The sequence below is a fragment of the Haliotis rubra genome, unplaced genomic scaffold (assembly GCF_003918875.1).
Source record: "Haliotis rubra isolate DU_JTF1 unplaced genomic scaffold, ASM391887v1 Scf165, whole genome shotgun sequence".
Taxonomy (NCBI): Eukaryota; Metazoa; Mollusca; class Gastropoda; order Lepetellida; family Haliotidae; genus Haliotis; species Haliotis rubra.
Window position 1 is genome coordinate 526,549 of NW_025765614.1, and position 250,891 is coordinate 777,439.

The following is a 250,891-nucleotide window of genomic DNA, read 5'->3' on the forward strand; positions in this document are numbered from 1 at the left end:
TGGACATCCACATCCCATAATAGTTTCTTAAAGTGAAAAATTGTAAAAACATTGTATATTTTGTAAAATTATCATTATTTCTATTTGTCACAAATATAATCACAAGACCATAGATTATTTCCTGTGGATCTACAATTTCAAGTCAACAGAGGAATCAGGTGTAACAGACAACAGCTGTGCTGCTTACCTGGATCTGATACCAAGGCATATGAAATATCTCATAAATTTCAGAACCCAGCTGATTAATTGCATTACAATCCCTTAAACCTAATAAAACCCAGTAACGAAACATTCACCACCAACAAATCAATCACAACTTTATTCCCCCACAACTTTAGCTTCAGACACCAATGTTCTGCACAGCCGTTTCCAAACAGATGCTAATTTCTACAACATGAAAACATCAACACAGCTGATAGATGACTGGATTCCATGTTAGAATGCAGGCCTTTTGTTGGGGCATCTATCAGCTGGCTGGGAGGAGAGGAGGCCAGTGACAATAGATTGGATAACGGGCCACCACTACTGACCCTTTGTAGGAATTCCTGGGGCTTAATTTTCTCCCATGACCAGACAGTGAACGAGATTATGTCAACAGCGCTAGGGCCTCAAAGGGGAGCCATTCCAAACATTCTCATTATCAATTATTTAAAGATGTGTACTATGGAAGGTGAGATAGATACAATCAGAGATACATGTTATTTATCTGGAAAATCATAGGTCACTTACTAAATATATCTTTATCTATCTATATATCATTATCTATATCTCTATATATCTTTACAGTAGTTTACATATTCTGGTAATCAGACTTGACTGATGTATTTTCTGTTTCTATGTTTGGTTCATTACTACTTAAAACAGTATATTTTAATAACACCATGATACGTGAGCTTGCTGTGGGATTGTCTAGCTAGCTCAAAGTGATGCAATTCTGAGATGTTTAGAGGTAAACATATAGTGGATCTTAATGAAGGTGAATATGGGATGTACTGAAAGATTTAGGGATAATACTGACACAATTATGAATAACAACTTTATTTTTTACTTCTTGATATTTGTCAATGAGAGTTACAAAAATATATAAAAGATATCCACCTGGGCAAACATTATGAATAATTGAAGTCATGATTTTTTATCATATTTTGTTGATTTTTTTTATTTAAGATATTCGCTTTAGAAATACACCTCACATCTATTCTTTGAGAATACTGACTGTTCTTATATACTGATTCAAAAAGAAGACATCGATCTGATCATGCCTGTATCACATTTCAATGCCATTCAACAATTGGGTTTCACGTTTTTTTTTACTTATGATGTGAGGCTGAATATTTCTGAATAGTGAAAGAATAGTAAAGAGAGTACTCTCAAATGAGTTTCATTTAATTCAGGAAAATAAACTGAGAAGTCAGCTGAAATAAAACTTAGCTTTCTTAAAACTGTAATTTGTAACATTTAAATACATTTACTAATGGCTAGGTTAACAGTATGCCAAATGACACAAGTAAAGGGAGATAACTCCTTCCTAGATTTATCACCTGAATGCAATCTGTGACAGAAGCTGCCATTTCAACAGTAAATCTCCAACAATAGTCTGCCTGTTGATAATGACCCTTGACTTACAAGTGCATGGGAAGAGTGATGCACCATTGTCCAGGCTTTGTGAGGGATTTCAAAACCACATGCCTCAATAGCAACGATGAAAAAAAAGAAGCCTTAACGGAGAAGATTGCAGGCGACAGGCATGCGTTGATGGGAACATTATAGACGAGATAATTGGCTTGGACACAAAGCCTGACTGCAATTTACCTTTTTCACCTTGAAATACAAGTATTCCAGTTGTCAATATCGGCCATATGTGAAAATAATAGTCAGCTGGGAAACGTAGGAGGAAAGTAAGGTGCGACTGTTCCACAAAAGCAAATGGGGTAATTTAAAATGGTAGATGTATGTTGGGGTTTTTCTGATGGTGTGTTTGACAAAGGAGGAATAAAATGACAATAATGGACCGTATCGGTGCTTTTGTATTTTTTCTTAAGAAATAGGAATTATATTTTCTTTTCATACACTTCTGCACCTGAAATCTTTTCTTTTCTTTAGAAAGTTAATAACCCAGAAAAACTATAGGACCTTAAATCATGACAACACAGGCTAGGAGATTATCAACAGCAATTATATGTAATCACTGGGACGCTCCTGCTCCAAGTGAACAATATGAATAACATATCAATATTTTCTTCTTCTCTGTCCCCATCCTTTAACACACCTACACCATATATTGTAACGAGAGGTAACGATGTAGGATGTGACAAGGTGTGACAAGGTGTGACAAGTCTCCAGTGGAAGATACTGAATGGTGGCAGGGAAATTGATACAAAAACACAAGAACTCTGAGGAAAAATCATAGGATAACTAAAAAGCATTCAAACTGTTTCCACATACACATAACTGAAGTTTTAATAACAAGAATATATTGTACATGTCAATATACTTTTTCAACATTCTATGCTGGAAATAGTTTGATTTATCCTGACATAAATGGTTAAGACTCGTACATAGCTTGCATGAAGTGTATATTCAACTTTTCTTCAGCTTGAATGTGTTTGTAACTTCTGTGTGGACTCCGCTACCATGGGTGAAATCAAGGCGAAACATTTCACTGATCGTAAGATGCATGTAACTTGTAACATATCTCGGTCCCATGTGCGAATAAATAATCATTGTAACTTGTGTATGCATTGGGGGCGGTGGGGTAGCCTAGTGGTTAAAGCGTTGGCTCGTCACGCCGAAGACCCGGGTTCGATTCCCCACATGGGCACAATGTGTTAAGCCCATTTCTGGTGTCCCCCGCCGTGATATTGCTGGAATATTGCTAAAAAGCGGCGTAAAACTAAACTCAGTCAGTCAGTGTGTATGCATTGTATGTACAGTGTGTATGCATTGTATGTAACATGTATGTAACTAGCAGTAGAACCAGTTGCCTAAGAGTGAGTGAGTGAGTGAGTTTAGTTTTATGCCACACTCAGCAATATTCCAGCTATATGGCGGCTGTCTATAAATAATCAAGTCAGGACCAGACAAAGCCAGTGATCAACAGCATGAGCATTGATCTACACAGATGGGATATGATGACATGCTCAACCAAGTCAGCGAGCCTGACAGTTACCTGAGATGATAAATGGGTAGAATGATGTTTGCAATGTGTGTCACATTACTCTAAGTCTTAACTAGTGACTCTTATACAAAAAGCAGCTGCTATTCAAAAACTGAACAATTTTTGTGTTTTGCCAGAAATGTCGCTCTGTTTATTATTAATTCTATTTTTCATCATGCTTTATACATGAAGTAATGTGAATCCATTGCTTTTAGTAAATGGGGAGGTGGGGTAGCCTAGTGGTTAAAGCGTTTGTGAATCATGCCGCAGACCTGGGTTCGATTCCCCACAATGTGTGAAGTCCATTTCTGGTGTCTCCTACTGTGATATTGCTGGAATATTGCTAAAAGCAGCATCCTGCCAACAAACACACCTTCTTGCATCCTTGGAAATTGACAAGGTAAACTCACCCTATTGATCTGATTGGTCTCACCCTCTTGATCTGATTGGTCATACTGCTGCTGAATAATCTGACTGAAATGTACATAGCATACAACCTTGTTGCTGAATATGACTGAAATCCACCAGCTCTTGCCTGAGCTGGTCATTCTTTATACACTGCTGATGATACTTCAGCTGAATACGACTGAAATGTACAACATCTTTATACACAAACGAATCATATTGTTGCTGAATATGACTGAAATGTACAACATCTTTATACACCAGCTGATGATACTGCTGCTGAATACGACTGAAATGTACAACATCTTTATACACCAGCTGATGATACTGCTGCTGAATACGACTGAAATGTACAACTTCTTTATACACCAGCTGGTCATACTTCAGCTGAATACGACTGAAATGTACATCATCTTGATACACCAGCTGATCATATTGCTGCTAGTTATAAAGCTATGATGTATTTGTTTAATAATTACAAAACTTCCTGGCTTAAAAACGTGTGGTGGCATCACTGTAACACTATAACATCCCGACATGACAGCATATTTGTGGTTGGTTAATCTAAGATAAAATTTCCTGACACTTCCGAAATGAAAGACTGTATGCCTATATACGTTCACGTTACTCCAAGAGTGCCATTTGTCTAGAGTTTGTTCTGTATATCGGTAAATATACTGGTAATGATGTTAACTGAAGGTTAATTTGAGTGAATGAGTGAATGAGTGAGTGAGCAAGCAAGAGTTTAAAATTGCAATCAAATGGGTTTTTTATCAACTCTGGACCAGACAAACCAATGATTTGTGACTTGAGAATCAAACTCTGACATGACACACAACAAACAATGTCAGAGACTTAATATCTGATCACATTTAGCTGTCCTCTCCACATAGGGAGGATATAGCAAGATCTGATGAAGGTTATAGCCCATCACTGAAACCAGAAATGCATAAAATACAAGTTTGTTCATATCTTTGCATGTTTTTCTCTTAACATGTTTCTGATATCGAAAGATGCACCTAAATTCCTTTTGCAAATCAAAAGAATTTTGAAATAAACAGCTAAAAAACACACACGTATACAACATGATCCGAGATCCTGACGTAACTATGGCAACTAAAGCCCTGATATTCAATACTGAAATTATTGATGGGATAAAAATACAAACATTGCATGTGAAAGGAACAATCTCGAAAAAAATAAACCCTTTATGATACTTAATCCAGGATTTGAAAAATATTTGAATGAACAGTTTTGAATACAGGAATGGCTTTTCAATCAATCTGATGGGCATGGAAAAAATAGCTCTATGATGAATAACCTCACTTCATCTGACAGGGTCTCAAGATTTTTAAAACTTTACAAGTACAACAATGGGAAAAAACTTTCTAGAGGTTGTTCGTTATTTGGAGCAATGTTAAATAATAATTTTTCAAATGTGCATTTCTTGTAAATGACAGCCTAGAGATGTGGATGTTGTATCACACAAGAAATCAATTTGGGTATGAGAGATGCATCACGCTCCTATGCATCGGCAGGGCTATGACATTTATAGTGTCATAAATTCAGCTGTCAGATTTTGACAGTTCAGTGTTGCCAGGCTCAGTTAACCACTGACATGCTAAGGGCAGTGGACGAGGATTATAAAATGTACATATTTAGATATTTTCTTAGAATTTTTCTACCTTTTCCAAATTGAACAACCAATTTAAAGTATTGTATGGTTTTACGCGACACTGAGATACAGGTTCATTAGGTGCAAATGTATAAACTGGATGCAGAAATAAATCTATATTGGGTCTTGAGGGATGCTCAATAATACACATCATACAAAATTTTTGAAAGAAATCTAAAATTACTGTTATAAAGGAATATTAAAATGTTTCAGCTTCACCAACAGCACAATTTCTTTACTCTACAATATCCTCCTATTTCCAGTACTGACCCCTGAAATTTGTAATTGAGGGTCTCTTGGACCCCAAGTGTCGGTCAAGGTAAAACCTTGGTTCTAGATATATCTTTAGCATTATATCTGTTAAAGGATTTGTAAAAGTAAATAGACAAGTAGGAATATTATTCATGAATGAATTGAGTTTAAAACTAGAACTTTAACACTTACTTGAACGTAATCAGTACAATACAGATAGTGTCATGTGTGAGTGATGTCTCAGTAATGCAAAACATAAATCAATCTGGGGCTATGATGATCATGTGTATCGTGCAGGCAGATGAGGGATTACAATCATCATTAAACTGGGATTCTAACCACGATCAGCAGATCCATGAAAGCTAAGGGATGTAACTCTTCTCACAGAATCTTTTGATTCTAAATCACTGGACCAGTTTCCTTGAATATTTATGTAAGAAATCATTTTCATTTAAAAAAACTAAAAATATCTTTATAGTTTAAAATAAATAAAAACATTAACTTCAGAAAGTTTATTACATGTTTTAGAACTGAGAATGAGGTTGAATATAAAAGTTCATGTGATGTTTCACACAAAAAAAATAATTCAGAGAAAACAATATAAAAGATAAAAGAAAGCAATGACATAAAAAATAACGGAAGTCTTAGCTCAAAATGGGTTAATCTTGCTCAAAATCAATAAGGGTTCAGCGTTTTCGCATCGTGTACTGATAACTGTCTAAGAGCTGCGTAGCAATCAAATTCAGCAGGCACATCAAAGCTTTTGTCTCTTCAAATGTCAGATCAAATTATTGTTATGTAATTAAATGCTAGACAGAGCTGATATTTGAACAAATCTAATTCGACTGGATAATTTCTGGGAAAGAAGCCCACTATATCCCTGACCCAAGTTGACATTTTCTCCCAGCTCATGCTGATTGAATCTCTTGCCAAGACATATGAGCTTAATTTCATCGGAGAGACCAGCAGCCAAGCTCCTGGCTGGCGAAGATAAATATAACAGCATCACCACAAGACTATTTCATGTAATCGCGTTTTTTATGGTTAATAAATCTACTAAGAGATCTAAATAAGATTAATATGTTTGTTTCCAGGAAAAACATCTACGTTACAGCAGTTCGTGAAGTTGATATACTATAGGTTCAAGACAGACATTTATATGTGTCAGTGTCCATGAATCATTTAGAACATCCATCACAAATGTTCTCAAATGTGGGAAATTTGGGATTATTGGTGTATTGCTATTTTGATTTGTTGTAGCTTTTAACCAGACAAATATAAGTACTATTTCATATATCAAATGTAATGCATAGCATTAGCGGTTTATCTTGTAAATGGAATATTAAAAATATTAAAATTTGGAATGGCCTTTAACGTTGCAGTAACGTACTGAACGTTTCATGGACAAACTGGAAATTGCTGGAATTTTGACTTAACCTTTGAGATTTATTTAGCTAAATGGTGAAATTCTACCCAGTCAGTCATTACGGCTTGTAATTCCTAGTTTCATTTTCCACATGAACTGCAACAGAAGAGGTTCTAAGTCTTTCAACTACATTTTGAAGAGGTTTGATCTCTAAAAACTGCCATTTATAAGTCATGTTTAGAAATAATTTTGCACATACTCTTAAAGAAATTGTTAAAAATCACTATTTCAATATATATGTGTTTCAAAATAATTAGATTTAATTTTATACTTCCATAAATTGTGAACAGTGTAGTGCTGCTTATGACAAGAGATTTTATTAGTGCTTCATACATTAATATATCACTGGGCAGTGTTAGACCTAAAAGAGTTACCCCCCTTTATACACTATCCACAGCTGCTCTGACTGGTTTTGTTGTAAAGCATTGAGAAAGTTGCATGTTGAAAGTCAGGTATGAATTATGTAAGTGTTAATATGTAATGTGTTTAATCTGCAATGCGACATGCATTCAGCAACTGTTAAAAGATATATCCTCAAATGGTTTTGTTATAGAATAGTGGGGAAATGAGCAAGTGACAACATCATCACTATCAGGGTTCCAGGTCAGAACATGGTCACCATCAACCTAGACCTGTTGTAATAGGCGAGTATGTGGATCAGGTGGTCTGACTCGATGACTTGGTTGACTGCATGTTGTTGAATCTCAATATGCATGATGCTGATCACAGGATTATTTACAGACATCAGAGTATGAAACTCCCAAACTTTCAGCCAGGCCACAGGGCTTGTTAGATGTCAAACTTGCCAGACCTAACCAAAACCTACATGCCAACAAAATATCTTCATATACATGTCTAAATTTTAACCTGACTGTCGGACAGGTGAATTTGAGAATCTGGCAGTCCGTGTTGAAAATAACCTGTCCCGGACAGTTGGGCAGGCAGTTATTTCGAACGCTGCAGACATGTATATTTATAGCTGAAATACTGAGTGTGGCTTTAAGTAACTAAGAAACAAACCCCCATGTTTGCTAGTCATCCAGATTAATGGGTAGATATTGAAATGTACCAAGAAAAGAAAGATTTGTGATGTTTGTAAAAGAAACTATATCGAAGATGAGTACCACTTCTTGTTTGTATGCAAGGCGTATGTCCATTTACGTGAAGTTTATTCCAAGGAAACACTATGTATTTCCAACATTAGCTAAATTTAATATTTTAATGTCCAATGATAACAGTGATCTTATAAGAAAGTTGGCTATGTATGTTGAGAATTCTATGCAATTGAGAACAAATCTGTTAATGAAGGCAAAAATGATTGTGGCTGCTATACAACTTCTGTGTCATGGGCCAATGGCCTGCGTCTCTTGCTGAATAAACCAATACACATTGTGACCAAACAGATTTCATTTACGGACATTTACTTACCAGATGTTTCTCTTCAACTGGTCAATTTCCTTTCTCTGAAACAGAAACAAAGGTTCAGATACTAGAAAATACAGTGTCAACAGTAGGGAAATGTGTTTTGGAATTAATTATTTTCTGTAAAACTGTTGAAGCAATGTCATCTGTTTAACAGTGTGATGGAATCATTGGAATTTATTTGTGAGTAATTAAACAGTTCTTTTATCTATATCATGAATATTACATCAAAATCATGGCAGATATTTAGAGGTGAATTCAAGCATCACATCACTGTAGATAATGGAACTGTGTTCAGCATCATCACTGAATAATTTAACCACGTTACACCAAACTATTCCAATTTTCATCTAAATCATTTGCAGAAAATCTGTATTTCAAACTCAGGTCTAGTATCTTATCAACAGGAGAAAAATTGTTTCTGTAAATAAATACAAATCATTCTCAGGAAACACACAAGACAAGGTAGCAAGAGTTGTCTCCCTTATATTGAGTCTCTCTTGCAGCCTGACAATACAGTGTTCCATGTTTGTATCCATAAGGAGAGCTGTATTACGGCACCAACAATACTTTCATAGCAGAACTGTCGCAGGAACAATACAAGGCAAGAAGGTAGCAAGAGTTGTCTCCCTTATATTGAGTCGCTCTTGCACCTTGACAATAATTATAGTGTTCCATGTTTGTATCCATAAGGAGAGCTGTATTACGACACCAACAATACTTTCATAGCAGAACTGTCTCAGGAACAATACAAGGCAAGAAGGTAGCAAGAGTTGTCTCCCTTATATTGAGTCGCTCTTCACCTTGACAATAATTATAGTGTTCCATGTTTGTATCCATAAGGAGAGACGACACCAACAATACTTTCATAGCAGAACTGTTTCAGCAAAAATACAAGGCAAGAAGGTAACAAGAGTTGTCTCCCTTATATTGAGTCGCTCTTCACCTTGACAATAATTATAGTGTTCCATGTTTGTATCCATAAGGAGAGCTGTATTATGACACCAACCATACTTTCATAGCAGAACTGTTTTAATACAATACAAGGCAAGAAGGTAGCAAGAGTTATCTCCCTTATATTGAGTCGCTCTTGCACCTTGACAATAATTATAGTGTTATATGTTTGTATTCATAAGCAGAGCTGTATTACGACACCAACAATCAACTTTCATAGCAGAACTGTTTCAGCAAAAATACAAGGCAAGAAGGTAACAAGAGTTGTCTCCCTTATATTGAGTCGCTCTTGCACCTTGACAATAATTATAGTGTTATATGTTTGTATCCATAAGGAGAGCTGTATTACGACACCAACCATACTTTCATAGCAGAACTGTTTCAATACAATACAAGGCAAGAAGGTAGCAAGAGTTATCTCCCTTATATTGAGCCTCTTCCACCCTGCCAATACAGTGTTACATGTTTGTATCCAAAAGAAGAACTGTATTATGACACCAACAACACTTTCATAGTTTCATGTGAGTAAAGAAATCATAAATGTGAATATTAACTCTAATAGGATTCAAATCAGGCTGAAATATAAGCATAAATGTTGCTTTTTCTGTGAGCATAAAGAGTCACCAGACAGAATTAGTAACAGTACATTTAAAGAACTTATATTTAATCATGACTCTAGTTTTAACGTACACACCATAATCCCTGATTAACTATGCATTATATCTAGAAACAGATAATTTCATTTTACATGGCAAATACACAGATAACAATGGACATAACAGTGAGTCTAAATATCACTAAATAACACCATGCAGATATATTATTTAGATAGGTCATTGTCTGTAGAATATTAAGGGAAATAAATTTCGTGAATTCATCAAACATTAATTTTTCAGTGATTAACTGCAAGAACTATTCTCTAGTTTAGCCAGATAAATATATTCCTGACTAATTCAGTCAGTCATAAAATATTGTACAAAATAGATCTTCCCATATGAACATTGTTAATTAAGGAGGTTTACTGAGCCTTGTTCAAACACTATGACATGATAACAATAATGGCTTTGTTAAACATGCCCTAAAGTATTGGGTAGCAATGTAACTGTAAAAATTTACTAATATTGATCTTAATATATGGTCATTATAAGACGGTTTTAATTACTAGTAAGAAATAAATAGAATTATCTGTTTCAAGTGTTTGTCTTAATTGTATTGATGCTCATTTAATAACTGCAAAGACCTCTTAGAGATATACACCTCATTCACAGTGTGTGAGTTTAATGCCACTTTGAACAGTACTCAATTGATATCTGCATGGCAGCTCAATGTGGAAGGAAAGTCCAAGGTGATGCTCATCTCAGATATTTACCACTTTCTGAGCACCTTAGTATTTTGCTGAGAAAACTAGAAACATAATCAACAAGTAACAGGATTAGAACATGATCAAATGTTCTAACTCGGCACAGAGAGTTGCAGCAACTCTGACGACAGGACAGCCCATGAACATGGACCAAGAAACATTATGAGGTATATTGCTTCATGATGTGTGTTATGGGCCCTGCTCCAATTAAGCACTGTGACCACCCCCTGAAAGGTTCCTTGACCAACTTCTGTACCAGTCCGCTGGTACCTCTTGTTTGACAGTCATACAGTGCCCCTGTACTAAGCCTCAAACTTTAAATTACTGTCCAAATTTTCACAACAAACACATCTGTTTAGTAGGGATTCATATTAACACAATGAAGTGCCCTGTAGCAAAGCTTAAACATGTCAATGTGAAGCTCATATATACAGCTCAAAACAAGTTAAAGAAAACACAAAATTGGAAAGCACTAAGACTAATACATAGTCTCTGAATACATAGAATTTTGATAGAAACAAGAAAGGAGCCCCAGTGTGAACCTGAAGAATATCTAGACTTGCTTCACTTAGAGCTTTTGCATTGCAGATAGGGCCGGGCAAAAGGGAAAATAATGTGATTCAGGGTGTGAAACAGACCACCCATCACCCCAACAGACTTTATGAGCATCTGTAAGCTGTGATGATATTTAGTATGCTATTGATCTTATTTTCACAGCTTGGTCAAAACACTTTATTACCTGTCAGCATTTACCAGATGAAATTCAACCCAACATGACATTTTATAACTTCGTGTATATTCTACAGTTGAAGGCCAGGTTGGCTGTCAATAATTCGTGGGAATGAAATCAACATCATTCTGCTATTGTTAATTTCAACTGCAGGAGTATATTTGTGTAAAATGTTGCCTGATAAATAACTCATGCGTTGCTATGAGACTTTGATACACAATGGAATTGAAAATATTTGAAATCAATAATTCTTTTGAAATGGTTTGCAACATCTTAGGGATTATTAGAAAAGGTAGGTCTCAACTCACTTGAGATATGTAATATAAATAGGGTATATATGTCAGTGTGCCATTTCATTATATTCATTGATTAATGTAAGACATTGTACAGGCAACACAGCTGACCCTTGTCTCTCCAACATTTAACATACTCCTACAGTAATACCAGCATCAAATGGTACAAATATGATACATGTGATCTAATAGACATACTAGGTGGTGGTGGTGGAATTGGGTTTAATGTCGTGCTTGAGAATATTTCGCTCATATGACGACGTGCACGCGTGTGTGTATGTATGTGTATGTGCGGCTGCTTGTACTAGCCCAGACTGAAGCTGGGTTTATAGTGCTAGCCCACTGAGATACCATGCCGCAGTGAAGCATGAATACCCCACTCACACACATTATACTGACTCCGAGCCGACCAGTCCTTGTTGTACCCATTAATGCTGAGCGCCAGGCAAGGACTAACAAGTATCATATTTTAACGTCTTTTGGTATGACGCGGCCGGGGATCGAACCCGCGACCTTCCGCTCTCCGGGCGGACGCTCTTAAACCACTACATCACGGAGGTGGTCAGACATACTAGGCATTAAGAACCACATGTATAGTCAGAATAACTAGCTTGAAGAGGAACTAAACTCAGAACAATTAACGAGTCCACTGAATCATTTTGACTTTATCTTTATTTTTGTTTAACACCACACCCAGCAATATTCTTGCTATATGGCAGTGGTCTGTAAATAATCGAGTCTGGACCAGACAATCTAGTAGTCTGACTTTATTATTTGTGTTTACAAATAACAACCAAGTAGTGATGATACATTTCTGCAAAACTGTTAGTGTATCCTGCCCCACCCATCACAAACACATACACAGGCAAGTCAATTGTTCACCTAATAAAAACAGTGAATGAGTGAGTTGGGTTTTACGCCGCTTTTAGCAATATTCCAGCAATATAACGGTGGGAGACACCAGAAATGGGCTTCACAGAGTGTACCCAGGTTGAGAATCGAACCTGGGTCTTCGGCGTGATGAGCGAACGCTTTAACCATTGAGCTACCCCACCTCCCCCCTAATAAAAAGAAGATATGGCACAATTCAAAAAAGGAATTCCATTGATCATTTTCACCACTGATGTGTCAAATCTGGAATGTCTACCATGTGTCTGACATAAAATGGTTTGAAAGCTATGCCAATGCCTTGAATGTACTAACTCTGATAAGAGATATCTTGAGTAAGAGTCAAACAATGCTCTTTGAAATCTTCTTTTTAAAAGCGTTCAAACTCAAACTTTTCAAAGGTAAATACAATAGGATGGAGCTGCTCTCATACATCTCTAGATAAGGAAAAGTTGATTTTGGGTAAGTTAAAAAAATCTGTCTTGTCAAACAGTCTTGAAAATAATTCTGTATTCCTGAATCTTTATACATGGATTTAAATATAAAACAGATGAGGCAGTTTTACTGACCTCCTTAATGCCTAGCTCTGGTGGGAAATCAGTGGAAGGGCACTTACTAAATGGCCTTTACTGAACAATATCAGATAAAGTAAACATCAATTATATACAAGGGAAAGTAATTACGGTATTGCTCAAATTATTTTTTCCTTTTTTTAAATACAATATGAAGCACAGACTTAACATACAGACTTGACAAAATGAAAGGTCGTGTTCACTAAAGCATGATATTACATATTGTGTAGGGACGGAAGAAATGTATTAACTAACATTGTCACCTTTCTCAACAATGATTACATGAAGTGCTTGATTATCCAACAACCCGTAACACTGGGAAAAGTACTTCAGAATCATGTATTTCACTTCGTGTTTCGGGTGCGTAGCTATTCTCTTGTATGTAAGCATTGAAATAGACATTTGTCAATAATCAATACTTGTGAACAAAATGAATGTCTCAAGGTACTAAGGGCTGTTGTTGCTATTAGCTTTAAAAAATTGTAATGACGTGGTTGACGGTCGATATCGACATGTTGTTGTAATGGATTGGAGGCGTGGCTTTCATGGGTCTCTAGTTTGAAGAACGCAATTAAGAAGGAGGGGAAATGAGGACACGATGTTCGTTACAACAAAAGCTGATGTCAGATTGCCAGTGATCTGAATGAAAAACACTACTGCTGTCTAAAATGTTGCCTTCTTGAGATTTGTAACATTAGAAACCTATATTGATGGAGGCAGCAGGAAACAGTAGCAGATCCTGATGTTGTCAAAGGATGTAATTAACAATAATATGTTGACTGACTGACTGAGTTTGGTTTTACGCTGTTTTTAGCAATATTCCAGCAACATCACGGCGGGGGACACCAGAAATGGGCTTCACACATTGTACCCATGTGGGGATTCGAACCCGGGTCTTCGGCGTGACGAGCCAACGCTTTAACCACTAGGCTACCCCACCACTCCAATAATATGTTGACAATGAAATGACATATGTATAAGATAGAAAATATATAGCATTTGTCAAATTATCATGTATAAGAAAACTTAAGTATAAATTCATTTAATCATAATAGTTTGACATGTTTACATTTGTGAATATCTAACAGAAACTACGCCACTGCAATCAACATTGGTCATGTGGACCTGAAATTGAAAGAAAACGTCACTAACAAATTAAACATTAATGGCTATTTACATGCAGCACAATGCACATTTCCTGTCTATTTCCTGACTGACAGCTACCTGCGACAGGTGCGTCATCAAACAGTGTGAAATTACCGCAGTAATGTGCACAATCAATACATTGTCGTTCATTAAATACCTGTTGTTGACGTGAAATGCATCACTGTCTGTAATGGCAAGAATATTATTACTTGAAAAATCACCTGTTGCTATTGGCATGGAATATTACACTACTGTATTTGTTCCTGATTAAGATGAATACCCTTGTAATGGAAGAGTTCTCCTTTGGGATGAAAGTATTGGGACAGGGGTACATACAAACTGTACAAACAGATAGCTGAATCCATCCATTGATACAGACAGTCAAGGAAATGCAAGATCTAGAGTATGGTTTCTTACAAAGAGACTAGAAAATGTTGGATCTTAAGGATATTGGATAAATAGAAAATTGAACATAAGGATGATTGGTAATTGAAAAATTGAAATAAATGGACCTTTAGTAGACAGAGTAAATGCATATATATATATATAAAGTAGAATAGAATAGAATAGAATATATAAACAAATGCTCAAATGGAAGTGAATGAACAAACGAATGGTTGAAATGCTAGACACAATGAATTTTGGTTGATTGGATGAATATTTGGTAGGAAGGATAAAGTGATGTTTTTTAATAAAATGAATGAATGTTTAAATGGCTGATAGTTAAAAAAAATAATGTAGAGTTAATTGAGAGAATGGAAGAATAAATCTGTCTGGAGTATGGACCATTAATGAGTGGATGAACAATGGACATGTAGTATGTAGTATCACTACCACAACAGTAGTCTGTCATACAGACCCTGAAGCAAATATATCCAAGAAAGCCCACGCAAGTCTAGAAAATGTGGCAAGTCTAGATTTCCTCAGCTTCACGAATGAAGAAAGTCTCAGGGCTCCTTTTCATTATATTTTATGTTTGTTTACTATGAATTTTTTTTCAGTAAAATATGTTAATTTCAGAGACTAGTTGTTAGTCTACCACAACAGCTTCACCGTCATTTTCTAAATGAACAGAAGGTAGAGATAATCTGCTCAAATTTCAAAGCTAGTAATATGTTTACGTTCTTCGAGGTGGTCTGTTTATTCATTAATAATTCAAAATCTTTACATCAGCACACACCATGCTACTGGCCATGTGGTTCTCCTTCATTATAATGTTACTGTAAATATGAAGATATTTTATAGGAGACAGACATTAAGATATGGCCTGTAACAGAGGGACCATTTGTTAAAACAAACATAAAATCTCATATCTGTACCCGATTTCAAACACTTTAATCAAATGATCCTTATCACCTTGAGACAAAATTGGTTTTCTGAAGGGGAGTTGGGTTCCGGATTAAACATGTATTGTTTAAAAAATGAGCAAAAAAATATTGGAGTGTTGCCAGATATTTCTTGAATGCAAAGTTAAGTTCCAACAACACGGGGATCCATCACATCCACATGTCAAGCATGGATGTAATATCTACTGTTTTAACCCTATTTCAGTGGATGATTGACAGGTTCATATTTCATCTTGATTTAAATACAGACATTAATGTGTAACACACAGAGGCGCCAGTGCACCCGAACTTAAGGGTTCTTATCTTAATAACTTGAGATAGTTGAAATTAAATACATGGAACAATGAAAGCATTGTAGTTTGATTGACATTTAAAAGCAATGGACACAATATGTCAGATGAAAGCATGTGACAACAATGAAATCTACATGCGTAAATAACAGTTTGTAAAGCTAGATTGTATTCTTACTGGAAATATTGTTATAAGAAATATAGAAAAAGTATTGCACATATATTGTGTTATGCATATGTGTGTGGCTGTTTGTAATAGTCCAGACCACTGCCAGACCACTGAGTGATACTGTGTTTAACATGGATACCCCACTCACACACACACTGACTGGCAGCCAACCAATCCTCATTTATCTCCTTTAAGACCATCATCAGGCAGAGCAACAACAAGCAGCACCATAGACTCTGTTGTGTAAAGCAGTGCATCTGAGCTAGGTTCTTGCACCTTTAACACACCAATAACATGGAGGTTTATAGTTCTAACGCTACCCTCGATTCTGAACCCATAGTATATGTTTTCCATCCATAATAAGCCACCTCATGTAAAAAATATCTTGATAGCTGTAATTATTGTAAATACAGACCCCCATTTCTACCTCTGAGATTCAATCTTCCCGTCTAGCCACATGCAGTGAAAGATAGCATCTTGATGTCTTAAGTTAGTAATGTAATGCCTCACTCGCACCTCATGGGTTTGTGTCATTGTAAACTTGTCTTGGATCTTAAAGTACTGTGTGCCTCACACTAAAATATTCAAACTGTAAATATACATAAATATGTGTAGTATGCCGAGACATGAGATCAACTTCAAACAAGTTTAAGAAAGCACACCAGAACATGACTCTGGTTAAAAGTCATAGAGAACAATTACATCTCTTTTCCTAATATATTTAACTGCTCGGATGATATTGACAACAACCAAACGCAGGTAAAACAATTTCAGACAGCTATCTCCCTACAGTTCAAGGTTTTAAGTCACGGTTAGCAATATCCTTGTCTTACAATGGCTGGGAACACCAAAAGTGTGTTTAAAATTTACACCAATGTCGGGAATTGAACCTTGGTCCTCAACTTCTTACCCCGTACACTCCAGAAAGACAGCTCCGCTCTCAGAATCTGAACCTACTCTCTGTGCCTCGGTTCAAACTGCAAACTTTTGGAAGGAAATCCTTTGTCTGCTCTGCCCCTTTACTCTGGAACTCTCTCCCTATCACCATTAAATCAGCAGTTGACTTTTATTCCTTCAAACAACTTCTCAAGACTCATCTGTTTTCACTGCATTATGACTAGCAACTAGTCCCTTATTGTATATATGTATATTATCCACTCACTTTGTTAGCGCTTTGAGCATGGGCCTTGTGCATGGAAAAGGCGCATTATAAGTTCACATTTATTATTATTATTATTATTATTGATGAACTTGCACCTTGCATATGTTCAAATCATTTATTAATTTTTTCTCATATATGGATAAAAGCAACAAAACCCCTTTCCACATCCAGAAGAAATGACTGCCAACACAGAACTGATTGTATGATTACAGCAATAACATGAGCTTGAGAACCAATGTGAAACAGTGACACACCAAGGTGTAACAACATATGGTTAATGAGTGAAAATGGTCTGCATTTGTTAAGATGCATAGGAGAAGGACAAGTTCACACAGTGTGGAGGGGTAATGTCCTTTCATTGGGAATTAATCCTGTCTATAGTGATAGAAGGGTGTTCTTGAGAACCCGCTTGGAATGTGCCTGGATTACCACCTTTGGCAACCAGGAGTTGCCAATGTGAAGCGGACACCACACCACCATTCCTCAGACAGTTCCTTCAGCATCACAGCAATGATCAATGTAACAGGTATGAAGTCAAGGTGAGATGGATTAACTGGCAATGGAACTAGCATGGAATGTAAGCAGTTGGAGTCAGCTGTTTCCCACACCGTTGTTGTAAGTTGTGACAAGACCATCACATGGCGCTGTATCGATCTCATCCTGGGAATCTTGGTCTATGTGTGATTCACAGAGATGCTGTGAGGTCATGAGTTGTGTGGAATATTCTCGTGTTTACATCCGGTGTCGCTGAACTTGGAATAACTTTACACTTTGTAACCTTGAGAAATTGTTCATCTGGGAAACTTGATGAGCAGAAGAAATGTTTCGTCCTGAGATATTTATTCATATAGGTATTTTAAATGACACACAGTGCAGATTTGATTCAAGATGATGTGATGTTGGAGAATGGACCTATGGCATTAATAGAAATACAATAGAGATATGATGGGTAACTGAAGATGCCTAAATCCTATCCAACTGCTTTTGACTGAGAGAATATTCCTGGCAATTTATGACCAGTCACCACATTACTATCAAATTAAACATGTAAGAGTGTTGACTATAATTCTGACTTGCGTGGATCTATTCCATTTAGTATATCTCCTGATAAATAACACTCAAATGCAAGTAAAAACACTCCTTTTTAAAACAATTCATAAATGTTGTTAATAATTGCAAATAAGAATTGAATTTATGAAGGGATATGTTTCAGTTCACCAAAACATGTGTATATACAGCATCACCTTGAAGTCAAAGTTTTAGTGTGTCTGCATACATATTTACCTTTAACGTAATTATGAAGTAACAAATGACCAGACCACAGACCACCAGACTTGTCTGTCATGATTGATACTCCCCCATTTTTAACCCTGCAATGAGTAGACCACAGACTGGTCTAACATGATTGATAACCTCTTACGTCTACAATAACCAGACCATTGATCAACAGAAAAAACAGACTGGTCCGACATGATTGGTAACCTCTTACTTCTACAATAACCAGACCATTGATCAACAGAAAAAGCAGACTGGTCCGACATGATTGGTAAGATCTCACTCCTGCAAGACCCAGAACATCAGATCATGAGACATGGGTAAGACTTCCGCCCGTATCAACCCTTAAATTTCTTTCTAGTCAAAACATATCACCTGAATATATATTCCTCAGCTGATGGATGAAAATTTTAACATGTTTCTTTAATTGTATCTGAACATAATGAAAGACATATCCAACTTCTAAAAGTGCCACTCAAAGAAATTTTTCCTCATCTTTAGAATTTAGGGGATACGTGCGGAAGTCTTACCGAGACATGTCCTTCACTGTTGCAAAACCCCTTCCTCCTACTATAATATACAAACTCCCAAGATGGTTTGATCAACACCAGACCTAAAGTGTCAGCTGCATCTGACAGAGTGGGATCTCACCTTCTGTATCCCTGGTCCGCTGAGATGCAGACCCAGCTCCCGCTGCAGCACCGCTAACTTCCTCTTCTCCGCCTCCAACAGACGAAATGTCACCTGCAATGATAGAACCCAACCATTAGCATCATACAGTATGTTTACATAGAACACTTTAACAACAACAACAACAACAACAATACAAACACCTAAAAAAACACACACCATCTCCCATCCCATCCCTACCCCCCAAAAAGAAAAGAAAAACCACCAAATTACAATTACCACAAAGAGCAAACTGTTCCCAAGCCCATGAAAGCTCAAACATAATCATGGTCTATATCTTACCACGCTGCAATCACAGAAAGAATCCGGCCACACAACCACTCTTAAAAACATCTTGTTGAAGTAAAAATTCAAAACTCCTTTCACCAAAACAGAAAGGTGTGATTAAAAGTAAAATGTCCAAGAGGTGTAAAAGTAGCCACAGTCCGTCAAGCAACACTCATCCTTGGCATGTTCATCCCTAGAATTGGTTTTGAATTCAAAGTCGATACACGTAACATTTTACCAGGACAAATAATGGTGAGTGATTCAATGTCAGGATAATTACAGCGTTTATTGCAGTCTGTCAGACTTGACTACATAACCAGGAATTCACACAGCTTGGGGATATACAGTCTAGCTTGGGTCGTCATTCATTTCAACCAATTTACTCATTAAGTGTTTCAAATACCAAGCTGAACTTTTAAAGCTGCATGGCTACTTGCTTCGTTGCCATGGAGAAAAATTGCCATTGTCTATTTCATGCCTCTCTTGATGTGTTGTCTTTGAAGATGACCTCGTTGACCCACAGCAATGTAATTTCTAACTGTCCTTTGTATATGTTAGTGGACAACTCTTTGCTTTATTTTTACAACATTTATGGCATGGATTTCCAAATCATGATGCACTGTATGATGCAATTTCCTGTTACACTTTGAGTGTTACTGTGGGTTTTTTCAGATGAACAAAACCCATGCTTTTGCATTGTGTATGAGTGTGTGTTTTTCAGATGAACAATTGAGGCAAGTGAGGCCTGTGTTTTTTTCATGAAACAATTGACATGCCTTTGCAGTGTTTGTCAAGTGAGGCCTGTGTTTTTCAGATAAACAATTGACATGGCTTTGCATGTGTTTATGTCAAGTGAGGGCTGTGGGTTTTTTCAGATAAACAATTGACATGCCTTTGCGAGTGTTTATGTCAAGTGAGGCCTGTGTTTTTTCAGATAAACAATTGACATGTCTTTGCATGTGTTTATGTCAAGTGAGGGCTGTGGGTTTTTTTCAGATAAACAATTGACATGCCTTTGTGAGTGTTTATGTCAAGTGAGGCCTGTGTTTTTTCAGATGAACAATTGACATGTCTTTGCATGTGTTTATGTCCAGTGAGGGCTGTGGTTTTTTTTCAGATGAACAATTGACATGCCTTTGCAAGTGTTTATGTCAAGTGAGGCCTGTGTTTTTTTTTAGATGAACAATTGACATGCCTTTGTGAGTGTTTATGTCAAGTGAGGCCTGTTTTTTCAGATAAACAATTGATATGGCTTTGCATGTGTTTATGTCAAGTGAGGCCTGTGTTTTTTCAGATGAACAATTGACGTCTTTGCGAGTGTTTATGTCAAGTGAGGCCTGTGTTATTTTTCAGGTGAACAATTGACATGCCTTTGTGAGTGTTTATGTCAAGTGAGGCCTGTTTTTTTCCAGATAAACAATTGATATGGCTTTGCATGTGTTTATGTCAAGTGAGGCCTGTTTTTGTTGTCAGATGACAATTGGCATGCCTTTACATGTGTTTATGTCAGGTGAGGCTGGTTACACTCACCATTTCACAAAACTGGTCTCATCACTGTATGATAGAGATTTATAAACACATACTTATGATATAGTCCGACTATAGAATTGTTTTGGTCACTTTAATTCACATCGGCATTATAATTGAATTGAAATATAGCAGAGTGAGAATGTTTCAGTGTTTTGTATGGCTTGTTGACTATATTAATCAGAGGAATTCATTTTTATGTCTATGGACTTGGAGGAAATTTAGGGATATAACTATGCATGCAGTGAATTCAAATGCTGACACTTCAGTGGTGTGAATGCAGATGGTCAGGAATAAATCTGAAAGTTTAATTATTTGTCAGTTTACAGATTTGCATGAGAAGACTCACGGTAAATAGGTTGGAAGTAAACCATCACTTAACAAATACAGTTTAGTTATTTGAAAATATATTGCCAGTGTAGTGTTTATGTGTAAGATTAGTATTTCATGGTTATTTTTAAGTCTGGTGGATCTGTAAACCATTTTCATAAAATGTGGCCTAACAGCTATCACAGACATCCAGTCCTTGACTATTTCCTCCAAGTGTCGTGTATCATGTAAATTTTAACATCAACCAATAACACATGGTATCATTAAACTGTCATTAACATACATCACATGCATGACTGACAAGACCATGCATAAATCTATGTTCAAAGACTTCCAGCTTGTACACTGCAACACACGTCAAAGGCCAATCTATATTCAGATGCTGAAATGTCAAATCTACTCGCAATCTCAAACAGATGAAAACTTGCAATAAGCATATGGCTATCGGTTAATTATTTCATCAAGGGTTGTGAGGGCTATTAGTGGGTTGAAATATACAACCATTAACATAAGCTATATGACTTAAAGATGCTTCCTAATGTTTCCTTTATAGAAACAGGAAAATCCTTTTTCTTTGAAATATCCTGTACTTGGTGAAACACAACTTATTCTGCATAACCGATTAAAGTTTGTAATTATTTGAAGTCTTCTCAAGTAGAGCAAGGTCTAGTCTGGCTTTGTTTACCTGTTTGTAAGAGGTAAAGAAGTCCTTGCTGAGACTGGTGAAGAAGGAAAAAAACCCAGCAGTCTTATGAACTCAAAAGCAGCAACATTATCTACATTATTCAATGCATCATTTACCTTGAATAGTGGGGAAATAGAAACTAAAAGTTTGCTTGTATTTACTTGTCTATTTTGAATTTAAATAGAAAATATAAAACTATTTTCATTTCATAAAATACTCCCACACACAACAGTGTCTGCAGGTAGTCCGTATACTAGACTGACATGTCTCTACTTATGATGGTAGTTTAATTATGACAAGTCAATGAATCTGAGAAACAATAGATCAGTATGTGATTTGGTTGAACATGATCCAACCTCAAAACAGTATATACCACAAACTCAAGGGAGCTTAATGTTGGGGATAGCTCAAAGTGATGCCTTGTGGTTAAAGCTTTGGCTCGTCACGCCGAAGACCCGGGTTCGAATCCCCACATGGGTACAATGTGTGAAGCCCATTTCTGGTGTCCCCCGCCGTGATGTTGCTGGAATATTGCTAAAAGCGGCGTAAAACCATACTCAGTCAGTCAGTCAGTCAAAGTGATGCAGATGCTGAAACCCACAAGTGGAGTGAGTGAGTTAGTTTAGTTTCACTAAGCTTTTAACAATATTCCAGCACTATCATGGTGGGGACACCAGAAATGGGCTTCACACATTGTTCCCATGTGGGAATCAAACCCAGGTCTTCGGCGTGCCGAGTGAACACTTTAACCACTCGGCTACCCCAGTTATGGCGCTGACAAACCCAGAAGAATAATCGGAGTGAATTTGAAATTACTGATTCCCTCGTGCCCCCAAATTCATGATACGAACACCTATGTTTTAAACATGTTGAGGAAAAACTCATGTTGTACATGGGTTTAGCGTACTCTGAACAATACGGCATAAGTTATGCTTGTATGCTTGAACATGGGTCTTAATTAACTAACCCTCAAGAAGATTACAACAGTTGATGTATGTGCTATTACTTATGCATTAAACCACAAAGCATGACTGTTGGTAATTGACTCCCAGCAAGGGTTCTTGTTTGGTGTAGAAGTCCCTATGTCACTCTATATCCCAGCTGTGCTGGGACGTGTGTGTGGCCGCAAGCTTCCACAGTGTGGTTTACCACATCATGCCTGGATTTGGTTACACTGCTTTTTAACTGTTGTTTTTTTGCAATTCATATTACACCTGGAATGACTGTACATAAGCGAGTACGCAGTCAACGTGCATAGTTTGTGAGATGGGTTTACTGTTATGTGACATCTTATATTGCTAAGTTCAAAGATTTATCACTGAAAAACTTGTTGGGTTGGAGAAAAATTACTACTTTCATTTTTGGTTGTCAGACTCAAAGTTTGATGCATTGTAGCTACTATTGTTAGGGGATTTTAAGAGTTAGCATCTAATGAATTTTAAAAAAGAACAAACTTATTCCTTTTTCATTACTATTTGTTTGTTTTGGTTGTTGGCAGACACTAGAAAACATTCAGAAAATGTAATCTTGGAAATCTGAAATTACCTACGATTACCAGAGGTATTGGGGTGGCAGGCCAATGACTGTAATTTGGGGGCCCTGGGCTACCAAAGCAACTGTCATAACTCTTCAAAGCAGTTATTATGGCACAAACAAGGGACACAACTCTGCCCAGAACATTGTGGCATCACTGACTAATGGCCTACTGATACCAAGAATATTCAAATAACGCTTTTTCACCAGCATGGTATTTACCAGGGTGCCGTTCTACAAAGCAACCTTAACGCTAAGGCTACCTTAAGTCTATGTTAAAGTATGGGAGTTACAGTCACCTTAGCGCTAAGACCGTTTTGTACAACGGCACCCAGGTAGCTTCTACAAAGCGATCTTAGCGCTAAGGTGACCATAACTCCCATACCATAACACAGACTTAAGGTAGTCTTAACGCTAAGGTTGTTTTGTACAATGGCACCCTGTTCATGTTATTTCACCAACTAACCTGTCAATGATGTTATCTCCACTCTAGTCATTGTAACAAGTCCTACATGCCATAATACCAGTCCATGACCTAAACAAGGCCTTACTGTAACATTACATACATACATTCATTACCAGTTAACTACTGCAAATATCATACAGGCAGAATAATTGATGGTATTCAAATGTTACTGATGCATAAGGTCAGACTGACATCAAATAGAAATGACATCATAACTGAAGATCGTTGATGTTATTCAGCAACTGTAGTTTTATTAAAGACGGGGCATTTTTCTAAAAGGGTGCTCAAAGGGAATGAGAAATAATGGGTATAAAATAAATTATTACGCTCACATTTTTGTCAGACTGATTTTTATGAAAATGGTGTTAGTATTCATGTGTTACCCTTGCTCCTGCTTAGGAATGGCAAAAATGTCTCACACTGTCTCTTAAAATCAGTGGTAGCTCAGTGGTTAAAGTGTTCGCTCATCACGTCGAACACCTGGGTTCAATTCCCCACATGGGTACATTGTGTGAAGCCCATTTCTGGTGTCCCCTGCCGTGATGTTGCTGGAATGTTGCTAAAAGCGGCATAAGACTAAACTCACTCACTCACTCACTAAAAGTCGTGTAAAACTAAACTCACTCACTTAAAATCAGTAAGACACACATGTTCCTATAATAATCTGTACATAAATCCTTGTTGGAAGAAGGCCAAGGAATCACATGACCTGTAATCGAACACTGACCTTTGTAGTAGACATGTTTGTGTTTATGTGGCCAGGAGAAGGGAACCGATTTCTCCTTTGACATTTGACCCTTCTCTGGACAATGTGAAGGTAGAGTTGATGCATACATACTATAGACCTGTTTTCGTACAAGAGATTATACAAGCTAGCCTTAACAATAGCATTGATCTATTTTCTTCGAGGCGTATTTGTGTTTGATCTCAAGGCATGGAAAGTGTTTACAGATATTATGAAAATACCTTGTTGATAGATATCACAGGTTATAAACAGGTCTGACAAGCAACTCAGGTTGAAGGAGTTTGTTGTAGGGTGGCGCTGTGTGTTGTCAAAATCTCTCCTGACTTAAATATATCAGAGGAAAAGCATTCCAGTCTTGACTATCCCCCAAACAAATTCCTTATTTTGTAATAATATGACACCAGGTGATCGCAAAAATAGTAAGCTTGTCCTGTCCTACTGGTTGCATTAACCATTCACAAAATTTGAGGGGCGGTGGGGTAGCCTCGTGGTTCAAGTGTTCAATCTTCGTGCCGAAGATCCAGGTTTGATTCTCCACATGGGTACAATGTGTGAAGCCCATTTCTGGTGTCCCCTGCCATGATATTGCTGGAATATGGCTAGAAACGATGTAAAACCCAACTCACTCACTCACAAAATTTGCCCAAAAAAGTAAGTATCTATAGCTAAACAATGCTTTTTGCAGAATGCCTTCAGTAATTACTGGTACATCACAAGCTATAATAAATCACCCTCAAACTACCAATATCAGAGAAAACTGAATTAATCAAATGGTCATCCAATTTAAAAAGATGAGACATTGAAGCTTTTATATCAATTATATTAATGTTTTATACAATCTGCATAGTTGATATCTGTGTATTAAATGTCTGACAATCAATGTTGTTTTCCCATCACATGATGGGAGGCGTATCACAGCATGATGGGTATATTAATAACATGATGGGGTGTATCCCATAACATATAACATGATGGGAGTGTATCCCATAACATGATGGGAGTGTATCCCATAACATGATCCATAACATGATGGAGTGTATCCCATAACATGATGGGAGCGTATCCCATAACATGATGAAGATTCAACAGACACAAGGCACCACACTGAGTGATTTACTTCAACTGTAATAAACTGATACGAGATGTTGATGGTTAAATCTGATGATTACTGTATCACAGCCTTAAAGGAGACATTATATTCTAATGCACATAAGGGTGATGGATTGTTGTTAAATTGCAAATATGAAACCAATATCTGTTCTACTGTTCTATCACAAAGTGAATGGCATTGTCCTTTATGAAATGTACAACCTTTGGTGAAATTGATTACTTGTATGAAAGTTACTTGAAAGGAGACGCTGAGAAACAACATTAAGATTGTCATAAATCCTGGGAAGGGCTAGCTCTGATGGTGACACTTTTATTGATATTTCACAGAATGCCATTACTTATGCATTCACAGAATGGCTGGAAATAAACCTGTGATTTTCATCAAACTATGAAGGATAATGGTATACTACTTTTGAGAAAACCCACTTCATTTCATACAAGTATAGTAAACCGTCAAAACATGACACCTGGCAAAAACCCACCATTTTCTCATTTCTGTTCAATCTTTCTATCATAAACTGCCAAACGCAGTCATCAACGTCTTTTATGAAATGTCCACCGTTGATGAAATTGATTAACTGCATACATGAACTGTTCCTTACTCTTTTGCCAGTGGAATGCAAATTTATTGGGGTTATGTGATTTTAACAAATGTATTTCCAGTTTTATCACATAATTAATTATTGTATTCATTTAGATTTGAAATCAAACAAGCAATCGCTGTTTGTGATAACTGGCGTTTGTCGTTTCAGCCTGTGACAGTGTTAGAGGTAGCTATAACTTGTATTGGTCTGCCTTGGCAATGTGATATTTCGATTGTTTCAGTGATTCCAGAAGAGGAAGTTGATAAATAATTCCTTCCAGTTTCTTCCCAGCCACCCACTCAATCAGGATAAACACTCTTGTTATTCAACTCCCTCAATGTCAAAAATAGATTCAGATCATGATTAGTATTCCTATTAGGAGACCCCGATACAAATGAGACTGATGTTGTATGTGGTGAAATTGACGTGGATCAATTGCAGGAAATGTGGAAGCGATGCATTGTTTCAGGACAGTAAATCAATGTATGTAGACATATAGATATCACTTCCTGGTTGGTTGTCATGGTGAGAATGTGATGGAGGCTGGTTCAGACAGAAAACAGCAAGTCTAATACATTCACCTTTTTTTCGAAAATCAATTTGCTGAAGTGGAATATATATTTGTTTTAGAATATTCATATAAATTTTGTACCTACCATTTTGTTTTCAAATGTTGTAAATGAATTAATACAATACAATTCTCACCTTTACACACATCTGACTGCTGTGTTTGTAAATCAAGCTAAATTTAATTAAAACATATATCCTTCAAAATAACATGCAACTCAACATTGAAGCAAGACCACATACAATAAACCGAAATGTTGAAGATGTCTTCACCCCTGCAGAAAATGGGTACCCGGTGGGATAAGTCATGTGACTGTAACCTTCTAGCACCTCACAGCTTGGGTTATCTGGGGTAATAATGTGTTGTGCTTGATTGTTAGTGCTATGAGCATACCCGGTGTGAAGTTTGGTGCTATAAGTTTGGCTATATAAATGGATACATTATTATGTCTTATAAAATACATAAATAAAAAACGATTCTGTAAATTTAGATCCAAGCTATCTCTTTGACCAAATATTAGCCTACTCTAATTTAACTGGAATTCACTGTAAATCTCGGAACATCTAATCCTTAAAAGTCTTTCAGCAGCTAGAGTGTAATGGTGACGAAGTATTCCTCCATGGTATCAGTATGTCCTGTGTTATACCGAACCACCTGTTGTAGGTTTCCCTGTCTATTACAGTGCCGGCTGTCTGCATGTGTTTCAAGTGACAGTGGGACCCACTTCCTGATTCCCTTCACATCAGACACATCAAGGATAATGATTCTGACATTTCCTGTCAGATACAGATAAACAGCACAAACTAAAACTGCTGTTGAAAGGTTCTACCTAGACTAACACTTAGTCTCTGAAAATATATAATGTTCTTAGACACAAAGAATTCCATTTAGATTGAAAACAGGTTCAACTAAGGTGGAAGATTCAAAACCTTGACCTGCTGCGTTTTGGTCCTTTGCATTAAAGTAAGGCCTGAGTAGAATGGAAAATAATATGGTTCATATACTGTGAGCAGGTTTATCTTTGACTTACAATTAGAGGTGAGGTGAAATTGGGTTTTACGTTGTACTTGAGAATATTTCGCTCATATGATGTCGTGCATGCGTGTGTATGTGTATGTGCGGCTGCTTGTACTAGCCCAGACTTAATCCGGTTTTATAGTGCTAGCCCACTGAGATACCATGCCGCAGTGAAGCATGAATACCCCACTCAGACACATTATACTGACTCCGAGCCGACCAGTCCTCGTTGTACCCATTAATGCCGAGCCCAGTCAGGGACCAACAAGTACCATATTTTAACGACTTATGGTATGACGCGGTCAGTGATCAAACCCGCGACCTTCCGCTCTCCGGGCGGACGCTCTAACCACTACACCACGGAGGCGGTACTTACAATTCGAAGTCCTGTGAACCTAAATAATGAATTTCCTCGAGTGAACAACACTACAAACTGATAACTACTCCCCGGCAATGGCTATATACTTCATGCTAAGAATTTTTTAGTACAAATAATAATAGATTTTTTCAGGAGAATACAAGATATTTTGTGTGTGTCCATTTTATGCACTACTGCACGCTGGATGCATATTTCTGTGTTGTGTAAAATTCTGATGATGCTCCAATTATCTTATCCACTCCAACCTGTTTGAGGATGATCTGATATTGATGGTATTGTGTGTGATCCTTGTGTGACTACTGCATCCAATGCCACTCACAGCACCAGGTGAATAACAATGGGACCCCATCATGGGTTGAAACTGAACATGAACTATAAATTAACTCATCCAACACTTTCACATCAAGGCCACCCCAGTGTTCCTGGCAGAGAAAGAATAACACAACCCTGGTCTTATCATTCATGACATCTCCATCATAACATATGGATTATGTTTATGTTGCCATCGAAACCGTTTATAACCAAATTCTGGTACAAGGTATACAAATAGTTAACAAAACCTATCAGGTGGGGATATACGTGACAATGTTCATACCTACACCTAACCTCTGCATCACTACAGGTAAACAGGCACACCTGTACACATATGGTACGAAACAAAACTTCATTTTCATTTATATTTTTAAATAAATATTTTTTTTAATTCATGCAAGGATATTTGATCTATAAACATAAAAATTGAATATGTTGTAAATTAATTGATAAACCTGTACAAACACAATATCTGATCTTTTTAAGGGTAATTTTACTCACATTTCATATGAATTAGTTCTTTATTTAAGAAGAATAGTTTATTCATGATATTGATACATGAAACACCAGTTGACAAATTTACATTGTAAGCGTGCATTGTGAACTTTCCAACAGTACATTTCATGACGTACTTGTGTCGTGCAGGTAGGTAACTTGGTCCATAGCTAGGTCAGTAGTCATCTAATATGCTGCTTAATTAACCTAGTAAATAATTCAAACACCAAAGGTAGGTACTCAAATTAAATGGCAATCGCAAGGACAACAATGAAACGCAAGTCGAAAAATGCTGAGTAATTTGTTACCCAGCAAATCATTACGTCTATCAATATTTCCCCTGTAAGCACTCACAAATGTGCTTTTGTTCTTCAGGTCTTGAATACCTGGCATTTTCTCGAAGCCAGTGCTCCAGACAATATTACAGGGACCACATACTTCAAATATTGACAAGAACAGAGCCAGGTCTCAGGCTATCAGAGATACTTTGGAGTGCACGTTTCTGACAACTAGACTCTCAGTTGGGAGGTGACCTACTGGTGAGGGTGCATTTTAAGAAGAAAAGATGTTTTAACATGACACAGAGCATGTACTAGGTGTTACTCTGGCAGAATAACACAAGTGTGAATTCGTAACTGACAATTCACTAGCAAGATTCTTTTAAAAACTGTCATTTAAGGTGGATGACTAATCTTTTAATATTTTGGTTGAAGCTGCAGTCACACAATACTACGAGAGAGCATCTAAAGTTTCATGGGGGTCTTGTGGATATTGTCTGAATATAGAACAAAAAAATCAGTCATTGAATACCTGGCCCAATTATACTATTGAAAGATGGTACTTTTTGATGCCCTGCCTGTGACAATGCAAATAACTTAGAATCACTATGCTATGTGAACAGGATATTCATATTAAACCTGTGCATGGTACCCCATTGGGTACCTATTGATGCCTTGCCTATCATAATACAAAATAATGGGTAACTTAGAATCGCTATGCTATGTGAGCAGGATATTTATCTTAAACCTGTGCATGGTACCCCATTGGGCTGGCTTTATAAAACCGTCATTACTCCTAGCTAGTACATGTAAAGACAACCTGACCTCCCTGTGAAAAATTTATATCTAAACTTTGACAAAGTGTCAAAACTAAAACATTAAACATAATTAACATTTGGGTAGAATTAATATTAATGATAAAATATTGATACTTCCCCAAAAAGGAAAGTGCTAAGGAATATTTGAAAGATCTGATTCCCAATTCATATTTTAAAATTGTCATTAATTTAAATGTTTATCATCTATGTCAATATTTAGTTCATGAATGTACTGGTGCGAAATGATTCTGGAGTATTTTTAATTTGATGTATTATTTAGTATCCGATGCTCGCAGATAAACATCTGAGAAACCGGTACACACCCATGGTGGGGTGGAGGATTGGGAGCTTGGGACAACAAATTCAATATCTTTTTAAAATAACTTTTTGGACATTGATAATCTTCCTTACTCTCTTCCTTACCAACATCTTTGTTGTCAGATTTTAGTTGGTTGGTTGTTGTTTAAAGCCTCACAGAGCAATATTCCAGCTATATGGTGGCGGTCTGTAAATAATCGAGTCTGGACCAGACAATGCAATGATCAACAGCATGAGCATCGATCTACGCAATTGGTGTCAGATTTTAACTCTCGTTCTATGTAAATATATGACAAGAGGGAGGACATCAACTTTCCAACTATAAACTTTCCCTTTGTCTGGAGCAATATTTCAGCAGCTCCAGCCTCGGGGTATATTTTTCCCAACTTTTGAGGAACAACCGAGCATGCTCTTTCTAAGAAGATTTCAAAGGGCGTCATACGATTCTTGTTTAAAAAGTTGTTTAATCAAGGTTATAACATTCAAAGACTCAGTAAAGCTTCAAAAAGATTTTTGGTAGACATGTGAATGACATTTCCAGATTTGATGCATCCGTGACAAGAATGATGCAATTCCCTACTTTTGACTTGTACCATATGTTCTGGTGTTTATTTCTGGTGAATAATTGCCTTGCCTTTGTATGTGTTTGTGAAAGAAGCATCTGGTGGGGCGGAATGCCTCAGTTCTTTATGAACACATTGTAGCATCACTATTTCATAATTATAATGATATTCATGAATACACACAAATGATAGAAGTGTACAATGGACACTGCTTTTAGTACAGATTTATCATGATTATATAAACAATGTTTTGTCACCTTGTTTTGTTGCCATGGTGCAGGTCGAAAACCAATACAAACATCATGGACTGACAGTTAATTACAACTGTGATGTTTTTAATTTTCCTGAACATGATTATGATTTAAATCTTGAATGTCAGTGACCCTCAGAATTTCAGATGAATCACTGTATGTCAGTTTACTTCAGGAGGAAGGACATGTGGTACATGCTTTTGACATTTAATTAACACTGTGAGACACACATGCAGGGCTGACAAACGAAATGATATATACCACTAAAAAGACACTTTCAACATTAACTATGAATACAAATACATATAATACTGTGATGTTTTCTTCAATTCTTTTGAGTAGTATATATAAAAAATTACTAAATATTTTTAGTGTTCATTGACATATAAACTTAACTGTTCTGCACACTGAGTAATTTGGACAAATTTTATGGATGAATATTTATGTTCAATAATGTACGTCCTAACTTCTAAAATGCTACTCAAAGGAGATACTGAGTAATTTTTCTACACTTATTTATACAATGTGCACAACAATTTTCTCATTTATAAACCTACGTAAACACAATTTGTTTTATTTCAGTCAATTCCTATGAATAATTTATAATAACTCCCAAGACTGCTGATTTAAACATTAACAAGAGTCTGTAGACAACAGTACGACTCACTGACATCAACCAGCAGAATGCAGACAAAGTCATGTCATGACTTCCGTGCATGGAATTTTGACATTTAATGCTGATAGGCTACACAGACTCCCATTATGCTTGAAATATATATTCAAATAAACACATCGGTAAAATAATAGCTTTTTGTAATCAAACAAAGGGCAAGCTCATCTGCAGGATGGAACAATTACATCAGCCTACTTCTGTACCAGGAAACTATACACAGAGGCCCATTCACCCCGACCTTGTTAATCTGGACACCCTGTATTCTGGACTGTTACTGATTTCAGTTGGGTTTAACATCTGTGTCAACAGTATTCCTATTACATCACTGTGTCATAACTGCATGTCAGCTTAATCTGGGAGGAAAGCTTTCAATAGTACAGGTCTTAAGATGCTTACAACTTTAGTAAAACCGAAGAGCAGGGGTACCTTGAAACATAATCGACTGAGCCTGGATTCAAACTCAAATTCCTGCATATTGTGGTGCCTGGGACAACTGAGCCATACATGCATCCCTTACTGCTTCAAACACCTAGAGACATTACTACTTACCAATGATTCGGTAATCATGTTAATTTTGTTAATCCGGATGTTTTTCCCGAACTGTATTGTCCTGATTGACAGGGTTTCACTCTGCTACAAGCTCCTGATTCATGTCCCACATCTAATTCAGTAACCCTACTCCATATACTTGACTAAAACCAGTGTTGAATTAAAGAAATCTTCTCACATCAGTTTGCAACTGTCAATCAAACGTATCAGCTGTTAGTTTCACTGCTGCAATTGACAATGTCATGCACCAAAATAATTACTAATTTACCCAGAAATGTTAATGAGGATTACCCAGCACCTGGTTAAACAAGTATTACTGCTGATTGTCTGACTGTAATCTATTTCAAGCTATGGAGGTTCATTACGAGCCGGAAAAGGCTACCTACATGATGAAATATACATGACAAGATGGGACCTGATATACATTTCTTTTGTCAGGTGTCTATTGCACTGATTGGATGTAAAACAGGTGATTGACAGGAAATATACAAGCTATCAAGTCCAAAAGATTGTTGGTGATACCTGTAGCACTGGGGCTATACAGAAACAGGCTATAAACATAATGAAATATACATGAAATAATGGTGGTCAATAAATTGCTGTAGGTATTTAGATGTCTATAGCAATGATTGGTGGTCGATATTCATCTATTGGAAATCAATACCTATGGAGCATATTTTCCTTTTAGGATGTATTATCAGTGAGCCTATAAGCCAGGAATAAGGTTCCTTAATCGTTGTCATGACATGGTACTGTATGGGATAGAGATGTGAAGTGAAGGTCATGTATGTCTTATTGATGAAAAAAACCTGGTTGTTGGAGTGACCATAGCCTTGCTCCAAGTCTGTCATGTATGCAAGCCCATGCATGTATAGTAAATCTATCATTCAAAGTGGCAAGTCTAGATAAGCAGACAGTACAACCAGTCTGTTAGAGGGACATTAATATTTGTATAAACTATTGATTATCACCTTAAAGACTTGTGCAAGTCTAGAATGACCACTGTCAGCAGTATTGCAGCAAATATTCCAATCATCACCCTACCCAACCATCCAACGGATACTTTGAACAGATGCAGGTGCAAATTTATCCATTAAAAATGAGGTGTTACTTCATTAGATATTTTGGTAGAAATTACTCATAAATTAAAACTTAATCATTAAGAAGAAGAAATTTCGAAGTGAAGTTTTAGTGTGTTTTTTATTCGCAGTATGCTCCCACATTATTCATAACTGGACTCTGATCATTTATTTGCCTCTCTTGACACTGAATCATAGGTGGAATTGCCTCCCTTGGTGTGTAAGGATCTGCTGGTTGTGTGTTTGAATCCTATATTTGTGGTCTGTTAGTACCATACACCTATGCTTTATTAAAGTGGTAAACACCTATACTTTATCTACATGGCTCAGATATATAGGGTAACTGATTGTTACTAAGATCTGATATAGATAGGTGATTGGTTCAGGTTCAAAACTGGGCAAGTGGGGTCGGAGTGGAACTTGGAGGCCAGCGTCATGGGAAAAGGTGATGATCACAAACATACAGAGAATGAAAGTGAAACACATGACTAAATAAAACAGGATATACCCTTTCTAACACTTCCTAAGACTAGGAAATTGTTTCCTTCCTGTACCTTGACTGTTACATCTTCATTGACCCGGTCAGATATAAGTATGAGTCCTCAAGTCCCCCTGAGTGAGTGAGGAGGTGAGGTGAGTGAGGAGTGAGTGAGGTGAGGTGAGGTGAGGTGAGGTGGAGTGAGTGTGGTGAGGTAGGTGAGGTGAGTGGTGAGTGAGGTGAGGAGTGAGTGTGGTGAGTGAGTGGGTGAGGTGAGAGTGTGTGAGTGAGTGAGTGAGTGAGTGAGTGAGTGAGTGAGTGAGTGAGTGAGTGAGGTGAGGAGGTGAGTGAGGTGAGTGAGCTGAGCGAGTGAGCCAGTGAGCAAGCAAGCGAGTGGGGTTTAACAACTCTTTGGACAGTAATTTCCCGGTATGGCAGCCCAATGTGAGAGGAAAACCCTAAGCGATGCAGGGCCCAAACTCAACACTTCCATAATCCCATGAGCTCTCATATGGTGCTGGTAAACCAAGAAACATAATCAGGGTGAACCAAGATTTGAACTCACCATCACAAATTTCTGGAATGCAACTTCAGCGATACAACTCTGATTAGCGACTTATGATGCTTTAGACAACTGGTCACCTCCATAAACTGTAACCAATAACTTGGCCAAATATCATTGCAGAGGATAGACATTTACTGGTCTGCCTAGAATATTGCTAGCCATGGGAAGATAGACCAATATTTTACACTGTTTCTTAACCATCACACCACTGTTGTGAAACCCTGTACAAACTGTAGTAAGCCAGACTTGCTGGATATTATAATTACCACAACTCCTTAATTTGCATATTCAAAGGCCAAAATTGAACCCTTACAAAAATCCCACTTCATCAAATTTTGTCAAAATAATCAGTTTACAAACTTAACACACCAATGTTTAAAAATGTCTAATCCTAATAGCCGCTAATCCATTGGCTGGACAAACAACTTATCCACGTTTTCAATTAAACAAGTGTGCCCTTATTCCTCCAAAGTTTCCCTTCATTCAAACAGTGTTTTGTTTTGCTGAAGTTCGTTCAAATGTCTGTGTTGACATACTCTGGGCAGGCGATTACCAAACTGACTCTGTAAGGAGCTTAGTGCAGTTGTGAACCAATCAGACAATTTCAACTCAATGTGTTTTAGAAGTAAACTGGTCTTCGACATGCAAGCTTAGTTTTCTTCTCAAGTGAAGGGTGAAAAAAATGACAGTTTTTCACCTTTCTGTTTGACACAGACTGAAATGTGATCAAACATTACACATCTAATGGAGATTTCCAAGCTTAGTCACAATCATCACACAACCTTTTCTTGCTTACATGAAAATTGTGACAACAGACAGATTTTGGCTGTTTGATTCAGCAATTATTTTTCCAATAACAAACACAAGGGCAGAAAAAAGACCCCAGTGTTATTTACTTGAGGCATGTGATATCTGTAAACAGCTAAGTCATGTTTTAAAGGAATATCAAGTCTTTCCAAAAAATTATTGTTGCTCCTGTCGATAATATTTTTCAGAAAGATTGTTCCTGTTGGATAATTCTGAACCTTATGTACTAACGTGTAATGTATTTAAAAATATTGAGAGCTAACATTACTTCAAGTTCAATACACCTCAAGGCCAATAAAGACATTAAGCCTTTGAAATTCATATGAGACTCCTTCAGCCAAGACCACTAAATCGAGCTCTGGAAGAGTGAAATTCTAGTGAAGGTAGTTTGCACTTACAAGTACCATTTGAGGGCAATAGTTTGGGACCAGTTTCGACATTGCTAAAAATTGGAACTGAATATAATTGACCGAAAATACAACAATAGTAAACATTTTATTCTTGTTCAAGCAAGACAAGCTACCAACACTGAGGGGTTTGAAGTAGTCAAAATACAAATTTTCAAGACAAGTCTTTAATTTCTGGATAACTGATATTTTTAAACAATTAGAAATGAATGAACATTGTTTTACACTGTAGCCAACAATATTACAGTTAAATTCTGGGGTGTGTTAATGTTCTGGGTCTGAACCTGACAAACCATTGGTTGATATCATGACAGACACTCAGGTTGCAATGACACACAATCAACTAAGTGACACACTATAACCACTACACTCCTGATAGAAATTTTCACCAGCTCATTATCATACACACAAAAACATAACATTCACATTTGCAACAAATGAAAATATACATTTTCTTTTCATATGTAAATATTTCTTACAGGAAAAGACAAGTAATGTTTGAAGATATGACGAGAATATATTGACATTTCCAACATTCTTACCACATAGTTGGAACTTATAAACAAAATTCCTGACACGTTGAACATATATAGTCGACATATATGTCACAACAAGTTTCAAAATTGTTCTTTATTTGTTATTTCTGTTATGCTAACAAGAAATACCTCTTTCATATATCTATTTTTAATTCTCAACAGAGGAAGCAGATCAAAAGTGCAAAGCCATGATGGAAGATTGTGTATATTTATTGTAATCCCCGTGACTTAGAACCAATTTCTACCATTTCCCCTTTAAACAAAAAGAGGTGACCAAGCTTGGATCTTATTTGCAAAGTTCATCTATGTCCACAACAAGGTTGACAGAAATGTCTTATTTCAGCTACGCAGAAATATCCTCAAAACATGACTCCCTGTTTACTTAGTAGGTTGTCTCCCCTTTTGACCCTCCTTGACCCTCCCACCATCCCAGAAGGTCATCTGTTGCTAATCCATGTGTACATCTCATTCATTCATGTTCATCGGTGCTTAAATGTCACAGACCACGATGTCACCTGTTCAAATGACGGCAGTCACTTTGCCGTGTAACGCTAATGAAACGTTGGAAACTGAACACAAACACTGAAATATATTTGGGGCACACTTCAAACTGTACCAATTTAAGAAGCTCAAAATGAACCTACAGGATAATTTGCCTGCTTTGTTTTATCACTGAGGGACATACTTCAAAAACTCATCACCAATGAAAACTGTCTGATACATCTTGTTCTTGCTCAGAAAGAGTCAGAATCTTACAACTGACTTCTTCAGGTTACGGGAAGGTTCTGTTGCTTTTATACAATCACTTTTGAAAGAAAATGACCTCACCGCTTGCATAAAAATATCTGGCCATTTGAACATTAGGCCTGATATGTTAATGAAAGGCAAAGATTTGTTTGGAAGCTGTGACCTCTGCTTGCTTGATTTAATTCCATAGAATCAAATTATGAGTAACTGAAAATAATCTATGGAAATGTATAATCTATTGCCCACACCCTATCCATCTGAAATAAAATATAATATTTCATTGAAAAAAATAATAAGTAGTTGGAGCTTACTTATCTTTAAACAGATGTTTAAATTCAACAGATGTCTGAAGCTATGTTAAAGAGTACCAAAACAGGTTAAGTCAGAATACTGATCTACAAGTTTCCATTCAGGTGATGTCATAATTTAAATGAACTTAAATGAATATTATTTTAAAACAATACCTGCATAATAATTCAGGTGTGTTCTGTCACTTCATAATCTTGCACGAAAACCGAAACATTTGGAGTTGAGATGTATATAGCTAAGGTCCATCCCTTCACTTTCATTTTTCAGAAAAATCTAATGAGGTGTTTTTATCCTGAACAGTGATGCTAAAGTAATAGCACTGAAGGGGGTTGACATTTTATACAAAACCTGCACCCATCTCCCAGAAAAAGACTGTATTTGTCCTGGTTTTTTACCCAGACATCAAAGAGCATTGTCCTGGCATTTAGTTTTAGCAAGGGCAGTATAGACTACAGATTAAGTAATGTAATGTCAATGTAATGTCAATGTAATGTCAATGTAATGTCAATCAATGGTTAATGAGTGCAAACATGGACACATTCTGAAAGAAAGATAACAACAGGAAGTGAACTTAATGTGAAAGGAAGTCTCAAAATCCAGGAACTTTAACATAAAATGTAATTTAAAAAAACATCAGTACATTTCATGTTCCTGCTAAACAGATAGTCCATCCTCCCCAACAGCTTGTCATGTGGAAAACAGCATGACTTCTGAATGAAAATGATTTATCTAGTATTAGTGTCACTCTCTGCGACAAAGTGTCTTCTAAAAAGTAATGTCTGGAAAGAAATTTACTGCAGATAACCTTTTAGAAAGAAGAATTTTTTATGCTAAAAGAACCTAGTGAAGATTAATTCTTTTTGAATGAAAAACCTGTTTATTCAAATAGGCAATTTGGGGAATGGTTCCCTTGACTACTAGAGAGTCTTAACAAGCTCTGGTACATCATTTCGAGCAGTCTGGACACCTGTACATCATTTCGGGGTATCAGTACCATGGACACCTGTACATCATTTCGGGGTACATCATGACAGCTTCCTTCCACCATATGCAATTCTAATGTTCAACTGTAGTATGTAAAATCATTGTCAACAATATAAATTAAACCAATCCATTAAGATACTATTGCCTTCTGTACAACATACATATTTTCATAATGAACTGTCAGAGATAAAGTGCAAAAACTGGAATATATCCAAGATGAAAATGAAGTCTACAAATGAATCACAAATCAATCCAACACAGGAAGAAGACACAAATTTAATAAATATACAATTTTAACATCTACTGGTGTTCCTTCCAGACATTGAGGATGAGTTGTCTAACTACCCACACTGGATCTGTGGAATTCGAAAATATCAGCTTGCAATTTCAAACTGTCAGGTATGTCCTTTAAAAAGAAATAGTAAGCTTTTGCTGAAATACCAGTTTCACAGGTAAATATGAAGTCTTTAACTACTGGACCGCCATTCCTCCTGTTTACCAAATACAGAGTGAGAGTGAGTGAGTGAGTTTAGTTTTATGCTACTTTTAGCAATATTCCAGCAATATCACAGTGGGGGACACCAGAAATGGGCTTTACCCTTGCGGGAATCGAACCTGGGTCGTTGGCATGAAAAGTGAACACTTTAACAACTAGACTACCTCACCTCTCAACAAATACAGAGAGTATGTTCTTTCAAAGTATGAGATACTGACAATACTATTTGATAACATTAGCAAGAAGGAATTCAACATACCGGGTAGTTTGACATTTCTGGAGAAGACAAAGTCAAAGAATCAGTGCTACTTGCAGTCACTGTAGTATGATATGATTAGGACAATGGAGACGATTAGGATTTAATGTGATAACACTACTGAAATGCCAAAAGGAAATGGTTCTTAGATATTAGCAGACTCATCACACTAATTTGAAAAAAAATCAAGGCAAATATTTTTTATACAGCCAATTCAAATCTTAAAACAAGATCCTATCACTGATAAGAACCTAAAGGGAGGAAAATGGGTCTAAGATAAATTATCACGAGGAGTAGCCGTTAAACATGAGGAACTACCTGATAGTCAGTGACAAACTTCACTTTAGCTCACTTAAAATGGCTGACTTCAAGGAAATTTTACAAGACTTTGAGGAAACAACAGTGAGACAAGGGGATATGACACTATAATGTTATCTAAACTGACTGGCCTCACAGGACAAAAAAATAATTCTGACATGCCTAGCCCAAATCACATGTTTGGTGAAATAACGTATTTTTCCTGCTGATAGTGAAAACGTGAACCTGGTGACTCTAAAAAGTTGGATTGTGTTTGGGGCTGTATTCATGACAGTGAATATTTTCTGATAAGTTAACTTTGTGTAAATTCTACATTTTGTGATGTGTTGTGTTTTCTATCTTGAATCTGTTGGATTTAGGGAGAACAAGCTCCTCTTAGTAAAGAAATGTGCCTACTTTCTCGGACAGTGATGTGGTTTTGAAGAAATTTGCTTTTTAAACTCGTAGTTTCTTAACCCGATAAGGACAAACTTTATGGATAAAGAACTTCTTTATTTACGTGGTTCATCTATAAAGTTTGTCTTTATCTGACTCTCCAACTTCTAAAAATGCCACTCAAAGACATTTCTCAACCCAACAATAGGCCTAGACCGAGACATGTCAGAGGAGAGGCAACAATGACAAATTACAGGAATGAAAGTTGACTAGCTTTTTTGTGTGCTTTGTCAGCATAAATGTTTGGATGCACCTGAATACGAACAAAAAATGAAAAGTGAAAAAACATCAGTATATTCTGATCCCATCTCTGGAGGATAGGTTGTCTTCGGTGAAATCAATGGATAGTACCAACCTGCTCCTGTCTAACCTGAAATTCCCCCAAGGTGCTCACATTATTAATATGACACATTAGTATCTGGCCATGCTGCAGTTTGGGGATCAATGAGACGTGTTGTGAGTGTCAAAGGTAGGGTTACCCAATCAATATCATGAAACACTAGGTGCCAGGATTTGCATAAATATGGTGACACATGAGTTTGATAGTTAACAGCTTATAGCACATATGACCAAAACGTATTATTGAATTCACACTAATTGTTTTTTGTTTCGTGGTGTAGTGATTTGTAAAGAGCTTGAATATATTCTGCGATGTGGATCAAGCTTGAATATGTCATCATCATATCATCATCATCATCATCATCATCATCATCACATTGAGAGTTTTTTTACTCATTTTTGATCATTTCATTGTTATCATTATTGTATGCAATACCAGAAATCTGAAAACAAACCTATGACATACATATTCAAGGGACGTGGAGGTAGCCTGGTGGTTAATGCGTTTGCCCGCCATGCTGATGACCTGGGTTCGATTCCCCAAATGGGTATGGTGTCTGAAGCTCATTGCTGGAATATTGCTAAAAGAAGAGTAAAACTAAACTCACTCACTCAAAATAATTCAACATATCCATATGACATTCCAGCCTACTGAATGAAATCCTCATAAACCCATGCGTCACGCTAAATTCATATATACGTGTGAAGAGCTAGGACAAGACAAACAGGAGATCCTGGGCATTACTGGAAAAAAATTCATAGCATTGAAAAAACATTGTTCCTTGATGATCCTCGGATGCCTAGCACCGACCAAACAAACAGACAGTATCTAGGAAGAGCGCTCATCATAACAAACGCTTGTGATTCATGTATTGTGACTCTGATGTTATGTGTTCAGCGTTGTCTGTATTGTTGTTCAGTGTTTGTTGTTGAGCCCTCTCATCGATTCCATATTTGACCGATACACAAGATTCTATCATGTCTGTCTTCATGTCAAATACAGATTGGCTACACAAGGTCAATTCCACACTTTATGGATCACATCATGATGGCTTAAAGAACTTCAGACATTGCGTGATTTCCATTCTTGTGTTCAGAGTGGAAAAGAAAAATCTTGTACATCAATAAAAACTGGGAGATCCTGATAAACTATACACTGGATCATTGACTGATGGTCTTGTCAAGCTGGTGATAAAGACTGCATTAAGAGGTTATGGAATGAGTGTTTAATGCTTGTTATAAAACATCAAGACTAGAAAATAAGCAGTCTCAATTATCCCTAAAAGAGATTCCACTGGATGTAAAATGCAATACAATGTGAAAATTATTTGATTGGTTCACTGAAAATCAGTAACAACACCAGGTGTTTGGGAAAAGGAACATTTTCTTCTCAAGGGCTCATGCTTTAGAAGCATTTTTTATTATGCTTAGCTTTATTGCTATCATTTTTATATTTCTTTTCTGCCTTCCTGTATCTGAACAAATACACAAGACTTTTGATTTATTCATTTTTGGAAACTGATGACCCTCAAAGTAAGAAAAGTGGACATAACAATTTTTGGGGGTATTCTCAGCCCCTACTACTTTCCACCTGTTCAGGAGTTTGATAAAAAGGAGTCATAAACCAAAATTCTCTGACCTTACACATCAATCAAATGGGTGTGAAAACAAATTTCTGGATAAATCCTTATAACTTCATGATGGAGGGTTCATAATTTTCTGATGATGAAGGAATATGGACTTCCCCCAAAACACAGTGTTACCCACACCCCAGGACTGACATACATTCAAACACCAAGCTTTCATCATTTATAGGAGAGTAGTACTTCCCAATACCTGTTTTAATGTAGACAAACTGGCTCATATGAAACAGAATGAGTTGTGTGTAAGAGCACTGAACAGCATTGGTGCATGCAAGCTTAGTGTGGAAGGAAAGACGAGAGTGTTAAAAAAACATAAATACATGTATAAAATAGCAAGGAACGCCCTGATGAAACCCATGACAAGGCATGGTAAAATCCATTAAAAGTGATGGAAAAATCCATGAAAAGATGCATTAAAAGTGATGGAAAAATCCATGAAAAGGCATGGTAAAATTCATTGAAAGTGATGAGAAAAAACAATGAATAGGCATGGAGAAACCCATGAAAAGGCATGGTAAAATCCATTAAAAGTGATGGAGAAACCAATGAATAGGCATAGTGCTAACAAAATAAGAATCATAATCAGGTTTTTCAAACTCCTGCAAACTCATAGATTATTGGAAAACTAAAGCTGCATTAACCAACTCGGCTATCTGTGCTCAAGTGGCCCAAAGAGCACTATTTTCAACGAGAATGGGCTTTAAAAAAGAGATGAGAATCAAGCTTGACTTTACAAAGAGGATCCACCCAGTGTCCAAGGTCAAGCTTGGTTACCATAACAGAAGTTTCCTGCTAATTTGGTGTTGTCAAAAGTTTAATTATGAATCCATATTTAATACAGTTATCCGCACAGTCTGTTGGTGGAAATGAAGGGAAAGTCATTTACAAATATGGCCACTGTTTAAATGTCTTAACAGTTCCCAAACCATCATAGCCAGCTCAACACATTGAGGTTACACCTAGATTGAGTGTCTCAGACAAAGATGGCCATTAATGAAGACAAACACAGAGATCCCTAACAGGCTCAGCCTGGGAGGTGGACATTTAGTCTGATAGCCATGGTTTTATCTTGCTTCTGGAACCATACCTGAAGATTGGTTGAGTATATTGTTCATGAACAATACACCAGAGAACTTGGCACTGCTCCAATACTGTTATTACTTATATAGGTGTTGTGTGTAAAACAGGCTAGAATACCTTAGCACTGAAGGTCACTGAAACACTATGAATATGACATGTCATTTAGGCCATTTGCATATTTGTTAGACAATAGATTGTTTTCTGCCCTAGTCTGATGTTGGAGGAAGATGAAAAAAGTACATGAACCTCAATCCAGTAATACAATGAACAGTACCATAGACATAGCTCAGTGTGTCCGGTTCATGAGTGAGTGAGTTTTATGCCGCTTTTAGCAATATTCCAACAATATCATAGTGGGGGACACCAGAAATGGACTTCAGACATTGTGCCCATGTGGTGAATCCAACCCGGGTCTTCTGGTGACGAGCCAACGTTTTAAACACTAGGCTATCCCCACCGCCCCCGTCAGGTTCATGAGGAGGAAAGCCAAAACAAAGCAAGATTAAACACACATATCACCTTGAAACCAAGAAGTACAGGTATTGCACTGATAAATGAAAACTTTTAATCGGGTGAATCAGGGATTTTGATCTGGGGCTCCTTTCACGAAGCAACCTTTACTAAGGTTAACCTTAACTCCCATTCTTTAACATTGCACTAAGGTTACCTTAGTGACTTACGATCACCTTAGTGCTTTGTGAAAGGAGCCCCTGATGATGATCAGATTCTAGCACACCTCAGTGACACACAGGGGGTGGAGTAGCCTAATGGTGAAAGCATCCGCTCATCACGCTGAAGACCCGGGTTCGATTCCCCACATGGGTACAATGTGTGAAGCCCATTTCTGGTGTCACCTGCCATGAAATTGCTGGAATATTGCGAAAAGCGGCATAATACCATACTCACTCACTCTCTTTAGTGACACATAGAAACACAGAGCAAGTTGTGCCACCTAAGATGACTGAGCAGAACCTGGTGTTACACTAATATAAACTATGCACAGACATCACACATTGTCATTCATTATATGTATTCTGACTGCATACCTAAACATGATAAATATATAAGTAAATTTAAAACAAAACAAAAAACCCACATTTTCAATAATGCTTTATCAGAGTAGATTCCTGCAGCTGATTTACAAAACAGTAGATTATTTACAGAATGTCGTCATATAGCTGGAATATTGCTAAAAACACACACAAAAACCCACAAAACCTAAAAAAAGAAAGTCTCCTCAACATGACTATTCTAGTCTTAGGAGTGAGAGTCACTGGGATGAAATCTCATCACCCAGGAATCTTCTCATCAGCAAAATCACAATCCAGACAAAAACTGTATCCTGTTTTAACACACAATGTAAAAACTCAGAAAACAGACTAGAATATATTCCGAGCCAAAAACCTCAGATCCAAACATCCCAGCTGGTCTGCTTGCTGGGGAAACAATTGGTTCTATATTTGTAACTAACATCCCCAATCCAGTGCATTACTGTAAGAAACAGGGAAAGACATGCAAGAACAGTAAATACATTACATTTCCACAAGAAGAACATTTAGTCCATAAATACCTTTCAGGAAAATTGTTATGTTTATTTTAGCATACAGGAGTTGAAAATAGTATATTGCGAAAATGATGTATCCATTAATAATAAGACATGCAAGAAATGTAAATATATGGCATTTGAATAAGAAGTACATTTGGCCTATATTTTCCATAATACCTTTTTGCGAAAATTGGTTAATTTTAGATTAACATGCTTAGTTGAAAATGATATTTTGCCAAAATGATATATCTATTAATAATAAGATTGGTATGGATGAAAGGTTTTATAATTCCAATATCCTGAATAAACATCTATTTTCAAGATGTTTCATTATATATACATTCAACAAAAGATAACGAGAAAATGAAACATAGGTAATAAATATTTTCTACCTAGTTATTGATTTTGTCATTCCTCCATAACATCCAGTTTTAAAGTATAACAATGTTATTGTGTAACCATGGAAACTACCTGTACATTGTAATCAGTGTCCATGGTAACAGTTAATGAAACTGGAACAACATTTTAATAGGGTATGCCATCTGTTGCAGTGTTACAGCAACTCATGGTCTGTCCTGGAAACGGCTGTAGATTACAACGTGTATTTCAATATGTTGTAGATTTCATTATACAGAATGACAACAGTATTGATCTCCTGACACACCTGTATGACGTCAGTGGTTACAGCCAATCAGCTGTTGCTTTCATCACCTGTCTATCATTCCCGGGGAATGGTATGGCATTAAACCTCAACCATAGGTCATAATGTCTATGTATGAGATAATTTGGGTTATAGTATCTGACATTCGGACAGAAATAACGAGGTGATGTGATGTTGATTATATTTTAATTACGTTCATTGCTGAATGTCTAATACCAGTTTTCAAAGACTTTTGAAAATTTCACCATTGGTCCATTATCATTTTACAATTAGCTGTTTGGGACTTGTTTTCAAGAAGTTTTATAATCTTAGTAATTAGTAACAAAGAAGCATGATATCATGACTTGTTTTCAAGGTTTTAATCTTTAGGATTGAAGGTTCAACAGAAGCATGTTTCCATTATCATTTTACAATTAGCTGTTTGGGACTTGTTTTCAAGAAGTTTTTTTAATCTAAATTAGTAATGATACTGAAGGTTCTTGGTTATCAGAGAAGCATGTCTGGATGCAGAAGAAATGAAGCACTTTACTGCCATGAAACCTTATAACCATGAAACTGGAAGGAGAGTTCCAGACAATGTAATTTGATCTAGGCAGCAGCCATGTTGTCACAATGACATAACATAGTTCACAGTCAACTTGTATCTAAGGGGCTTTTACAATGATTTATACAATTCAAGCCAGAGAGACTCGTGAAGATCCAGGTTAGAACTGATCTTCAGTAACCGATGCTTGTTGTAAGAGGTGACTAACAGGATCTGGTGGTCAGACTCGCTGACTTGGTTGACACATGTCATCATATCCCAATTGTGGAGATCAATGCTCATGCAGTTGATCACTGGATTGTCTGGTCCAGACTCGATTATTTACAGACTGACGCCATACAGCTGGAATATAGCTGAGTGTGGCATAGAACTAAACTCACTGACTCAATCCAGAGAGGTCTGATTGCATTTTAGAACAATACTTAAACATTTTAAAATCATTTCTAAAATAACAAACTTAAATTCAAACATGGAAATGAAACAAATCCATTAACAAAAGGTGCTATGAAGAAATAAGATTCTATTTAGAAATACTGAAAACAGTAAATAATATTTTAGCTTCAATAACTGTAATTTCACATAAAACTGCATATAAGAACAGCTGACACGAAGCTCAGCATGATCTGACATACAGATCTCATTAAATTGTTCATTGTCACACACAGCTGTAAAACATGCTGTGAGTTGATTAATATGCCTCCTAATCAAACAGCTGTTGAAATCCTATTTCATGTGTACTTATTGTACCTTTAGGGTATTGCTTGACATGTCACCTGCTTGTACAGATTACTGTCTGTGACAGAAGAAGAGGATCAGGGATAGAGATAGAATTTTGTAATGAACATGTTATTTATTTGCTATTGACACTGCCGGTGTTCATTACAAAACAATGATTGAAGCTGATTAAAGAAGGATATTATTTTCAGTATACATTATATATTATGAATATTCTTTGTATGGTGTATGCAAATGAAGGATTATATATTGGTGTGTGATAAACGAGGAATTCTGAGACCTGAGGCAATTATTTTATCACAATGAACTGTAACACAGTTGACACCGACGTGATAAATACAAGAGACTAAGTGAGTATGGCTTAACGCTGCTTTTAGATTAAATACAAGAGAAAGAGGGCATTGATGGTGTCTACTTTTAATAATAAATATCCCATTAGTTTATAATAATAATCAGAGGCATGTGTAACCCTCACATATCACATATAGTACTACCTTAAGCATGTGACCTTTTTTTAAATATGCTTGTATTCACTATCAGTGAATGGGTACCTGAAAGAATGAAATAGTAAAGGTTTTTACACTTCCAGTACCTCCCAAGCAGGCTGGAATGTATACTCCCCAGGAAGCTGAGAATTCAAATTTGGTTCACACTTATCCATTGACCATCAGGAAATACTTTAACGCTTGGGACATGCTTAAGGATACAAACTTAGAGCATTATAAACAAGAATATTATTATTATTATTAATGTAGTAGTATGAATCAAAGACTATTTTTGATAGTTGATCTGTCAAAATTATAAATCTGCTGGTATGTTTCATCAAAATGCTGATAATCATATAGTCATTTTGAACACATAATCTTCAATGGCTGCCATTTTGCTCACTGACAACAACGTGTCTCCAAGTCTGTAAATGTAAATCATGCTGTCAAAGCCATGCTCTAATCATATCATACTTCCTCTTAAAATTGATAATATATCAACTTGAGAATAAAGCACTGACAGCTTTCAGATAATTACAAAATATTACATTTTCCAAAGGCAATGTAACATTCCATGGTATCCCCCCAAATTTGACAGCTGACTATTTAGAGGTTCTATTTAAAACGTGGGATTAAAAAGTTCGCAGGCCACTGTCATTAGGGGTCATCTCAGTTTTAGAATCCAGTTTTCTTGAGAGAAACATCTGACAGCATTGTTTTCAACAATGTTCCACTAATCTATTGTAATAAACAGGGCTAGTGAAAGTATTCTCTGAATTTGAAAAATAAACATCATGATGGTAAAATTATTTTTATCGAAACCTAAAAATGTAACATTGCCTTGGACAACAACCCTTCTACAATAAAAGATTAGGCTGAATATGCTGAAAATCCAAGACCCCTCTTTTCTGAAATGTTTAAGAAAGTTTTTTAAATTTAAATTATCAAAAAATCTTGTAAATAATGTCCCCTCAGACTCATCAAGATGAGAAACTTGTCAAAGGACAAAATGACTCCTCGGTACTCGTAAATGGCCATACTTGCCTTCATGGCCTACAGGAATGCCACTGTCTATACCTATATCATCCATGTCAATATACAATCCTCTGTAATCAATAACACTGGAGGTAGTCAAATACCTAGATGTGTCATTGTTCTGGGTAAATAATGGTTTCCAGAATATTCACAAACAGAAACATCACAAGAGCTTAACACCTTCACAGCTGAACTATTCCATACAGATAGTCTGGGATGCTGGATGAATATTTACAGGAATGGATGCTAAATATGAATACTGTTAGGATGGATGCAGATGTTTGGTATACATATATAAAATATCTGTATGATTGAAGGACAATGCTGAAATATTAGGGGCTTAAGAAAAACATTTATTTTTGTTCAAATACTGACTCTGTGGCTTACAAAGAAATCAGAAATCCAGGTAACAAAAAGAAAATTTACAGTGGTAGAACTGATATGGACCGACTGATATTAATATGTCTATTTATTTGTCTGCAATTGTTTCTTTTGAATTTCTCTTTCATTGAAACATTCATGGGACACACTATAGCTCTTTTCTCAGGTTTTATCTTGAAATTCACATCAAAAGAATAAATTGTGAGGTGTTTGCTTTCTCAGCGATCAATAATTGGTCTTTCATTGTAGCCATTATAACTCAATGAAATTATGGAAATATTCTCAAATTGCCACCTGGGTTAAGAGGAACCCTTTCTTTAATGGACAATGACCGCTTTCAGACTAATGCAAATTGTGGGAGGTTAAAGTTCAAATGCCCAAGCCATATTGTCAGACAATATTGGTTTTGAATGGTTGAGTTGAGGAGAATAAAGGACTTGAAAGTCAAATCAACTTGAACTGAAATAATAACATGGTGGAAAATATTCAAATCTTTGAAGTTTTACCTGGTGATTAGCATGATTAAGGGAAGTTCAGGTGTGTTATCTCAACAGCCTGGAAAATCCTAGAGGAACAGTTCAGATGTTTGATGGTGGGTGAGAAACCTAATTCCTTAATTTGGGAGATTTGCAAGTTTTCAAACTGATAAAATCAACTTCTCAGTCTTTAAAACTTGGGGTATACCTGAAAACCAGATCAGAATGAAGAAGCTTTGTTCCACAGTAAAATATTGAACTGTTTCCTCGAGGATTTTTCCTCTTGTGTTTTTTTCCCATTTTATGTGAAACCTTTGGGTGAAAACATTATTTCCCAAATTAAGAACATGAAGTCAGTGACAATTTAACAAGCAGAGGCAGAATTTGAGGATACAATATTTAAATGTGTTTCAAAATGCTCAGTTCAGAATGATATAGGTCTAAAAAGTGTTTAATAACAAAAAAGTGTTTAATAACTCAATCTTTAAGTTGATTTAAATGTCATGGTTATCAGTCAGGAGAGAACTGGTTTAAATGGATTGGACTTTCTTTTGTTTTCTCACTTCAAAAGCAATAATTAAGTTAGAAAGGGGTATCATGAAGATATGTAAGTAATTCCCAACCTAATATTTTAAATGTGTATGTTTAACAATATTATTCAGGTATAATGTAATTTACATTTACATCATTATTTTCTTCATATTCTTTGATTACATAAATCTTGTGGACATTTTCCAAAAAGAGAGTTTGTACAATATAGTATTGTAAACATATTCTGATGTGAGGGAGTGTCATGCATGAGGTGTGGCGTAACACATTGTATGTGAAGAGAGAAAATGTTCTATTTGCTGCTTTCAAACCAGTGATCAGGTGGTAAACTCACAAATTGTGTTGGTTTACGGAAGAGATATATGTAGAAAAGGTATGCTTTAAATATTTCTTGTCAAATAATGTCATAGCACAAAACTGAGGGCCATTGTCTCTTAAAACTACCACATATGACTATTTTATAGTCCATATTAATGTTGTTTAATGTTTTCAGAATATTTAAAATCACATCATGTTTCAAAGTACATTGTTACATTTATGTTAGATCCGGTTTCATCTTCAATCCAGATTGCCAGTTTATTCCCAAATTGTTCATAAGTGAATGCTTGCACAGAGCAGGTGCTGTCTCTGGCTCCTCTGCAATATAAACATGGGTCTTTTCAACATGTCCTGTTTCATGAAAAACATGCTCTGTTGTTCAAGCGGTGACGGAACACACAACAAAATGTAACAATGATTACCAACACTTTAAATGCTGCAATTTCTTTTCACCTGGAAGTTAAGCTTCATTAATCATGTAAATGCAAGTGACATTGATGTAATTCTACAGCTGGGAAAACAAAAAGGGGAAGAGTCCAACACGCAAAATGGTTGGACGCCTCTGGGTTGAAAGTTACGTCTTTGTACATCACCATGACAGGTGGTTAAGCTGGAGTATTTGTGCTTGTTATTGAGGATTGACATCCCGTGACATGTACCTGTCTATACATCAAAGGAAACCATCCAGTGTTTAATGGTCATGTACATTCTTCTTCATCGGGTCTGAAGAAAATGTCATGGTTTGGATTTTAATGATGTTTCATGAGACGGAACAATCTATTGGGGGGATTTTATGATTTATATGTACAGTGTATTTAAAGGGGAAATTATGGATGTCGACTTCTGTAATATGTGGAATTCTTAAAAGTTAGCAGCAGAGAGCTGTATATGTACAGATGAAAACTATAAAAGTAATAAGGGTGAGTGGGTGACTTTAGTTTGACGCTGCACGCTGATTTTAAAAATGTTTAGGTATTGTTCTAAAATGCAATCAGACCTCTCTGGATTGAGTCAATGAGTTTAGTTTTATGCCACACTCAGCAATATTCCAGCTGTATGGCGGTGGTCTATAAATAATGGAGTCTGAACTAGACCATCCAGTGATCAACAGCATGAGCATTGATCTACACAATTGGGAACCAATGACATGTGTCAACCAAGTCAGCGAGCCTGACCACCCGATCCTGTTAGTTGCCTCTTACGTCAAGCATAGGTTACCGAAGATCAATATTCTAACCCAGATCAATATTCTAACCCGGATCTTCATGGATAAGAAGTAATAAAACAACAAAGGTGGACACTTGACCAGAGAAGCAAGTAGCCATTTGGTGCAGACCTTATATTAGTAGTATAAGTTTCATCAATAATAAATGTGAATAATCCATATCTTGGATGAAAGATGGACAGATTCACAAATGATTGGCACCTTATAACCATAAATATTTAACGCCTATGAATCTATTTCAACATTATCAAAATACATTTCCTACGAACATCCAACTAGTGTTTGCCCCATAATTTAAAAGTCTGTAAGATAACTACAAAGTGCCTGCCACACCATGAATAGATGTCAACACGTTTGTACTCAAGAAATGACAGGTGGTAAACTAATTGGTGACATTTGATTGACAACAATGCGCTGAAATTAACATCATTGAACCTGAACGAATCCAGACAGGTAATCCAGGTACTCAGATCGTATCTTCCTGATATCAACAATCCTGAATACAGACATTTACGACCTGAAACATATACCAGGTAAATAAACCCAACTTAACAACCGACTGCTATGAACAACATGAAGATGAAATAGACAACAGTGAACAATATCCACAACTTTTGACCCCAGTAATACCTATATTGTATGTATGTGTCCATGGACCTTGAAGACGATATAAATTAGCTTTGTTCAGCTATGAACAAATAGATTCTAGATAAAACCTGTATTTTACTTTCAGGTGGACATCAGGTCTGACCTGACTGACCTGTCAGTGACAGTTCATGTCATGAACCTGTGCCGTGGTATGCATTTCATTGTATAAACATTAAACATGTGGAACTTGGATCTCCTATATACAACACAGTTTATATTCACTATACTGGTCAAATAATGGATTTGGGGATTGTACTAACATTTTGTAGGGATTTGAATATACGAGTCATAACAATTGTTGTCCATATGGGCTTGTTATCATTATTATCATTAAGACTATAAGCATAATGAGTGAGTGAGTTTGGTTTTACGCTGCTTTTAGCAATATTCCAGCAATGTCACGGCGGGGGACACCAGAAATGGGCTTCACCCATTGCACCCATATGGGGAATCGAACCTGGGTCTTTGGCGTGACAAGCAAACGCTTTAACCACTACGCTACCCCATAGTCCAAGCATAATGAAATTGTTTTTGTAGAAAATCATATATACAACTTATGTGTACATATGTATCAAGTATAGTTAACTCATTGTTGTCATGAACCTTGTATGTACATGTATGTATGTATGTATGTATGTATGTATGTGTGTGTGTATGTGTGTGTGTATGTATGTATGTATGTATGCATGTATGTATGTATGTATGTATGTACTGTATGTATGTATGTATGTATGTATGTATGTATGTATGTATGTATGTATGTATGTATGTATGTATGTCATGTCTGTGTGTGTGCATGCATGTGTGTGTGTGCATGCATGCATTTATGCATGAGACTCCTCACTACAGAAGGTTACTATAATGCTCAATGGTTACATTATTTCCCTGATTTACTGGTCATCTTTCACCTCCATGTAGAATAAACAACTACAATCATAAATCTGCACACAGACATTTTTCCTACATAATATTCACATACATATTTCAACATCACACTATTCACAGCTTACAAACATTATGAAATCAACACCAGCATGATAATATAAACAAAATATGAATATATTACAACACTCACACATATTCTCACATCCAAGTTACTGAGAATACACATCAGAAATGCCTGAAAGCCTAATATACATATAAAAATAATACGCAAAAGCATCCTGAAGTGATAGCCATTCCACAAGTCTCAATAGGGATGCCTACAGCATTGTATGATCCACAGCAGGTAATGACAAGAAGGTGTGACAAGTTATTGACAGCCATATGCTGAAACTGACGCCACTGACCCTGAACAAGACATCATTGTACATCTGTAAGGAACATTATATTTCTCACGATACACAACTATTCACCGACCATTCAATTGTCAAGCTGTTTAAGTAAGTCACTTTGCTATGGGAACTGTACCGTATTCAAATACAGCTGATGCAGTTAGCAATATTTATTCACACCATAGATAAATATTCTTTTGAACAGAGTAATTATGAAATGTGAGAAAATATGGAAGTGCCAGGTCAATTTGTAATCATGGTCAAGACTGAATTGAATAGTATGGCAATTGGAAAGCCACTCATGGAATTTTGAAAATATTCATTCACCCAGTACAAATAATGTTTGACAAATGATATTTGGTTTTCTGTTACCATTGTTACATACCAAAGTAGTTTATGTTGCTCTTGACCTGGTAACATATTTTTGGCTGCATACAAACTAAACATATAATGGCAATGACAGAGATAAACAAGTCTTGATTATCCAAGAAAAAAGTGAGTGAGTGAGTGAGTGAGTTTTAGTTTTACGCCGCTTTTAGCAATATTCTCGTAATATCATGTTGGGGGACACCAGAAATGGGCTTCACACATTGTACCCATGTGGGGAATCGAACCAGGGTCTTTGGCGTGACGAGCGAACGCTTTAACCACTAGGCTACCCCACCGCTCTCAACAAGAAAGATGAATAGGGCAAAAGAGGGAAAACACAAGTTAAACTTTATGTGAAAGGATAACAGAAATTCATCAATGACAACTTGTAAAACACTGCCATCCAATCTGATTTCAATTTGTAAAACTTAAGCAAATGATGACTAGGAATAAGCCATTAATTAATTAAACCAAATTTCATAAATAAAGTTTTCTTAGGAGTAGCATACAACAAAAACAATGTTTTTCATGTTATTAAAAACAAAAAAAATTCAATATAAGATCATGAAAGAAGCAAAGGAACTTTAACTCTACAGTATGAAAAATACATTTATTGAGAATAAAAACGTGGGGGATATCACGAGGAAAGATCTTATCAAAATGTGACATCGCTTTGAAATTTAACCCGCTTAATTTATCTTGCTGCAATAACATGAAATTCAGCTCACAACCATTTCATGTCACGACACCATTATATAGTACACTCCTCAACGAATGGAGCTTTTATTGATGCTGTTAATGGATAAATTCCCACATGGATATAAAATGAATATTAAAGTGTTGAATAACACCCCCGCTATCAATGATTGGCAGGTCAGTCTAACAAACCCGTGTCTAGCTGATATCCGTTTGTGTACTTGCCCTTATACAAGGAAAACTACATTATTATAGAACTGTGATATTCAATTCGTCTTAAACAAACACGACATAAGGGATTGTCAGAAACTCATCCTATGTACTGTTGGGAGATTTAAGAATTTGTTTTGTAATAGGCTAACGTAGCGTCATACACTTTTCACTCACAGAGACCATGAGCCATCTATATACATTAAGTGTTTACACTTGACACCAAGGTCACTGACCTTGCACTTGGTAAATACATACTTGGCTGTTGCACAAGGTACATGTATATATACTTATAACCTTGGGCAAACGAGCTGATAATTTCACTGAATCTTGGAAAGGATTTCATATCTACATAATCAAGTAATAAAGTCTACATGTGAAAGAATGTAAATTTACACGGGTTTACTTTGCCCTACTAAACTAGGGGCCCAATGGACCCCTATATGCTAATTTCAAGGATGCTTACTGGAAGTCTGAGGGTTCTGTAAAGTAATGAAATAGTGTAGTTTACTGTAGGTTAACCCTGCAATATTTACATCCATAACATAAACTTTACATTTCTTGTTGAGAGTTTGGTAGAGTGAACATTAGTGTAAGTCCCTTGATGCAAACAGTATTTTTTGTGTACATTCTATACATGTCTGACAAAGGAAACACTTTTCTGTGTTCTGGATTTAGTTTGGCTGTTTGAGAGAGACAGGTAAGCCTGAAATAGATGTGAGACAAAGAAAGAAAAAGAAAGAAAAAAAAACAGGCCAAAAAAGAGATAGGATGTTTTAAGACACCAAGCTGAGATAATAACACAGACTGATAATTTATGTAAAGGAAACACAGAATAGTCTTGATTCCTGCTTGTTACACAATCTGATAAACTGACAAACAATTTCTCTAACCAGCTGACTCCTCTGGAAGAAACAAAATGGATGTCAATGTATTCGTCCCTGCATAAATCAATACCTTGAGGAGTAGACAATGACGGGGAAGCAGTGTTGCATGTTCAGCCAATCCTTGTTACCAGAGGCAAATCCTGAGTCACTGCGTGCAACACCACACCTGTCTACACCCATGGAGACTAGTCATTCATAATATTGATTTTTTTATAGCTACCTTGTAAACAAACGAGAAAATTTAAGAATTCTGTTCTGCATTGCAGTGGTGTGATTTAAAGGCTCTTGTAAAATAGTTTTGTTAACATGGTTGGGTAGGGTTGAAATGTTTCACTAAAGTAATCACATTATTTTAAAGGAACAAAAAAACAACTTCTAGAACTCCTGATATGTTTTGTTGATGTTAGAAAGTTTGGCAAAACATTCAATTGTCACATTTTCTGAACAAATGTTTGAAAATTTTTAAGCTCTTCACAAAGACACTTCCTCTGTCATTAAACAAAACACATGTTTAAAAATTACGAAGACAAAGGACTGTTTGCACAAAAAATATTCTCACATGTGAAAGAGGAGGTGTTAAAATTATCATCAGGAGGAGGTTGAAAATCCTCGAACAAATTCAAGAAAATGGGTGGATGAAAGGAATTATCTGAATGTCCTAAATCTCATTCAACAAAAAAGCCAAGAAAGAATCCAATAATATCACAATTTTGTATTCAGTGTTGAAATAAGCTAACTTAAAAGGATCCATCTTTCCTCAAAAATGTCCGTCTCGAAAGTGCTAAACATACATGTTGATTTCATGCAAACAGCTGAAAACAAAAACAATAATAAAAATCGCCGGAATCCTGATGATAAACTCTCAACATCAGCAATCATTGATGACAACCGATTTTAAAATGCCAAGCGTTCGCACATTGGGAGAAGCTAAACATCCCTTGACCTTCAACTTGTCTGTATTTCAACATTATCGATTGCTTATGAAAATTCACGGTTTGTTCATGAACAAACATGGCCGCTTGTATCTCTGTTTGTGGCAATGCTCAAAGGATCCAAATCCAGTATTTGTACCGAGGTGTTGGCCATTGTAAGCAACTAGTGGACATAATCCAAAACACTTTTTTAAAAAGATAATCAAACAAATCCTGTCTGTTTCACCTTGACTCTGTTATTTCTTCTTAAATTTTAACTAAAATTGAATTTTTGAAAATCATTGATGTTGTTTTTTAATGAAAATCTTTGAAAGTTTCCATGTTCAGTTTGAAACATATCAAACAGTAGCTTGTCTTATGTACATGCTGGCTACAAGGTCAGGGATGGTTTAAGGACAATTACCAGCACTCTTAAATATATAACAAACAAAACAAAACAAAACAAAACCTAACAGAATGAAGTTAAAACACCATCTTTTGATGAAACAAAAGTTTCAATCCCCCTGCTTAATAATACAAACTTAGTATAGGCTTGTAAAACAATAACCTGGATGTTTAGGCTTCACAAACCATTTTAGAGGAATATTTAATATTTTTGCATTTCTTTGTAACCTTTATATTATTTAACTGAATTACTTAGCGAGTCTCATTATAAGACTTAACATCACTATGTTAGAAAGAATCTCATTATAACACTTAAGCATCACTATGTTAGAAAGAAAAACATTATTTGCATTTTCATTAAAAAAATTCACTTTATGAAAATGAACATCACAACATTTTAAAGAAAACAAAGCAATTTACATTTTCTGTATGAATTTTTACTTTTTCCTCATTTGTTTGGACAGTCTATATATAAGATCACGGTTTTAGAAAGAAACAATATCCTGCATTTTGTCACATCTCTTACCATTTTCATGATCGTTTAAAAGTAAAAAAATCTCTCTTTGCATGACAGACATCTTTGAGATACTGAAGACAGTGAAAAGTCTCCCACCTCATCTTTCAAATGTCAGCTGGCTTAAAGTGCACACCCATCAAGGCAGGCCTAACCTTGTCTTCTCCATCGACCCACAGCTAGTTTATATATACTGCCTATGTCAATTACCACATTGCTACAAATTGGGCTTAAACATATTGACACGGAATAGGTGGTCATACGTGCAAGATCGGTCCAACTGCTCTTGCCCTTTGGTATTTTTATCGCTGCTTCCCTTGCACACCTCTCTTAAGCGTGATTATTCCCTGATTAAACAAAGGAAGGTTATCGTTACCTTATGATGAATCAGTTTACGAAAAGAAAACAGCGTACAGCATATATCAGCTTATCTTTGTCAATCTGCCTTCTTCTCATCTTTAGATATTGGGATCAGGGTGTAAAGTATGCTTGAGGTTAATAGGGCTAAACGTCCCTTTAAGTGTAGGCATTTCCCCTTAAGGGGCATAGTATTACAACCACAAGGGCCATTAAAAACAGCTTCTGTAAGGAGATACATTTAACCGTGTTTACTGTTTGGTGTGAGTTGTGGGAGAGGAGATCAGCAAAGTACTGATGAATTGTACTGAAATCATTAGGTTAGAATATCATTGGGCAACATGTATTTTCCCTTTCACATGTGTGCATCAAAAGGCGTGGGAAGCGTGTTGATTTGTTCAGCTTTAATTACTGATGGTAAGCAAAATGCCATTATTGGAAGAGCCATGAAGTAGATCATCACAGGGGTGGATATAACTTTAAAATTGCTAGTGTACTCCGGTACAGTGGCACATGTAAAATCACTTGCCCTGATAATTTTTCCACTATACCAGCTGTTTTCTTGTTGATTTTTAAATAAACAACATAATTAATATTGGAAAATCAACTGGACACCGGGTACAGTGTGATATACAAATTTGCTTGCCCGACAGAAAAACCACTGGACTCGGGCATCGGGCAATGGGTTATTTCCTACCCTGCATCATCTTTGACTTTGAAAATCAAGATGCAGACTCCCATGTACCTGAGTGAGTGAGTTTAGTTTTATTCCATTTTTAGCAATATTCCAGCAATATCACAGAGTGGAACACCAGAAATGGGCTTTACAAATTGTGCCCATGAGGGCATTGAACCCAAATATTCGTGATGAGAGCTAACGTTTTAACCACCAGGCTACCACCCACCCTGTAACTGAATAGTAAACACAAGGTAGGAAGGGGCTGATATGTGGATTTTCAGAAAATAGGGTATTTACTGCAGAAACAGGGATATTTCATCAGATGTAACCCTCAACCAGGCTCCCAAAGGATCTGTCTCAAGCCTAACAGATCCCTGCTCAGCTAACGCTGTCCTAAAGGCTATGAGGTACAATATGGAACCTTTTCGTACATCTAAATAATTAAAGAAGCGAGCCTTACATGTAGAAACTGTTTGCAGTTATCAGATGTGGGCATTTTAATGAGAATTTCACTTTTGTTATTTTCAACACTTGCATGTTTTGGACTAATAACAGAGGTACAGATAAGATGCATATCTGCGTAAATTATGCAAATATTTATGTGAAAACTCAATTCCTATCAGGTCTATTGCGTAAAAGTACGCTTGATTTTTTGTAACTCAATAAATTTTATCTGGTATGCGTACACACAAAAGTGTCAAATCTTAGCTTGCGTACCGGTGGATAGATAAAATAACAAAGGTATACTGAGAGGCTCTATTTCAGCACATGAACTTGGCAACTTGCAGTCTTTCTTATCGTTTCTCATATTACAGATCAAATATAAATAACAAACACGTAAACGAACATTTAAACTTTATCATAGTTTTACAATTTATGGAATATGGCAAAAACCCAATTGAGTTTAGGTGAGGTGGGTACAATTTACTTGGTTACTCAAAGGAACATTAGGATACCCAATTGAGATGAACACAAGCGAGTACACAACTCAATGACCCAAACAGTTATCTGTAGCTCTGTAATAAGGACACTGAATGTTGAAGAATGGTCAAAATGTGGCTGTGGGGTTTTCAAGAAGCCATTTTCTAATATTTGAACAATGACGAGTCCTTGAACCATGCTAAATTTCTTAGCAGACATAGGTGAAGACAGTACAAACATATTGTGAAAAGTTCATCTACGGTCACACACTTGCTGATAAAGCTATAAAAATCCCTTTGTCGTTCATATTGCTACACAGCATAAATTCAAATAGGTAACAAATAGAAAAAAAGTTGATAATTTTCATGGCAATATTTTTAATGTTTCAGTAACTTCAAATGTTGACATTTTCTGTATAACAGGGTAATGACGACCTACTTTATGCCTGATCCTTTAAAAAAAGCATTATACATAAGTACTCAAATTCACTTCATTCCCAGGTTGGATTTGGCCTCAGAACAGGCCCCCAGTAGCCCATGCTTGTCATGAGAGGTCACTCCAAGCAAGGGTTCAATAACCTACAGGTATGTCCTGCCCATGTGGGGCGGTGAGGTGGCCTAGTGGTTAAAGTGTTCGCTCATCATGCTGAAGTCCCGGGTTCGATTCCCCACATGGATACAATGAGTGAAGCCCATTTCTGGTGTCCCCCTCCGTGATATTGCTGGAATATTGATAAAAATGGTGTAAAACCAAACTCACTCACTCACTCACTCATGAGAGGTGACTCCAAGTGGTTGTGGTCAGACTTACTGATGTGGTTGATGCATGCCATTGTATCCTGATGGTGTGGTACTGTGCTCATAATATCGATCACTTATTTCACTGTTCAAGACTATCATTTACAGGTTGCCATAATCAGAGATAATACAGCTGGAATTTAGCTGGCACTGGTACAAAATGAAGAGAAATACAAACTATGATTTATTATAGGGGATATGAGTTTGAATGACTGACTGAGTTTGGTTTTACGCCGCTTTTAGCAATATTCCAGCAACATCATGGCGGGGGACACCAGAAATGGGCTTCACACATTGTACCCATGTGGGGATTCGAACCGGGGTCTTCGGCGTGACGAGCCAACGCTTTAACCACTAGGATACCCCACTGCCCCGATATGAGTTTGAACATGAACCAAGATCCATGATCCGTGATCATGAGTACACCAAAAACTATGATCCTCCCCTAGTGTAGCTAGCTTTATGTTCAGGTAATAAGGATTAAGTCTGATAAAACCAAATGACAAAATAATATCCCTCCTAAGTCCAGTCTCCGGGCATGATCACAATTCCATCCTCGTTTCTGTTGTTCCTATCATCTCAATATCACATTCCAGTGTCGACATCATTATGTCAAAACAGACAATACCTATCTCCGATGTCTACCTGTTATCATACCTGGTCACCTAACCCAGTGTTCTATGTTGGGGGTAGAACCTGAGACTTGACCCACAGAGTACAACAGAGAGGATTACAACCCTAGAAACTCCCTCCCATACATAGGTGTGTGGTACACCAATGCTAAGGTCAGCTTGATTCTGTTGAACATTATCAGTGATCTTGTGGTGAGTGCTTAATGGTCGTGGTGAAAGAACTTAAGCGATTGTAGATAATGATTTTACTTCTTAAACATCATATGTTTTGTTGTGTGTACAACTTTGGTCCCAATGTTTTTAAAAAAATGACTGCAGCTCTTTTTATCTTGTGACATTGTTGTCATTTCCTCATGCTAAGATTCCAAGCCGGATAATTTTAATAGCGAAAGTGTCGTATGGTGTTAAAGCGGATTAAAATGGGGGTCACTTGACCCAAATCCTTGAGTTAGTTAGTCTGTATTTTGACAGATTTTAACACCGAACTGGGTGGCTACTTGGTTTAACATACTTTAATTTGCTGTTGCATCACTTAGGTATGTCCAAAACCTTGGTTTGAATCCCTAACATGCCCTGCTTGTTGTACTGGGTGCTGTCGTAAGTCTATGTTAACGTATGGGAGCTACGATCACCTTAGCCTCAAGGTCGCTTTGTACAGCGGTGGGGGTAGCCTAATGGTTAAAGCGTCGCCACGTCGCCACATGGGTGAACGTGTGAAGCCCATTTCTGGTGTCCCCCGCCGTGATGTTGCTGGAATATTGCTAAAAGCGGTGTAAAACCAAACTCAGTCAGTCAGTTGTACAACGGCACCCTGGGTGATGCACTCCATCATGAACCATTGAAGACATTTGAATTCATGAAATGCTGATGGATGTGATTCAATAGAAACAGTGTCAGTATGTATTTCACCACAAAAAGCAGCGAGGCATCCCATGATGCACTATTCCATTGTCTCTGAGGCAAGAACGGGACTTAATTAAGTGATGGGGGTGTTTGGTACTGCGGTGGACAGAAATGAAAATGTTTTCTTATGTTAAATGGGACTTTCTCGAATGACATATCCATATATTACACATGTTGAAAAGATTAGCAAATTAGTAGTCTAAACATGAAATACAATGAATGTTATTTATACTACTGACCCGTGTCAAGAACACTCAATCTATTTCTGACATGAGAACTATGGTGACATGACAAAAATAAGATATTCTTTACTTCTTTTGAATAGTATACAACCGCCTCTGTCGTGTAGTGGTTAGAGCGTCCGCCTGGAGAGCGGAAGGTCGCGGGTTCGATCCCCGACCGCGTCATACCAAAAGACGTTAAAATATGGTACTTGTTGGTCCCTCCCTCACGCCCGGCATTAATGGGTACAACAAGTAATGGTCGGCTCGGAGTCAGTATAATGTGTCTGAGTGGGGGTATTCATGCTTCACTGCGGTATGGTATCTCAGTGGGCTAGCACTATAAAACCAGCTTAAGTCTGGGCTAGTACAAGCAGCCGCACATACACATACACACGCATGCACGTCGTCATATGAGCAAAATATTCTCAAGTACAACGTTAAACCCAATTTCACCTCACCTCACCTCACCTTAATTTTAATAGGATTAATTTTAATGATATGGTAATGACAAAAGGATACCAGGAGGCATGGAAAAGGGCATCATATCACCAGTAAACAGTTCATATTCACAAATCTATAAACCAAATTAAACCAGAAGGTGATGAAACATGATAAGAGGCACTACAACTTGCAACGAGCTAAATCATTCACTCTGGTTTGGAATATGAAACACATTTGCACTTAATGACTTTTGTGTTTAAGATCAGTTAGAATGTTGCCAGGATGTGAGTTATGGGCGTCCACTAAAGTGGCCACTCTCACATCCCTACACAGGAGTTATGCTTATTGTAAATTGGAGACCCTGGCCAATCCTGTGAGCTACCTACAATAATGGGACTTCCACTGTCACAGTTGAAATGTATCACTGCTCATGTCAAATGTCACCAAAAGTACATGTGTCTATTTCAAATGCATATATTTCACCATAGTACTTGTATACATATAATGGTAAGAAAAAGGTAAAAGCAGACATGAGCACTATTTAAAATGATTAAACAGAGTAACAATAAATTATTTTGTCAAAAACACAAGTTAATGTTGCAAATATCATTCGTATGTTTCATAGTATTTAATCTCTCTCTGTGCAAAAGAATCTCCCTCCTCCCTCTCTCCTATGTATAGCTCCTCCCATCTCTAGCTCTCTCTCTCTCTCTCTCTCTCTCTCTCTCTCTCTGCAAAGAATGTATCTGAATGTACCAGCCACACTTAAGACTCATCTCAATATACAGCCTTATGGTATGTACCACAACAATACAGATCCATGCCATCACAAAAAAATTACAATACTTCACTAGTGTGTCAAACACATTAGATCTGTGCCATCACAAAATTATAATACTTTACTAGTGTCAAACACACATTACCCCAATTACAGTGTCTTCAGCATAAAAAATATAAGAACAGATTCGACCAACTGAGACAAATTACACAGGTTAATACATCTGCCAGGTATTTGAACTGGGTTAGTGAATCAGGGAGATCGGGACCATGTGTCCACAACAGGGAATCAATCCTTATTGAACAGATGACTCATACATACATCAGCTGTTTGGGAAGTGATTGACAGTATTGTATATTATGATGACATAATGTCAGTATAATATAGTATTTAGAAGAATTATGATTTAGCAGCTTTAAGTTATGACTCATAGTTATGATGATACAACATTCTAATTATACAGAATTTTTATGATTTATCATATCAAGTATTCATGTACTAATCTACAGATCAGATAAAAATGACTAAATAAAAAGGTTAAAAGAGACGTGTTTACAGGTTGGAAAGTATATTTTTTAAGCTTAATTGTTCATTCTAATGTTTTGTTTAGTGTTAAAGTCATCATGTTTTAGAGACATATTGTTACGGCATCATTAGGATAAAATATACAACTGAAATAGAAAAAGTGCACAATGTAAGAAAAATATACAGAGTATGGGAAATTGTTTTCTGAAAACATGGTCATAGTTGAAGAGACTGTCTCTAGTCTGTGTCATATGAAACCTACTTATTTGAGTCACAGAAATTTTACTTACCTCAAGTTGAACTCCAAATAAGTCAGGATTTTTCTCTGGCTCCCGTCGAAGCGTAATCGACGTCTCTGAGGAACTGTCACTCAAACTGCTGCAGGTATCATCAGCCATTGAGGGCATCACAATATTTTAAATACAACTGATCCAATTGCTACATGCACTATATGCACATAGTGTTACATACGCTTATATCACGTACATGTCACAACGCAGTATATATATCCAAGTGTCTCAGACTGTCAAACCAATCTGTATCAGTGTTCTAGGTCAATATCACGTGTTTCCTTTAACAAAGCTTGTCCCAAGGTACGAAATGTACACCTGAAATATACGAGATCAATGTTATGGTCCCAAGTATGAAAGACCTATGCTGAGAGTGAATGAAGTAATTGACGACTAACACATGGTACTCGCCACTGCGGTTGGCTCGATCCAACTAGCTCAGCAGCTCACAGCTGATTACCTGGGCCGGTCCACTCTTACAGGAGGGGAGTAGGGTAAGACAGGTGTAAACACAAAAGCTGCTGCGAGCTATCAGGGATGTTGGTAGTGATAATATGGCTGGAGGCAATACGGATTGTGTCACATATTGCCACCAGGATAAAATACTCACAGTCATAATCTTGATAACATTGACGTAACGACACATCAAACCCTTGGCCGGCTTCAAAGATCTTGCTCAGGAAGAATTACCTGGGCTGTAAACAAACCCTTTTTAAGCCTCTTCTAATTTTGAAAGCTTGCTGGTCTAGACTGCTGTTGCTAAATTTGAATTCTGTTTTTTGATGGTTTTACATTTAGGCTTCAGTGCTTCTTTTGAATTGCTTGGATCAATATTGTGGTTTTGTATGAGAATCTTTATTCCTTATAATTATTTAATGACTGACACAGTGAGCAAGGGGTCTTTGGTTGATTGGCTACAAATTATTAAAATGTTACTTAAAATCATTTATGTTAGGACAGGACAGGTGCAAATCACATTTTCTTAAGTGGTCTTGAATAGTTAATCTTAATATATGAGGCATGAGGTATATATCTTCATAAGCTTGAACAAAAATATATTTTGTCATTGTTTTTGCTTTTATCCATTAATTTCATACAGTAAATATTTTATCCCAAAGAACTGGTTTATACCTTTTCAATGCAACAATGGGAAATAACTAACTTCTCCACCCTTACAGACACTATATAAGCAATGAAGATTCAATGCATGTAGCCAGAGGTTACAGCTCTTTGAGGCATCATATATTTTGTTTATGTTTTTTAAAGATTAGCTTTTTCTATAAGACGGTGATCTCTGTATAGCGTCTGAAAGTATATAAAAAGCTTAACTGTTTGCTAAGTATTCTTTAGAATATGTTTAAATGTGAAACTGAATGGTGTCTTATTAATAATGCTGTAATACAAAGAGACCATATTTTCTGGATGTTTGTTTTGTAAAATAAGATACGATCTAATATCCACACTCCATGGTCTAATATCAACACTACATGGTTTAAAATCCAGACTACATATCTAATATCTACACTCCATGGTCTAAAATCCAGATATGATCTAATATCCACACTATATGGTCTAAAATCCACACTACATGGTCTAAAATCCAGATATGATCTAATATCCATACTCCATGGTCTAAAATCCAGATATGATCTAATATCCACACTACATGGTCTGAAATCCAGATATGATCTAATATCCACACTACATGGTCTAAAATCCAGATATGATCTCATATCCACACTACATGGTCTAAAATCCAGATATGATCTAATATCCACACTACATGGTCTATGGTCTGAAATCCAGATATGATCTAATATCCACACTACATGGTCTAAAATCCAGATATGATCTAATATCCACACTACATGGTCTAAAATCCAGATATGATCTCATATCCACACTATATGGTCTAAAATCCAGACTACATGGTCTAAAATCCAGACTACATGGTCTAAAATTCAGATATAATCTAATATCCACACTCCATGGTCTAAAATCCAGACTACATGGACTAAAATCCAGATATGATCTAATATCCACACTACATGGTCTAAAATCCAGACTACATGGACTAAAATCCACATAACATGGTCCAATATCAACACTTTGGTGAAATATCAGTACTATGGCCTAATGTAGGAAGTCCATGGTCTTAAATATTTAAACTACATGGACTAATATCTGCACTACAGTCTAATGCCCCCATATCGACACTATAGTCAAATTGTTCTATGGTCCAATATCGACACCACAAGATATCACATCAACACCATGGTTAAATATCCTCAATACATGATCTAATATCATCGGTATGGTCTAATATCCTATGGTCTAATATCGACACTACAAGATATCACATCAACACCATGGTTTAATGTCCTCAATACATGATCTAATATCATCAGTATGGTCTAATATCCATCATATATCATCATCAGATCTAACTGCTCTATAGTCTTATATCGACACCACAAGATATCACATCAACACCATGGTTTGATATCCTCAATACATGATCTAATATCATCAGTATGGTCTAATATCCATCATATATGATCTAACTGCTCTATAGTCTTATATCGACACCACAAGATATCACATCAACACCATGGTTTAATATCCTCCGTACATGATCTAATATCATCAGTATGGTCTAATATCCATCACACATGATCTAATATCAGCACCCATGATATTGGCATTATAACCTAATATCAACACTGTGTTCAAATATTTGAACTGCACTGCCTAATATCATCACTAAAGTCGTATATCTATAATGCATGACATATATCAACATTAAGGTCTCATATCAGCAACATATGCTATGTTATCAGCATAACATAACATCAGGCGTTCCACTCAACTGGAACTATAGACAAGTCATTTTGATCAGGGCTCGATTTATGAGATGTTAACCTACTTGCACCAGGTGCAACCTAAAACAAAAAGCTAGTTGCACCAGCTAAATTCCATTTGCACTGCTCTTATTGCAACATGCAATGAAAGAAATATGCTACTGAATTATTTAGATGTTTTATTCAGAAGTTTACCAATTCAAAAAAGTCAGACTAATAACTAGGTTGTACTTTGTAAGATTGGGTTGCACCAGTGCAAGTAAAAGAGCACTAAATCAAGCCCTGTTGATGATCCAGAGAACTTACCATAGTTTAATGAAGATGTTTGTTTTAATAATTTGAAGAGAGAATATATGTTATTTCCTAAACAGACATTTTGTTGTACATTTTACAAGGGGAATATATGTTTATCTACAAAACATTGTATACTCTCAGAATGTTGTCATATATCAACAAAAAAAATACATGCTGAGAGGTAAAAACTCCACCCAGAAGTGATCATGTTTATCATAATCAGTTGTCATGTTTGATCATAATCAGTTGTCATGAATGTAGCATTCGTGACAATAGTTGTACCTTATACTTGCAGCAAGGCTATACTTTGACCAGGAAATACAGATAAGATAACAAAGTATAGCTCCATCACAACAATCAACTCTGTCTGTATCATAAAGTGCATCAAGGCTTATTACAGGGTATGAAACTCACAAATATTTCAGCCAGACCACAGGGCTGGTTAGATGTAAAACTTGCCAGACCTGCCCACAAAAACTTTTGGTTTGACAAGCGACGTAGTTCATCATTGGAATTCATCATTTATATTTACGAGTGAATTAATAATGATTTATTATCCTGAAATATGATGAATATCTTCATATACATGTCTAAATTTTAACCCAACCGTTGGGCAGGTGAATTTGAGAATCTGGCAGTCTGTGCTGAAAATAACCCACCCCGGGCGGTCGGGCTGGCGGGTATATCGAACGCTGCTTGTTATCACTATTTTGTGACAACAAAATTTTAAAGTTAACGTGACAATATTTTATATATTTTGACATTACTGTGAACAGTGAGTATAATTGGTTTTACACTGTTTTGAACACTGTCATGCCATCTTAGCTTGATTTTGGCAGAAAATCCAAAGATGGCTATAGTGCTGACACACCCAGAAACTATCATGGTGAACGAAGATTTAAACCGATGATCACAGGGTTCTGGCATGCCAAGGGGAAGCAACTCTGCATTGCAAATTGGGCCCCTGTAACCTTATATCTTTTTGTTTCATCACCTTCAGCAAGTATACAGAAATGTACCCTAAACAAAGTCAAAATACAGAAACGTACCCGGTACCCTGAACGGGTGAGAAGTCCATATTCAGCAACCTAAAACCAAAACTGTATGTAGTTGCTACCATTCAACTGATAGCGAGTGGTCTTGTGCATAAAAATATATTCGTTATTGTGTATTCGTTTCTTATATAACACATTTTTATATGCATCTAATACAACAGTATGACAGTTCAGATCAAGAAAACAGCAAAATGCGGAATGGACTCGTCGTTGGGTACTTTTCTGTATTTTGATACTGGGGGTACAAATCTGTAGTAACCATGCTGACAAGACCCCTTCTGTCCTATTTATATGACAACAATGAGATTGTCAAATTTACCCTTTTTAAAATACGAACATATACTTGTACACCAAGTTTCGATATGATCAGAAAGGAAATAAATAAAATTTACAATATCGAGAAAACAAATGCCATCTTTTCTTGTAACTTTACCAAATTTGTTGGATTCTGGTCTGATTGCCATCAACTGTTTGATTGATACTAATGTACAACTGATCCTTTGTCCTACAATGTCATATGTTATGATATGCTTGTCAATGTGAGATACCGCCAAACTCAGTATACAAAAGCATGGTTTATATTTGGTTGTGATTTGATATCATGTTTTTGTACCTAAAAAAAAAAGATGAATAATTTTTTTTATTAATAATGATTGTTTACAATCTGCATTCAAATGACCTCATAGGGATTCTGGGTTAGAAATGTCCCCAGTGACCAATTCTGGTCTTCAGAGGCGGGTGAATCGGGTCATCAAGTACCGGTAGGTGTCCTGTTTGATAGTGTTATCATACCCTGATGGCATGGATCATTGTTTGTATTATCTACCACTTGACTGTCTGGTTCAAACAAAATAATATACAGGCCACCATCTTATTACTGAAATATTGCTGAAACTGACCTTAAACAAGAAACAAACAGTTGTATGGCCACCATATTGCGGACTATGCCAGAAAATAGTGCACATGCATGTTAATAGTGCCCACGTTAACAATTACTTTGTTAATATGATCAATCACTTCAGAATGAAATAATTCACAAGCAAAAGATTACTACAATTATGATAATTGTTTTCGCTGACTTTTCAAGAGCAGGTATCAGACTATTTGACAGTAGCTCAAAAAGGCGCTATATAAATGGCCTATTATTATTATTATAAAAACACCTGCTTTTGAATCTTACAATGGAAGGATTTTAACATTTTATTATCAAAAACATTAAACCATATTACTGAGGTTAAACCCCAAAATAACAATCTTCACAACTAAAGCGCCTTAGCTTTCTGCAAAAGTTGCAATGTACAGAAACTGTTCCAAAATAACTTTGATTCCAAATATTTTGTGGTGACAATCTCATGCATACTGACTCCATTTCAGAAAGTGCTCATTCTCGAAAAAAGCCTTAAATACTTCAATACTTTAATGTGAATTTGCACCAGTTAATCCCCCTGAGTATGACTAGGATGCATGAATCTTAATCTGACCTTTGGGGATGCTGAAGAGAATTGATGCAAAATTCAATTGAAACTGAAGAAAAACTGTTGGCAAGAAGGCTGTAAACTTTCTGACCTTTTGCCAATAATCCTGCAAGGCTGTTTAGCTCCCTACATCCCCCGACACTTTGCAGCATGGGGTTGAATACATAGAGTGACAACAGCTGGCACTGTGTCAGAAATGGCATGTTCTGTGTTGAGGGGGAGTGGCAAGCAAGCACTCCACACACATGATCGACTTATGAAAACCTTGAACAAAATCTAAATGTAAGTACTTACAGCACTTATCAAAGGTTAACAAAAGGTGAACAGCAGACATGATCTGAAAATAAATTTAGAAAAATAATTGCAGTTTCTTTTAAAATCAATAGATATTGCAGTATAAAGCTACTAGGTTTCAATCAACAGCAGACATCAGGATCTAAAATTAAATTTGGCATACAAAATGCAGTTTTATAAAAATCAATATTTACTGCAGTGTAAAGCCAGATTTAAACTAAAAATTGCCCATAATGCATCAATGAATAATGACATTGCTTCTGTAAAGTTTTGATAAAGTTAAATACAATATAAGAAATAAGTCTGTAAGAGCTTTGACAGATTTGGTAAGAGAATGTGAATTTGAAACTGAATATATATTTATATGTCATTTTATTGTTAGACAGGGATTTTTAGATAAAACAAATGAGACCAGAAACAGCTGTATATAAACCAGTTGTTATTTTCAGATTGGCCATGATATATTTGTATTATTAAACTAAATTCATGCAGCTCTACTGACAGAATATTGGATTTCATCTTAGATTTATTGCTTCAGAAAATATTGTCTATCCACGAGTTAAACACTAGTGGTAAGCAAGCTGACGGTAACAGCAAACTGATCATTTGTTTTTTTCAGACATTGGGATTCAAAGTTCTGCTACTGAAACAGTTGTGAAGAAATTGTGTATTGTGCCAAAATTCCTAAACCAATGGAGTAAAAAAAGTCAAAATAACTTCATGTAACTATAATTGAAATCCTTATTTTGAATTGTACCATATGTTCCATGTTTATTCAGGTTAAAAGTGACTTGACTTTGCAAGTGTTTATGATGGCTGATACCAGTTGGGTTGGTTACATGCAACTTTACATGGACCACCTGGTGTCATTACTGTCAGGTAGAGACTGATAAACACATGCTTAGGATAAAGTTCAACATGGATACCCCAGCAGACACATTAAACCATCATTGATCCAACCAGTTTCATCTCCTAATACCGGGCACCAATAACAAGTACCATATTTTGGCATCTTTTGAAATCAAACCATTGATTTACCATTCTCCCAGTTCAAGAATTATCCACTAGACCAAGAAGAAGGTCTGAGGTGAGGTGAGGTGAAATTGGGTTTAAAGTCGTGCTTGAGAATATTTCGCTCATATGACGACGTGCATGCGTGTGTATGTGTATGTGCGGCTGCTTGTACTAGCCCAGACTAAAGCTGGTTTATAGTGCTAGCCCACTGAGATACCATGCCGCAGTGAAGCATGAATACCCCACTCAGACACATTATACTGATTCCGAGCCGACCAGTCCTTGTTGTACCCATTAATGCCGAGCGCCAGGCAGGGACCAACAAGTACCATATTTTAAAGTCTTTTGGTATGACGCGGTCGGGGATCGAACCCGCGACCTTCCGCTCTCCAGGCGGGCGCTCTAACCACTACACCACGGAGGCGGTCAAGAAGGTCTGATTGGGCAGTGACCACAATGATAGGCAAGTATCACTTTAAATGCTCATCTTAGAGACAAATCAATACTGTACATACACCCATAACCCTTTTTCAAAGTTCATGATTACAAACTGACAATCAAAACTTCATCAATCAAAGCTTCCCATTTCTCATATGAATGGAAACATATAAAATTCCTGGATACAGTTCAGTAGGACTGGCAAAAAATGATTGATAATAAATATCTTCAATGGGGAGAATTTATTAATGATTATTAATATGAAAATGTGTCATTGATCATATGTGTATCATATAGGTCGCCTCCGTGGTGTAGTGGTTAAAGCGTCCGTCCGGAGCGCGGAAGGTCGCGGGTTCGATCCCCGACCGCGTCATACCAAAAGACGTTAAAATATTGTACTAGTTGGTCCCTGCCTGGCGCTCGGCATTAATGGGTACAACAAGGACTGGTCGGCTCAGAGTCAGTATAATGTGTCTGAGTGGGGTATTCATGCTTCACTGTGGCATGGTATCTCAGTGGGCTAGCACTATAAAACCAGCTTCAGTCTGGGCTAGTACAAGCAGCTGCACATACACATACACACACATGCACGTCGCCATATGAGCGAAATATTCTCAAGCACGACGTTAAACCCAATTTCACCTCACCTCACCTCAAGTGTATCATATATAAATTGTTGCTATGAAATAAAGTTTTAATTTAATCACACAATGCACCAAGTTACACCTCTATTCATGGGCTACTTCTTAACTACATTCAGGATGCTGTTTTGTTTGCAATCATACATAGATCTGTCATGACTCACCAGTGATGTGAAATATGTGGATTTCTTTGACCTTTTTAACATTTTTGCTCAATAATACACTTGCTGAAACTGTCAAATACTCTATACAACTATCGATATACTATGTATATGCACTACATTATCATCCATGTATCTAATGCTATCTTTTCACCTGTTGAAACTGCCAAATACTCTATACAAACATCGATATACTAAGTACATCATTGCAAGTCAAGATAATAGGTACAACATTCTATGATTTGTAAAACACTTCTAAGTGTCATCTGCTGTACATTATCATACCTGTTGAAACTTAGTGCTTAATGTACATCATAACTTAAAATCTCACTAAAATATCATATACTACCATGCCACCAAAAATGATGTTATCCAGATTTATACACATTACTGTATACCTACTTTTGTAATAGATGAAAATGGGAAATAAAAGACTTAAATTATAAAAAAAATATAAAAAAATAATACTATTGTGATATGTATCAATAATCGATCAATATTTGGTAAACTATATCAATGTCTATGATCTCTATCGATAGCCAGCCCTACAGTTCAGCTTCAAGTTCAGGTGAAACACCAGGTGCATCTTCACACATGGCCAACATAATCTTACCACCCCATTAATAAACCATCTATCAACAACACCCCCAGCCATCCAGTACTATATACAAGTGTTCCTGGACCATATTTAGATAAGCATTTAGTCACAAAGACCAACCACAGCGCTGTGTTTGAGAGGTCACATCCTGAATAGACTTATGATGACCACGGCTAGATTTAACTAACCTCTTCCAAACAGTGCGAGTTGAAACGTGAAAATGAGAAATGTTTGGGTTGTAAGTGTGACTTTGAGTGTCTAGCGTATTGCTAAGTAATGTTAAGAATGGTGACAAACATGGCCCCCAGAATGACGGTGATGGTAAATATTGTATCTGTCTCGGTGACCTTTCCTTCTCGTCATTTCCTCCCAATTAGTCCTTGCCAAAATGTCAGGGAAATAACTCTGTTTGAAACAAATCGTTTGACTGAGGCCATATATATTTGATGTGTATTACCGACTTCAGTGTCATATTTGATGTCATGTTCACCTATGTTTTAACCTTATTTGCAGTGCTTAATTGTTTCATGTTTCTTTACATTGTAAAGACATTCCGACAGAAAGCTATCAAGTAACCTTGTAAAAGAATTTTAGAAGATGACAAAATTGTTCCTAAGTCATTAAAATCAGATATTAAAAACTTCAAGCAAATAAGCGTATAAGTGCCATGCAAAAAGAGTACATTCAAGTTTGAAGGTTGCACAAAATGAAACGGACATGAAATGGGTACCAGGTACTTGTCTTTGATGTATTTGATACAGGTATCACAGGCGATGTTGCATGTAATGTATCGATGAGGTCAGTCGAGAAATATTTTGATAACATTTGTATTGTTTTGTCAAATCCAAATTTATAATTTTTAGAATGGTAGCTTATTTTGTAATGAAACACAAAGGAAAGGGGAAAATCTGAAGGCTGACACATAACGCTTACCCATTTTACACCCGTGTAATGTATTCATGAAAATAGGATAGGAGAATTAGCCTCTCAATGCTTAAGACTGTGACTATACTACCCATCAAAAGTTTAGACTCACTTAAAGCACTCACTATACGTTATGTATATATATGTGGTTACATCGAAGATGAATTTCTCCACTAACTTGGGGGAACCAACTGCAAACCCTATTCAGATGAACTGCACGAGGATCATGCATCAAACTGCTGAAAAGCATTTGCAAATATTGTACATGTGAACAGCTGAGGTTTGGTGTAAAGTTTTGTTAAGACTTCACCAATTTTCACTGAGTTTCATCATTTATTGAACTCATGACAATAATCTTTTCAATGTTACGAATTTGCTTTACAATACATCAGTGTAAACAGTTCAAAGTGTTTCAGTATACAAGCCTTCGATCAGAATGTTCTGTTTGTCTGTCATGATTTGACTAAAAACATTAGGAACAAGTCAAAGGTATTTTATGTTGTATGGTTTCACAATAAATAACATCCTGGGCCCTGTTCAGGTTTGTATTATTACATGACTTCCCTTTGAACAATTCAGGGGTATTTCTTTATTACATGACTTCCCTTTGAACAATTCAGGGGTATTTCTTTATTACATGACTTCCCTTTGAACAATTCAGGGGTATTTTGTTATTTCATGACTTTCCTTTGAACAATTCAGGGGTATTTTGTTATTTCATGACTTTCCTTTGAACAATTCAGGGGTATTTTGTTTATTTCATGACTTCCTATATGACTTTCAATGAACAATTCAGGGGGTATTTTGTTATTTCTGACTTTCCTTTGAACAATTCAGGGTATTTTGTTATTTCATGACTTCCCTATTTATTTCATGACTTTCCTTTGAACAATTCAGGGGTATTTTTTATTTCATGACTTCCTTTGAACAATTCAGGGTATTTTTTTATTTCATGACTTTATTTCATGACTTTCCTTTGAACAATTCAGGGGTATTTCTTTTATTTCATGACTTTCCTTTGAACAATTCAGGGGTATTTTTTATTTCATGACTTTCCTTTGAACAATTGAACAATTCAATTCAGGGTATTTCTTTATTTCATGAGTTTCCTTTGAACAATTCAGCTCCCTTTCATTCAGGGTATTTTTTTTATTTCATGACTTTCCTTTGACAATTCAGGGGTATTTTTTTTGATTTCATGAACTTCCCTTTGAACAATTCAGGGTATTTCTTATTTTCTTTATTTCATGACTTCCCTTTGAACAATTCAGGGGTACTTTTTTATTTCATGACTTTCCCTATAAACAATTCAGGGGTACTTTTTATTTCATGACTTCCCTATAAACAATTTCATGACTTCCCTTTGAACAATTCAGGGGGTATTTCTTTATTTCATGACATAGTATTTTTTAAATGATTTCACTATGAACAATTCACAGGTATTTTTTATTCAATATCTCAATGAATAATGTAGAGGTATCTACAACAAAGGATTTCACCTCAAACAAGAGACACAGATTAAGGTATTTTTTATACATCAGGATCAACAACAGTACTGTTATGCCATGATTTCTCAATGAACAAAGAACAAATGGGTATTTTTTATGATTTCAAGAACAAAAGGGGTTCACAACAATCAACCTGCAACCCAAAAATGTATTAGCAATCAAAAACCAGCAATTCCAGACTGCCAATGTTTAAAATGACCAGACCCCTAGCCTTCAACATTGCGCCAAAACCTGATGGAGTACATATAGAACGTCCCTGTTAAATTTACTGATGGTCCCAGCTTAATCCCTGCATACAGGGGCATTCCTGCTACCCCCACCCACAGATTTTTGTTCCCCAAGTTACAAGCTAGGGGCACCTTCTGTTGTCAAAGGTCACAAATGGACTTTACAAGCATCCCGAACCATGTCCAGCATGCCTGTCTCTCAACCAAACCCTTTAATGTTGGGGCACGGGTTGATATGTTTATAGTATCAAGATATAAAGGGTAAACACTAACAAATGCACAACATTTCCGAAGGTTTTGAGATTTTCAGAAACTGTCGATTAAGAGACTGTACAATTGGACTTCCCCCAAAGAATGAATAGAAAGTTGTGTTTTGTTTTAAATGATTTGAAATGAACTTGTTTTCAGCCCAGTAAGTTTATACAGTGTACACCCATGCTCAACCTGTAATTGATCTTACAAGACAATTCATGAGCATGTCAGATGGAATATATCCTTCATTATGGGTGAATAATTGGAAATATTATGTGCTTATGATTTCACCAGTAGAATTTTGTTTACACACTTCCTTAACCCTTATGCTAAATAATATACACGTTTATCAACTGGTGTTACTTTTTTTGGTCAAATGTTACGATGGAACCCTACAATTATTGCTTTGTAAATCAGCAATAGAAAAGTAGCAACAATTTTGACCACACTTGACCAGAATCTTGCAATGTTATAGAAAGCCTGATATTGGCTTAACATCAAAACACATAGATGAAAATGACGTCGTCTCTTGACAACTTGTTGTCTAGCAAGAAAACTTGGAATTTGAATGAAAGGTCAGTTTACAATACACATATTTATCTGTGATCATAAAATCCAGGTAAAAATATATTGTGATCCTTGAATTGAAAGAGTGCTCTGAGTTACCTGTGATCAGTGACTAAAAACCATGTCCCCAATATAACTTTTCATAAATTGTTTACATACAAATAAATTAAGTTGGAAGAACAAGATTACAAAAACAGCTAGGAGAAACAAGATATAATACCTTCTGAAGCTTATCATCTTTCACTCAACAAGTAACCACAAAGGCATAAATGAATACAAGCACTCATTGACATTCTTTTTCACAAAAGAGGCTCATGATGACAACTCCTCTAAAACAAGCTTCAACAATTCCATTAACCATGTGCAAATTCTGACATGTGCACTGAAACAACTTTGCAAAAGCCTATTACCACTGCTGTTGGAAGATAAAGAATTTTTACACCATGTACAACCAAACACTTGAAAACGTGACACAACCCTAAAGTGACACACAGCCATAACTGTCCAAGGGATATTTCCTGATCCGAGCCAGGGAACCCAGCTCGTTATCTATTGTTCTGGTCACATGCCCAGGTGAGAGGGGTTCACCACAACAAGGTGTGAGGTGGCAAATGGGGGAACAGAGGAAGACGCTACTGTCTCTGGTCATCAGTAAACTGCAGCAAAGGTTGTGTCTGACATTCCAGAGAATCGGTCAACACTGAGGACTGGACAACAGCATGTCTGCTGTCTCAAGCTGGAGGAATGTCTTGAGGACTAAAGGTGAATGTGAAAATAAACTACCTGTTGGAAATGAACATTCACGTTTAAGACTAATGGTGGCCCAACTGATTGATAAGACTGAAGATTGATCAAAGGTCCAAATAAAATGCAATTTCTATAATCAACAGGTAAACATTTGCTCCTCTATCATATTCTCAACTACTTGAATAAAATTACTAATGTTAAAAAAGTGTCAAATGAAACAAGTGTTTTAAGTTCCTAGTTTGAATTTTAAACAAATGTTGAGGGAGTTCTATTCTAGAGACTTTTTCACTATCTACACCATTTTTTTTTAAAACTAAAGTGCTGAAATAAGTACATGTATTGAAATTGTTATTGTCAGATTTGATGTGATTTTACTGAATGCAGCATTAAAAGATAGCAGCATAATGATGACTGACTGATTGGTTGTGATGATCAAATCAGCATTCATGACTTTACAATCTCCAACACAAGGTTTCGTTATGTTAGTGAGTGAGTGAGTTTAGTTTTATGCCATTTTAGCAATATTCCAGCTATATCACGGGGGGGACACCAGAAATGGGCTTCACATATTGTACCCATGTGGGGAATCCAACCCAGGTCTTCGACGTGATGAATGAACGCTTTAACCACTACGCTACCCAACCGCCCCTCGCTATGTGAATACTTTTCAGAATGCAGGATTACATTTAAAATTCAACACTCAGTTTCCAATGTTTAAACTTCTTCCTTCTAATAAATACTCTGACATAAATAATTTGAAACTGCATCATTTCAAGTCAATTTTTCAATTTTTTTTATAATTGTCATCACTGGTAGATGAGGTATACACAAATGTAGATGGTTGATATTCATGGTATTTTATATCACACTAAAGTGCTCACAAATTCAGGTTAAGATGTTATGATGTTTCTACATAGTTAAAATGAAACACTGATTTCAGCAATAATTACAAGGCTTACAGAGTAAACATGACGTGTGTAAACATTGCTACCTCACAAAATAGTCATTATATCATTGTCATAAATACAGTCAATATACCTTTGTGAATACTGTATTCATAGAGCTGGGAATATCCAGTGGCAACAGATTCAATCTCTGTGAATATTTGACCTATATATTTACAATTCAATTCCACTGAATACTTAACCATATAGCAATAAAGGTTCTCTTCTTGAAAGCATGAATATACATTAAGGCTGCAGCGAATCCGCTACAAGGCGAATATGATATACATCATGAATACTGGGTAACAAAACATGAATACACTAAAACAATAAAACGTCAGCAGTTAATGTATTATTCAGTATATTCAGTTAAACAATAACAAAATAAATTGAGTTAATTTATCATGACAGTGACCAGCGACCACATTACTGTTATACTAAACATGTAAGGTTATTGACTATTATTCTGGGGGCCATGGGGTAGCCTAGTGGTTAAAGCATTCGCACGTCACACAGTAGATCCAGGTTCGATTCCCCACATGGGTACAATGTGTGAAGCTCATTTCTGGTGTCCCCTGCCGTGAGATTGCTGGAATATTGCTAAAAGCGGCGTAAAACCATACTCACTCACTCACTAATCTGACTGGCGTAAACATATTCCATTTAGTATATCTCATTTTGTTCCCTTGATTTACTTTGAAATAAAGGTTTAAATAAAAAAAGAGTATAACAAAATATTTCTTTTTAATTCATGGAGGGATACTTTGATTCACTTTGATTCAAATATGCAAGTAAATCGTCACAGCCTTAATATACATTGATGTTCACTATCCTGATCGTCTGCACTTACTGTCAACACAATATGATTTATGAAATAATGCAGACTCACTCAAATTTCAACTTATCGATCTCTTGTTTGGACAACATCTGACTCCCATCTGTAAAAGTATCTACCAGTATCTACACATATATACACATATACACATCTGCACATGAACCGTGTCATTTTCACGTCAACCCATTTTATGGAATATCCAAGGGCACGTCAAACTTTATAACATCAAATATCATATACTACAGGATACAGCTGCAGTGATAATGATGCAAGCTGATAGAACCGTAGATTCTGTGACAATACTTAAACCATCTGTTACTGATACAATCATGTGAGAAGTTGCGTATAGCCCATATTGGTTACAGTACAATCAATCTGAAGTTTCAAGTAGTCCTTGTCAGTTACAGTATGATCACAAGTTAAGGTTACACATGGTCCATATCTTTTACAGTGGAATCACGATATGGCATGTTTCACATAATTAGCATGTAGAACAGTAACACTAATTGAGAAGTTATAAATAGTTCATATCTGTTACAGTTTAATAACAAATTGAGAAGTTTCAATTTGGCAATATCTGCTAAGGGAAATGTGAGATGTTTCAAATAGTCTGTATATGTCACGGTGGAAATATCATTGGAGAAGATTCAGCTTTTATGTCATGGTAACACAATTTCAAAAGTTCTGAAATGTCCAAATTTTTTACAGTAAAACCATATTAATTAGAACTCAAATTTAAATTCATGTCACAGCTGCTGATCTATTAAATAGAACTCACAAAATGAATGGTTTTGATTTATCTGTCACAACCNGTCCCAATCTAAGTATGAGTTAGGGATGTGGGTTCATTTCTGTCTTGAACAATATTCATGGAATGTCGATTTGATGTGCGAGGAATGTTGACAGCGATGCAGGCTTTACAGGGTTACCACTATGGTGAAAGTCTCAAGCATGGATATGACAAACGCAGAATCTGGGATTTGAACCCATGTATGATCACAGGCTCCTGCTTCACCTAGGAGACACAACTGCACAGTGAATTTGGCCTTGAGATGACTATGTCCCTTGTCACTCCTATTCCGGGTGGTGGGGTAGCCTAGTGGTTAAAGCGTTCACTTGCCAAGCCAAAGACACGGGTTCCATTCTCCACATGGGTACAATGTGTGGAGCCCATTTCTGGTGTCTCCGGCCTTGATATTTCTGGAAAACTAAACTAAACTAAACTAACTCACCCACATTCCCTCAGCTGATACTGCTTGATCATATACCATGTAGCTCTTTGAAGGGCATTAAGAAGTGATGGCCACGAGTCAAAGAGTTTTGGGATATCAACTTCTCTTTTTGTTGAATACAATTATTTGGAGTTAATTCTTACTGCTTCTTCAGGTGAAGGACTAACTCCATAATGTTGTATTTAACAAATAAAGAAGTTGACATCCAAAAAATCTTCAGCTCATACAACATGTACTCTGTAGTACGCTCAGATGCTCACCTTTTAATCTGTATGGATATGGCTTTTCAATTAACTTCACAACATGCAATGATGGTTGTTCTCATCAGGCTGTGATTCATTTGTAAAAACTGAAATGTCATGAAAAGCTACTCATATCCCAAAATATGGTCCAGAGATTGACAGATAATAGTTGTAAAAATGAATTTGTGTTAGTGAGAGTTGGTGAAAGAACAGGCTTATAGCAGCTTCAAACTTGAAAAAATAAATAGACAAAAAACCATGAGTGGTCTTTCTCTAGACTAACAACTAGTCTCTGAAATGAACATATTTTACAGAAAACAAAGTTCATAGTAAACAAATACAATATAATGAAAAGGAGTCCTGAGACTTTCTGTGGAAATCTACACTTGCCACATTTTCTAGACTTGCGCTTTCTTGGATATTTGCTTCAGGGTCTGTACGACAGACTAGTCTTTCTCTTCAGGTTTCAATAAATTGACTACAGGTTTAAACATGATCATATCATTTAACTAAAATCCCTTAATCCAATCAAATACCTGTTATTCAGAGCTGGGACACTTACAGCAAGTTCTCTAAATATTACATATGTATGTAGACAAAAATTCATTGAAGCAAACAATTTGTGTGTGAACAGAGATTTAAGTACATCATCATTTCTGAGATAATGACCATTCACACGAATAAGTCTCTTTGGAAACATGTTGACAGAGCTGCATTCACACTGACCACTCACATGTCCAGCTTCAACATGTTCAACATTCACAAGCTGTCCCTCATAATAACATAGAAAAACAGGCACATTTCAGATGGTCACTCAACTGACCACTAGACTTCAAAGATTGACCATGGTCAGTTTACACTTAACTACTGCTGGAGTTAGGAATTAAGCTCAGTGGACAATGGCTGTGGGCAAACTGGATGCTGGTCATTTGAGAAGGAAGTCAGAAAGGAAATCCTCAGCTGGTAATGTTATTATTAGCCAAGGGCAAGGCTAATTAAGGGATTGGGAAGGACCTTGTGGGCTGAAATAGTAAACAGTTGAAAATATCTATTGGAAATAGACATAACAGTAATTGTTATTTGATATGGAAATATACTGAGGGGCAAACAATGTACCCATTGACATTTCATAAAACAGTAAATGCAATATTATCATGGAAGACAACTTTTTTATTGTACTGTTTTTTTTGGTGTAGATCCTTATACTGTTGCCACTCTTGCTTATCATCCATCCATACCTTGTGTTTACTGTTATTTACCAACTTCTAAAATGCCAATCACACAGATAGTTTCATGGAAGTCAAATGGAAATAAACATACAAACGTTTTGATATTTGCAAAACAGTTTTCAAAAGAAAGGTTGCTAATTTCTCTGTTGTGTTAAACTTACAGAATATTACAATTCATTACATGTTTTCTTTTGATCAAATATCACACTTTATCATATCATATGTAATTCATGTGGGTACTTTAATATCAAAGGTGCAGGTATTTATGTGATACGTTATCAGGGACAGGTCATATATCAGAGGGTCAGGGGAACTAGGGAGGGTCACCCACAGCAAATGTCTGGGGTAGGGTCAGAAAAAGTAAAAAACATATTTGGAGAGTGTCATGAAAATCTTGTACAAGTACATGGGTATTGCTGTAAAAAATACTGTATGACAAGAATTAAGAGAGTGCCATAACTATACATTATTGCATAAAAACACTTCCCACCCTCATACCCCTACAAATCAAAGTTTCATAATGTATTATATGGTCTCTGATTTCATTAGCTATTCAAATATTGAGAGCTACAGATTAAAACATACTTCAGTAAGTAATGTTCTGTCATATCCTGTAAAAAAATGTGCGTAAAAGCTTATGAAGCTCTATTTTCTATTTCTAACAAGGTCTGTTTAAGTCAAATCACATATCTTGCGAGTAAGTGCACAATAATTAGCACATATTATCACGTGACTTTCAAAACACCTTTAACAATTCATTAGAATGGTATATCAGTAAATCTTAACCAATTGCTATAGCAACTGGCTACACAACTGTAATTATCCGTCAACGATATAATGATTTGCTCCATAAACACACCTCACGGCAGGAGCAAACAATGTAACCCTGCCATTAGATTTCATAGCCAACATTATGTGACGTAAGCGCCATTCCGTGTCGCCGTGACCTGGCGGAAGTTGTAAAGCCCGACATCCGAAGTCAATGAAACGTGAGGCATAAAATTGCCACATGTTCTCCACACTCTATTAAAATACACGCTTACATGTTCGCATGTGTGTGAAGCAGGACCTTGGTATATAATTTGGGAGCAGTTTGACTACAATAGCTGTTTTAACTTACGATCTCTCGCAGACACTTGAAGTCGCGGGTGCTGCTTTCGGATTTGATTATCAGATACTGGCGTTGACGGATGCCTTCCGGTAGACAACCACAAATTAAACCTTTTTTAAAATTCGCCACATGGTTTGCGGCAGCTATTTTGGAGGAGGGGGGATAGAGGGAGAGGAAGCCTGGGTGTTGGAGGCAGGTCTAGAGGGGGGTTGCCGTTAGGAGAACCATTCATTGGCGATTTCCTGGGCACGTGGTAAGCCTCATGTAGAAATACTTAAGTTTTTACGTAACTGAATTAATTAGCTTTCCAAGTGTGATTTAGAAAGGCAGTGTAGAGAACGACTATATTGTATTATCAGAGCCAACCCGCACCTTACCTGATTCCCCATTACCACCTATTTCTTCCACTCTGAGCTTCATTGATCTGCTCTGAATTGGAATAGCCTACTTCTAACACAAGACACAGAAACATTGAGCAAAGGATGAAGTTTTAAATTGAATTGAAGTTAAATTACTGACAAAATATAAGAACATAAAAATGATGTGAAAACAACGTGCACCTGGACCAAAAGTTTTTGAAAATGTTGAATCCGAGCACCAAATACGATTTCATTGGTGTCCCGCGACCGAGTTCCGAATACCTCAATATACTCCCGAATCTCCCTTCCAATGTTCAGTGTGTTGCCAGCCTCGATGTTCTAGAGTTGGACTTGGGCTTTATTTTGCAATTACTGCATGCCATTTCTCTCTTATGGAACTGAACAAGTTCCTTTCTACCACGAAACGTTCTTTTATCGTCTGACCCGTGAAGATCCGGAGTAGAATAGGTCTTCAGCAACCCATGTGCTTGACATAAAAGGCGACTATGCTTGTCGTAAGAGGCGTCTAACAGGATCGGGTGGTCAATCTCGCTGACTTGGTTGACACGTGTCATCGGTTCCCAGTTGCGCAGATCGATGCTCATGCTGTTGATCACTGGATTGTCTGGTCCAGACTCGATTATTTACAGACCGCCGCCATATAGCTGGAATATTGCTGAGTGCGGCGTAAAACTAAACTCACTCACTCACTCACTCTTTTATCGTCTAGCTAACGTTTTGTGTGTGTTTGAATTAAACTATAGAAACATAATTGTTTTCGAGGGTAATGGATATTTCCAGGGGAAAAATATTTTTATACACATGAACTTTAGGTTTGCTGTATGTTGTGTTTGTGCGAGTGTACATTCAGTACAGTCTTGTTTTCCCCTTTGTACATTCTGTATATAATAACCTTGATGTATAAATAGACGTACACTTATTCACATACATTCAACGGAAACGTTTCATCACACGCAGTTCTCAAGTTTATAACAATATGCCAACAGTATAAAAAGATTTTTCGTGCCTCTATGCATTCCTTTTATAAGTAAGATCCATTCGGCAACGTAACGAGGCGCAAGGTCGTTATTGGGAAAATAGATGGTGGATGGAGTGGGGGTGTCTATTCTTCTTATAAATATGGAACAGAATGTTATTTTCGGTGCTCAGGGATCGTGATCACTTTCAATCACGGTGTCTCCTCTAGCATTTCGAACCAAAAATCCATTATTTGCCCACACTCAAAAGCAGGAATAGATGCAAGTTAAATTTATCCCCGATGTCACCCAACTTTTTTTTATGTTTGTATGTTGAGTAGGCGTTTTTTTCTTTGATATAACTATTGAGATGGTTAATAACTGAGTGTCTGCCATGAGTCAGTGAATTCGTTTAAATTCAGTGTTCCAACGGTAAATCAGGGTCTTAAGACAAATTTGCGGAGCTTGGGACAAGTTCTGCCCCGGAATCGCCCTAAGGCTCAACGCCGAAAATGGACTATTGTCAATTGGTTTAGACCAGATTCGACCTGACTGACAACCGGATGATAAAAAAATAGCTCTATCCCCGACCGTTTGAAAATATCTTTTCGTATTTGCGACTTTATTGATTTGGATACAGTAGTTGCTCATGCTATCGACCTCAGGGTTGGGTGATGTTGACCTGACCGAGGCGGTCAACGCAGTCGAAAGGTATTCTTTAATGGGTGTTTTTCTTGCCTCTCTACGGATAAATACCTCAACTTAGCCGGTGGTGGTGTGGTGGGTGGTGTGGGCTGGGGTGGTAGGGTGGGCTGAAGCAAGTATGGTTCTAGATCTTGCAAACGCGGTAAAATAGTAAAATGTAATACAGCCCATGCAAGTCTATAGTTAGTCTGTCATACAGACCCTGAAACAAATATATCCAAGGAAGCCCATGCAAGTCTATGGTTAGTCTGTCATACAGACCCTGAAACAAATATATCCAAGGAAGCCCATGCAAGTCTATAGTTAGTCTGTCATACAGACCCTGAAACAAATATATCCAAGGAAGCCCATGCACATACAGACCCTGAAACAAATATATATATCCAAGGAAGCCCATGCAAGTCTATAGTTAGTCTGTCATACAGAGCAAGTCTATAGTTAGTCTCATGGTTAATACAGACCCTGTATATCCAAGGAAGCCCATGCTATAGTTAGTCTGTCATACAGACCCTGAAACAAATATATCCAAGGAAGCCCATGCAAGTCTATAGTTAGTCTGTCATACAGACCCTGAAACAAATATATCCAAGGAAGACCATGCAAGTCTATGGTTAGTCTGTCATACAGACCCTGAAACAAATATATCCAAGGAAGCCCATGCAAGTCTATGGTTAGTCTGTCATACAGACCCTGAAACAAATATATCCAAGGAAGCCCATGTAAGTCTAATGCAAGTCTATAGTTAGTCTGTCATACAGACCCTGAAACAAATATATCCAAGGGAAGCCCATGTAAGTCTATAGGAAGCCCATGCAAGTCTATGGTTAGTCTGTCATACAGACCCTGAAACAAATATATCCAAGGAAGCCCATGCAAGTCTATAGTTAGTCTGTCATACAGACCCTGAAACAAATATATCCAAGGAAGCCCATGCAAGTCTATAGTTAGTCTGTCATACAGACCCTGAAACAAATATATCCAAGGAAGTCTGTTAGTCTGTCATACAGACCCTGAAACAAATATATCCAAGGAAGCCCATGCAAGTCTAGATTATGTAGCAAGTAGTTTCCACAGTTTCTGAAAAAATGATGAAAGTCTCATACAGACTTTATAAATGTATTCCATGATCTTAACTTAGGAACTTTTCTTTCTGTAAAATATGTTCATTTCAGTGACTAGATGTTAGTCTAGTCTATAGTTGACACGTCTATATCACGGTCGGTTCAGGAACGTAATTTCTGGGCTCATTTGTATTATAATTTATCACGTTAATTTGACAACCGTTTTATGTAAAAATATTAATTTCAGAGACTAGATGTGTATGGGCGTCGCCTTTTTTTTTGATGGATACTGATATAGGTTGTTTCCAAAATACCTCAGCGCAGCGGGATCATAGTGTTTCGGGTATCGTAGCCCCATACTTTAACATAGAATGACTACAGTCGCAGTGATACGATCGTTTCGCTGAACCTGTGCTGTCATTATTGGAGTAACACGGGAATGTATTTTTGTAGATAAAGCTCATTTGCGAGGTTGGTATGATTTAGGTACAGAAACAACGTCTCATAAATTCACACATTCGACATGTTGATTACGTTTTAAATAAGCGACCAGGGACAGGTTTAACTGGACCCGTTCTAAATGAAGACTACGTGTACCTTTTTGTGTAAATGTATCAACGAATACCTACATTTATCAGGTAGTATAGAAGCAGTGTTCAAGTTTGACAGGGTTGTAATGAATACAGTGTGGCACTTATCGCTAGACATACTTTATACATGTACGTCTACCTGACATATTCTGGTGATAACCTTAGGTTAAATGTGAATTATGTTGTCAATGGAAACTCACGACATCGTAATTTAGGATGACTCATTTGGATCAATTTCTTTCAATCCTGACCCGTGAAGGTCCGGGTTAGAATGAACCTTCAGTAACCCATGCTTGTCGTAAGAGGCGACTAACGGGATCGGGTGGTCAGGCTCGCTGGCTTGGTTGACACATGTCATCGGTTCCCAATTGCGCAGGTCGATTCTCATGCTGTTGATCACTGGATTGTCTGGTCCAGACTGGATTATATACAGACCGCCGCCATATAGCTGGAATATTGCTGAGTGCGGCGTAAAACTAAACTCACTCACTCACTCTTTCAATCCTCTTTAGTTTTCAATGGTGTGTGTGCTCAAGATGTAGCACATTACATGCATGTTTCAGTGTTGTTTCATTAAATAAATTCTTTCAATGTCAAAGAAATGGTTATACGTCATGTGTTCAGTATTCTCACAAATTTTAAAACTCCTTAAAAGCCGTCATGGTTATGATTTGTATGATTTTTCACCGCCTTTAGCAATATTCCAGCGGAAAACATTAAAAATGGGTTTTACACGTTGTACCATGTGGGGAATCGAACCCGGGTCTTCAGCGTGACGAGCGAACGCTTTAACTACTGGGCTACCCGAACACCCCGTTATGAAACTGAAGTGAGGACAGATGGATGGACCGTCGGTTGCACAGGTTTGTGTCGTATAAACTCCCGTTAACTCTTAATATTTTCCTTTTAAATTCAGTGTTTTTGAGGATGCATTAAAATGTGCACATCGTATTAATCATTAGAAATGAAATTTGACGGAAGGAAAGCGCGAAAATATTAGCCGAATCAGCGTTTAAAGTTTCGATTCTGTTGTTTGTTATTGTATGTGTTTATCCATCCTTCACTGTTGTGCTGTTTGACTGTGCAAGTGTCACGTTGTGGCCTCCATTGCACACGCGCAGAGTGGAACACGCACGCTACCTTGACAGCATACGTGGTAACACATTTATGTCGTTAACAAATTTGTGACGATTTAGCGATTGTTCTCGAGAAAAGGGTAAAGAATTGCCTGTAAGCCCCCACGTGGAACATGTCTTTTGAATATCTTTGGCGAACATGATTTTGGTGCATGGAAGTGTCTTAGCATGTCACTGATATAACTGGATATAATTGTGATAAATATTTGTCTGTGTTTGCCGATATTTTCCTGTGATAAACATTCAACGTTGCAAATTAGCAGCTTTCACCCACATATGTTTGGCAGGGCGTTATTTTTAAATGGGTTTTCCAACAACGTTAAGGTCAACACTATCAAGTCAACAACAGTTTTAGCTTCGTCACGATCTTTGCGATGCGGTTTACGAGTATGTTGATGTTAACGTTATAGTAGTGTTAATTGTAGTCTGTGTAATAATAGTAATAATAAAAATATATCATATTGATGATGATCAGTGTTGAAATAAAGTTTGATTTAATATGTGGTACTGCGATATTGTCATGAAGACGGCAAGGAATGATGCAGAATAATGACTTCGATGTTGATGATGATGATGATGATGATGATGATGATGACGATGGTGGGGGTGGTGAAGAAATGTGGCGTTTGTCATTTACTTTTCCCGTGTTTCCTTATCCGTTCATTCCCTCACACTTTGCTGAGGATTTCATTTATTGCTGGTTTTGCACTTTCACAATGCTATCACCAGCCAAAGAAAAAAGTGTGAAAGACGCGCGATTTCCAAAAAGAAGGGCGATTCAATTTTCGCTCAACACTGACATTCTTGAAAAGTTGCAGAATAGCCTCAAGTGCTCATTTGAGCATCACAAGCATCAGCGGCATGTGTGCATTTCAGATGCAGCGTTGCAGTGTTGTCCTTTCGGGACTGACCCCTCGAATCGATCACATTTGGTACATGCAAACATACACAGTCGACTTTGAAATGACGGCATCGCGACGACACAACAGTTATTTTAGTAGCGTTCCTGTGACGTCTGTAGACCGCATGGGGATGACTTACCAAACACCGTCATCGACGTGGCAAACACCGCCTGCCCTAGGCTGACATCACACACGACGGCCTGAAACGCAAGGGTAGTTCTACTCGTCTGACGCTCAAACGTAACCGAAAGTCATTAAAGGTCAAGAGATTTTTGGAAAAGACCCAAATAACGTCTTGTATATTTAATTGGCACTTTTCATAGTTCCAACACGTTGGCATCTTGGGATGTTTAAATTTTGAAGCGATATTTGTTAATTTGGTTTAATTTTATTTACAGTCTCATTGTCAGTGTGACGTTTCTTTGTCACAACAAGGAGTTTTACCACTGGCAGTCATCCCATGTTTGAGTGAGAGCCATGGTTTTGTCATCTGTGTGGACACAGGACCAAAGGAAATCGATAAATGCACTCAATAGTTTGGCAAAAATGACCAATTGTTTTACCTGCAACACTTTTCTTGTCCTGCCTTAAATGATGAAGTGATTGATTCCCTGGTCCTATCAAACAGACAGGGGTAATTTTAGACAACTAGGAACATGTCCAAAGACGCCTTAAGTACCGGATACCCAGACATCCGGATTTGGACGTGTTGCATCCTTCCCATTTACCGGACGTGAAGCAACTTTGGTTTTTCAGGAGCTGGAATAGAAATCATGAACACACACAACGATCTGAAAAATACCTTCGCGAGTATCTTTGCGATTAACGTTGAAACCTTTACATCTCAGATCACACACGAGACATAGGTGTTGTAAGACTTGTTGCATCCTCGGAAGAGACTCTTTATACAATCAGGATACATGGGTCATGTCTATATATCGCATGAGGATTTGTGTTTCCTTGACGTACCACGATTTTTTGTTTGAGGGTTCGAATTCAGGTTCACTCTGAGTATGATTCTTCATTAGTCAGCACCATTCTCTTGTTATTTGTTGCAAGAGTTAATCATCTAAAAAGGGATCCGTTCGTAGTTTTCTGACATGTTAAGCTGACATGGCTTGATAACACCATTCAACGCTGTGAAGACTCACTCACTTTACAGTTTGGTGAACTTGGCTGGCTCAATCATTAGTCAATTACTGCTATGTCTCGTAGTTTGTTGTGTAAGTGTTAGGAATATGACGTACAATATTATTGATTGAAGTATCACTCATTCAGCCCCAAAAGACATATTCTTGGGCAACAACATGTAATTACAGTGTCCTTTGATGGAGGGGCGGTGGGGTAGCCTAGTGGTTAAAGCGTTCGCTCGTCACGCCGAAGGCCCGGGTTCGATTCCCCACATGGGCACAATGTGTGAAGCCCATTTCTGGTGTCTCCCGCCGTAATAATGCTGGAATATTGCTAAAAGCGGCGTAAAACTCACTCACTCACTCACTCACTCACTCCTTTGATGGAATGGCGCAAAAATGTTAAACTGGCCAAAACGTTAACACGAAGTTACAGCCTCCACAACCAGCGAACATGACATCATTTGATTCTCGTCACCTTGGCAACCGCAGGTGAAACGGTTTCGAAGATGTTGTGATCACGTGATGATCGACACTTCCGGGCAACAGAAAGCACTCACCAATTTGGGATAGCGGCTAAAATGAAAACAAGTAGTTATTCGTAGGTGATATTTTGACACGGGTATTATAATTGTGTTTTAGACATCATACTTGCAACGTTTCGGCGACTCTTTTCAGCCTAGTAACCCTTTGATTAAATATGTCTCTTATATTTTACTCAATGCAATTTTCAAGTGTATACTTGCTTTTGCAGCTTTTGGAATCCATGTCACGTTCTATTTGTTGAGCACTTTTCACAATTGGTAGTTTACTAAAGTTTCTCCGAGAAATACCCTTAATTTAAAACCGATAACATATTTAAACCCCACAATGTTTATAACTTTATCCTATTTATAACCTTTGCCACACGGTGACATTTTTTAACCTATACTTAGCAAGCAAATAGGAGGAAAGTATGAATTCGTTTATGAAGGTATAAATATACGCGTCTTGGGAAGCAACATTGGTCAGGATTGAAGGTTACCCAAAGGGGAAAGAGTTGACGAAAGTTATTGATCATCAGGCTACTGAAAAAGCTTGACATAGTAGGTAAGCGTGATCTCTGCTTGATATAGCAGGTAAGCTGGATCTCTGCTTGGTATAGTAGATAAGCTTGATCTCTGCTCTTATATAGCAGGTAAGCTGGATCTCTTCTTGATATGTAGTAAGTAAGCTAGATCTCTGCTTGATATAGCAGGTAAGCTTGATCTCTTCTTGATAAAGTAAGATCTCTGCTTGGAATAGTAGGTAAGCTTGATCTCTTCTTGATATAGCAGGTAAGCTGGATCTCTTCTTGATATGTAGTAAGTAAGCTTCATCTCTGCTTGATATAGCAGGTAAGTTTGATCTCCTCTTGATATATAGTAAGTAAGCTTGATCTGTGCTTGATATAGTAGGTAAGTTTGATCTAAGCTTGATATAGTAGGTAAGCTTGATCTCTTCTTGATATGTAGTAAGTAAGCTTGATCTCTGCTTGATATAGCAGGTAAGGTGAGGTGAGGTGAAATTGGGTTTAACGTCGTACTTGAGTATATTTCGCTCATATGACGACGTGCATGCGCGTGTATGTGTATGTACGGCTGCTTGTATTAACCCAGACTGAAGCTGGTTTTATAGTGCTAGCCCACTGTGATACCATGCCGCAGTGAAGCATGAATACCCCACTCAGACACATTATACTGACTCCGAGCCGACCAGTCCTTGTTGTACCCATTAATGCCGAGCGCCAGGCAGGGACCAACAAGTACCATATTTTAACGTCTTTTGGTATGACGCGGTCGGGGATCGAACCCGCGACCTTCCGCTCTCCGGGCGGACGCTCTAACCACTACACCACGAAGGCGGTCGATATAGCAGGTAAGCTTCATGTCTACTTGATATAGTAGGTAAGCTTGATCTCTTTTTGATATAGTAGGTGAGCTTGATCTCTTCTTGATATAGTAGGTGCTTGATCTCTTCTTGTTATAGTAGGTGAGCTTGATCTCTGCTTGATATAGTAGGTAAGTTTGATCTCTGCTTGATATAATAGGTAAGCTTGATCTCTGCTTGATAATAATAGTAGGTAAGCTTGATCTCTGCTTGATATAGTAGGTGAGCTTGATCTCTTCTTGAAATAGTAGGTGAGCTTGATCTCTTCTTGATATAGTAGGTGAGATTGATCTCTTCTTGATATAGTAGGTGAGCTTGATATCTGCTTGATATAGTAGGTAAGCTTGATCTCTTCTTGATATAATAGGTAAGCTTGATCTCTGCTTGATAATAATATCTCTTTCTCTGTAGGTGAATCTCTGCTTATAGATCTCTGTTTGATATAGTAGGTGAGCTTGATCTTCTCTTGATATAGTAGGTGAGCTTGATCTCTGCTTGATATAGTAGGTGAGCTTGATCTCTTCTTGACATAGTAGGTAAGCTTGATCTCTACCTGATATAGTAGGTGAGCTTGATCTCTACCTGATATAGTAGATGAGATCTTGATCTCTTGACCAGATATATTAGGATCTCTCTCCTGATATAGTAGGGTAACCTTGATCTCTCTCTGTGATATAGTAGGTATGTAGCTTGATCTCTTCCTGATATAGTAGGTGAGCTTGATCTCTTCTGATATAGTAGGGTGAGCTTGATCTCTCTTGATAGTAGGTGAACTTGATCTCTGATATAGTAGGTAAACTTGATCTCTTGATATAGTAGGTGAGCTTGATTGATATAGTAGGTAAACTCTACCTGATATAGTAGGTAGGTAGGTGAGCTTCTCTACCTGATCTTGATCTCTACCTGATATAGTAGGTAAGCTTGATCTCTTCTTGATATAGTAGGTGAGCTTGATCTCTACCTGATATAGTAGGTAAACTTGATCTCTTCTTGATATAGTAGGTGAGCTTGATCTCTTCTTGATATAGTAGGTGATATAGTAGGTAAGCTTGATCTCTTCTTGATATAGTAGGTAAAGCTTGATCTCTTCTTGATATAGTAGGTAAGCTTGATCTCTTCTTGATATAGTAGGTGAGCTTGATCTCTTCTTGATATAGTAGGTAAACTTGATCTCTTCTTGATATAGTAGGTAAGCTTGATCTCTTCTTGATATAGTAGGTGAGCTTGATCTCTTCTTGATAGAGTAGAAGCTTGATCTCTTCTTGATATAGTAGGTGAGTAGGTAAACTTGATCTCTACCTGATATAGTAGGTGAGCTTGATCTCTACCTGATATAGTAGGTAAGCTTGATCTCTTCTTGATATAGTAGGTGAGCTTGATCTCTACCTGATATAGTAGGTAAACTTGATCTCTACCTGATATAGTAGGTAAGCTTGATCTCTACCTGATATAGTAGGTAAACTTGATCTCTACCTGATATAGTAGGTAAGCTTGATCTCTTCTTGATATAGTAGGTGAGCTTGATCTCTTCTTGATATAGTAGGTAAACTTGATCTCTTGATATAGTAGGTGAGCTTGATCTCTTCTTGATATAGTAGGTGAGCTTGATCTCTTCTTGATATAGTAGGTAAACTTGATCTCTTCTTGATATAGTAGGTGAGCTTGATCTCTTGACATAGTAGTATGAGCTTGATATCTAGGTAAACTTGATATAGTAGGTGAGCTTGATCTCTTCTTGATATAGTAGGTAAACTTGATATATCTCTACCTGATATAGTAGGTAGACTTGATCTCTACTATATAGTAGTATCTCTTCTTGATATAGTAGGTGAATCTCTACTTGATCTCTCTACCTATAGATATAGATAGTAGTGAGCTTGATCTCTTCTTGATATATAGTAGGTAAACTTGATCTCTACCTGATGTTTGATCTCTGCTTGATATAGTAGGTAAGCTTGATCTCTTCTTGATATAGTAGGTAGCTTGGATATAGATCTTGATCTCTCTTGATATAGTAGGTGAGCTTGATCTCTTCCTGATATAGTAGGGTAATCTCACTATGATCTCTTCTTGATATAGTAGTAGCTTGATCTCTACCTGATATAAGCTTGATCTCTTCTTGATATAGTAGGTAAGCTAGATTGATCTTCTTGATATAGCTAGGTATAGGTTGATCTTGATCTCTTCTTGTATAGGGTAAACTTGATCTGATCTCTCTCTCCTGATATAGTAGGTAAACTTGATGATATAGTAGGTGAGCTTGATCTCTCTCTTGATATAGTAGGTGAGCTTGATCTCTTCTTGATATAGTAGGTAAGCTTGATCTCTTCTGATCTCTATAGTAAGGTCTTGATATAGTAGGTAAGCTTGATCTCTACTTGATATATAGTAGGTGAGCTTGATCTCTTCTTGATATATATAGTAGGTAATATAGCTTGATCTCTTGATCTCTTGATATAGTAGGTAAGCTTGATCTCTTCTTGATATAGTAGGTAAGCTTGATCTCTTCTTATAGTGATAGCTTGATCTCTTCCTTGATATAGTAGGTAAGCTTGATCTCTTCTTGATATAGTAGGTGAGCTTGATCTCTTCTTGATATAGTAGGTGAAGCTTGATCTCTTCTTGATATAGTAGGTGAGCTTGATCTCTTCTTGATATAGTAGGTAAACTTGATCTCTGCTTGATATAGCAGGTAATAGTAGGTGAGCTTGATGTCTGCTTGATAATAATAGTAGGTGAGCTTGATCTCTTCTTGATATAGTAGGTGAGCTTGATCTCTTCTTGATATAGTAGGTAAGCTTGATCTCTGCCCTCTGTTTCATGTAGTACGTACGGTGATGTGATATGTTGTAACGTTCAAGATTATTGCACTTCTATAGCACCATGCATGCATTAGTCTAGATGTGTCATCATCAAAGGTCGTTGTTAGTCCTTGCAGATATGCCATACACAGTCCAGTTGAATAGTAGTTATCGTTCAGGTTCAAGATCATGTAGCCACGTGCACACATGGGAGTGTCACTTGTGGCTGTTTGTAGTCTGGACTTTGGTTGTTGTTTTCAGTGCTAGTCCAGTGATAAAACATGCGATATATTCATACGCCCACACAGATACAGTAAACTGTCTCCAGTCCTATACTTATATTTCCCCCGAGCGCCAAGGCATGAAAACAACAAATACCACCTTCACCACCTGTTAGAGCTACGCTCTTACCAAGAAGTCGAAGGAATGACCTAGAGGTTAAAGCGTTTGCTCGTAACCCCTAAGACCCGGGTTGTGATTCCCCACAATGTTTTAATGCGTGAAGCCCATTCCTGGGTTTCCTTCCTCCTTCCTCCTGTTTGACATTGCTGGAATATTGCTAAAAGCGGCGTAAATCCTTTGCACTCTCTCATTCTATGTGAGGTGGTGAGGTGAAATTGGGCTTAACGTCGCTCATATGACGACGTGCATGCGTGTGTATGTGTATGTGCGGCTGCTTGTACTAGCCCAGACTTAAGCTGGTTTTATAGTGCTAGCCCACTGAGATACCATGCCGCAGTGAAGCATGAATACCCCACTCAGACATATTATACTGACTCCGAGCCGACCAGTCCTTGTTGTACCCTTTAATGCCGAGCGCCAGGCAGGGACAAACAAGTACCATTTTTTAACGTCTTTTGGTATGACGCGGTCGGGGATCGAACCCGCGACCTTCCACTCTCCGGGCGGACGCTCTAACCACTACACCACGGAGGCGGTCTCTCACCCTATGTACTTGACAACAGAGGTAGTCGTTAAAAGGTGTTGATAGTGTCTTCTTCGATACCTCACAACGACTAAGACGTGGAAGCATCTGTACTATTTTTTGACATAAACTTTCATCCGCCTGTCTAACGATTTAAAAATCACAAAAATAACAAATAACGACAAATTGTAATCATCAAATAGAGAGTTTTAGTAATTAAAGACATTGTCCTTAGTTATTATATCATAGATTAACATCGTGTCAAAGAGAAAGGTCGAGGCATCACCACTTCTAATATCAAATGGGGTGGTGGGGTGAGTGAGTGAGTGAGTGTGTGATTTAGTATTTAACAATATTCCAGCAATGTCTCGACTGGGGACACCAGAATTGGGCTCTACACATTAGACACATGTGGGGAATCGAACCCGGGTTTTCGGCGTAACAAGCGTTTAACCCCTAGGCTTCCCTACCGCCAAACTTTTAATCCAAGAACAACATGACATGACTATTATAAAACAGATAATGGTAATGTGCTTTGTTTTGCAAAACTGTGGTGATGATGTCCATACAGGTAGGGTAATACACTCTAGTTAGTTAATGTCAAACCTGTAGCATGCTGTAACTGACATGCAACGACACCTGCTAGATGTGTCTTGGTGACACAGTAGATGAATTACAATGACAGTCAGTTGATAACGCCGAGGAAAAAATACGGAACAAAACCGAGATCACCCCATGATATCACGATATCATATCACGATGTCAGCGTTATTCATAATGTCAGTGCGTATCTGCTGACCATGAAACACACACGGGAGACAAGTGTCTCCCCATTTTTGACCTCACGTGCATGTGGCGTTACACAGTATTCAAAGAGTCGTGTTTCAATAATTTGCAGACGTTTCTCTGTAAGACAAACCATAGTTTTGTTTTACGCGGTACTCAGTGAAACATTCGAGTTCGTACAATATAATCATGTGGTTGATATGGTGAACAGCGACCTAAACAATAACCCAAACCATCATGCCTTGGTGAGCCATTTGGTCGCATCTCACGACCAGCAAAGGTTTCTTGGGACCAGTTCGAACCCGGAATCCCACCGACGTTGCACGTATGGATGCGGTTTTTTCACGGCTCTATCACTTGGGTTGTGTGCACCCTCCCACCTTTTTAAGGTTACAGGATCCGCTTCTTAGGTTGTCATGGAAACACAGTCATATGTCTAACGCAACCCTGAAGATAAATATCCTCTATCTTTCCAGGGCTCTCATTTCGGTAAACCTACCGTAGATACACCGAAACATTGGTGATTGTGAGCTGCGTGGGTTTCCGGTATTAGATGAAAGAGATCGGACGGTTACGATATGTTGACATCCTGTCTCGGTAGAACGTATGGTTGCTCATGATATCGACCATTGGTTCATAGCAGCAACAGTGCTGGCAACATTCACCCACACATGTAGTAATTACTAACATATGCAAAGGCTATGGAAGAAAACATTGAGTAATAAGGATCTTGCTAAAAGCGCTAGATTCATCCAGATTATAATTCTTGGTTTGGTGCACATTTCAGACACTCATTGGGTTCATCACTGTGGCGTACGACTACCACTACAACTACCACTACCACTAGTCTGTCTCACAGTCCCTGAACCACATTAATTTCCCTACTGCCAAGCCCTCTCTGCAGTGCTAAAGTCCTAAATAAAGCAAGTCTAGATTTCCTCAGGTTCAGGTTCTGAATCTCTGGTCCCCCTAGGGCTCCTTTTCAATATAAATGGGCTTGTTTGTTACTATCAAAATTATATATATTCAGAGACTAAGCCTTAGTCTACCACTACCACTAGCACAACGATAGTGCTACACAGGACACGGTAACTGACTCGCGGCGCACCAACCAACGTCACCAGCTAATGGTTCACTTGTGACATACAAGTATATATGAACGGCAAACATGTAGAAGATCTTAATACGCCGTGCATGTCTACCACTGATAATTATCCAAGCGAACACAACGCCAATCCCATCTGTCGCATCAGACAAATAAAAGCATCCAGTTAGCAAATCTCCTCCAGGGATGAACATCAGCTGCGAGACAAGCAGTATATCTCATCCACATGCATTGCCTACAGACAAATTGGCATACGTTGACAAACACTAATGTGACTGTCAAGGTCGTAGGGACAGTCTGTTCTGAGTGGCGAAGATTCTTGTGGCACCATTAGGTATACAATGCACACGACAATGTTATTTCTAATAATCTGACATATTTGCCATATTTGATGATTATACGAACGAAAGTTACCTACACATGGTTTTAAAATTCACTCATCAACTGAAGGTATTATAATGACGTCCACAGAATCTGTTCACAACTGCATAAGGTGAGGTGAACGACGCTTTAATGAAGCATTCAAGATTATTAGCTTAAGACACTAATATAGCGACTTAAGCGCGCGCGTGTGTGAGTGAGAGTGAGTGAGTGAGTGAGTGTGAGTGAGTGAGTGAGTGAGACAACATTAGCATCACCTTCTTAGTTTTAAGTCCTAAAATGTGTGTTTTTTTCTGAGAATATCTTTGTAATTAGAAGAAGAAGAAGAAAACCTTCGCTTTTATTTCTCAATGTGATGGACATATACGGTGCTCAACAGTCTGGCACACCTCTTGTGTCAAGTTTACCCTTTCCAAAAGGACCCTTTATTGCGCAGACAACAACAAAAGTTAAATGTAGAAAACCAAAACACGTGTGACCTTGACTCGCATTACAGTTTGGTCAAATGCACCGACTCCCATCTCAGCGTCATATTAGTATAAAGGGGACTTGTGACGAGGGTTGTGTCATGAAGAGTCATCGTATTTTCTAAGAAACATATTTTCCAGAGAAAACATCCTTGAAATGAAACAAATGTTTTGAAGTCCCTGCACAGCCTGGGGGTCTGAAAAAATACGTTTATCTATTCTTGTGTTTGTTGTGTTGTGCCCAGTTTTATTCTCTGTGACAGTTGAAACATAAATAAAACCATGTCCATTATTATAACATATCTCCACTTAAACAGTCCTAAGTTCGATTCTGAGTCCATTGTACGAAACCGTAGGCGTCAGTCCGGAATCACTATCCGGTATTGATAATACTATATAAGGAACGTACCTATGAAACTTGTACATTAACATGGGTCCTGAATCACTATCCAGTAGTGAGGACCCCATATGTTAAGGAAACATACCCATGAAACTTGTACATAAGCATGGGTCCAGGGCCCCGTTCCTCAAAGCGATCGTAGCGCTACGACAGTCGTAAGTCTATGTTAAAGTATGGGAGTTACGATCATCTTAGCGCTACGATCGCTTTGAGGAACGGGGCCCAGGAATCATTCCAACAGTGAGGATACCGTATTGCGTGTGGCAGTAAAGTCATGCGTGTGTCAGGACCATTTCTTAAGTCCTATACCTCCCTGGCCAGTACAGTTAATTAGTCAGGATCCCAGCATTCTGTTCTGTACATTGCTACCAAAGACCCCATGTTCGTATTGTATATAACATCCAATGTGTCGACTATCACATCAGCCGCACGCTAGCCCTTGATTAATCCACCTGATGCCGTCAGTAATTAAAGGCCAAGGTCAAAGATATACAATAAGTACTCAGGAACGTGACGTATGTACACAATGCACATGTCAGGGGATCTATGTATCATACCTGTCATAGCCTGTGTCTATTTCATATATTGTATATATCAACACGACATATGCTTGTTTTCATCAGGGAGAATAGAAGACCTGTAGATTATCCCTGTTTTCATGCAATATAACCATCAATAACATCTATACTGACGGAACCATGTAATGTATATCACGTACAGAAGCTGTCATAGAGGCTTGATTTCGTATTGTCGGTAGCTGACTGTGTCTCTAAAGGATGTCATTTTGAAATATGTTCCGTAATGGAGGTTGTTTATTTCTTTTGAGAAACTGACATCAATAACACTTGCAAAGCTCATATCGACCTTAAAGATGCCGGTGTTATCACAAATATCGTTCAAGATTCCGTGAGATAATGTACGTTTATAGATTAAATCAAAATATGTATTTGTAATCTGTTTTTTAAGCGTTAGATTAAATCAAAATATGTATTATAATCTGTTTTAAAGATGTATGTGTGTGTAGATAGATAGATAGATATTAGATAGATAGATAGATAGATAGATAGATAGATAGATAGATAGATAGATAGAGATAGTTGAAATTAAATAAAAAGGAGCCCAGGGATTGACTTAATTTTTCCATAAACTGCAACAATCTAGATTTACCAACTAAATTGTTTTTGTATCCTGCATTGTAACGTTAACGCATAGTCCGGGAAAGAACATTTACAAAATAGTAATGTATAGTATGATACAAATAGATCCCTCAACAATGCTTCAATGTAACACTGAGACATACTCAGTAGCACACTGCCTCAGGCACGTGTCTGTTCCATGGACTATAGTTGGAATCCTGATTTATACAGGTATTTTAGTGTGGGTGCTTGATTGATGTGTCATACATTTCAGTACAGACAATTGACATGTCAATTTGAAGACGCCATATTGCGCCGATCAGACATCAATCTTCTGATAACGAAAGACGATTTGCAGATAATATAGTTACCATAGCGTATCAAATCGGACTCCATTTAAAAATTCAATCTTTAAAAACTTGATACGATGAAATGCAAATGACATTAACTCATTAATCCGTGGAACATCCTCAAACTTTAGGGATATCTTTCTTGTCAGGAGTCAAGAAAGGACTTTCATCGGGGCAATTTGTGGCGCTTCTGTAAACACTTGTTATTTTAAATAATATTTTATTTAGATGACAAACGTCAAGAACCATCAAAGACCTCCTGAGGTGAAATAAACATGTGTTCCATCATAACGGTAAGCCTCGTATATAATCCGTGACAAGTATTCCATGAATCATGCAGGTTGACACATACATCGGTTGTAAATGTCGATTACTGTTATGTAATAAATGTTTTCAAACCTCCAGACACACAGCTGAAGCATCACATGATTTGCGTTATCTTTTATATTGTTTTGTCAAAATATCTGGCCAGGCTGAAGTACACTTAAAGTGTGAGGTATCACGTGGGTGAGTGAGTTTGGGTTTAACTCCACTAATCCACGTTGTGTCATTATGATGACGCCGTGATATTGCTGGAATATTGCTAAAAGCGGCGTAAAACTAAACTCAGTCAGTCATTATGATGTAGGAGAAACGCATGAGGTAATATAACATGATCAGAGCGATTTTAGGATTCCAACCCACGGTCATAGGTTCCTGGCACCCCCAAGGGACATAACTCTGCATGTTGAGGTGCTGCGCTATTTAAAACCTGGCCATACGTGACCCCGGCATTAATTAAGTAGAAACGAAACCAAGTGATTAATTGTTTTGGTTTCCATAGCTCTGCTACAAGGACAGTTGTACATTGTCATCAACTCGGGGCACAAGAGGTGAACATCCTCGGCAAGCAGGGTTGTCATCCGGGTCAGTCACCAGGTCACCGATGTCTTGAGAGAGACGTGTCTATGGTTGTATCAAATCTGCGATTCCCGAACACCTGGTGTTATCGCGATTTGGTTGCGTTCATAAACACATGTCGAGATCGTAATATCGCCTCTTCTCTTGGCAGAGATATTTTAGTGGATGAGTTGTGATTGAGTATGGTTTTACGCCGCTTTTAGCATTATTCCAGCAATATCACGGCGAGGGACACCAGACATAGGCTTCGCGCATTGTACCCGTGACAAGCTAGCGCTTTACCCACAAGCCTACCCCTACCGCCCGTGTGGAAGAGTAAAGGGTTGTGTTGCGTTTAATTACAATAAAGGAACATACGTTTTAATCCGTTGCTTGACCTACGCAAAGTAGTGGCTTCACCGTACATTAATGTTGCGTTATGAAAAATCATAGCCATCGATACATGTGCACTTTGTCCTAATTTGTTCGATATTGGACATGATCCGCATTCATGATTTCGGACGAACACACAGTCTGCATCATATTTATTGTTTCTTCTGCGTTACGCCAGTTTCAAGAGTTAAGCTATATCACAGCGATCTGTAAATAATCAAATCACAATCAAATAAACCAGTGATTAATATTGCGAACAACCCTCCACGACGTCAGCGTACGATGACCGTGATACAGTTGACCGTAAATGGACCTCGTCTTACCCGCAAACGCCTTCTTCGGTGTCTATATTGTTAACTGTCCAGTGTATAAAAAGCTTTCGAAATAAATACCATGAACTAAACTGACGTACAAATGAAAGTAAACACCCGGTGCCTTTGGATTACTTTCCAAAAACCGACGTAAATGTTTTGAAAAAGTTTTACAGTGATATATAAGTCACAGACTTTCCTAACATGTTGCCAAAACACCACAGATATCGTGCCCAATTGCGAAGTTGCCAGTCAAAATCATAACACTTTTCAAATATTTTTTTTTTTGTACGTCAGTTTATATATTCATATCATACACAACGAATTGTTTTGGTCAAAGAAATTACTGTTTGAATAACTTGAATCTCAACTATAGAAGAACTTCTTTAGAAGATTCCGTTCCTTTTCGAATAGAGCACTCCACTAGTATATGAATCTACTCAAGATTTGCTAAAATAGGGGATACATTCAACTGGAGATGGTGTAGTACGTATTGGATGTAATTTGAAGGGAGCTAGACTTGTACAAATCACTAAGGTAATAATTAATAATTGAAATGACAATTTCTAAAAAACATATGAATAACAGAATGGCGATTACCTAGACTTGCATCTTTAAAGGGTAGAATTACTATACATGCATGGGCTTGGCACTGAGTACAGCCTTAGAGCAAGGCTAGGAGGGAGGCTGCTCTATGTTAAGTTTCATTTAATAATTGACAAAAGTAACAATAAATATACGTCGTGGTCTCCACACTTTCGTTGTAGTGTGCGCGAAACACAGTATCCCTATCATGAGTTGAGTAGTATTGTTCATCATCTGAGTGAATTTATGGGAAGTTTTCGTCGTTTCAGGAGAGAAGTGAATCATGTATGCAACCAAAATGAACCCCTTCCCATTCATTCATTCAACACTAGTTCCTGCTGTTTAAATTATGCAACATTGGGATTGTTATTTTACGAAACGATCGATTATTCGGAAATGTTTACTTTTGTTTATTCTTACTTAAGGGAAGCATATCAATTTCACCCTCAATATGCATCTTTTTGCATGCCAACAATTCAAACCATCCAGTGAGATGTACCCTCTGTTTGGATATTCAGAATACCTTAAAATGTTTCAGTGCTGTTTACAGTCACACACAGTTATGTCGAAATTTGATATGTCGAACTTACGGTTGTCTCGAAGTGTATTTCTGTTTAGTAACGATTTCGTGGCTTTATCCAACATCGGATAACTCGAAGTATTTACGTAAGTCCCCCCAACTTCGAGACATCAGTGTTTGGCTATAGTTCTTATAACTTTCAGGTGTTAAGGCTCATAAGGGATAACCGGGTAAACAGTACCCAGGGACCGATAAATCGTAAGTTCTTAGGTGACTGTAACATACACTGCTGAAGGTTACAAGTATTGAGTCCCGAGGAGGCCGCTGCCATATGGGACCGTTCATTATTTATGGCAAAAGGGCTGGTGGGTGGGTGGTGGGGAGGTGGGGGTGGTGGTTGGTGGTGGTTGAGTGGGTGGATGGGGGTGATGATGATTTTTATTCTGAAGCATGTACAATGTGAATGACCCCCTAAATTTACGTACAAAGTAATTGACCCCCTTGCATATCATGTACAAAAATCAATGATCCCCCTCCCCTTCCCATATTTTATAAGCATAATATTGTAGTATTTTTATGTAAAATATTGCTGACCACCTAGTACATGTGTACAAACTTGTTGATCCCCCTTACTTCCCAGAACAAAATGGGTGACATCAAAACACACACAAACATCACACACATCACACACACACACACACACACATTACACACACACACACACACACACACACACACACACACACACACACACACACACACACACCCCGTCATAAATTATGAACGGTCCCTAATCCTAGAGTAATTATTGAGTTGTGTTATGTCGCTATCCCTCAGCCTACATTCACCTTACACCGCTTAGCGAGCAACTTCAGATCATCACTCGTTGTAATTGACTCGCGAAAAGCCTAATTATTTCTTCTGCCGGGCAAACAACGCTGGTTTGCGGTAGTAGACAGACAAAAGTCAATTTTCGGGCTTATTTTCGCCCATCTAACTTCCATTAGAGGTACATGGACTTGATGGACCAATTAAAAAGCCATTTTCAACATTCATGTCAAAGGACCAATGTAAATACATATAAGGAGAAAGTCATGTCTACACCACGTGCAGCATGATTCACCCATGTACTTTTTAGGTATGTTTGACTCAGAGATACCAGATCGTGTTTGTCACCATAAAACACCCTGCTTTAAAAGACATGATGATATAGGCCTTAATTATAGCGCATGTCTTCTGCAGACTCCATCTAACTCGGCTGTTTTAGAAAAAAATATAGGTAAAAATATTTTTTATAGCTTTAGCATAGACATGCTGAATCACGCTCCTGGTTGATGTCAAGAGTGGTCGATTTCATCCCCCGTGATGGTTTGTTAAATAACATGCTGAATGTGTGTGGTACATATTGCAGTGGACATTCTGACTCCTTCTATATACATAATGTAGTGGACATTCTGTCCCCTGCTATATACATAATGTGTTAGTGGACATTCTGTCCCCTGCTGTATAGTTGGACATTCTGTCTCCTGTAGTGGATATGTACATAATGTAGTGGACATTCTGTCCCCTGTGTATATGTATAATGTAGTGGACATTCTGTCCCCCCTGTATGTTTGTGTTACATAATGTAGTGGACATTCTGTCCCCTCTGCTGTATATGTTTGTTACACATAATGTAGTGGACATTCTGTCTCCTTCTAATGTAGTGTAGTGACATTCTGTCCCCTTCTGCTGTATGTTTGTGTGGACATTACATGTATGTAGTGGACATTCTGTCCCCTGTGTTACATGTATGCATAATGTGTGTTCTGTCCCCATAATGTAGTGGACATTCTGTCCCCTGCTGTATGTTTGTGTTACATAATGTAGTGGACATTCTGTCCCCTTCTGTATGTATAATGTAGTGGACATTCTGTCCCCTGCTGTATGTTTGTGTTACATAATGTAGTGGACATTCTGTCCCCTGCTGTATGTTTGTGTTACATAATGTAGTGGACATTCTGTCCCCTGCTGTATGTTTGTGTTACATAATGTAGTGGACATTCTGTCCCTTGCTGTGATGTCCCTTGCTGGATGTTTGTGTTACATAATGTAGTGGACATTCTGTCCCCTGCTGTTTGTGTTACATAATTTCTCCTTCTGTGTTACATAATGTAGTGGACATTCTGTCCCCTGCTGTATGTTTGTGTGTTACATAATGTAGTGGACATTCTGTCCCCGCTGTATGTTTGTGTTACATAATGTAGTGGACATTCTGTCCCCCGCTGGATGTTTGTGTTACATAATGTAGTATGTTTGTGTCCCCTGCTGTATATAATGTAATGTAGTGGACATTCTGTCCCCTGCTGTATGTTTGTGTTACATAATGTAGTGGACATTCTGTCCCCTGCTGTATGTTTGTGTTACATAATGTAGTGGACATTCTGTCCCCTGCTGTATGTTTGTGTTACATAATGTAGTGGACATTCTGTCCCCCGCTGTATGTTTGTGTTATATGTTTGTGTTACATAATGTAGTGGACATTCTGTCCCCCGCTGTATGTTTGTGTTACATAATGTAGTGGACATTCTGTCCCCCGCTGTTATAATGTTTGTGTCCCATGGATGTTTGTGTTACATAATGTAGTGGACATTCTGTCCCCTGCTGTTTGTTTGTGTTATATGTTTGTGTTACATAATGTAGTGGACATTCTGTCCCCCCGCTGTATGTTTGTGTTATATGTTTGTGTTACATAATGTAGTGGACATTCTGTCCCCTGCTGTATGTTTGTGTTACATAATGTAGTGAACATTCTGTCCCCTGCTGTATGTTTGTGGTACATAATGTGGTGGACGTTCTGTCTCCTGATGTATGTTTGTGTTACATACTGTAGCGGACAAAGTGTATTTTACAAGCTGTCAGTTTCCCTTCACTGATCGTCAACAGTACAATGATGCTCCTGCTCAATGATCGTCCCATATTTTGGTTCTCACTTGAAATATTTAGCGGATATGATAATAATGGTGATGTGTTGATAATGGTGTCAGGTTTCACCAACCGCCATGCTCAGTATCACATTTGCTTACAGCACCCCTCTCACTTCTCCATCTTCGACCACTCTACATCACCAACCTCTACGTCATGAGGAGAGACTAACGGGATCGGGTGGTCAGGCTCTCTGGCTTGGTTGACACATGTCATCGGATCCCAATTGCGCAGATCGATGCTCATGCTGTTGATCACTGGATTGTCTGGTCCAGACTCGATTATTTACAGACCGCCGTCATATAGCTGGAATATTGCTGAGTGCGGCGTAAAACTAAACTCACTCACTCATGAGGAGAACCCTGCATTAACGAGAGACAAGACGTTTGCCGCTTTGTGAAAACCCATAAGCAATGTTTAGATATTTAAATCATACTGATCGGACCAAAAATAATGATCATGGATTCGAACCCACACCAGTACAGCGCGTATAGGGCGTAACGTTGAATGATTAGTGACACACCACATACCCATCCATATGGAATTGAACTGCGTTGCAGGGAACAATGAAATTCATTGGGTTCGGCGATGAAAGTGATGACTAGCCAATGATTTTTGACATGTAACGATATACATGGAACCATGCTCACTTGGGCGTGAAACACTCTTACTCACTCACCCACTCACCCACTCACCCACCCACCGACCCACCCACCTTCACTCACTCACACACTCACTCACTCACTCACTCACTCTCACTCTCACTCACTCACTCACTCACTCACTCCAACAACCTACTTGACAGCCCAGACCCTTTCATTCCTACCCATATCTTTCAATAACGGGTAGCTGTTACAAATACATGTACTTCCTTTAATCAGCGCCTGGACGTGTATTAGACCTCATTTCGTAATGGCGATACGCTCCTGGCTCCATTGCACATTGTAGAGCAACGGTATAATAATTCATAATCTTACGCTTTTAAAATCGGCTTTGCAGCTCTGTCGCAACGCTGAACAGGACCTTGGCGTCATTTGAAGATTTTACGAGCGCGTAATTCGCTCCATACCACAAACCCTCTCTGAGTATTGTCCCTTATACTGTTGCAAGAATTCGTTTAAAGTACACTTGCTTACTTGCTTATATATTTCGAGCTTATTCTTAGCTGAGGGCTTTTAAGTCAGACTAGAGTATTTTTGTCTACAGATGATATAACTGAAATCATCAATGTGTTCTCTCTTCGTGGGGACTCGGTTGTATATATGGATATGGCTATGTTGTGAATCCGTGAAGATCGGGGCTAGAATTTTCAGTAACCCAAGCTTGTAGATGTGGAAATGAATGTAGATATGAACTTGAATGTAGATACTGATATGGAAACGAATGTAGATATTGATATTGAAATGAATGTAGATATGAACATGAATGTAGATATTGATATGGAAACGGATGTAGGTACTGATATGGAAACGAATGTAGATATTGATATGGAAACGAATGTAGATATTGATACGGAAATGAATGTAGGTACTGATAAGGAAATAGATATTGATACGGAAACGAACGTAGATATTGATATAGAAACGGATGTAGATATTAAAATGGAAATGAATGTAGATATTGATATGGAAATGAATGTAGGTACTGATAAGGAAATAGATATTGATACGAAAACGAATGTAGATATTGATATGGAAACGGATGTAGATATTAAAATGGAAATGAATGTAGATATTGATATGGAAATGAATGTAGATATTGATATGGAAATGATATGGATGTAGATATTGATATGGAAACGGATGTAGATATTGATATGGAAACGGATGTAGATATTAAAATGGAAATGAATGTAGATATTGATATGGAAATGAATGTAGATATTGATATGGAAATGAATGTAGATATTGATATGGAAACGAATGTAGATATTGATATGGAAACGGATGTAGATATTAAAATGGAAATGAATGTAGATATGGAATATGGAATATATGAATGTAGATATTGAAATGTAGATATGAATGGAAACGAAATGTAGATAAGATATTGATATGGAAACGGATGAATGTAGATATTGATATGGAAATGAATGTAGATATTGATATGGAAACGAATGTAGATATTGATATGGAAATAGATGTAGATATTGATATGGAAACGAATGTAGATATTGATATGGAAACGGATGTAGATATTGATATGGAAACGAATGTAGATATTGATATGGAAATGAATAGATATTGATATGGAAATGAATGATAGATATTGATATGGAAACGAATGTAGATATTGAAATGGAAATATGAAATGAAATGAATGATATTAAAATATGATATATGGAAATGAATGTAGATATTGAAATGAAATGAATGTAGATATTGATATGGAAATGAATGTAGATATTGATATGGAAATGAGATGTATGATATTGTAGATATTGAATGGAAATGAATGTAGATATTGATATGGAAACGGATGTAGATATTGATATGGAAATGAATGTAGATATTGATATGGAAATGAAATGATATGTAGATATTGATATGGAAATGAATGTAGATATTGATATGGAAACGAATGTAGATATTGATATGGAAACGAATGTAGATATTGATATGGAAACGGATGTAGATATTAAAATGGAAATGATGTAGATATGATATGGAAATGAATGTAGATATTGATATGGAAACGAATGTAGATATTGATATGGAAACGGATGGATAACAGATGTAGATATTGATATGGAAATGAAATGATGTAGATATTGATATGGAAATGAATGTAGATATTGATATGGAAATGAATGTAGATATTGATATGAATGTAATATTGATATGGAAACGAATGTAGATATTGATATGGAAACAGATGTAGATATTGATATGGAAACGAATGTAGATATTGATATGGAAACGGATGTAGATATTGATATGGAAATGAATGTAGATATTGATATGGAAATGAATGTAGATATTGATATGGAAACGGATGTAGATATTAAAATGGAAATAAATGTAGATATGGAAATGAATGTAGATATGAACATGAATGTAGATATTGATATAGAAATGAATGTAGATATTGATATGGAAATGAATGTAGGTACTGATAAGGAAATAGATATTGATACGGAAACGAATGTAGATATTGATATGGAAACGGATGTAGATATTAAAATGGAAATGAATGTAGATAGATATGGAAATGGTAGATATGATATGGAAATATGATATGATATGAAATGAATGTAGATATTGAATATTGATATGGAAATGAATGTAGATATTGATATGGAAACGGATGTAGATATTGATATGGAAATGAATGTAGATATTGATATGGAAATGAATGTAGATATTGATATGGAAATGAATGTAGATATTGATATGGAAATGAATGTAGATATTGATATGGAAACGAATGTAGATATTAAAATGGAAATGAATGTAGATATGGAAATGAATACAGATATTGATATGGAAATGAATCCAGATATTGATATGGAAACGAATGTAGATATGGAAATGAATGTAGATATTGATATGGAAATGAATGTAGATATTGATATGGAAACGGATGTAGATATTGATATTGAAATGAATGTAGATATTGATATGGAAATGAATGTAGATATTGATATGGAAACGGATGTAGATATTGATATGGAAATGAATGTAGATATTGATATGGAAATGAATGTAGATATTGATATGGAAATGAATGTAGATATTGATATGGAAATGGATGTAGATATTGATATGGAAATTGTAGATATTGATATGGAAATTAATTGTAGATATTGATATGGAAATTAATTGTAGATATTGATATAGAAATTAATTGTAGATATTGAAATCGAGATGTATGTATTGAATGTAAGTATTGATATGGATGTAGATAGTGGTATGGATGGAAATGTCAGTATGCACGAAAGATATTGAGATCGATGTCGATATAAAAGTCGATGTATACATTGATTAAGACGTCCCTTTTGAAATAGATGTAGATGTGGAAATGTCTGTAGACAGTAATATGAAAATGGACTGTGACATAAATATTGAGGTGTGTCCTCGCATGTTACCACATGTTACCTCGCATATCCTGTTCAAATAATTGTCTTTAAATGATTGAAAGTCATCGCTTAAAATCTTTCCTCCAGTAAAGACACCTGCAAGACAAACATCTAATCCACAATCACCCTATAGTCGTAGACCTGGCCTCCGATCTACATAGCGATCTTAGCTCTACGTCTATAGTAAGCCGATGTTAATGTGTGGGAGATACGATCACTTTAGCACTAAGATCCCTCACTACCTGCATTTCAATTGTCACACATTGACCCAGATTGGCACTTGTCTCAGACGTAGGCGCAGTCTAGTCGAAGTTGCGTTGCGTTGCGTTGCGTTGCGTTGCGTTGCGTAGCGTTGCGTTGAGACGTGGGAGGAGGAAACGTACATACAGTTAACGACAAAACGGCGTAAGTTTGATAATTTTTATTTCAATATTGAAATTAGTTTACAAAGCAAATAAATATTTTAAAAAGTACGTCACAATACAACGCAGGCCCTGGCTGAGAAGTAACATGCAAAGGACGTATCTATCTACATAATAACGACAGGTCATTACTCAAGGTAAAGTTATAAAAGGCCACATGTGACAAGAATGTTAGATTCAATAGAAAAATAATAATATTCGTGTTACACCATTAACCATGCCAAACTGGGCATTTAACTGGACCTAAATTCGATTTTATGCTAGTGTTCTAGGATACACCTACTACGAATTGGAGGAGACTGATCTACCACTCTTGCCACATTGTTAAAATATGAAAACATCGGTCGTTCATTTCATCATTCGTTCATTCTTTCATTCATCTGTTCTGTCAAACGCTTGCATACAAGGTCGTTGAGATACCCAACACACAGCAGATAGATACACGAAACCTCAAGAGGTAGTTGTCTTTTGTAAACCCTCCATAAGCCCCTTCATATATAATCTTAAAAATAGAATTTCAGATGTATAACACATGATTCTTTCATTAATCAATAATCACACATAGAACTGTGTTGCATTAACACGAAAACAAAGGACAAAATGAGTGTACAGATTTCAGTATTCTACAGCTATACATTTAATTTGAAACGATTTGATCACAAATGTTCTAGACATCATACACTACTGACAATGTCACTGTTTTCAAAATGATGTTTATCATAAAAGCCTCTTTGAATTCATGAAAATATTATATAAAACTCCAATATAACAAGTGCAATTATAAATACAAGTAAAACGAAATGTACATTAAAAGTTATACATTCACACCTTTCGTACATGACTGACAGTCATTCATTTCTAACAACTTGCCACAGAAAGACAAGTGAGATGAAATATGATAACTAAATAGCTAATTAAAACAACTAGAATGCTGACAATACACCTCTATGAAGCTGCCGAATCCAGTAATTTAGTATTACGATATATGTACAAACCAAACAAGGCACATATACACACCTGGCGCATATACATTAGATTACTAATATACATATGTATAAAACGGTGTCGATTACTTGTATATTTCAGAGTATGGTTTCCGACTTAGAAACAGTACACAGGGTATGGCGATATTCCTTTTGTGAAGTGTATCTAACACGATGTACATTACAAGTATGTTCGCAATCACAGTGTCATCTTCAAATAAAGGTCATCGCAAGATAAAGACGTTTGCCGTTTGATGGGGGTGGTAACTCGATGCTACAGATGAGAATACCAAACAAGATGACATCGAAAAGGTTGTCATCTTACTAAGGATGGATTCTTAGTATTCAGTTGGCTTTCATCACACGAACGGCAGTGTTAATAATAGTTTTCTTGTCGAAATATAACCACAATGAACAATAGTAGCGCTACGAGGGTCTTGATGGGGTATCCTGTTTAGCGTAAAACAACTTAAAACATATTGAAAACGCAATATGGCTCCAATTTGAGATAAATTTCAAGGTAAAAATGGCAATTCGGAACTACTCCGTTTTACTGTTTATTGTATAATTGCAATCTACCTGACTCTCGTATATGACTAGATCCAGCAAGATAACAGAATGTGGGATTTTTCAAACCAGGTACTAAAGCGATGGATCGAACGCCGAACCAGCAACCGCCATGTTTCATTACAGACAGACACATGTGCGATTAAAATTTACAGCATGTACCCTATTGATTTGTTCAACAAATTGAAAAGTCTGACTAAAGATCCCAAATATTACCTCCCCTACCCCACCAGGATCCCTCGGCGTTATCACATATAATGATGCATATGCAAGCACGACACAAGAACATGTGCGTCAAACTAGAAGCCGACGTCTAGACAATAGTCACATTTCTGTCGGTATATTCTGATCTGTGCCATCTTTTATCATGAAAGTGCATTAGTCAAATTCGTTTGGTGAGTCCGATAATTATTAATTCTAATTTTGACAGATTTTGTTTAATATGAAATGACTCTTGCCTCTCATCCATTCAACATAATTATTGTTACAAATTTCGACAAATGTCCAGCCTCGAAATTCTTCATCGCAATCACCGACACTTCGGACAACTGTTTTATGTTGTTTCTTAGTGAACCGAATTTTAATTTCGTACGGGTTGCGTTCGTCATTTTTCAATTGGCTACAACATCTGGATGTACAAGAGGTCATATTCGAGTCAGTCCGGAAAAGAGACGAGTTGTGATTGAGTGCGTTAGTGAACGAAAAGGGAAATCATTGCCACAACCTCAGAACGGATATCTAAAATTGGACGTTGATAACATGCTTTGCCTGAAGAGATGAGAATACCACGTATAAAACCCACAGGCTTATCAAGATTGCACCGCTAATCCATTTGGTGATCTTTGGCCCCCCAAGTTCACCTTTGCCGAACGCACCAACGAACCGTCGAGTTATGAAGAGCGAAATGGCAATAATGGCAGCAACTGTATACAACACCACACTGAATCCTAGAGAGCCTGCTGGCACCACGAAGATCTTGCCCTGCAAAAGGAAAATAGTGAGTAAGGGGGGGTTGACGCTTTGGACAGTATTCAAATTACATCTCCATCTGTCAGCCTGATTCAGAATACAAATCCGGAAATATGCATTTGTCAGATGTTAACCACTTTATTGAATCCTACGATGCCAACAAACCCAGAAACATTAATGGAGCGAACCAGAGCCGGAACCTACAGCACGTTTCCGGCGTGCGCAAAGAACGCAACTGCGCACAGAGAATTGCAGGACGACTTGGTCATCCATGTCCCCATACTCAGAGATGTGATGCGATTTAGACGCATGCTTGAATAATGACTCACCTGTGCAGCCCAGTATATGGTTGCAATGACCCAAGGAAGGCCAAGACCAAGGAACACGTTGACAGAGTTACTGCCGTTGACGTTGCCCACTGAGCTGTCAGCGTATTTCTCCATCGTTGCCGCCGTCTTACTGGCAAACGTGTCTGGCATACTGGTTCCCAAGGCAACCAACGTGATAGCGGTGATTGTTTTTTCCAGACCAATCAGGCAGCCGAATATGGTGGCAAGGTCGCCGATGATGGCGGTCAGAAAACCGATAACAGCTAAGGAAATGAGGAATGTTGGCCATCCTCCTAAGTACTGGGTTGGAGGGACAAAGGCGAACAGGATCTGGAAAAATAAAAACAAACAACATAGTGATGTGTGCAACTTTGTTTTATATTAACGTAATTTTTTCAAAGCTGGCATCAATGCGGGCACGAATACTGTTCATCTAAAACGATGATGAACAGACGATGTTTGAAAACATGACAACAGTCAGTCTGTCATGATGTTGCCGACACCTCTGAATATCAGTATTAGCGATGGACTCTGAAATTTCTACAGAACTGGAGTCCAAAGGCTTATGTTACCATTGATTGAGAGCATAACCACAAATTACCCCCCAACAAAAAAACAACAACAAAACACAAAACAAAACAGAAAAAACAACAGAAAAAATAACCCCTCCCCTACAAAAACAAAATGAAAAACAACTACAAAAAGCAAAACAAATACCCCCCAAAAAACAAAACAAAACAAAACCTTAAAAGAAAAAAATCCCCAAACAAACAAAACAATAACTACAGCAACCCCTCCAAACAAAAACAAAACCCAAACCAAACAAAACAAAAAACAACACAAAAAAACACAGATACACGATCGTGCACAGTAAGCCATGTCATCGAGCTTGACCACTCGTGGCCCTTCACTTTGGTACCACATTTATGGCAAAACTTTGCATCCTATATTGGCAGTGTTTCCTGAATTGTTTTCAGCCAAGTAACGTTTCGATAACGTTTGTCATGTTTCGGAGAAATCCAATTGTGTATATCCTCTTTTTTTGTCACATGTTTACGATTATATATTTATGATTCAAATTTCGGAACCATGTTGCGTTTGCTTCATTTCACAAACAGGTAAAAATTGGTTAATACAATGGTTATTCCCTGGGTTTACCTTCCAGAAGAAGGTACAGAAGTGCAGAATGTAGTCAATGAAGGTGGCGTTCTCAATATCGCCGCCGTTCACGTTCATGGCATCCTTGAACTGGGTGACGTATGTGGATTTCTCCAGTTGCAGGGAGTCGAGGTTGGCCTTCGTCAGGCTGACAATACGGCTCACCAAACCATTGAACTCTGAAATACAGATCGTCAAAATATACCATCGTTAGGGTCAGCATGGCATGATTGATATTATGCTCAGGCAGAAAAATCACCTCGTCTTACCTCAAGGAGACTGATCCAACATGGCAAGTTGGAAAGAATTTAACAAAGACGTGATAACCATTTTTACAAGTTTATAGGCATTGTGTTAACCCTGACGTCGATTATGAAGTACCTTCATCATTGACAATGGTGATGATGCATTTGGTAATTTTGCCGACCGTGGCACCGCCGTCTGTCTCGAAGAGCTCAATCTGGAAACTTTCATCTCGCTCCGGTTTCTGTGTGACAAGAATGTGGAACTTGTATATACATATAAAGTCAATTTGCAAGTTGTCCATCGGCTTCGATGTGGTTTTAAGCCGCCTTTAGCAGTATTTTAGCAACTTCATGGCCGTGGACACCATTAATGCGCAACACACTTTGTACCCATGTCGGGAGTAGAACCAAGACCTTTCGGCGCTCCATCCACTCGGCTATTACATAGAAACAATAGGACCAGTACATTGACCTGGTATACTTTACAGGAAAGATTAATATACATCCAGGAAAGCAAATAAAGTCTGACTGAGTGCACGATCCGCCGATCTTGACTTAGCAAACTCTGAATTCAAAACGTCAGTGCACGAGAAAAACTTAATTCTATCTCGACAACTTCGTACGAGTGATGATATGTAAATGAGTGAATCGCTGAAAATCCTTGATGGCACGAGGTGTTCCCGAAAGGAACAGCACATATGAAGAATATGAAAAATGTATGATCCATATTTCGTTTCTGTAAACCGTTATGAAAAAAGTCTAAATTAATCAATAAAAAAATCAGTGAAAAAATAGGACGCAATAAATCAGTGTATGAAATAAGGCCCATCCGACCGCCCGAGACGGGTTAGATTTCAGACGGATGGTCTAGATTTACAGCTAGCCAGCCCGATGGTCTGGTAAAAATTTAGATGTTATATGCATCTAAGTCATATTTTGGTGTCTGGTCTGGTTAAATCCATTTTGGACTGGTAACAATTTGAAGTTACCAGCCCTGATGTCTGGCTGGGGTTTTGGCTTATTTCATAAATGTCTTAGACCATCAGACGGTATTAATGTCATGTGCAAGAAATCGTCCCTCTGAAGCAAGCAGTACCATTAATCGTTACGCTCATTTGCATTAATGAGCATTAGGTTTCAAACAAGCAGTTTGGTATTCCCACTTTCCCGAGTCTGATGGCCCTTCAGATCAACACCAACTTACGTTGCTCTCAAAGATAGGCAGGTCGATGGTCTTGCTTGTTTCCTGGTTGTCAAATTTCAGTGTCCCCTCTCCTCCCTCGTAATCCTTGTTGCTGAAGGCAGTGATGTCCTTGGTCTTCCACGTCACAGACACATGACCGTCAGCGCCGTTTTTACGTGAAACTGGGATAGATGCCAGTCGACTGCTCTCCTTCACGACAATGCTGGGCTTGGCAAACTCCAGCAAGCCCGGCTCTGTGGAGAGAAGATATGGTCATGTGGTTACCTGGAGCGAGAAGGTGGTTTCTCCATCTTAAACAGCCATGTGTTTGTCCTTTCGGTAGCAACAAGACCATTACATACAGTATGAAAACCAATGATTGACAGACTAAGCACCAGTTCCATCAATAAGGACTGAGCATGGTGTTACTACCCTTTTAACAATATGTTGCGACATCACATATGTACCCATATTTGGAATGGAAATCGGATGAGCGAACGTTTTGACCCCTTCGTTACCCTTATGCCGCTAAGAACGGCTATCAGACCAGCTGGTGTTCTCGAGTTACTCCTTATGTTTATCCAACACTGTAACAATCGAGGGTTTGGGTGGTGGTGGTGGTGGGTAGCCTCGTGGTTAAAACGTTTGCTCGTCCCGCCGATAACCCGCGTTCGTTTCCCGAAATCGGTGCGATTTGTGAAACCCGTTTGTGATGTGCCCCGCCGTGACATTGCTGGAATATTGCTAAGAGCGGCATAACATCATACTCACTCACTCACTATATATAAATGGTGTCTAACAGACATTAAACTCTATGTATGCAGGTTGCCCGACGTGTACGTACCATCGTCGTTGATGATGGTCACCTGGCAGATGGCGATGTTGCCGAATGCGATTTCTTGCTCAGGCTCCGCAGCCATTTTCACAAAGAAGAACTCATCTGGTTCCCATTCACAGTCGTCAACGATCTCAATGTAGATCTGGCGGAGGATTTCATTGGCGGCAAATTTGACTTTCTCATCAAACGGCTTGTAGTCTTCGCCGGCCAGAGCAGTGCCGTTGATGGTTTCGACTCTGAAAAATGTAATCGTCGTTAAGCGATTTTTCATTTACTTAATGCGACTGATACCCTAAAGAGGCTTGAAAATTTACGGTTACACGCCGGTTGTCAGCAAAATAATATGGTGACGTATCGCAAATAACAGGTAAAGGGTTGATCGAGCAGGGTTAAATGTAGGGGCGGTTCGAGCCGACGAACCATTTGGCACCCCAAGCCCTGATAACTTATCAAATTATGAAAATGAATGAAACACATATAATGCCGCTTCTCAGATTTGCCGTATAGACTAGTTTATAATATACTATTCGTATAATTTTATTTGTTCCTCTTATTGGTAACTTAGAAACACATCAATCAACAGACATTCACTGGAACGTCATATCAACACTTTGCGCCAATTAACTGGTCGGGGAAAAATGTTGTTGAAAATATCATTAACGTTACTGCCACGACAGACCAACAGAAAACCATTTTTTCGTACCTCCAATAACATAACACTGTACTATTATTATAGAACAACACGTCACAAAGGGTGTAAAAATCCATGAACTGAAGTATGTATAATGCCAATAACAGATGTAAGCATATTGTAATCAACTTCAGTATGTATAATTTTATCGACAGAAGTATGTATAATGTCACCAACTTCAGTATGTATGTCATCAACAGATGTAAGCATAATGTCATCAACTTCAGTATGTATAATTTTATGGACAGAAGTATGTATAATGTCACCAACTTCAGTATGTCATCAACAGATGTAAGCATAATGTCACCAACTTCAGTATGTATGTCATCAACAGATATAAGCATGTCATCAACTTCAGTATGTATAATGTCATCAACTTCAGCATGTATAATTTCATCCACAGAAGTATGTATAATTTCATCAACAGATATAAGCATAATGTCATCAACTTCAGTATGTATAATGTCATCAACTTCAGTATGTTTAATGTCATCCACAGAAGTATGTATAATGTCATCCACAGAAGTATGTATAATGTGTACAAAGTCATTATTAGAAGCATCTATAAAGCCATTAACAGATATATGTGTAATACCATCAACATAAGGATACATAATGTCATCAACAGAACAATGTATAATGATAAAGACAGAAGCGTGTGTTATGTCACCAACAGACGTACGTACAATGACAACAACAGATGCATGTGTAATATGAACAGATGCATGAACAGATGAACAGATACCATGTTACCCACCTCACGGTGACAGGGACGTCCAGTTTGCCATGACGACGGATTCCGATTCTGACTTTCCCCTCGTTCTCCATGACTGCAACAGCGGCGGCGGTGAACTCGATGACAGGCTTGCGTCCTCCGTCACTGTGGTCGACATTCTTAGTCATGGATTTAGCACGGTCTCCTCGTTCCTCCTCCGGCAGCTGAATACGCTCGTACAGCTGGAGATGTAGTGATACAGACATCAGTTAAACAGGTGAGGGATAGTGGGCGTATTGTGCCTTCGGTGATATGGCTTGGTGCTAACATTTACATGTATACCCACATCAAACATGCTGTGAAATGTATGTAATAGATGAGGTAAACATCTGATGACTTAGGATTAAGTCTTGTCCAAGAGATCTGTTGGATTGGCATCCAGTCTTGTTTTACAGACTTGTTGAATTAGCTTCTTGCTTGATTTAACAGATCTGTGGAATTGGCACCTAGCCTTGTTTTACTGACTTGTTGAATTAGCCTCAAGTCTAATTTAACATATCTGTAGAATTGGCATCTGGCCTTGCTTTACAGACTTGTTGAATTAGCCTCAAGCCTGATTCAACAGATCTGTTGAATTGACATCTGGCTTTGTGTTACTAATTGAGTCACGCCTGGTTTAAATCATCTGTTGAAATGGACTCTTTTTGTAGATATTTATTCAGTTTGAACTGATGTGTTGAAACGACGGCATTTGGTAATTAATACTATTCAGTGGGATGGTCGCCTGGTTAGGTAAGCTCATATTGGACTCCTAGCATGATTACATAAACAGTGGAATAAACCTCTAGTTTCGTCTAACTGATCTGGTGTAAGTGTAGGATTGACCTGTGTATATTTTCAACTTAGATTTGGAATCGGAATTCGAGAATGATTAGACTAATTGCATACTGACATTTGACTCTCGGATCTATATATCTCAGATGTTACTCAACACAGCATCATTATACGTAATGAAGTAAACAGATCTAGTTCCTTCACTGGTATTAGTTGTTCCCTGAATACATATTGTTGAAGCGTACATCATGACTTGTGATCGAACAGGGTTTAACGCCGCTTTGAACATTATTCCAATGATATCGCACGTGTAAGCTTGATGTAGGAGGAAATCCCGAAGTAATGCAGGCCAACTTTGATGAAACCCTCGAATACGGATGTAGTCCTGACGAACCTAACCAGGGTTAACCGAGACATAAACCCACGATCACAGGTTTCTGGTGTCCCCAAGGGAGGTAACTCAGCATTGAGTCTGGGTCACCCATGCCCGAATTGGACATGTACACACAATCTCTACATAATAACACACAGCATGCAAAAGGGACTGTTTCCATTCTAAGGATTGTATGACATTACTATTATTTAACACCAAAGTATACATAGTCCTTGGTATATACTTTTTGTTCTGACACACACACAAAATATATAACAAACCTTTCTTCTGCAGCGGAAAACGTGTGAAAAGAAAACCAAAGGTGCAAGATATTCGATTTGGTTTCACTGGACCATTGCATAATATGTATATACATAGTAAGTACAAAACACCGGCGTTATGTAAAATGTCACCACTGTGTAGAGAAGGGATAGTGGGTTGCTAATCGTCAACCGGAAAACATTATCTACTGAAATACCCAAATCAAAAGCATTTGAAACATAAATATAGGAAATTACGAAAAATGTGAAATTCCTGTATTTTGTAAACTAGAAAATTTTAAACAAAAAGGCTACAAATTAATAAATTCGTTGAAGTCTTCGATACACAAATCACCAATAAATGTTGGATGCAGAAGTGATTTCGACTTGAGAAGCTTGATGAAATTCATGTAAAATGTTTATACCATATGTATGTTGATTCGACGTTCGGAAACCTGATAATTCATCCTGAACGAGTTCTATTTCAAATATTTGTTATTGTTATAATATTCTTCGGAAGGCAGTAGCGACTTGCTCTAGTTTAGTATGTTACGTTTCAAGTCCACACACTGCAAACAAGTTTCAAGGAAAACCGTTTCTAATTAATCGTCAAATTGCAACTGTCTTCGTTACAGTTAACATCTGCAATGTCGCGTTTCCTTTGGCCAGAACACACTCAGAAAGAAAGACAACCTAACATTTCTCCATCATAAACACACAGGATCTTTCAGCATGCATTTGCTTTGCAGTATGTTTGCATTACGTGGAAAATGATATTTGCATTGATAAAATACTTAAGGTTAAATAAGTAGAGATATGTTATAAAGAAGGTGTCGTGTTATCATTCTGTGCCAGTCTTCATAAATAGATGTTTTTAATAGGAGATAAATGGTAACAAAGTTACTGAAGCAGAAATGAATGTTGTTATTCATTTCTGCAAATTAACGAAAGAAATGACAGTGCAGTTCTAATGTATGCTTACAATGCCCTTGCATGAGGCTGTGTAACATATGTATTAGACGAGTAAAGCATAGCATATCGACGTCGTTATTGTTATTGTGTATGAGGGTGTAAGCCTATGATCAGTTGTGCGCGACTGTTTCAGTTTTACTGGTAATATCGTGTCTGTACGTGAACATTCTGCAATAATTTGCATACATTCTACATAGCTGATGGCGTTTGATGGCCCCAGGAGGTTCTAATGTCCATGCATAAATGCAACTATTCGGATACTTTGTCATGGTTTAATCTGGCTACAGAGTCAGCTGGTTTTGAAACGTTTATCTCATGGCCATGCAGATTAGAATTCAGAGACATTACCAAATGTTTCAAGATTTATTTGAGAAGTCAGAATCTCAGTGGTTCAGAACAACCAATCGCGATATTTCAGAAGTAACAATCATATTCCTTTCCATGGTTTAACAGTATTTTTATATTTCACTATTTTGTTGAAGTTACAGCATCCCCGTTCTCTGTATCCATGGTTACACATAATCCATTTATATCTCTCTCGATGATTTAGCACCCCTTGTATCTATGTCCATGGATACACGAAGTCCACGTCTATCTCTCTTGATGGATAGCATCCGTTATATCTGTGTCCATGGTTACACAAAGTCCACCTCTATCTCCCTCGATGGTTTAGCATCCCTTATATCTGTGTCCATGGATACACAAAGTCCACCTCTATCTCCCTCGATGGTTTAGCATCCCTTATATCTGTGTCCATGGATACACAGAGTTCACCTCTATCTCCCTCGATGGTTTAGCATCCCTTATATCTGTGTCCATGGATACACAAAGTCCACCGCTATCTCTCTCGATGGTTTAGCATCCCTTATATCAGTGTTCATGGATACACAAAGTCCACCTCTATCTCTCTCGATGGTTTAGCATCCCTTATATCTACGTCCATAGATACACAAAGTCCACCTCTATCTCTCTCGATGGTTTAGCATCCCTAACATCTGTGTCCATGGATACACAAAGTCCACCTCTATCTCTCTCGACTGTTTAGCACCCCTTATATCTGTGTCCATGGATACACAAAGTCCACCTCTATCTCTCGATGGTTTTAGCATCCCTAACATCTGTGTCCATGGATACACAAAGTCCACCTCTATCTCTCTCGATTGTTTAGCACCCCTTATATCTGTGTCCATGGATACACAAAGCCACCTCTATCTCTCTCGATGGTATAGCATCCCTTATATCTGTGTCCATGGATACACAAAGTCCACCTCTATCTCTCTCAATGGTTTAGCACCCCTTATATCTGTGTCCATGGATACACAAAGTCCACCTCTATCTCTCGGTGGTTTAGAATCCATTATATCTGTGTCCATGGATACACAGAATTCACCTCTATCTCCCTCGATGGTTTAGCATCCCTTATATCTGTGTCCATGGATACACAAAGTCCACCGCTATCTCTCTCGATGGTTTAGCATCCCTTATATCTACGTCCATAGATACACAAAGTCCACCTCTATCTCTCTCGATGGTTTAGCATCCCTAACATCTGTGTCCATGGATACACAAAGTCCACCTCTATCTCTCTCGATTGTTTAGCGCCCCTTATATCTGTGTCCATGGATACACAAAGTCCACCTCGATCCCTCTCGATGGTTTTAGCATCCCTAACATCTGTGTCCATGGATACACAAAGTCCACCTCTATCTCTCTCGATTGTTTAGCACCCCTTATATCTGTGTCCATGGATACACAAAGCCACCTCTATCTCTCTCGATGGTTTAGCACCCCTTATATCTGTGTCCATGGATACACAACGTCCACCTCTATCTCTCGATGGTTTAGCATCCATTATATCTGTGTCCATGGATACACAAAGTCAACTTCTATCTCCCTCGATGGTTTAGCATCCCCTATCTCTATGTTCATGGTTACACATCATCCATCTGCATCCCTTTCGATGGTTTAGCATTCCTTTATATCTGTGTCCATGGCTGCATATCACCCATCTCTATCTCCCTCGGTGGTTCAGCATCCCCTATCTCATTGTTCATGGTTACACATCATCCATCTGCATCCCTTTCGATGGTTTAGCATTCCTTTATATCTGTGTCCATGGCTGCATATCACCCATCTCTATCACCCTCGATGGTTTAGCATCCCCTATCTCTATGTTCATGGTTACACATCATCCATCTGCATCCCTTTCGATGGTTTAGCATTCCTTTATATCTGTTTCCATGGCTGCATATCACCCATCTCTATCTCTCTCGATGGTTTAGCATCCCCTGTCTCTATGTTCATGGTTACACATCATCCATCTGCAACCCTTTCGATGGTTTAGCATTCCTTTATATCTGTGTCCATGGCTGCATATCACCCATCTCTATCTCCCTCGATGGTTTAGCATCCCCTATCTCTATGTTCATGGTTACACATCATCCATCTGCATCCCTTTCGATGGTTTAGCATTTCTTTATATCTGTGTCCATGGTTACACATAATCCATCTCTATCTCCCTCGGTGGTTTAGCATCCCCTGTCTCTATGTTCATGGTTACACATCACCCATCTGCATCCCTCTCGATGGTTTAGCATTCCTTTAAATCTGTGTCCATGGTTACACATAATCCATCTCTATCTCCCTCGGTGGTTTAGCATCCCTTATATCAGTGTACATGTTTATACATAATCAACACCTCCCATTTCTCTCGCCATGGTTACAAACCATTCAACCTCTCTCTCTAATTCTCACTCTCAATCACTCTCGCAAATGTTTACAATCATCCATCTCTATCGCCATTGTTACACATCATCCATCTCTCGCTCTCTCCCTCCCTCCATCCTCTCTCTCTTTCTCTCTCTCTCCCTCCCTCTCTCTCTCTCTCTCTCGCGATGTTTCAGAACACCCCTATCTTTTCTATCTTAAGGGTTCAACATCATCCATCACTATCGGTTCTTTAAAACCACCCATCTATGACCGATAGTTCAACATCACCCATCTCTACTGTCAGTTTTGATCACGTTCTACTGTTGTGGCTCTACGGTCATATCGTGGTGATGCTGCAAGGTGCACGAAGTGAGGGAGGACTAAAGTAAGGAAGCATGCGTCTAAATTCAACCAAACGTTGAAACAAAACTAAACGGTAGAGGAGACATTGAGAATGCAGGTTACATACCTTTCGATCAGCTAACTGTCCAGAATCAGAACAAAATAATTCAAATGCTTTATTCTAAAGCCCATGTGAAAGAAAACTGCACAATAAGCTGTTTAAAACTAGCAAGCAGGGAAAGGCGTTGCTGGTTATAGAAATTATTAGATAACTGGATATTCATAGTTGACATATTGTAATAACATATTAAAACAAATACAACCTGCAAACATTAAATTTTATTAAATTAAAAGACGCAGTATCACATGTTATTTAGGAGTTTTTGCGAAACATTTCCACAGATTAGAAGACAACATCTAAACACAAGATAAAGTTACATGTATCTTTACATTAAGAAAAGCTGTAACTGTCATGCCAACATTGAACAGCATAGAAGAGAAGGAATTTATGCTCATCTATTAATAGCAGAGAATTACATATGAGAGGGATATTAAATGTGACAAAGAGTTACATGTATGTAATGGTACTCCTCGAATGTTGATTGAAGACATTATACCCTAGTGTGTATCAGACACGAGAACAGATGATCAATGGTAAATTGTGACTGCGAAAGATTGCTCTGGGGTAATGCGTGATTGACGAGACAGATGTAACAGTACAAATAGAAAAGCACTAACAACATTACCGTGAGTCAATGGTGATGTGAAAAACGCATGATCGTGATGCTTATTACATTTTGGTCATGGTGCCAAGTGGAATGCTTGTTTCTAATGGATGTTAATAAAATACGGGGTGAACATTTTACATGAGTTAAGTGACAAGTTACGATATTATGTTGATATGGTTTTGCAAAAATGAATCTAAAACTTGTGTTGAAAGAAGTTATATTAGATACAGGAACAGTTTTACCTCAAGATACTGGAGTTATCGTGAAAGATGAACTACAGTCGTATGGAAATACTAAGTGTTCTTTTCATCTTTTCAGTAGTATAATACTGAATTTACTCAATTTAAGAAATGTTAAAACACTTTAGTTGAGCGTAGCGCAAATGTTCTGTTCAAGTCACCACAGGGGATATAACGGGTGGGGTGAGGGGTGTGTGACGTTAGGATGCAAGACCAATGTGAGACACGCTGTCCCATGACCTCACGCAGAGCCACTGGACACCCCATTGCCATTAAATATGCCCCAGTGTGGAACTGTTCTCACCAGACATCTAGCTGTACTTACGTCTTGGAATGAGGTCAGAACGCGGGGAACAAGCTTCTTTCCACCTGTGAAGAAACGAGTGGCGTTGATTCGGTACCATCCGCGATTATGGGAAGTGTTTTCTGCTATCTTCTTGGCAGCAATTTTGGCAGCTTCTTCTTCTGGGAGTTCGTCAATATGACCTAATTCCTGCAAGTAGGAGTATTAATTGCATTTACGGTCCCCTTCACAACATGTCAAATTGACTCTCTACAACTTATCATTATACACGGACACATATCGACTTGTGACTGACGTGCTACCCTTTCTGTTCTATAAATAGAAAATATGTACCACCCATTTTGCATGTTACACCAAATTTGAGCGCAGCTGACATCCCCGTGTGGACCCGTGAAGATCCGGGTTAGAATTGGTCTTCATGCTTGTGGTAAGCGGCGACTAACGGGATCGGGTGGTAAGCGGCGACTAACGGGATCGGGTCGTCAGGGTCGCACACATGGTTTGACACATGTCATCGTATCCCAGTGTCGTAGATCGATACTCATGCTGTTGATCACTCTATTATCCGATCGTGACTCGATTATTTGGACCGTCCCCAAATAGCTGGAGTATTGCTGCTTGCGGCGTTAAACAACAAACAAACAAAACATCCCTATGTGCACGGCCGGTATATTATTACCTTAGCCAAAGTCAAGAGTTCAGCATCCCCATGGACATTCTCGTTAGTAGAGGTACCAGGTTGTCTTTCCTCCGTATCTTTATCCTCTGAAACAGCAGACAACTTCCAATCAGGAATTCCACAGTAACATCAACATATTTACAACGATGATTTGTGCCCTCGTGCACCAACAAGCTCAAGCATATTATCAAGCATGTGCACACGCGAGTTCATTACATTAAAAAAAAACACTTTAGGAAAGACGGTAGTCTATTCTTAATGCTTTAACAAAATGATTTAGAAGTATCATGAGTTCATCAGTATAAAATGTTAAAGTAAAAAAATTCGATATTAGTCTGTTGATCAAACTATTATGTATGAGAGGAGGGTTACATCACTTTGTGATGATATCGTATCAAACACACAAACAGATAAAAAAGGAAAACCAACAATAGTTAGGTAAAAGAAATGATGATTAATAAGGTATCCATGGGAACGATACACTTTGCTACAAAAGGCCTCAAATACATTTCATTTCTCATATAATGGGAAAAAGGCATTCTTGGTATTATGAAAATGAAATGGGAATGCTTTGTAATCACAGAAAAATGGTTACGGATATAAAAGCATCTGAAGCATAAATCGCAAAAAGTTGAGCCAAAAAATGTGTGCATTAAAATAACTGTATTCTTCCTTGTCATGCACAAAACAAAACAGTAAAATGCAATTCAGACGCGTTCATGTTGCTTTGGTATGACCCTTCTCTTTGACAAATAGGGTTTGGGCAATGTAATTTGATTTAATTCAAAAGGGTGTACAAACTGACAGCCAAATGAAACTTTACCTAATTGAAAGTAGAATGGCCAAAACATTAACAGATATAATGAGATAAGACCAGTTGTAGAATCACAGCTTCAACACAGCCTTACTGCTGCCTGAACATGCGTCTTGTTCAAACCAAAATAATAGTGTCTCAACCGGAAGAGCGTTCAGAACGTTCTTGCTTTCAGGCGTAAGAAAATGGTACCGTATGGCATCACGTTTACACACTGGCGATACCCATTCTCTGATTGCGAGAATGACACCAGATGAGCGAGCTGTAGGCGACAATGATGGGAACAACCTTCACCCATGCAACGACGACCTTCGGGTATATCCATGTTGCCGTCATAATCCTGATGCAGCGGTGCAGTCCATGTCAGACATGAGATATGAGACATTTTGATAACGGTTAGGCCGTGTAGATCCCATGACGACAGGTATCTACATCTGTGACATGGAGATTGCAGCGGACCCTGCAGACCAAACAGACCACCACTGTTAGCGCAACCTCAGAGGCTGAGACTGACTGAGTTTGGTTTTACGCCGCTTTTAGCAATATTCCAGCAACATCACGGCGGGGAACACCAGAAATGGGCTTCAAACATTGTACCCATGTGGGGATTCGAACCCGGGTCTTCGGCGTGACGAGCCAACGCTTTAACCACTAGGCTACCCCACCGCCCCTCAGAGGCTGAGAAAGAGATGAGATCAGATTGTCCGGCGTTGGTAAATACAGGATTGGTGACTGGTCTTCAAGCGTTGACTACTTATTCAGATCACACAGCAGACAACGAATGTGTCGCTATAGGTGAACACATGGTCAGCGACTACGAAGTCGGCCCTGTTTGAGGCAACGGTGTCATTGTTTGAGGTGGACATGATAATTGAAACTTAAAATATTCCGCGATTCAGCGACGAACATCATTCGTCCTTACGTGCCGTCGTTCAAGAAAGCAACGGGCAGAAGGAGCCCTATTGAAAAGTGATAATGTCCAAGGTCACACTGACGGTATTGCAAGGACGTCGTTAACGTCATCAGCATATGCGATGTCAAGCACGTCATCCAGATATAGAAGGATGTTATATGCGGACGTAGACCTCCGATTGACGGTAAAATGAGCTAATTCGCTGACGGAAAAAATGACGAAGCATCTCGTATGACGTTATAACGAGGATACCGTGCTTGTATTAAGGCACGGGAGGTCATACACGTCATCAGGTAGGCTTATCAACCATGGGGTAACTCGGACACGTGTACCCAAAAGGTACCATATTTTTGTGTCAGGTATTAGTGTTTTAATTTAATTATGACAATTACATCCTTTGAAAAATTTCTTTTGGCAGTCAGTTTAAATAAAATATATACAAAAGACTTGACTGTAAATATTATTAAAAATGAGAAAATGTCAAAAAGTCAAAACAAGCAGAGTAAGATAACCCTTAATGCGGCGTAGTGTGTACCCTGAAACAAGAGTAACACTACCTAAACATTTAGAAAAATATATCAATTGAGAATATGTGAGGGTCCTGATGGAATTGATAAACGTAAAGGAAATAGCAACAACAACAACAACAGACACAACACCAAAACTACATTAACAGAGCACTAGTGTAGACTATGTAATCAAACGTGTATTGTTGAAGACAACGTAACGTTATAGAACGTAAGATGTCCTATAAACCGATCAGTGTAAATTAAAACGTAATTGAGCTAAAATCTCGTAAAAGTTGTGTCGAGGTGGTTCAAATGGTACAATACAATTAGTGGTTGCCATTCACTAATTACGAGCTGCATAATGAAACGAAAGCAGAATCAATGGTCCCCACGATTCCTTGCAGAGATAATTTCTTGTTTTAGACTGCTTGGCAAATTACTCGAGTGATTTTTGTGCTGGACCTACACAAATCATGTCTGATTGTTGCCCCAATGTTCACTGGCTACTCCCGTGTTGCACCCTCCATCAAGACCCTCATATTTGTAATATATCCCGTATTGGGAACAGATGTTTAATATCGGATTATTCTTTTTGTTTGGCAAGTGCATGACAATTAGCAGTATGGATGGGGTTAGCGAGATCTATATGAACGTTAGAATCATTCCAGAGTAGGCTACTTGCATTGGCTAACAGGCGGTGAAGATGCGTTCCAATGGATACTAGTATGTGAATATATACGATGATTAGATTACGTGACGGCCAACAAGCAACTTGTGATGTGTGTGAGTGAACATCTACAAAACTGGTGACTATTGTACGTCAACACTCGCTAACTAGAAGCCCTCGAACGTGAACTAAGGACTAAAACGTACATTAAATAATGTTATAGTATATGCTGCTGTGGGCTCATATTTTTAATTTTGCTTGCATTATATAAATATGACAACCAACAAGCCGTCGTTATTAACATAACAAATGTTTTAAAAACTGAATAGATTTATCAGATTCATTTGAAAAAAATGCTCATAGAAGTTTAAAAACAAATCATGCCAGCAAATTATTTTTAATTTACAATATACCATACTACAGCAAATAAAGCACACTCGTTCAAAACGACTTCAATAACTATCAGAAGCAAAATGTCATCAAAGTCACTCCTACACCGACTGATCTCAGCTTAGTGTGTTCTACCTGAGGCATCTCCGGTCGCCTTCTTTGTATACCGCTCTGCAAAAGACAAGCCTCTATTCATTGACACCTGAGAACACCCAGCTGAGTAAAGTGCAGAATGCACCGCCACCTTGAACTACTGTTTCAAGATCAGAATAGGGAGATAGAGGTCAGGTATTCGAGGTCAAGGTCAGGTTTCCGAGGTCAAGGTCAGACTTTTCAAGGTCAAAGTCAGGTTTGCGTGTATAAGGTCTCGACTGGCAGGAAAAGGTTAGTTAAGCAGGTCAAGGTCGGGATTAAGAAGCGATGTAACAGCAGATGGAGAATGCGATATGTTTCTGTAACTGTTGAGGTATGATATGATTTAGGTGTATTATCAGTCCTGGTACAGACGGGGAAGTGTGGTATTTATAGGTAAGGCTGTCCATTCTGAAGGTTAAGGGTTATAGGATTGGATTGTTCGCTGTTATCAGTGTTGGTATCACATACAGACTGTACGGTGGCTTCCTATAAGAAAGGAGTAGATACAAGGTGCAGAAAGGTTCGAAAGGACCACAACAAAAATAATGGATTTTAGAGGCAAATAAATAGTTTCATTCTTTTGTGTGGCCATTGTGCTTCATGAGCATGATTGAACCTCAGAAGCCATGTGATCGCGGGTAGGCGTCACACGTGTAGTGATTTACTGTCACAAGCAAATGTTTGCTGCCCAGGAAGCCAATGCCCACACCGAGTCAAAGGGAGATGGCTTTGTCCTAACGCTAGATGCAACTGGCAGGGTGACTGATGGCACTATCAGGAATCACTCAAGACTTCATTGTCCATCAACCTTTCATATCCAAAACCTTATCAAGCTGTTTTGGTAATGGAACATCCACCGCTTCTGACTGATGCACATGGTCGCTCTGCATCCCTTTTCCTGGATATCTTGGCATTTCTCTACGTGTGAACAGAGGTGATATAATGCCCGATTAGGAGCATACAATCAGGAAACAGTACTGTTCCCTGCCACGTACATTGGTAGGCGCCTGACCCGGACTTAGTGTATAAGGACATTTATCAGTCAGATTACGAAGATTTAAGTATGAACATATAGCTGATTTAGCGCCCCAATGTTGCACTCTGGAAATATCTACATACTACAATACATCGATGATATTTTCCAATCTGATGATATTGAAAAAATCGAAGCACAGAGCGAAATATACCGTATTGTCGATAGTGGTGTGTTGGAACGGTGGTCTGGAAAGTCTTACATTGTTATTTAACTAAGGCCGTAAGCCAGGAATCGTCAAGCAGTGGGACATATTGGCGAATTGGTAGATGATGCATTGTGAGAAATATTTATGATTATTAAAAAAAAAAGTTACCAATGCATTAACTTCATATTTTAGAACGTCGTCATATAAGAGAAATATTCTCAAGCACGACGATAAACTCAATTTCACCTCACCTCACCTCCTATTTTAGAAACAACAACCAACATTTAGTGAATTTATTGCTGTCCAGTCCACCCTCCTGCTGTTGATTTCACCTGGTAAATGTCGGCTATGTTGATAAATAACATGCGGATTATACATATAAAACATGCAATAGAGTGAGTTATTGCTGTCATTAATAAACTTAGCCAGAGAACCATTTAACAAGATGATATTAATATAAATAAGTATCAAATGAGAATTAAGTTTGGATGCTTTACCCTTTCAAATCAATTTTGGGGCAGTTGGTTCTGTTTATAGGCAAACAGGAAACTTTTCGTAAATGTTGTCTTGAAATATTATTTCTATCGGTCGCGTCTCAATTTCAATCGAGGTAATCTCAACAGATTATGTCGTGACAGTTACATAATGAATGTAAAAGATATTTACGAAGACAAGTCAATAACGATAACGAGTTGAAACATATTTTAGATTCACAACAGAATTGCCAGGCAAGAGATAATAATAATAAGTCATCATCTATAGCGCACAGTCTCCAAACACCAAGTGATTGCTCGCGGCGCTTAATCAGAATCCGATTCTTATGACCCCGGATAACCCAAGCTGCCTCTTTGGCGCTAGAAGGTTATAGTCACATGACTTTGGCAAATTGGACTGGACCAAACTCTACACACCTTGCTCAAACTTACTACGCTGAAAACACCCCGAACAAATCCAAATTTAAGTCCCAAAACACGGGTGACAATTGTCCTGCTCCCCCAAAACACAACTATGATATCTGTTACTACCATCTAGCCTTTTAGTGTACGTTCTTTACTTAGTTGTAATGTCTCCGGTTGACCGCCATACTCCGTCGAATCAAATATGAGATAGATGTGTAATTCATATATTCAATAAACTGTGTGCGGATCAAAGTAACTGTTATACCCCTTGTTGTTGCGTTAGGGTTGTTTGTAGAACACCATCATCTATCATGAAGTTAAATGGTTCTATTGGCTACTTAGTTATCTTTGTTTCGGTTTCCATACATGCAACTTAATGTCACTGAATACATTTCAGACACCAACCACCGTGCAGTGTTAACATACGAGAGCTGCTACATTTCATATATATTGCCAAGACACAAATAAAGGTTTACATAAATCAAATGACAACATGTATAAAGGAAACTGTCGAAACTAACTTAAATGTTTTCAGTGACGTAACAAAGAATTCCTTAGAGGACAAGGGATGACTCGTAACATCGAACATGCATTTCTTAGTGATATATGTTTGCCACAGTTCAAACAGGTAATGCGTTAAGTGAAAAAAATAATTGATTATATACCGGCGCGCGCACACACAAATTTACGACATAACAGTTAAATATGATGTTAAGAAAATTAATAAAAGAAGAGAATAAAATAAATAAAATACACCAAACATACACCCGTGTTTACAGTAACCGTTACATAAAATTGTCATATTTCATTTTGTAAACGCACATATTAAAACCAGTTCTTTATCATGTATCTCTGTGATGGATCACAAACGTCTAAAACTATGACATTCAAACGAATAATGTCATCTTTTGATTCACAAATATACACGATTCTCATGTCTCGCCTGCAAAGAAACAATATCAGGAACACACAGGCAGGGACCCAAAGGTTTCATGGTTTTTTCCCACCGCCAATGACAATATGACACGTGCCATTAGCTAAAAATATAACGATATAAATATTTAACCACGGCTGATGCCTTCCCCGAGTGAGTGACTGATGTTTAATACCGCAGCGTTACTGTTATATGACGGTGTGTGATGTTGATGTTTCTAAGGGAGACAACTCTGCAAGCCTTTTCGTCGCTTTAGAAAACTGGACCATCACTGCCCCATTAAATGAAAATAATAAATATGATGGATTTAAATTTCCCGAAATGTATGCTCTTAATTATTCAAATTTCTCAATTGAAGAACATGGCACATTAATTCATTCCGATGTGACTATCGCGAAACGTATGTACTGAAACCAAATTTGCCGAGGTCATAAGCAGAAGCTGCGTATTAATTAATAATGATTACATATAAGACACTTACCTAAGGAAATGCCAACAAAACCAGGCTCTTCGCGTTTGCTTTTCTTCATGCAGAAATCCTTATCAGCAATGTAGGCGACAATGATCAGGGTTGGAAACATCAGGAAGGTGACAATGGCCTCCCAAAGTTCAACAACATTGGGGGATATAGCCATTAAAACGATGGCCAGCCACACATAGGCGAAGATGCAAGTGAAGGCTGTGACGCCAAACACTTTGTAGCTACGGATTCTCCTGATTTCTCCATCAGGGATTGATACAATGCAGATGGCAGAAATCACTAGAAGGTTAAAGGCTGCGGAACCTACGATGGTTCCTGGGCCAAGTTCTCCAGCTCTGAAGCCATTACCAATGATTTCTATGCAGGACAGAAGGATCTCTGGAGCACTTGTTCCCAAGGCCAGAAGACTCAAGTTGGCTACAGTATCATTCCACACCTTCACTTCCAGTTCCCTGATTCCTCCTTCGGCATTTGCATCTGGAACTCGAACTATGGTCGTCTTGCTGGTGATTCTTTCTATAGAGCACATGAATACATCAGCGATGATTGCGACTGCAAGAAAGCACCACAGGAGGCCCAGGATGTAGAGGAAGGCACGGACCTCAATTGCCCAGGTGAACTCGCTGATTACAGGGAGCAGGAGAGCCACATCTGAACAGGTGTAGTTCTTGACGAGTTCTTGAAGCACCGCCTGGCTGATGTCTTGACTTCCGGTACTATTCGCCATCTTGGCGTACTTTCTACAGACTCTACTGTTGCCCAAACTTTAAATCTGCAAAGGAAATTGTACACATGTAAAAGACATATCCAAATAACCACGTGTATTGGGGATAGAAGAAATAAAGTAACTAAAGGTCGAACTGCCTCACACGTATCCTGTCGACTGTATGGGCAGGGCAGCCCAAGAGCACATACTAAAATTACTCGTTATTGTAACATAACAATAACCTGACTACGATATGTCGTAAGCGGGCTGTGGCCGTTGCGGAAAACGTCAGCACGTCTTTTATTAGTTACTGATATGTCGTCACACATCACCTACTGCATTGTCGTCAGAATATCTATTCACACAACAACCAGTTTTCCCCTATATTATATATACGTCTAACAATACAAACTTCCTTGTGTGTGCTGTATTCCGATCCTAGTGACCCAACTGTTTACTGATATCTAAAACAGCACCATATATGGTATGTAATAGCACATACTGCCATCAGACTCATTTGTTATCCGTACTTTATAGATTAACATCCTAAATGTGTATTCACTGACTGAATGTAAAATATCACTGATAAATTACTCCAGTGCCAGCAGGATACAATATCCCGGTGCCCAGTCAGTCAAATCATTTATAGCTTTCAGTGATGAGTTACTTCCCCTGAGATTGCCATAATCGTATGATCTAGGGTTCAAATCCCAATACGCTTTTGTTTCTTGGTTTGTCGGCACTAGTACCCATCGTCTCGTAAACATATTTCGACAAAAAGAAATCTTAGGCATTCGAGGGTATTAGGAGATATTACGTATATGAGCTCAACTTTAATATAATCTCATGCTCTAAACATTTGAATCATGTAGTGATGTGAATACATTTAAAGAAATATTTTCCCGTGATCACGTATAATCTAATTGACGTGCGAAAAGTAGTTTGCCATGAACATGTATATTCTAACTGACATGCGAGAAATGATTTGCCATGAGCATGTATAATTAACTGACATGCGAAAAGTAGTTTGCCATGAACATGTATAATCTAATTCACATGCGATAGATTCATTTGTTTGCCATGAGCATGTATAGTCTAATTGACATGTGTGAGAAATAGTTTGCCATGAGCATGTATAATCTAACTAAAATGCGATAGATTATTTGCCATGAGCATGTATAGTCTAATTGACATGCGAGATATAGTTTGCCATGGGCATGCATGTCATTTTCATGTGTTATATCAACTGCACTGGCTACCGAGGGAACCAGGAAGTATACGAACGGGGTTTTATCAAACTTCCATTTTTACGCTGACGTAATATTACGAAATGTCTAGCCTACGTCAGCAGGCTTATTGAATGTAATCTTCCTGGTTGTCATAGAGCCAGCAAATGCGGTATAATGACGGCATGCGTGCGTGACGTTCAAAATGATTGTTCAGATGAAAGAGGTACTTAGAAAGAACTTAAATATAGTGCCATAACAGTGTTTAATGGTGTCCAAAACAACTTCCTGGTAATTTTGTCGTCAGTTGTAATCTTTTCATGTTCACAGTGACAATAAAACACGGCGTAGTATTTAAATAGCGTGTTCATGACTCTTGACTTTTGTCGCTTCTATTTCGAAGATTCGAGGTCGATTTTCTGAAGTAGCACAATGTTTATGTCCAATTAAGGTGTCTGTCAAATAGGTATTACAGGAATATTACTCGAAGCGGTGTAAAGCCATGCTCCTCCATTTCGTGAATAAAAACGACAAATGACTGAGTTGACTGTAAATTCTTCCAAGCGTTAGGGAAGACACTTTGTGTTTCATACGAGTCCAGCTGTATTTCTCTTCGGTATAAACGGAGTGAATGAATGAGTGAAATTTGGAGCAACCATGGAGAGTATACCAGTTATATCACAACGCATCAGATTGATATGGGGTAGCGATGTTAACTCGTGTAGAATTTATCGTATTAGTGTACTGACAACTGAACATAGGTTCATATTACAGGCGCATCTGACTCGAATTCTCAATCAAAGGATCAAAGCACGATTAAGGGACGCATCTCTTTTAGAGTGAGTGAGTGAGTTGAGTTTTACGCCTCACTCAGCAATATTCCATCTATATGGCGGCGGTCTGTAAATAATCGAGTCTGGACCAGACAATCCAGTGATCAACAGCATGAGCATCGATCTGCGCAACTGGGAACCGATGACATGTGTCAACCAAGTCAGCGAGCCTGACCACCCGATGCCGTTAGTCGCCTCTTACGACAAGCATGGGTTACTGAAGGCCAATATTCTAACCCGAACCTTCACGGGTTCTTTTAGAGATATTGACGTCGCCTTAGATGAACGGGTCACTCGTGTCCTCATAAACAAAGATTAACACCCTTTATAACTAACAGTCTTGAACATATGCCTCGACCTTCGGCAAAGCCAATGCCGAAATCGAACACTCAATCACGCATACGTTTAGATCTACAATATGTTCTACCCTTCTAAAGTACGATTACGATAATACATAATATACTGAAGCACTTTAATAACACATAAAGTTTTTTAAGCATAGTTTTAAAAAGAGAAGAAGATAACAAACGTGAATGAAGTATCTTAGGTTTGAAATTATTAAAAACGTGTTTTAGACCTATTGTCCGAGTTCAAATCCTTTGCATGTTTTTTTATGCAGACAAAATCGCTAAAACACACCTTGCCCCCGTTACGTTGCCAATGCAGTGTGATCGTGAAAATGAAAATGCACGTGCTTTGTCCGAAGTCTCATGCATTTAAGGCAAGGGCATCAATGGTACATAAGCGATTTGAAACAATGCCACGACTGAATTTACAGGAATGGGAACGTGCAATACTGAACACAATTTATTGATAACAACTCACGAAATAAAAGAAGTTGCTATCCATAAAGTTTGATCACTATTGTACTTCCCAACTTCTAAAATGTCACTCACAGAAATGGGAACGTGCTCTGGGACTGCTCAAAGCAGGGACTTCACAGACTATCACATACTCTAGTATACTACATCGCATTAAACCAGGGAACTATGGGCAACTATCAATATACAGAGAAAGGGGTGAAATACATTACACTACCATGTACGGTACATCGCCCTAAGCCAGGGAAAGGCTCAGTACACCTGTTGAAATTGACATGATATATACATGTCCTGCTGGGCAATGTATTAACTTCCCTCCTTGGAATGCCTCTTTCGCCCACACCTGACCCACTTCAAAGTAATGAGTGTTCCCTTGACATCTCCCATTCATCGCGTATTGTCACAAGATACGTCCTTCTGAGGTTCAGTCATTGTGACTCAATTCACCATATTGACATCATTACTGGGCGACACGTCTGCCGTGCACGCAAGAAGATGGGGGTCATTGTGCGGGTAGAATGGGGCACTTTGTTGTGTGTTCTCAAGATAAGACTCGTTATTAAATTGTGGAATGATTGCGCTCCATGAGTTTATGCGTCCCCTTTACAGATATAGAAAAAAGCCGAGGTCATGAAAATCGTCTGTGCATCTGTGCAAATATCACTTCACGAGAACCAGTGTATCATTTTACGTCAGCAACAGTAATGGACGTCATTCGAATCTTATTGTGACGTGAGGTCAGATTGACGTCACACAGAAACGATCTAATCACTGAAGACTGTTGACGTCATTTGATGATTTTAGTTTTCATCGGTGTACTTTTAAAGGTCAGCTCAAAAGGATTAAAAATAAAGGGTAATAAACATTTTATTTAACTCGCATGGGTGCCGTGATGATTTTGGAAACTCGTCTGAAAATTCATGTTTTACCGTCGATCGTGCTCAGGACATTCGTTCCGTGAAATCAGTAAGACTCACAATCTTGTATAATTAATTCTATATAAATCTTGTAAAATAATTAATTCGAAAAATATGACTGGAATTAGGGACATTTCCATCCACCCCAAAATTGCCACCCCGCCTCACTGTTTGAAAAATAAAATGGACACAAAGCCTTCTCAAATTGCTATTGTTAAAAGTTTTAGTGTGTCCTGATCTTTGATCTAGCTCAAGCATTGAGTTTTGATAGCATGATGACTGGACAGGATAAACACTAAAGAATCCGGTAGTTTGAAGGACATGTGCGTGAGGTAACTTGAGGGATACGGTAAGTAATATTACCGATATGAGAAAAATCAGGTTGAATGTACAATCTCTGTTGCCATAAACTATTGGCAACTGTGATTCCAGCAGCATGAAGATTAACCTGAAAAAATGGCATTAATTAAGTAAAGCCAAAAGGTTCCCATTACCTGATAAACACCGGGGACTAAGTAAACAAACAAGGGCATTGCGGTTTCAATAAACGCACTTTAGTGCGAAGCACTAAATGAATACATGCGTGCACGAAGTAATACAAGTGCAGGCTTTGTGTGTCAGCGGTATTCAGGGCTTCGTATAACCCAAGCGTAAAGAACACCATTGCTTTTCTCTTACAGAAAAATAGCGTTCAATCGGAACATTGAGGCATGAGAGTCTCGTTGATATCTGTGCAGTTAGTAGGTTTCATACACAAGGCCTATAACTATTTATTTATTTATTTATTTATTATTTATTTCCTTGACATGAAGAGATCCTACAATACATCTAAGTACAGATTCAGACCGACATAGCCGCCATCTGTCGTGAATACATAATGGATGTATTCAGTACTGTGCTAGTATTGGAGTACGTGATAGTAGGTCAAGCAGTCTCTGTGACTGTCTGGGTCGATCTTGTGGCTTATTTCAATAGCTGAAGTATTTGTCGAAGATTTGATAGAAGGGATGAAAGCTCTTGCTGGTTAACGAGAGAATAAAATAGTTTTATACCACGTTATGGCGTATCACACAAACATTGATTGCATCGGCGTAGATATGAAATCAGTTTTATATCGTGGACATTGTTATAGGAAACAGGTGTCATTTATCGTCTCAATATAACTGAACAACAACTGACTATTGTCATATAGGTGTCTTTTGTTAGGAACACAAGAGTTTCTTTTATACTGCCAAATTTCATGATCTAAACACGATATTTTTACAGGATAATCTATATATATAAACTCTGGTTAAAGTCTTGTTTTGATCCCTTTACGTTGAAACTCGTGAAGATCCCGATTAGAATTGGTCTTCAGCAACCCATGCTTGTCGTTAGGGGCGACTAACGGAATCGAGTGGTCAGGCTTTCTGGCTCTGTTGATAAATGTTATCGTATCCAAATTAGGTAGATCGATGCTCATGATGTTGATCCCTTGGCTGTCTGGTCCAGATTATTTACAGACGTTAAACAAACAAACAAACAAACAAACAAACATTTAAGTCGACAAAGGTGATAACTCAGGTTTACTCCCGTGTTCGAATGATCACATTACTACTGCGATATATGTACAATTTAACTCAACTGTAAACCCGCGTAAGCTCATTTTTCACTTGAAACTATGATACTATTTTCAAGATTCATAGGTAATTCAATTAAAACCTAAAACGAAAAACCTTTTCTTGAGTGTGTCGTTTCCTTCCAGTTGTGAAGTATGGTGGAGTAAATATAGTGGTTAAAACGTGGTCGCATTACGCTGAGAACCCTTAAACTTATTCTAGTGTCAACCGCCATGGTGTTAAGTATTTCTAAAAACCGCGAAAAAACAGCCACATTCAAGTTTATAGGTGAATGAATTTGGGATAACAAATTAAAGGAATACGAACGAAAACAAAACTTTTGGTATATTGTAAGGGATATTCTAAAAGTCACATTCCGTGATTAAAATTGAACAAAAAGTTTGTAAAAAAAATAACAATAAACACACAAAAACGTAGTCACAACTTATCATATTCCTAACCGTTCAATACGAAATTGCCCAGTTGGCTAGTTGTCTTGAGTACCGTATTCCCGAAGCTGCATTACGCATGTGTGTTCAACATGTCTAACACTACTGCAAACATCGTAACAAACATCATAATTAAGCACATAATGCGGTACTGGAATGACGGGATAACGAATCAGGTAATACTATTGCCTGCTGAAGAATGTGGGTGTTACCAGGAATGTGGCACCCTCTATGATTTACTCAGGTATGACCTATATGTACCCACACAACTATGTCCCACATCCCCATATCATTTACATACAAAATATGTAGTCTACCGTATCTAAAACGTTCACCACCGTTTACCTGTCATAACTAGATAACGAGTTTATGATTGCTTAAACGTGCACCTGAGCATGAAACACAGTATGTCGAGCTGGTGCAGTCAGTGGCATGTGGCACTTTCGTTTGCAGCATTGGTGGTGGTCATGCATCGTGAGTGAGTGAGTGAGTGAGTGTGGTTTTACGCAAAATTTAGCTATAATGTAGCAACACATTCAACCCAAGTTGGGAATGGAACCGAGCTTTCGGCGCTTTAACCTCTAAACTACTCCCACCGTCCCGCAATGCATATTTAGCACAGCAGGGAATTTCGAGAGCATGCGTCGGCTGATGTGGCACTCATGTACGGAATCGAACCCAGACGTTTACTAATCTTTGCTCGGCGTGTTTTGTAGATATGTTAATAAAATCAGAATAGTACTACTTAAGATGGGAGACATGAGAAGTACTGGGTAGGCTTGACACGTAAAGTGAATAAGTGAGTGAGTTTGGGTTTAACGGCGCTTTGATCAATATTGAAGTTATATCAGTCCGCTTAATGAGGGAGAAAATCCCGAAGTAAGGCAGGACTCAGATCTTTACCACGTTCGTGAAACCCATGAGCAAGGGTATGGAGATGACAAACCTAGACACGTAATCGGGGCAAATCGGGATTCGAACTCATGGCCATAGTACAGCCTGTTAATCGGGGGGCCTTAGACTGATTGACTGGCTGAGTTTGGTTTTACGCCGCTTTTAGCAATATTCCAGCAATATCACGACGGGGGACACCAGAAATGGGCTTCACTCATTGTACCCATGTGGGGATTCAAACCCGGGTCTTCGGCGTGACGAGCCAACGCTTTAACCACTAGACTACCTCACCGCCCCTGGGGCCTTAGACAGGGGAAGCGAGTTGCCATCGGGGAAGCACTTCTCCCTCACACACACACACACACACACACACACACACACACACACACACACACACACACACACACACACACACACACACACACACACACACACACACACACACACACACACACACACACACACCAGTTTACTCCTTTGATAGGCTGATATACGAGCACGGCAACTGACATTTGAATGCGGTGAATAACATAGGGCATTTACAAAAGTACACGTTAATGCCATACGAACATTACCAGATCTGAAAAGAGGTTCTTTCTTCCTGTATTCCCGACTTAAGGTAATATAAATAATGCACTGACTCATATAACCGGTAATCCAGTATGTGTTAACAGTGTTGACGACATTACACGGCTGTAGCCAACATGCCTTCTACGAAGGGACATAGAACCAGGACCTCCAGTCACTCACATGTTAAGTGAAAAGAACCGTGCTTTGAATCTCAACATACACAGAATGTCACTACCAGAGGCACTGTTATCAACAGTGTGTACAAGTGTAGATCGTGCGGTCGGAATAAACCAATATCGCCAAACAAATCTGTAAAAGGTCAAAAACACAAAAACACAACCGAACACTCATGTCACTGAAATGAATATGTTTTTTCAAAACGTGACGCTTAAGTTGGGTACCCCGCATCCGACTGTTCATGCCCGTATACGTACGTATAGCTATCCAAAAGTAAAAGGCTACAATTTGAAATACCTTCCTCGCAAATCAGTCTGATTATAATATAACGTCAACGCCAGTGAATAACCCTTCTTGATTATCCGTCGAAACAGAATCCAACGATCGTAAAGGTCAACGTGTGGTACAAATGCTATATATACGAAACAGAATCCAACGATCGTAAAGGTCAACGTGTGGTACAGATGCTATATATGAATGGACAACTTAAAAGATAGTTACGACACCGGGTGCTTGTGAAACGTGTAAGAATGTCCAGCTCTACCCATAGCATATTACTGACAAAAGTCTGGCTCCGTATTACAAGTTAACACTAAGTATATAGTGTCCATCCTTATGTCACTTGAAAAGCCTTGAAACTTGACACGATCTAATACAAGACTAATTAGCTAATATACATGACCAACAATCCTAAACACTGTTAGTAGGATATTCTGTCTCACAATCCCTGAACCACATTATTTTCCCTACAGCCTAGCCCTCCCTGCAATGCTAAAGCCCTAAATGAAGCAAGTCTAGATTTTCTCTGGTCTCCCTGGGCCCCTTTGCAATTTAAATGGGTTACAATCAAAACTGTATTTAGTCAGAGACTAAGCGTTAGTCTATTGGTAGGCCGACAACAGCTGACGCCTACATATCTACATCTAATTTCTAGCTTTAAACATTTATACACAAAACACAGTCATCGCGACTGGTGTACGAAAGCTCTGTGGTGATGACATTACTCATAATGCTTACAAAAATATACACTTCAGCTTGGGAGTGAACTATGAGCTCAAACGGCCTTGAACCACAAGAACGGTGTGATTCATAAAGGCGTTCTCCATAGCGAGGTATTTTGAGCCGAATTTATTGCTTTCGCCAACAATTTCCCTGCAGGCTTTGAGACAGTTACACCCTGTCACGGAGCATTTCCTAGCACCAGCTCCTCACCACATAGAAACCAATTTATGTGGAAGAGGTGAAGGACTGCTGTAGGCCTCTGAGGAAACATACATTACCTCACCATATAGCTGTTTATACGTTTTCATTATGAATGGGTGTCACACAATAGTTCATGTTTAAGGAGCTATCGTGACGCCCGGCTAACCGAAATCACATATATTAAAACCAGTTTGATAATGGATATACGTGTTTTTAATAAGGTTCGGTAAGACGTCACGAAAGCCGTATTGGGCAACACGCTATTTTCGGTACGTGGTTGTGTTTGTTTTAGGGTGACACTAAATATCAACAGTGAGTAGCGTTACACCGCGGAAAATGCATGCGTGTACTCTTGTATCGTGGTAGCTAGGGGTGTATATTGTATTGTTGGAGATACAGTTGAACATTTACAGCAGGTATATTTGTGTGCCGCTTGATCCATGGATGTGTCTGGCTGACAGTTTGTCTCACAAGAACCTGGTCACTTTATCGAGATCCATTATTGATGATCTGACGTCCATTGCGGTTATTGTATTAGGTGGTGTAGTGGGTGGTTGGTGTTGGACGTGGTCAACACACCTCGACTTTTTGAGTGAGTGAGTGAGTGAGTGAGTGGATGCGTGGTGGTGGATGCGGGTGGGTGGGTGGGTGAGTGAGTGAGTGAGGGAATGAGTGAGTGAGTGGGCGGGTGAGTGAGTGAGTGAGTGAGTGCGATGAGTTATGAGTTAGTGAGTGAGTGAGTGAGTGAGTGAGTGAGTGAGGATAAACATGGTTAATATCAGGGAGTATCGGTTTATATAAAAGAAAAGACCGATGTGAAGCTCGTCGTATGGACTTGGAGTTGAGATGGATAAAGGAATATGTTCAGATAAACAACACTACTGTGACTGTGTGAAATGTTGTTAACGAATGATTAGTGTTGCATCCAGTGGAGTGTCGGTTTTGACAGACATTTAAAGTGAGAAAATTTAAACTTGAGGATTATCGAAACACATTATTACTGAATTGGTTTTGCTCCGTTTTTAGAAACATACTATCTATTCAGGGGGAACACTCCACATATTTGTGTAGGTGGGGTTCGAACTATTACCTTCGACGTAATCAAAAGGCTACCAACCACCAATCCCTCCCTATTCACCAACTTCTGTTGACTTAAAACAGATTTATGTGGTAATAAGGCAAGTCACTTTTAACATGTCTGACACAACATGTAACCTGTAAACGTGCGAATTTCAGTTTGCAATTTAACTTCAAATGCATTGTCCTTATCAGCTGCCCAACAAACAATAAGGGTCATCCATTTCACTCAGCGAACTCGGTTGATATATTAGATGTCAGGATTACCTGCTCTGTTCGTTCACGAAATGCTGGCTAGTATTGGTCCCATAATTACCTTACAAATGTGTCTTCTCGTCCATTTAGTATACAACCTTTTCATTCCTTTCAAAAAGGCCCTGCTATCATAAACATGTCATAAAACGACAAAAGCCTTGTCTGTATCATAAGAACTCTCTGCTTACAGCTGGCTTTATTGTACGATGTTTGTCAAAAGCATGTATTGCTATACATTAGATGTAATTACAGTATATACAATATTGCTGACTACTATCACAGACAACCGTGACATGTATGTAATTCTGCTGACTACAGATATTTTACAAACACATGTGACATAGTTGTAACATTACTGACTTACAGTTATCTCACAAACATCTGTGACATAGCTGTAACATTGTTGACTACAGCTGTATCTCAGACAACCGTGACATGTATGTAATACTGCTGACTACAGATATTTTACAAACACATGTGACATAGCTGTAACATTACTGACTACAGTTATCTCACAAACATCTGTGACATGGTTGTAACATTGTTGACTACAGCTGTATCTCAAACAACCGTGACATAGTTGTAACATTGCAGAATACAGCTTATCACAGACAACCGTGACATAACTGTAACATTGCTGACGACAGCTGTATCTCAGACAACCGTGAGATAGCTGTAACATTGCTGACTACAGCTGTATCTCAAACAACCGTGACATAGTTGTAACATTGCAGACTACAGCTTATCACAGACAACCGTGACATAACTGTAACATTGTTGACTACAGCTTATCACAGACAACCGTGACATAGCTGTAACATTGCAGACTACAGCTTTATCTCAGACAACCGTGACATAGCTGTAACATTGCAGACTACAGCTGTATCACAGACAACCGTGACATAGCTGTAACATTGCTGACGACAGCTGTATCACAGACAACCGTGACATAACTGTAACATTGCTGACTACAGCTTATCACAGACAACAGTGACATAGCTGTAACATTGTTGACTACAGCTGTATCACAGACAACCGTGACATAGCTGTAACATTGCTGACGACAGCTGTATCACAGACAACCGTGACATAACTGTAACATTGCTGACTACAGCTTATCACAGACAACAGTGACATAACTGTAACATTGCTTGACTACAGCTGTATCACAGACAACCGTGACATAACTGTAACATTGTTGACTACAGCTTATCACAGACAACCGTGACATAACTGTAACATTGTTGACTACAGCTGTATCACAGACAACCGTGACATAACTGTAACATTGTTGACTACAGCTGTATCACAGACAACCGTGACATAACTGTAACATTTTTGACTACAGCTGATCTCAGACAACCGTGACATAACTGTAACATTGCTGACTACAGCAACATCAAAGATAGCTGTGAAATATGTGTAACACTGGCTACGATTCGGCCACACAGATATCTGTAAAGAAGGCTCCTCGAGTGCACACTGCCTCACAATTTTAAAGAGAAGACGACAAAGGGCGTGGTCCGACCCACAGGCTAACAAGTAGGTGTCAGGTGAATGCTTATCATTCGTTATCCCCGGGTCAGTGAGCAGGTTGGACAGCATACCTGACAAGTCTCCCACACAACCATCCCGACCCGTCCCTCACACCTAGATCAGCAGGTAAACACGGCCAGTCTAGACTTTCCCTGGGTGTTGGCTACTACAGATAAGACCTCGGTGAAACGTTGTTATCCTGTTACAGCTACTGATACCATTGCGTGGGTGTATGTATGTCGATAGCGTCACAACATGACCACATCACCCCACCGCTAGCTCCCAATCGTGTGAATGTTGTCAACGAAAATAGAAATCATCCGTTTTGGTTAAGATCAGTTTAAAAATTAAAACATATCTGTATATAAATATCGCCAGCTCACGGAAAGAAGTACAGGGTTTGTTTTGTCCTACGCCGTGACGTATGTAATCAAAACTGTATATAGCTGTGTAGGAATGAACTGTTTCTATTGTGTGAACGAGGAACTGGCCATTACGTCATATACTCACACCCTTCATAAACACCCATCAGTACAGTAAAATAGACGTCATTTAAATTATGACACCCAGATTTCATAATACATTGGTATATCCATTTGCGTCATAACGGCGGATCATCTTGTTATAATAAAATGCGTCCTACTTAAAAGTACCATCTATTTCGCCTGTTGTTTTATTGTTTGTTGTTTAACGCCGCACTCAATATCTCAGCAAAATGGCGGCGGTTTGTAAATAATCGAGTATGGACCAGACAATCCAGTGATCAACATCATGAGCATCAATCTACGCAATTGGGATACGATGACAGGTGTCAACCAAGTCAGCGTGCCTTACCACCCTATCCCGTTAGTCACCCCTTACGACAGGCATGGGCTACTGATGACCAATTCTAACCCGGATCGGGTTCCAGATTAACGGGGTATACTCCTCTACATTGAATCCCCGTGGAAGCCAATGGCCTGATTATCGAGGTTTCAATATTAATAATTTATCAACTGTCCATTTTTACAGTTTACGTTTAATTTTGAAAACAAATGTCTCAAATGCATTCGCATCTAATACGAGTCTTCGAAGAAAGAAATATCAAGTCGTTGTTATTTATGAATCATGGCCGTGGGTGTAATATCTGTGACACAATGTACAGCCTGGGCGTAACAAAGTCATGTTGTGTTCGCAAATATACATGTCACATTGCCAGGACGTGACTTTCCTGTCATGCACTCATGCCCAATGGGAGTCAACACCAGAGGGACAACAACATGCGATATAGTCCATGATTTGAACATCACCCCTGTCACCATCGCCCACAGTCACTGGCTTCGTACTGGGCGTCGCTTGTACGTACCTGAGAATATTTCTACTGCACATACGTCAATGCTGTCTCGCTGACTGATACTGATTTGATCTGCCTGATAAAACTAACAGTGTGACTGACGAGGTCAAGTGTTGCTCTTCAGTACTTGCTCATTTGTCTTGTCCCGATATACAGGGACACTCAAAGAGTGTCAGTATCAGTTATTTGAGCGACGAAGTACTTCACCTATACTCACCGATGTATACAATTCTAAGAGTTTATGTTAAATCTCATTTACATAATGTAACCAGGAATACTTCAAGAACAGTTATTCAGCATCGGTTCCCCAACGTCATGTATGACGCAACAGCTGACTAACTGGGGATCGGTTGATCCATTGCTGTGGCTCATTGAATGTCATCGGATCCTCATATCGTGACTATATGCTCATGTTTTCAATCACTTGTTTGACGAAGGTGAATGGGTTTTTTATAACGGCGCGTATAAAGTATTTCAGTTCTATCGTATCATGTCTGTTACAAGAAAGAGGAAATTCTGAAATGGTTCAGATCAGATACGTTCACCACATACTGAAACCGCCCACCACGCATGAGCCGCTAAAAGCATAAGGTTCATAGTGAGGGCGATTCAGGGATTGGATCAGGTGATCCTGACACATCTAAGGGAGGCAACTCTATGCAAGGATAACTGGGTCATAAATGACTGGACAACAGCTGCCGCCTCTATACATGGTGCCGTGAAAGAAGTGCAACAGGAAAAACCTTCTTCACCTTCATAGTCAGGGCAATTCCAAAATCATATGATCCTCTCACATCAAAGGGTCGCAACTCTGCGCACTGAATTGTAGGGTCATAGTGGACTGGGCAACTGACGACACTATACATGGTGGTGTGAAAAATGTTCAACAGGAAGCTGCTGCTTCCCCCTCATCCACCTACGAACAAAGGAAACTCGTTATCCCCGAAACTATCCCACCTGAGTCTTACCTGTTGACACATACTGTTTACCTGTGCAGTGTTCAAATATAGCTTACTTGCATCACATGTGCACCGCCTTAGTTGACACACATCACAGGTTATATTTAGCCTGTTCTATTCCAGGTGCACGGTAGTGTGTTACTTTTAAACATTGACGAAAAAATAGTTAAAACAGACATGCATTTACTACCGATAGTGACCAGCTTGATCAAATCAATCACTCTTGTGCAAGAAAAACAATCAATGCTTCCCCTGCCATGATTAGATGGTGCTAACTTGAAGCTCGTGAGAATGAAAAGAACATACACTACCTACACGATTCTCACTCCATCAACCTTCAGCAATTATTCTATTTATGAAGAAGGGCCATTTGTTATGTTGAAAACCTAGATGCATATATTACGTGAAAAATGCACGTTTCATTATGATTAGAATATTTTATATGATACTTTGCACGATAAGGGGAATATAATTTCATATGGTCACACGACTGGCGATAGCATACGTGAGTTTTTAACGACTATCGTATTTCTCAAATAAAAACTGTGGTACAATTTGGTACTTTCTTTCTTGAAAACGAAACTAGTCCATCTTCGAGAAGACACACCTGTAGCCGGACATCACCTCATTCCTTTCTCTTCATCTCGTGCAGCCAGGTATAATTACAATTCTTAACCTCGTCCATATTCTCCTGAAGGTATGTTATTCTTACAAGTTGCATATTCTACTAGTTCACTACTCAGAAATGGTTCATACAGAAATATATATTTCAATGTTTAAATAACGTATGGCGTAAAATATCAAAACGCTGATTCAGCATTTTGTCCCCCATGAGACATGTGACAGTAAAATTCAAAAAGCAGTTCAATAAAATATCTCTCATGGAATTGAAAGTTTCGTCAACACATATATCACATACCTAGGGGGCATACTTCAGTTCCACTCGGCTGCGCAACCAGATATAGGTCACGATTGCCTTGACGCTTCATCAGATATCATTATGGTGTTTTGTGACTGCATCGTCTCAACTCAGTAAGCACGAGAGAAAACATCAGGTTCTGTTCTATTTTTTTGATACATACACACCGGTTGGCATTATCTGACAGGACCAGCACAGGAAACATATGACTCATATAAAAAGTACAAAATTGCTGAGTTTAATTTATCACGGTTGAACCTTTCCATTATGGGCCTCGGGCCATGGCAGATTTAACGAGGTGTGTAGGCTGTAGGGTCAGGGATGTTTGTACACAGAGGTATAACCTGTTGTGGTGACGTCTATAGGGTACACATCATAGTTTCAGAGGGCGGGGACCTGTTGAAAACTTCTGTGGAACACTGGGTAATGGTTTAATGGATGTTCTAGGGATATCTCAGTATGTGTCAAGTATGTTTGTTGTCGCAACTGACGAGAGTAATATTCTATGTCCAGTTTTGTGTACTTAACAGGTGAATAAATATTGACCACGTCCAATCTGGTTTGAACGTGCCCTGACATTCCAGGCATAATATGGCGTCATGGTTACTTGTGACAAGTGTGAGTGAGTGAGTGAGTGAGTGAGTGAGTGGGTGGGTGTGGGTGTGTGAGTGAGTGAGTGAGTGAATCTACATACTGATCAGTATTTCATGGCGAGACAAACCCTTTCTTCATAAGAAATATCTCCTTAAAGCTACTGTCACGACTGTATCGAGAATGTGTTTTATGAATCAGTATTAAATACTGATGGCACCATGGGTTCGGGAAAAGTGAGCATATCCTGCTCCACACCAGTCACAAACACATGCAAAGGTTAGTCAATTGTTCACCGTCATCAACTCGAGACCGTAAGGGAACAGGGATCTCTTTGTGTACAACAAATTTCGTTAGTTAGCCATGGTCATCTCGAAACGTTTAACTTTGTTGCACTGTTGACAATATTGTTTGTTTATATCGAGGTATCCGGCTATCCACAAACTTCAAGGTATGTAGCCATGCACATCCAACAACCACGATATTCGAAGAATGCTGATGATGACAAGATACTGTCACATCTTTCATATGATGCATACCACAGTCATGTTGTCACAGATTGTGTCAATATTTATACCTAATAGCTGTGTCAGATAGCGAGAACACTGGCTTAGATGAGAAATATTATCATGTTATGTATATAAACGTACATGTAATTTTGCTATATATATTTCGGCCAAGGACGCAATTATCTACTGACACATTGCATATCAGAATAACATTAATAATTATCAACATGTAATGCTTTTGCGTATCATATATTCAACATTTAAGTGCATACTGAGTAATTATGCAATGATAGCATCACGTAATATGAGCTTGCAGATGGAGTATTTTAGATATTGGGAATATATTGGACGTTCCGCCATCTGCTTGTATTAAACCAGCTTACAAAACATTTATATTATATCGCCATCTGGTGCCATTCTGATTGTAATACATTCATAAACCAACAAGAGTACTGTAAGATGGCGCTTAGAGTGTGGTACAAATATCAACATGAAAACTGGAATCAATATCCACACGAGAATAATTCAGAAAAGGACAAATTGTGCACTATGTGTCATTCTATAGGCATGTGTACGGTAGGGAAAGGCTGTGCGGAGATATCGGAGTATTGAAAATCATTTGTTTGTATTGAAAGTCAGTGTAGCTGAGCGTGAGTGTAAGAGTTGTGACAATGGTAAGTGTATAATGTAACATATGGCTGTTTGGAATTATGGGGTTGTTATTTGAAAGGTCTGATTTTTATCTAAATTGATATTGATTACCTCAGCAGTTTTGATACGTTACGTCAGGTGCGTGTTACTCATACCTGGATCAATCAACCGTTACGTTTGCAGGTATAATTTGAAGGATATACACATGACACATCCTTATCTTCACATCTGGTCTCAGGGTATGACTGCAGAGACATCGCATGCTATGGTGAAATACCAGAACTACCAACTTCTCGCTCCTACTGTCAGCTGTGATGTCATTAATAATCGAAATGTACACGTGTTGATTTCAAAATCAATAATTAGAGTGACGCTGTTTTACAATGCACATTGTATTGATCCATACACGAGAACACAGTTTGAATACGTGATGACAGATTGACTCTCGGCTGACCCATGTCCAGTTGATACAAGACTCATTATAAGACGCGAATAGGGACGAAATCAACTACAGGAAGTTAATCAATTGTAATTATAAAACACGTGTTGTGTAATTGACAAAGTGCTCAGTTCTACATAATATACATGTAATAGTTATCGATACACGTGGTCTCTCGTTGACAAAGGTCTGAAGCTTATATAATATGCAACCACCATCTGTTGATAAATTTACACTAGTATTGTGCCTACATCGGTCAAGCTGACATCATCGAGGAATACAACAACAAAATCCGTTGTACTCACGTTTGAAATATTGATTAAATTCATTATTAGTAACATGCGCACAATGTGTGAAGCCCATTCCTGGTGTCCCCCGCCGTGATATTGCTGGAATATTGCTAAAAGCGGCGTAAAACAAAACTCAGTCAGTCATTATAAGTATATCCAGCGAAATGTGGACAGTGGTTTTACAATATATACATTTTCCACATTGAGCACGTGAGTGAGTATGGTTTTACGCCGCAATATTGCAGCAATATCGTGACGTTGGACACGAGAAATGGTCCTAACATAATGTAGGGATGGGGAATCGAACCCCGTCTTCGCTAATACCTCTAGGTTAATTAGTTGAAACAAATGTAACAAGTTTGAATTAAGTTTAAAACTTTAAATAGAACACACCTAGTTTCAGGTTACTGCAAATAGACACAATTATGTACCCGAGACACCGTAGCGTCAATACATCGAGCGAAAATCAAACATAAATTCATTCAATGGTCCTAACACTCGCAATAGTAGACATATGCCTCATATACAAAACACGCAGTCGTGGCCACTTACACCATGCACTTTCAATAGCTACATTAATCTATGCCTGAGATACATACCTTCCAGGGAACCCTCGACAGGTAAAGTATCACAGGTTGAAACATACACCTCCAATCAACAAGGAAAAGTGTCCCGACAAACCGATGAGAGGTAACCCGACTACTTGTGGAGCACACCCCGCCTCCAATACGTCAGACAAACTCACTCCTCTCGTAGCCCACACTTGTCCCAGAATGTTCATTCAGGAGATGGGCCACGCCCACCTGCAATTCGTTTCATTCGAGGCCCGGTTAATCAACCGTACCGTAGCCTGTGTTTGGGCCTATCCTTAATAGGACAGCCTCGTTTCTGTTGCAGTTTGCAAAAAGAATCCATTTGATGGCATAATTTTAAAGCTCCGACTTACATGACTGAGTCGCGAATTCAGGTTGCAGACTCTGCTTTGTTACCTACAGGATATTGCAAGGGATATTGAATACAATGAAATGGTATTTACAAAAGCTATACTATACCATGCTGCAGATGTTTGGTATGCTATGGTCATTGTGATAAGCCATATCATTGTGTGTTGTTTGGTGGTGTTGTGATGGAAAGAACGATGAGGCCAGAATTATCAGTTGTCAACTGCGTGCTGACCCTTTATAGTTTGGTAAATCAGCTCCTTATCTGTTTGGCAATTATATTTTGTACAGAGAGAGAGAGAGAGAGAGAGAGAGAGAGAGAGAGAGAGAGAGAGAGAGAGAGAGAGAGAGAGAGAGAGAGAGAGAGAGAGAGAGAGAGAGAGAGAGAGAGAGAGAGAGAGAGAGAGAGAGAGAGAGAGAGAGACCTCACACACGCGCACACACTGGAGCTATTAGGAAACCAGGGGAGGCTTACGAGAGAGAGAGGAAGGGGGGAGAGCGAGAGTCTGGAGAAGGGGAAAGAGAGATTGAGAGAGGGGAGAGAGAGACATCTTGGCAAACTCACATACATAGACAAAACACTGACACACACAAAACACACACAAACATTTTAAACTGTAAATGTCATTTAGATAATCTATAATGTTGATATGTTCAGCCAGGGCACCAAGCAGTCACCTACAGGAACAGCTGATGACAGGAACAGCTACAATGCTAGTTATGCTTTGCTAAGCAAACTACATCGCATTCGGAGCTTGCTGTAAGTATGTCACAGTAGGGTATTGAGGGCGTCGAAACCATGTGTTTATAAAATGCCTGAAATAGCTCAACGTTGACGCCAATCAGAGTCCATGTTACAGCGAACACCCTGGATTGGGTAGCCAATCAAATTGCTTGTCATATACCTAAGAGGATACGATCTGTCAAGGCACATAGACTGGCTGCTAATCGCTTTTAAAATGATCTTTTGACGTATTGCGTAAATGCAAGTCTTATCTAACATACATTACGTAACGATTACATAGCCAGCATATGATATTACTTCATGTTACACAGACGCACAGAATTAAGAAATACAGTTCGCTCCACCACCATGTATAGTGTAATAAAACACACTTTTGCCCTGAACTATTATAGTTAAAGCACGAGGACGCTTGCGTCCGAGTGCTTTAACGTCATAATAGTTCAGGGAGAAAGTGTGTTTTATTACACTATACATGGTGGTAGAGCGAACTGTATTTCTTTTCTAAGATGCCAAATTTAATACTTTCTAAGGATAATTACGATTAATTTAAGGCAGAAAACAAACGGCGGTGTCGGTGACCTAAATTAAGAATCCTCGCACAGGGCTAACTGGCGCGCTGTTCTATTGACGTGTCTGCCCCCCTACGTTAAGACGAACGTTACCAGAAAAACAAATGATAAACAGTTTCATGACGGTTTACGTTCGGATTAAATATATTCTCTAAAGTATTTTAATTACATCTGTGATTAACGTAAACCATGTGAACGTCGTATTTCTACTACCAACGTATGTTTAGATCAGTACATCCAGACGAAGCTGAGTAGTCTAGCGACATTCCACGATTGCATTGTGGGAATGTAAACATTGCGAACGTTACCGTGTCGCTGAAAACTTGCGAGTCGAATTGAGACATTTAAAACGTCAGAAAACATAAACGTAATGTTTCCATCAGTGATGTTAGGTGAGTGAAGCAACTGCAAACTAAGAAACGGGATGCAACGCAGTAGTTTACTGTAGGAGGCTGTACGAGGCGATGACAACTGACATGCATCGTGACGTCGCTTACACTGTGACGTAATGTAAAATGGTTCGATTACGAGGGGGCACACTAGAATGGCGCAGTGACGGGATAGCGTCATTCAATTGTTACGTCATCAAAAAACTATACCTTTATTGTCTGATAATGTATTTTTTTTTCGATTGTTCTATGCGCTAAGCATCTTAGAAATATACTTATTATTGAATTCCACGCTGTATACTCATAAATCATGTATAAAGTAGTTACATTTCCATTATGCCAATCGATCATTTTGTTACACGATCCGATAATTGTATTCACATGTATGTGGGGTATTCACATTTGATCACCTTGAGAATCAATGTTTTATTAGCTTACACAATAACCGTGTGGGTCTTAATGTTTAATTGATATTCAGTCATAGACAAATTTGCTCAATGAAACGAATATGCAGGAACATTAACACTTTGCTCTCACTTGATTCAAATGGCGGAATCGATATCATTGGTAAACAGGTTACACGATCGCGAAACACACAAAGATCCATATTTGTCAAAATCGTGGTTTAAATTGATTGTACAATATAATGCGCCGGTGTAAAATATACCAAATCCTGACTGTCATATTTCATTTGGTGTAATGTAAACGGCAAAATAGCTGAGGAAGAGAGTTTTGATGGATGTCAACTTCTTTATTATGAGGGTGAGTGAGTGAGTGAGTTTAGTTTTACGTCACACTCAGCAATATTCCAGCTATAAGGCGGCGGTCTGTAAATAATCGAGTCTGGACCAGACAATCCAGTGATCAACATCATGAACATCAATCTGCGCAATTGGGAACCGATGACATGTGTCAACCAAGTCAGCGAGACTGACCACCCGATCCCGTTAGTCGCCACTTACGACAAGCATAGTCGCCTTCTGTGACAAGCATGGGTTCTGAAGACCTATTCTACCCCGGATCTTCACGGGTCTTATTATGAGGAACACCACGTTTTGGAGTATATCCTTACTCCTTCATCAGGTTGATGAAGGTTCACCTGATGAAGGAGTAAGGATATACTCCGAAACGTTGTGGTTAATAATAATATAGAAGTTGACATCCATAAAAACTCTCTTCCGTTTGTGTATCACTTCTAAATGTCATTGAAAGACCTGGCAAAATAGGTGTTTATGGTCATATAAATAGGCCACTGAAAACCGGTGGTTACACAATGTGTTCGCGAATAGGGTAGGATATCCTGCTCGACCGGTAGCACCAGGGATGTACACACTTTACTTGAACACGTAAGTATTTACAGCCCTATGCGGTACACCAGAAACGGATGGCCTGTAAGCAAACCACTCACGTCAAGGGTCGATGTACAAGGAAGGATGTTCTGCCGGTGATCAGGGCAAGGCTGACCTCGCGAACACCAGGTGTCAATACTGAGTGTCAGTGATCCATTCATGAAATTATCTTAATAATATTAGTTTGCCTTTCACGCCCAGGACAGATGATGGAGAATGATGTTCTCGGTCGTTGAGGTATTGCATAACTCCTGGCAGAACAAAGAGGACATTGCATTAACTTCTCAAATGATTCTAGATTACCATGAGGCGTTTCCAATCACGCCTTGTGCTAGGACCAGTGACATATCAACCCGACCATTACGATCCCAGAATCACCAACTACTTGTCATTCCTAAAGTTCGACTCTCATCCTATGGGAAAAGATCATTCCAACACGCAGCCGTAAGTCTCTGGAACAACTTGCCAACTCACATCAAGAATGCTGAATCTTTGGACACATTTAAATCGTCTTTAGAAACCCACTTTTTCCGTCTTGCCTATTACTAGACTTTCTATGTTCAATTGTCTCTCTGTAAATAGTTTTTACCTATTTTCTTTTCTCCTATAGTATTGTAGCGCCATGACTGACTGACTGACTGAGTTTGGTTTTACGCCGCTTTTAGCAATATTCCAGCAACATCACGGCGGGGGACACCAGAAATGGGCTTCACACATTGTGCCAATGTGGGGATTCGAACCCGGGTCTTCGGCGTGACGAGCCAACGCTTTAACCATTACGCTACCCCACCGCCCCTGTAGCGCCATGAGCGGGTATTAGTACCTGGATGTAGCGCTATATAAATACCCACATTATTATTATTATTATTATTATCTCGAAGGAATACATGTTACAAGCGGCATTAAAAATCCTTCAAATGTATCGCAGCTCCAAGAATAAAGTATACAACATGTGAATTTGTAAACTGTACATGCAACACCTTGGACTATATCGGTGTCGTACAATGAACTCTATTAGCAGATATTACTAATGATTATTGCACGTTGTTTTTATTTGTCGTAAGATCTCAGGAGCAATTATATAGTAAATGTAAGGAAGAGAATGTTAAGGATGTCAACTTCTTAAATATGAGGAACACAACATCTCGGTGTATATACTTACTCCTCCACTAGGTAGGCTTACACTCCAAAACGTGTTCCTCATAATAAAGATTCTGAAGTTCACATCCTTAAAATTCCCTTCCTTACAGGTACCATAGATTACCAACTAGTCTCACAAATGAACATATTTTACAGAAAAAAGCTCATAAAATAAAATATAATGAAAAGGAGCCCTGAGACTTTCTTCATTTTCAGAAGCTGTGGAAATCTAGACTTGCCACATTTTCTAGACTAAATGCCATTTAAAGACCTGACAGTAAATGTTCCGACGGAGAACAAAAAGGTCATTTGAGAAGAAGTCAGTTGTGATATGAACAACACAAATGTCACCTTGACTTGGCGGTCTCCCAATTCATAATTCATATAAAATCGATAATTTCAATTTTACACGCTTCTAAGTCACAGTATTGATTGGTGTCTATTTATAATAACGTTATGCTCCTCTTACAAAACTGTGGGCTGGTCCAGCTACAAAGGATAGGTGTAGTGTTCCGTTGCCTAGGTATAGGATGGTAAACTGTCACGCACAATTGGGCCTGAGTATTTACCGTCACATTAATTGATGGCAGAGAGTAACCGACTTGGGTGCACTCCAGATCGATCAGCGATGACAAATAGAGCATGCAAAGAGAACTTCATAAGGTCTGTGTCAGTACGCTCGCGTAAACATTGGAATATTCATTAGAAGGTTTAACATAATGCAATTAATATATAGAGTGTGCCGTGTTTGACTGGACGTTATAGTCTTGTGGCGTATGATACCTAGACTAACAACTAGTCTCTGAAATGAACATATTTTACTGAAAAAAAGTTCATAGTAAAAAAATATATATATATAATGAAAAGGAGCCCTGAGACTTTCTTCATTTTCAGAAGCTGAGGAAATCTAGACTTGCCACATTTTCTAGACTTGCGTGGGCTTTCTTGGATATATTTACTTCAGGGTCTGTACGACAGACTATATGATACCGTGTAGGAGTTGGTTAAATGTTGCTTTGAACAGCCTTCCAAATATGTCTTCGTGATGGGTTAATACACGACAAAGCTTATGGATAACAACTTTTGATTTATGTTATCCATAAGATTTGTCTTGTATTACTACACCAACCTCTAAATGCCTTTGAAGAATTTCAGTGCTGGGTTAATGTGAGAGGAGAGCTAGATGTGATGCAGGTGTCAGGAGTTTACCACTTTGGTGAAACGAGCACGATTATGGTGCTGAAAAACGTAGAACAATAATCAGGATTCGAACCCTAACTCATTGGGTTTTGGCGTACCCAGGGGACGTAACTCTGCGCAGCGAATTGCTGCACCTTAGACGACTGGGTTATCCATGCTCCTTGATACAGAGTAAAATGTATACTCATGGAAACGAATAAGGGAACAACTGAAAGGACAAGAGTTCCTTTATTATTTTCCAGATTTCTTCACAAGGTATGTATTGCACTGTGGGTGAAATTCTGGAAATAAATAAAAGCACTTGTACGTTCATGTGTTCCCTTATTCGTTTCCATGAGTATATAAACAGAAGTAAAAAAAAAATTGTTTAATAATATTGATGGTTGGAATTATTATGCTAAATGCTCACATATTGACTTACATAAATAGCATTTATATTCAATTTAATACGTATACATATTTCAGGATTCAATATAAAGTCAAGAAAAATTCTTAACTCTGTCGTGCAAATAGAAACCAAATCAATAATGTCCTATAAAATACATTTTACAGTATATATTATTCATTTTGAGAACCTATTCCGTATCTGCCTAAACAATTAGCTTCTGTAAGTGGTTTTATGAGAGGTGTGTACTGTTCTTATTACCTTGATACAAGCCTTGCCTGGTGGCATAGAGCATATTTATTGATATTAAATGAATCCATCAGAGTGTAAACAGGCGTCACGCTCTGAAAATATGGTATTCCGTTATGTGTAATACTTTTCCTTCAGGTTGTATTGAATGCCTTGTCTAGGTACCAGTGTAGACGTATAGTTAATCAAAGGACTCACGCACACTAATGTTTTGAGGTACGGTAACAGTATCAACTAGGTACAGATATGCTGCTGGTTACCATAGCGACCAGGATGCTGATGCCAGACTTTGATTACTTCATTTGCGCTTAGAAAAGATTTGAATCTCTGTAGGTTCACGTTGTTCTATGCAATGTGTGAAACCTAATCGCCTTGAGTTTCAGATGATACCTAGCTTTTCGGATGAGTTATTTTTATGTGAGTGCTGTAGATGTTAATAAATAATTATGTGAAATTATTTTCTCATTTGGTAATGCATATATTCATTCCCTGACAGGCGAATCCCTCGTTTTCAAAATAACATACTTAACAAATAACATGTGAAGGATACTTAGCGACACAATTAGTTCTGTAGTCTCCCTTAAAGTGTGTCAGGATCCGTTGATCGATATGTATCCCAGATACGGTCTGATTGTGATCCGATGGTTGTTATCACTGTACCCGTGCTAATGTCCTTCACAAATGATCTGTTTTTTTACCTCTTCTGTCATCTTACTCACTCACTGACTCACCCGTTTATGTGAAGTTGAAAAAGGGTATTGATGTTCTACGAGAAACGGGTTTGAAGTGATGCTGTCCTGTATGCCGTTGATCAGCCAACCTTTTGTATATATACATCAAGTTATTCTCCGAAGGTATTTCGGTTGGCCCTACGCTACATATAATTTGATATCTTAACCAACATGATTTCATGTGTCTGAGCTGGTTGCAATCTGTTACCTGTTTTCATCATTAACATAATCCATATTCCTGTATACCATTTCAGAGGTAACGCCGCACTGTGTCATATGCATATACAGTACTCATGTTCATACACATAAAGCAAAATCCCTTTACTCTGAAAGGTACAATGGGAGGGTCCATACCATGTCTGAATTAAAACCCAAGTAGTTTATATCATGTCAAATTGCATTGGTCGGACAGAGTAATGCCATTTTGCATTATGTAGAGAGAGAGAGAGAGAGAGAGAGAGAGAGAGAGAGAGAGAGAGAGAGAGAGAGAGAGAGAGAGAGAGAGAGAGAGAGAGAGAGAGAGAGAGAGAGAGAGAGAGAGAGAGAGAGAGAGAGAGAGAGTAACGTCAGCTATGTAGACAGAGACAGTAATGTCAATGTGCATTATGAAGATAACGTAATGTAAGTTTGCATTATGCAGACAGAGTAATGTCATTTTGCATTATGTAGAGAGAATAATGTCAGTTATGTAGACAAAGTAATGTAAGTTTGCATTATGTAGACAGGGTAATGTCAGTTATGCAAACAGTAATGTCAATATGCATTATGTAGACAAAGTAATGTATTTTTGCATTATGTAGACAGAGTAAGATCAATTTGCACTATGTATACAGAGAAATGCCAATTTACACTACGTAGACAGAATAATGTCAGTTTGCATTATGAAGAACGAGTAATGTCAATTTGCATTATGAAGACAGAATAATGTGATGTGCATTATAAAGACAGAGTAATGTCAATTCGCATTATGAGGACAGGATAATGTCAATTTGCATTATGAGGACAGGATAATGTCAATTTGCATTATGAAGACAGGGTAATGTCCATTTGCATTTTGAAGACAGTGTAATGTCAATTTGCATTATGTAGACAGAATAATGGCAATTTGCATTATGAGGACAGGATGATGTCAATTTGCATTATGAAGACAGGGTAATGTCCATTTGCATTTTGAAGACAGAGTAATGTCAATTTGCATTTTGAAGACAGTGTAATGTCAATTTGCATTATGTAGACAGAGTAATGTCAATTTGCATTATGAAGACAGAGTAATGTTAATTTGCATTTTGAAGACAGAGCAATGTCAATTTGCATTATGAAGACAGGGTAATGCCAATTTGCATTTTGAAGACAAAGTAAAGTCAATTTGCATTATGAAGACAGAGTAATGTCAATTTGCATTGTGTAGACAGAGTAATGTCAATTTGCATTATGAAGACAGGGTAATGTCAATTTGCATTATGAAGACAGGGTAATGTCAATTTGCATTATGTAGACAGAGTAATGTCAGTTTGAAAATATGTTTAACGTCCTGAGAGGTCTTCGTCGTTAACCCAGTGTGTCCAGGTATAAGAGGTTTCACTGTAGTTTGGTCCTGACTAACTGGTTTATATTGTAGGATGGGACCATCATATAACTCGTTCTGTCACTAAAGTAACAAAGCAATATATTATAGATCAAGGGAAAACTACATGGTTTGATTTAATGAGATGCAATTACATGATTACCTGCTACTAAATATTTAAAACGACCATCTGCTCAGCCGTTATTTACACAGTTGATTAAACACTTGTATTCCACATTACGGTTGACAGAAGGCTTAATCCTCAAACAAACTCGCGTTTGACATTTTGAAATAAGATCCAAAAACTATACAAAGTGAACCGGTGTATCTCTGACATACGATGCGCCGTCCGCACATTCGAAACGTACTAGTAGCCGTATTCACGTAATATGCTATTATGGGAAGCCTAGGTCTCAGCATAATATAGACATATATATCATACTGAACAAGGTCAAACAACATAACGGATGTTTTGAGATAGAATATCAACATTAGCAAGTAGTAGGAAATCGGTTACTTTTATACGAATGAGACAGATGGACCATGGTGAATACCATGAATATATTATACATATGATTCAGAAATCACTATAGTATAAAACGCGAGATGGGGATAATCACTCAAGATTATGTACCCAGATTCCATTGTATTTGGCGCAGATTCCATTGTATTAGGCGCAAGAAGGAAACTGACGGTGATTATTATGAGTGCATCGCTGAAATTCAGTGATGGCACAGGTGTGAATGAAAAGGCTAAGCATATGCTGCTCTGGTCATGCAAAGTCGTGTAGATATTGCAACAACGAGCTAAGTAAATAAAAGCAACAATACCATTTTCATAATCACGGCGATAATCGGGTGTTTATGAATAACTATGAATTACTGACGGTACCAGGTGTTCGCGAAAAGGTGTGTGTCTCTAGTTTGTTTCGTGTATTTGTTCTGTGAGGGTGTCAGCTTCTTGTTCGAGGTAACTAAGACAACGTTGCTCAGACCGTAGACCACATGGTATGATGTTGACCAAGGATCATAATCAGGGAGAACCAACGAGATGAGATTCGGATCCAGACACAACCAAGGAACATAACTCTGTGACAGTGAAACAACTACAGATAATTACAGATCATCCATAATGTTGATGATCATGCAAAATGTATGTACGCAAATTTCTCACACCCTAGCAGTGTTTAACATTTAGAGACACTGTCAGGTTGTCATCAGGACCAACTTTAGAGTGAGTTTAGTTTTACGCCGCTTTTAGCAATATTTCAGCAATATCACGGCGGGGGACACCAGAAATGAGCTTCACACATTGTACCCATGTGGGAAATCGAACCCGGGTCTTCGGCGTGACGAGCGAAAGCTTTAACCACTAGGCTACCCCTAGTCCTGACCGACTTTAGAAGCTGCATGCCTGACTCATCTCTTCAGTCCCCAATTTATATACTATCGACAGCTTATTGTAACAAACAATTTGACACATAAATTTACTGCAGGACACACATAATTTTGAAACAACGGTCCGACACACAGTTTACCTGCCACGGGCCTACCGGCAGGCGCTGATTCCGAACACTGCGCCCTTGCAATATCATTTGAATGCTTTAGACGAGGAATTTGGGAATGTTACCAGATATGCAAATCCCGTGATTAACTCCATCATGAGTAATTCATCAGAACAAAACCCTCTCAAAGTCTATGTAGAGGAATTTCATACTGTGGTACGGAATGTCTGCAATTCCTGGAAGATTTCTTGAGAAAACCTCATACAAACATGTACATTCTTATGACTAATGGTTTGTGTTAATTCTACATCAAACCAATATACCACTCTCAAATATGGACATGATTCAATGCATGAATGCATGGGCAAGAATGTTTTGCGTCTAACGAGTAACAGATGGGGGTGTTTTCATGAGTAAGATTAGTCAATTACTCATAAACTGACATTTGTGAACCGAATAATGTCAAGGAAACGCCTGTAGCGAGATCTGTAAATACATAATTATTGCAATCACTGCGACCTTATGACAGATACGACTTTGTTCTCCACCTAGTTCGTGTGCTAGTTCCACATGAAGGGATATTATGTGACTTATGTATTGACCGACAGAGAATTAAGAAAGATGTACTTCTCAGCTCATCCTCCAGTTAAACAAATGGACATACATGTATGTAGGAACTAAGCTGCTTAGTGGCAAGAGATATCGATAGAAGGAAGCTTGAATAGTGGCACTGAGAAGCATTAACATGTTTCTACAAATGTCTAAGTGCGGAAGCTAAAGTAACGGTATTTAGGCGTATGAGAATGTTTCTTGAGGCAACCAGGCCATAGTTCAAACATATTCAGTGGCTTCTGCGTCGTGTGTTTCAATAGGATATCTATTTTGATATCATTTTTGCGTGTAACGTTTTACTGTTTGAAAGCGATATACCTCAACGTCCTGCATCTAAATAAGGCTTATACTGATAATGTTCACCACCCTAAGCTAAGAGAGGGAGAGAGAGAGAGAGAGAGAGCACACACGCGCACACACTGGAGCTATTAGGGCTTACGAGAGAGACTGGGAGAGGGAGAGAGAGCGAGAGACTGAGAGAGAGAGAGAGAGAGAGAGAGAGAGAGAGAGAGAGAGAGAGAGAGAGAGAGAGAGAGAGAGAGAGAGAGAGAGAGAGAGAGAGAGAGAGAGAGAGAGAGAGAGAGAGAGAGAGAGAGTGAGAGACACACGCGCGCACACACACACTGGGACTTTTAGATAACCATGGGAGGCTTACGCTATACATTATGAGTAAATGTACCTTCATACTTTGCTTTGTTGAAGTTGGTTGGGTAGCCGAGAGGTTAAAGCGATCCCTCGTCACACCGGGGACAGGGTTCGATTCACTCACTCATGCTTTGAGTACATGAACTGTTCTAGATGTTGCCAAAGTACAGACCCATTCAACGATCACATCAAGTCTCATCCCCATCGATCAAGATGCAATATCTTTGCGTCAATAAGGACACCGTTTACTTAATATGGAAATATACGCGCTCATTCGTAAAAGTAAACATATGTCGATTGTGATATGGCTGGAAACCTAGATTGAAGGGCAGGGCGGTGCAGTGGGTCAGATCAGTGATCATATAACCTTTACTCTATATTTCCCCATCAAGAGACTCGATATAGATGACAGTCCATGTTCAGGGCAGATGTACGGCTACAGAGGATTATTGTTCATCTCCCAGTGTCCCTTGACGTCCAGACGCTGATGCGGCTGCTGATTCTTTGCTGATGCGAAGGATGTAACTTAAGTCGACATTACTGAGGGAATCGTATCTTCTCGCTGGTGTTATTTACCGGGATTAGATCTACCGGGAATCTCTCAGCATTGATGTGGCAATTACAACAAAGAGCACTGGGTGCTTGCCTTTACTAACATAGTTTTGTTTATCATATAATTCTTCAGAGCTTATGATTTCATAACAAACAGTGTTTACACTAGAGGAGCGGAGCTAATATTATTTCAATAATTAAAACTATGTAAAAACACAGAGTGCAGAAATCTGTCATTAAACACTGAAACAAACATATCCAGTACACTCTATACAAGTCTATAACATTTGACAAGTCTACATTTCTTCTACAAATGAAGAAAGCCCCGTGCTTCTTTTCCTTACATCTTATATTTTAGTAAAATGATTTAAGAATTATATTCAGTTCAGAGACTGGATGTTAGTATACATTTATCGATACCAGTGCATTTTGATCAGATTGGGTGAGCAGTAATTGGCTTTCTTTCTACTTTACAAATTGTTTGGATCACGACAAGCTAGTGGCTGAAAGCAAGAATGATGGATGATCACTCCGACCTCCCGAACCAACTGGGGACCAATTTACTGCGGAATTACCAAGTGTCTGTATCAGATATTGACAGGGAAAATGGACATGAAATATGCACAGGCCACGCATAATAACTCGAATAAATGGTCGAAACTCAATACACATGTCCGACTCGGAACAAGGATGGATTTGTCAGGATATGAGCATAGCCTACTTCCAAACCTCAGATCTATTTTGCGTCATTGAGAGCCCGGATGTTTTCGCTTCTCGAGCGACCTTGAAACGGCTCTCGTCTGTTTCCTGAAATGTGATCTATTGTACACTGACGGCTATCTTCGCAGTTATCACGTTAGAGACCTGTTAGTACTTCCAAAACGAAGCTCTAAACCTACCATTGAATATATAGCCCCTGTTTGTCGGCGTATCTGCTATTTTGAAATCAGGCCGTGAAAAATGTTTGCTACAACAAAAAATATAGATTATTTAAATTCCAGAGCATATGATTTTACTGTTTAGGACAACGACGACGATGACGACGACGACGACGACGATGAGGATGATGATGATGATGATGATGATGACACGTTATATCTTTATCAGTATTCAGAATATTATAGACACGTGTAACATCCCTAAAACTAAAATCCCCGAGCTAAGCTGTTATGCCTCCATGGATGTGTGGAATGTATATAACTTAGCACTCTGTAATATACAAGACAGTTTCCTTGGTTTCTCAAGTCAAAGTAAACTGCATCCTTTCCCGAAATAGAATTTCATTAGACGAGCGCATGAAACAGATTGCAACCTCTTCAGTGGAGCGTCAAGGCACTAGCAAATGATGAAGAATCTTAATCTTAACAAACCATCGACCTAAATCTCTAAGTCTCACCTGTTTGTCATCAGTCACCGCCTGGATTCTCTTTCATGTTTTAATAAGAACGTACGGAGAAGAGGTGTACATCATCATCATAAAAAATCCAGTCTCAAGTCCGAAAATATCTTACCTCGAATGCATTAGCTCGTCAAAGAGGCTGACAGCGGCATGATTCTTATTTTCAATAACCTATGATCCCAATAAGGGACATATTATGCCGAGTCAGACATCTCGCTCCTATATTGATACCCACAACAAAGGGTTTGCAAATAATGTACTTTAGAGGTGTTTTTGGACTACATTTTCTCCTATATACCATCATTAATTTCCCCTGGGATGCAGTAAAATCAACTTAGGCATAGTGATGGATTGCAGATAAGGTAATATGTGAATATTCCATACGGATATTTGAAAGTTTGTATGATGAATATTGGGTGCCACGCGACTGAAGTCAGGAAATCGACATTGACATGTATGAGAGAGACAATACTCATATAGAGATGAACTGAAATGAACAATTTCACTAAATGTAACAATAACTTAATATTTATCAATAATTAATAAGTTATTATCTTTCCGGTTGCATAAAACCTCAACATTTTGCTTTGACAAATATAATTGCAGCAAAAGCTACAGCACAATTTGTTACAGATCAATACCGACTCACTGGAAACCTAAATACGTGACTTCCCACACGGGTAGATTGAGTCGTAACATTAAACTACCCTCCTCGCCATGAAAGCAAATATCTGGATTTACAGAGGTTGTCCTTTAATCAATAAATAAGATGTGATACATCACTGTACCAACAAACAGTGACAATGACAACGTCTTTGCCGGTGGAGTTATATTTGCTGATGATTGTCTTTGGGGGTTGCGTTAAGGGAAATCTATCTTCAGTCCCTTGGGAGACATGCGTGGGTATGACAAGATTACCAATTGTTATTGCTCGCATGCCATGTTCCACACGACTTCCGCTTACAAGTAATTCCCAAAGCATGGACAGTCGACAAACCGACGCTCATCAAATAGGGAGTTCCCATTTTAAGTTCCCTCATTTCAAAATCACACCTGGGACATCGGTGCTAACGTATGAAGGGAATATGTTTGTTTGCTGTTACCAATAAGAATACACTCAGCTAACCTTAGGCATCCCACAATCGGAATATTAGACTAAAACTTAGTTTCTGAATATAATACAGAAACACATACTTTCTTTAAAATTGAAAAGGAGCCCTGGTGAGATGGGAGATTCAGAACCTGGGGAAATCTAGACTTGCTTCATTTAGGGCTTTAGCATTGCAGAAAAGGCTGGGCAAAAGTGAAAAAATGTGGTTCGGGGACTGTGAGACAGAATGTGATCTGAATATTTGTATGTTCACATGGTATTTCACATGTATAGAACTGAACGTACATTGGAAGTTCTCTGTTCACGACAGATGATTTAAATTATATACTAATTCATGGAACTGAAGATTCAGTCTGACCCATAAACACAACTGTAACTGGAAACCGACTTTAATCATGTCGACTGCCTTTAAACAGCACCAGTGTCCAAGATGTATTCCTGCTACAGAGACACTACAGCATAGCACTTACGTTACCCCTGTATTTTCAACCAGGCTTAAGTGTATACAGAGTCGTACTTCATTCAGTCACATTCCAGAAATGTCAGAATGGTAACATGATGGTGAAACACACACGCTACCCTATTAGACCATAATAATATAGTAACAAGCAGCCCGCACTCCAACCGCAGTAATAGCCATACGAAAAAGAATATTATATTTGTACATGATTGGTCTCTGTAAGCTATTATCGAGGACAAATGAATTGGCTAACGCGTCTTGCTGTGACATTTCGTCGACCATTCCACATGCGTGGGACCTGAACCAAAATGTCAGATACAGTTAAAAGCAAAGAAAGATTACTTTCAATTAAATTGTTTAATATTAAATATGTAATATCTGTAAATGCGTTAATCGAGATATCAGAAGTGACAGTTTTGATTGATGAAGTGAAAGTCTGGATTGATGAAGTAAAAGTCGGGATTGACGAAGTGAAAGTTTGGATTGATGGGGTGAAAGTCTAGATTGATGGAGTGAAAGGATTGATCGAGTGAAAGTCTTGATTGATGGAGTGGAAGTCTGGATTGATGAAGTGAAAGTCGGATCAAAGTGAAAGTCTGGATTGATAAAGTGAAAGCTTTTGATAGATGAAGTAAAAGTCTGGAGTTATGACGTGAAACTCTGGATTGATGATGTGAAAGTCTGGATTGATGATGTGAAAGTCTGGATTGATGATGTGAAAGTCCATAGAAAACAGATGCCTGGTGCATTATTGAATTATCAACATGCAAATCGTTATACAAAGCACTTCTTTGGATCGTTGTAAGTAAAACACCACTCCATATAGTAACACAAATCAATCGTTCTTGAACTATTAAGAGAATGAATATCTTAATCTACATACTATCATGATACAATCACTCACTGAAGTGGTGACTGAGTAGTTGTTAATAGTGGAACACATGTGTCGCTCCCAGTAGGATCCTGGTATTGAACACAATCAGCAAATACCAGGGTTCAGGATCCTACACACCGAGACACACCATGGAAGCCTGCTGGAGGTATTGCGAGGACTTACCGCACTTGATGAGCCTATTACTGCAACTGACTACAAGCCGGCTTGGGACTTGCTGGGCTTCGTAACCTAGGCTTCATGGTTCAATGGTCTGCTAATTTATAACCGGGGTGCTAGTTTGGGTAAACTTAGTTAGAAGCTGTTAAAGCACTGCTGACTTTTTAAAAGGCTCTGTGGTAGATAAATGGAGAACATTTCCAAATTTGATATATTGTTGACTGAACTGATGTCCGTTGGAGTTCCTGGTTCTGACTTGGCAAGTTGTCCCTCATGTTTACCTTAACTTTTAGGGGGTGATGACTGTTTGCAGTTGAATCTGAACTGCATTACCTGAACATTAATTAATCTTAACGTGAATTCTCCTTGCTATTCACTAAAAGTGAAATCCTCTTAAAATGTAATTGACATATATTAAATATGGGGAGCTTCAAATAGGTTGTTGGTTTGGAAAAGATTTGTGTTAACACTGTGTTGGTAAGCAATATTGGCGTAATTGCGATTTGTACTTAATATGTCTCTATCCAAGATGAACCCATGCACAAACACAAACAACCTCTTTGATGTAAGATATAATGAGCGTCATTAATCATCTTCAGCACTTAGTCGAATATCGTGATGTAAGAGGAAAGGGTATCTGACACACCCACCGAGGAAAGCTGACCTCCTATGGACCTTCTTGTAAAGGGCGCTTGTTCAAAGGACGATATTCACCAAAAAACATGGATACCCGTCCTAAGTTATCAAGTTAATATCGCCTTTTTGTCTTCTCAGTGTTACAGGTGCACATTAGGAAGGCTTGTTAATCCCATCAGTGGGCAGATCAGCCAGACTAAGTCATTGTAAAGCCTTAATGACCCCTTGCGCTGATCACATCAGATCATGCGTTCTGATCCTTGTGATGACGACTGATCATTGCGTAATGCTGTAATGAGGATACTGTGATCAGCTGTAGGTTTACAAAGAGGATGTTTCCCACAGAGATACGACTTGCACATTGACATTACACTAACACCCCTATAGCTATGGGCAAATTATATGCCGAGTTACAAATTTCTCTCTTGCGAACTATTTCTTTACGCGAGCTGTTTTTGTTGTATCAAATGTCTTATCAAATGTCTTATCGCGGCCTGTGTTCCATGAAACAGTAGACAACAAAGAATCAAAGCCCAAACCAGAGCAACAGACTGACACAGGATCACGTCATCAACAGACCTTGACACGGGATCATATCATGTTATAACCAAAGCCAGGACAGTGAGTAGCTACCTGAATCATTGCAGTTTTGTTGTACTTGGCTTTCTCACTTTCTGGAATTGTCAGAAGTTCCATATCGCTGTCGTTATTATGATTGTTACCACCATGTAACGTTGTCGATGTTCTTGGTCTCGAACAAACCCCGACTACATTGTCGTTGAAGGACATGCTTTTTTCTTCCCCTTTCAAAGGAAGTGTCCGGTTGTTTTCACCAACTTATTTTTTGTTCCAGAAAAATTCTTTTGGGGGGAATTGGAATTTATGATATCATTCCTAGTTAGGCTTACTGATATACTCCAAAACGATATGTGAACTGAAGCTGCACAGGGGCTTGTAAACTATCATTAAGTCCTAGAAATATCGATCTCTTACCTAAACTTACGATGGAGCACGGACAAATGTTTAATTTGACTTACTGGAGCCTAGGTAATCTAGACTTGCAAAGTAATTTTCGTCTTTATTCGGATTCATTTTTATATTTAATCTCTATGGTCTGGAAGGCATGCTAAGGGCCCTGCTGCATGTATATATGATAATTCACTTTCTGTTACTGTGAGAAAGCCTGTGTGTGTATTTACCTCTGGGTGTCTGAAGTCTACACATATATATACATTACACCGGTTTGTGCGGTGAGGTAACAATCTAACCCAGACAAGAATGTGAACATACACACACACATGGGATTATTTAACACAGAATTTCAACCGGATATGAACTTGGGTACCTGGTGTAAAAGGTTTGCAAAATCGGTTGTTTTCAAAGCAACCTCACTTCCGTTAGACCATGTGTTGTGTACGTGTGGGTCAGGTTTCCAAAATGCATATTAAGTTATAACGTAGCCTTGCTCCAACGCTGTAATAAATGCTAAGCACATGGGGGTATAGTAATTCTATCCTTAAAGCAAGTGTAGATAAGCGGACAGTGGACGCCAGTCTGTTAGAGGGACAATGTGTTCTTTTTATTCATATTAATTGGAAACTATCATTGAAACTATTAATTATTACCTTAGAGACTTGTACAAGTCTAGTTATAACGTTGCTCTTATTCATTTTGTTGTCAATGGACTACAGTGTCTATTTGTAATGTGTCGCACTATGCAGATCCACTTGCACATAGTAAGACTTCCTTGGTCCGTCTGAAGGTTTTAACGATTTAATCACTTACGAATCCGTATTCTACGAAAATGAATTGTCGCCTCAAGTCTATGTTTACACTGTGTAATGAGGCTATAAGTATTTCGTTTACTTACATTGGTGTTCTTTGTTTAGATCACACAGACAGATACAAATGTTAGTGTTGTACACATGCTCGGCATTCTTGACGGGCCTGTTGCTATTCGCGGATAGCAATCTGAAATAGTTTATCTCGGTAGTGCTTCCGATCGGTGACCTACATCACGAGTTAGAATATAGTGTGGAATAAATAGTCCTCTGGGGCTTCTGAATCCTGAATAATGACAATCTCCATAGATAGTACCATCAGACACAGCATGCGATGATCGTAGCGTTATCACACTGACCCTGCAGAACGCACTCAAGTGCTCCCTGGCATTCCTGCTACCTGAATCATGTCCTTCTTGCTGAGATTGATTTTTACGCTGGATAATTGTTCTGTGTAGCCCCCATCGCTGTTTATTGTTGTCCTTGTCAACAAAGCGTTGCGTCTGACCTCCACCCTCTGACCCCAGGGTCAACGCCACGCCCATTTGAGCGTGCCAAGAGAAATGTCAAGAACAGGAGTTACATGGTTTCAGTGAATGTAGAACACCCCAGCATGAAGAACCACAATAGGTTGTCTCGATAGTAACTCACTGTTAAAGGACAAATACTGGATCAATACAGAGGTTAGACTAACAACTAGTCTCTGAAATGAACATATTTTACAGAAAAAAAGTTCATAGTAAAAAAAAAATATAATGAAAAGGAGCCCTGAGACTTTCTTCATCCTGAAGCTGAGGAAATCTAGACTTGCCACATTTTCTAGACTTGCGTCTAGTCTTTTACAAGATTCTAAACCACTTAATAATAGAACAACACAAGGTCTGCGGGCAGTTGTTTAATGCAGTTACCTCAGTGATTTCTGTCGTCTACTAATTACTCGATATTCTATTGATTACTCAGTCATCAATTGGTTACTCAGTCACCTACCGATTACTCGATTTTCTACTGATTACTCAGTCGTCTATTGGTTACTCAGTCATCTATCGATTACTCGATATTCTATTGATTACTCAGTCATCTATTGGTTACTCAGTCATCTACTAATTACTCAGTAATCTATTGGTTACTCAGTCATCTACTTATTATTGTCATCTTTTGATTACTTGGCCATTCACTGATTACTCAGTCACTACGCAAACACCATACCTTACCATACACTGCCGTACTCTCTCAGGCTAAGGCAACTATTCATTACTATAATAGTCAATCGATTTACATGTAATCACAATTGCTAAACGAGCCTATTATCCTAATAGGAAAATGTATACCTGTTTCACTAGCCCTGTTCCACTGTGAGGCATCTGTGAGTAACGATGGCTTAGAAATTGCTTGTGTTGTATATAGACTTATGTCACGTTGACACGAACGTTAATAATTCACAGTTTTGGTTACCTACACTACCACTCAACTTGTTAACACATATAAAACTACCGATATCAGCTCTGATAATAAACAAAACAAAATCAATTCACGCAGCACAACTTCATGTCAATTGATACACAGTTCTAACCACTATTGTCTTGGGAATCCCATTATCAATGCTATACGGTTCTGTGGGGTGTTCTCTTGCAAATTCCAAGGAAACCTGAAACGAAATGCATAGTGCCGCACACACAGGATTCAGTCAGCAAAGCTTGCTCACATACCTGATAAGTTAAATATCCTCAGCATCCACACGAAGCGTTTAGCCCACAACCGTCTTCATAGATATGTCCCGGGAACTGACTCACGCTTCATACGCCAGGACTCACAGAGCGTAATTCTAGAGGAAGCGACTCCCTTTCCGCATTACAATCTGTCTAAGCACTGATGCATAGCACTGGCATGTAGTCTTCAACCTAGTGACGGACACTGCTAGTTCCAGACCGGTGACGCCGTACAACCGATCAGCAACAGCTACGCGACTATACCAAGAGGTTGTCGGAGGCTCGGGAAGTGGGGGCCGACGCTACGCGTAGAGGTGTTGTGAGATTGTGGACCCAGCCGTGTATTGACTAGCTGCATTGCGGTTGAATCATCACAACGTGTTGAGGCTCGAGGTCGATGGCGGAGTCGGGATATTTGAAACTGTCATCTATTGACATGCTATACAATTACTATGATTTGAATTTATTATTATTGTGTTATACCAACGGGAGTGCTAGAGTTATCCCCCTTTTAAGTGCATCTCATTTATGCATGCTGAGATGGATAATTGTTAATGTTAAAGATTACATATACTCTAGGGGGGTAGAAATACATAAATCACTAATTGGCATCGTTATATATGAAAACCCGTCATTAAAACTACTTAATTAACCACAAGATTTATAAGAACGAATATGGTGTTCCGCTTAAGACTAACCACACGTCTTTCACATGTAATGGTTAAAAGAGTACAAAAAAAAAAAAAGTTGTTTTGTTCTTTAAAAACCAATAAGTACGGGCTATTCTTACTATCTTTTCGTTTGTTTTAAATTTCATACTGGAACATCTTTGATAGTTGTTCCCTAATAATCTTTTGTACTATATATCAAATATTGTTACTTATTATATTTAATAGTCGTACATTATCTACCACGACGAATCCAGGTTAAAACTGGTCTTCAGCCACCCTCGACTGGTACTAACGGGATCGGGTGGTCAGGCTCGCTGACTTGGTTGACACATGTCATCGTATCCCAATTGAGTAGATGAATGCTTATGGTGTGATCACCTGTCCAGACTCGATTATTTACCGCCATATAGCTCTAATATTGCTGAGTGCAGCGTAAACCTAAAGTCACTCACAAGGTTTCTGCTCAACGTTGGTATGGGAAGGTTTCTGCATCGATTTCACAAGTTGAATTTAATTAAACTACGAACGTTAACAGTACTCGATGAAACCGTTGGTATATGTGGGTTTCCATTTCATATTGACAAAAGCAGTCATTTGAGTTACGAGGGATGATGCCTATAGCCTGTGACACTTGTGGATGATATCGATCCTGGTACATAACGTGAATATGACCCATGGTCAACTGGATGTAAATCATGTTGACGCTCGACACACTCTAGATCTGGATATCAGGACAACACGAGGAAGGCATAACTCCAGCTTTGAAAACTGGCATCCACTTTGTGTGATACGCCTAGGAATCCAGGTTTTAGATTGCGTCGAAGGTTAAAGTAAGGGGAATGAAAACAAATTGTCGCTAGCGTAATCAGATTATTTGAGGGAGCAAAGCTCAGAAGCAATGAGGCTGACATGAAGACATGAAAAGAGCGAGGGTCGTGGACATGGGCGGTGGGACAAACGACAGTAAGAGATAACGTGATTGACAACGACAGACTGGGGAAGGGGTAGGGCTGGAACGGGGTGGGCTCATGTTCATGGTTTTCAAGATATGTTTGGAGAGTCCAATATTTTTTATTTACGAAGAACAATATATATTTTCTGAAACTTGAGTGTACGTGGTCAGCCGAATGCCATCAACATCATGGCTGCAAGCACAGGACTGGTCTTCATACACGGCACACATCTTGAGGCCAACGATTTCCGAAAACTACTCCCGAAGCCGTGTTCGAGGATTCGAATGACAACGTAAACGTCTCTCCATTTCATCTCATAGGTGTCCAGTGGGTGCAAAAGCAGGGGATCCTGCAGATCGAGGTGTGAAACGTGACCCAATCAAGTGTTATCTGCTCCACCGGTGACATCTTCGAAATGTTGTTGTAGACACCTATTTCTTGCCAGGTATCGTACGGGCTGTACTAGAAATATAGTTCCATATTTTACTGAGTGAAGAGAAGATCTTGCAATTTGTTCACTTTATTGATGAAATATCGTTGAGCAATCGTGGTTAATTGTTTTTTTATAGTGTCTGCACTGAAAGCTGATGAACGTATTGACTATATTTGATAAGTGCCTGATTGCACGGAAAGTACAAAGGCAACTTAATAGTTTACTATAACTCGGGCGTATTCGCGCGTACACGTCCACCATATACATAGTATGTGCAATGTGCTTGTGTGATATCATATTTACATTCTCCAAAGCGGAAACGGGAAGGTTGGGAGGTATCTTTACAAGATGTTACGTCACTTCTCCAGACCTCTAGATAAGCTGCGCATTTGCTTAAAATCTAAATTTGTAACCAAACACAAATCTAAATACATGACACGTTTTTATGGATAATACCCTGATGGTAGATCACCTGATGAAGGAGCAAGAATTAGCTCTGAAAGGACGTATAAAGAATAAAAGAAGTTGTTATCCATAAAAACGTGTCATGTATTCATGTTTGTCCAACGTCTAAATGCCTTTCAAGAACTTCAAGCACAAAACTTTTAACTTTGAGTTACAAGTACAAATACGCATGGATATTTTAAATACCCGAAACGTACTACAACACGTAATACATAATTACCTAAAATATCTTCATCAGCTTGCTTACACAAATATTTCTTACAGATTACTTGTTACTGACTGAATGGGGAAATCATGATCTACTGTACATTGAATAATGCATGGATGCATCTCGTTTATTGTAATTTAGTCGTTGGTTTCAAACTGAGAGCCTAATAATATAGTGTTTATCTCCAAATGGTATTAAATGCCATGGCAAAGATAATAACGCAAAACTTGCCTGGAGCCCTTTTCTCCTATTCACATTTGTCTGAAGAACTGACAACCGGCTGAAGGGACGAGATCACGCTGGTAACCTAATGAAAGGATGTCCGCTTGCATAACATGTTTTGCGTAGATAGATCCTCATCGGAAGAAGCTTAAGAAAGTCACATGGGCCGTCATTGCGAAGGTGTCAGCATTTGTAAACTTATAAACTGAGAACACAGTATTTCATATTGTAGAGTGAGTATGGTTTTACGCCGCTGTTAGCAATATTCAAGCAATATTTAGAGTTCTAGTTTCGGTATTAACACATTAACTGTTCAAATACATACCTGTAGTGCACATAAGTTTATAAGGTATGGAAGGCATGGAAACCATTGAATGTTTCATTTCCTCGTGTCTCGTTTAAGACAATGTCCATAATTCAAGCATTTACTGAGGTGTCAAAATTTGAACTCATGTTTGGAAATATCTGCAAATCCGGTCATAGCATACTTAGGTTGTAGTTCATTTGGCAATATACGATGTGGATATGTGAAGCTTCAAATGAAATAATTGCCAATCAAATCACTAATATCATTATACTTATATCATAAACATATTTTCCCGAGTAATCCACGATACGGTGGGTCAGCCTAGTATTTAAAGCGTTCGCCCGTCAAGCCGAAGACCCCACATGGGGACAATGTGTGAAGCCCATTGTGAAATTCCTGGAATATTGCTCAAAGCGGCGTAAAATTACACTCCCTCCCTCACTCACTCGAGTAGTCCACAATAGTTCCGGGTCTGATTATGTAACCGTCGCTTTAGTTAATGCTAACAAAATTGTTTGACTTTCAAATAGATGTATTTATTGAGATGCTATCTGAACATTGAATAAAATAACTTTCTATTTCAATGTGGTAACATCTGGTTAAAACGTGTTTAAGCTTATATAGTTTTCAATACTGAACATTGACGATTGTTTAATATGATGCCAAACATTTAAGTAAATCATATTTGTATGACCTTCGTAGATGCGAGTATCTTCTACGTGCATGAGGGGCGGTGGGGTAGCCTAGTGGTTAAAGCGTTGGCTCGTCACGCCGAAGACCCGAGTTCGAATCCCCACATGGGTACAATGTGTGAAGCCCATTTCTGGTGTTCCCCGCCGTGATGTTGCTGGAATATTGCTAAAAGCGGCGTAAAACCAAACTCAGTCAGTCAGTCAGTCAACGTACATGATACACTTTTTAGAAACCAGATTGACCTCCCTATTCTAATATTCTTTGATAAAAATAAAAAAAAGATATTCCACAATCGTGACGCAGGGATATAAAGAACGAAGTCACAAAGGAAAGGGACATGGTTTAGGAACGTTGCTTTGTGAACTGACCATGTAACAATTATACTTGAATAATATGCTCTTTGCTTGCGTCGGTGAGAGAAAAAAAACCCAGGTGTCCTTGAGAGACAATATGCAGTTGTTAATCGTGGTCTATATGTTGCATCGTGCAGTCGAGGGACGAAATGCTTTGGAAATATTTCAAAGTCATCAAAGGCTTGGTGGTTCAGAGCGAGATGCATGGGAAACAACAAATGAAAGATTATATAACGAAATAGATCATATAAAGACATAGATCACCTAAAAATACCTTTGATCCTTTAATAAAATCCCACAGTGCTGAATGTTTTATTGCATATCTGCTGCAGCGGAGGTGTTCATTTCGAGGCTTTACAGCGGCTAACCACACAAGGAAAAAAAAGATGCACTCAGTCATCGATGTTATCATCATCATCATCGTCATCGTCATTATCATCATCACCATCGTCGTCGTCGTCGTCGTAGTCATCGTCATTATCATCATCGTTGCTCATCGTCATTATTATCATCATCACCATCATCGTCGCCGTCGTCGTCGTAGTCGTCACCATCGTCGACCTGAGGTCTTCATGGTACTGCGCATCTATCAAAATCATGCGACCACTGAAAGACAAGACAAGAAAAGACAACTGTTAATGATAGGAAATTACAGAAACAAAAACTCGTCACCTCGACTGTTATCACTCTACAGCCTGCAACTATGCTGTTTCGTGTTATGAGACATAATTATATGATTTACTTGATATATGTCTTTGCTAAAGACAATCATCCCCATGCATCATACTGAACGTACACGTCAGTGAAACTTGATATTGGCTACAACCCTACCCTTGGCTACTATCCTATCCAAAAGAAATGTTTGCTCGTGACTGACATTGACGTTAGCCACTGACATAAGAATGGCATCCCAACTTGCCCAATTTACTTGGTGTTTACTGACAGAGCTGTGACATCGACATTTACACAATGTGGATATTTACTGACACAATAGCTGAGAGTCACTGAAACATTTATATCTGACACATTTGTAAACTGACTGGCTTTTACTGACACTATCGCTGGGAGTCATTGCCATATGTATGGCATCCATGGTTGCACAATGAATGGTATATACTGACACTATAGCTGAGAGTCATTGACATAAATACGACATCAACATTTGCACAATGAATGGTATTTACTGACACTATAGCTGAGAGTCATTGACATAACTACGACATCAGCATTTGCACAATGAATGGTATTGAGAGTCATTGACATCAACATTGCACAATGACTGGTATTGACTGACATTATAGCTGAGAGTCATTGACATCAACATTTGCACAATGAATGGTATTTACTGACACAATAACTGAGAACCACTGACATAAGTAAGACATCAATATTTGCACTATGAATGGCATTTACTGACACAATAGCTGTGAGTCATTAACATAAGTATGACATCCGCATTTGCAGAATGAATGGTATTTACTGACACTGTAGCAAGTGGTTACTGGCAAAAAAATGACGGCCAGATTCGCACAACGGCTCAGAGTCACTTCGACAATGATCACGATTTTACGATGTCATATGTAAACGAACATCTCTGTAAGAACAGACGAACAACTAGTGCCCACGGGACCTTATGTCCTATTTCAAGATGAGGATGTCCTACCGTTCACAAATATTCACGTTCTCAATACAGATCAGATGATATTTGCTTTCATTATTGACTGCTTGTCCTAAACCTTGACATCGGGTTACAGTTCATATTTAACACTGGGATATAGGGTATATTTGCTAGGTACTACGGCGCCTACTATTAATGGACAAGGGAGGACTGGAGATGTCTTGAAGATAAAGAACAAGTGCTGATGCGTGTTTTAGGATATTTCTTCCTTGGTTAACATACTGGATTTCATTGATATTCTGTATGATATGATATCTAAACATTTAGTGATGTGATGTATATATACACTGGATAATTACCATGCTGTTACCTGAGGCCTTTTCAGTGGGAACAACTACACAATGTTCAAATGAAATATATACCATGAGCTAGCATGTTCAGCATCACAATCTCCTTTGCAAAAACTCTCATAGACTCTGATTTAAGTATCGTGGTCATCATCCATATCCACATAGTAACAACGAAAACATTTTCTGTGACGAGAAATCTCTGTTACAACACGCGATATGAGACTATTTAGTTAGGAATATTTGATAACCAGTATCAAACATTTATATTACCAGGCGTTCGCAGAAGGTTCATATATCCTTACCACCAGTGGCACCAGTCGCAAACACGAGCAAAGAAACCATTCCAAAGCTTTACTGAGGCTATAAACGTTGCAACCCTCATTAAAGCCCTTGTAGCAATGGTCATATGACGCTTCTTTTGATTTCTTCATGCAAAGTATACCCTGTATTTTACTTTGAAAGTTGTGAAATGTAGACACCAAGGAATGGTTTTGCTGGGATATTGATGAGATAATTGGAAAAGTTGACATTTGGAGTTGAAGTCATCCCTCCTGTCACAATGCAATGCGCGTGTCATTTGTCGCTCTGAATCTTTATATGTAGATCAAAGTGTACAACAGAAGAAGCGTAATTTTGCCTCTTATATTTCAAGTATCTAGTTAAGTCAGTGAAATGAATTTAGCTTTTGATCATTATTGAAGATTATCCTATCATCGATATGCCTCATTCCTAACTTATACTTCTTGGTCATATTCTATTCTGTTAATTTTGCCAATCCGAAACGACATTCTTGAATGTGCATCATGACATCAGCCAGAAGGGAATTGGTGCACGCGAACAAAAGCTGGGTAAACTGGGTGGCAGATATAGGTTGACATGAATCTTTTCGCTGAATGTTTTCCCACGTTTCCACTTTTTAAGCAACACCACTATGTATAGAAAGGTATCTGCCATATGTCTTTATTCTACCGTATGAAACAATGTAAAATGATTTCTATGATGTTGACTGCAATATCGCGGCCAGTGCAGAGACAGATGACACCTCACTTACATTTTCATATTTATGTGATAACTATTAATATGTTTATTTCATTCTCTTTAAGTAACGTGGCTCGCACTTTCCTCGAGAAACTAAGGTTTTGTTATATGAGTTCGAATGCACACGTTTAACAAATCCAGTACTAGTGTATGAAAGTATTCATATGACAATATACACCCCCCTTAAAACGTCTATGATTTGAATGAATCACATGAACCGCTCTTTGTTTATAGATCATGATATATTATTGAGGATGAACCTTGACTACACATTAGGTGGATACAAGTTGATTGATAAGGCACAATGATCTCAAGATACTCCCCGCCAGGAATAAAATGCAGCATTTGATTTGAATTATATTTTGTGTGTGATTGGTTGTACTGCATCAAAGGGAAAAAAACGTCAGAGACATTAAATACTTTCTGGGATAATTTCATTTCGTTGTGTGCTCGTCTTCACTACGACGTACACATCCCCCTATTACATTCATTATCATCAATGTTTTTTAGTTTAAGGTGGTCGTAGCTCCCATACTTCAGTTTCACCTGCGACTCTCGTTGCGCTCTGGGTACCGTTTCACAAAGCAATCGTAGCGCTGAGACTGTCGTACCTCCTGTACTGTAACATAGACTTATGGCAGTCGTAGCTTTGTGAAACGGGGCCCTGATCGCTTAGTCCTTCGGCTTTCCTGACACACGCTCTATCCACTAGACCAAGGAAGCGGTCAGTGACGCTTATGAAGATTATTAGATCTTCCTGGGAAAATGTCCACTAAAACAAATAATTTCTTTTCATGCTTTTGTGGTGATGCTGTGATCAGAAAAGTCAAAGTGCCTTGATTTGAACAATTAGAAAACAATTCTAAGACGAATCTTACAGTAGAATCACATATGACTTTCACGACATTCGGAGACACGGCATAATAGTTCTTTCTAATCTCCCTCTGATGCCAGGAATCAATGATTTTTCGACGTCGCCCCGTTCATATAATACGATATTCGACACTAAGGGCTTTTTCTCCAAGGCACCTACTCGTCGTGATATGCTTGTCTTATGGTTCAAGGCATAGACCAAAACAGTGAGTGGCGACATATGGATCTCGCCCTTTTACGAACCTCTAAGAGCTAACGTTTTTCACTATGGAAACTATCCGAGATGAAACACAAAAGCTTCTCTGGCGTCATAATTCGCCTTCACCAATTTCATTATGCAGTCTCTTTGACGAACCTCTGTGGCTGGATGTAGCTGGGTTATTGGTGAATGAGGCTTAGATAATAAAAACACAACAATAACAAAACGGTTAGGTGAAAACGTAAAGACCTATTATGTCAGAATCGAGGGAATTTCTAAAGGTCAATCTAAATGTCTTCCTTGTCTTTCTTACGGCCATATTATAAACCCATGTGACTCTCATTTCTGAACGTAATCCATCATCAAAAACAGCAAAACCATTCCATATTAATTAAATCCGCTCCATGTGTTGTTAGATGAGCGTGTCCTGCCTGCTTGGTGTGAACACCAGCCGCGAAGCATCCCCTTTTCTATTCAACACCACGTGATCATAAAGTGAAGCAAGTTGCGATCTGGAGGTTCTCATGTGAACTGGCTCTGTTTCCAAGGTCGTGTTAAAATAAGATACTGACATGATGTTACCGCGAGCTAGTCACTACATCCTACGAATAATTCATCAAGCTGGTAAGCCTTTGACAGTTGTAGCATTCCCGATATCCATGGCAACGAAGTATCTGACACACTTTTTTTCTTGCATAATATATATCTAAAAACAAGCAGGCAGCTGGAGACTGAAGGATGCATCACGCACGTGTATATACGTCCAATGGATATACATGTATGTACTGTGAAACTGCATCTTTGCATTGTTGCCATACATATATGCATAGGATATTACATGTATCGATATTCATGCTCATTACGACCACTAACACGCTGTGAAATTCTAACCTATTCGTGCTGGTATTTATATTTTAAAATTAATATTGCAAGAGCTTTTGAACTGCACACTAAGTTATTTTATATTTAAGACATTCAGAAAACACGCGTTATGCCAATCGTTTGGTACTGGCAAGAATCACACTTTTTAATGTGTTAATGTTTTTTCCGTATTACGATTGAGGTAAATTAGATTTCAAGGTGCATATTCCGCCTCTGTTATTGTGAACTAATCGTCAGGTCAAACTGGCAATCTAGTTAAATACTCCCAATGCGATTGACTTGTCTGGTGAAGTGTTTTGCCAGGTGATATTGTCATCCTGCAAGGGTTAAGCGGCAAATAGGTCCTCACTGGAGATTACCATTGTTTTCGATAATTGTGTTACTAGTAGACAAGACGCAAGATTTGATAAGTGACAGAAGGATGGCAAGATGGTGGCAATCATTCCATGGACATTCCCAAGCATAAAATACATTCCCAGCTTGATAAGTAGTGTTCATGAGTGGAGCTCTGGTACCACTGTCTATTGTTTTTTCATCTTCGAATCCAAGGGCATGCTTGTACATTCACAGTGCTGAGGCATATTCTCGACGTTCGGGGAGATACGAATGTCACAGTGGTCAAAACAACGTTGTGTGGAGTTTTTCCCTCAGATCCTGTAACTGATAAATCTGCTGATTTTACTGTGTTCAGATTCAAGTAATGTCTCAGACTTAAAAATGTAATGGATGATAGAATGTCTCTATAAATCTTCAAAGTGTCCATCAACTTTATGCTCGCTGCGAAAGGCCATTGATTTCCTGGGTCAGAATCAGCTTCACGAACAATAGCGTAATTATCGTAATGGTTCCTACAGCACCGTTACTTTAAGAATCTAAATAGAAAGTACATATCTCGTGGTTCCCTATAATGGGCTCCCTCAATATCTATCTATTCACAATTACCTTGTTACTTAGCCAGAATTATAAACAATGTATGATCCGGACAACTATTAAACCAAGGTTAATGAACACACGCCATGTTTGTAACCAATTAGCAAGGCTAGACCTATGTGTACTCGTAGACTGTCAATCAGATTTAATTATTGGTCGATCTCGGTGAGCTCTACAACACGCAGTTGCCATTATCAAGTATATAGAGGCCAGCAGTAAAGGGGAGCAGAGTGCAAACAGCTGAAGCTGTAGTAGTGTCATCATGGTGCATACAGGATACATACATTTTGAAAACAGAATGCATGTAAGATGTATATATAATGCATCCATTATACGTCAGGTACAGGATGCATACGGGTACAGACCTAGTGTCTTTATGTTTTATGCCTACATGATTGATGGATAACGGTAAATTTGTCTATATCATGCATGATGCATGTACTCGTTATCTTCGGTAAGTAAATAATATGATGTACATAAATGATGCTCAAATGGTACATACATGAATACATAAATTGTAACAACATGCAAATAGCCATATTCATCATATTCATACATAATAACTTCACATATATCAGGGTAGAGATTGCGATCTGGTAGAAGTGGTGATTCTAACAGTAGATACTGTCTCTATTGGTATGAATGGTGAGAGGACAGCTTTTATAAAATACAGAATAACATGTTGGAATTCACTGTTATAAAAATAGGAACGACGAGACGATTTACAGTTGAGATGACTTGGTTAGTATATAGATACTTGAAACAGGCTTTTGTTAAATATATTGTTATGCTAATTAAATCTTTCTCTCAATCTCTCACTTCCTTGCATAAGTGTAGAATTTCAATCTCTACAAGTAGGATCAAATTGGAGCTTTTACTGATAGAGATTGCGATTATTTTGATTTTCAACTTTATAAATGACTACATGGGTAGTTATATGCACAGTTAAGAACAAAAACAGTGTGTATTGTCAGCTCTCATATTCGATGATTGTTGATACGATCGCTCACATAGGAATGAAAAGTGAGCACGGCAATTCGCTGTGCAAAGTAGCGTTCTTCAAGCGTGCCAAAAAGAAAGGTTGAAAAGGCCATAAATATTGACATCCTCGCAATCATCACACACACAGCCGTGCCAATACATTGTAAGTCAATAAACCTGACCATATGTTCGTTGTTATGCCTGAGTAGCCACGGGTAGTATATTATTCATGTTGCCCCAGTTATTAGCCGATCTCCTATATCCACAGCGCCACGACATCAGGGTAATAACGACTCTCCCCTGAAGGACGTGTAGCTAGCAGATGATGGTACAATCTACCGTTCTCACAACTTACTCGTTGGTTACAGTTCTACTCAGTGATTACACTCCCCATGTGGTATGCTCTAGAGGAGGTGCTAAGTACAATTAGCGCTGCATGCACACAACATCGCCCTGTAATATCTGACCTGAAACGTGATTTGTTAGATTGCATTTTCCAATCATTAATTTGCCCATTATTAGGAGCTCTATATTTTATGCATTCGTTATTAATAAGATAAGATAATTCCATATCCGGTAATGAGAGTGCCGTTCAAAACAATAAAAAAATCCTTTTTATTTAATAGTCTGGTGAGTGTCTTATCACGATCACAGTACCAATGTACATTATAAGCTCAAACACAAAAAAAGGAGCGCGGATGTACATTAAATTCTGTTTGCTTAATTTGTATTTGTTTGTTATCGTTGGAATGCCGGTTGCCACAATGGCTAGACCATAGTTTTATTGTTGTCAATAAATGACATTTACCAAATGTTCTTTAGACAGAAATATATGCAATAATGTGATTAATATCATTTGGCGAGCCCGATGATTGATGGCGCTAGGATGAAGGTTGTGAAAGATTATACCAATAAATGGCCAGCATGCCCCTGTGTATGCCTCGAGTCTGTTGCTGTGTTGACTCATCCATGTTTCAGGATGCAATAACAAGAATTGTGTTTCCCAATGATCAATGTCGAATTAGATCCAGTTGCAACTTCTTTTTAATCCAACGAGATTGCTCCAATTCTATTTGAGCGTTTAGTGGTGATGAGAGCTGGCCTTTCATGTTTGCTCTTTTCAATCACCGTGCTGAGCATTAGGATGTATTCTGATCGAGAATCCCATTGAGTAGTTCACAGACGAAGTATACTGACAGTGTCAGTGTTCGGAACTGCATCGAAGCCCATTTCTGGTGTCCCCCGCCGTGATATTGCTGGAATATTGCTAAAAGCGGCGTAAAACCCAACTCACTCACTCTCTCACTCGCAACATGTTACCTATTACAAATACAATTATACCATATCACATTTATCATAATTCGATATCACGTACGGTGGGGTAGCCTAGTAGTTAAAGCGTTCGCTCATCTCGCCGAAGACCCGGGTTTGATTACCCACATGGGCACAATGTGTGGAGCCCATTTCTGTTGTCACCCACCGTGATATTAGTGGATTATTGCTAAAAAGCGGCGGAAAACTAAACTCACTCACTCACGATATCACATACCGCATATCATTGCATATAGCATAAACCATCATTCCATGACATCACCTTATAATGCCATCATTCAGGGGCGGTGGGGTAGCCTAGTGGTTAAAGCGTTCGCTCCTCACGCCGAAGACCCGGGTTCTATTCCCCACATGGGTACAATGTGTGAAGCCCATTTCTGAATGATGAATCCCTAGTGTCTATGTAAAACCTACATATGAGGAATGTTCGATCGTCCCTTTATCTTGTCCGAACTATAACTGTATCTGGACAAAGTAGGTGTTCAAGACGGTCTGATACATATTCAGTTAGTATACACATGGAGAGCTGATATAAATAAGTTCTCGACATTTAACAGACGCCTTGAAATAGACACATTTTATGTCTGTCCCGTTGCCATGGATTCTTTGCTATTTTATTAGTCAATCAATACATTGACAAACTGATTTGCCCAACAAAAACACAGAATCATAACGCGACCAGAGCAACTGTGCTCACATATAGACCATTGAACTCAGTCCACACTTATAGGGCGGTTACCGGAGTGTGGTGGGTAGGTCTAGAGTTTCGTATTTTGATAGTGAAATATTTGGTCGGTGGGTAGGTAGATAAAATGCATTGTAAAGGGGTTTTCACTACAATGTAGGGGGTAGGTCTAGATTTTCGTATTTTGATAGTGAAATATTTGGTCGGTGGGTAGGTAGATAAAATGCATTGTACAGGTGATTTCACTACAATGTAGGGGGTAGGCCTGGATTTTCGTATTTTGATAGTGAAATATTTGGTCGGTTGGTTGGTGGATAAAATGCATTGTACAGGGGTTTTCACTATAATGTTTAATTTGGATCAATAAGGGTATACAAAGATGGTCTGGTTAGGATCAGTTTAAATATTTATTATCTCACACATGATTGACTGGTTCGCCCGACAGTTGTTAAGTGGAATTGTGATGGCATTTAAACTGTGGTTATTCGCTTTTAGAATATTTGTATTGGCAAAGAAATCTTTACCTCTTTATCGTCGGTGACAGATAACAGCCTTCGTGATTCTATTCACACTGTTATCTGAAGTTTCGATTTTCTGGTCCAAAGCCAAATGCAATTTCATACAAGAACTTCAACGGCACTTGAGAGTCAGCCGTGGTGAGTGAGCCATGAAATACACGGATGTTGAATTAGTGCGTGTATTATCATGTAGATCAACATTTCATCAATCATTTACAGAGTTGGAAGAATCGCTGCAAGCGGCATTTAACTACAAACATCCCAAAATTATACATACACTTAACGAACTTTGGACACCCTGCAGTAGTCTAATAGTTATTATATCTGCCAGGATCTGTTCTACCCGTGAATACCCATGCTTGCCGTTAGAGGCGACTAACACGATCGGGTGGTCAGGCTCGCTGACTTGGTTGACACATATCATCGGTTCCCACTTGCGTAGATCGATACTCATGCTGTTGATCACTGGATTGTCTGTTTCAGACTCGATTATTTAGAGACCACCGCCATATAGATGGAATATACCTGGAGTGCGGCGTTGAACAACAAAACAACCAACCAACCATAGCCAGGTCAAGTATAGATTGAAGATCAGTCCTGCTGGTAATTTAAGCGGTAAGCCGTTTCAACATAAACCAGGGCTGGTCGGTTGACACAGACTCGGAAATAACTGTTATATCTACATGATTAAAAGCCGCCATATCAAAACATGCCTGAAGATAATAGTTGTGTAGTTATATCAACAAATGACAGTAATTTTCAGAGCATCAATAGTCATTATATGAATTATGCCCCTTTTTAATTTAATCAAGTTTGAAACGTTAGACTGTTGAAATGAATAAACTTCCAACTATCCATTATACAGCTTGGAATATTTAGAACGGCGTGGGCCTAAAGCGTTTGTGGCTGTTGAGATGAGAAGATGCAAGATGACAACGTTATTAATAAGTAATAAGACGAATAATGCGCTGGCAGTCAGCAGTAGAGCGGTGGGAATTCAAAGTAAGTGCAAAGAGTATAACCATTCACGCTTCAGTGTTCTTTGCAGTAGAACTCTTCGCCTGTCTCTTGTTGCTATGGTGATGGAGGCGCTTACGATACAGTAGCGCATAGGAACGTTAGATATATATTTTATGTGTGCTTCTACCCTTAGCCCGAGATTTACATGTTATTAGTTTTCATATTGTATATAACTTCTTACCGTACGAGCTAGTTTGCATCTTTACGTGACACACCGTCTTTGTTGACCATTTATAAACTGAATTTCGCTTTGCTTGGCTGGCTCGTAACATACGCCTGACTATCATGTAATCGCTGGCTTTCCGAGGGAAGGGGGTTAACCGACTTTAAAAATCTGGTTACCACATTTAAAGAGAGTTAACTCCCTTGCCTCAGAAAGCTGATGGGGTGAAACAACGTGTTCCTGTCTCGGACTAACGTTTAAAGAGTAGCTACGCTAACCAAACGGAGCCCCTGGAAAGATGAATTGTTTGTCAATCTAAAGGCACTGACATACTGGCACTACAATCAACTGAGAACATAGGTTTAACTTTATTGATCGTTACCTATTAGACACAATCATGAGTGACTGCGTGAGTGACACATGAGTGAGTGAGTGAATGAACCACTTAGTAAGTGAGTGAATGAGTGAATATGGTTTGCGTCGACATTCCAGCGCAATCACGGGGACACCAGAACTGGACTACACACATTGTACCCACTCGGGGAATCGAACCCGGGTCTTCAGCGTGACGAGCGAACGCTTTGACCACTAGGCTACCCCACAGCCATTATCATATATGTACAACCCGTTGGGGATTCCGGGTAAATATCATGTTTGTCAAATGAGACGACTAAATACGCTATTCCCGTGAGCACGCGGTGATCTGGCTGCGAACTGCGTGGATAAGTGCTCACAGTGTCAATCACATCAGTATTGGCCCAGACTCAATCATTTACAGACTTGGAAGAATCGCTGCAAGCGGCGTTTGGCTGCAAACATCCAAAGATTATATATACACTTAACGACAAAGAACTTTGGACCATCTCTGCCAGGATCTGTTCGTCGTGGGCTTTCATCCAATTCTTGCCCTGATTTGTCAGCTTCACATAGCTGAGATTGGCTTTCACACTTTCAATAATACATTAGTTGATCCTAAATACCTGAAACACAACGTTGTGAAAAAAACGTGACTAAAAACGCAGAGGTTGTTAAATATATTGTAATACGTTTGTATACATATTTTAGTTCTCCTGGCTACTATCATGTTTATAATCTTACTATGACTTTGGGTTATAGTATTCAACGCATTAGTATAGTTTTTATGGAAGACATGTGAAAGACACATAAGTGACAAAAAAGTAAGTCTGGTGTGCTTCCAGAAAAACAGTTGACTTGCCTTTGCATGTGTTTATGACGGGTGCCACCTGTGAAACAGGATATCATTACCAAACTGATGGCGAATAATACACACATGCTCATGATATCGTAGGTTTATGAATGGATTCTGTTTCTTAACATACCATTGGTCATCTGTGACACCAAACACATTAATCATATTCGTTTACAACACAAACAGACATTCGACAACCATAACATATTAACAAAATACATAGTGAACAATGCTTGTATTCTTAAAACGTTTCACCTTTCATCACTGGTTATCATTAACTATTACTCATTGACATATTGACGACATGAACTGTTTAAAGATGATGAGCTACTGACACAATGTGGGTAGCGAAGAATATCTCGGACCTGTACATGCATAACTCACATTAGATGTAAGGACGATAGTTTGATTGTCACAATAATATCACAATAATGTACAAGTAGGTGATCAACATCATTAAGTTGATGTATAGACATAATACTGAAAATAATGCTTAGAAGTTATATAATAACATGATATATGAAGTAAAGCTATTAATGGTTATATCCCCAAGCGGTCAGTAGAATCCGATTACATATAGGCTCACCCCAAACGGGCCTTGTTTTGAAGGGGTCATCAGTCCCATGTTTCTTGTAGTAAGACGCGAGACAGGGTGATCGGACAAGGTGACTTGATATGATGTCTGTTGTTGTATGCCAACGGGGACATCATGGAACTGAAATCTTGCCGTGAGCTTGAATTATGTTGCAGCTTAGTCCCCTTGTAGTTATTTACACGTGTTCCACTTCTTCTGGTGAGTTATCCCTGTTTGCCAAATCCTGGTCTGTCCATCTCCACCTCATTCCAAACCAACCCAAACCAATAAAAAATAAAACAAAAAACAAAAGAAAAACAAATAAAACCCCCACAAATATATAAAACATAAACATAAAAAAACAAATTTGAAAAACAAAATATCCCAAACAACACATGCAGATGTTCATGAAGAACCGTCTTCGTTTACCTTTCCGAATTCCCTCGTAGCTAACTGTCAGTATGTACCCTCCCTTCCAGATGAACTACCTCATAACAATATATATCTTTGGTGGTCTAGCTTTGATATTTCAGGTTCTAGGATCCGATGAAATATGGGTAATGCGACAAATATATTACTCGAAATACGTTGGAGGACATCCTTCTTTTACGTAACTTGTGTTAAGTTATGTGCCCTGAGAGTAACAACAGTCATATAAGAAAATGGACCATGAACCATGACGATGAGCTATAGCATCATGATAAAATACAAGTGTTCTACTTTTGAGTAACATATACGATGGGATTTCGAGCTCACGAAGTTTTATAACAAAATATATTTTAGCAGAGTAGGGGGTAGCAGAGGTGGGACGAAACTTGATCAGGTCACTCAGCAGAGACGACGACCAATTCAAGCAATGCAGCAATGGCCTGTTAAAAGACTTCCAGCAAGGTGTTAGAGCAAAGTCTGTTACCAGACTCGGAACGGGTGTCTGGCTGCTAATTCTTCAAGAGCAACGTATGAAACTGAACTGGGATAGGTATCGCGTCTTCGGATTTCTTCCCAGTCGACAGGCGAAGATTTCCATCATTCCACATCGCTCTACTCAGACCTAAGTCGTATTCATGTCTTCGTCGTCAACGAACCATCGTCGCGAATTTCCTTCCGGACATGCCAAATGAAAGTGCTTTCAAGCTCTCTTCTTGAAGGATGCCCGCAACGCTTTTCCATTTGGACAATGCATCGATTGGATTGAGAATGATAAGGCCAAGATAACAAATGTTGGGCATTCTAATGTCACAAATGACAGGATTCCAGCGAATCTGCCTTTTTAAGAATGGTTTCTTCTCCCGATGATTGCTCTATGGGTTCCGGTAAGTGTTCAACTTCCGGTCCTTCCGATTTCATTGAAACTGATTCTCCACTGCTGAACCGGAGACTCAACCTCTCTTTGTCGACGTCCGTCTCTCCCGGATGACTCACTCGAATGCCTAGTTTATTCAAACTTCCAATACTGCTAGCTGCTTCAGACGTTGGCCTTGACCTTTGTCTCACAGCTCCACCATTACGTTTTTCACTTTGATAACCTTCATTAACGGCAACATATCTGTCATCCAGGGGACTCTTTTCGTTCTTCATCTCAAACTCAAGCTCATCCTGCCCGTCGCCTTTGTGTCCCTTTCTACAGTAGTTCTCTGAACACAGGATACTCAATCGGTACACTAACAGCAGTATCACAAGCAAGTTCTTGGCAGTGAAGAACACCACGCTGTACGTGAATAACTGAAACTGAAGCATACAGAACAATCGCAGACAGAGGAATGGGCCATCCTGCATTAGCATACTGATGAAGATGGCGATGATCTCCAACTTGACTCCCTCCTTGTGTTCCATCAGTATTGACGTGGTCTTCTCGACGACCTTGGCTCTCCGCGGCCGGTTGTAGATGGTTAAGACTAAGGTAAACTGAAGAATGCTCCAAGTCCACACTGACAGGAGCACGTAGGTGACGACGATGCTGCCTCTCACGACGTCTTCGTCAAAAAGGGAAAACAACTCCATGATATCAGAGGCAATAGCGAGGAAGCTGAAGAGAAGCTGAGAGAGTTGCTCCCGACTGACTTCGCCACGGGGCAGGAGCCATCTGCCCAGGATCATCAGATAGAGCAGACTCTCCTCGATCACCAATACCCAGGTGTCTGGAGTTAACCGAATCGGGACCCGGACCTTGCAGAAGAAAATAAAACATATATATAATATGGACATAAACTTAAAATGTAAAGTACATTTAAGTGTATGAAAAATTATGAAATAGCAAAACACAGCGAGTAACCTGTTTTGAAAATATGTCATTGTTATCATGGCTAGGCTGCTTGAGCTGAAGCGGTTTTTAGAAGTTTTGCAGCTTTGCAAAACACATGAGCACGCCTAAAGTGCGAACACTCAGGGGCAAATTTGTGTTCGTAAATTTGTGCATCGGATCATGTGACAGTTAAGGGACGAAACTATTGATACTTGGCTACAGTGGTAATTGTATTGTAAAGTTGTACTTGCAAAAGGTGATTGCGTTGCACTCATTGATGTTCCTAAAATACATATACTGAACCGTAAAAGAAACGTCACCTTTCAAAACCAAATGCAAAATTTTGTTCTTGCAAGGTGGTGTTTCTATTATGATTGTATCTTTTTGTTAACATGTTTTGCAATCCAAATTGACAGTTATTACCAACATCAGTGTCTTTTCAGATGAAAATCATATCGACCAAACGCACCTAACAAGGCAGACGCGGTAATAGGTTCTGTATGACATTCGTGAAAATGAAGATGCACGTCATATATATCGAGACAGCCCTACCAACGAAAGCGAGTCCAAAACTCGCCTGACTTGTTTTGACACAATCGCCATGCTACGACTTACGAGACATCAGAGGAACCAAGCCTTGAGACAATTGCAAGTTGGCCAGGCTGCACGGAGGGCAACTCAGCATCGAAATTGGCATTATCGACAATGGACCACTGTGCTTTTTTCTGATTAAAGCCGATATTGTGTTTCGACAGCAATGGCAGTGTGAGAGTATGGCGAAGGCGTGGGGAACGGTTTTGCAATGCGTGTATTGTTGAAAGAGACTCGTGGGATGGTCAAAGCATCATGTTGTGGGGTGAAATCGGTCAGAACCAGAGAGTCCCGTGGTGTTCCATAATCTCGGTCCAGGACGAGGAAACCCCACGTTGTACCACATTTTGGACGTCACATAAATCACATCTTCCAGCAAGACAACGCTCGTGCTCACACTGCCAGAGTAACACTGGACTTCCTAACACAACATGGCATCCAAAACCTACAATGGCCTGCACTCAGTCCGTATTTAAGTCCAGTAGAACACCTTTGGGACGAGATTCAAAGAAGACTGAATGACCTCCACCAAGACTGACAACTGCGGCTGGACTCGATCAGGTATTTCGCAGAGTATGGACCCATGTGCCTATGACCCTCATCAACCGGCTAATTCACTCCATGTACAGACGATGCAACGCTGTCATCGATGTCCATGGATGCCGCACACGATACTGTGACTTTGAGGTATCCTAATGGTACCATTTTGGTGATTTTGTTTGCGTGTACTCCTTTTGTGTGATTCCCGAAAATGTATTAACCATAATTGTCAGGTGTGAACTCAATCCTCCGTTGTGATTGTCAATTAGAGATAATTAAAGTGTGTGGTTTAAGAAACCTCTATCGGTATGGTGTTGTTTTTGGGGTTCAGTATATGTTTGTCTCAATGGTTCCCTAACACAGGTTATCAAGTGAAGTTTTATGTTAAACTGTATGTTCACTTAATTTGAATTACGACAAAATACACATATTTCATAGTAAGGTGCGACACTTGAAGCTTGTAATTTTGTGGGATAGTTTTACAAAGTTGAACTTAATGAATAGACAACTAAAGCAATGGTAGAGATTGTCAGTCAAGCTGCTCAGCTATGTTGCTAAGTATAAATAATGCTGTGACCCAGATTTATCTTTAGTTGTTACGCTGGGTTGGACCAGTGACCAATGGCGTGTCCAGATCTGCACAAACAGTTGAACTGACCCCTGCAATGGCGATGTCGGTGACGGCTGTGATGTTGGTGGTGGCAAACAGTCCTTGGCGATTGATCTCCAGCAACCAAATAGCCGGCATCGTGCTCATCAAGAAGAAGAGGAAACACGGACAGAGCCTGAAACAGTAGGGAGAGTGATGTCAAACGTATCTGATGCTAATTGTCACTGGACCCTGTCTCTAACTTCAACCAGCAAGAGCAGGTGTTTTTCACTAATTGTAAAAGTCATTTTACGACATTATATTAAACGGACCCCTTTGTAAATGCCTTTCACTAAGTATAGATGTGCATAGAGTCGCTTAATGAATGCAGATGAAGAAAGATCAAGCTGAGCTGCATTTAATGAGCCTGCAGGGGTAAATGTGTTCTTTTATCACATCACGGAATAAACCTCGACTGAACATTGAGATAAGAAAACATCTATATTTTTCGGAATGAAAACTCAGGGCGAGTGGCCGATGGGAAGCAAAGACAAAAATAGGACCAGCATTGGTGAATTGAAGGACTTGCGTGTTTGGTGTAATTGTTCTAATATCGTATATATATTACATCGATTTTTTGTTGTTTAACGCCGCACTCAGCAATAGTCCAGCTATATGTCGGCGGTCTGTTAATACTTGAGTCTGGACCAGACAATCTGGTGATCAGCAGCATGAGCATCGATCTACCCAATTTGGATATGACAGGTGTTAATTAAGTCAGCAAACCTGATCACCCGATCCTGTTAGTCGCCTCTTGCAACACACATGGGTTGCTGAAAGTTAATTCTAACCCGGAGCTTCACGGGTCAAACGATTGATAGTATGGCCAATGTTTCAAGCCGTCGGGACACGATGACACACAATAAAACAGGCCTCTTTGAACGACTACACGAACTTTTCATATGCCTCAAACAAAGGGAAGAGGTTACACGGCTCCTCTTTTATCTTTCAAAGTTAATTCTGCACCAATACAAATACAATCTTCCATCGAGTGTGGGAAATATACCGGCAAATGTGTTTGTTATACAATCATTTGAAGCGCTATTAAAAGATACACAACATACTCCCTTTGGTTTGAGCTTTCCTCTCATTTGAAGACAAGCCGCTTTAGACAATTGGAAGGGCGAGTGGTGACAAATTATTCTCTTCTTTACACCTTCTGACTTTACCGTATACATAGCAACCTACAACATCACACACATATGTCTCACGTTATCGGCGGTTGATCAGAAGTGTGGTAACCTGACGCTGGTCGTGCGGTTTCAAATTAAAGAAGCTACTCAAATTAACAGGTTCCACAGTGTCATAAATCTCAAGATAGGTAATTTGATTACAGTATCAGCCGATTCCTGCATACTAACAAATGAAAATAATAGTATTGTATTGCATTGGGAATGTGTCGTTTCATAAAAGAACAATTAACATTTAACAGGCGCATACATCTTTTAGAGTATTTAAATACACAAGTTTGAATTGAGTAAGGAGTGAAAGATGACCAAGAGATAAAGGAAACGTATTTCGTGGACAAAAAGCCCCTCATGGTCCCCCCTCATCACCTCTGTTATAAAAACATTTTGAAAGGCTATGCTTCACGTCACGTTTATGGTGTATATGAGGGATACTTGTCACCGCTCCCTCGGATGAATATAATTGTGTCCACCTGTAATTATCGAAACTTAAAAACGATGAAAGAATATATAAAAAATGAGTGGGTAGGTTACTGAGTTTGGTTTCAAGCCGCAATGCAGTGTTCCAGATACATTTCGGCGGGGGACAGCAGAAAATGTGTTTCAAACACTGTGTGGTGTCACATAAGAACAAAACCACCTGTTACTTCAGGGTTATAAATGGCCTGATGTTTTATATTCTTCTGAATAACATTCGTACAACATAAATACCATAGTCTTAATTTCGCTTATACACTACATACACTACATATTCATGTGTGAATTGTCCGGTCAGGCGTAAAACCCAACTCACTCACTCACTCACTCTGTCATCTCCTCTCAGACATCTGCGCTTAGATCATGAACTGTGCATGGATTCAGCGCGTTACAAGTGGACTGTTATTATTATACTTAGGTGAGTGAATTAATTGGGGTTTAGCAATATTTCAGCATTATCACAGCGCTTCACATATTGTACCAATGTTGGGGAATCGAACCCGGATTTTGACGTGACGAGCGGACGCTTTACCATTTGGCTGCACGGCCTGGCCCATGTGAGTGAGTGAGTGAGTTTAGTTTTACGCCACACACAGCAATATTCCAGCAATATCACGGGGGGAGACACCAGAAATGGGCTTCACACATTTTACCCACGTGTGGAATCGAACACCGGGTTTTCGGCGTGACGGCCATGTGAATTGAACCAGCGGTAGGTACAAACAATCGATAATCACAAACATTAATGTAACACTTCCTTTGAGACCTTTCAACATAGTAAAGAACCGTTTTAACGACCACTGTTCATAGGGCGTGCTGCTGAACTAGAGATATAGGTCGTGCTGATACGTACAACGTGATTTATTACGGTTGTCTTTGAATTGTCGACGTTACGAGCCCTGAGGGTCAGCAACTCCCATTCCAATAAGAATCGAGTTTCCCCATAAATAAACCTTCATATTGTCGTCCCAAACATCCATACCACTTGCGCCATGACAAGTAGCAAATAACTCACTTCATGACTGAAGGAGGACGAATGTACGTTACATAAAGAATGGTCGACTGTCTTAGTCGGTCACCTGTACTTTCTAAAGCGAAAATATACATAGATGAATCAAGAAGGTCAACTCTGGCTAAATGAGAGAAGGACACTGAAGTCTCTATATTTAGGGTCCATGACGAGAGTCACTACTGTATGAAGTCATTTAAACAATTATCTTTTAACACAAATCTCATAACGGGTATCTATGGAACAGTTACGTAGTCACACTATCCACAGCATCTTCGTGCTGACCTGGACAGAAAATCCACATCTATATTATAAGAGGGAACAACCCCTAAAGATAGATAAAATACAGAAGAAGGGGCGAGTGGCGAAGCAATCTAGACTTGTACAGTCATTCTAGACTTGAGTAGGACTCGTTTGAATGTATTTTCCAGGGTCTGGCACAGACTACCGTGCAGGTGCTTGGCCAGTACTGAAATTACATCATGACGTGTCTATTTCGTACGACAGTGTGAAAACCTTCCTGTGTGATACCGGCCGTTATGGCTCATTAACCGGGAGTTGATTGGCTGTCTGGCGTAACTGAACGTTACAGTAGAATGGGCTACTGTCTATAGGACGGTAGAAATATTTTCAGGCACGATCTCTGTGCATTTATGTTACAGATTTCGATAGTGACAAGGGTGAATGTTATTTTCTACAACATAAACATGTAACGGTCATAAAATGTCCGAGTCCCGTTCTGGGATTCGAACCCTGGATCTTCTGATCCAAAGTCAGCAAGCTAACAAGTTAAGGGTGTCATATGTGGGATGAATCCTCGCCCTGCTACAAACAAACCCTTACTTAAAGGCTTAACCAAAGTTACAAACGTCAAAGGCCCGCGTCAGTGCGGGTCTTCCTTCAACATAAAGGTGACACACCTTGATAGAACTGGAACACAGCGTTCAGATCCAAATCACTCACTCACACAACATACATGAACAGAGGCCGATCGGATTGTTATAATAGTTCCTTCGCAGTGTAAGCGCGTATTTCTAACCGTGAGGTTGTTGAGATGGCCGCGTTTGATTTGATATAATTTTAGCGTTTCTAAGTATGAAATTTGTATGTCAGACCTGGTTTATATATAAATGCAAAACCAACCAAAATCACACGAGTTATTTGAGGCCTCAAACTGAAGTCCTACTTTCCCGTTGCATAGTTATTACATACTTTCGAGTAACGGATGCACCTCACCGCAAAACATGATTTATATATACAAATATTTCCTCTCAAATATACACCAATCGTATATCACTTTTCCTGTCTATTTGTCATCATTTACTTGTTGCTCAGTCAATTACTTTATGGCGGATATAATTAGTTGCAGCACCACTCAGTCCGGCAGTCCTGACAATGACACTTGAAACTCAGTGAGCAAATGACAGTTGATGATGATGATGATGATGATGATGATGATATTTAACGTGTGCTCTCTAACAATGCGTATTGACACCTGTGCCGTGACCAACGTTTATCCTTGCATCTATAGGTGTTTATTATAATGATGATGGTGTCAGTGGCATAAATACATCATTGCAATCAGTGATTCCTATTTCTCATATAACAATGTATCTCAATGTCTACTTGATGTGGTGAATGTATTTGAAAGTATGTATATGCATGTAACTTTGTCAAAAGTGAAAGTTTATAGCTGCAATTTTAGTACAACAGACGGGATATACCCATGTCTGGGCGTGAAGTGCCCTAGTTTGTCGTAACACAGTTTTAAGGATAACATATCACAAACACCTGTCCTACCCTGCAACTGGCTGAAAGCAACACTACTTTGCCGACACCAGAGAGACGTACACGGCTGGGTCCGCCATGCCCGAGTGGCTTTGGCAACATCGTACAACTGCAATACTGCTGAAACAAATATACACTCATGATATAGTCACAACTAGACAATCGATATCTTATGGATGTGTAAAGGGGTTTGCCTCTTTTATTTGAGTAAAGTATTTCTGGGGTATAGTTATTACTATACAACAACATATTTGTCCCCCATATCCCTGTCTAAATATTTTCACCACCTATCACGATTATAAATGTTTTAGTGAGATCATGTTACTGTTGTCTCCAGTATCACGGTGACGTTGCATATATATACATGTTTAAACTATCCAGTTATTTCACACAGCCGTATCACATTCTTTTTCCATTTCTAAATAAACATAAATTAACACGTATATTCGAACATATTTTGTTACCTATAGACATCACATAAAACTTCATCAAAAAGGATGTCAACACCTCAGGTGGGAGTCACATTACATTCAAGATGGTGCGTAAACTTAACATAAAGTATACCTTGCAATCATTTGTATCATTTCAATGGCTTCAAGAGGTTTTCAACCGGGACGGTTATGGTAAGAGGCCGAGTAGGCCAATAGCCCGAAAGGCGACTATTCTGTAATTGGTCTCGATTAAAGGAATCTAGGTAAGGTGGTGATAAAGACTCTTTTACGCACCAGTAGACCAATGAATTCCCTTCTACATTTTGATGGGATATTGGATGAAGAATAACATAACGCATTCATGTTCAGCTTCTGTTTCGAAATACCCTTGAAGACATACTACGGCGCTGGAATGCGTCATTGTAGAGGCTTTTCACAAGTATAATTCTAGGTCAAAATTCAAGGGTTAACGCTAGACTTTTGACTTAAGTCGATGATAGGGCCCGCAGTTTCTGTGCTAGTACACGTGGCAATGTTTGAAGCGAGTTGTTTCAGGACGTTCAGACAGTCATGTTTACTGACATTGATATGCCCATCATGTTGTACATAATTCTCATTCATTGGATTGTATACATAGGCTTGACTGACTGCATGCAAAGGACTCAGTACAGTACAAAATGTTTTATGTTTGTCATGCAGTAATTGTTGGGGAGTGGAGGTAGGATATAGTGGTTACCTCATTCAATTGTTGAGGACACGCGATCAAGATCAGTTCCATACACGTTCAATTAAACTACTTCTGATCTCATTCACCATTTGATCGTCGAGGAAATTTCACCAAAACCGAGAACTCCACAAGAAATGCGAAGATGTGGATTGTTATAACTTTTTGAGTTTCGACACTCTGGTATTCGGTTTGCTTCCATGTATATGGATCAGCCTTTATTACTGGAAGGCAACAGGCCAACAGCACATGTATCGCAATGTACATTGAGGGTCAAACGATGGAATAGACTTGAAAATGGGATTTGTCCCACAAATTACGAATGGTATCCAGCCATAAGGAAGCTGAAAAGTGTAGCCAAACCCCCAGAAACGTTTGATCCAAAACCACACCCACATCAAATGAATCACAATCGAAAAAAACCACGCACGTAATGGTAGTTCGGCTTTCAGCAACCATTACAAACAGAGGAACACATACACAATGCAAAACTTCATTTACAAAATTCAAATTACCCTGCCTGCACGATTTCTGATTTATTACTGCATTTTAAAAGTCTTGATAATTGCACACGTGTTATCAAACAAACATAAACTTCAATGAAGAGGAAATAATAAACCCTATGAACTCGACGGAACAGTTTTTGCAACCGGAGCTTAATTTCAAAATGAGCTTTATCTAACAGTGCAATGACGTGCGATATCAGACAATCAGTCACGCATCCTTGTTCCATCACTGATGATAAAGGGGCGGTTGGTTAGCCCGGTGGTTAAAGCTTTAGCTTGTCAGGCCGAAGACCCGGTTCGATTCCCCACGTATGAGTAATGTGAGAAGCAAAGTTCAAGTGGGACAGTATCCGAACATCTAGTATCAATACAGTTATCGGTGATTTATGAGTTTATATTAGCAAATCGTGATGTAAACGATTTACGTTTGGACGCGGCATAACACAAAATTCGCTCACTTTTCTTTTGGGTTCTCTGGTCTCTTCTGTGATCATAATTTGGAGTTTTCAAGCTTTCCGGGTAAGTAAGCGGTATAGTGGACGTTTCAAGAAGGTCTTTCGTGGGAACAACAGGGCTTTAACCTACAGTAGTTATAGTCCAATCTTCAAACAGCCTTTCAGTTTAATTTACATTCTATTTCATTTTATTTTAATATATACTGACGTACATAAGAAACTACACACCTGGTGGTTTGGGATTATTCCCAATAAAGCTATAAATATTTTGCAAGCAATGTTGTTATTGGGTACAATATCTGTGGTGTTTTGGAAACACTTGCACAATATTTGTGACAAGGCAGAATCAAAACACTTTTTAAACATTAATGCTGTTTTCCAAAAAATATTTTACAAAAGAATCAGGTGTGTACTTTCTTTTGAACGTCAGTTTATTTCAGATTCCAAAAGAAAAGTGCCATGGTTGGTGACATGAACATGACCAATTTTGAATTCAGTGCAGTGGATCAATGCAATCGGTTCACGACAGTCATGCATCTGGTCAATGCAACCGGTTCACTAGAACATGTTAAGATATTTTGATACATTTAAGATCAGAAGATTAGAAGACTTACGGTAACCATGCTCAACAACTAACCCCATAAGAGCTGTTACTCTCACAGTGTTTACCCTTGGCCAACTCCACCACCCGACGCCACCAGTCCTATGTACATCACGCCACACATAACTATACCGAGTAGAAAAATCCTTGCAGAACAAACAAAGTAGACGGGTCATGTATGATACATTATACACTCTCGACGTTCCGGAACATTGTTTGCAGGATCTAAACTATAGATAAAAATCGTGCCATTTCACACCAGCGTCTGACATGAGAAATACTTCAACTGTGATCACGTTCACGTTCTATATGACGCGTGCTTAAACTATAGTTGATGGATGTGGTCCAGGATACTTTGAAGTTCGAGGTTAGAGCTGTGTGTTACTGTGTGTACACTTGCTCAAACATTAAGGTTCTGCAAGTCCAACAGTATAATACCTCCTCAACAATGACAGATGGTTGCGGGTGGTTCTGGAGTAGTCAGGTGTCTTGAGGATATGTACCAGAACACATGGTATTATAAATCGTGGAACAGTTAGGTGTCTTGAGGATATGTACCATAACACATGGTACTATAGATCGTGGAGCAGTCATGTGTCTAGTGGATATATACCATGACACATGGTAGTATATGTCGTGTAGCAGTCAGGTTTCAAGGTGATAGACCTTAACACATCCTATTATTTGTCGTGGGACAGTTAGGTCTCTGGAGGATAGACGATAACACATCGAATTATACAACTGTCCATTTAACTGTCATTTGACAGACACATGTGACCCATTCACCATCACGTCCATCTCTCTGCCCACAGCCATATCTGGTTTGAAGAATATCCGCAACGTCTTGTCTTTTTTCGAACTGGGTTCAAACCCAATCTGTGCTGTCAGGAGGGTACAGGGTACGTATCATAATTGAGAAGGGAGTATAACATGAACAGTAAATTTAAATCTACATATCTGTCCGCCTGTTTTGAGATAGGAACTGGACAAACTTAATATTTTAGAAAATGAATGCAAGGTAGGTATTGAGTCTTGACATTATTCTAATGCTTGCATCAGACATGTTAGCAAGTCAGCTACTGGAAGCTCATTAGGATGAATGCCGACTCACGTACTCGTGATATCAGACATCTGTATGTAACCTAGACTTCAACTCGAGGTATCAGTACTTCATATGACACCATCACCATCACTAGAATCTTTCTTCCTTTGACTCCGTCTAATCTCACCTCATCACTTCTAATCCTACCACGTGACACGTTAGTCTTTCTTTCTCGCTTCACCTAGTTCTCAATCTGATTACCCTACTTCCATTTTGTCCAGTATATCATTCCACGAATACATATATCAGTCCTGTCCACCATACCTCCTGCTTAACAGATCACATCTCATTCAAAGGTTCAATAGAGCTTTCAAACCGTTGGACATGGTAGACATGTGGGGGACCTTTTCAAATTTGGCAATGACCAGAAATGATGTCCGATGCAATTCCAAGTGACTTGTACCATACGTTCCCGTTGTTTGACAGGTAAATAATTGTCTTGACTTTGCATGTGTTTCGGATGGATGTCACCGGTGGGGCAGGATATGGTCGCCTGTCACTTCTGTCTGCTATCATTGCTATTTGTTATGGATTCATGTATAGATTCACATGATATTGTCAATTCCCCACTTGGGTACATTGTGTGAAGCTCATTTCTGGCTCATTTCACCGTTATGCATCTTTTCGCGAACACCTGGTGTCATCACTGATTTTCAGTGATCCAGTCATATAATTGTCACAAGTAGTTTTACCTTTACACCAAACCGAATCTGTTTCTGAGGATAGTAACTTTAGACATTCTATATTTTAGCCAGTGTAGCCGTTTCAATAGAATCATTATCATCACTATAGTAGTGTATGGAAACTCTCTTATCTCGAACTACGGACAGCCAGGTTCCAAGGTATGTGATATATTGTCCCTTGGTACCTGATCTAATTGTTACCTATGCCGTGGACAGAATGCCATGCACGCTTGACCCCCGGTTTGTGGTGGCTCAGTAATGGTGTGGGGTGGAATCCTTGTCTGGCAGAACACCTTTACATGTTATTCCCGGACGGGTCACCAGGCATTCTTGCACTGACGACATCTTGGTTGCACACGTCGACGTCGTTTTGTGTTTCAGGATGTAGGGGAATATAACCACCTTATCATGGCCAGCACTCAGTCCAGATTTGTCACCCTTCGAACAAGTCTGGGATATCCTTGCACGGCGTATAGGTCATCGTCAACAACCACCGACCACTCTCAACAAACGTGGTGGAAGAATGGGACGGAATGAACCAAGCTGAAATTTGACGTTTGATTAGGAATCGAATCCGAGATTGTCTTACGAATAGAAGCGGATTCACGCGATTTTACAAACAAAAACAGGGAACATCAACCTATATATCCGAATGGAGAACGAGTCTTCTTACCTCACCTCCTAACAACATTGCACTTAAATGTGCATACATTGGTCCGAATCGATAAGTGAGTGATTGAGTATGGTTTTACGCCGCCTTTAGCAATATTCCAGCAACATCACGACGGGGACACCAGAAATAGGCTTCACACACTGTACTTATGTGGAGAATCGAACCTAGGACTTCGGCGTGACGAGCCAACGCTTTAACCACTAGGCTACCCCACCGCCCCCGAATCGTTTAGAATATCACAGTGAGACGTATATTCGTTCAAAAGCGGACGACAAGAAACAACCCATTCTCCTTCATCTGTTAAATTCAGAAATCATCGTGAATATATGTAGCATGATATATTACTTCAAGATACATAAACATATAATGTGATTGCAAAGTTTCGGCAAATCATACAAGGAACATAAGAAAACCTTACACGTACCTCTCAAAATTCTACTCCGACAAGTTAATGCTAATGAGAGTATCTTTCTATGTCTGTTAGAACCTCTATACTTTATTTTTGACCAATTTCTTGTAAAGCTTATAACAAACGTACATGGTTGTTCCATAATAATGTGATGGCTTGAGCATGGATTATATACCATTAGCCGTCAATACGACAACACCATCCCCGCGATGTCGTCACATGGAGTCAAGAGTCTGACGTTGAGGGGTTGAGGGACACTACATGGTCACTGTCTAATCCTGATCGACAAACACCCATTTAGGACAATTACAGCACCTAATGGACACCCGGCTTTAAAGGGTCAATACCTACTTGAATGTGACTCGATAGAGAGTTTCTGTACATACAATTGACGTTTGAAATAGGAGGATATCTGGGGTAAACCGTGTAAACATGTTTTGCATATCCTGAGCCGTGTCTACAAACGTGATATCACACAGTCTCACCGTGTTTGACTTACCAAGGGGTTTATTATTTATTTGTGAGTTTTCTCTTGACAAAATGATATATTTTTACCTACTCAGATTGTCAATGTCAAGGAGTTATTTAACATGTAAACATGTTACCCGAAACCCTTTTGTATTGTAAAAGGGTAAAGACATTTGTAATGTATTAACTAATGTACACGCCTACTCTATATTACTTTTTTATTTTTAAAAGTAATTATAAAAATAGAAAGATTCTTTGAATACTGATTTAGCCCCAGTGTTGGTCCCGTTTGGACATAACATCGCTATGAAGAGATATTTCAGACTGGAAATCAAAATCTCCGCGAAGTATGCCACCAGCATGTGTATGTTTGTTAACCATGTAGATAATATGCTGTCTTAAGGTAGCATGCATTATGAACATGGATGGGTGGATGGATGGATGGAACAACAATACAGTTGTTGAAGTAGAGATATTACGTGACAGCTTTGGAAAATAATGTTCTATACCGGATGTATGATTTACATCTGATCACTACTCGGTACGAATTATGTGAGATATGTGACAACAACAGTCTCACCACATATCCCGGATACTATCATATCCTTTACAGCGTGTCACGGAGGGCATGCATTCATTACAAGTATTCCTCCCTGGTATATATAGCGGGTACTATTACTGTCATTATATACGAGGTGGCTTGCAGATGTTCGCTGTCCTCTTTAGTCCACGAGAACAAAACGATTTAATGGTTCCTCGGAAGAAGGGGACAGTTAATATGAAATCGTGGTCAGAGTATGGAGTATGGCTATTGAGGACGTCGTTGCTTTGGCTATCTCCGGGTTTACAGTGATCTTCAGCTACCCATCGTGCTGATAACTGGATTGTCTGGTCCAGACTCAATTGATTACAAACCGCCGTCATATAGCTGGAATATTGCTGAGGGCGGCTTTATCAACAACTACAAACCAAACTTGCTTGTCTGACATTGGTATTACTACATATATTATACATTTAGATCTGCTATATATATACTGAGTCAAAAAAGAAACTTCACATTCTTTCTTCAGGGCACTATAAAAGAACACGAGATGGTAAGATGGTTAAATTGTTATTATTTCATTGCTGAGATCTGTGTGATGTACTCGATACACTGACAGTGCCATAATCAGTTCCATTAGGCTACACCGCCGTTCCAAAACATGGGTATACAGAATGTCAAGTCACAAGAATAAAAATGCGAAATTTCTCAGTTCAATATCGTGTATGGCCGCCCCGCGCAGTCACCACTGCCAAACACCGCCTCCTCATCGACTGCCTGATGCTTGTGAACACGTGGTTGGGGATTCTGCGCCATTGCTCTTGCAAGGCAGCGCCAAGTTCCTGCAAATTCTGCGGTTGGTTCCTAAGACCACGAAGCCTTCTCCCAAGCATCCCAAACGTGCTCTATTGGATTAAGGTCAGGGGACCTCGATGGCCAGTCCATGACGTTGATTCCAGCGTTTTGAAGGAAATTTCGTGTCAACATCGCGGTATGCGGCCGAGCATTATCATGTTGGAACTGTTTGACCTGGGCCATGAGCCGCCATGAAAGGAACGAGTTCAGGGGTGAGCACCTGGTCGCGGTAAGCAGCAGCTGTGAGGTTTCCACGGATGACCAGAAGTCGGGAACGGTTGTTCCCACAGAAAGCACCCCACACCATGCAACTTCCGCCCCCGAATCTGTCGACTTCCTGTACACAACAGTGGGCATACCGTTCACGACGTCGTCTCCAGACTCTATGCCTGCCGTCCGCGAATCTGAGGGTAAACCTGGATTCATCGCTAAAGACGACTCGATTCCAGTCTCTCTGGGTCCATCGGAGGTGACGTTGGGCCCACAGCAGACGTTGACGTTGATGAAACGGCGTCAATATTGGCCCACGATATGGACGTCGAGAATGGAGATTGGCAGCCCGCAACTGATTTCGAATGGTCTGTGAGGACAGTCGACCTCTAAACATCTCAGCCCTGGCTCGTGTAGCCGGCAGAAATCTGTCACGTAGGTGACGTAGGACGATTTGACGGTCTTCTGCTCGTGACGTCACACGTGGACGACCCGACCTTGGGCGATCAGAAGTGGTGCCAGTTTGTTGTAGACGACCTCGCAAGTCATACACAGTACGACGGCTGCATCCCATTGCTCTTGCGACGTCAATAACTGATCTTCCCGCTTGCAACATGCCAACGGCACGTTCACGTTGCACATTTGACAATCGTGGCATTTCAAGTACCGTTAGAACTGTGGTTTAAAAGTGTTTTTTCAATTCTTGAGGCCAATGCAAACACGTGCATATGAAGAAAACTTCGATGCGAAGATCACGTGATCGACTGCACGTGCAAAACCTGATTTGGCACTAACATCATTTGCACGACGAATGGATGGGTTTGAGTGGGTTTTGCTAACGTTTTTCTAGAGTCGAAAGATAGGGATCCCATTTCGGATACATAGATGTATCATCAGAGAAAAATTATTCATTATTTTATCAAATTACATTTTGTGAAGTTTCTTTTTTGACTCAGTATAGTATTATCATATATATTGGTATTACTACATATATTACTGTAACTACATTTATATCTAGTATATATACCATATATATGTGTATTACTACATACCTGTATATTGCTACATTTATATCTGGTATATATACCATATATATGGGTATTACTACATATATTATTACATTTATATCTGGTATATATACCATATATATGGGTATTACTATATATATTACTACATTATATCTAGTATATATACCATATATATTGGTATTATTACATATATTACTCATTATATCTAGTATATATACCATATATATTGGTATTACTACATTTATATCTGGTATATATACCAAATATATAGGTATTACTACATATATTAATACATCCATATCTGGTATATTTACCATATACATGGGTATTACTACATATATTAATACATTTATATCTGATGTATATAATATATATATTGGTATTACTACATATATTACTACATATATATCTGGTATATATATATATACCATATATATGGGTATTACTACATATATTACTACATTATATCTGGTATATATACCATATATATTGGTATTACTACATATATTACTCATTATATCTAGTATATATACCATATATATTGGTATTACTACATTTATATCTGGTATATATACCATACATATGGGTATTACTACATATATTAATACATTTATATCTGGTATATTATACGATATACATGGGTATTACTACATATATTAATACATTTATATCTGATGTATATACTATATATATTGGTATTAGTACATATATACATACATATAAAAGCCTGGCTAATAAGATCAGTAATCGGAAATATCGTCGATTGGTAGAATTATTAATGATTGTTGATATGTTCCGAAACTATTATCATGAGAAACAGTGTTAATATCTTAGTCAATACCCAAAGCTACGTCTTTATAAATAGGCATCTTCTAAATTATGTTCAGGATGCTGTTTTGTTCGTAATCCATGCTTAAATATGTCTCCCATCGCCTGTGATGTGAAACATGATGCTTTCTTTCAGACTTTCTGTATATAATGATACTGTCTGCGGGAAGAATAACCTCAACCTCTCAGCGTAATTGTCCATGGAAAACTGGGGTACCGTTGCACAATGTATAATCATTAAAGTCATTGTAACTTGTATTGTTTACAATATTTGAAGCTGCTGCTGGACACTTCCATCCCATTCCATCCCATCCCATCCCATCCCATCCCATCACATCACATTCTATCCCATACCATCACATTCCATCCCATACCATCACATTCCCTCCCATCACATCCCATCACATCACATCACATTCCAGTCCATACCATCACATTCCATCTCATACCATCACATTCCATCCCATCCTAGCCCATCCCATCCCGTCCCATCACATCACATTCTATCCCATACCATCACATTCCAGTCCATACCATCACATTCCATCTCATACCATCACATTCCATCCCATCCTAGCCCATCCCATCCCGTCCCATCACATCACATTCAATCCCATACCATCACATTCCAGTCCATACCATCATATTCCATCCCATACCATCAGATTCCATCCCATCCCATCCCATCCCATCACATCACATTCCATCTCATACCATCACATTCCATCCCATCCTAGCCCATCCCATCCCATCCCATCCCATCACATCCCATCACATCCATCCCATGCCATCACATTCCAGTCCATACGACCACATTCCATCTCATACCATCACATTCCATTCCAACAAATCCCATCACATACCATCAAATTCCATCACATACCATCACATTCTATTGCTGATGCAATAAAGGAATCATTTTTCATTCCTCACATTCTATGGAAGGCCTCAGATTCGTAACCCTCCTGTAAAAAATGATCCATCCCGCATATAGCTAAAATGTCATTATGACAGCTGAGATATGATCGTAAAACAGCAGATCATACAACGTAACATTACACAAATGTCAACGTAACACAAAATAAATGTCAACTGAACAATACATACACATCAACGTAACAAAACTGAAATGTCAACATAATTCAACATAACTGTCATCCTCATTGCAGTGGTGAGTTTCAGTGTGCCACATGTGGAAAAGATACAGCAACAACGACCTGTAACGTCTTTACAAACATGTTGCGCTGACAAAGCACAGATGTTGCCGACAACGCCACAAATTCCAAGACACTCGCTGTCTCATGTACTGATTAAAAGGCGTGTTTATAATCTGTTCTATAAAACAAACAACATAAAATATGTACGAATAACTTGAACATTTTATTTGCCGCACATAATTTTTCTGCAGCTCTTGAATAAATTTAATTGAAACTCCGCCGCTTCAATTAGCCTAAGAATCAGACATACAACCAGACTCACACGTGCACTTCCTTCCTTCCAGGCGCGACCCAGATTTCAAGCAGCATCTTCACCTTTGACATTACCAGTGATGCCAAAGATGCTGACACTGCTATCCTTGGAGCCATGATGAACACAACCTGTCTGTTGACCTGCTTCTGAAAGCTGGGTTAAATACGCTCTTTATACTTTATCTGTGTTATCACAGGGTGCATTGAGGGATCCGGTTCCTGGAAGGTTACTGCGTACAGATAATGTTCGCATGATACTCTTTACAAAGGATAACCTATGCTCTATTTAATATCTCGTTCTAAAGGTGGTAATTACGTGTGGTTCCAATAGTCTACATTCATCTGTATTAAGATATACCTAAAGAGAAATGTGTCATTGTTTGTCATCATCATCATCATCATCATCATCATCATCATCATCGCCGCCGTCACTATCATCATCATTGACAACTGCAATTTCTTCAAAATCACACATCATAAAGATGAATACAGTACTATCAGAACCTTTAATAATATTCGTGGGGATGCCATGGCCGATTCTACAAGGAACTGTGTGATGTCACAACATGACTACAAAATGACATATTAACCAAATATTAACCATCCTCGACCCGAACCTCGGTCACGTCACAGATGCAAAATGCCAGCCTCTAACACAGCGGACGCCACTATACAGATGGCATATAATGTATACCAGTTTGTATATTTTATTATTTTATTTGCAATGTTTTGTCGTCGTCTTTGTTCGCTGCCAAATAGTACATACAGCCACATCCTCATCATATAACGTTATCGTTGCGTCATAGTAAACAATTTTACATGGACAAAACGACCCTCTGCCTCAGACAACCGACCTTGAAATAATCATCATAATATAATATCGCAATAAGTTGCCGTCATTACTGATGCTATCGCAATAAATGTCCACTTTCATATCTGGTTTTATTAACCATCCGGAGCGCAGATAATGATTATATGATTCATGTGATATATGGTCAGATACATTTTCACACTAATGATCAATTTAATAATAAGCCAAACGTGCTGAGAGACATTACAGTTTGTAATGCTGTAATCCAATAGGACCGTGGCACCATAGAACATAATGATATCAAAACAACCCTCGTGTCATACGGAATCTTCAATGGAGTAGCCCCTGTCCAAAGTCTGTCGAACAAATACACCCTACAGTACGTTCTCCATCAGCTGGAGGTCTTTCAGGTCTTCAAAACATCATTGTCAGCTTATTCACCCGCCTCGACAAAAGTAGGTCAACATTGCTCAAAAGAAATTGAAATAAGGACACACACTTGACAAAAAACAAGTCTTAAAAAGGTTTTCGAGGCTTGGCGTTATCAAACAGTTTACGTGGTAGTTGGTGGCTTTTAGCGACCTAGACAAACAAGTAGAGTGTGTACAGGCCGCTTGTGGGGTCAGTCTGTATTGTCCTTAGTTGTAATCATTACCATCAGTCTGGAATGACAGCAGAGGAAGATGTCACCGTCAGCATGCTCGTGAGACATCATGGAGTCAGATATATCGTCGTCTTGAGGATCTTAATGTAGATTAAAGTTGATGTAATCAATACATAAGCATACGATTTTATGGATAACAACACCGTTTCATGGATGCTCACTGCAATACATACGATATTATGGATAACAACTTGTTGCTTATTGCATAGATTGCGCATACAATAGAACAATAAAATACGTGTTATTTATATAGAAGTAAGCTTCATTATTGACTGACCAACTTTTAGAATACCGATCAAATATCGGCCGATGATTTATTTATGTCCTTCTATAGATGTTCAGTAATTTCTCGAAGTCCTCTAGAACATTGGAAATATGTATTCATCGGTTCATTCGAGACAGCCAGAATGCCGATATTAGACCACAGGCTATACATTTGAATAGTCTTAAGCAGTACATGGGGTTAAACTAGTTCGAGTTAACAGGGTTTTATAACATCGAACACCTCACAATGTTATTTCTCGAACACCCGGTGTTTCCGTGTGGTAGTGATTTGATTGTGACTTATAAACACTTTGTTACGACAATGTTAATCTCGCGTCACGACAAGCATAGGTCGCTCAAGATCAGTTAATATTTTCAATAACGATGCATCTCTTCATATGACAGCAAAGTTGAGAACAAAAGGTACCCCCAACCCACCATACATAAGTAACATATATACATTAAAAGGAGCAAAGGCATTTAGAATACATATTGTTCGACAAAATGAGTTTTAACTAGAAGCGAGTAGGGAAGTGTACATTTTTTAGAAGAAATCAGATTCGGTCTCTACGAATATCCAAATAAATCCCGTTGTTGTCGTTAAACAATCGCCTTTTCAAATCATTATAAACATATCCTATTTGTTCGACATTCTTCCTGCAAACCTTGTATTTACGCAACGGCTTAACTCCACATTACACTTGCCTGGAAGTCAGAACAGTATTCAGGTGTTAAGACCAACGACAACGTGGATAATACCTGGTTTAAAGGGACCTCATATGTGGGTCCTAGTAAGATTGATTTACAGTCAATTAATGCCAGCCCTTGATGACCCATTAAAAGGCACAGACACATAAATTGCGTTGCGCAGTAAAAGTATGGTGGAACAGGATATTAAATAACGCCGACTCATGTTTTCGTGTGGTGAAGGATCCTCCCACGAATATAAAATTAAAGCCATTATTCAAACGCGTTCAAGGAGAAATATACTCCCAAAAAAGAAACGCATCATGAAAATAGCAATTTCATGTAGCAATGAATTAAAACGTGATTCATTTTACAAAAGGTTTTGCTCTGTTTATGAGTCCTATGGTGTTTATGTTTTGAAACATCACAACAAAACGCACCATCCGTAAAATACCCGTATTTAAAAGCTTGATTTTAAATTTCGGCGTGTAGTGCAATGCACGTGAAAGTTGGGGATCAGATAGTCTCAATGATCGGTATAAAAGGTTGATCGCTGTCTGTCGATTATTCACTGTATTTGGAATATTGTTGACGATCGCAAAATGCCACGTCTAAGTGAAGCCAGCCGCCATATCGCCATTGGTTTGCTTGAAGCTGGCCAGTCTCAACGTGCAGTTGCCCGACGCATGAATGTTCACCAAAGCACCATTTCACGGCTCTGGGAGAGATATCGCCAGTAGAATGCGGTAGCAGATGCCCCTCGTAGGGGGCGACCTCGAGCGACCACTGCGGCGCAGGATCACTACATCCGGGTACATCACCTGCGTTATCGAACAGCTACGGCAACCAGTACCGCTCGACAAATACCCGGATTGAGGAGGCTTTCTGTACAGACCGCCAGGAACAGGTTGCGAGAGGCTGGTTTACGTGCCAGAAGACCTTATTTTGGCCCTGTGCTTCGACAACAACATCGTCGATATCGAGTTCAATGGTGCACCAACGTTCAGGCCTGGAACCTACCGAATTGGCGTAGAATCTGGTTCAGTGATGAATCACGATTTCTATTGGAACGATGATGTGGGGAGCGATCACCTGCCGTAGGAGAAGTGATTTGGTGATGGTCCAGGGCAACCTGACAGCACAACGGTACTGTGACGAAATCCTACGCCCACACCTCCTTCCAAACATTGATCGCCAGAGGGAGTTCTTTCAACAGGACAATGCCAGGCCCCACACAGCACGTCACACTAGAGACTTCCTCCAGAACCACAACATCAATGTGCTCCCCTGGCCCTCAAGATCACCGGACTTAAACCCGTGTGGGATGCCCTGGACAGACGGGTGCGACGCCGTAACCCTCAGCCCCAGACACTTCAGCAACTCGCACAGGCACTACAGGCAGAGTTGGCTGCGATTGGGCAACACGAGATTCTGAGACTTAAGTTGATGGTCACGGTCACGGTGGTCACACGAGGTATTGACTTCAGCGCCACCGCACGTCTCCACGTGACACTCAAACTGACTTTCCTCGAGTTGGTGCCAAAGATGGATACGTCTGCATTCCCAGTGTGCAATTTCACTATATTTCATTGGCTCATAAAGCCTACAAGATGTTTCAAAATAAACATAAAAATACAGTTGAAATTCCTATATGCGTTTCTTTTTGGGGCGAGTATATAATTAAATGCTAAGTGTCTTATTTATAGTTTAGTGTCTACTTCTTTATAGGGGAATATGGGTACCTATCGTTAAACGGTACATTGCTCTTTCAAGAGATGCCTTTTAATGAAAATTCTACTTCAGAGTATTTAGGAATTTTAATTTAATTTGAATTAATTACGCTGTTAATGATTAGTGTCTTCGGGTAAATTGAAGCGTTTTAATGCCCCAACAAACGGAAACTCTTTAGTGGTCATATCCGTTAGGTTGAAGTGGAAGATGAACGTTATAATGATAGTAACAGATTTACATTATAAGAGCATGAGACCTTCTTTCTTCCCACGAAAGAAGGTCTTCCCACCTGTAAGATATAAAACACAGTACAATAGGTCAATGTAAATTCTTATCAGTGTTCAGAAACAGCCAGAGGTCCACTTGGAAACTGAGATGTTTATCTTAATGGTCGTGAATACCAGATATCATCGATGAAACATCAAAGAACATCCCTCAGTTGAGTAAGTGTTGTAGACAATCAAATCACAAAATACATGTAGGCTGTAGCTTGAAATCATTGCCATGTGAGTTCACTTCCCGTTATGCCTTTTACATACTTGACAAAGTTGTCCTTGCGTCTCTAAATATTAATGCATGAATATGAAAATATGACATGCGGTTACTCAACCATTTGGGTGATCTTGACCTTCTAAATGAAACCTGTATTAAACCGTCGTCAGGTAGACACTACCAGGGCATACACAGTACACGATGTAGAAAGTACAATTTATATCCTATCAAGGGTTAAGTGTAGTGAATAGGATTAAGGACAAGGTATATACTTTATGATACGGTAAATATGACTAACATATACAAACATTCCTCAGACGCTTATTCAGTTAGTCAATGATTCTATTCAAAGTCTATGTATACTGGTTGGAAGGTGGTCGTATTCAGATATTAACAAACAAGTTATTTAGGGGCAGTGTCGAGTCTGTGGAATCGGAACACGTCTTTCCTGTTTCCGACACCCACATGTGATCTTCGCTGCTTCGTCAGTTAAAACACAGTCACTGACAATTCAAAGGATATGTGACAAGTATGGATTGGCATAGTGTTTTCGGCTTCACACATTTAATGACTTGCTCTATATACTGCAATGATAGGGATATATATTATAATTGAAATATAGTTATTGCACACTGATACGCGGGGATATCATTTAACTTGTTTCATTGTTTCACTTGTTATACTTCTTTATTACATATGTGTTGCACAATATTTGTCAAATTAAATAGTTAGCATGTGATTATATTCAAATTGCATTTTGTATTATATTGTCATAGCCGTAAGAAAATGAGCGTTAAGTTTTGGTGTGTATTATCAATGAACTTCATAAATGGTGTGTCATTGTTTACATTCTATTGAACATTGTTTGCATTCTATTAAACAATGGTTTCATTTGATGAAACTAGCATCTAATGGACAGTGCATGTCTAAAACAAGTTAAAACCAGAACGCGTCTCCGTCTAATATTGGGGTATAATGAGTGAAGCCCATTTCTGCTGTCCTCAGCGTGATGTTGCTGAAATATTGCTAAAGGCGGCGTAAAGCTGAACTCACTCACTCTAATATTGGGGAAAGTATCGACAGTACTTACCATTTCCACTCGATGCCCTCTTTCTTCACAACCACGTATATTCCTTCTATAATGAAAGGCACTGTGGCCAGTGTCAGCAACCAGAACTGGTCATTCTTCCAGACATCGGTCACTCTCCAGATGGCGACTATATTGTGCAAAAACAATACCAGTCTAACGGTCACTGCCTTGACGATATTCATCAAGGCCATGGTGCAAGATCACACCCAGGTGCCCAGTTAGTCTGTACACGCTATCTACACGAGGGAGAGTAGAGCGCAGCCAACCCGTCCCGGTGCTTTAAGCTACAGAATGAGGGACTGCTGCTTGAACGTAGGTGAGCACCTTGTCTCACCCCGTGAACATTTAGTTCCGCTTCTGAAGTAAGGTATGGGGAGCTGGTACCCACCAGTCGGGTATTTAGCCTGGTTTACTCATTGGCTTGTAACATGATGCCTCGTCTAAACTCGTAGACCCGCCTCATCGCTACCCCTCGCACCGGGCGCACTTGTGACTGTTCGGAGCATGCGAGGGCTAGTTGTGGGCATGTGATTGTGTATTGTGAGTACAGGGTCTTTCCTGTATCATATATGACACCCTTTATTGACCCTCGTATGCTCCTTCTCAATACACCCCATTGAGTGAAGGTAACGCATGACATGACTCTTGAAGCTTGTCCGAATCTTTTATCATCAAACGACACGACACCTTATTTTATTTCTTTATAGGGGAGGTAATGTCATGTTTGTGAAAGGAAATAATGACAATTTCACAGAATAGTTTCACACGTCATTCGAAAAGTTACAGCATGTGCTCTCAAAACAAACCAACAGGATGCCATGGAAATGAGAAAATCTGCATTCAAGATGTGTGACTTTTTTACGAGCCACGTATTCCTTTATATGGTGGTGCTATAGCGCAAAGACATTTTATATACTGTTTCACGTCAACAGCTTTATATGTTCTCAAGGCAAACAACATAAAAGGGAACGTATGTATTTGTATGTGCAGGTGAATACAAATATCTACTTGCATTTCCTCGCGTAATTTGATCCCTGAGCAATGCACCTTGTTAATTCAATGTGTGTGAGTACCGTGAGGACGCTGTCGGCCATGTCTGGTTCAGAATCGATTACATACAAAGCAATGAGAACGTAATTTTGCAGTTTGTGGTTGTAAGAATGATGAACATATTTTGTTCATAGCGTCAAGAGTTACATTCTCTCTATATGCTCCGAAAACATTACATTATTAGCTGGTAACCAGAATATTTTGCTTGATGAGTGAGTGAGTGAGTGAGTGCATGCGTGAGTGAGTGAGTGCAGAGTGTCGCGACGGGAGACAAGGGCTTAACAGTGGAATCGAACCCGGGTCTTCTACCTGATGTGCGAACGCTTAAATCGGAAGACCAATCATAGAGTGGTTGGAAGTTGGAACCTACGACGCCCGTCCCTAAAAGGAAAGAGACTGGTGTATATGTGAAAGGACCCTTTCGTGTTAATTCTGCCGTCCCGCCCCCTCCCCCCGAGTCAGTGTACATAAAGTTCCTCTTAAGTATGACTAGTAGTTTAAAAAAGAAAAAATCAGGTAACACGTCATATTGAAACTGCTTTTATGTTTTGAAGTAATTCAAATTTGTAATTATTTTCTCAAAGGGATGCTTGGAGTGAATACGATTTTACCTTCACTTCAGCAGTAATGGGGCAGCAACACGACAGGGCAACACAAGAAACATGCTCCATGCATTGTACATATTTTGGTTATTAAAACAGGATCAATGACGATTCTAACTTGCACTTTAATCTCTAGACCGCCCACTCCCCGTAGGTGACAGTGTTAATAGTAATTTGGATGACCAAATCGAATGAACAACGAGTACCCTTGTTCACGTATAGTAACAGCACGAACCATTTCCCCTGATGTATCCTGTAAACACAATTTAGTATCTGTAGAACAATCAGTAAAGCGTTGAATTATTTGAAAATGTGGGTCACATCCTGTTAGTACAGTTTGTCCACGTGATACCTGTGTGTGTACAGACAGAATGAATTATCACCCATAGGGTTCATGGGCTGATAGTATGAGTCATCTATAAATTTGTTATTACATTGTGCAATATATGAAATTATTTTCAGACAGGAATACATTTTGTATGTTATTTTCTTATCGTTACCTCAGTGAGTGAGTGGGGTTAGAGCTATGTGTTACTGTGTGTACACTTGCTCAAATATTAAGGTGCTGCAAGTCCAACAGTATTATACCTCCTTAACAATGAAAGATGGTGGCAGGTGGTTGTGGAGTAGTCGGGTGTCTAGAGTGAGTGAGTTTAGTTTTACGCCACACTCAGCAATATTCCAGCGTATATGGTGGCGGTCTGTTAATAATCGAGTCTGAACCAGACAATCCAATGATCAACAGCATGACCATCGATCTCCTCAACTGGGATACGATGACATGTGCTAACCAAGTCAGCTAGCCTGACCAGCCGAGCCCGTTTGTCGCCTCTTACGACAATCAATTCTAACACGGGTCTTCACGGATTGCGACGTTAGCTAAACATATTTTTCTTATAAAACATGCATACAATTATTATTACATGTATCAAATGCACGATTCACGTTTTGACAGCTTATGTAAACATTCACCAACAGGATAAATGAAACCACATGGTCCTTGCCAGTCTTTTTCTTCAGAACGTTCTGTTTAAACCACATATAGTCTTGCATACACGGGTGTTAGTAGCACAGTAAACTACGGTTATAACGAACTCGAAAAGGCCACTAATTTTATTTTTAACCGTAGTTCCTTAAACGCATATAAACGACTTCAAACAGATAGTTATATCAATCAGTTCGGTATAAGCTATTCGTTGCCTGTTCTTTGACATGGGGGGTGGTGGGGTAGCCTAGTGGTTAAAGCGTTGGCTCGTCACGCCGAAGACCCGAGTTCGAATCCCCACATGGGTACATTGTGTGAAGGCCATTTCTGGTGTCCCCCGCCGTGATGTTGCTGGAATATTGCTAAAAGCGGCGTAAAACCAAACTCAGTCAGTCAGTCAGTCTTTAACATAAATACCTTAATTATTTTTAGTTAACAACATCAACGGAAAACCAATACGGTTGATATGAACCAAGTACTTCAGGCATACAAGTGACACAGCATGGTACAACCCTTTCTTTTTCTGAAAAATAATCAGATTCCCCTTCTAGCTGTGAGTCAGGGAAATCCGCGCCTTTGCTTTCGTTAATCCGTTGACTGTTGACCCCTGACGAGGAATCATCCATTGTCGGCGAACACCGAGGATGGCGTATTAGCTTGAACATGAATTCAACCATTGTCAGTTGAGAGAAACAAGCCTCGAGTTGAAAATGAGTTCTTTTATTAGATCTGAGCCTTGAACCCTGGTTTATACAAACTGTGAATTGTAAACATTCCAAAGACAGTAGTGCCGGTGACAGTACAGGATATGTCTATACTGATGGTTGATGGGTCTTGTTCGTGCATATTACAGACTACAGTGAGTTCTTACTTTCAGAATCATCCAGGATGAAAATGTAATAAGCAATACCACACACTGACAAACTGGACTATTCTTCTGTGCCTAAATTGGAATTCAAGGGTTGGTGGTTAACAGAAATGTGAAAAAATAGGTTTATAGGCGAAATTGTTTTGGGTCTTACTATCTCCTACGTAGTACTTAATATTTCCTACGTAGGGCTTAGTATCTCCTACGTAGTACTTAATATCTACTACGTAGGACTTAGTATCTCCTACGTAGGAGTTAGTATCTCCTAAGTGGGTATCTCCTACGTAGGACTTAGTATCTCCTACGTAGGACTTATTATCTCCTACGTAGGACTTAGTATCTCCTACGTAGGAGTTAGTATCTCCTAAGTGGGTATCTCCTACGTAGGACTTAGTATCTCCTACGTAGGACTTAGTATCTCCTACGTAGGACTTAGTAACTCCTACGTAGGACTTAGTATCTCCTAAGTAGGTATCTCCTACGTAGGACTTAGTATCTCCTACGTAGGACGTATTATCTCCTACGTAGGACTTATTATCTCCTACGTAGGACTTATTATCTCCTACGTAGGACTTAATTTCTCCTACGTAGGACTTAGTATCTCCTACGTAGTACTTATTATCTCCTACGTAGAACTTAGTATCTCCTATGTAGGACTTATTATCTCCTACGTAGGAGTTAGTATCTCCTAAGTGGGTATCTCCTGCTGTTTCCTTCACTATGTCCTACGTAGGAGATACTTTGTCCTACGTAGGAGATTCTATGTTCTACGTAGGACTTACTATCTCCTACGTAGGACTATTTTCTCCTACGTAGGACTTAGTATCTCCTACGTAGGAGATAGTAAGTCCTGCGTAGGAAATACTATGTAGCATGTAGTACTTAGTATCTCCTACGCAGGACTTAGTATCTCCTACGTAGTACTTAGTATCTCCTGTAGGAGATGATCGATATACGTTAATATACATTAATATGAAATGGTCGACTTAAATCCCCAGGCACGCACACAATCTCCTGTTTCACTGTTTCAGTCACTGTTAGAGTCTACAGTCATTCGTATCATTCTCTATTAGAGTCTACAGTTATGTGTTTCATTTACTGTTAGAGTCTGCTGTCCTTCACTATTAGAGTAATGTGTTCAACTAATTGTTGCACATTAGTACTGTGTTGGACCGACTGTTATACTTTACTGCCTTGCGTTCAGTTTGCTCTACTATTACGCGTTGCACTTAGTTCACTGTTATATGTTGCACTTTGTTACACTTTACTATTATGCATTGGATATTTCAGAGGTCGTTGCACATGAATCATAACGTGCGTGTACAGACGTGTCTTAGACTGTCGGTGGCAATCTATGTGTACGTATCCCCTTATAATTATACAAACAACTGTAATGACAATTCAATGCCTTTTTGAATTTTCGTATTGTTTTACGCCTCACTCAACACTTTTCCACCCCAGAGAGAGAGAGAGAGAGAGAGAGAGAGAGAGAGAGAGAAAGAACGTGAGAGAGAACTTGCGAGGTCGAGACACACAGAGAGAGAGAGACGCACACACACGCGCACACACACACGCTGGGACTTTTAGATAACCATGGGAGGGAATATATGTATGTATGGTAGATTAAACATAACCATACCCAAACCTACATAATTGCAATTAGAACAGGTTCCCCGTCACCCTAACGTAACACACACAATAACACTGTATATTAACACTGCGTTAGTGTCATGAATATTCACTGACTACTATCTAACGTCCTGCATAGACAAACATTTCTCACCTCATTAACCATACTTCATAATCCGTACCTTAAAAAGGATATATGAAGTACTACGTAGGATATATGATGCCCTACGTAGGAGATAGTAAGTCCTACGTAGGTGATACTAAGTCCGACGTAGGTGATACTAAGTCCTACGTAGGAGATACTAAGTACTACGTAGGAGATAGTATGTCCTACGTAGGAGATATTAAGTACTACGTAGGAGATAGTATGTCCTACGTAGAAGATAATATGTCCTACGTAGTACTTAATACTACGCTTCCGTAGTTCTGAACCTTCAGTGAGTGATTTGGTTTTAACGGCAGTTCAAAGTTTAGTTAGATTCGTCCAAGCAACTTGATGTTAGAGGAACGTCTTAAACCTTTACGAAGCTGAAGACATTCAAACAGTTTCGCCACAGAGTAACCAGTCTAGATCCCATTCCATAATAGATTCTGTTGGGCGCACATTGCATAATAGTGCTGAATATCATATGAATGACAGCTAGTGAAGACACCAGGTGTTGGTGAAAATGATGAACGTATCCTGGACTACGGGAATCATTATTTTACATTTTCATTAATTAATATTTGTGTGTTGCCAAACGCCGCATTGAACAGTATTCCTTCCATACGACGGTGGTCTGAATAGAGTCGAACCTGGACCAAACAACCACTAGCATGGTAAGGTGCTGACAAATCTAGAAACATTATTAGAGCAAACGGGATTCCACCACGACGCCCCTCAGCTAAACAACTCTTCACTGAGACGACTTTCGACGGCTTAGACACCAGACTGAGATAATTGTGCATGTGTAGATTTGTTTACTCTAGTTTCAGGAACCATCCCATTACACTCGCAGAACTGTGATTCCCTCATCAAAGAACATGCTGTCAACGTTCTATGCTGTAGTAAACATTTAGCAGTAACACTTATACATTGCACCGATTGTCTTTGTAATTAAAAGTTCAAATCTGCACCGTGGGAACTAAAATCATTATAAGAGTTCACGCTGTGAACCAGATGAGTGTTCAGAAGGATGCCCTGGACATATGTTATGCTTCTCCACACGGATTTGAAGGTCTCTGTTCAATCAGACCATCCCGTGAGCAACCGAAGAGCCATTCTATATGGGTTCTGCCTGTATATTATATTTCCACAAATCGTCGCTTCAACACCTGGTGTCAGGAACATGCATAAGAAATATGTGAATTCTTTTTCAGATCGGTAAGCACATTCATTAAGAAAATACAAATCTATGAGAATTACCTGTTACAACGAGTCCCAACATTTACTTACATGCATGCGAATTTTGAAATATATATTTTGTCGTCTTGGTGTTATGTTTGGCTGTACGAGGATATAATGCACTTTTCGAAGCATGTCATGGGAGGATTTATTCGTGCTGTTAACCGACACGACATACACGGCACAGGAAAACCAGATTGCTCACTTCACTCCTCCCACACCTCTTCAACCACTCTGTAGCCGTTCCTGTTCTGCTGGTTTTGTCACTGTGTATTCCGAAGTGAGGCAACATATGATGTCAGCCGCGACTACAGTGAATCACTTTGAGCTAGGCTATTTGAACAAGCCGAGCTTTTAGCAATTCCTTTACACCCATAGTTGCATACCTGTAAGTTATTAGTTAAAATCTTATCAATTATGTGTTATTCATATTTTGTGTGATCCAGTGACATTTGAATAATGTGTTATTTCTTGATGACTTTTTAGTTTTTCATTATTCCGAAGTGTAAAAATGAAGGTGCCGATGATGATGACGATGACGCTGATGTTATGATGTTTTTATGATTACGATATTGACTGTACTTATTGTATGTATGCTAAGAAGATGTAAATAAATGCTGATTGTAGTTTTGATGATGATGATGATGATGATGATGATGATGATGTTGACGATAATGATAGTAACGGAGATGATTTCATGATGGTGGTGCTGACATTAAGTGTGGTGTTAGTTTGTGTTGTGTGTAAAGTGCCATTCCGTTATACGTATCGTGTTTTACATTATTACCGACCATCAGCCAAATACCTTTTGTAATATACAGCTGGGTGTCACATTCTTTAATGCTACTTCATCCATCAGGTGTGCACTCATGATCAGTTAACCTTTCGTCTTTCGAATGAAAATGTATAAATGGTAATCCTCGAACCAGAACCACATTCGGTGTGAGTGTCGCATCTCTTCAATAACACGCGTCAGTCTTTGAGTTATGTAAAAACCGCATGACTGATTCCATTACAAGCTAAACCCGAAGGCAAAATGAAGAAAGAAGAGAAACACAAATGTTTATCATTGTGATGGTGTAACCATATGCCATGGCTACTTATCGCCAACAAAGGTCCACCATCCACATCCTTGATGTGTACAGCCAACCCCAAATCACACGCCACGAAGACAATAGGACGTGTTCATCATGACCCTTGAAGGTATAACTGTGACGGATGTAAAGAAGATGCTTTGAGATATCCTTCTTACGGTGACAGCATCTTTTGTTGCAAATAAAAAAACCCATATACTTCTCGATGTTGACAGATTAGAGGGTGTATTTTATGGGGTAAATTATTTGTCTCTGAACGCTGAGGATTTCCAGCATGGAACAGTACAGTCGCCATTACAGTCTTGAGACTATCAAACAGACTATTTTCAAACTTTGAAAAGCTGTCCGAGTTTCATGCCTGAAAATCCCATATGGAGCCAAAGACGTTAACTTGAGGTTTCAGATGTTCATATCTTCGCATTGTGAAAATATTTGTACAGCTAGAAAGATCAGATAGGTATTGAGTGCCTTAAACATAGCATCAACAAGTTTCCTGGTGGTTCAATATAAAAACACATTTTACAGCTAGACTGATCAGGTAGGTATTGATTACCCTTAACATACCACACAGTAAACTCCTTACAGGTATGCATTTTACAGCTGGACAGATCAGGTAGGTATTGATTACCCTAAACATACCACACAGTAAACTCCTTACAGGTATGCATTTTACAGCTGGACAGATCAGGTAGGTATTGATTACCCTAAACATAACACACAGTAAACTCCTTACAGGTATGCATTTTGACAGCTGGACAGATCAGGTAGGTATTGATTACCCTAAACATAACACACAGTAAACTCCTTACAGGTATGCATTTTGACAGCTGGACAGATCAGGTAGGTATTGATTATCCTAAACATAACACACAGTAAACTCCTTACAGGTATGCATTTTACAGCTGGACAGATCAGGTAGGTATTGATTACCCTAAACATAACACACAGTAAACTCCTTACAGGTATGCATTTTACAGCTGGACAGATCAGGTAGGTATTGATTACCCTAAACATAACACACAGTAAACTCCTTACAGGTATGCATTTTCACAGCTGGACAGATCAGGTAGGTATTGATTACCCTAAACATAACACACAGTAAACTCCTTACAGGTATGCATTTTACAGCTGGACAAATCAGGTAGGTGTTGATTACCCTGAGCATAACACACAGTAAACTCCTTACAGGTATGCATTTTACAGCTGGACAAATTAGGTAGGTGTTGATTATCCTAAACATAACACACAGTGAACTCCTTACAGGTATGCATTTTGACAGCTGGACATATCAGGTAGGTATTGATTACCCTAAACATAACACACAGTAAACTCCTTACAGGTATGCATTTTACAGCTGGACAAATCAGGTAGGTGTTGATTACCCTAAACATATTACCCTGCATAACACACACACAGTAAACTCCTTACAGGTATGCATTTTACAGCTGGACAAATTAGGTAGGTGTTGATTATCCTAAACATAACACTCAGTAAACTCCTTACAGGTATACATTTTGACAGCTGGACATATCAGGTAGGTATTGATTACCCTAAACATAACATAACACACAGTAAACTCCTAGGTACAGGTATGCATTTTACAGCTGGACAAATTAGGTAGGTGTTGATTATCCTAAACATAACACACAGTGAACTCCTTACAGGTATACATTTTGACAGCTGGACATATCAGGTAGGTATTGATTACCCTTAACATAACACACAGTAAACTCCTTACAGGTATGCATTTTAAAGCTGGACAAATCAGGTAGGTGTTGATTACCCTGAGCATAACACACAGTAAACTCCTTACAGGTATGCATTTTACAGCTGGACAAATTAGGTAGGTGTTGATTATCCTAAACATAACACTCAGCGAACTCCTTACAGGTATACATTTTCACAGCTGGACATATCAGGTAGGTATTGATTACCCTAAACATAACACACAGTAAACTCCTTACAGGTATGCATTTTGACAGCTGGACAGATCAGGTAGGTACTGATTACCCTTAACATAACAGCGTTAACTCCATACAGGTATGCATTTTTCCAGCTGGACAGATCAGGTACACTGAGCATAACACACAGTCAACACCCTACACGTATACATTTCCGCAGACGGACAGATCAGGTAGGTATTGATTACCCTGAACATAACACACAGTACACTCCTTATAAGTATGCATTTTCACAGCTTCACAGATCGGGTAGGTATTGATTATCTTGAACATAACACACAGTAAACTCCGTACAGGTATGCATTTTTACAGCTGGCGTATCACAGCTGGCGTTTAGTAGGTGTTGAGTAGCCAAAACGTGACATACAACCACCTTCTTACGGGTAGGCATTTTACAGCTGTGTAGATCAGGTTGGTGTAGTGTAACATTATCAGATTTAAATGTAATTAGGTCGGATATCACGAACTGTCGTCCATAATATGCACGATTCTTATCCATTATGTTTGGTTTGAATGACATCATACATGTATATATACTACCCATCAAAAGTTTAGACTCACTTCAAGCACTTACTATATGGTATGTATATATATATGGTTACATCGAAGATGAATTTCTCCACTAACTTGGGGGAACCAACTGCAAACCTTATGCAGATGAATTGCACGAGGATCATGCATCACATTGCAAGAAAAACATGTGCAAATATCGTGCATGTGAAGAGCTACGTTTTGGTGTAAAGTTTTGTTAAGAATTCGCCAATTCTCACGGAGTTTCATCATTTATTAACTTCATAATAATAATCTTTTCAACGTTACGAATTTGTTTTACAATGCACCAGTTCATGTGTAAAGAGTATCTTTAAACAGTACGGAATATTTTGCAAAATCAAGTTTAGAACAGTTGACTGAAGTAAGTGGCTAGATTTACGCTGGTGAGTCTACACTTTTGATGGGTAGTATATGAATCAACATGAAGAAGTAGAAGTATTATTTTATGGCGCTTCCGCTTCGACAACAGACTGAGTACCAAATGACACTGAACTTAAAAGTACTCCATCAAAGGGTATGCGTTCATTTTCCTGGAGCACGTATAGTAGGTCTTCGTAACAGTACTTTTATACGCCCATTATATAGTAATAAAAAACCCGACATATGTGCTTCACTTAAACGTTCAATGGCGAGGCGGAATTTTACGAGTGCTTCTAGAATACAAGCTGGGAGAACACTCTTCGTTCATGGGTTAATGTAGGGGATTTTGTTGTCGCTTCATGTAGTGTTCATCTCAAATGCTCTGTACGACTCATACTAGCAGCACATCACAACACATTAACAGATATCAATATTGAAAGGTAACGTTCCTTTGGGAGAAAAACAGGCACGATAACATAAAAAAAAACAATGGAGACGAACACTAAGCTACTGCGCTGTCTATTTAAACAGCAGATGTGAGAAGATGTAACTGTGCAGGATGTTACTTTGAAAATATATATGCGTTTACACTTCCTTGTGAGCTAAAAGGTAACTTCCGGTGTAGCTGGTGTTGTAATGTCAACTGATATGGTCCTTTGTTAAGATGACCAATTAAGCTGCATATATGAGCTGACCAAATATAATGAACTGTAAATCTCACTTCTATATGGATACACGTTTGTCAAACGTCCCCGTTTTGACATATGGTGTTACATAATGATCCATATCTACGATAATGTAGTTTTTAATTTGTTCGTTATCCAAACATGTCTGTTGAGTACTTGTTATGACTGTTGTAAACGGCTCCATCAGTACAATTCACTACACTCCATCAGTAATAATTCCAGCAATATCACTGTGAAGAAACCTTTAAACACTAGCTCTCTAACCGCGCTACAATATCAAGGATAGGTAAAACCTGGCCACGGTGAACACATCATGGATAAAAATGATTTCTATTTTGCAATTATTCATAAAAGCACCATGATCAAAGCCTGACTAGTCCAACAGAACTAGCCTGGCAAAGCAAGACTAGTAAATGTACCAAACACATAATGAACCTCCGTTGTGAAAATAGCTTGTCAATAGGTTTGATTTCCACAATAAGTAAACGGACACTATGTATAGTTTCTGGAGATGTTATTGGGGGCTTGCAGGAAGAGCTCGACCTTCTCTTTGCATGCACATTGCGTTCTTTGTATTCATACACACTTCAAACTCACTATCAGGATACGGATACCTTTGTTAAAATGTCATTGAAAGTAATCGCTGGTAACAAATAGGATAACTACGTCCCTATCTGACAGATTCATTTATGTATTTGTGTATTTGAAACGATAACCCCGTTTTAATGTCATGTATGTAAAAATATTCTATAGATCCTGCTTGACGAGCTTTGATACACAATGTGAACTAAGTATAAAACCCCTTTAGAAAACAATAAACAGCATGATAGCTTCTTCATCACAATCGCTTCAGAAAAGTGCAGTGCTCATTTGACTGAACTTCAAAGGACTTAGAATAATAACGATAAAGAAATGTGGTCAAGGGAAATCGAGCGGTTTGTGCATTGTATAAAATAATGAGTACTTTTTTCTTATATATGCAGACGAAATCTGAATATTAAATTACGAGTTCCACTAGACTATATGTGGTGTTTGGAAACAAGCTTCTATATTTATGTCGAGTAGTCTAAGATGTTACAACTCCGCAAACCGTCTGTACAAAAGACTGAGAGTGTGTTTCTCATTCCTCTTATATATGATTTTACAACGAGCAATATGTCAGCTGGTGGTGAGAGAGTCAAATGAAGGAAACCTACGTCCCAGTTAAAGATACACAATAGACCCATATCAGATATAGGGAAATATATCAGCAATCCATTAATATAAATCAAACCAAGATTGCATAACGAAAAAATAAACGCCACCAACAAGCTCGAAAAAATATTTATTCATAGCACGAGGCACAAGGTTTCCATGTAAAAGACAATCTATGTAAGTCAGCGAGTTTTAATGCCGCCTTTTGCAAAATTCCAGCAATATCACTGCGGGGACAAGTTTCAACAACTAAGCTCTCCAGCCGTTCTACGACATCTTGGACACAGGATCCTATTATTGAACACATCATGGATAAAAATGATTTCCACTTTGCAAGCATTCATGTAAGCACCATGATAATCGGTAATAGAATGCATATTGATATGAAACAGGAGCGTCAGTAATGAGGACGTATATATCGCAGTGCTTGTAGGAAAACTTGGTTCGACCAAAGTTTTACATAAACCTTAACATCCAACTGCATACATTTAAGGACATTATGTTATACAGCAAGTCAGCCATGTATTAGCTAGACAGCATGTTCTTGAAAGCCTTCTTCAAAATCTACAAAGGAGACCCAAATGTGGCCTATGGATTTGCATCAATATTTTGAGCATAAAGACTACAGCGTCAAAATATTATCGATTGTCGAGTGTCCCGGATGGAAAGCTTGGTGCTTTTTTAAAAATGAAGTCGTTTATTTAAATCACATACGAAACCTAAATTTGTTGGAAATTTGTATTTTTGTCGTCTTAACTCTCAGCATCTCAATGTATTTTTAAAGAGAAGGACAATGAGATGACAACTGTTCCGGGTATACGCTGGTGTAAAGTATTGCAATCCATTTTTTTTATTTCGTTATTGCTGAATAATGTATTTCTTAGTGCAGTGAAATCTTCTCATTATAAAGCAAAAGATATGAAATAGGACATGGGTTAGCGTACAAAAACATATGTATTAGTATCGCAGGGTGTGTAACGCACTGATTGTTTAATGTTGCCTTCCAGGTAATACATTCTAGGTGATACATGCTGATATAATCTGTCTAATATATACAATTTCTGCAAATCATTGATGTAAGACGTCTGGAGACTGCCCATACGGTGTGTCAGATTATAGTTACTGCTAAAACAAAGAATACAGTTGAACATTCTATCTGATCCAAAATCAGAAACATTATCAAAACTATATTAGAATGAAAACAGTCCTCGACACACTGAATTCCAACACACAGCGATGATAAGCCTAGTATCAAATACATCCACATTATTTCTTGTTTATCATTACCATCGACCGTCGATGTCCAGGCAGTTTATTACCCACAGCTAAGGTGGGTATATCTTGAACCCTATTGTTAGTAATCTAGCCTGGTGTCATCATTGATTTTCAGTAATTCATTCATGTAACTTTCACAGCTAACTTTCCCTATAAACCAAACGGGATTTGTTTCTCAGGATAATCAAGACTGGGTAATCTTTTGCACTGACGATGTGTATTTGATTTCAGGCATCGGAATGATGTCCAGTTGTTCAATACTATGGAGTTTCCGTGACGTCATTTAGTCTACGGTTTCAAATAATTGAAGATAAAGAAGAAGTCTTTACAGTAATATATTGACTGAGTTGATGTCTTGAGACCAGAGCTATATTTATGGAAAGAATCTGTGGGCAATATATAATAAAATACTTCCAACTCGGAATCACGGATTATCTGTCCATGGCTGGGGAGTTTTAATATTTATTCACTCAGGACAGATCGTTCGGGATTTCCTGTTGACGGCTTTTGTCAAATGCACTGCAGAATCACAACGCAGATGAACTTTTCTGGCTGACTCTCTTAGCAGTTATGTCCGATTAATGTTCATAGCATCATTAACCGAGTACAAAGAAACATTGAACAAATACATACGACAGACGTGACTACCCTTCGTCCAATTGTTTTACGTAAGGTTAATTTGAACAATTACAAACGGGATGACTGATTACATGCATAACCTCAAGAAACATACTGTTAACTCATAAACGTACAAAAACGAATTCAAAGGGACCACAAATTCTAGTGTGGTATAAGCATTGTCCATAATATGGATTTCAACTAAAATATACATCAAGTAGCAGTGATCAGGCATACATCCGTCGGTCCATTATACGTGTGTTCGTAATAACATAGTTTACTGAACAACGTCGTTGTTGTCTATAACCTGGTCACAGTCTTCAGGGGTTTCTCAGCGTCTACTGTCCCGTTACTGCCCAGCGTGTCTGTCTGGTACGGCTCCTGTCGAAACACTGGATTGTCGTGCCCCCTCTTACTCAAATTGACCTTTCGTTCATGAAGGTCATCGGGGACGTACGGTTGGTACGAAGAGGGAACGTCTGATGGCAGTTTCGCTACCTCGATCGGCGCTGTGGTTGAAGTCAGAACCGTCCTTGGCTTGTCGGTGAAACTGTTAAAGATGTCGAATTCAATCGGTAGACAACCACTCTTGAAAAGTACGTGGAAAAGGTAGGAACCTAGTATTACCGTTACGAGAGTTATGATCATGGTCAAAGATCTGAAGGGGAAGCGTTGACCAGCATCCTTGTCATACCATGGGTAGTGAATCGACGGGGGCAAACCGAGGCCCGGTTCTCCGCCCAACAATCGGAAGATCAGACCGATTATGAACCCAAGAAGGGACCCATATGAATTGGTATCGTGAAGGTACACGGCGCATGCCAGTTGAGGAAAGAGGATGACGAACACGAGGTCTGAACACAGGTAGAAGAGATAGTAAATCGATTTCACTGTTATCGCCATGGCACACGCACAGCCTGCGATGACCAGCTGCGTAAATCGCATAACCCAGATTGTCATACGATCGGAAAACTGAAAAATAAAAAAGATAATGACGTCATGTAAATGATAGTTTGAAACCCATGAAGCTGTTTCATGCATTGAATAAACGTTTATGATAATTAAAAGAATGCGTATCATATGAAAAATAAAACAAGGTAAACAATTGCTTGAAACACTAATACATAACAAAACACACGAAACTATTCGAATATACATTAAGCATCCAAATTTTATGAATGAATTAATAGTTCTTTTGTAGAAAAGGAAATTTGAATGTCACAAATGTAACATATCTATAAATATATCAATAAACCACAATAAATCTTTTACAAATAATGAGACGATCATAACCCAATTTGATGGCAGTAAATGATATCTAAATTTCTCGTGTGATAAAATTGACCCTAAATCAGTGCTATGGGAACTCACTATAATAATATATAACGGATCAATATTTTATGGAAAAGCTAAACCTAGTGTATGGGCACAGGCTAAACATTTTGCTATATAACGGTACCTTCTTCTTGGTGCATCGAGTGTAGACAACGCCGAAGACGTTCCTTGCGAACATGGAACTGGAGGAGAGTAGGGAGGAGTCGGTGGAGGACATGACGGCGGCGGAGACAGCGCCCAGGCCAATAAACGTAACAGCGTCAGGGGTGAGATAGCGAAGCACTAAGGGTAGAGTTAGCCCCAATTCATCCGTCGGAATGGAACCATTTATTTGCTTGTCATAAGCAGTTTGATTCCAATCTGAAATTAAGAGAAAAATTCTAAGTTTATTATATTAATTTCACGGTCAAAATGTAACATTATAAACAGTTACTATCGATCAGACGAGAATACTATTTAGTAGAATATGGAGTTTAGGCGTTCTTTCGCCCCAAGAGTTTTGGTGTGTTTCAACCTGCTATTCTTGTGATTCTTCTCGATGTGGGTAAATCTTTCTGACCGAAACTAAACTAAATGAAATATTTCTATTGGAAACAAAGATAAAATGAAAAGCTGAAAGTGGCGGATGCTACAGGTAATGATGGAAATGTTTCACGTTTTTCGCAAACACCTGGTGTCATCACATCAGAGATCCATTCATAATAATTTTCATCAGTAATGTGTCTTTCAAAGCCAGTGGAATTTCATTCGGAAAACATTCGAACCTGATCATTCTCAGGCGATGACATTTTGAAATAACGGGATGATTTCTTTTGAAAATAGTTTGAGAATACTTTAAATGACCATACATGTAATTACTTTATTGCTCGTACACTTACCTGTGTTCGATGCTATGGCTCCTATCAACACTGCCGGTATAGCCATAAACATGCATCCAAACCCGCCCGCAAAGGACAAGGTACGAGCGATATTCACTGATCTAGCTGACAGCACACGTTGGAAATATACCTAATATAACAAATATCAAACCTCAATAAATATCTTGTAAGTGATTCCATGGCATCTGATTAGCTAACCATGCTATTTGTTTGTTTATGCTTCCACAAACGAAAAAGGAAAGTAAGCTTACCAACTGAGAGATTTCTGTTCCTTGATTTTATTTATATCATATTGTTTATATAATCGACTACGGACCTGAGTTATCTGCCAGCAAGATCAAAGAGGGAGACTGATCACTAGGCTACCTAAGGCCTAGTATGGACGAGACATATCTCTGAGCAAAGTTCGATGACGTCAGTGTACAATGATACGTAACAAATCAAACCAACGATCTTAATCTGACATATTATGTATTAGTCTCTAACGATAGGTTGATAAACGCTAACCCTGCTTTAACATGGGTTAAATGACACCAACTCCCCATCCCACACTCCCACCCAAAAATTAAATCAAACAAAAAACCATAAAAAAAAGCCAAACAAAACAAAATACAAAAAGAACACAAAGCAACTACAACAAACACAAAACCAAACCACCACCCCCAAAAAACCATAAAAAACAGACACAAAAAACAAGCAAGCCCCCCCAAAAAAAACAAAAACAAAAACAAAAACAACAACAAACCAAAAAAAAAAAAACCAACCAAATAAAAAACAAACAAAAATATCCCCGAAACAAAAAAAACCCCAACAACATAAAAGCAAAACAAAACAAATCAAAAATAAGATCAAAAACAAAAATAACAGCAACAACCTTAAATAAAAACAGATGCGTCATTTCGGTCATCGTCGTTCCTACCTGCCAAGGAATACCCCCGAAAATGAGCAGTAAGAAGGTGTCCATGTAGATCCCTATATCGGTGGTCGCTACCTCTCCTAACCACGTCGACGACAATGGAGCCGACGATGAGTCGACGATGATCGACTTTGAAGCTGAGTTCATCATTGCAAAGGGCACACTGACCCACTGAAGCAGAAAACAGACGTCTGTTTCATGCAGACATTGTATATAGAGACGTTATAGGGTGAATCAATTACATGTATTTTAACTGATGAGCAAAATGCATATTTGTTCCCTTAATTTATACTATTTACGGTATGGAACCAGACTAGGGTGATATTCTCTTTATAACATGATGTCATACTTGAAATACCTGATGTTTAAGGTAAGTCTTGTTATTATTTTAGTATTCCAAGCTAGTCAATCGTAACAATAATCAGAAAATCGTATTCTGCTGACACCCTCATTTAACATTTTCCGCTCACCCTACAAATAATCATATTCAAAATTATCAGTAGTCCTAAAATAATGTTCAAGTTTATAACTTCTAATCTTGTGACAGATTTCGATGCCCTCTGCCATCTTCTGCTGTGTCATATTTTAATGCCGCCTCCACATCTAACCGACCCTCCTCCTCTTAGATAAATGTCCTTTGAAGTGGTTTTACTTACGAGACCAATAAAAATGCAGATGAGCTGAACCACATCGGTGTAAGCCACGGAATACAACCCCCCGACCAACGTGTACAACAGCGATATAGCTGCTGAGATGAGGATGGAGAGAGTCGTGTTAATGTCCAAAATAACAGCAAGTGTTGCCCCTGAAACGTGAAGGTCGCAATAAAGGATCTCAAGGAACAGGAACAGTCTCAATTGCATGCAAATTGAGATGGTTTCTTTCGCTTCCAAACACTAAAGGTAATTTAGTAAAGAAAAGACATGTATAAGATGACATAAGTTTTATTTGGGACTACACTTTCTGAGGAAAGTACAGATTCTAGACTGAGTACTTTTATCAGTCCAACAACTCTGAAGTTAATGAGTAAACATTGCGCAAGTTTAAACACGGGATGTCGTGAAGAAAGTGGCATTAACCCACTCGGCCAAATAGCATAGCGTATTCATATTGTATGAGATGGTATGAAATGGTATTTTGATAAAGATATGACTGACATTATAGTCCCAGGATTATCAGATTGGTGAGCATACCAATATCGGATGTCGCACATCACCATCAATGTCTTATGTTACAGTATGGATGAGGGCGTTGTGTGGAACAAGTGTGAAAATGTGTGAGGATTCATCATGTTCAACTGCCAGAAAAATGCATAAAGTTCTTCAGTCCATCAATGGGTTGGAAATGACATTAACCTCTGAAGACAACGCAGTGTAAATATAACGCAAGCCAGGCGGGATGTAGTAGCGAAAGTGGTATGAAGTACAGATACCCAAAAATAGAAGCAAAGACTAGAACCAGTTTGGAATTTGTTTGGTGAGAAAATGTTATCATTATTAGTTTGCAGCAGATCAATACTGATGTACATCAAGCTACGAACCTAAGGCAGACAATATGGCCGCTGACCAAAACATCTCTCCCAACATGGCGGGTATATACAACAGCGCCCCCATCAAGTCACCGTACTTCCGGTTGAATGGATCCAGCATGGTGTTGTACTTGCTTCGTCTCATTTTGTCGGCAAAGAAAATCCCTCCTGTCATATAAACAAATAAATGTGTTGCGTGAAACGTCCCTGGACATATTTATGTGGGAGCACTGTGATAAAGATGGTAGACATTTTCCACTTTGATGAAAGCCATGACTATTGGTATGGTGCTGACCAATAGAGGATCATGCCGAGAATAATTAAACTAAAACGTTATATAAAAGTCGTTATGTAGTTGAATTAAGCACTCATAAAATTCCATTTTGTTTTGTTGTTGTTGTTGTTAAATGCCGCACTCTGCAATATTCCTATACGTCGGCGGTCTGTAAGTAATTGTGTCGTGATCAGACAATCCAGTGATCAACATCATGATCATCGATCTACGCAAATGGGATACGATGACATGTGTCAACCAAGGCAGCAAACCTGACCGCTCGATCCAATTATTCGCCTCCAGCTGAAAAGCTATTCTAACCCGGATCTCCGCGAGTATATGATATATTTCATTTCTTTAGGAGTGCCTTGGTAACGACGTTTATTTTGTTGTAGGTGTAGACGTGTGACCAGACTCACCAAATACGAGGGAGAGTCCATACCCCACTGGAGCCTGGCACCACACGAGGCCGCTCAGCACGACGATCTCCGAGGAACCGTTGATGAATCCTCCTCCGACCCAGGTAGCTGGAGTGGGATGTATTGTTAGACACAGAAAACCTAACAAGAAGATTAAAAGATATCTATTTGCAAGAATGGTTTGGAAAGATATCCCTCTCCAGTATGATGTTTAAATGTACCTTTGACGCCGAAATTTATCTTTCATGTCTAAACGTAAAAAGGTATAGGATAGCGTTAAGCAGATTGAGATGTTCTTCACATGATTTATTTATCGAAGGTGGAAGATTTTTAAATGTCAAAAAAGAAAACAGAACTTGCAAACTATGTGATCTTAACCAAATAGAAGATGAATATCATTTACTTTTAATTTGCCCTGCGTATAATTCCCTGAGAAAGTTGTATATTAAGAAATATTATTTTGTCCATCCAAACCTCTATCCAAATTCTCAGCATTGTTAAATAACAAAAACCATACAATAATCCAAAACTTGTCCATGTTTACTTACAATGACATGTTGTTTAGAACAGAATATATCTCAGAAAACAATGTAACTTACAGTTGATTATTGTCTCTTCTTTATGTATATTACATGTGCGTGTAAATATTGTTTTGTAAATGTATTGTACTACAGGCCTGTGGCCTTTCAGTACCGGAAATAAAGATATCGATAGACAAACAACACAAACATAATGTTTTTGCATAAACATATTATCTTCTATTAAGTATCTTGTAACAACTGCCATGTCCATTAGTGGCTTCGTTTTATCTTGTGTCAAGTATCTAATGGACACTGGCTGCAATTGTGCGTACATACATATAAGATGTTCTACAAAGTCACAAACACACATACACATACGCGCACACACTCACAAATGTACACAGAAGCATGATAGATACACCAGCCACCGTTAACATCACATACACTATACACACCCTTCACAACACAGACATGTTACAAGCACAAGAAACACCACAAACACTACAAGCACCACAAGCTGAAAACATAACCTCGCAACCAAAACAAAAATAAATAGACACAACCAGCATAAGCACAAAAGCCCCAAAGACACAAGCACCACAAGCACAAGAAGCACCGCAACAACAAATACAAGACACAACACAAGCACCAAGCACAAAAGCACCACAAAGACACACAACACAGCACAAGAAGCACAAGCAAAAGAAGCACCACAAACAGGTACACACAAGCACCAAAAGAACCACCACATGCACACAAAAGCACCACAGACACAACAAGCCCCACAAGCACACGAAGTACCGCAGGTGCAACAAGCACCACAAGAATCACCACAGACACAAAAATCACCACAGACGCAAAAAGCACCACAGACATAGAAAGCAGAACAACCACCACACACAAGAAGCACTGCTGGTACAACAAGCACCACATGCACACGAAACACGAAACCCAAGCAGGTACAACAACACAAGCACCACAAGCACTCGAAGCACAGCAGGGACAACAAGCACCACATACATACGAAATCCAGCAGGGACAACAAGCACCACAAGCACACGAAGCACCGCAGGTACAACAAGCACCACAAGCACACGAAACACCGCAGGGACCAGCAACACAAGAATCACAACATACACAACCAGCGCATCAATGACAACAAGCAGCACAAGCACACGAAAACCTCGCAGGTACAACAAGCACCAGAAGCACTCGAAACCCCGCAGGTATAACAAGCACCACAAGCACACGAAACCCCGCAGGTGCAACAAGCACCACAAGCACTCGAAACACCGCAGGTACAACAAGCACCACAAGCACACGAAACACCGCAGGGACAAGCAACACAAGAACCACCACACACACAACCAGCGCCTCAATGGCAACAAGCACCACGAGCACACGAAACACCGCAGGTACAACAAGCACTACAAGCACTCGAAGCACAGCAGGGACAACAAGCACCAAATGAACCACCAGACACACAACCAGCGCCTCAAGGACAACAAGCACCAAATGAACCACCAGACACACAACCAGCGCCTCAAGGACAACAAGCACCACAAGCACAAGAAACACAACATGCACAAACCATAACTATAGTTAAAGTAGTTTTGTAGGTCTAGGCTTTAAAATCAGTTTAATCTGGAGAGTTTCAAACAGCCTTTCTGAGTAAGACTAATCTGGGCAAAAAGCTGGGGTTATCAGCTTTATAAAGTGGACTATCCAAGAGAACATACGTCTACATTGGCCTTGGCACTTAGCTGTGGTGTCTCGATTACGATGTCATTACATAGCAATAAATTTATCCTGAAGGGGTCGTCGTCGGCACGGGTACTACAGATTGTACCCCAGGCTGCCAAAATCAGAATGCAGAAACGTACCCTAGGACGAGTCCATTCTGCATTGTTCCGTTTTCTTGATCGGAACTGTCATAGATCTGTATAAGATGCATTTGACTGCGTTATACAAGAAACGAGCGTGTACAGTAACGAATATTTCGCGATGCACAGTATCACTCGCGATCATTTGAACGGGAACAACTACATACGATTTCGATTTTGGGTTGAGGTATAGGGACTCGTTCCCCGTTTTGGGTACCAGGTACGTTTTCGTATTTTGACTTTGTTTCGGGTACATTTCTGTATACAGAAACGTACCTTGGGTACATATCTGTAGTACCTATGCCGACAAAGGAAACATGAAAGCATGGTAAATACTTGTGGTGCGTTCCGAGGTATTGCACGCATAATGAAATAAACATAAAGCATTTATTGTAAACGTACTGATTACATCTTGCAGTGCACTACACGACACAATATAAACATTTTTTATATACTTGTATTTCCTGCAAGGATACTTGATTCATGTCTGGACCCCTAGGTTTGTAGGCCAACGTGAAACCTAATCTACAGCCTCGTTCGTCCGGAACGTACTGTGCAATTCTCTGTTAAATCACTAAGAATATATTGTTCTACTTTTGATTAATTGCTTTGTCGATGTTCCTAAGCGTAATTATACGAGCATACATTATATACTGTTTATGCTCCAGTGCTGACTTTGTGAGTGAAATGAAAGGGATCCGTGATAGTTTTGAACGAGCTTTCGCTCACAATGAAACACACTGGGTGTATATCGTCCACAAGGTGCATCTTACCTGTGAGGGTAAAGCATCCCACAAACATCCCGATGTCCCTCCCTGCCAGCATGACCTCTTCAGTGCTAGACTGACCCTTCTTAAGTCCGGTCTTCCGGGCTGCCCATAAGCCCACCCCCAGAATCAGAAGGTAGAAGACGACGATTGCAATGAGTCCCGGAATGTGGACCGCCATGTCGACAGCTCATGGGATCTGTAGCAAAGAAAAGTGACGTATACAATTTATTTAAAAAGTCACTGTATTCATCTGTGACGATACATTACTAAACTGAAGTTGCATTCACATCACCAAAAGCCGTATTGTACACCATTGAAATAAACGCAAGCACTGTAGGAAATACATGCTATAGACGGATGTTTCCAGATTTGACCAGAAGAGCCAAAACCATCTGCTCAACAAACCTACAAGAAGAAATTGAACACCTAAGGAAAGTCTTTGTAGAACGCAACCACTACCCACCTGAAATAGTCAACAGAACCATCGAAGCAACCAGAATCAGCCCCCATCAAGATATCCATTCCCTACATAGGTAAACCATCACATCAAATCAGCCGACTCCTGAAACAATAGGCAGGCATAGACACAACCTTCTCAGCGTCCTCCAGCCTCAACAACCTCCTCCATGCCAACGGAAGAAAACAACCCGAAATGTGTTATTTATAAAATAAACTGTGATTGTGGACAAAGCTACATAGGTGAAACATCCCGACCCATCAACACCCGAGTCAAAGAACATCGCACCTCTGTTGCTAACTCCGACACCAAATCAGCTATCTCTGACCACATCAAAGCAAACCCCAATTATCAAATAGAGTGGTCCGACTTCACCATTCTCGCCAACAACCAAACGGACTTCACTAAACGCAAGCTCACCGAAACCATTCACATCAAACGCCATAAGCCCACCATCAACCGTGACCAAGGATAGCCTATCTGACTCTTATTCTTATATACAGTATAAATATGCAGCTCCTCCACTTCATGTATCACTCTTGCTTCACAACGGTACAAGAATCTGTATCGAAACGTCGCACTCACGAAATAAAGAAGCTGTTAACCATAAAAACGCGATGCATTTGTACGTCTTATTCACTCAAACACGTCGCCAGATCAAAGCATGACAACGTTATGTTCAGCATTAATGTGCCCTTGTTCAAAGTGTATAGAAAGCTGGTTGTTCATATGTGTTGTTCAAATAAATGTGACATAAACGTGTTGTTCAAAGCATGTGTTGTTCAAAGCATAAACGTAACAGAAAGCATAAACGTGTTGTTCAAAGCATAAACTTTGTTCAAAGCATCTAAACGGTTTTCAAAGGAACTAACAAGAGTAGGGCAGCTTGCATTATTATTCACTACACGTCGCCAGATCGGACAACGTTATGCAGTAGGCCCTTAGTGTATAGAAACTGGATATGTATGTAAATTGGACGCAAACATTTATAACAGACTGACCTTGTCCTCTATTTTGGAACTGACTCAGCGGAACGTTTCTCGTTTTCTCGTTTTTCTGAATAGTGACAAAGTGTGTTTATGGCAGCTTTTAGCAATATTCAAGCAATTTCAAAGCGGGGAGCACCCATGTGGGGTATCGAACCCGGATCTTCGGTGTGATGAGCGAACATGTTAACCACTGGATCACCTAACCACGGAGGGGAAGATACACAATATAGACACATATATATGTAGGATGATATGTTGCTTTTTACTTCCCGCAGACATATGCTGTAAAATGTGTATTAGGAAAGCGTTAAACATGGGTAGCTCGTATGTTAGAGTCCTAAATGTAACACAATGCTGCAGGTGGTATTTAAACATGTTTTAGCTCTGACTTACATACCCACAGCATCTTTACAACCAGTGAGTGAGTAAGTTTAGCTTTACGCCACCTTTAGCAATATTCCAGCAATGTCACGGTCGTGGGCACCAGAAATAGACTTCACATAGTGTACCCATGTGAGGAATCGAACATGGTCACCCGGGCGAACGTACTCGGCTATCCCACAGCATGACCATTAGTGACTGATTAGTAACGCCAATACGTGGCACGCACAACGTACAATACGATGGTTGAGAAAAAAACGAAAGAGAGTGAAATGCAAAGCTAGCGCAGGTTTATGAAAAATCTGAAAAATACAAATGATGAATATACAGGCGCCAACGAGGAGGTGTGGCTTCAAGTTGATTTGGAATTACGTCAGACGGACTCGAAATATACACCATCTACGTAGATGTAGAGGCTCGCCTACGTCATGAAAGCATCTTACTTACAAGTATGTCTACGTAGATTACAATTTTTAAACTGTCTCACTGATATATATATATACGCTGTGATATATATGGCCTTTGGCGCATTTCGTTTCCAAAGAAAGAAGAAAGAGCTTCAACCCTTTAACCCTGTGGAGAAAATCACAGTTTGTGAATGTAATTCTATAATGGTGGATAAGAGATAGCTAGTGTTAAAATGACAGGAGAAAGGAATGGCCCTGCCGAGAACGTGTGCAACCGACTGTGACCGTGAACAAGTGTGCAGTCAAGCGTGTGACAAGATCATGTATGTATGACCATGTACAGCCTAAGTATAGGTGATAAACATACAGCACGTCACTGAGCTAGAGAACTGTCTGAAGTATGGTGGCTGATTAGGGCCATCGCTTTCTCGCTCTATCGCTTTCTCGCGCAATGATATTGCTTTCTCGTCTCGTGCTATCGCTTTCTCGTATCGGGCTATCGCTTTCTCGTCTCGTGTTATCGCTTTCTCGTCTCGTGATATCGCTTTCTCGCATCCGAATTTTAAGACGAGAAAGCGATGGCCCTAATCAGCCACCATACAAATCAGCCACCATACTAAAGGGAGAACTGGCCGTCTTTTTGAAACATTAGTCACAATTTTGGTTGGGGTGAAGGGCTAGGACACAGTTCAATTCAAATGCTCGTGGCTTTCCATGTGCCTGGAAACTACAACGGGGATAACAACTTCTCAAGTTATATTCGAACTCGGCTTAAAGGTGGTGTACCTGCTCAAGCAGGCAGGCATTCGTAACTATTTATGTCATTCCGGCAAGCCGGATGGTCATGGAAAGAGGCGAGTAGTTACGAATGGCAGGCGGGGTCCCGTCCTGGTCTATAACATCGGCTGCATAGAAGTCAGTGGTGTTGTGGTGGCGAATATAAAGATGCCGTGATCGATTCTGTACAGGTACTGATTGCCGCCCTAGGTGTTCGATCCCTGTCATGGACTTACATGACAACAATGAAGGAAATATCTTTAATTTGGGATGACAAACGCTAAAACTGTTTTTTTCTGGTAATGGGCTAAAGGATACAATTAACATATATATTTAATTTTCATCATATACAAACATACCAAGTAAATCGCTGTGAACTGAGAGCCAGTTTGACGGACAATAGTAAGTGCAAAACTCTTGAAATACGTACTGGTAAGTGCAATAATTTACCTAACCTCACCATGTTTTAATTGTCATCACTCGCTGCAATTCATCAGCTGGATACTGATGGTCCACAACCATGACAACGTTAGTAATTGTCATCATTCGTCCACACTAGGACACCGTATCTGACTCACTCTTCTTGTATTTACATATCTGTATATATGTATGTCATTAGATTTGTATCGTTTAAGTGTATATAGACACGAAGCGTTTTCGAAATGTTGTGCATCCATAAGTAGTATTAAATGTTAAAATCTATATATCTTATAACTGCTTTTTCTGGTATCTGGCAATCCAGTTGACATCCATACACAACGACAATAACACACAGTGACACGAAAGTGAATCAGACACGTATTTACTCAGGTCCCATTATGTGGTCTGGTTGACATACATGTCCCGTAAGTCGCTGATATTCCGCTACATACAATAATAACCCACGCTTATGCCTTGTATTCAGTGTGAAACATCGTATATATTCACGTGTTTAACTGGGAAATAACTTATTAAGTAAGAAATATATAGATCGGTTGCTTATTTGTAGGCGTTACAAAGAGAACGACTTACCCGTTTCCGAGAGTATGTGTTCAATTCACTGTATCCGCCTGTGGCCTGGCGTTTAGTGTGTGTTGACGTTTGTGAGACTAGTCTCAGGTGAGCGGTGATCGAGGGGGATAAGGGCCATACGGCGTGGTATTTTTAGGCAGGTGTGACCGGTTCAGCTCCATTGTACTGACACATCGGTTTGCAGACAGCTAAGGGATTAAACAAATCATGCTGGTTTGCCTGTTGATGAAATGGAATCGTCGGTATATCAGTATATGATGTATATGTGATAAGATGCCTGTGTGTGGTGAAAGAGGCGGGGTGGGGGAGTTGGGTGTGTGTGGGGTTGATGGGATGGGACAGGCTAGTGGATGGCTGAGTGATGTGAGGTAGGTGGTGAGATGGCTTTGTGTAGGTGAGTGAGTATGTACCTCTCTCTGTGTGAGGGGGGGGGTGGGTGGGTAGTTTGGGCGGTGGGGGGTGAGTTGATGAATGGACGGATGGCTGGCTGGCTGTACGGATGTGTCAAAACAGAACATGTATTACTCCCAGGCCACTATCCGTGACATAAGCTCAATGTACATTTATATATTATACGAAATACATTTGTGACGTTAGGAGAGGTATATTTACGTACACACTAACTCAGAAATGTTGTGTAACGGTGGAGGAAATTATTTGTATAACTATAGGACTTGTAACATAGCGTAACGAGAGAGCAAAGATTACTTAATTTTGTTAGGATAGATGTGTACTTACTTTTAATCAGCGCATCAAGTTTTAAAACGTTTGGATAAACATAAACGTAAAGTGAAAACAGATACAAAATTGCTGTGCATTCAACCATGTCTTTTGTTTGTTAAAGGTATGCACATATTGGGGAGTCTGCAAAATGAGGTCACACAAGGGCAGTGTTGAAGGTTATAGTTTCTTATTGCACTGCTACATGTGAAGACATGTATCACGATTGATGTCACGTGTGAGTGTGTGCTCAAGACTTGTTTATTTACAGACTACCGCCATGCATCTGGCCGGTTGCCGAGTGCTGTACTTGTGTTAAGGAACAAATAAAACAAGGACGAACCAAACAATAATTGTTTATGGATATATTGCGGGGATGAATCGAAATGCATTGTCAGCACACATCAATCCCTACTGGTTTTAACTGAGGGAGAACCGGCATAGAATCTAAACTCAACTTGCGTCATCTGGATGCATTATCGACACAAATTATATCATATCCTACTGGTTGGAACTGAGGTATGACAACTGTAGAATTATAAACTCCTGAGTAATCAGGATGCATTGTCAACACACGTGTTATGACAGTTGTAGACACGTGGATGCATTATAAACTCAACCTGAGTAATCTGGATGCATTGTCAACACACGTGTTATGACAGTTGTAGAATTATAACTCAACCTGAGTAATCTGGATGCATTGCCAACACCCATCATATCCTACTGGTTGGAAGAATTGACGACAGTTGTAGAATTATAACTCAACCTGAGTAATCTGGATGCATTGTCAACACACGTGTTATGACAGTTGTAGACTTATAAACTCAACCAGAGTAATCAGGATGCATTGTCAACACCCATCATATCCTACTGGTTGGAAGAATTGACGACAGTTGTAGAATTATAACTCAACCTGAGTAATCTGGATGCATTGTCAACACACGTGTTATGACAGTTGTAGACTTATAAACTCAACCTGAGTAATCAGGATGCATTGTCAACACCCATCATATCCTACTGGTTGGAAGAATTGACGACAGTTGTAGAATTATAACTCAACCTGAGTAATCTGGATGCATTGTCAACACACGTGTTATGACAGTCGTAGACTTATAAACTCAACCTGAGTAATCAGGATGCATTGTCAACACCCATCATATCCTACTGGTTGGAAGAATTGACGACAGTTGTAGAATTATAACTCAACCTGAGTAATCTGGATGCATTGTCAGCACCCATCGTATCCTACTGGTTGGAATTAAGGAACGACAGTTGTCGATTTACAAACTCAGCCTGGGTAACCTGGATGAATTGCCAACACCCATCATATCCTACACTACTGGTTTGATCTGAGGTACGACAGTAGTAGGACAATGTAAATGGGGTCAGGCTTTTCTTTAGAGGATATGTTTTCAATCACTATGAAGCCTCGGACGAAAATACGTCAGGATAGAACAATATCTCGCCATGAAACAAACCCCTCCTCGTCGCCCGTTCATTGACCACCGTCTGACAATATATGCTAGCTCTTTCTCGCTATCCAACAGTTGAGGAGTCAGAAAGTCTTGATCTTCGTATATTTCATAGCTGAGTCAACATCAGAATATGCAGGAATTGGATGTTGCCAAATTCACCAAAGTCACATGTTGTGAGGAAGAATTTGACTTTTATTTATTGGAACTACAATAACTGTAATGCTAGAAAACATATAAATGCAATCTTAAACATATCAGGATTTTACAACAAAATCGAATAAATGTATCACCAGTAGTGACACATGTCCTTCCTGTAACGGTCAATTATTCTTCATAGAAATATTACTTATATCAAATTTCACTTACTTGTCTAGCTCAGGGGGTTATTTACATTGGCCTCCTGCAGATCAATAAACTACACACATAAGTGAGGTGGAAAATACATATAAAGGCCCACATTAATTTCTACATCATAATATTTCGTCCTTGGAATTGCGACAAAGTCAGTGATTGATTTTTGCTAACATACTGCAACAATATACACACACTACGTACTATCAGATGGGTACTAAAGCTAGTTAGTAAAGAAGTTAGTAGTTTATACATGTACTTTTACTTGATTTTCTACCAAATATAACGACTGTTACAGGAGGGACAAGAAATGTTACAGAAATGACATTTTAACCCCAAAACACAGAATACATATAAATGCAAACATGAACAATCTTTGGCACATAATGACTTTGGAATGTAAGAGAAATCATATTTACACAGCCTGGTCCTGGTAAAGATATGCAATTACACAGAGGTATTCTTGGCAATTTTTAATGTGGATGTTACGGGAAGGACCTCCAGGCGTTACGGGGAGTACAATTTAAACGCCAAAAGGCTGATTATTTCAAAATGCAAACATGAACAAACTTTGGCACATAATGACTTTGGAATGTAAGAGAAAAGATATTTACACAGCCTGGTCTGGTAAAGATATGCAATTACACAGAGGTATTCTTGGCAATTTTTAATGTGGATGTTACGGGAAGGACCTCCAGGCGTTACGGGAGGACAATTTAAACGCCAAAAGGCTGATTATTTCAAAATGCAAACATGAACAAACTTTGGCACATAATTACTTTGGAATGTAAGAGAAAAGATATTTACACAGCCTGGTCTGGTAAAGATATGCAATTACACAGAGGTATTCTTGGCAATTTTTAATGTGGATGTTACGGGAAGGACCTCCAGGCGTTACGGGGAGGACAATTTAAACGCCAAAAGGCTGATTATTTCAAAATGCAAACATGGACAAACGTTGGCACATAATTACTTTGGAATGTAAGAGAAATCATATTTACACAGCCTGGTCTGGTAAAGATATGCAATTACACAGAGGTATTCTTGGCAATTTTTAATGTGGATGTTACGGGAAGGACCTCCAGGCGTTACGGGGAGGACAATTTAAACGCCAAAAGGCTGATTATTTCAAAATGCAAACATGAACAAACGTTGGCACATAATGACTTTGGAATGTAAGAGAAAAGATATTTACACAGCCTGGTCTGGTAAAGATATGCAATTACGCAGAGGTTTTCTTGGCAATTTTTAATGTGGATGTTACGGGAAGGACTTCCAGGCATAGTGTGCACATTCCATATGTAAAACTCTTTGAATGCAAGAAAGCATTATTTTTGTTTTATTTCATGGTATCCATTCTGTCTTGCCCACCTGTTTCATGATGTCCATTTCTGTCTTGCCCAACTGTTTCATGCTGTCCATTTCTGTCTTGCCCACCTGTTTCATACTGTCCAAGCCATTTACCTACTATCAATTTTGTGTGGCCATTGTAGAATTTCATGATATTTGTGTGAAAAATTATGTCATGTTTTCAATGCAATGCAGATTTTGGACCTTTAATAGAATACAATTGTAGTCTTAGTCCTTCCAGTAACAGATATGGTCATTCCTGTAACGGTAAGGATTACCCCTTGAGAAATAGAAAGAATAATAATCCATCAACTTCACGACCTTTTAATTGATTACTTTGACATCATAATTAGAATATCTAATCATTATCAGTACCCTATTCATTAATATACAAAAACTGAACCAAAATAAAATTAAAAGTGTCACTCCTGTAACAAACACTGTCCTTCCAGTAACAAATCATCCTGTTACAGGAATGACTGTTACGGGAATGACTCTATTCATGGTAAAACAAAAATATTTGACAATTAATGGCCTCCTTATCTTTAGAGGGGAAATGTAGGTGATCTGTATCACTGATGCTACCTGGTAAATGATTCCAGCTTCACAAAAACATAAATGCAGGTGGTTGATGGCCGTTACTGGAAGGACGTTACAAAAATCTACTCCAGAAATTCCTACCATAAATGGGTATTTTCTGGCAAACTGTTCAAGTTCAACTACATTCACCACATGACACTTGAATAAACAGGAAGTGTTCCATAAGCAGGACAGGAAGTTGTGAAGAAGCCTGTGAGGGACCAGCTGTTATTTTGAAATTTACTAATTTGTTATGCGAAGGACATGTTTCTTAAGGCCATGAACAAATATTATTTTCATGATGTATCAAATACTTTTGAACAAGTTTAATATTTCAAAACAAAGTTTAGGAATTTATAGGGCAATTGCACAAATTTAATGAATTTTTTTTATGCAATATGTTGATTTGGGGCAATGATTATAAGCAAAGGGGTCAACCTTGGACAGGCCCAAATGTGCATTTTACCTTGATGATATGGCCTATAAAAATTATAATTGAGTAAATGTTATTTGAAAACTATATTACATGTTTAGAATGTGTCCCTAAAAATATAATGAGACAGTATTTTTTGAATTTAATAAACAATGGAAAAGGCTATGTAATCCGGACAAACATTCGTGCATATTCTGATATTGACTCAGCCTGCTCTGATATTTCGTACCTCTATCGTGTTTAAGGAGGTGCATAATTATGCATTTTTAGACGGGCTGTGAAACAACTGTATTACTTCAACAAAGAAATAATACAGGAAGAAAAGAAACGCTGACCGGAAATGGCACCTTGTCATACCTTTCACCAGCTAATTTGGGTGGCTCTGCACGAAAATGTCAAGCTTCACAGCCATCATATTCAAGTTGAAAAATGAGTTTAGAATAGCAATAGAATACCCAGTCTTGACTGCCCTCAGAATCAGATTCCGTTTGGTGTAAAGGGGAAAATAGCTGTGAATTTTATAAGAAAGGGTCATTGAAACTCAGTGATGACATCAGGTGTTTGTGGTAAGCATGTCTATGTCTGTGGAGGTAATGAGGAGGTGTTGTCCGTCAACCAGTCGCTTCTAGACTTACAAAATCACTCACGTTACAGGGCTGTATCTCAGAACAAAGTTAACATCGAACCTCAGTTTGTCGGTAGTTTCTGAAATGGACACAAATGCCATTTCCAACATGGCGAACATTACACCATTGTAGTTGCAACAGTCCAAGTAATACTGACTTGCTGGTATATTGTACGAATGCTTCAGTCATTTGATCAGCGCGTCTTATGTAAAATTGTCTCATTGAATCAATCATGAATCAATCCTGAATCAATACTGAAACAACACTGCACACAGTTGATTCCACGTTGACATCTGACATGAAACGCCACTAAGTCAATATTATTTTTTTTATTAGTCAATAATATATTGCTTGCATTGACAGCGTACACAGCCATAACTTTAGAAGTTTGATTACGCTTCTTAACACAACTATTCTGGTTTGTGAACCCACTGGTATGTGGCGGTATCTGTAGTTTTAGTATTGACTGATTCAGCAAATTATTTAAGCGATGGTAAATGTTGAGAGCTGGTGGATCAGAACGAATAGAATTTAGAGTTAACTCCCTTGGAGTGTCTGATCCTTTACTGGAATGTTGTCAGTACACACTGTTAAATACACATGACACAAAGCGATTCGAAACCGTTTAAGAGGACTTAACTACGTCTTATCTGGTTGTAAATGTAATAATCAGCTGAAAACAGTAAATTCCAGCCAGCTTTCAAGAAATATGCGGGGCACAGAGTCAGCCCTGTTTCACACCATTCGACAGCAAAAACTTCCAAACTCCAACGTCCAGTGAGAGAGTAGTGACTGTTAGTTATGTATTATTGCCCCCACTGACTTGATCCATTGTATTGCATTTTGGGATTGTATGATTCAATATAATTCACTGAATTTGATCTGAACACAATCTTTTCGAACGATTTCAGGGTTGTCCTTGGTTCACTTCAGGAAAACATCTCGTAACCTTACCCAAAGCTGAAACCACTAAAATCGGGGTCTGTTTAGGCGAGTCCTCTAATCCCGTCTGTAGTGTCATTCGTTGTCTCGGCCTTTCTCAAGGAAAGCACCGTCGTCGGGACGTCTCGATGACACCCATTATCTGGACATTGTGACGCCAATCTCTAGGAAGACACTCGACGTTGAAGACTGATATCTAGATGACAACGCTTGTCTCGACATTGCTGTCTGTATTTATAAAAGGGATGAAAGCCATTATCTCGAGCTTCCTGTCGACAATATCGAGGAAAGAAACCATATATGGACATTAAAGACTCTGATGATGACAACGCTTGTCTCGACATTGACGTCTTCTCCCTGCACGTACTGCCTTGACATCAGTTTCACTCAATTTCAGGATGACGCACCTTGATGTCTGTGACCTCAAGGATGAGCCTAATTGTCTTGATACCTTCCCAGTTTCGCCAGAGTTAATGAGCGCGGATAAATCCATTAGAATATCGAAGATTTAACATTAACAAAAGCAAGGTGGGTTTGTGAGGAGAATTAAGGAGGTTAAGCAAAATCACTAAGGATCGGTGTCACATGTTACAATTATTTACACACTGTTACCATACTAGAGGAATACTGCTGAGTGTGGCGTCAAAAAGGCACTACATAGTATAGTATATAATAGACCTCAGAGTATCCTCGAGAAAGTTTTCTAAAGAATTAAACCCTGTTCAGTAAAATAACTTAATAACTATCGTTTGAAAATGCCTCTTGTTGAAGGATGTAGACCTTCGATCAACAATAGATTTAGTGGTGGTGGTGGCGGAGTGTGGGGGTGGGGGGTGCGCACCACTGCACCCCACCCCCCCTCTGGATCCGCCTATGTAGTGGATATAAATTCATTTGAAATATACTCATGGAAACGAACAAGGGAACACTTGTAAGTGCAAGTATTCCTTTATTCTTTTCCAGGTTTCTTCACAAGGTATGTATTGCACTATGGGACGATATTCAGGAAATAAATAAAGGAACACTTGTACTTTCATGTGTTCCCTTATTGGTTTCCATGAGTATATGTATTAAAACTTGAACATGAGAAGGCAAATGATGATACACCGAGATGCATATAACGAAAATAACACCTTCTTATAAAGTCATTATTATAATCTTATTGTATGGTATGGGATTTGATTGTAACATTACATCAAGTTTCGGGACCGAATGTCCTAATCTTCAGTTTCCGTGTCGCGATATCGCCAAGTGGTTCCGTGTTTTCCTGAAACATGACGGATATATTTCAATACGAATCTGTCGCATCACCACGTCGTCATCGGAAAGCACGTTCATGTGCTCGTGAGTCAATGTCCGCCGCCGCCGCACTTTAACTTCACAATCGACATTTAACTTCACAATCGACATGTACTGACGATCCTGCATTGTAACCGACCCTGATTATAGACACGACGCTGTATTTCTGGTTTACCGGATTTATCGGTCTTCTTGTGTTGATCTTTACTTTTGTCTAAATAGGTTACACGTGTTTAGATATGACGGTATATGCTATACCTCGGGCTTTGCTTCTTACTTTGCATACTGTATTATTTATTCATTATTATATTTAATCATGAGTAAGTGAGTTTGTTTTTACGCGGGTGGGTGGGGTAGCCTAGCGGTTAAACTGTTCGCTCATCACTCTGAAGACCTGGGCTCGATTTCCAACATGGGTACAGTGTGTGAAGTTCATTTCTGGTGTCCCCCCGCCGTGATATTTCTGGAATATTGTTAAAGCGGCATAAACTAAACTAACTCACATATTGTTTTTACGCAATGCTTAGCAATATTCCTTACTTATCATAGTGACGGACCTGTGTTTGACTGGGTGTGGTGGAGGTGTTGGTGGTGGTTCGGATTCGAACCCTGGTCTGAAGTCAAGCCATTGTTGCCGCATTTGGTTCCTAACCAGAAATTTACTGGTCATGTTGAACGTGCATTTACACAAGTGTAACTGACGTAATTTTAAGTCAGTCATATGCCACATGTCAACGATAAATCGGGAATAGAAATACTTGAATTTGTTGATTCCGGAATTAGAATCAGCGAGCCCCGAACCAACCGATTCTAATGACGTCTCCATTATACATAATGGCATACACAGAAAATGGAAACGACAGTGATTATTTCACCGAATCCATCTTTCAGCAGTGATGCGCATCCCTCCTTAAGTGGATCCGGAACAGCCATCTTAGGGACGCCATGTTGGTAACTATTACTTTGTGCACGTATAATAATAATACATAATACACATAATAGGTACAGAGTATATAAATTAGCGTGAGTGAGTGAGTTGAATTTTACGCCGCTTTTAGCAATAGTTCATCAATACGGCGGGGGACACCAGAAATGGGCTTCACATTATAGCCATGTGGGGAATCAAACCCGGGCCTTCGGCGTGACGAGCGAACGTTTTAACCACTAGGCTACCCTACCGCCCCGTCTATACATTAGAAATTAACTTGGTTTGGTATTTATTCTATTGATGAATATGGAATGTTTTCTGCTATATGTTTATAGTATCATGTATATATATTCTTCACGGCGTTCGAGCTGTATTTGCTTGCAAAATATCATTAAAGTTTCATGTCATGTTTGGCTTGAGTGAATGGTGTTTAACGACTTTCTTTAGCATTATTCCAGTTATGTCGAGTCTGGACAACGCAAACTAGTGACTGAAAGAATGAGCAACTACTCACTCCACTGTAAGTCACCAAGCCTGACCACCGATCCTCCTTCTGCTATTGCCACAACGACTGAATGTTTGAGAACTAAAATATGGATTCTTCTTGGACACCTTATGATACGAATGAAGGAATTTCTGAAAAGTAAAGCTCTCAGTACCCCAAGCTCGTCATAATTAAGAGAAGAATATAATGTGGGTTTGCTTGGCTAATTTTACATAGATATTTTGTATATATGAGTATTTTCATATGTTGACAAGACATGTCCAGTAAGTTTGATTGTTTGTTTGTTGTTGCAAGTCAAAACATTGAATACACAACAGTCTCGTTTCCTGTTGACTGGGTTCCGTCCCATTGCGCAACTGAGTACAATAACCAGTCCAGAATTTTTAGACCAATTCATTCAACTGAATACATAAATATTAATCAGTATTATTTGATACATCTATGCACTTGTATATTGCAACACTACGTACCTTCTAATCCTTGCAAACACGTCGTGGAGTGTGCTCTGTCGTACAGCGGGTTCTGACAAACGGAAACCTGGAAATCGTGGACATCTCAAAACGAGGATCAATAGAAAAGTTTGGCGATCTGGTACAGAACTGATATTAAATTAATCACACTGTGCGTTACAGAACTACACTGAATAAGCGCAAAAAACACATAGCAGGTGCAACCAATGAGCCAGGTGCATTGTGAATCATTTTACGACCTCATCAAACAGCGGCAGTCTGTGACGTGTTAGTTAAGGTCATGTTGCCTACACCTCGCCATAAAATATAGAAATACGATATTATTAAAGTATAAAATGAACATTTATTTGTAAATACCATTTTCCTATGAAACAAGGAATTGGAATTCAGTGTAACCATGGTTGTTTGTGATGTCTATTTTCACTTTCACATGAGAAAATTCGGATCGGCTGAAAAGTAGGTAATTGTCTGAATAGGTTAATGAGACTCATGTTTCGGTTTGTTAACGCCGCACTTGGCCGCGGTCCGTAAATAATCCAGTCTCGACCAGAAAATCCAGTGATCAACAGCATGAGCCTCGATCTACGTGACTGGGATACGATAACATGTATCAACCAAGTCAGCGAACCTGACCACCCAATCCCGTTAGTCGCCTCTTACAACAATCAAGGATTGCTGAATACCAAGTCTACCCCCGGTGTCCAGTAAGTAAGTAGCAGGTTATTGTAGAGGGTTATTGTAGAGGCAACGTCCGACGTGATGCCGGTATTGAACACGGAATAGTGCTGACAATCCTAAAAGCATAATCAGAGCAAACCGGGACTCGAACTCAGCAACTCAGCAACAGTAATCCGAAAATAAATACATGTAGTCAGTGTGTGCTTCCAATAACGCGTTTCGGATGGGGGTTCCGACTGATGTACTGCCTTTCACATTATATACTCATGGAAACGAATAAGGGAACACATGAAAGTACAAGTGTTCCTTTATTCTTTTCCAGAATTTCACCCACAGTGCAATACAAAGCTTGTGAAGAAACCTGGAAAAGAATTAAGGAACTCTTGTACTTTCAGGTGTTCCCTTATTTGTGTCCGTGAGTATATTTTACACAAGTGAACTGTTAGGGTACACTGTAAGTCCTTTATGTTGTGAGTGAGTGAGTTTAGTTTTACGCCGCACTCAACAATATTCCAGCTATATGGCGGCGGTCTGTAAATAATCGAATCTGGACCAGACAATCCAATGATCAACAGCATGAGCATCGATCTGAGCAATTGTCACCAAGTCAGCGAGCCTGACCTCCCGATCCCGTTAGTCGCCTCTTACGAGAAGCATGGGTTACTGAAAATCAATATTGTAACCCGGACCTTCACGGGTACTTTACGTTGTGGAACCTGAGAAACGGTACAATAAAGAATTGCTGAGAGGAGGCAGGTTCCACTTTAAATGAGAAAAGGAACAATAAGGAGAGAAGGAGAGAGAAAGAGGTATTGAACGAAGGGAAGAAAATACACGTATGTGACACAGCTCAATTTTGCTGACAGTGGACTAAACATCGGCGTTTAATGGAACGTTTCAAAAGTCAACTTTGTGTGCAGACTCTTTCAGTGTTGTCACAACCCCTAGTGTACAGAACACAACCCTGTGCACTTAAAAGAACCCACGAATCCGTTGGTATATGACCAGATGGTGGCCACATGAATACCTGCAAACACCCAGTTGCGGGTACAGCAACGTGCAGTGAACTTGGACAAAGTACTGTGACTATGTGTCCCAGTCCACCCAGCTGTGAATGGGTATCTCGTAAGGATGGGCATGCCACAATAACTCGGTGCGCCTAGTTGCTGCAAGAGTTGTATGATCCCCAGGGAGTTGAGATTGACAATACGATGTGCCGTTGAGACTGACATCCAGTGAGCGAGGGAAAAACAAAACAAGCGCATAGAGTCCTTTGCGGAAATTTGCGCTATATTAATGCTATCCATTATTATTATTATTATTATTAAAAAAAAAAACAACTAACTTAACCTTGACAACCGACTCCTTCACAACGTTGTATCAACGGTGTTACTATATAAGGTTGCTTGTTTCGTTAATTTTGTTAATTAGGATGGGTTCAGTTGACGGTTGTCAGGCCATATACGGTGAAGGGTTTGTGTGAGTCAGCAGGTTACAGAACAGAGGTATTGTCACATCATCGACATACGAGTGTGTCAATGACTATATCCGTGTCGCGTCACATATGGATTTCCTAATATCTATGTATAACGTGTGTAACGTGTGTGTATGTGTGTGTGTGTGTGTGTGTGTGTGTGTGT

General features: G+C 38.7%; 4 protein-coding genes and 1 long non-coding RNA gene across 9 annotated transcripts; 1 reads left to right on the forward strand and 4 right to left on the reverse strand.

Moving 5' to 3' along the window:
- Positions 1-3,607: 3,607 nt before the first annotated feature.
- On the reverse strand, positions 3,608-64,016 carry LOC124271965. The gene is made up of 4 exons (XM_046707135.1): positions 63,576-64,016; positions 19,174-19,266; positions 8,344-8,378; positions 3,608-3,905 (listed from the first exon to the last, which is right to left on the reverse strand). Exons 1-4 carry the CDS (start codon positions 63,690-63,692, stop codon positions 3,608-3,610), a joined length of 543 nt encoding a protein of 180 aa, XP_046563091.1. The 5' UTR covers positions 63,693-64,016.
- A 45,463-nt stretch (positions 64,017-109,479) lies between these two features.
- LOC124271987 (sodium/calcium exchanger 3-like) lies at positions 109,480-170,595 on the reverse strand. 5 transcript variants are annotated; one of them, XM_046707154.1, is made up of 13 exons: positions 170,209-170,595; positions 131,537-132,308; positions 128,042-128,077; positions 124,614-124,699; positions 123,956-124,123; positions 122,791-122,805; positions 117,216-117,415; positions 115,774-116,003; positions 114,951-115,183; positions 113,883-113,988; positions 113,502-113,680; positions 112,344-112,673; positions 109,480-112,026 (listed from the first exon to the last, which is right to left on the reverse strand). In XM_046707154.1, the coding sequence occupies exons 2-13, from the start codon at positions 132,261-132,263 to the stop codon at positions 111,784-111,786; spliced, it is 2,553 nt and encodes an 850-aa protein (XP_046563110.1). In that variant the 5' UTR covers positions 132,264-132,308; positions 170,209-170,595; the 3' UTR covers positions 109,480-111,783. The 5 variants fall into 5 exon arrangements, with proteins under 5 accessions (XP_046563110.1, XP_046563109.1, XP_046563112.1 ...); XM_046707153.1 differs by lacking the exon at positions 170,209-170,595 and adding an exon at positions 150,089-150,357; XM_046707156.1 differs by lacking the exon at positions 170,209-170,595 and adding an exon at positions 132,456-132,513.
- Positions 118,999-120,807, forward strand: LOC124271988. Its single transcript, XR_006897195.1, has 2 exons — positions 118,999-120,628; positions 120,692-120,807. It is a non-coding gene; the product is annotated as an uncharacterized LOC124271988 (long non-coding RNA).
- Positions 170,596-186,125: 15,530 nt separating the features above from the next.
- LOC124271989 (transmembrane protein 26-like) lies at positions 186,126-212,611 on the reverse strand. The gene is made up of 3 exons (XM_046707159.1): positions 212,092-212,611; positions 190,918-191,044; positions 186,126-189,052 (listed from the first exon to the last, which is right to left on the reverse strand). Exons 1-3 carry the CDS (start codon positions 212,280-212,282, stop codon positions 188,123-188,125), a joined length of 1,248 nt encoding a protein of 415 aa, XP_046563115.1. The 5' UTR covers positions 212,283-212,611; the 3' UTR covers positions 186,126-188,122.
- Positions 212,612-224,569: 11,958 nt separating this feature from the next.
- LOC124271990 (high-affinity choline transporter 1-like) lies at positions 224,570-239,139 on the reverse strand. The gene is made up of 9 exons (XM_046707160.1): positions 238,896-239,139; positions 234,877-235,069; positions 231,700-231,807; positions 231,019-231,174; positions 230,135-230,283; positions 229,482-229,649; positions 228,563-228,692; positions 227,809-228,044; positions 224,570-227,321 (listed from the first exon to the last, which is right to left on the reverse strand). Exons 2-9 carry the CDS (start codon positions 235,049-235,051, stop codon positions 226,650-226,652), a joined length of 1,794 nt encoding a protein of 597 aa, XP_046563116.1. The 5' UTR covers positions 235,052-235,069; positions 238,896-239,139; the 3' UTR covers positions 224,570-226,649.
- Positions 239,140-250,891: the final 11,752 nt, after the last annotated feature.

Bases quoted from the DNA above. Each gene is read 5' to 3' on its own strand.
- LOC124271965 (XM_046707135.1), bottom strand. From the start codon at position 63,692: ATGCCCTCAATGGCTGATGATACCTGCAGCAGTTTGAGTGACAGTTCC. The intron at 19,267-63,575 runs GTAAGTAAAATT...CTATCATTGCAG, and splicing joins TATTTGGAGTTCAACTTGAG to GTGACATTTCGTCTGTTGGA. The intron at 3,906-8,343 runs GTAAGTAAATGT...TGTACATTTCAG, and splicing joins CAGTTGAAGAGAAACATCTG to TCGTATTCAGCAGCAGTATC.
- LOC124271987 (XM_046707154.1), bottom strand. From the start codon at position 132,263: ATGGCGAATAGTACCGGAAGTCAAGACATCAGCCAGGCGGTGCTTCAA. The intron at 124,124-124,613 runs GTAATAATATAC...TCCTACTTGCAG, and splicing joins AACTCTTGACTTTGGCTAAG to GAATTAGGTCATATTGACGA. The intron at 113,681-113,882 runs GTACTTCATAAT...TCTGTATTTCAG, and splicing joins CACCATTGTCAATGATGAAG to AGTTCAATGGTTTGGTGAGC.
- LOC124271989 (XM_046707159.1), bottom strand. From the start codon at position 212,282: ATGGCCTTGATGAATATCGTCAAGGCAGTGACCGTTAGACTGGTATTG. The intron at 191,045-212,091 runs GTAAGTACTGTC...CTACTGTTTCAG, and splicing joins GAGGGCATCGAGTGGAAATG to GCTCTGTCCGTGTTTCCTCT. The intron at 189,053-190,917 runs GTCAGTTCAACT...TTCTTCTGCAAG, and splicing joins CCGACATCGCCATTGCAGGG to GTCCGGGTCCCGATTCGGTT.
- LOC124271990 (XM_046707160.1), bottom strand. From the start codon at position 235,051: ATGGCGGTCCACATTCCGGGACTCATTGCAATCGTCGTCTTCTACCTT. The intron at 231,175-231,699 runs GTGAGTCTGGTC...TTTATATGACAG, and splicing joins TGGACTCTCCCTCGTATTTG to GAGGGATTTTCTTTGCCGAC. The intron at 230,284-231,018 runs GTTCGTAGCTTG...TTCACGTTTCAG, and splicing joins GGCCATATTGTCTGCCTTAG to GGGCAACACTTGCTGTTATT.